This window comes from Oncorhynchus tshawytscha, linkage group LG16, assembly GCF_018296145.1.
Source record: "Oncorhynchus tshawytscha isolate Ot180627B linkage group LG16, Otsh_v2.0, whole genome shotgun sequence".
NCBI classification, from domain to species: domain Eukaryota; kingdom Metazoa; phylum Chordata; class Actinopteri; order Salmoniformes; family Salmonidae; genus Oncorhynchus; species Oncorhynchus tshawytscha.
The window spans coordinates 69,837,704-70,126,061 of NC_056444.1; the positions used below are offsets into that span (position 1 = coordinate 69,837,704).

At 43.2% G+C, this 288,358-nt stretch overlaps 3 protein-coding genes and 1 long non-coding RNA gene across 13 annotated transcripts; 2 read left to right on the forward strand and 2 right to left on the reverse strand.

The window, feature by feature from the left end:
* The first annotated feature begins 11,391 nt into the window (after positions 1–11,391).
* Positions 11,392–106,439, forward strand: LOC112215221 (integrin alpha-5). Its single transcript, XM_042299929.1, has 32 exons — positions 11,392–11,814; positions 43,302–43,432; positions 49,178–49,278; positions 49,498–49,504; positions 49,705–49,827; positions 50,356–50,417; positions 50,544–50,589; positions 50,718–50,843; positions 51,125–51,169; positions 51,423–51,466; positions 51,593–51,649; positions 52,307–52,359; positions 52,759–52,964; positions 53,105–53,296; positions 53,404–53,449; positions 54,516–54,585; positions 54,722–54,765; positions 59,235–59,290; positions 59,714–59,871; positions 65,783–65,920; positions 68,882–68,949; positions 82,437–82,587; positions 82,933–83,025; positions 84,485–84,564; positions 84,750–84,830; positions 84,981–85,086; positions 87,521–87,679; positions 90,448–90,555; positions 93,033–93,146; positions 97,684–97,785; positions 99,904–100,026; positions 103,132–106,439. The coding sequence occupies exons 1-32, from the start codon at positions 11,618–11,620 to the stop codon at positions 103,213–103,215; spliced, it is 3,171 nt and encodes a 1,056-aa protein (XP_042155863.1). The 5' UTR covers positions 11,392–11,617; the 3' UTR covers positions 103,216–106,439.
* Positions 106,440–106,468: 29 nt separating this feature from the next.
* On the reverse strand, positions 106,469–155,331 carry LOC112216258 (rap guanine nucleotide exchange factor 3). Of its 6 annotated transcripts, none has more exons than XM_024376108.1 (28): positions 155,157–155,331; positions 149,943–150,028; positions 144,145–144,189; positions 131,742–131,848; positions 131,534–131,655; positions 131,057–131,297; positions 130,808–130,892; positions 130,104–130,164; positions 128,564–128,640; positions 128,263–128,409; positions 128,040–128,143; positions 127,499–127,587; positions 126,331–126,409; positions 121,393–121,543; positions 120,908–120,990; positions 120,462–120,492; positions 118,726–118,792; positions 118,332–118,469; positions 117,515–117,612; positions 113,440–113,565; positions 112,205–112,386; positions 109,676–109,766; positions 109,502–109,552; positions 107,834–107,921; positions 107,653–107,717; positions 107,456–107,510; positions 107,286–107,357; positions 106,469–107,161 (listed from the first exon to the last, which is right to left on the reverse strand). In XM_024376108.1, exons 1-28 carry the CDS (start codon positions 155,173–155,175, stop codon positions 107,043–107,045), a joined length of 2,679 nt encoding a protein of 892 aa, XP_024231876.1. In that variant the 5' UTR covers positions 155,176–155,331; the 3' UTR covers positions 106,469–107,042. The 6 variants fall into 6 exon arrangements, 5 of the variants coding, with proteins under 5 accessions (XP_024231876.1, XP_024231878.1, XP_024231879.1 ...); XM_024376110.2 differs by lacking the exon at positions 155,157–155,331 and adding an exon at positions 151,396–151,547; XR_006079101.1 differs by having other exon boundaries at positions 107,091–107,161; positions 107,456–107,532.
* Positions 155,332–164,776: 9,445 nt separating this feature from the next.
* On the forward strand, positions 164,777–181,158 carry LOC112216260 (solute carrier family 26 member 9-like). 5 transcript variants are annotated; one of them, XM_042299560.1, is made up of 21 exons: positions 164,777–164,886; positions 165,796–165,963; positions 170,888–171,014; positions 171,262–171,401; positions 172,463–172,573; positions 172,738–172,904; positions 173,339–173,503; positions 173,608–173,760; positions 174,073–174,155; positions 174,271–174,418; positions 175,453–175,530; positions 175,833–175,928; positions 176,057–176,163; positions 176,266–176,335; positions 176,434–176,526; positions 176,618–176,749; positions 177,683–177,934; positions 178,838–178,892; positions 179,415–179,551; positions 180,461–180,544; positions 180,702–181,158. In XM_042299560.1, the coding sequence occupies exons 2-21, from the start codon at positions 165,831–165,833 to the stop codon at positions 180,711–180,713; spliced, it is 2,343 nt and encodes a 780-aa protein (XP_042155494.1). In that variant the 5' UTR covers positions 164,777–164,886; positions 165,796–165,830; the 3' UTR covers positions 180,714–181,158. The 5 variants fall into 5 exon arrangements, 4 of the variants coding, with proteins under 4 accessions (XP_042155494.1, XP_042155496.1, XP_042155492.1 ...); XM_042299562.1 differs by having other exon boundaries at positions 164,787–165,269; positions 170,925–171,014; positions 175,833–175,926; positions 176,498–176,526; XM_042299558.1 differs by having other exon boundaries at positions 164,788–165,269; positions 170,925–171,014.
* Positions 181,159–227,277: 46,119 nt separating this feature from the next.
* On the reverse strand, positions 227,278–228,925 carry LOC112216614. Its single transcript, XR_002948358.2, has 2 exons — positions 228,754–228,925; positions 227,278–227,654 (listed from the first exon to the last, which is right to left on the reverse strand). It is a non-coding gene; the product is annotated as an uncharacterized LOC112216614 (long non-coding RNA).
* Between the last annotated feature and the right edge of the window lie 59,433 nt (positions 228,926–288,358).

Here is a 288,358-nt window from a genome sequence, read left to right on the forward strand (position 1 = left end):
TGTAGCGGGTGTTGAGGAGGATATGTAGCGGGTGTTGAGGAGGATATGTAGAGGGTGTTGAGGAGGATATGTTGCGGGTGTTGAGGAGGATATGTAGCGGGTGTTGAAGAGGATATGTAGCGGGTGTTGAGGAGGATATGTAGCGGGTGTTGAAGAGGATATGTAGCGGGTGTTGAGGAGGATATGTAGCGGGCATTGAGGAGGATATGTAGCGGGTGTTGAAGAGGATATGTAGCGGGTGTTGAGGAGGATATGTAGCGGGTGTTGAGGAGGATATGTAGCGGGAGTTGAAGAGGATATGTAGCAGGTGTTGAGGAGGATATGTAGCGGGTGTTGAGGAGGATATGTAGCAGGTGTTGAGGAGGATATGTAGCGGGTGTTGAAGAAGATATGTAGCGGGTGTTGAGGAGGATATGTAGCGGGTGTTGAGGAGGATATGTAGAGGGTGTTGAGGAGGATATGTTGCGGGTGTTGAGGAGGATATGTAGCGGGTGTTGAAGAGGATATGTAGCGGGTGTTGAGGAGGATATGTAGCGGGTGTTGAAGAGGATATGTAGCGGGTGTTGAGGAGGATATGTAGCGGGTGTTGAGGAGGATATGTAGCGGGTGTTGAGGAGGATATGTAGCGGGTGTTGAAGAGGATATGTAGCGGGTGTTGAGGAGGATATGTAGCGGGCGTTGAGGAGGATATGTAGCGGGTGTTGAAGAGGATATGTAGCACATCAAATCATTAGTCACATGCGCCGAATACAACAGGTGTAGACCTTACAGTGAAATGCTTACTTAAGAGCCCTTAACCAACATTGCAGTTTCAAAAATATACGGATAAGAATAAGAGATAAAAGTAACAAGTAATTAAAGAGCAGCAGTAAAATAACAATATCGAGACTATATACAGGGGGGTACCGATACAGAGTCAATGTGCGGGGTACAGGTTAGTTGAGGTAGTATGTACATGTAGGTAGAGTTATTAAAGCGACTATGCATAGAGAGTAGCAGTGGTGTAAAGAGGGGGTGGGGGGGGGCATTGCAAATAGTCTGGGAAGCCATTTGACTAGATGTTCATGGCTTGGGGGTAGAAGCTGTTTAAAAGCCTCTTGGACATAGACTTGGCGCTCCGGTACCGCTTTCCGTGCGGTAGCAGAGAGTCCTGGTTGGCAGGAAGCTTGGCCCCAGTGATGTACTGGGCCGTTCGCACTACCCTCTGTAGTGCCTTGCGGTCGGAGGCAGAGCAGTTACCACACGAGGCAGTGATGCAACCAGTTAAGATGCTCTCGATGGTGCAGCTGTAGAAACTTTTGAGGATCTGAGGACCCATGCGAAATCTTTTCAGTCTCCTGAGGGGGAATAGGTTTTGTCCTGGCCTCTTCACGACTGTCTTGGTGTGCTTGGACCATGAGAGTTTGTTGGTGATGTGGACACCAATGAACTTGAAGCTCTCAACCTGCTCCACTGCAGCTCGTAGATGAGAATAGGGGTGTGCTCTGTCCACTTTTCCTGTAGTCCACAATCATCTCCTTTGTCTCGATCACATTGAGAGAGAAGTTGTTGTCCTGGCACCACATGGCCAGGTCTCTGACCTCCTCCCTATAGGGCTGTCTCGTCGTTGTTGGTGATCAGGCCTACCACTGTTGTGTCATCTGCAAATTTAATAATGGTGTTGGAATCGTGCCTGGCCGTGCAGTCATGAGTGAACAGGCAGTACAGGAGGGGACTGAGCACGCACCCCTGAGGGGACCCTGTGTTGAGGATCAGCATGGCGGATGTGTTGTTACCAACCCTTACCACCTTCGGGAGGCCCGTCAGGAAGTCCAGGATCCAGTTGCAGAGGGAGGTGTTTAGTCACAGGGTCCTTAGCTTATTGATGAGCTTTGAGGGCACTATCGTGTTAGGGCTTTCTCCTGTAGAGCACCATTCTTATGGAATGGTCGGCCTATGCATGTGAGAGACGCAGACTCGGTCTCAACCTTTAAGTCTTCATTGAAGACTCATCTCTTCGGTAAGTCCTATGATTGAGTGTAGTCTGGCCCAGGAGTGTGAAGGTGAACGGAAAGGCACTGGAGCAATGAACCTCCCTTGCTGTCTCTGCTTGGCCGGTTCCCCTCTCTCCACTGGGAAGCCTATTACAGGGGCTGAGTCACTGGTGCTCTTCCATGCTGTCCCTAGGAGGGGTGCATCACCGACGTGATCTTCCTGTCCGGGTTGGCGCCCCCCCTTGGGTTTGTGCCATGGGGGAGATCTTTGTGGGCTGTACTCAGCCTTGTCTCAGAATAGTAAGTTGGTTGTTGAAGATATCCCTCTAGTGGTGTGGGGGGCTGTGCTTTGGCAATGTGGGTGGGGTTATATCCTGCCTCTTTGTCCCAGACCTGCTGTTTTCAACTCTCTAGAGACAGCAGGAGCGGTAGAGATACTCTGAATGATCGGCTATGAAAAGCCAACCGACATTTACTCCTGAGGTGCTGACCTGTTGCACCCTCTACAACCACTGTGATTATTATTATTTGACCCTTCTGGACGTCTATGAACATGTTCTGTTATAATCTCTACCTGGCACAGCCAGAAAAGGACTGGCCACCCCTCGTAGCCTGGTTCCAGCCTTTCTAGGGAGTTTTTCATGGCCACTGTGCTTCTACACCTGCATAATTTTTTGTACCAGGTAAGTTGACTGAGAATACATCCTCATTTACAGCAACAACCTGGGGAATAGTTACAGGGGAGAGGGATGAATGAGCCAATTGTAAGCTGGGGATGATTAGTTGATCATGGTGGTATGAGGGACAGCTTGGGAATTTATCCAGGACACCAGGGTTAACACCCCTACTCTTATGATAAGTGCCATGGAATCTTTAGTGACCACAGAGAGTCAGGACACCTGTTTAACATCCCATCCGAAAGACAGCACCCTACAAAGGGCAGTGTCCCCAATCCCTGCCCTGGGGCATTTTTTTTAGACCCTAAGGAAAGAGTGCCTCCTACTGGCCCTCCAACACCACTTCCAGCAGCATCTGGTCTACCTTCTCGGGACTGACCAGGACCAATCCTGCTTAGCTTCAGAAGCAAGCCAGCAGTGGGATGCAGGGTGGTATGCTGCTGGCTTGTTTACATTGCCTGCTGTTTGGGGTTTTAGGCTGGGTTTCTGTACAGCACTTTGTGACATCAGCTCAAATCAAATCAAATTTTATTTGTCACATACACATGGTTAGCAGATGTTAATGCGAGTGTAGCGAAATGCTTGTGCTTCTAGTTCCGACAATGCAGTAATAAAAAGCAAGTAATCTAACTAACAATTCCAAAAAAAAACTACTGTCTTATACACAGTGTAAGGGGATAAAGAATATGTACATAAGGATATATGAATGAGTGATGGTACAGAGCAGCATAGGCAAGATACAGTAGATGATATCGAGTACAGTATATACATATGAGATAAGTATGTAAACCAAGTGGCATAGTTAAAGTGGCTAGTGATACATGTATTACATAAGGATGCAGTCGATGATATAGAGTACAGTATCAACGTATGCATATGAGATGAACAATGTAGGGTAAGTAACATTATATAAGGTAGCATTGTTTAAAGTGGCTAGTGATATATTTACATCATTTCCCATCAATTCCCATGATTAAAGTGGCTGGAGTAGAGTCAGTGTCATTGACAGTGTGTTGGCAGTAGCCACTCAATGTTAGTGGTGGCTGTTTAACAGTCTGATGGCCTTGAGATAGAAGCTGTTTTTCAGTCTCTCGGTCCCAGCTTTGATGCACCTGTACTGACCTCGCCTTCTGGATGACAGCGGGGTGAACAGGCAGTGGCTCGGGTGGTTGATGTCCTTGATGTAAGAAGGGCTTTATAAATATTTGATTAATTGAACGCTGAGCTGTAGTCAATGAATAGCATTCTCACATAGGTGTTCCTTTTGTCCAGGTGGGAAAGGGCAGTGTGGAGTGGGTCTAATTGCGCTAAATATAACTCTGACCCCCTCTTTGACTAAAGAGGAGCACGCTCTCCGCAGCTGATGTGAGTAAGCCAATGTGATTAAGACTGATGTGAGCAGCCGATGTAAGACCTTTAAACAGGTCAACAAATTGGAGTGGGTCTAGGGTTTCTGGGATGATGGTGTTGTGAGCCATGACCAGCCTTTCAAAGCACTTCACGGCTACAGACGTGAGTGCTGCGGGTCGGTAGTCATTTAGGCAGGTTACCTTAGTGTTCTTGGGCACGGGGACTATGGTGGTCTGCTTAAAACATGTTGGTATTACAGACTCCGACTGGGAGAGGTTGAAGATGTCAGTGAAGACCCTTGCCAGTTGGTCAGCTCATGCTCTGAGTACACGTTCTGGTAACCCGTCTGTCCCTGCTGCCTTGTGAATGTTGACCTGTTTAAAGGTCTTACATCGGCTGCTCACATCGGTCTTAATCACATTGGCTTACTCACATCGGCTGCGGAGAGCTTGCTCCTCTTTAGTCAAAGAGTGAGTCAGAGTTATATTTATCACAATTAGACCCATCTCGACCGGCAGATAAACGCTTTATCTCTATATTTTGGACACATACTCTGGAAATGAACATGATAGTTTGGGTAGAAACACAACTACTGGTACACTGTATTTTCCTAACCTGACTCCTTGCTCGTCTTTCAGTCTCACAGGTTTACACACAGTCTCTGTCAACATGTTCACTGTACCACTAAAACCCCATCAAATTACATCATTCCTATAATGCAACCTTTGTGCGTTTACAGGCAAACATGCGTAACGTGAGGTAACAGAGGCTAAACTCTGTGTGAAGCAGCATTATGCTGATGAGAGCTTGTACATGGGCTGCAAATGGTAGCAGCACAGCGGGAACCGCTGGTGCAACGGGACACTTATGTGCATCATAGAGTGTCCAATGATCTCAGAGGCCTGGTGTCCTTAGTCATTACATGTGGCGCTGCTTTACTGCCTCTGTAACTGAGGCTGATTAGCGGATGTACATAAAAACACAAGTGCCCATTTTCAGACATTTTGTGGCTGTTTTAACTAGGTAAGCAAACAGTGCATGGACACTTTTGGATGGTCTTACCCCCACCACACATGTTGTCTCAGTTGGCATGGGCCCACAGTAAAAAACACACGCAGAGAAGAAGGTCAAAATAAAATAAGTCCAGGGCCTGTTGGAAGAAGAGGGGTAATGAGAATGACTGGAACTGTTTTGCAATGAGAACTACCCAGATGATCCCTTGTCTAAATCAATACTATGATTCACTGTTGCTAGGAGTCAGCGTGTACAACAATGGACAATTCCTTCCGACAACCCTGTCTGTCCAGCCAAGATCCACTCCTTCGTTACGAATCTGTCGACCAGTTGACAGTGTTAGACTGGCCTGGAGTAATCAGCAACACCTCCCCACCCTTCCTCTCCTCTAAATGGAAAGGTTGAAAAGAAAGAGAGGAGGAATTCAAGTGTGTGTGTGTTCCTAGGTAGAACTCTTTTGGATTCCATGTAGAACCCGTACCACAGAGGGTTCTACATGGAACCTAAAACTTTTCAACCTGGAACCAAAAAGGGTTTTACTAGGAACTAAAAAGGGTTTCTTTAAAGGCTTCTCCTATTGGGAGAGCCGAAGAACCCTTCTGGAAACCTTTTTTATATGAGTGTAGCAGAAACAGGAAGTGCAGGCAGGCCTTCACATTGGAAGAATTTAGATGTGTATTACTGTGTGTGTGTGTGTGTGTGTGTGTGTGTGTGTGTGTGTGTGTGTGTGTGTGTGTGTGTGTGTGTGTGTGTGTGTGTGTGTGTGTGTGTGTGTGTGTGTGTGTGTGTGTGTGTGTGTGTGTGTGTGTGTGTGTGTGTGTGTAATGTATTGTGAAACAGGTTAAAGGCTTAAGGTTTAGATTAAGGCCAGTGCTTTAGCATTTGGAGACTACAGTCTAACTCAGGAGTCGCTAAGTGCGAGCTCTCTTTTCCATTTGCAAATCAAGCCTTTATAAATACTGAATAACAATCAAATCTGTCACTATTGCCTCCAATTTCCTTCTTTGACAAGACAATTAAACTTCATTTAAACACACACAAAACAAGATGTCAAATAAAGATCTTTACCAACAAGCAAAGCAACAAACAGGTTACAGCTCCTGCTAGCTCTTGCTTGCGGTGGCTTTACTTACTGTATGCATGTATACATCCCATGTAGTCTGTTGTGTCCTTTGTTTGCTCTCTGTTGCTGCGTGGTAAAGTGGCATTTGCATTGGGACTTAAAAGGGTCGCCTTATAACTACCATTGGAGTGGCACTCAACCCCAACCCCCACTGTGTCAGTGTTTGTCAAACGACTGTTTGTCTTGCAAAGAGAAATTAGGGTATGGAGGAAGGGGTGCCGGCCAGGGCAGGGTCTCAGTGAATAGTGGGGGATTGAATATCAGATGCACATGCAATTAGTTGCTGCATCAGCAGCATTCATCTCTGAATGTAGGAGTTTTCTGGCATTTGGAGGGAAATAAAGTGTAAAATATTCAATACTGGTTTTAGTCTTGGCGTGTATTATTCTGGGTATGAAACAGAGAGTTGAATATTAACCCTAACCCTAACTGATATTTGGAGACCAAATAATTCATAGTATTGAGCTTGTTTCTCGCTCTGGCCAATTCCACTGTGCAGCATATCCAGTCTGTATAACAGTCTAAAAGAATCACGTTACCAGTTCAGAGACAGTTGTAAGGCAGAGCAGAGTCTAACCTCAAAATTGTGTCAGGATCAAAAAGTTGACTGGCCTTGTGGTGTTGCTATTAAAACTTTGCCCTACTGTATGGAAAGACACGTGTCCAATTGCTTGTAATTGAAAGTGTGTGTGTGCGGTGTGCATGCCTGTGTGTGTGTCTGTGTGTGAGGTCTATATTTATAAGAGTGGCCAAGCTGTTTGGAGTACTGTGAAGTGTTTTGTTGTGTTCCTAATCTGTTGCCACAACAACATGGTGACGATGTCACAGCTGAGGCATGGGGATAGCCGCACCCCTTTTTTGTGAGAAATCTCTTATGACGAGAGAATTCGAGGGTAAATAAATTGAGAAAAATATGGAAAACAAAACACTGTTCAGTTGCATACTTTCAAGTTGGCATGGAAAATAACAGAACAGGGCATTTTCAGTTCCATCTGGATTGGCTGACTCCCTCAGAGAGTCAGAATATAGATAAAGTATAGTGAATGGTCAATTCTCTCTCCCCTTTAAAAGATGTAGCATATTGAACATGACCCTTTAGTTGAAATGACAGCACTCCTGGAAAGTGACATGTGAGACAAAAAACCATGACCTAAATCCAACTGCATTACCTAATCTTGTTTTAGTTGTTTTAAGCTTCATATTAGCTGTACAGTACCAAAGTTACATTCCCTCCCTGTTTGGAGAGATTTTGAAGTAGTACATGTATTTAAAAGATAAGAATCCCTGTACTAAAATGGCTGAGTTCTAAGCTGAACTGCAAAATGTAATAAAGTTGCGCTTATACCTGTGTAGTAACACTGTAATTACTAGAGTAATTATATAGGACTTGCTATACAATTACACGGTGTTAGAGTTGAGTGTTGTTTTTTTGTTATTACTTAATTAATAACATAATGAACAGTCTATATTCCAACATGTTAATACAATGTTTTTAATAGTGTAATTACAGAATTACTCCACAGGTTTTTGAGCAACTGCCACCAGATGGCACTATTATGTATTTTACGTCATTTGTCATCTGCATCCGACTATAATGTGCCCAGCCGGCTATACACTCGTGTCCCTTGGCGACTGGGTCGTACATAAAACATCCTTCATTCAAGCTGCAAAGGCATCTATTTCCCCCACAACTCAATTTAATGGCCCGCCGGCTAAAAAAAACTGAGAAAATATGCAAACTATCTTAATAAAACACAATTTCCCACCACCACGAGTGGCTAATGCTACTTCCTGATGTTGTGCGCCACGTTCATCCAGACTGCTGCAACCTGATTGGCTGAACGTGGTATGCAACATCCGGAAAATTGTGTTTAATTAAGACAGTAAGCATTTTTTCCCAGGTCAGTGAGATATGCAACCAACGTGGTCCAAGAGCATTTCGTATTATTCTGTACGTAAATCCAAGACATGGATATGTTAAATTTCATATGGTATGCATTAACTTGTGGAGGTCCATCATCGATTTCGTATGTATGTTACAAATTACAAAGAATTTGCAAAATGTATGATATGTTACAAATTCCAATTTGTTGTAGCAAATGTTAACGTTAGCTAGCTCTAGAGGTTAGGGGCTAAGGTTAGGGTTAAGGTTTGGCGTTAGGTTAAAGGGTTAAGGTTAGGGGAAGGGTTAACTAAAAGGGTTAAGGTTAGGGTTATGGGAAGGGTTATCTAACATGCCAAGTAGTTGAAAAGTAGCTAAAAAGTAGCAGGTAGTTTGAAAAGTTGCTAATTAGCGAAAATGCTAAAGTTGTCCATGATGAGATTTAAACACACAACCTTTGGGTTGCTAGTCATTTGAGTTATACGCCCACCCATCCACCCCAACCAACCAATTTCCTTTCGATTTTGCTTTAAGTACCCTATCTTATTTAACCATGCCAAACATGTAAACATATCATACTAATTTGAGTGTCCCGGATTTTCTTTTACTATGGTACATCTAGTCTATGAGACCAGCTGATGCAACCGGTCAACAATTCAGAGTGCTAGGTGGAACAATCAGCCATAATAATAACTGACTAGGAGCACACAGCTCTCTTATCTGTCCCTTACGTATTCCTTTACCTCTCTCGTCTGTCTGACCTCAAACTTTTGACCCTGCTTTGTCAGGGAGATAAGACTGGGTCTGTGCATGCCTGTCTGTTTACCACAATAATCACAAAACAAGTCATCTTGATGATGTGGCAAGTAACACTTTGTTTCTTGAAAGTCCAATATCTGCTGACATGCAAAACATTTTGGGACTGTATCAACCGTGGACTTATTTGTATTTATTTTTATCCTTTAAGGCAGGATAAAAATGGGCAAAAACTGGTTGAAGATGAAGATGGGCAAAAACTGGTTGAATCAACATTGTTTCCTATCACGTTTCAGGAGAAGACCCAGATGCAGACAGTGTTGAAGTAACAAATATTTATTACTAGAACAGGGGGCAGACAAAACGACAGGTCAAGGGCAGGCAGAGGTCAGTAATCCAGATCAGAGACCAAAAGGTACAGAACGGCAGGCAGAGGTCAATAATCCAGGCTGGTGTGACAAGGTACAGAATGCCAGGCAGGTTTAGGGGCAGGCAGAATGGTCAAAAACGGAAAAACTAGAAAACAGGAACTAGAAAAAGACAGGAGCAAGGGGAAAAACGCTGGTAGGCTTGACGAACAAAATGAACTGGCAACAGACAAACAGAGAACACAGGTATAAATACACAGGGGATAACAGGGAAGATAGGCAACACCTGGAGGGGGGCGGGTGGAGACAAGCACAAAGACAGGGGAAACAGATCGTGGTGTGACAGTTTCCAAGTAATCGCAACAAAATAATTCAATGTTATGACGTTGAATCAACATAGAATAGTGATTGGATTTGCAAAAAGTCTTAAAGTCACCCAATTTTTAATCTAAATCCAATGACAGTGTGAAATGTTTGGTTTATTTCACATTTGGTTGAGTTGTCAATGTTAGTTGACCACTCAACCAAATGTTGGGGGGGTCAGAAGTGTATGGAAAATCGCTGTACCATTGGAAATTATACAATCTTGCGATCGGAAATAGAATTGGTAATCGTTAGATGGTGATATGATCTGGGTAGAAACTATAAACCCTTGTCATAAACAGACGGTTTCACTTTAATCCATCTGCAAGCTCATCATGTGGGTCTAAAAAGGGAGCGAGAGAGAGTGATGAATGGGAGCACTAGCTCCAGGATTAGGGCTGAGAACCGGCATGTTGCCCCCAACAGCTGTGAATCGCCCCGCAGATGATCCCCATTATTATCCCAGCAGCTCTACGACTCTACGACCCCCCCTCGGCATGAAGAGACTATACTATAGAACTAAAAGTAAGGGTGCTTTGTGGTTCTATATTGAACTACGACATATACCCGCCCCCCCTCGGCATGAAGAGACTATACTATAGAACTAAAAGTAAGGGTGCTTTGTGGTTCTATATTGAACTACGACCCCCCCGGCATGAAGAGACTATACCATAGAACTAAAAGTAAGGGTGCTTTGTGGTTCTATATTGAACCTTTTTGATGTTCAATATGAAGCCAGCCATTGAACCCATTTTGATTCTAAAGAGTTAGAATATTAAAACCATTTCTTCTGGAAGTGTAGTTCTAAATATGAGTGAGCCTTGAGTGGACAGTCGTTAGTGCCACCCAGCTAAATGTGGCCCCTCAGTCCCAATCCCCTTTAGCTGTGTAAATCAGCTAAACCAACAGACACAATTCCAGCCAGGCGAGTGGCTTTATTGAACATCTCATTTCAGTGAGATGGTTGCTTCTGACTTGCAACGTAACCACTTTCCAACTGTGCGGGTCTCTATTGGTGTGACTCAGAAACAGAAATAGGAAATGTTCTCAGTTAGTTCCTACACCCTGGGAGAAATAACCTCATGCTGTGAGAGATGAAGGACAGAATGCATCATCTACCTGAATCAGATCTTATGTTGCATTATTCAACTGATAGAGAACACATACGCAGCCCAGACTTGTGTGATACTCATGCATACTGTAGCATATGGCTGCATATGGGCAAGATGGAGACAGTTGTTAAAATTAACAACATACATTGTATTTTCCAGAATGTCTGATTAATTATAAACGTTTGACCACTATATCACCTCAAACCTCTAAATCTACTGATGATCATCAAAGTCCTGTGTAACCATCCTCAAGAAAATAATGTTGGTAAATAACCACCCTCCACACTCCATTCCAACCAGGAGGAATACTTAGTAACAACTCGAGGTAGAAAAGGTAATTGAGAGTTGAGGTAATAGGCTGATAAATACCGATGATGTTACTCTGTATCAATTGACCACCAAGTTAATAATATACTGTATCTGGTTATCTGTGTTAAATCTCTGTTGGTCAGCATCACCCAGGGAGAAAAGGTTACAGAGAGACAACCATGTGATCTTTATATGGCAGATAGACCAAAATCCCCTCAACATTCTAAAGGGTTAAACGCAAATGGGGACTGCGCGCCAAGGATAGAATAAAATGATCAGAATACCCAGATCGGGAAGATTTCTCCAGACAGTTCGGGAAGATTTCAGTGTCATACAGATGACTCCGTTCTGAGTGTAGCCCACTCTAGATTGACGATACACGTTGGTCTTCTGTCTGTCTTTTTCTGAATTAAGAGCTCCACCTCTTCAAAAGTTTGTCACGAGTCGAGGAACTCCCTCCTTTCAATATCCCTTCAATTAGGACAGAGGAGCGAGCGTAGCGAGGGAGAGCAAGTCGAGGGAAGAAGCTGACAGAGCATTTAGGAGAGATACAGCGAGTTTGAGTTTCAAGGCATGCAGTTTAGAGAAATAGAACAACCACTCCACAAGCTCTACTGATCTAAAAACATAAGAGCAACGCAGGTGTTGATTAAAACAAATACAATTTTAGTGGATTAATTGAGAAATAGAATGGGTTCCAAAAGATACCATTCGAAGACACCGGGAAAACTGAACTACTCATTATTCTGCATTGGGGTTTGTCTAATAATTCTGCTACCGTTGTGTGATACATTCAACTTGGACGTGGAGAACCCTTCTGTCTACAGCGGACCTAATGGGAGCTACTTTGGATATTCCGTGGAATTTTACTTGACTAATTCTTCAAGGTGAGTATTTTTTCTATCCTGGAAGTCATTTAGAAAGTTACTGTGAACACGGTGGGAAATATGAGGTAATTGTCAGTCATTTTCACTGTATGGTAAATGGTAAACATCCCAGGAGGTTAGAGGGTTTATTCCCGAGTTGCCGTGAGTATCAACTGAATCTTTTTGTATAGCCTACATTTAATAAATCAGTTATTACATTAGGTAAATGCACATATGGAATTAGATTTTCTCTTTTGGTTTTGGTTACAAATCCATCCGTGCACGTGCACGATTCACTGGAAAAAGGTTACCCTCATATGATGACGACCAGTGACCGCCCTATGGTAGGATTGGGAATAAAAACGTAATCTTTCCTATTGGAAAACGTGTGGGAATGTGACCTCTGAGTCACAAACAAGCTGTGGCTTTTATCTCAGCATCCTGGCATGCAGTGGCTCCATCACATCAGTCCTGTCATGTCATTTCCATGTAAAAGGGACGTGAAGTTCATAGAAGCGTGTCAAAGTGGGTGTAAAATGAAAACTAAGAGTCTATATTTGAGAAATTAAGGCATATATACATTTTTCAAACATTTTCCATCCTAAAAATGTGGAATTAACAAAGGCTTTGATTTCTGGTCAGACAGATGGAAAAGGGGTCTTAGAAAACATCTACCAGAAAAAGTCTTAAAACGTGTTAGAAATACATTAAAACACGATGTTGAAGTAAAGACCCCTGCCAACTAATACCAACACTTATATAATTTCAGAGAAAATGTTCTGTCTTCTAAGTTTAAGAAACATTGCCTTGTGCCTTGAAATGTCCATATCCTTAGGATATTTTCTAAATTCTCTCCCTCATGTGGAAGGAGTATAATGAAAGTTCACAGAAGTAACAAGTAAAGGTAGACCTATCGCTTAGTTAGTTTTGACTGATCTTTCAAAAATATATCTATCAATGATTAATTATTAGTAATTAACTTGAAATTGAAACACGAATTTCAGAAAAATTGGTAATAGAATTTCTGCAATTGAGTTGGCTAAAATGGGAAAGCATAGTAGTCACAAACCACAGTTGGGTTCACAAGCACAGTACTGCACAGTAGAGTAGAGTAAAGAAAAGTAGATTATAGTTCAGTACAGTAGAGTTCAGTGGAGCTCAGTACAGTAAAGAAACATTGAGTTTAGTACAGTAGAGCACACTACAGTCGAGTACACTATAATGCACTCTAGTGTACTGAACTACGCTTTACTGTACTCTAATGTCCAAACTTGTGAAGCATAGATGTCTATGGTTGGTTCAGACCAACCAAATGTGGTCTTGTTTGGCGGCAGAACTCATTAAAATAATAGCCAGTGTGTAGAATAATACCCAAATATGCAAAGGAGAATTTTGCATATGTATACCTTTGTATGCCCATTTAGGATACATCACTATCAGGAGAATGATGTTGATATCCATAATTATTATGCATTTCTGTGTAGTACAGATCAGGGACCCATGTTGAAATTCCGTTCCCGCAATTCCGTTACCGGGTGTCAATGTGTCATGTCATAGTTAACACCCCATTCTTTCTGCAGACATCGTTGAATCTTAATTCGGAGCAGATATTTTGAGTTTTTAGAAAACTCTGTGTAAATTGTTGAAAGTAGTCCTTCTGCATAGAGTTGACTGCTTTGTTAAACTTTGAAATAAAAAATATGAGTCTCAGCGTAATTCTGTTACTGTGAATTGTCAGTCCATAGTTCTGCTGAGATCATTCATCAAAGACATCCTCCGGAACTTTGGCGACTGCTAAGTATTTTTAAACCTCCCGCGTTGGGCTGGATGTGTCAATGTGTACTTCATACATGCATCATCTATGAGCAGAATTACTGTCTTACCTCCATTTGCCCCGAAATCCCTAGTTTGAAAGCAACTGTTTTTCTGGAAGCTGTGCTTGCGCCATTTTCCCTACATTTCCCCCCATGTGGGCCAACCCCTAACAATTTGAGTTCTAACCAATGAGCTTCAGCCCCTCGTTTTTTGAGTGACAGCTAGCAAGATGCACACACAGCAGAGCGAGATAGCGAGCAATGACGTGGTACACATATCTGCACATATGTGATGTAGTACGCAGTTTTCGGGGACCATATTTGACTCGTGAGTGCTACTCTCAGAACTACTGGCTAGAAAGTATACAAATGTACCGGAGAAACTCTTTAAGAAGGGTTTAAAACTGAGTCCATGTCACACTTATTACAGGTACTTACAGACTACTAGAGCAGCACAGCCAAAATGTGGTCAGGGTAGAACCCGGACTATTTGCATTGTGTGCTTTTACGCTGCTGCTACTCTCTGTTTATCTTATATGCATAGTCACTTTAACTATACATTCATGTACATACTACCTCAAATGGCCCGACCAACCATGTAGACCTTTTTTTTCTCGCACTATTGGTTAGAGCCTGTAAGTAAGCATTTCACTGTAAGGTGAAACACACCTGTTGTATTTGGCACACGTGACAAATAAAAGTGATTTGATTTGATAGATAGTCTGGACTGATAGATAGTCTGGACTGATAGATAGTCTGAAGACAGACATAGTTGATGATGGAAGGCACCCAGACGGTCACTGCTGTCCATGGGCTGTTTGCTGTGTGTGTCGACCACCACTCATCAGTAGGCCGTGTCAGCGACTCAGCCTGGACCTAGCTATCTGCCCTGTAATTGTAATAATTCATCATTAACCAAAGTGAAGCTTCGCTGGGGTGTCGGCGTTAGACGCAGTCAGATGTCCTGGCTGACCGTGTTTGTGTCTGTCTGCCCAGAACAGTCTCACCTGCCAGAGCGTTCTAGGGGTTTAGGAGAGGGGCTTTGTGCCGAGTGGGTCGCCAGTGACTCCAGTTTCCCACTGTTTCTCCTCCCCACTTCCCTAGTTCTCTTGACTACAGTTCAGACACAGGCAGGTCTAGCAAAGCTGTATGATTTAGGATGTGATGCTAGCAGACACTGAGTCAGAGGAGAGTCCGTTAAAGCCCATCTACCTCCTCTACCTCCCTCCTCCTCACCCCTTCCTCCCCCTCTTCTGGTCTGATGTCAATCTGCAGGGTCTTTAACCCCCCCACCCCTCTGTCTGCCCAGGCCCCGTCCGTCTCATATATGTAGTGTGAAGTCACAGCAACAGCATGAACAGCAGTCATCTCTCCCGCCGATGACTTCATCTTAACTTTTAACAACTGAGACATCGTGGTAAGGGGAGGAGAGAAGAGACAATGGGTTTAAGATTCGAGAACATATGTACTGTGTTCTAGAAGATGGATACTGCATTTAGCATCTACCACACACTTGATTTTGTACTTGTGTATATAGCCAAGTTATCGTTATTCATTGTGTATTTATTCCTTGCTATCTTTACATTTTTCAATTATTTAAAGGACCAGTCAAAAGTTTGGACACACCTACTCATTCCAGGGTTTTCTTAAGTTTTAAAAACTATTTTCTACATTTTCTACCAAAAAAGTGTTAAACAAATCAAAATATATTTGAGATTTTAGATTCTTCAAAGTAGCCACCCTTTGCCTTGATAACGGTGTCGTGGCTTTACTTTCATGAATCTGATGACTGTTATTTATGGAGTCAACTAACTATGTTTAATTGTTACCCAATTAAATTAATATTGTAACAATTAACTCATTAAGAATTTGGGACACCATGAGAGCTGTTGCCTATCTATCACATCCATAAAACAGTCAACGTATTAATCATAACCTCGTATTATATCATCATTCTGAACAGTCGTAACCTCCTGCATCTGCAAAAACTCCAGCCGTACTTATGATTCAGTACTACACAAATTTGTTTTATTATTTATTTACTAGCTAACTACTAACTAAATGATAAGACAGGATAATATACACACTTAATACATTAGGAAAAGGTCCCTAGCGGACTGACGTAACATATGGCGGCTTGTTACACAGGGAGAGAGAGAGAAAAAGACACTTATCGTTGATACATTTTAGAAACTATTCTCACAGTAATCATATCCTTTGCACATGAACCGCCACCCATTTGGAGTAAGAAATCATGAGTGTATTTATGTTTAAATGTCTTCGTTCACCGTGGCTCTCTGTCGGGAACCCTCACTCCTTAGGAAGGGTGTTGGGCCTTTCAGCGGCACGCTTGTGAGGCTCTGATTGTCCAAAAGGGTTCTCCCCTCCCCCGTCTTCTACTGTTGTTCTCTCTGGAAGATACTCCTTGGAAGATAGGCTAGCCAGCTGTTTTGACAGTTCCCATTGGTGATGAAAGGTGTAGAATACGGTGATTTGAGAAGAGTAGTAGAATAGGATGGTTTGAAGAGTAGTAGAATGGTCTCTCCTAAAATTAAATTCCCATCTTAACAAAAATACTTTCATTGCTCATATTTCATGCACAATGTAAAGGATTGAGACTTCATACATGTAGTGCATATACTTTTCAAGTTACAGTATTTCCTTTATAACACTTTTTATGACATCACAAATACCATCCTATATGACATTATTATTTTTTAGATCACCTCTGACCATTTCCCACGTTCTTATGTTAAAAATATTGTTCCAGTATTCGCTTTAGAATATGTTAGTTTTGTCAGGAAAAGTCTCTGAAGACAAAGGAACATTCCTAATTTATGACAGGGTGTGAGCTGTCAACCCCCCAACAGCTCCCTCCTCCCCCCTCTGTGGATGAGAGAGAGGGTCTGGTTACTGTCATCCATTGCCAAGCTGACTGACCTGACCCATTCGGATCCACACAGGACAGTCATGACAACAGTTTTGCACACTCTTGGCATTCTATCAACCAGCTTCAACTGGAATGCTTTTCCAATAGTCTTGAAGGAGTTCCCACATATGCTGAGCACTTGTTGGCTGCTTTTCCTTCACTCTGCGGTCCAACTCATCCCAAACCATCTCAATTGGATTGAGGTCGGGTGATTGTGGAGGACACGTCATCTGATAAAGCACTCATCACTCTCCTTCTTGGTCAAATAGCCCTTACACAGCCTGAAGGTGTGTTGGGTCATTGTCCTGTTGAAATACAAATGATAGTCCCACTAAGTGAAAACCAGATGGGATGGGGTATTGCTGTAGAATGCTGTGGTAGCCATGCTGTTTAAGTGTGCTTTGAATTCTAAATGAATCACAGACAGTCACTAGCAAAGCACCATCACACCTCCTCCTCCATGCTTCACGGTGGAAACCACACATGCAGAGATCATCCGTTCACCTACACTGCATCTCACAAAGACATGACGGTTGGAACCAAAAATCTCAAATTTGGACGCATCAGACCAAAGGACAGATTTCCATCAGTCTAATGTCCAATGCTCATGTTTCTTGGCCCAAGCAAGTCTCTTCTTCTTATTGGTGTCCTTTAGTAGTGGTTTCTTTGCAGCAATTCAACCATGAAGGCCTGATTCACACAGTCTCCTCTGAACAGTTGATGTTCAGATGTGTCTGTTACCTGAACTCTTGTGAGGTGTAGTTAATTGACCATTGCTGAGGCTGGTAACTCTAATGAACTTATTCTCTGCAACATTGTTAACTCTGGGTCATAGTGCTGGATGGTTTTCCAGATTGACTGACCTTCATGTCGTTTCTCTGCTTATTGGAGCTGTTCTTGCCAAAATATGGACTTGGTCTTTTACCAAATAGGGCCATCGTCTGTAACTTTTCACAAGGCACATCTGTTAATTGAAATCCGTTCCAGGTGACTACCTCATGAATTTGGTTGAGAGAATACTAAGCGTGTGCAAAGCTGTCATCAAGGCAACGGCTGGCTACTTTGAAGAATCTCAAATATAAAATATATTTTGATTTGTTTAACACTTTTTTTGGGTTACTAAATGATTCCATATGTGTTATTTCAGGGTTCCCGAGTGGCACAGCGGTCTAAGGCAATACATCTCAGTGCCAGAGGGGTCACTACAGACACCCTGGTTTGAATCCAGGCTGTATCACAACTAGCTGTGATTGGGAGTCCCAATTGGCTCAGTGTCGTCCAGGTTTGGCTGCTGTAGGCCATCATTGTAAATAATAATTTTTCTTAACTGAATTGCCTGGTTAAATAAAAACTAAATTCATAGTTTTGATGTCTTCACTATTATTCTATAATTTAGAAAATAGTACAATTAAAGAAAAACCATTGAGTGAGTAGGTGTGTTCAAACTTTTGACTGGTATTGTATATATTTTTCTCTGCATTGTTGGGGAGGGCCCGTAAGTAAGCATTTAACTGTTAGTGTACACTTGTTGTTTATGAAGCATGTGACAAATACAATTTGATTTGAATGTGTATGCTAATGCTACTACCAAATGTGTAGCCAAACCAAACACAGAATGAGAGCAGAGTCAAATTTAGCAACCAGTGGTCCAAATCAGTCTAATTCTTCCACATTTCACACTCGTTGTTTGTGACAGCTTCACACGTCAATAACATAAACCAACAGGAAATGAACACATCAGAAACAGAAAAGTTTCCAGTTGTCACTCGTTTTCTTCTCAGTTATCAGACTATCGGCCACATTGTGGCGAAACGGGGGAGTAGGGGAGTAGCTGGAATACAGGGGTGAGGTCAGTCTGGCCGGGATGGGGAGGGTGTTCTCTCTATCTGTGTGTGTGTGTTTTATTTCCGAGCCTTAACAGCAGCATAGGCCCACAGAGACACACAAAAATGAGAAAAAGCAAGCTAGAACCTTCTCACACATTCATCTCCCTCACCCTACTACACACTGACAGACTTTCACCCTCACTGATAGCATGGCTCCATGAGGGTGTATGTGTGTCCGCTTCCTGTCAGGCCTGGTCTAGTAGAGTGGCCTGGTCTAGTAGAGCCTGGTCTAGTACAGTGATGTTAGCTAGTAGACAGAGAGGACACTAGCCATGCGCTGACACCACCGTGGTAGACTGCCTGAAGGTCTATGAACTGTGTGTGTGTGTGTGGACTAGGGAGAAGTAGCATGTGTGTGTGTGTGTGTTAGTAGTCTAGAGAGGCAGCACAGTGTGGGGCCTTGTAAGGATAGGTCTGCTCCTCAACCTGATATGATATGAATCTCAGCGAGGCCTCAGTGCCGGCCAGATCCACCATGTTGAGAAGAAGACTGCCTAATACCTCTCCATCCATCCAGCAGCAGCATCACATTCCTCCTTCCCTGTCTCTGGTGCCAGACAGGGATCAGGGGATGGACTGCTAAGATGGCTGAGGTCAGAGGTCATACTATAGATGACATGCTGTCTGCGAGGGTCTTGTCTGTCTTGACTGATCGATGTCTGCTTCATAGATTTATCAAAGGGTCTTGTCTGTCTTGACTGATCGATGTCTGCTTCATAGATTTATCAAAGAAGTTTCCATGCTCCTGTCCCAATAACAGCAGGCTTTCCTATCTGTCTGTCAGAGGAAGAGAATAGAGGATATATCACGAGACCTTTTGAACTAGGATGAAGTTATATACTCAAGGAGTCTGTCAGATACTCAGTGCATCACAAATCCGGTGGGCTGACCTGAATTACTGAGGATAGTCTCTGTCTGTCTTTCCGTGTGGTGTAGTTCTGTACAGATTACATTACAAGACAGTCATAAGGAGATGTTTGGTCATGGATGCCTCTGCTGCTGCTGATAATGTTTCCGAGCCTATCCCTGCCACATGTGGTCTAGATGGGGTGGTGTTCTGGATTAGATCATGGATGGTTTGGCTGTGACGTACCCAGATTGAGGTCACCGTGTTCATGTTGGTCACTTTCCTGGAGTTTACCCCCTTAAATAGGGTTTCTGCAAATACAATATTGACACTGGACCCACTGGGGGCTCTGTTAGCTACTAAACCATACATTTTTCCTCTGTGTCTATACTGTCTCCCTCTCCATATATGATCAAACAGGTTTCTGGTATTGTTTTCATTGTTGGTATTCTTTTATTTTGTGAGATTCTTATAAATCATAGTTTGTGTGTGGGGTAGTTGTTTAAATTGGGCATGTGTATTTGGGCTGCCAAGCTATCCTTCACCCAGGTTCTCTGCTCTGCGATTAGCTGCTTTTCATGGCCCTGTGTGTTGGACAATGGGGCTCTTTGTGGGATGTCAGAAAAGGTTTGCTGTTTTCCGTCTGAGAAGCGTTCCATGTGACTCCATTTTCTTTCTTTCTTCACTTTTTAAAAGGCCTTTGAGTCTTTTTCTATTCATGCTTCAGGCCTGTGAGGTTGGTCTGGTCTCTCTGTAACATTAGTGTGTTGTTTGAAAGGTTAATGGGGACATGCTTAGCCTGGTGACCGAGGTCATGAAACAACCCTGTCTCAAACATTGAAGGCCTGTCTAGATTTTACTGCCATGTTCGGTAATAGGAGGCTTATATAAAGAAGTGTGTGTAGGTCAGTCAGTGGAAAAAGGTACGTGTGTTTGGTCATGATAAGCCTAATTGGCCCTGCGGACCCCTGTGTTAGGTCTGCTGTGCCTGTGTGGTGGGAAATGCCCTCAGGACGTCACATACTCAGCAGCTGACTCGTCGATTGAGTCGCCCTGACGACACACACTTAGGTAGATTTCATCTTTACTGCCAGATGTCCTAGCTTGTTTAACCCTATTAGGGTCAAAAAGGGACTCTATTCATTGTGCAGATTTGGTAACGGCACTCTTTTTTTAGGGAAAATGGACCTAGCCAGACCAAACATTGGACTCAAAATAGACTAGCTCTTTCCAGTTTTCAATAAAATGGAATTGACCACAGATCTGCTACTCTGGCAGTCAGTTTGCACAAGAAGGTGCTTGGGAGATAACAGAGACAGTTTGTTTCCAGACAGCTGTGGTGAATGGGAGGTGATCAGAGGGATGGCTGTGTGACTCTCCTCCCATCGGCTTCACTGTTTTTCTGTATAGAGGTGGGAAGGACCCCCCTCGGTGGTCACTGTGGAAAGGTGTGAACGGCCTGTAGTTAAAACATCCCTCATGTTTATGAGGTCCATGGGGGTGTGTAAATTAGGGGTTTGGGGATTTTTCAGAGCTGGGGGTGGATTGCAATTTGGCATCAGAAAAATATAGCGTCTGTAACGGCTCTCGTCGGTGGAAGGAAGAGTGGACCAAAGCGCAGCATGGAAAGTGTTCATGATATTTATTTTCAAGAAACACTCAAACAAAAATAACAAATCCCAAAAAGCGAACAGTTCCCTCAGGCACAGACACTAAACAGAAAATAACACCCCACAAAACCCAAACGGAAAATCACAATTTATATATGATCCCCAATCAGAGACAACTATAGACAGCTGCCTCTGATTTGGAACCACACTCGGAAAAACAACAAAGAAATAGAAAACATAGATTTTCCCACCCGAGTCACACCCTGACCTAACCACACATAGAGAATAAATAAGGGTCTCTAAGGTCAGGGCGTGACAGTACACCCCCAAAGGTGCGGACTCCGGCCGCAAACCTGAACCTATAGGGGAGGGTCCGGGTGGGCATCTACTCTCGGTGGGGGCTCCAGTGTGGGACGCAGACCCCGCTCCGCTTTAGGCTCCCCCCACTTCGGTGGCGCCTCCGGTGCAGGGATCGTCGCCAGGACTTCTGGACCGTAGATCGGCGCTGCAAGCTCTTAACTGTGGACCGTCGCTGCAGGCTCCAGACTGGGGACCATCGCTGGAGGCTCCGGACTGGGGACCGTCGCTGGAGGCTTCGTACGTGGAGCTAGAACAGGTCTCACCGGACTGAGGAAACGTACTGGAAGCCTGATACGTGGAGCTGCCGCAACGTGTCCTGGCTGGATACCCACTTTAGCTCGGTGAGTGTGGAGAGCTGGCACAGGACGCACTGGGGTATTAAGGCGCACTGGAGGCATAGTGCTTAGAGCCAGCGCAGGATATACTAAGCCGTGGAAGCGCACTGGAGGTCTGGAGCGTAGAGCTGGCACAACGCATCCTGGCTGAATAACCCCTGTAGCATGGCACGTGCGGGGAGCAGGCACAGGCTGCACTGAGTTGTGCTGGCGAACTAGGGATACCGTGTGTAGAGCTGGCACAGGATATCCTGGACCGAAGAGACGCACCGGAGACCAGGAGCGCTGAGCCGGCACAATCCGTCTTGGCTGAATGCCCACTCTAGCACGGCAACTGCGGGGAGCTTGCACAGAGCGTACCGGGCTGTGGATGCGCACTGAAGGCACGGTGCGCAGAACCGGAAAACGTGGCACTTGAACCGTGACCAACTCATTGTATTTACAGGGAGTTGGTTCTCGTTCACCCCTTAGTTCAGCTCGCCAACCCGTGTGCCCTCCTAAACATTTGGGGGGCTGCCTCCCGTGCTTCCGTCATTGAGCTAACCCTTCGTATAGTCGCCGTTCCGCTCTCGCTGCCTCCCGTGCTTCCGTCGTTGAGCTAACCCTTCGTATAGTCGCCGTTCCGCTCTCGCTGCCTCTCGTGCTTCCGTCGTTGAGCTAACCCTTCGTATAGTCACCGTTCTGCTCTCGCTGCCTCCATCTGCTCCCTTGGAAGGCGATACTCCCCGACCATGTCCAGGGTCCTTCCCCCTCCAGGGTTTCCTCCCATGTCCAGTCCTCCTGGCCACGCTGCTTGGTCCTTCTTTGGTGGGGTGTTCTGTAACAGCTCTCGTCGGTGGAAGGAAGAGTGGACCAAAGCACAGCGTGGAAAGTGTTCATGATATTTATTTTCAAGAAACACTCAAACAAAAATAATAAATAAAAAAAACCAAAGCGAACAGTTCCGTCAGGCACAGGCACTAAACAGAAAATAACACCCCACAAAACCCAAACGGAAAATCACAACTTATATGATCCCCAATCAGAGACAACTATAGACAGCTGCCTCTGATTTGGAACCACACTCGGCAAAACAACAATGAAATAGAAAACATAGATTTTCCCACCCGAGTCACACCCTGACCTAACCAAACATAGAGAATAAATAAGGATCTCTAAGGTCAGGGCGTGACAGCGTCTCTAACCTCAGCTCCATGTTTATGAAGAATGGGTATGGGGTTTTAAATGACCAACTTGCCACTTATGAAACCCTTTTTTCAGTGAAATGACACAGTTGGTGGGTTTGCTGAATGAAACCCTTGTTACAGTGAAATGACACGGTTGGTGGGTTTGCTGAATGAAACCCTTGTTACAGTGAAATGACACGGTTGGTGGGTTTGCTGAATGAAACCCTTGTTACAGTGAAATGACACGTTGGTGGGTTTGCTGAATGAAACCCTTGTTACAGTGAAATGACACGGTTGGTGGGTTTGCTGAATGAAACCCTTGTTACAGTGAAATGACACGGTTGGTGGGTTTGCTGAATGAAACCCATGTTACAGTGAAATGACACGGTTGGTGGGTTTGCTGAATGAAACACTCGTTGCAGTGAAATGACACGGTTGGTGGGTTTGCTGAATGAAACACTCGTTGCAGTGAAATGACACGGTTGGTGGGTTTGCTGAATGAAACACTCGTTGCAGTGAAATGACACGGTTGGTGGGTTTGCTGAATGAAACCCTTGTTACAGTGAAATGACACGGTTTGTGGGTTTGCTGAATGAAACCCATGTTACAGTGAAATGACACAGTTGGTGGGTTTGCTGAATGAAACACTCGTTGCAGTGAAATGACACAGTTGGTGGGTTTGCTGAATGAAACACTTGTTGCAGTAAAATGACACGGTTGGTGGGTTTGCTGAATGAAACCCTTGTTACAGTGAAATTACACGGTTTGTGGGTTTGCTGAATGAAACCCATGTTGCAGTGAAATGACACGGTTGGTGGGTTTGCTGAATGAAACCCATGTTGCAGTGAAATGACACAGTTGGTGGGTTTGCTGAATGAAACCCATGTTGCAGTGAAATGACACAGTTGGTGGGTTTGCTGAATGAAACCCAAGTTGCAGTGAAATGACACAGTTGGTGGGTTTGCTGAATGAAACCCATGTTGCAGTGAAATGACACAGTTGGTGGGTTTGCTGAATGAAACCTAAGTTGCAGTGAAATGACACAGTTGGTGGGTTTGCTGAATGAAACCCATGTTGCAGTGAAATGACACAGTTGGTGGGTTTGCTGAATGAAACCCAAGTTGCAGTGAAATGACACGGTTGGTGGGTTTGCTGAATGAAACCCAAGTTGCAGTGAAATGACACAGTTGGTGGGTTTGCTGAATGAAACCCAAGTTGCAGTGAAATGACACGGTTGGTGGGTTTGCTGAATGAAACCCTTGTTACAGTGAAATGACACGGTTGGTGGGTTTGCTGAATGAGCTAAAGTACTTCTGTGCTTCTCATTTCACTACATCACCATAGAAAGAGCTATAGCAAGATAAATTAAAACATTCAACTAGTATTCCCCCACATATTTGAATTGGGATTATTTGATTTAATTTTGAGCCCATAATCACAAATCAAGTAAAGTAAAACAAACCACAGATTTATTTATGTTTCACAGAGGAACTGAGGGTATCTGAAATGATGTTCATCATTCACTACTCTAGATTATAACCATGAAATACTTTAAAATGAATGGGAAACCCCATCACATAATATATCTCCCAAATCAAAACGTGCAATGTTAGAGTAGCGGTACTGTAGCCCATAGAAATATAATTACTAGAAGTGACGTCCCCATTCAAGTCGATGAGGCCATAATGGAATGCAATTCTATTTCAATGCTGTAACCTGCACAGTAACCAGTGCTGCTTTATCCCTGTCCTGTTTAGCATTTGTGGCACAAATCCAATGCAAGTCAATGGTTCCTATTTGAGCATTTTCACGCTTCATATCCAAATCATGTATACTTTAGGATGGTTTGGACATGACGTGTGAAAATACTAATATAGGTACCATTGACTTGCATTGGATTTGTGACACAAATGATAAAAAGTTAGCATTTGAAACAGTGGCCAGGTAAACAAAACCAAAGCATGGGTTGCTGTCATGCCTGCTCTATAGACTATTTTTTAAAGCAGTCTCCTAATAACAGGAACAGCACCATCTAGTGGTCAGAACTAGCCAGGGAGCCTAGTGGTTAGAGTGTTGGGCTAGTAACCGAAAGGTTGCTGGATCGAATCGCTCAGCTGACAAGGTAAAAATCTGTAATTCTGCCCCTGAACAAAGCAGTTAAACCATTTTCCCCCGGTAAACTGTCATTGTAAATAGGAATTTGTTATTAACTGACTTGCCTAGTTAAATAAAGGTTAAATACATCCAATACAAAAATATAATATTATCAGGATGTATTCAATTACTAATTTCTCTTAATTGGGGGTGGGGGACGAAACATCTCCAAATTCACTGAGAATACATTACATGGGATAAATGAACAATAATCCGAGGCGCAGCTCCTTACTACTTGTCAAACATAGAGAACTGATACTAAACTCAGCAAAAAAAGAAATGTCCTCTCACTGTCAACTGTGTTTATTTTCAGCAAGCCTAACATCTGTAAATGTTTGTATGAACATAAGATTCAACAACTGAGACAATCTGAACAAGTTCCACAGACGTGTGACTAACATAAGTGGAATAATGTGTCCCTGAACAAAGGGGGATCCAAATCAAAAGTATCAGTCAGTATCTGGTGTGGCCACCGGCTACATGAAGTACTGCAGTGCATCTGCTCCTCGTGGACTGCACCAGATTTGCCAGTTCTTGATGTGAGATGTTACCCCACTCTTCCACCAAGGCACCTGCAAGTTCCCGGACATTTCTAGGGGGGAAGGGCCCTAGCCCGCAGCTCAATAGGATTGAAATCTGGGCTCTTCGCTGGCCATGGCAGAACATTGACATTCCTGTCTTGCAGGAAATCACGCACAGAATGAACAGTATGGCTGGTGGCATTGTCATGCTGGAGGGTCATGTCAGGATGAGCCTGCAGGAAGGGTACCACATGAGGGAGCAGGATGCCTTCCCTGTCACGCACAGCGTTGAGATGGCCTGCAATGACAACAAGCTCAATCCGATGATGCTGTGACACACCGCCCCAGACCATGACGGACCCTCCACCTACAAATCGATCCCGCTCCAGAGTACAGGCCTCGGTGTACCGCTCATTCCTTCGAAGATAAACGCGAATCCGACCATCACCCCTGGCGAGACAAAACCTTGACTCGTCAGTGAAGAGCACTTTTTGCCAGTCAACGTTGTCTGGTGACTTACAACAGACCTACAAGCCCTCAGTCCAGCTTCTCTCAGCCTGTTGCGGACAGTCTGAACACTGATGGAGGGATTGTGCGTTCCTGGTGTAACTCGGGCAGTTGTTGTTGCCATCCTGTACCTGTCCCGCATTTGTGATGTTCGGATGTACCGATCTTGTGCAGGTGTTGTTACACATGGTCTACCACTGCGAGGACGATCAGCTGTTCGTCCTGTCTCCCTGTAGTGCTGTCTTAGGCGTCTCACAGTACGGACATTGCAATTTATTGCCCTGGTCACATCTGCAGTCCTCATGCCTCCTTGCAGCATGCCTAAGGTACATTCACACAGATATGCAGGGAACCTGGGCATCTTTCTTTTGGTGTTTTTCAGAGTCAGTAGAAAGGCCTCTTTAGTGTCCTATGTTTTCATAACTGTGACCTTAATTGTCTAATGTCTGTAAGCTGTTAGTGTCTTTACAACCTTCCACAGGTGTATGTTCATTCATTGTTTATGGTTCATTGAACATGCATGGGAAACAGTGTTTAAACCTTTTAGAATGAACATCTGTGAAGTTATTTGGATATATACTTATTATCTTTGAAAGACAGGGTCCTGAGTTTATATACTTGTTGTTGGGGTGGGATTGAAGTGGATGTGGGGGTCCGTGGATAGCTTTTGACCACATCTTTGGATTCCTCATATTTTACTCATTGTTAGAAAAAAGTTTGGTTCAAATTAGAGGTCGACCGATTAATCGGAATGGCCGATTAATTAGTGCCGATTTCAAGTTTTTATAACAATCGGAAATCGTCATTTTTGGGTGCCGATTTGCCGATTTTTTATTTAAAAAAAATGTTGGATTAAAAAATCCAACCTTTGTTTAACTAGGCAAGTCAGTTAAGAACACATTCTTATTTTCAATGACGGCCTAGGAACGGTGGGTTTAACTGCCTTGTTCATGGGCAGAACGACAGATTTTCACCTTGTCAGCTCAGGGGATCCAATCTTGCAACCTTACAGTTAACTAGTCCAACGCAATAACGACCTGCCTCTCTCTCGTTGCACTCCACAAGGAGACTGCCTGTTTCACGAATGCAGTAAGCCAAGGTAAGTTGCTAGCTAGCATTAAACTTATCTTATAAAAAACAATTAATCATAATCACTAGTTAACTACACATGGTTGTAGTGGTGGTAGGCAGAAGCAGGCTCGTAAACATTAATTCAAACTTCACTTTCGTGCATTTGACAGCAGCTCTTCGTTGTGCGTCAAGCATTGCGCTGTTTATGACTTCAAGCTTATCAACTCCCGAGATGAGGCTCGTGTAACCGAAGTGAAATGGCTAGCTAGTTAGCGTGCGCTTATTGTCATTGTGTTGCTGGTTCGAGCCCAGGGAGGAGCGAGGAGAGGGAAGGAAGCTATACTGTTACACTGGCAATACTAAAGTGCCTATAAGAACATCCAATAGTCAAAGGTTAATGAAATACAAATGGTATAGAGGGAAATAGTCCTATAATTCCTATAATAACTACCTAAAACTTCTTACCTGGGAATATGGAAGACTCATGTTAAAAGGAACCACCAGCTTTCATATGTTCTCATGTTCTGAGCAAGGAACTGACACGTTAGCTTTCTTACATAGCACATATTGCACTTTTACTTTCTTCTCCAACACTTTGTTTTTGCATTATTTAAACCAAATTGAACATGTTTCATTATTTACTTGAGGCTAAATTGATTTTATTGATGTATTATATTAAGTTAAAATAAGTGTTCCTTCAGTATTGTTGTAATTGTCATTATTACAAATATTTTTTTTTGTTAAATCGACCAATTAATCGGTATCGTCTTTTTTGGTCCCCCAATAATCGGTATCGGTATCGGCGTTGAAAAATCAGAATCGGTCGACCTCTAGTTCAAATCAGATGTTAGGTACTATAATTATTGAATATTGTATGAATTCTATAAATTAAAAGAGACAATTTGGGTGCAATCAATACTGAATAAACAGTTTTTACCGATTGCTTACACACTGAAAGTGAATGCTTAGACAAAAGCATCAAATCCTTAACTTTTGTAACCATGCCCTAAACAAAGGCACCAAAAGTATAAACACTTTTCCTGCTTTGCACATTGTTTGCAATTCTGCAACACACTTTGCACTTTGTTTGCACTTTGTTTGCAGTTCTGCAACACACTTGCAACACACTACAGACTGTTTCTTACATTAGACACTTCGTTCAAGAATGAGATATCTTGTAATCATATGGAAAATTATTCAAAAAGAAAAACATACCTGAAATTGGCAACACCCACACACACACATGAAAACATTCTACAGTAATTGAACCCCAATTAGTCTGAGCCTTACCACTACAAATAGACCTCAGATAAGCTCCCCAGTTTTGTGAGAACTTTGCAAACATGGAGGCAGTGAGAGCGAGAGGAAGAGGAAAGAGGTAGAGGAAGAGAGAGAGGAGTAGGATGAGGACGAGGACAAGAACGAAGAAAGGCACCAGGCAATAGACTGAGACATATTTCCGACGACATTAGGGCCACTTTGGTGGACCATGTCATAAGTCATGGCCTGACGATGAGGGAGGCTGGGCAGAGTCCAGCCCAACCTGACTCGCTACAAGGTAGCATCCATAATACGGACATTTAGACTGGAGAACAGGTACGTCTTCAACTTTCTACACTAGACTGTACCTATGTAATTGTTACACATCATGCTGTATTACAATACAATGTAGTCCTACAATATTAGGTTATGCTCCTCAGTGAACAAAAACATAGGCATAGTGCTGTGAAGTACATGTAATACAGTTTTGATGTTACTGTGAACAGTATGTAAAAAATAAGAACCTAACCAATGATGACATTCTTGCATTTTCTACAGAACTTCCAGACGACCTCCTGAGGGTTGAAGGCAATGTCTGTTCACCATGAACAGGAACTGGCCGTTGTCAATCTAGTGTTTGCAAACAACACCATCAACTACGAGAGCAAATCATCGCAGATCACACAACATTCCATAATATCAACCGTGTCAGTATGTCGACACTGCCACATCTTGCGTCAACACCAACTTACGGTGAAGTAGCTGTACAGGGTTCCATTTGAGAGGAACAGCATTAGTCAAAGACCTCCTTGTCTGTGGGGCACCTGCCTTGCCTGTAGCTTGTAGTTTTTGACTGAATGTGTCTGACCCAACCTACCCCCATCCTTGTGTGAAAATGTAGACGTTGTAGTTCTGTATTTTTATTAAACACCATATTCACGGTACAGTGTATGCATTTTCTGTTAGAGAGTCCTGGACTTATCACCTTGTGTGACGCCATTAGTCTGCAAGGAGTTCTCCATCACCATGCCACCCTCGGTCCCTAGAATACTGCACACATAATCATATTTCTGGATGCATTACATACTGTGTTTCTACACCTGCATTGCTTGCTGTTTGGGGTTTTAGGCTGGGTTTCTGTACAGCACTTTGAGATATCAGCTGATGTACGAAGGGCTATATAAATACATTTGATTTGATTTGATTTGATAATGCAGTTGTACAGGACGGACCAGAACAGCCCAGGTTTGTTGTCATCTGGGATAATGTTAGTTTACACCGGGCTGCTCTGGTCAAGAACTGGCTCACCAACCACAATAACTTCAGTTGTATACTTGCCCCCTTACTCCCCATTTCTCGAACCGATTGAGGAATTATTGTCGGCTTGGCATTGGAAAGTGTATGACCACCAACCACATGACTGCCTGCCTCTTCTGCAAGCAATGGAAGAGGCATGTGGAGACATTGAGGTGGGGTCAGTCCAGGGATGGATACAACACTCAAGGTGACATTTTCCCTGTTGCTTAGCCAGGGATGACATTGTTTGTGATGTGGATGAGTGATGTGGCCAGACCCTAACAGAAGGCGGGATCCATAAACCATCCAGCCCATCCCTTTTAAATGTTTTTTTATTTGAAATTTCACCTTTATTTAACCAGGTAGGCCAGTTGAGAACAAGTTCTCATTTACAACTGCGGCCTGGCCAAGACAAAGCAAAACAGTGTGACAAAAACAACACAGAGTTACACATAAACAAACGTACAGTCAATAACACAATAGAAAATAATAGAAAAATCTATGTACAGTGTGTGCATATGTACAGTGTGTGCAATCCCTTACAATACTATTATTTGTTTACCATCGCACTGCAATTTTACTAATTATTTTTGTTTACGTGAGTTTACAGTAACATATTGTATTGATTACTGTACTGTAATTCTACTTTTCTTTGTTTTTGTTGTAAAAGCCTGCAATGGTAAAATAATCAGCTGTTTATATATATTTTTCTGAAGCCTTTCTATTTGTGTGTTCATTGGAATATGAGTAGATGTACTGTACTTGAACAATCTTTCACAGAAGTCTTTGTGAGAAAATGTACTACAAAGTACTAAAGACATCAGTGTGTTGCTGCTTTGAAAGAGTAATTAAAATGGTGCATGTGTGTATCATTTTGTTGCAAAATTACAATTTTGAAAAATGATTTTTAGGTTTTGATTGCAGAGTTTCATTTTGCCATAGAAGTGAGATGTTTATCTCTAAGCGTTGTCTTATTTGGCTTGTGTGTAGAGTTTTGACACAATGAGTCAAATTCCGCAACAATTTTGTATATAATTAAATTATATATCAACAAAAGCAGAAATGCCAATCTTATTTCTTTCTAGCAACAGAAATGATTCCAGAACAATCAGAAATGGTGGGTGTCAACCCTCTTGTGCTGTTTGAGGTGGAACGACCCTGATACGAAACAGCAGTGTAGTGTATGTGTGGCTCTCTGCACCTGGGCCAGTTCTGTTGATTTGCAGGCCTCCTGCTCCACTGCACAGGACCAATGTCCTTTGGGAGGACATTTTTTTGCAGTGACATTAAGATCCGGTTCTGGAGATGGGATAATGTTTATCAGATCAACATTGGTGGGTGTGTAGTTTTTGTTCGAACTCCTGCTTTTGAAGTACAGTACTCAAGATGGGAGTTTGACAAAGAATGTTTTAACCTGGATGCTGGGTAGTTTTGGTAAATTGTTAGGAAACCCTAATGAGATTGGAACTGTTCCATAATTCTCAAAATAATACTTTCCAGTGCAGGTTCCTACCTCATTTAGTCATTGGATACAGCCTACTGTAGCAGCTTACTGGTAGTATGAGTGAGCGTTCTGCACAGTGCTCTCTCTCATTCAGCTCTAACTGTCCCAGCAGGCCCTGGTACTCTCATCATCCCTCTGCCTGTCCCATAAGAGTAAGGAGATCCTGGACAGCAGAACTACACAAATGCTGTGTTTGTGTGAGTGCGTGTGTCTGTGCACGTGTGCCTGTGTGTAGTGCTGAGTGGATGACCAGACAAAATAGCAGTTGGGAGTCAGACAGTCTGTTTCCCGGTTTGGCATTGGCTCTGATCGAACCATAGGCCGTGTGTCTGACATGAAGGACGTGTGTCTGACTGAAGGCCGTGTGTCTGACTGAATGCCGTGTGTCTGACAGAAGGCGTGTGTCTGACTGAAGGCCGTGTGTCTGACTGAAGGCCGTGTGTCTGACTGAAGGCCGTGTGTCTGACTGAAGGCCGTGTGTCTGACTGAAGGCTGTGTGTCTGACTGAAGGCCGTGTGTCTGACTGAAGGTCGTGTGTCATGGCTCCATGTGGTCCAAAATAAGTTGTTACATTACAGTACTATTCAACTGGCATTCCCCTCCACAGTGTAATAGTGAGTCTGAAGTCGTTCCAGTGATTCAGTCCAGTAATAATGTGACGATGCCATACTTGGTGACGGTCCCATTTGACAGTTTGTTGGCTTTGCTGACTGAAGACCGTCCTCTTCTACAGCCATGCATTTTCTTTAGTGTATTGGGTGTCAGTTCGTCGAAGCAGTGTGGCAGTCAGTTTCTCAAAGTGGAAGAGAGACCGTTGCTGCTGTAGCTGTTTACTCATTGGGTTTTGGGCTCAGGATAGATCTCAATATCTGCTAGGGAGAGGTAGGAAGGGAGGTCAAGAGTGCCACGGGCTCAGTCTGGGTCACTACACTTGAGCGAATTCAGTTTCTCCTTATGTGAGGATTTGATTTAGAAGTGTAAACTCTGTGAAGAGTTAGTTGAGTCCCATCCCTAGCTGAGGTTTGGACCAACGTTTTTGAAGGCTCCTTTACTTATTCTTTTGAACTTCTTGTGGAGCGGAGGTCCTCAACAGTGCATTTTCAGCAAACTCTTCCCTTGGCAGTTTTCTGGACTTGTTCATTTAAAGGCTCCAGTCCTGCTGCCCTTTCTCTGGTCTTTCCCTCATATGTAGACCTACCAGTTCCCTGGGAATCTGTCTGTGCCATACCATTCCCATTGCAGCCAGGGTTTACGACTGCAGATGGTGACTGCAGCCGCCTGCAGTCACCATCTGGTAGTCCAACAAAATGTGATTGTGATTTCTTGCTATTTAGTCAAAGCTGCATCTGTTTTTTTCCTGGCTGGCTTAAAACAATTATAATAGTGTTCAAGTGCCATAAGCTTTGCAGCTGGGAGGAAGACCATTAACTGTGGAATGGATCAAAAGCTGTGTTTGGGTGGGAAGGGGACGAGAGGAATTTGGCTTCTGACTGCCTCTCTCGAACATCATCATAAACTCTATTGGGTTAAGCCTGGGAAAATCAGAGGTAGACCAACAGTTTCCACCATTATACAATGCCCCTTCATAAAAAAAACATATAAATAGTGGCTGCAACCAGCAGCTTATGTATTGCTGATTTCAGAAGCCTCAAATTAGACAACCCTCACCAGCAAACAGTCATTATACTGAGGAGTCTGTGATTATACTGAGGAGTCTGTGATTGTACTCAGGAGTCTGTGATTGTACTCAGGAGTCTGTGATTATACTGAGGAGTCTGTGATTATACTGAGGAGTCTGTGATTGTACTCAGGAGTCTGTGATTGTACTCAGGAGTCTGTGTTTGTACTGAGGAGTCTGTGTTTGTACTGAGGAGTCTGTGTTTGTTCTGAGGAGTCTGTGTTTGTACTGAGGAGTCTGTGTTTGTACTGAGGAGTTTCTGTGTTGTGTGCTCGACACTAGCAGCCTAAATCAATTAGTTTAATTAACGCTGAAACCATCAAACTGGGGTTGGTTGGGATCGTTAGTGGGCTGCTGATTGGGGAGTTGGGTCTCGCTTCGGGAGATGCAGGAAAGCCACTAATGTTTTTCTTCCACCCACACTGCCATTCCCAGCAGCAGATTGCTCAAAGTCTCCGTACTAAACTTAATGCTGTTATATTTCAACATGAAAATATGATGCCAAAATGAACACAATACATTTTTTGGGAAACTATGTCGTAATTACGTCGTAATGAAAATAACCCTTCCTATGATTGCACCAGTGCAGGATTGTGGGTTTCTTGGCTTTGGTTTAGCTGACCCTAAACCAAACCTCTACCAGCATGTTTCTGAAGTATTGTGGCTGTCACCTCGACGCAGGCTATGACTACATCAGAGTTGTGGTGAATCTGCTGGCTGGTCTAGAACCACAGTGACCTCATTGCATCAGCCAATGGCTGCATGCCATGTCATCGACTGTGTCATTGACTGACAAATTGCTAAAACATATGATGTGGTTAGCTGATACGTAAAATACCTATCCAGGCGTTGTAAGATCTTACATGCATCCGCAACGCCTGGGCAGAGGATCCCGCCTTGTGACTTCACTGGTGAAAGTGGCCTATGTTGACCTTCTATAATTAGGACCTCCCTCTTCTGACTGACTCTCTCTGTGTCAGAGATTGTTGATTCAAACTTTGATGTAGATATTGCAGTGTTGATTTTCCCTTGAGTTCCTCATACACTCAATAACATTCTCTGTAGATTTGAAGAGCCTGGTGTTTACATTAAGCAACTGAAATGACTCCCTGTCCTCTATAGGATACCTCTCCTCTGCTCTGTCCTTATCCTCAGAGGGCCAGACGGTGTCCTCTATAGTATACCTCTCCTCTGCTCTGTCCTTATCCTCAGAGGGCCAGACGGTGTCCTCTATATACCTCTCCTCTGCTCTGTCCTTATCCTCAGAGGGCCAGACGGTGTCCTCTATAGTATACCTCCCCTCTGCTCTGTCCTTATCCTCAGAGGCCCAGACGGTGTCCTCTATAGTAAAGTCCATGGAGAATAAGAGCAGCTCCTCCCAACTGCTCTCTGCACTGAGGCTAGGAAACACTGTCACCACCGATAAGTCTACGATAATCGTGAATTTCAATAAGCATTTTTCTACGGCTGGCCATGCTTTCCACCTGGCTACCCCTACCCCGGGCAATAGCTCTGCACCCCCCACAGCAACTTGCCCAAGCCTCCCCAATTTCTTCTTCACCCAAATCCAGATAGCTGGGCTAGACAATCTGGACCCTCTCTTTCTAAAATTATCTGCCGCAATTGTTGCAACCCCTATTACTAGCCTGTTCAACCTCTCGTTTGAGATCCCTGCTGTGGTCATCCCCCTCTTCAAAGGCTGCACCTCAGCCACGCTCAAGGTCCTAAACGATATCATAACCGCCATCGATAAAAGACAATACTGTTCAGCCGTCTTCATCGACCTGGCCAAGGCTTTCAACTCTGTTGAAAGACTCAACAGCCTTGGTTTCTCAAATGACTGCCTTGCCTGGTTCACCACCTACTTCTCAGATAGAGTTCAGTGTGTCAAATCGGTGCCGCAGGGTTCAATTCTCGGGCCGACTCTTTTCTCTGTATACATCAATGATGTCGCTCTTGCTGCTGGTGATTCTCTGATCCACCTCTACGCAGACGACACCATTCTGTATACTTCTAGCCCTTTGGACACTGTGTTAACAAACCTCCAGACGAGATTCAATGCCATACAACACTCCTTCCGTGGCCTCCAACTGCTCTTAAATGCCAGTAAAACTAAATTCATGCTCTTCAATCGCTGCCCGCACCTGCCCGCCCGTTCAACATCACTACTCTGGATGGTTCTGACTACTCTGGATGGTTCTGAATATGTGGACAACTATAAATACCTAGGTGTCTGGTTAGACTGTAAACTCTCCTTCCAGACTCACATTAAGCATCTTCCATCCAAAGTTAAATCTGGAATCAGCTTCCTATTTCGCTACAAAGCATCCTTCACTCATGTTGCCAAACATATCCTCGTAAAACTAACTCCCCTACCGATCCTTGACTTCGGCGATGTCATTTACGAAATAGCCTCCAACACTCTACTCAACAAATTGGATGCAGCCTATCACAGTGCCATCCGTTTTGTCACCAAAGCCCCATATACGACCCACCACTGCGACTAGTATGCTCTCGTTGGCGGGCCCTCGCTTCATATTCGTTGACAAACCCACTGGCTCCAGGTCATCTATAAGTCTTTGCTAGGTGAAGCCCAGCCTTATCTCAGCTCACTGATCACCATAGCAGCACCCGCCCATAGCACGCGCTCCAGTAGGTATATTTCACTGGTCATCCCCAAAGCCAACTCCTCCTTTGGCCACCTTTACTTTACTCTGCTGCCAGTGACTGGAACGAATTGCAAAAATCACTGAAGCTGGAGTCTTATATCTCCCTCACTAACTTGAACCTCTTTGGGCTAGGATGTTTGTTGACGTCTGGATGAGAAGCATGCCCAAAGTAAACTGCCTGTTACTCAGGCCCAGAAACTAGGATATGCATATAATTGGTAGATGTTGATAGAAAACACTCTAAAGTTTCTGAAACTTTAAAAATAATTACTGTGAGTATAACAGAACTGATATGGCAGGCGAAAACCCGAGGACAAACCATCCAGAAAAGAAAAAAAATTCAGCCCACCACTTATTCCAATTGCTGTCATTTTTTATATGAAGGGAAAACCTCCCAGATTGCAGTTCCTAGGGCTTCCACTAGATGTCAACAGTCTTTAGAAAGAGTGTCAGGAAAATGAGCTAGAATTTGTAGTTTTTCTAAGTGGCTCCCATTTTGGCTGTAGTGTTTTCATGCATGTGGATGAGAGCGCATACTTGGTTGTTTATCTCTTGTAAAGACAATAACGATTCTCCATCTTAAATTTGATAGTTTATTTACGTATTAGGGTACCTGAGGTTTGATTATAAACGTTATTTGACTTGTTTGGAGAAGTTTGGTAGCGTTTGAGATTCATTTTGTATGCATTTCAAAGGAGGGAATCCAGGGTGAAGCGCGCCAGCTAAACTGAGTTTTTGGGATATAAAGAAGGACTTTATTGAACAAAAGAACCATTTGTGATGTAGTTGGGACCTTTTGGAGTGCCAACAGAAGAAGATCTTCAAAGGTAAGGCATTTATTTTATCGCTATTTCTGACTTTCGTGGCGCACCTGCCTGGTTGGAAAATGTTTTTAATGCTTTTGTGTACTGGGCGCTGTTCTCAGATAATCACATGATGTGCTTTTGCCGTAAAGCCTTTTTGAAATCAGAGACAGCGGCTAGATTAACAAGAAGTTAAGCTTTTTTCTGATGTATGACACTTGTATTTTCATGAATGTTAAATATGACCATTTCTGTCATTTGAATTTCACGCTCTGCAATTTCACCGGAAGTTGTCGAAATGGGACACTAGCTTCCCACTGATCCGCAATAAGTTTTAAGCATCAGCTGTCAACGCAGCTTACCGATCATTGCACCTGTACACAGGTCATCTGTAAATAGCCCACCCAACTACCTCATCCCCATATTTTTTCTCTCCTTTGCACCCCAGTGTCTATACTTGCACATTCATGTTCTGCACATCTATCACTCTAGTGTTTAATTGCTAAATTGTAATTATTTTGCCACTATGGCCTATTTATTGCCTTTCCTCCCTAATCTTACTACATTTGCACACACTGCATATAGATTTTCTATTCTGTTATTGACTGTACATTTGTTTATCCTATGTGTAACTCTGTGTTGTTTGTGTCACACTGCTTTGCTTTATCTTGGCCAGGCCGCAGTTGTAAATGAGAACTTGTTCTCAACTGGCCTACCTGGTTAAATAAAGGTGAAATATAAAAAATATTATACCTCTCCTCTGCTCTGTCCTTATCCTCAGAGGGCCAGACAGTGTCCTCAGTCTCTGTATGCAAAGCCCTTTCTAAATCACAATTCTAACTCTAGCTAGACTGATCCCATGCCAGATAAAGGCCCATTAAATACTAATTATTCCTTATTTAGAATACTTTCAGATCACTATCAATGTGTTATTGTGTGTGTGTGTGTGAGAGAGAGAGGTGAAAAAACACACCCCTGTTTCCAGTTTGCTGATTAAAGCACCTCCCCCTTGTTGACTTTTTTCCCTTTGAAATGATGCCATCACAGAATACTTTTAGCATGTATTCAGATCAGATTCTCAAAAGATGTAGTAAGCCTACTTTCTTTGGCATTTTAGTGCTTGGGATTTTGTGCTTACTGGCTTTTGTTCAATTTACCCCTGGACAAGGATTTGTAAAAAAAAAACATTTTTGGACTGTACTGATTTTAATTTGTATATCTTCAAATTATACAATATTTAAAACAATTTGTTCAAAGGGTATTGCTCAAAAGCACATTTTGGAACACAGGAGCACAGCCAAACTTGTGTTCTGTATATCTCTCTAGCACTTGAAGAGAGGGGAAGCACTGAGATATGAGACATGAATGGACAAAGCAGAGCTCCACCTCAGCAGTGGGCTATTAAAGGGATAATCCACCCCTAGAAATACAAATCATGAAACTCCTGTCAATTTGGTGACAGTCTATGTTCTGTCAGTGGGTAAAAAAATAATCCCTGTGATTTAACTTCTAAGTGGTCTGACTGTGAAAATCAGGAAATCGTGTAGGAACAGCGTCATAGCTACATAATTCTCGTCACTGGAGATGGGGGGTATAACACACGATCACATTTCATGATGATTTTAAAACAATGACCTGCTCTTCAGATCACCACATCAGCCAATATATGGTATGGGCATACTAGAACACATCCATCCACCTATATCGTCATGACAATGTATATATTTCGCTTAGATGTGCTCAATCTAAACAGTGTACCAAATTATTCAACTCTTTCTCCTTCAAGTACCATCTTGCAATGCGCCCTGTGTATCTGTGGGAGACAGAGATATTACAGAAAGGAGGAGATCGGTATCCCATTGGGCAATGAATAAAGAAATGTCCCACCCAACTGACTGACCCATCGCATTCACGTTGTAATGCTGCGTCACGTGGTTACTAAACTAATCGTCACGCAATCCCGTCTCAGTGTCAGGGTAGGAGTCGAGAAACCTGCCTATTTTCCTCAAGCTGGTCAGCCAGCACAGAAAGCGAGAGCATTGCATTGTGGGTTTGTAGTAGGCTTGAGCTGCAACAGATTTCCCAAAACAATGTTCACATGTTTCTACCAACCTTGTTATAATGACAAAATGAAACATTTGTTCATAAAATTTGTTTTCACATATTAGTGTTATTTATAGGAATTAGTGGTTTGGGCTGGATTATTCCTTCAATGAACAAGTGATGAACCATAGAATATGCTATGGAGTGAACACTCTAGTGTCAAACTTCATATCTGCGTAAGTGTGAAGAGAGAGAGAGAGCCTGTCAGCGGCCTCATCGTGGGAATCCATGATGACAAAGGTTCTCTGTGAAGGTACTTCCGGCGCCGACAGAGATGGCCGCCTCGCTTCGCGTTCCTAGGAAACTATGCAGTTTTTTGTTTTTTTACGTGTTATTTCACAGTAGTTTTGGAATTGTTAGTTAGATTACTTGTTGGTTATTACTGCATTGTCGGAACTAGAAGCACAAGCATTTCGCTACACTCGCATTAACATCTGCTAACCATGTGTATGTGACAAATACAATTTGATTTGATTTGATCTACATTATTCTACAGCCAGAGCTCCATTGTCTACTCTTCTGGGAGCTACCCTCCTCAGTCTAAACCCAGGGCCAGAGCACTTGGACTCTCTCACTCTCTCTCCCCCAAATCCGGACGGCCATGTTTTCTTTTCCCTCTTCCAAAACAAACCAAGGATTTCTGCCAAAGCTTTGACTTGGGTTTGGCCGGCACTTTATCTCTTCTATACCCTCACCTTTATGACCTGGCCCCCTGTTTGGCCTCAGTTTTGAACACCATAAGGCCTGGCTGACGCCAACTTCTTCTCTGTACTCCAATAGTCTCTTCTACCAAACCTTATTTCTATGTAAAAAGACCCATCTATAAGTCCTAACCAAGATGGGAACGTGTCGTGGCTCTACAAAAGCAGTGCAGTCTGACTAGGATGAAAGTATGGTTTCACCAAGGCTGGTTTCTGAAATGACGGTGGATCGTCTTGAGTCTGGACTGGAAATTGTTGAGTAGTTGTCCCCTGATAGATATTTAAATTTAGCGATAACGTAAACTACCACGCATCATTGGGTGACTGACCTGGAGCAGGAAAGGGTGTGCTCTTCCTGTGTTTAGGAAGACCCCTCTAGGCTCTACTCTACACTCACTGCCCTCATCTCTTCTGTATTCTGCCCACTTCACTGTCCAGCACCATGCCAGTGATGATGATGGGATAATTGGAGCCTCGATGAGGTAATGACTACACTGTGCTGGTTCAGCCAGACTGTCTACTGGAAAAAATGTCTGTCAGTTGATCCATGGCAATATGTCCTGGTTCAGTGGATTGTCTAAAGGTTCTCATTACCTGGCAGTTTTGGGTTTCCTCTGTCATTGAATATTCTGTCCCAGTGATTTTTAACCTGGTTAGCTGTTCCTCACACTCACCTGTAAGACCACTCGTTGCTGGTAGATCTGCTGAAGGGGTTTCCGTGTTACAGCAGCTATATGTCTGTAACAGTCCTGGTTTTGCATTTAGTTCACTTCAGGGTTACAGCAGCGATATATCTGTACCAGTCCTGGCTTTGCTATTAGTTTACTGCAGGGTTAAGTGGTTTAGCTAGATGTCTGTCTAAAGGGCCAGCTGTGGAAACAACAGTGTGACCCCACTTAGGCCTTCTGCTTTCTTGTTATCCCATCGAATTTGCCCCACAGAGATCGCATGTGTGTGTGTGTGACCGAGAGAAGGAGAGAATGTCTTGTGCACACATTACAGCAACAATTGCACATGGTTACAATGTTATGTAACATAGTACTGTACTAGAACCTGTTAGAATGTTGGAAGTAGGGGTATAGCTTTGTGAGCAGTGAGATGTATATACAGAGCATTCGGAAAGTATTCAGACCCCTTGACTTTTTCCACATTTTGTTACGTTTGCAACCTTATTCTAAATGGATTAAATTGTCCCCCCCCATCAATCTACACACAATACCCAAAAGTACATGTCCAAAATAGTTTTTAGAAATGTTTGCAAATGTATAAAAAAATAAAAACGGAAATTTCAAGTATTCAGACCCTTTACTTAGTACTTTGTTGAAGCACTATTGGCAGCAATTACGGCCTTGAGTCTTCTTGCGTGTGACGCTACAAGCTTGGCACCCCTGTATTTGGGAAATTTCTCCCATTCTTCTCTGCAGATCCTCTCAAGCTCTGTCCGGTTGGATTGGGAGTGTCGCTGCACAGCTATTTTCAGGTCTCTTGAGAGATGTTTGATCGGGTTCAAGTCCGGGCTCTGGCTGGGCCACACACGGACTTTTACATTATTGTCCTGAAGCCACTCCTGCATTTTCTTGGCTGTGTACTTGGGGTTGTTGTCCTCTTGGTAGGTAAACCTTAGCCCCAGTCTGAGGTCCTGAGTACTCTGGAGCAGTTTTTCATCAAGCATCTCCTCTGTACTTTTCTCCATTCATCTTTCCCTCGATGCTGACTAGTCTTCCATGCCCTGCCGCTGAAAAACATTGCCACATCATGATGCTGCCATCACCATGCTTCACAGTAGGAATGGTGCCAGGTTCCCTCCAGACGTGACACTTGGCATTCAGGCCAAATAGTTCAATCTTGGTTCCATCAGACCAGACAATCTTGTTTCTCATGGTCTGAGAGTCATTAGGTAACTTTTGGCAAACTCCAAGCGGACTGTCATGTGCCTTTTACTGAGGAGTGACTTCCGTCTGGCCACTCTACCATAAAGGCCTGATTGTTGGGGTGCTGCAGAGATGATTGTACTTCTGGAAGTTTCTCCCATCTCCACAGAGAACCTCTGGAGCTCTGTCAGAGTGACCATCGGGTTCTCAGTCACCTCCCTGACCAAGGCCCTTCTCCCCCGATTGCTCAGTTTGGCCAGGCAGCCAGCTCTACGAAGAGACTTGGTGGTTCCAAACTTCTTCCATTTAAGAATGATTGAGGCCACTGTGTTCTTGCGGACCTTCAATGCTGAAGAATTGTTTTGGTACCCTTCTCCAGATCTGTGCCTCAACACAATCCTGCCTCAGAGCTCTACGGACAATTACTTCGACCTCATGACTTGGTTTTTGCTCTGACGTGCTCTGTCAACTGTGGGACCTTATATAGACAAGTGTTTGCCTTTACAAATCATGTCCAATCAATTGAATTTACCACAGGTGGACTCCAATCAAGAGAAACATCTCATGGATGATCAATGGAAACAGGATGCACCTGAGCTCAATTTTGAGTCTCATAGTAAAGGGTCTGAATACTTACAGTAACAATCAAAAGTTTGCACACACCTAATCATTCAAGGGTTTTTCTTTATTTGTACTATTTTCTAAATTGTAGGATAATAGTGAAGACATCAATACTATGAAATAACACACATGGAATCATGTAGTAACCAAAAAAGTGTTTAACAAATCTAAATATTTTATATTTATATTTATATTTCTCTTGGCATCCTCTCAACCAGCTTCATGAGGTGGACACTTGGAATGCATTTCAATTAACAGGTGTGCTTTGTTAAAAATTAATTGGTGGAATTTATTTCCTTAATGCATTTGAGCCAATCAGTTGTGTTTTGACAAGGTAAGGGTCGATTACAGAAGATAGCCCTATTTGGTAAAATACCAAGTCCATATTATGGCAAGAACAACTCATGTAAGCAAAGAGAAATGACAGTCCATAATTTCTTTAAGACATGAAGGTCAGTCAATCTGGAAAATGTCAAGAACTTTAAAAGTTTCTTCAAGTGCAGTCGCAAAAACCATCAAGCGCTGTCGCAAAAACCATCAAGCGCTATCATGAAACTGGCTCTCATGAGGACCTTCCACAGGAAGACCCAGAGTTACCTCTGCTGCATAGGATAAGTTCATTAGAGTTAACTGCACCTCAGATTGCAGCCCAAATAAATGCTTCACTGAGTTCAATTAACAGACACATCTTAACATCAACTGTTCAGAGGAGACTGCGTGAATCAGGCCTTCATGGTCGAATCGCTGCAAAGAAAGCATTCCTAAAGGACACCAATAAGAAGAGACTTGCTTGGGCCAAGAAACACGAGCAATGGACATTAGAAAGGTGGAAATCTGTCCTTTTGGTCTGATGAGTCCAATTTTTAGATTTTTTTGGTTCCAATGTTTTTTGAGACACAGAGTAGGTGAACAGATGAAGTCCGCATGTGTGGTTCCCACCGTGAAGCATGGAGGAGGAGGGCTATTTGGCCAAGAAGGAGAATGATGGAGTGCTGCATCAGATGACCTGACCTCCACAATTACCTGACCTCAAACCAATTGAGATGGTTTGGGATGAGTTGAACCACAGAGTGAAGGAAAAGCAGCCAACAAGTGCTCAGCATATGTTGGAATTCCTTCAAGACTGTAGGAAAAGCATTCCTCATGAAGTTGTTTGAGAGAATGCCAAGAGTGTGCAAAGCTGTCATCAATGCAAAGGGTGACTACTTTGAAGATTCTAAAATCGAAAATATATTTGGTTTTGTTTAACATTTTTTTTGGTTACTACATGATTCCATATGTGTTATTTCATAGTTTTGATGTCTTCACTATTATTCTTCAATGTAGAAAATAGTAAAAATTCATAAATGCGTTGGTGTGTAAACTTTTGACTGGTACTGTATATAAAAAAGTTATTTCAGTTATTTTGTTATAAATTAGCAAACATGTCTAAAAACCTGTTTTCGCTTTGTCGTTATGGGGTATTATGTGTAGATTGATGAGGAAAAGAAACAATTTAATACATTTTGAAATGAGGCTGTAACGTAACAAAATGTGAAAAAATTTAAGGGGTCTGAAGACACTTTACCAGCTCTGCATCATGCTTAAACTGTTGAATAGAAGGTCTGGAATGTATTTTTATTTGATACCAGACCAAGAGCAGACATTAACAAACTATATAATGACAGAAAATAATACCAAACTCATTCAGTGGATCTAAGTTGCTATACTTCTACTGTTATGTTGCTGGGGGAGGAAGCATGTTAGGTAGAGGTGACATAATGACATTTGAATGACTGCATGTTTTTTCTCTCTTCTTACAGCGTCAGTGTAGTGATTGGCGCTCCCAAGGCCAATACCAGTCAGTTCAACATCACAGAGGGCGGGTCTGTGTACTTCTGCCCATGGAGTCTCGGCCAATCTGAGTGCCACAACATTGAATTTGACAATCAAGGTAAGACCCAATATGACCTCATTGCTCTAGGTCTTGATCACGCCTTCTTGCTCTTGAAGTCTGAACATGTTCTGAATTACATTGACTTATCGACTCACAAGTGGTTTAAGCACTAACGTTTGAGTCAAACATCACAGCAGAATGCCAGCTGTCCTTTTCGCTCCGTCCCGGCTCTCTGCTTCCTATAACATAAACCTCTCATCCACTCCTCTCTTTTTATTGTCTTGACTGGTGACTGGAGCGTGAGACTCTTGAGAACTGGAGATTGTAGAGGATGGTGAGCAACCGTTAAGCTGGTCAAGCCGTGGTCCTGTTCTAAGCACTTCTTAAAACCACTGGTCCATGGCCTCCAAGCTCCTGTGGCCGGCAGGTGATCATGTGTCTCTGTTCTACTTCACTGATCCTTTGTTTGACACATTGGTTCCTGGAAACTCGATGCGCACACACAAACCCACACACTACATATACGCACACACACACGCACACGTGCACATCGACAACACAAACACATGCACGCACACGCACACCGATACAACACAAACACATGCGCACACACATACTTTTACGCTCATCATATGCTGCTGCATATATTATTATCTATCCTGATGCCTCGTCACTTTACCCTGCCTTCCTGTACATATCTACCTCAAATACGTCTGCACATTGATCTGGTACTCCCTGTATATAGCTCTACATTGATCTGGTACTGGTACTCCCTGTATATAGCTCTACATTGATCTGGTACTGGTACTTCCTGTATATAGCTCTACATTGATCTGGTACTGGTACTTCCTGTATATAGCTCTACATTGATCTGGTACTGGTACTTCCTGTATATAGCTCCACATTGATCTGGTACTGGTACTCCCTGTATATAGCCTCACATTGATCTGGTACTGGTACTCCCTGTATATAGCTCTACATTGATCTGGTACTGGTACTCCCTGTATATAGCCTCACATTGATCTGGTACTGGTACTCCCTGTATATAGCCTCACATTGATCTGGGACTGGTACTTCCTGTATATAGCCTCACATTGATCTGGTTATGGTACTTCCTGAATATAGCCTCACATTGATCTGGTACTGGTACTCCCTGTATATAGCCTCACATTGATCTGGTACTGGTACTTCCTGTATATAGCCTCACATTGATCTGGTACTGGTACTTCCTGTATATAGCCTCACATTGATCTGGTTATGGTACTTCCTGAATATAGCCTCACATTGATCTGGTTATGGTACTTCCTGAATATAGCCTCACATTGATCTGGTTATGGTACTTCCTGTATATAGTTCCACATTGATCTGGTACTGGTACTTCCTGTATATAGCTCCACATTGATCTGGTACTGGTACTTCCTGTATATAGCTCCACATTGATCTGGTACTGGTACTTCCTGTATATAGCTCCACATTGATCTGGCACTGGTACTTCCTGTATATAGCCTCACATTGATCTGGTACTGGTACTTCCTGAATATAGCCTCACATTGATCTGGTACTGGTACTTCATGTATATAGCTCCACATTGATCTGGTACTGGTACTTCCTGTATATAGTTCCACATTGATCTGGTACAGGTACTTCCTGTATATAGCCTCACATTGATATGGTACTGGTACTTCCTGTATATAGCTCCATTCTTGGGTATTTTATTCCTCTATTCCTCTAAAAATTATAATATTTTTTAACTATTTGGGAAGGGCACGTAAGCAAGTGTTTCACTGTTAAGTCTACGCCTGTTCTATTCGGCAAATGTGCTAATAGTTTTTATTTGATTTGATTCCTTTAAGCATGTCATTAGTGCCTTTCTTTTTGGGACAAAAACGTGTTTTTGGAGTGTTTTAGACAAGGGTATCTTCCCTTTAGGCTAGATACAGTATGTGTTCTGTCCAGGGCATATAACTCCAGGGCATATAGGGAGAACAAATATACAGTCAAAAGAAACGGCCACTACATACAATGACAATAAATACAATTATATATTTGTTCTCGCCAAAGAGCTTAATTTGAACCTGAATGTAAAGGGTAGACATACAGTAAACCTTCCCGGGTTTATGGCTCACTATTGTGAGCTCTTCAGAGAAGTGGAGCAGTGTTCCAGTGACTGGACAGCTGAAGGCCCCATCAACCTTTACAGGAATGATGAAAGAGTAAGTTAAGGAGTAACAGAGTTGTAGGAGAGAAGAATTTGCTGTGTATTGTGTATATTAGATTGTTCTCTCCCTCTGGCACACACACACACACACACACACACACACACACACACACACACACACACACACACACACACACACACACAAACACACACACACACACACACACACACACACACACACACACACACACACACACACACACACACACACACACACACACACACACACACACACACACACACACACACACACACACACACACACACACACACACACAGTGGAGCCCCATTTTACAGCAGATCTCAAGGAATCAAATTGCTGGTTGCTCCTTTCTTCTGTTTTCATTCCCCTTCTCTTCCAACAGATTCATAAAATGTGTTGCACATCCTTGGATGCTGGCTGAGGGCCATGTTTGTCACAGTGATGTAATGTGCAGCAGGCAGCAGGGCGTTGGGGTGAAGGATAGTCTTTTGGGGATTTGGACAGTGGGCTTTGAAGGCGAACATTTGATTTGTGAGGAAGAGCCAATTCTGCCATCTGGGCCAGCATACAAGAGCCTAGCACCCCTGTCTGTAGGACAAAGGAAATATGTTTTCCTTATTTGCTTATGACATGGCTAGAGCTCTGTAATATATTAGTGTTGACCCTTTATATGAGAGGTGTGTCTGTTTTTGTGACATTATTCAGGGTCTCCCCTGAGTGTGGGTGAGGTCTCCCCTGAGTGTGGGTGAGGTCTCCCCTGAGTGTGGGTGAGGTCTCCCCTGAGTGTGGGTGAAGTCTCCCTGAGTGTGGGTGAGGTCTCCCCTGAGTGTGGGTGAGGTCTCCCTGAGTGTGGGTGAGGTCTCCCCTGAGTGTGGGTGAAGTCTCCCCTGAGTGTGGGTGAAGTCTCCCCTGAGTGTGGGTGAGGTCTCCCTGAGTGTGGGTGAGGTCTCCCTGAGTGTGGTGAGGTCTCCCCTGAGTGTGGGTGAGGTCTCCCCTGAGTGTGGGTGAAGTCTCCCTGAGTGTGGGTGAGGTCTCCCTGAGTGTGGGTGAGGTCTTCCCTGAGTGTGGGTGAAGTCTCCCTGAGTGTGGGTGAAGTCTCCCTGAGTGTGGGTGAGGTCTCCCCTGAGTGTGGGTGAGGTCTCCCCTGAGTGTGGGTGAGGTCTCCCTGAGTGTGGGTGAAGTCTCCCTGAGTGTGGGTGAGGTCTCCCTGAGTGTGGGTGAGGTCTCCCTGAGTGTGGGTGAAGTCTCCCCTGAGTGTGGGTGAGGTCTCCCCTGAGTGTGGGTGAAGGCTCCCCTGAGTGTGGGTGAGGTCTCCCCAGAGTGTGGGTGAGGTCTTCCCTGAGCCTGACCAAGAGGCCTCCCTCTCCACTTCCCCTTCCAATGAGATAAGACGAGACAACCCAGTGATCTGAGGGAGAGAGAGAGGGACAGGGGGAAATCAGAGCCCTGTTTCCATCTATGAACCATCTTCCCCTACCACCAGTAACTCCCCCAGGGCCAGCTAGTGAATTTGGCCACTTGTCTCTGACCGCATCCGCCCTGTACTCTAACCCAGGATACTCCTCTAATGGGTCTCCTCTCGCAAAGTTCAAAGGGGAGAGTCTGTGGACACACGCCAGACCCCACCCTACTCTCTGCTGTCCTGTCTCAGGAGAGAGAAGGGTCGAGGGGCACTAGTCACGTCAGCACAAAGTCTACCCAAGTTCACTGAAAGGATGTTACATGACCACATTGCCACAAGCGTCTACTGGATTTTTCTCTCTCGTATCAAAGGCGTGTTTGTCTGGCTTGTCCTGCCTCTTAACCTACTGATCTTTTCATCATTCCATCCATCACACTGTATGAAAGCCAATATAGCACCTCTGACATGGACAATAAGAGCAGTGACAGACACGGAGCTCAGAGCACAGCAGCTCATTGCCAGTTCTGTATGGAGTTGATAGTCTTGGGCTCTGAACGTAGCGATTATGTCATTGACATAACTGTAGAGATGTCATGTTGAATATCATTTTCTGTTTCACCGTGACCAGGTGGTCAAGAAGAATCCATCTACTATAGTTCTGAAACATGAATAATAGATTGATTTCCCTGCTGATACTCATGGTTGCCGGGGTAGTGTGTCCTATTTGGCTTGCATGTCTCCTCAGTGTCACCCTCTCACTTTATCAAAACAAAGGCCCCTGAGTTATGAAAATAGTAATGCAGATTATTGCTGTGCAGTTAAAGGAACAAGCCTCTTAGATATTTTTAATGTTAGGCATGTTATTTGTGGTATCGCTAAAGCGTGTCTTTCCACACATGATGGAGGTGACCACATGTATTATGGTAGGGAACAGGGGTGCTGTGAGCCCATGAGTAATGCTGAAGGGGAAGCCTGGTGACGTTATATCTACTGTGACGTTATTAAAGGACCCTAATCCCCACTGCTTTCCTTCCAGGCCAGGGGGAGACCAAACTCCCTGAGAGAAGGAGGAAGTGAAGCAGGAGAGGGGAAGAAAAAGGAACAGAGAGAACAAGAGAGAGAGTGATGTACAAAGGGATGGACAGAAAGTGGAGAGGGAACACTTGCGAGAGAGAGATGCATGCCTAAGAGGTTGCTAGGAAGAAGCAGAGCCAGAGCGTTTGTTTTCCTTGGACACAGTCCCCCCCTCTTTCTTTCTTTCCTTCCACCAAGACATGGAGCAGAGCAGGCCCTCACCCAGAGCTGACACACAGCCTGCAGAGGAGGCTGAAACACAGCCTGCTTTCCTCACATCCACAGGTCACAACCTCTGGCTCACACCACCAGGCCCCCTTCCCCGGCAGATAGATATGGCTCTGTTGCAACACTTGTGGTTTAGCGCTGGAGAATATTAGTGGGGAAAAAGAAGTGGGCTGGGGTGCGGTTGCTGGGTACAAGTTCCACTGGATACGTCTTGTAGTCCGAATTCCAAGCGTTTAGAATACTTGTTACAGGATGTTTCACGGTATGTACACTGTATAAACCGATTTGTTTGGATTCTGTTTCTCACCATGGCAACACAGATGTTGCATCAGTCTTGCCAATAAAACGTCCTGTTTGAACCTGTTTGAACCTGACTCCTGCAGCCATGTCTTGTCCTGTCACAGAGGCTGAATCCTAAATGGCACCCTATTCCCTACATAGTGCATGTCTCTGGTCAAGAGTAGTGCACTATATAGGGAGTATGGTGCCATTTGGGTCTCAGACAGTGATGGAGTAGAGGTCTGGGTTACAGGCCAGGTGGCCAAACAGAGTCAGGTTCAGTGTGGTCACCCAGAGCTGGACCAGTCAGAGAACTCAGGTTGACATCTGAACAGTGAGGACCAGAGCCATGAGGAATATAATGAGGAATAATGAGGAATATAAGGCTCTGGTGAGCACCAAATACCTTCTAGTTTTCCTCCGTTTCTCTCTGGAAAGTTCTTCATGAGAAACTTGATGTGTGTTTGTGTTTAATGATGCAGTAAGTAAGTCCTGTAGTAGCAGATGTCTGGATGACGTTGTCTGGAGCCTCCAAGAGTAGAACTACAATGTTTCATTACCCTTTTTTCAGTCATCACTCATACACTCAGTTTAGTTGTTGTTTTGTCTTCTTCCCAGGGGACCGCATAGTCACTGTCAGTGGCACAGACTACCAGGCTGAAGTCAAGTCCCACCAGTGGTTCGGCGCCACCATCCGTTCCCACGGAGACACCATTCTGGTAAGACGACACTCAGAGACTGAGACCAGGTTGAGAAAGTCAGTTTACTTTCAACGTTGGTCTCTATAGCCCAGAGTCCCTCAACTGTTATGATGTCTGGCGTTCATGTCAAGGGGTTGTATATATTCATTGTTCCAAGTTTGTCTTAAACTTCTTAAAGGTCTTTGTCTATCATGTTGTTGTGACTATTACAGTTTTCCCCTCCACTGTGTCTCTCAGAGGAGAAGTGTTTTATGCTCCTGTGACATTGAAGTGGAGACGACTGTCGTTTTTCTTTTGATGATTGTGAGGGACGTGACCTGGATTTGGTTACATTTGTGACTTTTCTCTAGATGTAACATTAACCTCTCTCTGGGTCTCCATCGAGTTACACAGGGTGTTGTTGTACCTGAAAAACAACTAACCCTCCTCTGCCCCCCCATATAGGCCTGTGCCCCCTCTACTCCTGGAGAACCAAAGCAGAAAAGCCACAGTCCGATACCACGGGAACCTGCTACCTCTCTGTCAAGAACTTCACCAAGTTTGTGGAATATGCTCCCTGTCGCACAGGTAATCCTTCTTGGTTTTTCATAAAGATGTCATCCATTTTCTAATGCTCTTCTCTGCCGACCGAATACCCCACTACCCAACTACCCTACACTACAGGTTACTCCTGTGGCCTACCTCTGACACAGCAGCTGTCCACACAGCAGGCTATTAGACAGGGGTTAAGTGCTGCGCCTGAAGGCCACAACAGAAGGGATGTATATGGTCTCAAGTACCCCTACTGAGTAAACAATTCCAGCGACATCACACACTGGCTGTGGGGAAAGAATGTACCTTTATCAGATGCAGTCAACTATGTTATCCCGTATTGACCAAATGTATCCCTACTGCTGGTAATGGCTGGCTGGCTTGGTTCTGTTCAAAATACCCAGTTGAGTCATCACGTCAAGGTTAAAAATATTTCCAAAATATCTACATTCTGAAGTGTTGGTTTAATATGAGGCAATTTATGGATCTTTAAATTAGCTTTTTCAAATCAGAAACATTCATGTATAAAACTGATTATTCAACCTTTGCCTCTGTTTATTTCAGAATTCATTAACCAGGGTGGTCAGGGCTACTGTCAGGGGGGATTCAGTGCTGATTTCACAAAGGTAACACTCCTAAACACTTCCTCTCAGTTCAGTACCAGAGGTTTATCAAATACTATGGATTGCAAACACATGATCTCTCTCATGATTCTGTCTCTCTCTCTGTTGCTCTCGCTCTCTCGCTTTCAGGATGGGAAAGTGGTGCTTGGAGGACCAGGCAGCTTCTTCTGGCAAGGTACAGGGTCTGACAACCCTCCTGGACCACAAGCAAATAAGTTGTAGCAATATTCTGAAGTTATTTGAGTGAAACCTGAGAGAAACTTTCCATTCACTCCCTGTTTCCTGCTTCATGTGTCTCCTCAGGTCAGGTGATCTCAGCAGCCAAAGAGGAGATAATCAAGGCCTACTATCCAGGGTACTTCATGCAGTCTGTGGAGGGACAGACCCAGACCAGACAGGCTCAGATCAAATATGACGACAGCTACCACGGTAAGACTTTCCTCTCTCGTAATTCTATCACTCCCGTGATCCCCTTGCTTTCCAAACATGCTGGTTTCCTGTGTAGGCTACTCGAGTCTGAGAACTATGATTTGGAAACGTCACCACATTCCCTCTAACCCTCTGACCTCTGATAAAAGGCGGATAGATGCAAAGTTGGGCAAAGTACATGTCTTTATCCATAGATTACACTTCAGGAGTAGTGGAGGTGTATAGGTTCTGAATGCTTGATATCATATGACTAATGTCTGCTCTCTCTTGCGGCCTTGCAGGTTACTCTGTTGCAGTTGGGGAATTCAGTGGAGATGACGTGGAAGGTAAAGACATCTGTAATGCAGACTTCCACAGGCCTGGCTGCACATCAGACAGCCATTAAAGGGTTCAGATTGTTTACTATACCTGAAGTGAACTCAAACTGAACTCACCTACACAATTCTGTCCCGCTACTAAGCTGGAAAGACTGCGATCGCTGGAATTCTCAGAGTTCCAGACGGCTGTGACCTTTGTGATATTTCCCCTCCTAAATCTTCCATTTTTTCTCTGTTTTCCCCCTGTCTGTGCACTTCTCAGATGTTGTGGCTGGGGTCCCAAAAGGGGTCATGCTCTATGGTTTGGTAAGAAAACCTCATCACCGCTCTCATTTTGAGTGGAATATCGTAACACAGGCCTAATACACTATACATATGTTGGACCTCAGAGATTTTGACCATGTGTTCTGTGTGTGTGTCTGCTCTCTGCAGGTGTCTGTTTTAAATGGCACTGATCTGAAGTCCATGCTCAACTACACTGGCGAACAGGTAAGCCACAAACCTCATCTCAAACTCAAAACAGTTTTTTTCAGACAGACTGCGGTTCCATAACTAGCTGTTTCTCGTGGCAACTCTTAATTTCCTGAGTCAGTGTGTACTGGAACACTGGTGATATAAGAACAATAATTTCCTTTACAAGTCTCTGCTAACTGGATTTCAAGCCATCTGTGGTTTGCTGTAAAGCATAATTATTGAAGTTAAAGTGCAGAAGCAATTTTCTCCAAATGAGCAGCATGATCCTTTCTACAAATGGAATGGAAATAGCGTGAGCCCCTTTTAATGGTGCTGATTGGTTCAGCTGAATAAATAAAATCATACATGTATTTGCTTACCCTGGGAGTCTGGGAATTAAGCGTTTTCTGTGTCTTTGCTACTTCAGATAAAAATGGATTATACAGACATGACAAAAAAGACTTAACTTAACAGCTTCAAGCTAGACCAAGCAAGCACCATCATTTTCATTGACCATTTTGTCTCTGTTAGTAGTCTCTTCTACAGGATCTCTCTTAATTCAAGTAGATTTACTATAATTTATGTCATAGAAGCCCCTTTGCTTAAAAGCAGCTTTTCTATTTTGAGCCGTTTTGACCCCAGATAGATAGTGATGTTGTAGGAATGTGACATGATGTCTTGATGTTTTCTCAGATGGGCTCCTATTTTGGGTATACTGTGTCCACAGCCGACATCAATAACGACGGGTGAGTTCTCGAGGAGTCGAACATCACATTCTAATGAAACATTGTCGTACAGTATGTTCTTGCCCATGAGCAAGATTTAATTTATCCAATAATGTTATGGGAAAACTCAGTCAACATCAATAATGACGAATGAGTAGGAGTCGGTTCTCAAACAGCTGACATAGTGGCGTTCTCACCCTTTTTAATGATATGGGTGGTGGTGAGACTGGTTTTCTGAGCCAATGACTACTTTTATGGGAAATGTGTCTTTTGTGTGTGTACTAGGGTTGAGAAATTGTAAAAAAGAATCCAGAAATTCCCAGATTTCTCGAAAACCTGGGAATTTTAGGAAAGCTTCCTGAATTTGCCACATTAGTCTGTATATGTCTGTGACCGTGTGTTTCTCTCTCCTCCCCTCAGCATGTCTGACCTGTTGGTGGGAGCTCCCATGTACATGACCCGAGGGTCAGACGGCCGTCTGGAGGAGGTGGGACGTGTGTACCTCTATCTGCAGCGTGGACCACTGGACCTGGAGCCAACTCTCAACCTGACCGGGACCCAGGTGTTTGGGAGGTTTGGCAGCACCATCGCACCTCTGGGAGACCTCAACCTGGATGGATACAATGGTGAGAGGTGTGGTGGTAATACTGGGGCTTTAAGGGACAGAAGCGTTATTTGATTGAAAAGTGAAACCTTCCCTCTTATGGACCGTTTGTGTGTCTGTTCTCTCTGTTCTCTCTGTTCTCTCCTCTTCTCTGATTGGTAGACTTGGCCATCAGCTGTCCTTTCGGTGGAGAGGACCAGCAGGGATTGGTTCTCATCTACAACGGATTCGCCGGTGGGCTCAGGAACACACCCTCTCAGGTCATAGCTGGCCAATGGGCTTCAGGCACAGTGCCGGCCAGCTTTGGATTCTCACTCCGAGGTGCTAAGGATCAGGACATGAATGGCTACCCAGGTGAGTGACAAGACCAGTGAATTTAAAAAAACATCTCTCATAGTTCTGAGTGTGCTTATACTGTGTTTACTTGTAGTCTATGAACTAGAAATGTCTTTTCACAACAGATCTTATTGTTGGTGCTTTCGGAGTTGACAAGGCGATTTTGTACAGGTAATTTAATTTTACTCATAACCTTCTATCTGTCAAACTATTGAGGGATTGTTTTTTTTAAAATAAAGTGTTGAGTTAAGAGGTTTACCCAAAGGTCTGCCTCTATCATATGTAACTTCGGCCCAAAGGTCTGCCTCTATCATATGTAACTTCAGCCCAAAGGTCTGCCTATATCATATGTAACTTCAGCCCAAAGGTCTGCCTCTATCATATGTAACTTCAGCCCAAAGGTCTGCCTATATCATATGTAACTTCAGCCCAAAGGTCTGCCTCTATCATATGTAACTTCAGCCCAAAGGTCTGCCTCTATCATATGTAACTTCAGCCCAAAGGTCTGCCTCTATCATATGTAACTTCAGCCCAAAGGTCTGCCTCTATCATATGTAACTTCAGCCCAAAGGTCTGCCTCTATCATATGTAACTTCAGCCCAAAGGTCTGCCTCTATCATATGTAACTTCAGCCCAAAGGTCTGCCTCTATCATATGTAACTTCAGCCCAAAGGTCTGCCTCTATCATATGTAACTTCAGCCCAAAGGTCTGCCTCTATCATATGTAACTTCAGCCCAAAGGTCTGCCTCTATCATATGTAACTTCAGCCCAAAGGTCTGCCTCTATCATATGTAACTTCAGCCCAAAGGTCTGCCTCTATCATATGTAACTTCGGCCCAAAGGTCTGCCTATATCATATGTAACTTCAGCCCAAAGGTCTGCCTCTATCATATGTAACTTCAGCCCAAAGGTCTGCCTCTATCATATGTAACTTCAGCCCAAAGGTCTGCCTCTATCATATGTAACTTCAGCCCAAAGGTCTGCCTCTATCATATGTAACTTCAGCCCAAAGGTCTGCCTCTATCATATGTAACTTCAGCCCAAAGGTCTGCCTCTATCATATGTAACTTCAGCCCAAAGGTCTGCCTATATCATATGTAACTTCAGCCCAAAGGTCTGCCTCTATCATATGTAACTTCAGCCCAAAGGTCTGCCTCTATCATATGTAACTTCGGCCCAAAGGTCTGCCTCTATCATATGTAACTTCAGCCTCTGCTCCCATCTAATGTACCACAGATCCCGGCCCATCGTCAACACCAGTGCCTCCTTGACCGTCTATCCCACAATGATCAACCCCGAGGAGAAGGTCTGCCAGTCAACATATGTAACTTCAGCCTCTGCTCCCATCTCATACCACAGATCCCTGGTAAGAACTGCATCATACCTGTCTCACCAGTGCCTCCTTGACCGTCTATCCCACAATGATCAACCCCGAGGAGAAGAGTTGTTCAGTCAACAACGGCAACACCACCATACCTGTCTCTTGGTAAGCACTGCATCATACCTGTCTCCTGGTAAGAACTGCATCATACCTGTCTCCTGGTAAGAACTGCATCATACCTGTCTCCTGGTAAGAACTGCATCATACCTGTCTCCTGGTAAGAACTGCATCATACCTGTCTCCTGGTAAGCACTGCATCATATCTGTCAACTGGTAAGTACTGCATCATACCTGTCTCCTGGTAAACACTGCATCATACCTGTATCCTGGTAAGTACTGCATCGTACCTGTCTCCTGGTAAGTACTGCATCATACCTGTCTCCTGGTAAGCACTGCATCATACCTGTCTCCTGGTAAACACTGCATCATACCTGTCTCCTGGTAAGTACTGCATCATACCTGTCTCCTGGTAAGATCTTCATCATACCTGTGTCATGTTGAGTACTGCATCATACCTGTCTCCTGGTAAACATGGCATCATACCTGTCTCCTGGTAAGTACTGCATCATACCTGTCTCCTGGTAAGTTCTGCATCATACCTGTCTCCTGGTAAGTACTGCATCATACCTGTCTCCTGGTAAGTACTGCATCATACCTGTCTCCTGGTAAGTTCTGCATCATACCTGTCTCCTGGTAAGTACTGCATCATACCTGTCTCCTGGTAAGAACTGCATCATACCTGTCTCCTGGTAAGAACTGCATCATACCTGTGTCATGTTGAGTACTTGTCTCATCTCCAGGTCCTGAGTGCTGATCAAGGATCAGGTCTCCCTGTCCATGTTATCTTTTTCAGTATGTTTTAAAAGTGTAAATTGATCCTAGATCAACAACCCCTACTCTAAGACAGTTTGTGAATACAGGTGCAGACTCCATTATCTAAGGGTGTTGTTGTCTAACTGCTGCTTGATTGACATTTGGCACAACAGGAAGGAGTTCCTCAAAACTAGCTCTCATTTGTAATTAGACAGGAAGTCCCTTTGAGGACATACTGCATCACCCCTCAAGACTAATCATGTTATTTATTTGGGAGACAGTCAGGCTTATCTGGTGGTGTTGGTGACCTGTTGTTATAGCAACTTCATAACAGATTCTGTTTCTTCGAGAGGAGCAGTGAATGTGCAGCATGGTACTCATTACCATCCAATGGGAGCCGAAACAGAACAGAACAGCGTTTCTCTGATCTCTGGCTGTGCTGCCCAACATGCTTGACACTGTGTTGGTGTGTCTGCTGCTCCCCCCCCCCTGCATTGCCAGGTGATGGTGGGATGCAGGTGGGGGTGGAGGGAAGGAGGGATAGAGGGGGAGATGGAGGGAGGGAGGGGTCGGGAAGTTTGCCAGCTGCTTTTGAATGAGTTATTGTTTGGTGTTGGAACACAGCTGGGAAGCATCAGGATGTGGAGATGCTCCTGTGCAGGCACACACTCCTACACAGACACAGGCACACACTCCTACACAGACACAGGCACACACTCCTACACAGACACACACTCCTACACAGACACAGACACACACTCCTACACAGACACAGGCACACACTCCTACACAGACACAGACACAGACACACACTCCACAGACACAGACACACACTCCTACACAGACACAGGCACACACTCCTACACAGACACAAGCACACACTCCTACGCAGACACAGGCACACACTCCTACACAGACACAGACACACACTCCTACACAGACACAGACACACACTCCTACACAGACACAGGCACACACTCCTACACAGACACAGGCACACACTCCTACACAGACACAGGCACACACTCCTACACAGACACAGACACACACTACACAGACACAGGCACACACTCCTATACAGACACAGACACACACTCCTACACAGGCGCACACAGACACCTCCTACACAGACACAGACACACATTCCTACACAGGCACAGACACACACTCCTACACAGACACAGGCACACACTCCTACACAGGCACACACTCCTATACAGACACAGACACACACTCCTACACAGGCGCACACTCCTACACAGACACAGACACACATTCCTACACAGGCACACACTCCTACACAGACACAGGCACACACTCCTACACAGACACAGACACACACTCCTACACAGACACAGGCACACACTCCTACACAAACACAGACACACACTCCTACACAGACACAGGCACACACTCCTACACAGACACAGACACACACTCCTACACAAACACAGACACACACAGGCCTACACAGACACAGGCACACACTCCTACACAGACACAGGCACACACTCCTACACAAACACAGACACACATAGGACACAGGCACACACTCCTACACAGACACACAGACACACACTCCTACACAAACACAGACACACACTCCTACACAGACACAGACACAGGCACAGGCACAGGCACAGGCACAGGCACACACTCCTACACAGACACAGGCACACACTCCTTCACAAACACAGACACAGGCACAGGCACAGGCACACACTCCTACACAGACACAGACACACACTCCTACACAAACACAGACACACACTCCTACACAGACACAGGCACATACTCCTACACAGACACAGACACAGGCACACACAAACACAGGCACACACTCCTACACAGACACAGGCACACACTCCTACACAGACACAGGCACACACTCCTACACAAACACAGGCACACACTCCTACACAGACACAGACACACACTCCTACACAAACACAGACACAGGCACAGGCACAGGCACAGGCACACACTCCTACACAGACACAGACACAGGCACACACTCCTACACAGACACAGACACACACTCCTATACAAACACAGACACAGACACAGGCACAGGCACACACTCCTACACAGACACAGACACAGGCAAGGCACAGGCACACACTCCTACACAGACACAGACACAGGCACAGGCACACACTCCTACACAGACACAGACACAGGCACAGGCCTACACAAACACAGACACAGACACAGGCACAGGCACAGGCACACACTCCTACACAAACACAGACACAGACACAGGCACAGGCACACACTCCTACACAGACACAGACAGGCAGGCACAGGCACACACTCCTACACAGACACAGACACACACTCCTACACAAACACAGACACAGACACAGGCACAGGCACACACTCCTACACAAACACAGACACAGACACAGGCACAGGCACACACTCCTACACAGACACAGGCAAAGGCACAGGCACAGGCACACACTCCTACACAAACACAGACACATACACAGACACAGGCACAGGCACAGGCACACACTCCTACACAGACACAGACACAGGCACACACTCCTACACAAACACAGACACAGGCACAGACACAGGCACAGGCACACACTCCTACACAAACACAGACACAGACACACACTCCTACACAAACACAGACACAGGCACAGGCACAGGCACAGGCACACACTCCTACACAAACAGACACAGGCACACACGCCTACACAAACACAGACACAGACACAGACACAGGCACAGGCACAGGCACAGGCACACACTTCTACACAGACACAGACACACACTCCTACACAAACACAGACACAGGCACAGACACAGGCACAGGCACAGGCACACACTCCTACACAGACACAGACACAGGCACACACGCCTACACAAACACAAACACAGACACAGGCACAGACACAGGCACAGGCACACACTTCTACACAGACACAGACACACACTCCTACACAAACACAGACACAGGCACAGACAGACACAGGCACAGGCACAGGCACACACTCCTACACAGACACAGACACAGGCACACACGCCTACACAAACACAGACACAGGCACAGACACAGGCACAGGCACACACTTCTACACAGACACAGACACACACTCCTACACAAACACAGACACAGGAGCACAACAGAGGGGTTTCTCCTAGATAGATACAGAAAGAGGGTGTCTATTTCATTCTCTTTTATTTCTTCCTTCCCTTGTATTCTATCAACACTAACTCTGTTTTGCTCCCTTTTTTCCCCCATCGCCACCTCACTCTTTCTTTCCAGTCAGTGAGGGTTTGGTTGTAAAGGGCTTGGGTTTGCCTTGCGGACTGTTGGAATCTGTGACTGATGTCATGGGAGAGAGAGAGAGCTCTGAGCCCGTACACATACAGACACTGACTGACTGTCCTGTCTGTGGGGATACATGAGATGATGTTCAATTTCACCCTCTTTAACTCAGCCATTCCAGGCTGGAGAGCTGAGGATGGGGGGACACGCCATGTTATTAACTTGGCTGGCTACACCATAGAGATGCCTTTCCTAACATTACCCATATGACTAGCCATTCCTTCATATCATACAGTGTTACCCATTATACCACTTGGCTTGTCTTGTTAGATATCTGAAGGCGGATTTGAGAGGAAGAGCAAGTATGGGAGGAAGAGAGTGAATGAGTGAGATGTCTGTGCGTTTACATGTATGCTGTTTGTGCCATGAATGCTTCCCTTATCGTGTCTCTGTTTTGTCTCTCCTCTGTTCTAAACAGTGTCAACCTGAGTTTCTGCCTCTCTGCCAATGGGAAGTACCTACCAGACAACCTAGGTGAGCCGACTGTCCACATCTGGTCCAGATGACATACAATACCATATTACAAACTCTCAATTGCACACGAATATCAGATGTGCACACAACGTGGTGTATGTTGAATGACTTTGCTGATGCTTTGTATTGTATTGTGACAAAGATGTAGGAGCAGTGTCAGGCTTCCAGAATCCCCATATCTGCTCTGATCCTTTTAATGATTTAAAATCAAAGCACTAGGCTCCTCTTTGTTCATACACAACCCCAGCAATTATTCCACTAATCAGCCCTCTATGCATATAGTTACTGTGCTAGGTGCCATATGGTAAACAAACTACATAGTCTGGATTCTCTATTCGCTTGAGATTATGCAAGTTAGTTTTAATGTGATGGTGTGTAAAACAATAGCACATTCATGGTTGTGTGTATGTGTGTGTGTTCCAGGCTTCCTGGTAGAGGTGCAGTTGGACCATCTGAAACACATGCAGAAGGGAGGGGTGAAGAGGGCTCTGTTTGTAGACTCCCAGCAGGCAATGCTTCAGAGGAGTGTGAGAGTGCGGAGCGGAGAGCGTGTGTGTCACGAGACCAAGATCTACCTGAGGGTAAGTGCTCTACCCAAAATTACAACCAAGTAATTGCACCATTACCACAAAAATGGAAGAGGAAAGTGGAAGGGAAAAGGTAAGAACTGGTCTGTCGGCCCGGCATTAAAGACCATCATTGGTTAAAGAAAATTGTGATCAATAAAAAAGTATACCCGTTTCATTTAAGGACCAAATAATTGACAGCCGTGCCATATAGATTGCAAAATAGTTGGGAAGAGATTTTTGACGTACTGATTCCATGGCACATGGGCTCCCGTGTGGTGCAGCGGTCTAAGGCACTGCATCTCAGTGCTTGAGGTGTCACTACAGACCCCATGATTCGAATCAAGGCTGTATCACAATCGGCCATGATTGGGAGTCCCGTAGGGCCGCGCACAATTGGCCCAGCGTCGTCCGGGTTTGGCCGGTGTAGGCCGCCATTGTAAATAAGAATGTGTTTTTACCGGACTTGCCTGGTTAAATAAAGGTTCAATAAAAAATAAAAATAAACATGTTTTTTGAACTGATATGCAAAATGATGCTAGATTCAAAACTTAGAATTTTTCAATGTAAATTATTATACAGAATTCTTGCAACCAACATAATGTAATTTATATGGGATAGACAACCTTCCCAGCAGATTTTGCTGCGAAGAGGCAGAATCATTAAATCACTTGTTTTGGTACTGTCCATATGTAGCTTGTTTTTGGTCACAGATAACACTACTGGGCGAACTGAAAAGTCATAGTCAATCGATCAATAATATAATAATACTTTTAGCAAAAATGTTTATTTTCAATATCCAATCTGTAGAAACAATGAGAATAGGAAGGTTCAGAACTTTTGTGAAGCAAATAGCTAGCTAGATATATCATGGTCTTTACTTGATAGCTACCTACACAAATATCTAGCTAGAACAAGGTGTTAATAAGATAAATTCATTAAAAAGATTTTAATGCACCCCTGAAAAATATATGTCAAATAGAAATCCAATATGGATGGTGTTAAGAGATAGATGGGAGGGGTTGAATGGAGGTGACGGTTGGGACTAATAACAGCAAGATAACTCATGTAAAACATACTGTGTCCTCAAAACCTATATATGTAGGTTAAGAACATTTTGGAAAGAGCACAGTTTGAAATATATGGCAAATAGAAATCAAACTGGATGGACATCAGAAATATATGGGAGAGGTTGAGGGTAGAGGGAGGACAAGAGTTAAAAACAAACTAAATCAAACTATTGTAAAGTAGACTGTGTCCATAAAATATATGTACTATGTGTGTAGTATGTATGTAGTATGTATAAGCTGGAAATACAGGCCTAAGCGTTGTTGTTCACTAGTTTGCTCCAATTGGGTGAGGGGTGGTAGGGTTGGAGGGTAATAAAGAAAATAAAAAGAAAAGAAAATATGTATTTATATGTATGTATATGTATATATAAAATATGTATTTATATGTATGTATATGTATATATAAAATATGTATTTATATGTATGTATATGTATATATAAAATATGTATTTATATGTATGTATAAAATAAAATATGTATTTATATGTATGTATAAAATATGTATTTATATGTATGTATAAAATATGTATTTATATGTATGTATATGTATATATAAAATATGTATTTATAAAATATGTATTTATATGTATGTATAAAATATGTATTTATATGTATATATAAAATATGTATTTATATGTATGTATATGTATATATAAAATATGTATTTATATGTATGTATATGTATATACATATATATTTGCAAAAAGATATATGTGGGATTGGAAGTGATGCAGACAATTACATTGATGGAAGCTACAATCTATCTGCAATATTAAAGCTGATCTAACCCCTAAAAAACACACAAAAAATACAAAATAATAATAACAATGATTTAAAAAATGTTTTAAATACAGTCTCGGCCCCACGGACACACACACAGACACACACACACTCACTCACTCACTCACTCACTCACTCACTCACTCACTCACTCACTCACTCACTCACTCACTCACTCACTCACTCACTCACTCACTCACTAAACCACTCACTCACTCACTCACTCACTGTCTCACTCACTCCATCTGATAAACCCTCTCTTTCTCTCTCTGTCTCTCTCCATCTGTCTCTGTCTCTTTCTCTATCTGTCTCTCTGTCTCTGTCTCTGTCTTTCTGTCTCTATATATACAGTGCCTTGCGAAAGTATTCGGCCCCCTTGAACTTTGCGACCTTTTGCCACATTTCAGGCTTCAAACATAAAGATATAAAACTGTATTTTTTTGTGAAGAATCAACAACAAGTGGGACACAATCATGAAGTGGAACGACATTTATTGGATATTTCAAACTTTTTTAACAAATCAAAAACTGAAAAATTGGGCGTGCAAAATTATTCAGCCCCCTTAAGTTAATACTTTGTAGCGCCACCTTTTGCTGCGATTACAGCTGTAAGTCGCTTGGGGTATGTCTCTATCAGTTTTGCACATCGAGAGACTGAAATTTTTTCCCATTCCTCCTTGCAAAACAGCTCGAGCTCAGTGAGATTGGATGGAGAGCATTTGTGAACAGCAGTTTTCAGTTCTTTCCACAGATTCTCGATTGGATTCAGGTCTGGACTTTGACTTGGCCATTCTAACACCTGGATAAGTTTATTTTTGAACCATTCCATTGTAGATTTTGCTTTATGTTTTGGATCATTGTCTTGTTGGAAGACAAATCTCTGTCCCAGTCTCAGGTCTTTTGCAGACTCCATCAGGTTTTCTTCCAGAATGGTCCTGTATTTGGCTCCATCCATCTTCCCATCAATTTTAACCATCTTCCCTGTCCCTGCTGAAGAAAAGCAGGCCCAAACCATGATGCTGCCACCACCATGTTTGACAGTGGGGATGGTGTGTTCAGCTGTGTTGCTTTTACGCCAAACATAACATTTTGCATTGTTGCCAAAAAGTTCAATTTTGGTTTCATCTGACCAGAGCACCTTCTTCCACATGTTTGGTGTGTCTCCCAGGTAGCTTGTGGCAAACTTTAAACAACACTTTTTATGGATATCTTTAAGAAATGGCTTTCTTCTTGCCACTCTTCCATAAAGGCCAGATTTGTGCAATATACGACTGATTGTTGTCCTATAGACAGAGTCTCCCACCTCAGCTGTAGATCTCTGCAGTTCATCCAGAGTGATCATGGGCCTCTTGGCTGCATCTCTGATCAGTCTTTTCCTTGTATTAGCTGAAAGTTTAGAGGGACGGCCAGGTCTTGGTAGATTTGCAGTGGTCTGATACTCCTTCCATTTCAATATTATCACTTGCACAGTGCTCCTTGGGATGTTTAAAGCTTGGGAAATCTTTTTGTATCCAAATCCGGCTTTAAACTTCTTCACAACAGTATCTCGGACCTGCCTGGTGTGTTCCTTGTTCTTCATGATGCTCTCTGCGCTTTTAACGGACCTCTGAGACTATCACAGTGCAGGTGCATTTATACGGAGACTTGATTACACACAGGTGGATTGTATTTATCATCATTAGTCATTTAGGTCAACATTGGATCATTCAGAGATCCTCACTGAACTTCTGGAGAGAGTTTGCTGCACTGAAAGTAAAGGGGCTGAATAATTTTGCACGCCCAATTTTTCAGTTTTTGATTTGTTAAAAAAGTTTGAAATATCCAATAAATGTCGTTCCACTTCATGATTGTGTCCCACTTGTTGTTGATTCTTCACAAAAAAATACAGTTTTATATCTTTATGTTTGAAGCCGGAAATGTGGCAAAAGGTCGCAAAGTTCAAGGGGGCCGAATACTTTCGCAAGGCACTGTATATATATGTCTTTCTCTCTGTCTCTGTACGTCTCTCTATCTCTCTCTGTCTCTCTAACTCTCTCTGTCTCTGTCTCTCTATCTCTCTCTGTCTCTATCCCTCTCTCTATCTGTCTCTATCCCTCTCTCTATCTGTCTCTCTCTCTCTCTCTCTCTCTCTCTCTGTCTATCTATCTCTCTCTCTGTCTATCTCTCTCTCTCTCTGTCTATCTCTCTCTCTCTCTGTCTATCTCTCTCTCTCTCTGTCTATCTATCACTCTCTCAATTCAATTCAAGGGCTTTATTGGCATGGGAAACATGTGTTAACATTGCCAAAGCAAGTGAGGTAGATAATATATAAAGTGAAATAAACAATAAAAATTAACAGTAAACATTACACATACAGAAGTTTCAAAACAATAAAGACATTACAAATGTCATATTATATATATATATATATACAGTGTTTTAACAATGTACAAATGGTTAAAGGACACAAGATCAAATAAATAAGCATAAATATGGGTTGTATTTACAATGGTGTGTGTTCTTCACTGGTTGCCCTTTTCCCGTGGCAACAGGTCACAAATCTTGCTGCTGTGATGGCACACTGTGGAATTTCACCCAGTAGATATGGGAGTTTATCAAAATTGGATTTGTTTTTGAATTCTTTGTGGATCTGTGTAATCTGAGGGAAATATGTCTCTCTAATATGGTCATACATTGGGCAGGAGGTTAGGAAGTGCAGCTCAGTTTCCACCTCATTTTGTGGGCAGTGAGCACATAGCCTGTCTTCTCTTGAGAGCCATGTCTGCCTACGGCGGCCTTTCTCAATAGCAAGGCTATGCTCACTGAGTCTGTACATAGTCAAAGCTTTCCTTAATTTTGGGTCTGTCTCTCTATCTGCCTCTGTCTCTCTCTATCTGTCATTCTCTCTGTCTATCTCTCTCTCTCTCTCTCTCTCTGTCTCTCTATCTGTCTCTGTATCTATCTCCATCGCTCTCTATCTGTCTCTGTCTCTCTATCTGTCTCTGTCTCAATCTGTCTCTCTGTCTGTCTCTCTATCTGCCTCTGTCTGTCTCTCTCTCTCTGTCTCTGTATCTGTCTCTGTATCTCTCTCTCTCTCTGTCTCTCTCTCTCTCTGTCTCTATCTGTCTCTCTGTCTGTCTCTCTATCTGTCTCTGTATCTGTCTCCATCGCTCTCTATCTGTCTCTGTCTCTCTCTGTCTCTCTATCTGTCTCTGTCTCTCTCTGTCTCTCTCTCTGTCTCTCTCTCTCTCTCTCTCTCTCTGTCTCTCTGTCTGTCTCTCTATCTGTCTCTGTATCTGTCTCCATCGCTCTCTATCTGTCTCTGTCTCTCTCTGTCTCTCTATCTGTCTCTGTCTCTCTCTGTCTCTCTCTCTGTCTCTCTATCTGCCTCTGTCTCTCTCTATCTGTCATTCTCTCTGTCTATCTCTCTCTCTCGGTATCTGTCTCTATATCTGTCTCTCTCTGTTTCTATCTGTCTCTCTATCTGCCTCTGTCTCTCTCTGTCTCTCTATCGGTCTCTCTCTGTCTCTCTGTCTATCTATCTGTCTATCTCTCTATCTGTCTCTCTCTCTGTCTATCTATCGCTCTCTGTCTCTGTCTGTCTCTCTGTCTGTCTCTCTATCTGCCTCTGTCTCTCTCTATCTGTCATTCTCTCTGTCTATCTCTCTCTCTCTCTCTGTATCTGTCTCTATATCTGTCTCCATCGCTCTCTATCTGTCTCTGTCTCTCTCTGTCTCTCTATCTGTCTCTGTCTCTATCTGTCTCTCTGTCTGTCTCTCTATCTGTCTCTGTCTGTCTCTCTGTCTGTCTCTATCTGTCTCTCTGTCTGTCTATCTATCTCTCTGTCTGTCTCTCTCTGTCTATCTATCTCTCTCTGTCTCTCTCTCTGTCTGTCTCTCTCTCTCTATCTCTCTATCTGTCTCTCTCTGTCTATCTATCGCTCTCTCTCTATCTGTCTCTCTGTCTATGTTTCTATCTGTCTCTCTCTATGTCTCTATCTGTCTCTGTATATGTATCTGTATCTGTCTCTGTCTCTCTCTCTCTGTCTATCTATCGCTCTCTCTCTGTCTCTCTCTCTGTCTCTCTATCTGACTGCAGGATGACAAGGAGTTCAGAGATAAGCTCTCCTCCATCTACATCTCCCTCAACTTCAGTCTGGATCCTCAGGCAGCGTTTGACTCCCACGGCCTCAGACCCATCCTTAACTACAAGACCACCGAGCTCATCGAGCAGAAGGTACTTCAATACACCCCCTGTCTAACTATGACCGCCCCAGCCCTTAGCACCCCCACCGCACTGCTGACCCCCAGCACCACTGACCCCCAGCACAACAACCCCACAGCACCACTGACCCCCAGCCATCACCCCCGCAGCACTCCTGACCTCCAGCACACCCTCCCGCCCTTCTGTCTGACCCCCAGCGCAGCACTCCAACCTTGGAGGACTCCTCTGAGTCAACAGCCCCTGTATCTCTGGTGGTGGAGCACTGCACATGTTTTAATGAACTAGACTTAGTGAAGACGTGGCTGGAAATCCATTCACTCACTCAGAGGTAATGGTAATGTTTTCACCTTGACCAGACCTCCCCCTTCCTTCCCTCTCCCCCACACACACCCTTAGAACGACTCAGGCTGCTCTCCTTGTTGATTTCCAAACCGCTCTGCTGGGAAGGGGTCCAGAGGGTCTGGAAAGCAGTTTTCAACAGAAGACATTTGAGGCATGTGCACACTATGGTGGAGAGAGAGTTAGAGTTTGACTGCCCCTCCAGGAATAGCAGCTTTCAGCCCAGCTAGGCGGTGTAACGGTTGATACAGTAAGTCATGTTCCGACTGAGGGGTGCACAGTCAGACACACAGGGTTAATAGATATAGATAATAGATTCTGGGTAGGGCCAATGCGGTGCTTCGCTCGCAGCACACAGGCCATGTGCCATCTGGTGTAGATTTGTCTGAATTTTTCCAGTTTTCTCCTGGCAGGCAAAGAGAGGGAGAAAGACGTGAGCAGGGCTCAACGTGTGGGCTGCCTGCCTTCAGCTGTGGCATGCTGGACCATATGGCACAAATGTGGACACTGACTCAAGTAACAAATTTGATGACTTGAGTCTCAACCTAATAGAAAATAAAATAACTTAAGACTGATGACTTGAAATGATCTGTCCGGGTTTTGAACGTTTTGTGGCACAGAGTCTCTGTGGATTACTTTCCACGCAGCCAGACACAGTAACCGCAGCCTCCCTCTCTCCCTCTGAGCAGGGCAGGACTGAGCCCTGTCATTGGTGTCTCCTTGTTGTATCAAAGCTGCCGGGGCCTCATCAGATCTGCTGTGTTGTACTTACACTACTTCTAAATACTCAACTCTAACAATTCTGTTGTAGTACTGAAACTGAACTTCAGAGTGGGGCTTGAATAACCCATGTGTGTCTATTATGTATGGGGGGGGGGTTAGTAGTGTAAAGCTGCTGACATATTTCATTAATCATGGATACCCATTGTGAATGTAACACCGTGTAGGAGGTGATTACTGACTACCGTCTGGATTTAATCACATGCACCATGCTTTATTATGGATTTCACTATATGGCATCGTATGTACTGGGCTGGCAGTTGTGGTTCACCCCGGTTCTCACACCCTCTGGTTGCCGAGTGAGAGCTCACTGATGCCTCTGTGCAGTTTCAGAGTTTCTCTGTAATGTGCTCCACATGTTGCCGTGAAGCCGGGGCACTGTCAGTTGATATTTCTTAGCTTCAGCGAGGATAGGAACCTGTAACTTTTTCTCTGACTGTGGGCCATGCAGCACTCACTGAGGGAGGGGGCAGAATGAGCTGGAGGTTACTATGGTTACCCTGCTTTCCCTTAATTCGAAGTCCTGGCTGTATAATGACAGGGAGGCGCTGAGCTCTTTCTAATCTCCCTCAACTTATATTTATTATATCATTTTCAACTAAGGCATCATGATCATCACACTGTGATGGAATCACACAGAGAGACCATTACCTACGCTAAGCCTGCTACACACACACACACACACACACACACACACACACACACACACACACACACACACACACACACACGTTCAGTGGTTATTGCACCCTTTCCTGCTTAGTTCATGTCTTTCTGGTCATTCCACCGTAGCGTCTAGGCCTCAAGATCACCCTGGCCTAAAGGCGTCGGCATGATTCCCAGCTGAAACAGTTCGGAAGAGTTTGTGCACATATTATGTCGTATTACGTTTTGTGACATTTTGGACCCTCAGTGAGTGTTTTTTCGGCTGTCGAGAACACAAACATTTTTCTAGAGGCAAGCTGAAGTTTGGAGCCGAATCAGACACGCACTGCAAACAAGGAGGAGGATAGACTACTGGACGTGTTGTGGTGAATAGTGTACAGTGGTTTTATTGTCAAAGATGCACTAATACCGCTTGGGAATGTCTAGAAGCAGGATTGTCCATGTAGAAGGTACAGAAATGAGTTGAGGTGGTGCAGAGTTCTTCTGACCTGTCTCTGCACCGCTGTGTCACAGACTAAAGCACAGACTGTGTTGGTGGTTTGAGATCCCCACCAGGTACAGCCTGTGACTGGCTGTCCAGGTCATATGACTCTAGCCAGGGGAGAGTGTTCTGGAAGGGCCCAACGTAGTAGCCAGGACCAGAGTTGTGAAACTGGGGGGTGGTAGTCACTGCTGAGCTGGAGGGTTTCCCTCCAAATATTGTGCCTCTGTGTCCCAGGCCAGAGAGAGGGTTTAAAAGACGGGTTTTGATCACACAGTCAGACGTGATCTTGAGCTTCTCCTGTCTTCTTATTGAGCCATTTCCCTCAAAAGGGAAGTGAAGTCAGACATGGGGTTGAATTAGTGTTATTTGTGTCATCACACAGTCATACAGTCTATAACCTTCCCCGGGAGAGAGGACTGTTAACAGGATTATAACAGGTGTCTGGTCTTTAGTGATGACTCTCTACTCGTGGGCGGTTGAGGGTTGGACTGGAATATATTCCTCCATTTTGTAATATATTCCTCCATGTCCCGTCCCGCTACAGTCACTCTATTGTATGTTTACCATCAAAGCAAAGTGTGTCTAATTCTCTGTGTGAATTCTAATTGAAAGAAGTGTAGGTTTAATTTTAAAGGGGCCTGTGTGATCATGTATAAGCTCTGTCACTGTTTCATGTGTTCGTCTCATCTTCTTCCCTCCTTTAGGCCCAGATTCTGCTGGACTGTGGAGAAGACAACATCTGTGTTCCCGACTTAAAACTGGCGGTGCACGGGTGAGTTAGTCCCTTCATTTCCTTCTCTATAAGTCCTAGACCATACACGGCCCAGGACATCCACTGGATCAGGAGAATATAGCTATGTATGGTCAACTGTGAGCCAGGTTGTAGTAAGTGAACTCTTCACCCCACTATGCAGATGAGTCGGCCTTGTTGTTGTTTTGATCTGATGGGTAAGTAAAGCTGTGTCGTGCTCCACCCGTTTGTTTAGTTTAGCCAGTCTGTTAATAGCCCTACAATGCTCCACTAGCAGAGGATACTACTTTGCTTTGAAAACAGGAAGGGGGGCTGGTCTACAGGGACAGGGATTGGCTGTCAAGCTGGTGGGGGGGGAAAAGACAGGTGCGATGGAACAGATTTGTTGGAACGTATGGGGACTGGGAAGGGAGTTGTAGGTGTGCCAACCAGTACCAGCCTCCCTCTCGAATCGTTTGAAGTAGCATTCAGAGCATCGACACACTTTGATCTGTGGGCATTTCCCCCCCCCCTCTCTCTTGCTCTCTTTCTGACCTATCATTTTTGTAACGGTTGTCTTCCTCTTCTGATGAGGAATAGGAAGGATCGGACCATTATGCAGAGTGGTAAGTGTTCGTAATTTTAATCAATAGCACTGAACACAAAAAATACAAAGTAACAAAAGAACATCCGAAACAGTTCCGTCTGGTAAACTACATACAAAGACAGAAAACAACTACCCACCAATCATAGTGGGAAACCAGGCTGCCTAAGTATGGTTCTCAATCAGAGACAACGATTGACAGCTGCCTCTGATTGGGAACCATACCAGGCCAAAAGCAGAAATACAAAACATAGAACAAAAACATAGAATGCCCACCCCAACTCACGCCCTGACCAAACTTAAACAAAGACCTCGGTCCCAGCTTTGATGCACCTGTACTGACCTTGCCTTCTGGATGATAGCAGGGTGAACAGGCAATGGCTCGGGTGGTTGATGTCCTGTGACATCAGGTGATGTAGGTGTCCTGGAGGGCAGGCAGTGTGCCTCCGGTGATGTGTTGGGCAGATGACACCACCCACTGGAGAGCCCTGTGTTGGGCAGATGACACCACCCACTGGAGAGCCCTGTGTTGGGCAGACGACACCACCCACTGGACTGGAGAGCCCTGCCCTGGTTGGGCAGACGACACCACCCACTGGAGAGCCCTGTGTTGGGCAGACGGAGAGCACCACCCACTGGAGAGCCCTGTGTTGGGCAGACGACACCACCCACTGGAGAGCACCACCCACTGTGCGGTTGCTGGCAGACGACACCACCCACTGGAGAGCCACCCCACCCACAGACCCTGTGTTGGGCAGACGACACCACACCCACCCACTGAGAGCCCTGTGTTGGGCAGACGACACCACCCACTGGAGAGCCCTGTGTTGGGCAGACGACACCACCCACTGGAGAGCCCTGTGTTGGGCAGACACACCACCCACTGGAGAGCCACCCCCACTGGAGAGCCCTGTGTTGGGCAGACGACACCACCCACTGGAGAGCCCTGTGTTGGGCAGACGACACTACCCACTGGAGAGCCCTGTGTTGGGCAGATGACACCACCCACTGGAGAGCCCTGTGTTGGGCAGACGACACCACCCACTGGAGAGCCCTGTGTTGGGCAGACGACACCACCCACTGAGAGCCCTGTGTTGGGCAGACGACACCACCCACTGGAGAGCCCTTTGTTGGGCAGACGACACCACCCACTGGAGAGCCCTGTGGTTGGGCAGACGACACCACCCACTGGAGAGCCCTTTGTTGGGCAGACGACACCACCCACTGGAGAGCCCTGTGTTGGGCAGATGACACCACCCACTAGAGAGCCCTGTGTTGGGCAGATGACACCACCCACTAGAGAGCCCTGTGTTGGGCAGACGACACCACCCACTAGAGAGCCCTGTGTTGGGCAGATGACACCACCCACTAGAGAGCCCTGTGTTGGGCAGATGACACCACCCACTGGTGAGCCGTGCGGTTGCGGCAGTGCAGTTGTCGTACCAGGCGGTGATACAGCCCGACAGGATGCTCTCAATTGTGCATCTATAAAAGTTTGTGAGGGTTTTAGGGGCCAAGACAAATTTCTTCAGCCTCCTGAGGTTGAAGAGGTGCTGTTGCGCCTTCTTCACCACACTGTCTGTGTGGGGGGACCATTTCAGATCGTCAGTGATGTGTACGCAGAGGAACTTGAAGTTTTTCACCTTCTCCACTGCGGTCCCGTCAATGTGGATATGGACCTGCTCCCTCTGCTGTTTCCTGAAGTCCATGATCAGCTCCTTCATTTTGTTGACGTTGATGGAGAGGTTATTTTCCTAGCACCAGTCCGCCAGGGCCCTCACCTCCTCCCTGTAGGCTGTCTTATCATTGTTGGTAATCAGACCTACTGCTGTTGTGTCGTCTGCAAACTTGATGATTGAGTTGGAGACATGCATGGCCACGCAGTCATGGGTGAACAGGGAGTACAGGAGGGGGCTGAGCACACACCCTTGTGGGGCCCCTGTGCTGAGGATCAGTGAAGTGGAGGTGTTGTTTCCTACCAGGGGGCAGCCTGTCAGGAAGTTGCATAGGGCGGGGTTCAGACCCAGAGCCCTGAGTTTGATGATGAGCTTGGAGGCCACTATGGTGTTGAAGGCTGAGCTATAGTCAATGAACAGCATTCTTAAGTAGATATTCCCCTTGTCCAGATGGGATAGGGCAGTGTGCAGTCCAATGGTGATTGCATCGTCTGTGGTTCTATTGGGGCGGTAAGTAAATTGAAGTGGGTCTAGAGTGTCATATAAGGTAGAGGTGATATGATCCTTAACTAGCCTCTCATTGCACTTCATGATGACAGAAGTGAGTGCTACAGGGCGATAGTGAGTTCAGTTGAGGAAAATCATAATGCATTAACTGTCTTTGGCAGTTAGATGATAGTGCTGCATTCATTTCAATACTTTGTATAATAGTAGCTTGGGGCAAAGGGTCAATTATGAAATTCCCAGCAATGTATCCGAGACATATCCTTCATTCCTGTAGTTGATATTTCTACTGTTTTCCTGCCAAGGCACATAACCTGTTCCACAAATGCCCCAGGGGAAAGGTTTTTGTTTTTTTCTTTCAATGTTAGCCCTTTGTTTTCTTTAAAGGGAAAATCCACTCAAACTATTTCGGAATTTTTTTCATTAGTCCACTTGATACAGTCCCAAACTGTTTTGTATGTTAGCAGTCAAGTTTTCAAGATATTGGACTTTCAAGAAGTGTCCCTGGCAGTTGGAGTCTGACTAGACTGGCTGGCTGTTTTAGTCTGACTTGGCTGGCTGTAGGAGGCTGGCTGTAGGAGGCTGGCTGGCTGTAGGAGGCTGGCTGGCTGGCTGTAGGAGGCTGGCTGGCTGTAGGAGGCTGGTTGGCTGGCAGTAGGAGGCTGACTAGGCTGGCTGTAGGAGGCTGACTAGGCTGGCTGTAGGAGGCTGACTAGGCTGGCTGAAGGAGGCTGACTAGGCTGGCTGTAGGAGGCTGACTAGGCTGGCTGTAGGAGGCTGACTAGGCTGGCTGTAGGAGGCTGACTAGGCTGGCTGTAGGAGGCTGAGGCTGGCTGTAGGCTGGCTGGCTAGGAGGCTGACTAGGCTGGCTGTAGGAGGCTGACTAGGCTGGCTGTAGGAGGCTGGTTGGCTGGCTGTAGGAGGCTGACTAGGCTGGCTGTAGGAGGCTGGCTGGCTGGCTGTAGGAGGCTGGCTGGCTGTAGGAGGCTGACTAGGCTGGCTGTAGGAGGCTGACTAGGCTGGCTGTAGGAGGCTGGTTGGCTGGCAGTAGGAGGCTGACTAGGCTGGCTGTAGGAGGCTGACTAGGCTGGCTGTAGGAGGCTGACTAGGCTGTCTGGCTGTAGGAGGCTGACTAGGCTGTCTGGCTGTAGGAGGCTGACTAGGCTGTCTGGCTGTAGGGGCTGACTAGGCTGTCTGGCTGTAGGAGGCTGACTAGGCTGTCTGGCTGTAGGAGGCTGACTAGGCTGTCTGGCTGTAGGAGGCTGACTAGGCTGTCTGGCTGTAGGAGGCTGACTAGGCTGTCTGGCTGTAGGAGGCTGACTAGGCTGTCTGGCTGTAGGAGGCTGACTAGGCTGTCTGGCTGTAGGAGGCTGACTAGGCTGTCTGACTGTAGGAGGCTGAGGCTGTCTGACTGTAGGAGGCTGACTAGGCTGTCTGGCTGTAGGAGGCTGACTAGGCTGTCTGCTGTAGGAGGCTGACTAGGCTGTCTGGCTGTAGGAGAGGCTGACTAGGCTGTCTGGCTGTAGGAGGCTGACTAGGCTGTCTGGCTGTAGGAGGCTGACTAGGCTGTCTGGCTGTAGGAGGCTGACTAGGCTGTCTGACTGTAGGGCTGAGGCTGACTGACTAGGCTGTCTGACTGTAGGAGGCTGACTAGGCTGTCTGACTGTAGGAGGCTGACTAGGCTGTCTGGCTGTAGGAGGCTGACTAGGCTGGCTGTAGGAGGCTGACTAGGCTGTCTGGCTGTAGGAGGCTGACTAGGCTGTCTGGCTGTAGGAGGCTGACTAGGCTGTCTGGCTGTAGGAGGCTGACTAGGCTGTCTGGCTGTAGGAGGCTGACTAGGCTGTCTGACTGTAGGAGGCTGACTAGGCTGTCTGACTGTAGGAGGCTGACTAGCTGTCTGGCTGTAGGAGGCTGACTAGGCTGGCTGGCTGGGAGGCTGACTAGGCTGTCTGACTGGCTGTCTGACTGTAGGAGGCTGACTAGGCTGTCTGACTGTGTAGGAGGCTGACTAGGCTGTCTGGCTGTAGGAGGCTGACTAGGCTGCTGACTGTAGGAGGCTGACTCTGTCTGACTGTAGGAGGCTGACTAGGCTGGCTGTCTGACTGTAGGAGGCTGACTAGGCTGTCTGACTGTAGGAGGCTGACTAGGCTGTCTGGCTGTAGGAGGCTGACTAGGCTGTCTGACTGTAGGAGGCTGACTAGGCTGTCTGACTGTAGGAGGCTGACTAGGCTGTCTGACTCTAGGAGGCTGACTAGGCTGTCTGACTCTAGGAAGCTGACTAGGCTGTCTGACTCTAGAAGCTGACTAGGCTGTCTGACTCTAGGACTGACTAGGACTGTAGGAGCTGACTAGGCTGTCTGACTGTAGGAAGCTGACTAGGCTGTCTGACTGTAGGAAGCTGACTAGGCTGTCTGACTCTAGGAAGCTGACTAGGCTGTCTGACTCTAGGAAGCTGACTAGGCTGTCTGACTCTAGGAAGCTGACTAGGCTGTCTGACTCTAGGAAGCTGACTAGGCTGTCTGACTCTAGGAAGCTGACTAGGCTGTCTGACTCTAGGAAGCTGACTAGGCTGTCTGACTCTAGGAAGCTGACTAGGCTGACTCTGGCTGGCTGTCTGACTAGGACTAGGCTGTCTGACTGTAGGAGGCTGACTAGGCTGTCTGACTGTAGGAAGGCTGACTAGGCTGTCTGACTCTAGGAAGCTGACTAGGCTGTCTGACTCTAGGAAGCTGACTAGGCTGTCTGACTAGGAAGCTGACTAGGCTGTCTGACTCTAGGAAGCTGACTAGGCTGTCTGACTCTAGGAAGCTGACTAGGCTGTCTGACTCTAGGAAGCTGACTAGGCTGTCTGACTCTAGGAAGCTGACTAGGCTGTCTGACTGTAAGAGGCTGACTAGGCTGTCTGACTGTAGGAGGCTGACTAGGCTGTCTGACTGTAGGAGGCTGACTAGGCTGTCTGACTGTAGGAGGCTGACTAGGCTGTCTGACTCTAGGAAGCTGACTAGGCTGTCTGACTGTAGGAGGCTGACTAGGCTGTCTGACTGTAGGAGGCTGACTAGGCTGTCTGACTGTAGGAGGCTGACTAGGCTGTCTGTCTGGCTGTAGGAGGCTGACTAGGCTGTCTGACTGTAGGAGGCTGACTAGGCTGTCTGACTGTAGGAGGCTGACTAGGCTGTCTGACTGTAGGAGGCTGACTAGGCTGTCTGACTGTAGGAGGCTGACTAGGCTGTGACTAGGAGGCTGACTAGGCTGTCTGACTGTAGGAGGCTGACTAGGCTGTCTGACTGTAAGAGGCTGACTAGGCTGTCTGGCTGTAGGAGGCTGACTAGGCTGTCTGTCTGGCTGTAGGAGGCTGACTAGGCTGTCTGTCTGACTGTAAGAGGCTGACTAGGCTGTCTGACTGTAGGAGGCTGACTAGGCTGTCTGACTGTAGGAGGCTGACTGTAGGCTGACTAGGCTGTCTGACTGTAGGAGGCTGACTAGGCTGTCTGACTGTAGGAGGCTGACTAGGCTGTCTGACTGTAGGAGGCTGACTAGGCTGTCTGACTGTAGGAGGCTGACTAGGCTGTCTGACTGTAGGAGGCTGACTAGGCTGTCTGACTGTAGGAGGCTGACTAGGCTGTCTGTCTGGCTGTAGGAGGCTGACTAGGCTGTCTGTCTGACTGTAGGAGGCTGACTAGGCTGGCTGTCTGACTGTAGAGGCTGACTAGGCTGTCTGTCTGACTGTAAGAGGCTGACTAGGCTGTCTGGCTGTCTGACTGTAGGAGGCTGACTAGGCTGTCTGACTGTAGGAGGCTGACTAGGCTGTCTGACTGTAGGAGGCTGACTAGGCTGTCTGACTCTGACTGTCTGACTGTAGGAGGCTGACTAGGCTGTCTGACTGTAGGAGGCTGACTAGGCTGTCTGACTGACTAGGAGGCTGACTAGGCTGTCTGACTGTAGGAGGCTGACTAGGCTGTCTGACTGTAGGAGGCTGACTAGGCTGTCTGACTCTAGGAAGCTGACTAGGCTGTCTGACTCTAGGAGGCTGACTAGGCTGTCTGACTCTAGGAAGCTGACTAGGCTGTCTGACTCTAGGAGGCTGACTAGGCTGTCTGACTCTAGGAAGCTGACTAGGCTGTCTGTCTGACTCTAGGAAGCTGACTAGGCTGTCTGACTCTAGGAAGCTGACTAGGCTGTCTGACTCTAGGAAGCTGACTAGGCTGTCTGACTCTAGGAAGCTGACTAGGCTGTCTGACTGGCTGACTAGGCTGACTAGGCTGACTCTAGGAAGCTGACTAGGCTGTCTGACTGTAAGAGGCTGACTAGGCTGTCTGACTGTAGGAGGCTGACTAGGCTGTCTGACTGTAGGAGGCTGACTAGGCTGTCTGACTGTAGGAGGCTGACTAGGCTGTCTGACTGTAGGAGGCTGACTAGGCTGTCTGACTGACTAGGAAGCTGACTAGGCTGTCTGACTGTAGGAGGCTGACTAGGCTGTCTGACTGTAGGAGGCTGACTAGGCTGTCTGACTGTAGGAGGCTGACTAGGCTGTCTGACTGTAGGAGGCTGACTAGGCTGTCTGACTGTAAGAGGCTGACTAGGCTGTCTGACTGTAGGAGGCTGACTAGGCTGTCTGACTGTAGGAGGCTGACTAGGCTGTCTGACTGTAAGAGGCTGACTAGGCTGTCTGACTGTAGGAGGCTGACTAGGCTGTCTGGCTGTAGGAGGCTGACTAGGCTGTCTGTCTGGCTGTAGGAGGCTGACTAGGCTGTCTGTGTAGGAGGCTGACTGTACTGTAGAGGCTGACTAGGCTGTCTGACTGTAGGAGGCTGGCTGACTAGGCTAGGCTGTCTGACTGTAGGAGGCTGACTAGGCTGTCTGACTGTAGGAGGCTGACTAGGCTGTCTGACTGTAGGAGGCTGACTAGGCTGTCTGACTGTAGGAGGCTGACTAGGCTGTCTGACTGTAGGAGGCTGACTAGGCTGTCTGACTGTAGGAGGCTGACTAGGCTGTCTGACTGTAGGAGGCTGACTGACTGTAAGAGGCTGACTAGGCTGTCTGACTGTAGGAGGCTGACTAGGCTGTCTGGCTGTAGGAGGCTGACTAGGCTGTCTGTCTGACTGTAGGAGGCTGACTAGGCTGGCTGTCTGACTGTAAGAGGCTGACTAGGCTGTCTGTCTGAATGTAGGAGGCTGACTAGGCTGTCTGACTGTAGGAGGCTGACTAGGCTGTCTGACTGTAGGAGGCTGACTAGGCTGTCTGACTGTAGGAGGCTGACTAGGCTGTCTGACTGTAGGAGGCTGACTAGGCTGTCTGACTGTAAGAGGCTGACTAGGCTGTCTGGCTGTAGGAGGCTGACTAGGCTGTCTGACTCTAGGAGGCTGACTAGGCTGTCTGACTCTAGGAAGCTGACTGTCTGACTCTAGGAAGCTGGCTGTCTCTGACTCTAGGAAGCTGACTAGGCTGTCTGACTCTAGGAAGCTGACTAGGCTGTCTGACTCTAGGAGGCTGACTAGGCTGTCTGACTCTAGGAAGCTGACTAGGCTGTCTGACTCTAGGACTAGGCTGACTAGGAGCTGACTGACTGAGGAGGCTGACTAGGCTCTGACTGTAGGAGGCTGACTAGGCTGTCTGACTGTAGGAGGCTGACTAGGCTGTCTGACTGTGGAGGCTGACTAGGCTGTCTGACTGTAGGAGGCTGACTAGGCTGTGTCTGACTGTAGGAGGCTGACTAGGCTGTCTGGCTGTAGACTGGCTGTCTGAGGAGGCTGACTGTCTGACTGTAGGAGGCTGACTAGGCTGTCTGACTGACTAGGCTGTCTGACTGGACTGAGGAGGCTGACTAGGCTGTCTGGCTGTAGGAGGCTGACTAGGCTGTCTGTCTGACTGTAGGAGGCTGACTAGGCTGGCTGTCTGACTGTAAGAGGCTGACTAGGCTGTCTGACTGTAGGAGGCTGACTAGGCTGTCTGACTGTAGGAGGCTGACTAGGCTGTCTGACTGTAGGAGGCTGACTAGGCTGACTGTAGGAGGCTGACTAGGCTGTCTGACTGTAGGAGGCTGACTAGGCTGTCTGGCTCTAGGAGGCTGACTAGGCTGTCTGACTGTAGGAGGCTGACTAGGCTGTCTGACTGTAGGAGGCTGACTAGGCTGTCTGACTGACTAGGAAGCTGACTAGGCTGTCTGACTCTAGGAAGCTGACTGGCTGTCTGACTGTAGGAGGCTGACTAGGCTGTCTGACTCTAGGAGGCTGACTAGGCTGTCTGACTCTAGGAAGCTGACTAGGCTGTCTGACTGTAGGAGGCTGACTAGGCTGTCTGACTGTAGGACTAGCTGACTAGGCTGGCTGTCTGACTCTAGGAAGCTGACTAGGCTGTCTGACTCTACTGAGCTGACTAGGCTGTCTGACTATAGGAGGCTGACTAGGCTGTCTGACTGTAAGAGGCTGACTAGGCTGTCTGACTGTAGGAGGCTGACTAGGCTGTCTGGCTGTAGGAGGCTGACTAGGCTGGCTGTCTGACTGTAAGAGGCTGACTAGGCTGTCTGACTGTAGGAGGCTGACTAGGCTGACTAGGCTGTCTGTCTGACTGTAGGAGGCTGACTAGGCTGTCTGACTGTAGGAGGCTGACTAGGCTGTCTGACTGTAGGAGGCTGACTAGGCTGTCTGGCTGTAGGAGGCTGACTAGGCTGGCTGGCTGTAGGAGGCTGACTAGGCTGGCTGGCTGTAGGAGGCTGACTAGGCTGTCTGACTGTAGGAGGCTGACTAGGCTGTCTGACTGTAGGAGGCTGACTAGGCTGGCTGGCTGGCTGTAGGAGGCTGACTAGGCTGGCTGGCTGTAGGCTGAGGCTGACTGAGGCTGGCTGGCTGTAGGAGGCTGACTAGGCTGGCTGACTGTAGGAGGCTGACTAGGCTGTCTGACTGTAGGAGGCTGACTAGGCTGGCTGGCTGTAGGAGGCTGACTAGGCCGTCTGACTGTAGGAGGCTGACTAGGCTGTCTGACTGTAGGAGGCTGACTAGGCTGTCTGACTGTAGGAGGCTGACTAGGCTGGCTGTCTGACTGTAAGAGGCTGACTAGGCTGTCTGACTCTAGGAAGCTGACTAGGCTGTCTGTCTGACTGTAGGAGGCTGACTAGGCTGGCTGTCTGACTGTAGGAGAGGCTGACTAGGCTGTCTGACTGTAGGAGGCTGACTAGGCTGTCTGACTGTAGGAGGCTGACTAGGCTGTCTGACTGTAGGAGGCTGACTAGGCTGTCTGACTGTAGGAGGCTGACTAGGCTGTCTGACTGTAGGAGGCTGACTAGGCTGTCTGTCTGACTGTAGGAGGCTGACTAGGCTGTCTGACTGTAGGAGGCTGACTAGGCTGTCTGACTGTAGGAGGCTGACTAGGCTGTCTGACTGGAGGCTGACTAGGTCTGACTGTAGGAGGCTGACTAGGCTGTCTGACTGTAGGAGGCTGACTAGGCTGGCTGTCTGACTGTAAGAGGCTGACTAGGCTGTCTGACTGTAGGAGGCTGACTAGGCTGTCTGGCTGTAGGAGGCTGACTAGGCTGTCTGTCTGTCTGTAGGAGGCTGACTAGGCTGGCTGTCTGACTGTAAGAGGCTGACTAGGCTGTCTGACTGTAGGAGGCTGACTAGGCTGTCTGACTGTAGGAGGCTGACTAGGCTGACTAGGCTGTCTGACTGTAGGAGGCTGACTAGGCTGTCTGACTCTAGGAAGCTGACTAGGCTGTCTGACTCTAGGAAGCTGACTAGGCTGTCTGACTCTAGGAAGCTGACTAGGCTGTCTGACTCTAGGAAGCTGACTAGGCTGTCTGACTGTAGGAAGCTGACTAGGCTGTCTGACTCTAGGAAGCTGACTAGGCTGTCTGACTCTAGGAAGCTGACTAGGCTGTCTGACTCTACGAAGCTGACTAGGCCGTCTGACTATAGGAGGCTGACTAGGCTGTCTGACTGTAAGAGGCTGACTAGGCTGTCTGACTGTAGGAGGCTGACTAGGTGTCTGGCTGTAGGAGGCTGACTAGGCTGGCTGTCTGACTGTAAGAGGCTGACTAGGCTGTCTGACTCTAGGAAGCTGACTAGGCTGTCTGACTCTAGGAGGCTGACTAGGCTGTCTGACTGTAAGAGGCTGACTAGGCTGTCTGACTGTAGGAGGCTGACTAGGCTGTCTGGCTGTAGGAGGCTGACTAGGCTGGCTGTCTGACTGTAAGAGGCTGACTAGGCTGTCTGACTGTAGGAGGCTGACTAGGCTGTCTGACTGTACGAGGCTGACTAGGCTGTCTGACTGTAGGAGGCTGACTAGGCTGTCTGGCTGTAGGAGGCTGACTAGGCTGTCTGACTGTAGGAGGCTGACTAGGCTGTCTGACTGTAGGAGGCTGACTAGGCTGTCTGGCTGACTAGGCTGTCTGACTGTAGGAGGCTGACTAGGCTGTCTGACTGTGAGGCTGACTAGGCTGCTGACTAGGCTGACTAGGCTGTCTGACTGTAAGAGGCTGACTAGGCTGTCTGACTGTAGGGCTGGCTGACTAGGCTGTCTGACTGTAGGAGGCTGACTAGGCTGTCTGTAGGAGGCTGACTGACTGTAGGAGGCTGACTAGGCTGTCTGGCTGTAGGAGGCTGACTAGGCTGTCTGTCTGACTGTAGGAGGCTGACTAGGCTGGCTGTCTGACTGTAAGAGGCTGACTAGGCTGTCTGACTGTAGGAGGCTGACTAGGCTGTCTGACTGTAGGAGGCTGACTAGGCTGTCTGACTGTAGGAGGCTGACTAGGCTGTCTGACTGTAGGAGGCTGACTAGGCTGTCTGACTGTAGGAGGCTGACTAGGCTGTCTGACTGTAGGAGGCTGACTAGGCTGTCTGTCTGACTGTCTGACTGTAGAGGCTGACTAGGCTGTCTGACTGTAGGAGTCTGACTGGCTGTCTGACTGTAGGAGGCTGACTAGGCTGTCTGACTGTAGGAGGCTGACTAGGCTGTCTGACTGTAAGAGGCTGACTAGGCTGTCTGACTGTAGGAGGCTGACTAGGCTGTCTGACTAGGCTGAGGGAGGCTGACTAGGCTGTCTGACTGTAGGAGGCTGACTAGGCTGTCTGACTGTAGGAGGCTGACTAGGCTGGCTGACTGTAAGAGGCTGACTAGGCTGTCTGACTGTAGGAGGCTGACTAGGCTGTCTGGCTGTAGGAGGCTGACTAGGCTGTCTGTCTGACTGTAGGAGGCTGACTAGGCTGGCTGTCTGACTGTAAGAGGCTGACTAGGCTGTCTGACTGTAGGAGGCTGACTAGGCTGTCTGACTGTAGGAGGCTGACTAGGCTGTCTGACTGTAGGAGGCTGACTAGGCTGTCTGACTGTAGGAGGCTGACTAGGCTGTCTGACTGTAGGAAGCTGACTAGGCTGTCTGACTGGAAGCTGAAGGCTGTCTGACTGTAGGAGGCTGACTAGGCTGTCTGACTCTAGGAAGCTGACTAGGCTGTCTGACTCTAGGAAGCTGACTAGGCTGTCTGACTCTAGGAAGCTGACTAGGCTGTCTGACTCTAGGAAGCTGACTAGGCTGTCTGTCTGACTCTGACTAGGCTGTCTGACTCTAGGAAGCTGACTAGGCTGTCTGACTCTAGGAAGCTGACTAGGCTGTCTGACTCTAGGAAGCTGACTAGGCTGTCTGACTCTACGAAGCTGACTAGGCCGTCTGACTATAGGAGGCTGACTAGGCTGTCTGACTGTAAGAGGCTGACTAGGCTGTCTGACTGTAGGAGGCTGACTAGGCTGTCTGGCTGTAGGAGGCTGACTAGGCTGGCTGTCTGACTGTAAGAGGCTGACTAGGCTGTCTGACTGTAAGAGGCTGACTAGGCTGTCTGACTGTAAGAGGCTGACTAGGCTGTCTGACTGTAGGGGGCTGACTAGGCTGTCTGACTGTAGGAGGCTGACTAGGCTGTCTGGCTGTAGGAGGCTGACTAGGCTGTCTGGCTGTAGGAGGCTGACTAGGCTGGCTGGCTGTAGGATGCTGACTAGGCTGGCTGGCTGTAGGAGGCTGACTAGGCTGGCTGACTGTAGGAGGCTGACTAGGCTGGCTGGCTGTAGGAGGCTGACTAGGCTGTCTGACTGTAGGAGGCTGACTAGGCTGGCTGACTGTAGGAGGCTGACTAGACTTGCTGTAGGAGGCTGACTAGGCTGGCTGGCTGACTGGCCAGCAGAAGATCAGTGTTTGAAATATGGTCCATGTTGCTTCCTCTCTGCCTGGTTTTATGAGTTCAGCTGTAATTAGAAGCGTCTGTGTGGCCCTTGTATGGTATTCCTCTCTCATTGTGTTCAGAGAGGGAGAGAGCTGGAAGGAGAGATCGAGGGGAAGGGGGAGATGTTTTAAAGTCCTAGTCTGTGCTCTATCGCATGTATGACTTTACTGCTACATTGGAAACGTTTTGTGTGAGGGGGATGCAGGGGGAGGGAAGTGGGTCAGGGGGAGGGGGAGGGAATTTCCTGAGATGAATCTATGTGCTTTGGGCTGTGTCCCGTTCTGAATCCCAGCTCTAAATCAGCCTGATATGTAGAGCAGAAAGCCTGAACAGGGAAGAGGAAGAGACAAAGCACAAAGTATCAGGCTGTAGCAACAAAACATGTTAGTGGCCAGACTGCTATTGCCAACTACTATCTGAACTGTACACAAAGCTTTAACAGTTCTCTCTCCCACCTCTCTGTGCTTATTTACCCTCAGAGACCCGACACCTCTTGACCTGACCTCTGACCCTATTAGTAATCCATTTCTGGTTTTGTTGGTCCATCAGGGACAGGAAGGAAGTGTACCTAGGTGACGACAACTTGCTGACCTTGACTTTCAACGCGCGGAACGAGGGTGAAGGTGGGGCCTATGAGGCTGAATTGTATGTGCTGTTACCTCCTGAAGCAGACTACAGCGGTATAGCTCGCAATAACGAGGTGAGAGCAAATACTAAACATTCAGCTCACCCCAGCATTTATATTAGATATGGAGGCTCCCAGTCTATTGGCTTATAAGACTTACAATGATAGATTTATTGGGAGGACTGTTATGGAAGTTATGAAAACTTTAAGTGGAACCAAATGTTCTTGAGTTATGAAACGTTTTATAATGTTGCTGACTGCTGCCATCTTTAACACGTCATCTTGCAAAATAGATTTTAGCTAATTGAGAGCAGCCTATTTACATAAGGATGAAATTATAAAATGAGTCTATAGATTGTAAATATCTTTCTTCTCTATTGTGTTCTAATTTCAAAATATTTTCTCTTCTTTCTCACCCAGAGCCTGACCCAGCTGACCTGTAGCTACGAGGCTGAGAACCAGACCCGCTACCTCAGCTGTGACCTGGGCAATCCCATGAAGTCTGGCACCAGCGTAAGTCAAGGATTTAGGTTCTGCTCGCCCTTTCTGAAAGTGTTGTTTATGAGTAGGGTCCGGAGTATTTTCTGGTTAGGTCACATGGGTGGAAAACAGGAGCAGTTCTGGCTCTTGAAGTGAAAACATTGTTGATGTTTCAGCCATCTTGGTCTCAATCAGAATGAGGTCACATGGACCTAAAAAGAAACTCCCGCTCTGGTCCTACTCAAGACCTTTCTGAAGCGCATTGATTATGAATAGGGCGACCAGGTTTTCCTGATTATGTCACATGGTCCTGGCCCTACTCATAAGCAATATCCTTCATTGGTTCTGATGAGTGGTGATGACCAGTGGAATAGTGCGCTAGCCCTCTGAGATTTGTTTAGGGGGGAAAACAGTCATCGGAGCTCTGCAGAGAATCACTTTTTTTCTCCAGTGTGAAGGAAGGGATTGTGTTGTGCTATCGAGGGGTTGGTAGAGAACTGGACAGGAAACACCTTGTCATGTTACATCAGTATTCAGAGAGGAAGTCCCTGTCCGGTTAGCAGGAAGCTGGTCTACTTCCCTGCTGAGCAGAGGTTCCCTCCTAATGACCTGCTGGTCGTGGGCAGGTTGTTGCTGTGGGTTTGTAGTGTCTGACTCCAGAGGAAGACTGTAAAGTGGACGTTGGTTTAGAGGTTTTTCTGATAAAATGGTTTTATTTCAAGTGTAAACTAAAGTTGAAAAACTTTAGTATGCAACAAATACATAGTGTATATATAGATCCTGCCATTGTAATACTCATTGTGTGCGCTGATTATACCTAGGCTAGTTTGTCCCTGGAGTGGATTAGTGATCATTCATAATTGCATATATACAGACAGATGATATGGATTAATATATTCACTGAGCCAGGGAGAAACCAGCATTTTTATGAGCAGTATTTTCATTACACACACACACACACACACACACACACACACACACACACACACACAGTTAAAAAGTAAAAGCTTGAACCTTGCTGGTCTCCTGATTGCAATTACTGTGCTGTATGTGTGTGTGGTTTGGATGGAAAATAAAAGTGGCATGACATTCCAATAGAGAGAAGGGCAGCAGAACAGAATTCTGTAACCAGGAACTCCCAGACCTGCAGGCCTATAGGTGTATTACAGCTGTATACCACCCAGACAGACAGGCAGACAGACAGATAGACAGAGAGTACTGATTGATTGACCTCTGAACAGAACAGAATTGGGAGGAGAGAAGAGGAGAGGCAAGGCCTGTTGGTGGGAACTCTGCCCCCTCAGGATTTGCTGTAGTCTGCTCACCGTCTCTGTACTGTATGTGTAAAAAATAGTAACCAAACAGTGCACAGGTTCCCTCACAAGGTTGGCTTTGTTCTATTGGTTGCAATATCCCTTAGCCATTAGTACCTCTGTCTCTCTTACATCATGTTGGGACTGTAGTCCTTGACCACGTTGCTTCTCATCTGCAGCTGTGGGCAGGCCTGCGTTTCACTGTGCCACGACTGAAGGACACACGCAAGACGGTTCAGTTTGAGCTGCAGATCCGCAGGTATGACTCACAGTTACCTCTCCTCTCTAAGCATATGTTTGAACTGGGACTATAACTGGACATGTGTTTGTGTCATTGACAAAATAATTGAAGGCTAAACTTTCCAAGGCGCTCTTACCAGACAGTTGCTGATAGGTGTGTGTATTCTGTACTTCACCACCCTCTCTCTCTCCCTCTTTCCACAGTAAAAATGAGAATAATTCCCACAGTGAGGTGGTGCCCTACAAGCTGGAGGTGGTTGTCCAGGCCGATGTTATTTTACAGGGGTGAGTTCAGAGGGAAGTCTGGCGGTTGGAAGAAACTCTGCCAGTGTTAGAAAACCTTTTGGAACTCCATAGAGGTGCTATTCTTTAACCCCCCAAACACACACATATACACAGTCACTCACTCTCTCGCTGCTATCTCTCTTTTTGAAGTGTCTCCCGGCCAGACAAGGTCTTCTTCCCTCCACCCAACTGGAAGGTCTCCAAGACCCCCCAGGAGGAGCAGGACATTGGGCCTGTAATCCAACACGTCTATGAAGTAAGGAGCCAGAGGGTTGAGGTTGGGGTCGGGCAGGTTAGGATTAGGATTATCGTGGGAAGATCCAATGGAACATTCAATGCATAGAAAAAGGGAAGTGCATCATGGACATTCTCTTTTTTCAATGTAAGCAGCCAGAGGCCCTCCAGGAGGCTAGCTGCTAGCCAGCTGGACAGGCAGAGTCGTTGGGATGTAGCACAGGGTTCTATACAGAAGACACTGACCTTTAGCAGGTCTGTAGTAGCAGGTAGTACTTCCCAGACAGTGGCCTTTGTGTAGAAGCACACCAGACAGACACTACTTCCTGGGGAAACAGAGAAGCAAACCAGACTGACACTACTTCCTGGAGAAGCTGAGAAGCACACCAGACGGACACTACTTCCTGGGGAAGCAGAGAAGCACACCAGATGGACACTACTTCAAATTAAATTGTATTAGTCACATTCACCTTACAATGAAATGCTTACTTACGAGCCCCTAACCAACAATGCAGTTTTAAAAAATACAGATAAGAATAAGAAATAAAAGTAACTAAATAAAAGTAATAAAAAAAAGTAACAATAAAAGTAATTAAAGAGCAGCAGTAAAACAACAATAGCGAGACTCTATACAGGGGGTACCTGTACAAGAGTCAATGTGCGGGGGCACCAGTTAGTTGAGGTAGTATGTATATCTAGGTAGGATTATTAAAGTGACTATGCATAGATGACAACAACAGAGAGTAGCAACTGTGTAAAAGAGGGGTGGGGGGGAGACTATGCAAATAGTCTGGGTAGCCAATTGATTAGGTGTTGAGGAGTCTTATGGATTGGGGGTAGAAGATGTTTAGAAGCCTCTTGGACCTAGACTTGGCGTTCAGGTACCGCTTGCCGTGCGGTAGCAGAGAGAATAGTCCGACTAGGGTGGCTGGAGTCTTTGACAATTTTTAGGGCCTTCCTCTGACACCGCCTAGTATAAAGGTACTGGATGGCAGGAAGCTTGGCCCCAGTGATGTATTGGGTCGTTCACACTACCCTCTGTAGTGCCTTGCTGTTGGAGGCCGAGCAGTTGCCATACGAGGTGGTGATGCAACCAGTCAGAGGTGGTGATGCAACCAGCTCTCGATGGTGCAGCTGTAGAACCTTTTGAGGATCTGAGGACCAATGCCAAGTCTTTTCAGTCTCCTGAGGGGGAATAGGTTTTGTCCTGGCCTCTTCACGACTGTCTTGGTGTGCTTGGACCATGTTAGTTTGTTGGTGATGTGGCCACCAAGGAACTTGAAGCTCTCAACCTGCTCCACTACAGCCTGTCGATGAGAATGAGGGTGTGCTGGGTCCTCTTTTTCCTGTAGTCCACAATCATCTCCTTTGTCTTGATCACGTTGAGGGAGAGGTTATTGCCCTGGCACCACATGGCCAGGTCTCTGACTTCCTCCCTATAGGCTGTCTCGTCGTTGACGGTGATCAAGCCTACCACTGTTGTGTCATTGGCAAACTTAATGATGGTGTTGGAGTTGTGCCTGGCCATGCAGTCATGAGTGAACAGGGAGTACCGGAGGGGACTGAGCACGCACCCCTGAGGGGCCCCTGTGTTGAGGAACAGCGTGGTGGATGTGTTGTTACCAACCGTACCACTTGGGGGCGGCCAGTCAGGAAGTCCAGGATCCAGTTGCAGAGGGAGGTGTTTAGTCCCAGGGTCCTTAGCTTATTGATGAGACTAGTGTGCACTATGGTGTTGAACGCTGAGCTGTAGTCAATGAATAGCATTCTCACATAGGTGTTCTTTTGTCAAGGTGGGAAAGGGTAGTGTGGAGTGCAATAGAGATTGCATCATCTGTGGATCTGTTGGGACGGTATGTAAATTGGAGTGGGTCTAGGATTTTGGGGATAATGGTGTTGTGAGCCATGACCAGCCTTTCAAAGCACTTCATGGCTACAGACGTGAGTGCTACGGGTCAGTAGTTGCCTTAGTGTTCTTGGGCACAGGTACTATGGTGGTCTGCTTACAACAGGTTTGTATTTACAGACTCGGACAGGGAGAGGTTGAAAATGTCAGTGAAGACACTTGCCAGTTGGTCAGCTCATGCTTGCAGTGCACATTCTGGTAACCCCTGCGGCCTTGTGAATGTTGTGAAAGAGAAAGAATAAGAAATAAAGACATTCCAGGACGCACAGGGGTTTGTTTTGAGCCTTACATCATTACAAGTCTAACTCAATTTGTAAGGACAACATAGACTTACGTTGTCAGACATCCCACCGGACAACCTTTCTCAGAACAGGAAGAAAAACAGTGCTCAAGTTTAGATGACATCACATCAACATTCCATTTCCTGGAGGTCTGGGTCAGCCTGAACAGATTCATTTTTTGAGAAGAAAGACTAGGTGGGGGATTATATTCTTGTAATATTCTACTTACTTTCTCTCTTCCTCCTCGTTCTCTCCCCTGTCCCTGTCAGTTGGTGAACAAAGGTCCCAGTGGGATCAGCCACACAGTGCTGCAGCTCAGCTGTCCTCTCAGTGTTCAGGGCCAGGGTCTCCTCTACCCCCTGGAGATGTCTACTGAGGGACCACTCAACTGCACCACCAACCACTCCATCAACTACCTGCAGCTCAAGGTGAGCAGTCAATTACTGGCATGTCTTTGGATGTATGACAAGGTAACACTTTTGTAAAGGTGGAGCAGGTCTCAAACAAATTTTCTCTCACGGTCAACATATTCACACACACACACACACACACACACACACACACACACACACACACACACACACACACACTCACACACACACACACACACACACACACACACACACACACACACACACACACACACACACACCCTCACATGAGGCTCATCTGTGAGTCTAGAACACTTCAGAGAGACAGGCACTGTGAAGATATCCCAAAGGTTATAATTCAGTGTGTGATTAACAGTCTCAGCTCTCCACACCCAACTCCCTCCCAGCCTAACCAGCCCCACCCAGGACACCAGCCTTACGGTCACTTTGATCTCTCTGGTCTTCCCTCAGCCCAGTACAGCTTGATGAACCACTTCTGTACCGATACTCACTCATCTTCTCCATTTAATGTTTGGCCAGCAGAAAGGGACCTCAGGGTTCACATGGGCGCATGACTGGTGTAGTCGCTTGTTTGTGTCTAGAACTTCTAAAACAGATGCTGAGATGGGCCCGACATGGTTGTCCATTTAGCGGTGATCTGTACAAAGCCATGTGGATAAGACCCCACATGCACTAGATTAATGATGAGGATAAGACCCCACATGCACTAGATTAATGATGAGGATAAGACCATACATGCACTAGATTAATGATGAGGATAAGACCCCACATGCACTAGATTAATGATGAGGATAAGACCCCACATGCACTAGATTAATGATGAGGATAAGACCCCACATGCACTAGATTAATGATGAGGATGAGACCCAACATGCACTAGATTAATGATGAGGATAAGGATGGGTCACTAACGATCATTCAGGCGAGAAAAAACATCACCCAGATAGGCCAGCCGTGTGTGAAACTCGTCATCATGCAAGAGGTCAGACAAGTGAAAACTTTAAGCTCGTCTCTCAATTTAAAAAAGTGTCAATACTTTGCCCCTTGATAACCAGCGCACTTCTTTCTGTATGTTGTAAAGCGTTACATGGTCACTGCCCATATCATTGCATAGTGCAGAAAATAGGGGCCTTGCTTTAACAAAGTTAACCTTTTTCACTGTAGGTTCCAAAATGTCTTTCAAGCTGTTAGGCATTCACTTGGCAGCAAGAGCCTCTCGTGGATGCTGCAGTGTCCCCAAGTGGCATCGGAAGAAACTGCTGGCACACTCGTGACCACTCCACTATGTCTCCCTGTCATGGCTTTTGCGCCATCAGTACAGATACCAATATGAGCAGAAGCTACGTTTGGCTACATACAGAGCGTTAGTGGAATTCCCATGAGAGAGTAGCGGTTAATGTGATTAGATGTTCATTATTTGACTAGGCTACCTGTATTTGACATTGTGTTGTTATTTCGCTGAACACTAGATGGTTTAATTTTATTTTTGGCAGTGAAACGAGGCTACCCAAAACTCACCCAAATCTTAAGCACTGTTGGAAAATATAAATGTGAAGATAAAAAAAAAATGCAAATCACATTTTTATTTGGCTTACCCCTGATAAGACCCCACATGCACTAGATTAATGATGAGGATGAGACCCTACATGCAGTAGATTAATGATGAGGATGAGACCCCACATGCACTAGATTAATGATGAGGATGAGACCCTACATGCGGTAGATTAATGATGAGGATGAGACCCTACATGCACTAGATTAATGATGAGGATGAGACCCCACATGCAGTAGATTAATGATGAGGATGAGACCCCACATGCAGTAGATTAATGATGAGGATAAGACCCAACATGCACTAGATTAATGATGAGGATAAGGATGGGTCACTAACGTCAGTCCTTATATTGACCTAATGAGTGGTGTACTCTTCTGTCATGGGTGAGGTCAGTGTCCGTAATGTATTGACCTAATGGATGGTGTACTCTTCTGTCATGGGTGAGGTCAGTGTCTGTAATGTATTGACCTAATGGGTGGTGTACTCTTCTGTCATGGGTGAGGTCAGTGTCTGTAATGTATTGACCTAATGGGTGGTGTACTCTTCTGTCATGGGTGAGGTCAGTGTCTGTAATGTATTGACCTAATGGGTGGTGTACTCTTCGGTCATGGGTGAGGTCAGTGTCTGTAATGTATTGACCTAATCGATGGTGTACTCTTCGGTCATGGGTGAGGTCAGTGTCTGTAATATATTGACCTAATGGATGGTGTACTCTTTGGTCATGGGTGAGGTCAGTGTCTGTAATGTATTGACCTAATGGATGGTGTACTCTTCGGTCATGGGTGAGGTCAGTGTCTGTAATGTATTGACCTAATGGATGGTGTACTCTTTGGTCATGGGTGAGGTCAGTGTCTGTAATGTATTGACCTAATGGATGGTGTACTCTTCTGTCATGGGTGAGGTCAGTGTCTGTAATGTATTGACCTAATGGGTGGTGTACTCTTCGGTCATGGGTGAGGTCAGTGTCTGTAATGTATTGACCTAATGGGTGGTGTACTCTTCTGTCATGGGTGAGGTCAGTGTCTGTAATGTATTGACCTAATGGGTGGTGTACTCTTCTCTCATGGGTGAGGTCAGTGTCTGTAATGTATTGACCTAATGGGTGGTGTACTCTTCTGCCATGGGTGAGGTCAGTGTCTGTAATGCATTGACCTAATGGGTGGTGTACTCTTCTCTCATGGGTGAGGTCAGTGTCCGTAATGTGTTGACTTAATGGGTCAGAATCTTCTTTCCCTCTGTGTCTCCTCAGCTCCAGCAGACTTCCACAGAGCAGCCGCCCCTACTTGTGCCTGGTCAGGATCACCACATCGAGAGGAGAGAAGTCCAGAGAGACCAGCTGGCAGAGCACACGAACCTGGTGAGGTCATACACAATGCCAGACTGATGGACTGGTGGACAGAGCGATGGAGAAAGCTAATGCTGAAATTAGTTATTAGGGCAATGACCCTAATTCAACAGGCTTTTAGAGTGATAAGCAGGGCTGGTTTTTAACCTCTGATTGTTAAGGACTGTTTACTGTTGTCAAATAGTTAAAATTAACAGCACAAGTGGATGGTAGAGACCAGGGGCATTTCTTTGGATATAGATCTGAGCTGGAGAGTTGAACCTTCTATGTTCCTCTGATTCACTTGGAGCCATGGCATGTTGTTAATCTGGGACGGTGGCTCTGGCCTGGTTCTGCTCTTAGATAAACCCCCTGGGATTGACTAATGAGGTATGATGTAATTAAGGGGGAGGGGTCAGAGGGCGTGGGGTTGGGTGGTGCTCCCCGCTTTGGGGATTAACATTAAAGTGCTGCAGGGAGACGGGGTGGAGCTTGGGCAGTAAGGGCATGAGAGTAGGGGGATCTGTGGAACTAGGGGAACCACCTGGGCATGATGATCTGGTTACATGCTGACCACACCGCTCGCGTCGCGTGTGCGAGCATTGCAAAATAAATGTACACATACATGTTAGTCAATCATTGCACCCACACTGCTTGCTCGCGCCAACAAGTGTCTGCGTTGCCTAGCGCTAAAATAGAAGTCAGTTCTATTTGTGGCGCTGAACGCGGTGCAAGTCTGACCTGTCCCCAAATTAATATATTTGGTTTTGATAGTTTTGTATTTCAACCTGTGTGTCGTGATCACGTTTGTGGTGGGGGGACAAAATCAATTTGCGCACGTTGGGACTCACGTGTCCGGTTTGGTCATGGTGTTAGTTGACAGACCGTGGTGTTGTTAGTGCAGGCACCCTGCTCTGGCGCACACTGGCCCAACTGATATAGCCTCACTGTTGTTATTTTACTACTGGTCTTTAATTATTTGTTATTTATTTATTTTTTACTCATCTATTTTTTTACTTAAAACTTATTTTTTGTTTAAACGGCATTGTTGGTTAAGGGCTTGTAAGTAAGCATTTTACTGTAAGGTCTACACCTGTTGTATTTAGCGCATGTGTCAAAAAAGATTTGATTTGATTTTGATTTGATCCAACCAGTTGCAGTACCAGCTATCTCTCCCTCTGTTTTCCCTCTCCCTCTGTCTGTCACTACCTGCAGCACTGAAAGAGGTCTTTGTCCCCCCATCTGTTGCTCTTTCCGACCCCTAGTTTATCAAGCCTGCCCGATGACATGTTTCTAGAAAGTCTTCCATTCTTTGTTTCACTCTTAGCGCTTTAGTTGTCATGCTAACTTGGAACGAAGGACAGACGTCTTTGTTGAAAAGGTCTTTGAATAGAAATACAAAGTGTGTTAGTTTTGTTCAGCCCCTTGATTGAATCTGGTTTCAGTAGGTTGTCTGATAAATGAGGGAGACCTTGCTGTATGGCTGGCCTCGTCCTAGAAGACCTGTAAATAGACACACTGTCAGCTGAGCTTGGTCTCTAAACTGCTATTGGTACAATCCAGAAAAATGAATGTGTAATTATTATTTACAGTCATATCCCACAGTGGCTGTTATTGTACACTTCAACACAAACACACACACCTGCATTATATAGCCAGTCGCTGCTATTCTACTCATTGTGGGAACAGCAGCCATCCTCCCAGCCCCCATCTCCTGCCCTTGACCTAGGCCGCCCCACTAGGGAGGATAGGGGGACTAATGGCTGAAGCATCTTTGGCACTGGACCATATCCATATGGACCATTTCCCCAGGCCCACCAGGCTCCCTCAGCCTCCCCCAGACCCCAGGCCCACCAGGTTCCCTCAGCTTCCCCCAGGCCCAGGGGGTGGGTCCTGTCTACCACAAAAGCACTAAAAGTCAGTTTTTGGAGGTTTACAACGAAGGCGCCCAGCTCCCATGATGAGGATTTCATTAAGATTGTGTATTCTAAAAAGTGGGCTGGTTTCAGTGGTTGGGCAATAATGTTGGATGGCGGTGAGCGTCGACTGCGTGCTGCATTTTCTGTTTCATGACATTCCCTCAATCTCTTTCTAATTGGAAGCAGCCCTGGATGGGGATCATAACATTGAGCTCTTTGTTATATTTGTTTGGCCTGCAGTATGGCCTGCAGAGTTAACGTTGCCTTTACTTATTTTACTTTTTGGGGTATTGAAAATCATACACTGCATTTCAAGATACCCCAGTATACCGCCCAAGCCTACTATCCACCTCCTCCCTCTCTACTGACTTCTGCACCAGTTTTTAAATCATGCATTTAGCTAACAATTGTTAAATTATTCCTGATAGAATGACAAATTACCTTTGTTTTGTAGCTGTTTGGTTTTTCTTGGTGAGGACAGCAATAATAGATTGAGCATGGCATATCTCAAATCATGGCAAATCTTATGTCATCTGTTTAGCATTAATACTCTCCCTCTCTTCCCTCCTCTTTCTCCCTCGCCCTATCTAGTCCTGCTCTAACGTGGAGTGCTGGACACTGCAGTGTGATGTGGGTCTTCTGGAGAAGGGGACCAGCGCCATCCTCAAATTGCGCTCCCGCATCTGGGCTGAGACCTTCATCGAGGTACAGTATGTGTGGACTGGAGGTCAAACCAACCACTCTGCATAGTCAAACACACATCACTTGTCTGAGTTGCTGGGCCGAAGAAAACTATACAGATGATCTAGGACCTACACACACAATTGCTCCACAACACACCTTTAAAGTGGAACTGGCAACGTTTTAGCAACAGGGTTGCGTTCAGAAAGTGGAACTGGCAACGTTTTAGCAACAGGGTTGCGTTCAGAAAGTGGAACTGGCAATGTTTTAGCAACAGGGTTGCGTTCAGAAAGTGGAACTGGCAACGTTTTAGCAACAGGGTTGCGTTCAGAAAGTGGAACTGGCAATGTTTTAGCAACAGGGTTGCGTTCAGAAAGTGGAACTGGCAACATTTTAGCAACAGGGTTGCGTTCAGAAAGTGGAACTGGCAACGTTTTAGCAACAGGGTTGCGTTCAGTACGTTTTTACGTTCTGGAATGTTCAATTGAATGGAAACGGTGCTGTTCTGAATGGCCAGTTGAAAAACGGGGAGGTTGTGGGTTGGGAAACTCTGTCAGCGTTGCCACTGCCCTTTAAAAACGTCACTCATTGCTTCAAGCCACACCCAACAATCGTACCTCAGTCTGTTCAAGAACGTACAATAATGTTTTTGGGAAACGTGCCGTTCAGTACAAACCGTTTCGCAACGTAGCAAACGTACAAGGGAATTGAACACACCTCAGGACGGGACTCTACACAGACCGGTGCGCCATAGCCAATCAGAGCTACAGTTGGCCTATATGCAAATAAGCCATTTTCCACACGGGCCTGCCATCATTCACTTTGTACTGGATTATGTATTTACAGGTAGTAGCAACAGCGCTACTTTAGATCAGGAAGCATTTGCCAAAAGCCACCTGAATGGATTTCTGCAAATTACCACGGGAATCCTCTTACATTTAGGAACTCTTATTGATCAAACAACCATGAACAGGTAGTCTCTCTCTCCCTCAGACAGTTGCCTATGATCAACAACTGTTAGCCAGAGCGAGATGCGTTAAAATCTAATGAGGGAACAGTAGATAAACCCTCAAACTTTTTTAGCTTGTAGAATAGTAGCCTGCTCGCCTTTCAGCAGCTTGCCTGCCAAAGTATGCCTGTCCCCACCAATGGCGTATAATAAACCCTGGGTTGCCAATACTATGTATTGGCCATTGAAAGGCTTTGAAGCCACTGGTCGGCCATATTGGCACTCCCTAGTCCTCCATATGGATTTTTTTATTTATTTAACTAGGCAAGTCAGTTAAGAACAAATTCTTATTTACAATGACAGCCTACCAAAGGCAAAAGGCCTCCTGTGTGGAAGGGGGCCTGGGATTAAAAATAAATACAACATAAATATAGGACAAAACACACATCACAACAAGAGAGACAACACTACACTGCATAAAGAGAGACCTAAGACAACATAGAAAGGCATCAACACATGACAACATAGCATAGTAGAAGCACAAAACATGGTACAAACATTATTGGGCACAGACAACAGCACAACGGGCAAGAAGGTAGACAACAATACATCACACAAACAGCCACAACTGTCAGTAAGAGAGTCCATGATTGAGTCTTTGAATGAAAAGATTGAGATAAAACTGTCCAGTTTGAGTGTTTGTTGCAGCTCGTTCCAGTCGCTAGCTGCAGTGCACTGAAAAGAGGAACGGCCCAGGGATGTATGTGCTTTGGGGACCTTTAACAGAATGTGACTGGCAGAACGGGTGTTGTATGTGGAAGATGAGGGCTGCAGTAGATATCTCAGATAGGGGGGACTGAGGCCTAAGAGGGTTTTCTAAATAAGCATCAACCAGTGGGTCTTGCGACAGGTATACAGAGATGATCAGTTTACAGAGGAGTATAGAGTGCAGTGATGTGTCCTATAAGGAGCATTGATGGCAAATCTGATGGCCGAATGGTAAAGAACATCTAGCTGCTCGAGAGCACCCTTACCTGCTGATCTATAAATGATGTCTCTGTAATCTAGCATGGGTAGGATGGTCATCTGAATCAGGGTTAGTTTGGCAGCTGGAGTGAAAGAGGATAGATTACAATAGAGGAAACCAAGTCTAGATTTAACTTTAGCCTGCAGCTTTGATATGTGCTGAGAGAAGGACAGTGTACCACCTAGCTATACTACCAAGTACTTGTATGAGGTGACTACCTCAATCTCTAAACCCTCAGAGGTAGTAATCACACCTGTGAGAAGAGGGCCATTCTTCTTACCAAACCACATGACCTTTGATTTGGAGGTGCTCAGAACAAGGTTAAGGGAGGGATGAATAGAATTCTACAGTATTTCAACAACAAATGACTTTGTTTTTATTTATTTAACTTAGTCAGTTAAGAACAAATTCTCAATGAAATGTTTCAAGGACAAAATGGCATGTATTTAAGTATTGTCTGGTTGTAGCGGGGACAGTAACAGAACTCTAAAAAAAAACTTTAAGTAAAATGCTTTTATATTTATTTTTTTATGCTTAGCTCACAATATAATTTCAAAGTATGCATTAAGGTGTCTAATACAATAAATGTGTCAAACTAATGTAGAGATTAATACATCCATTTCTATAGTTTAAAATATTCCAAGAGTTCCAAGATGGCTGGGCGGTGGCTTCAATACAGCGCCCCCTGTCAATCATCCAGGGTAATCCAACACACGTTTTGACAACTGAATGGGAACTTGCCTGCCTGCCCTCCCATTTGATTGATGAAGCCAAATACATTTGATTGACAACAAAGAGAGATGCCAACTGTGGATAACAGTCGTTCAAGTTCAGCATAGCTAGCTAGCAAAGTGATTAACAGTTCTTGCTAGCTAACCAAATGACACCTGCATCTCTAGTTGTAGCCACCAAAAAAAATGATATGGTAGGAAACAGTTGGCCACTCACTGACTCGTCCAATGACATGATATCCTCCCAGCAGCTAGCTAGCTAACATTAGGCACCATGCTTTTAGCTTGCTAAATAAATAGCTAGTGTACATAAACAGACAAGCTAGCCTATTAGCCACGCTATGACTGACTTGTGGTCATTGCCCCTTTATAGTTTGATTGTGCTGACATTCCCAGCCTAAGTTACATTTGTGTTTTTTGTCAAAAATATTTGAGTCAATGAAACTGATACAGTGCATCCTGAAGGGCTGGAGGCAGCAAACAATGTACCAGGCCAGCTGTGATTTACAACATGATAGCAATATTTGTTGGACTACCAAGAAATGTATTGGTGAATTAGCTAAATTAATCATGCATTGAACTACATCCATCTATTCTGCCAACAATGTTTTATTTATTTCACCTTTATTTAACTAGGCAAGACAGTTAAGAACAAATTCTTATTTTCAATGATGGCCTAGAAACAGTGGGTTAACTGCCTGTTCAGGGGCAGAATGACAAATTTGTACCTTGTCAGCTTGGGGATTTGAACTTGAAACCTTTCAGTTACTAGTCCAACGCTCTAACCACTAGGCTACCCTGCCGCCCCAATGCTTTACTTGACATCATGACATTTTTTGTCAAATAGAAGCTATTATTAAAAGCTCTTTATAAAGTTGGTTTTGTAGCATAAAGTGAGAATTTGATATTTGTGACTGATATGATTGTCTGTTTGTTTCATATCTGCAAAGTAGCTAAAACACTGTCAGTTCCACTTTAATTAGGTCATCAAAGAGTGGATCTTAGTCAGGTTCAGATGCGGAGATGAAAGCAACCGCCAGAACTACTGGTTTTGTCTCCTCTCAAACTCACTACACATGCAGACACATTTCTACCAGATGACAATGGCACTGACTGCATGAAATGGACTGTCTCAGTTTGTCTTCTGTCTGTAGGCCTATCGGTCTATTCACATTGCTGTCTGTGTATTTTCTCATGTCAGGATTTGGCTGAGTATAAGCAGACATATTCCTTTAAGTAGCTATACAAAGAAAACACCAAGACTTAAAACCTCAAATTAGAGACTGTAAAATATGAATGACCAGTCAGACTCACACATGTGATTGAATTGACTAGATGTCTGTATTAATGCTAGCTCAGAGCTAAACTCTGCCAATGTGAACAGACTCAGATATTTGATGAAAATAAATGGAAAACAGTAGCTTACAGAGTGAATAATTAAATTCTAATTTCAATAGTTCTGTGAGCGTATCGTTTGTGTGTTGGTCTATAGTGTATTAGTTATAGCAGAGCTGGAGGGTATCAGTCCACAGAAGCCGTTGTGAGAAAGACCTTACACCAAGGCTTATGTGTAAGTGCATTGGAAATTCATTAGTTGGCGGTCACGCCTTCTCATAGGATTGGAATGTCAGAGGGGTTTTGTGAGAAGAGCCAGCCGGTCTGATGAGGTTCATCAGTCTCTGTAGCACATTACTGCCTCCTACTGGACATGAGTCAAACAGGACCCATCACTAGTTCACACATGGCCAGCACCCGTACAAGTTGCAGTTTGCCTTTCAAATACTCCTACAAAAATTATTTGAAAAATCACAATGGATATCCAATCTGATCCTGTTGTTTTGTTTCCGTTCTCAGAGGGCATACAAGGGGTACGTGTTGGAGTGCCTGGCAAGGTTCAGTGTGGTCAAGATGCCCTATGCCATCTTGCCCAAGGAGGTACCGAGTGGATCTAAAAAGGTATGGGTATGTGCAGTGCACTCATGTCAACAAACCTCTCTATTTTATATTGTATTGTTAGTCTTGCATTACCATACAGTTAGTAGTTCAATTGGGATTTGGGAGGTGGGGCTTCTAGTTTGGGGGCGTGCCCTGGAGGATTTAATATAGTAGCCTATAATCTATACTGACAAAAGCACATTACAGCATACTACAGGTCGTGGAGGGACCTTGTGAGGGGGATATTATTTTTGTGCACAGAATATGATGAGCTGAACAATTGAATAGATAAACTATTTTACTATAGGGTTGTCTAACTTTGCTGTTGCTTACTTGTGTTGGTAAAAAAAAAAAAAATCATTAGATAATTTGAAATTCGCATAACCAAAGTTACAGGGTCTCAGCTCTGCCTGGATCTCATTTGGATCATAGGTGTTGGGTCTCGGACTCGGTTGGATCCGGCCTAACTTAACCCCTGTATATAGTGTGCCCATGTTTCGTTCAGCACTCAGCTGTTGGGAAAATGCAGGAAGCCTGGAATCGAGGCTATTATACAGTGCCTTCGGAAAGTATTCAGACCCCTTGACTTTTTCCATGTTTTGTTACGTTACAGATTTATTCTAAAATTGTATTCAATTGTTTTTTTCCTCAATCTACACACCACCCTATAATGACAAAGCAAAACTTTAATATTTTATTTTATCTTTATTTTTGCTATTTTATTCACAATAAAATACTTATTTACATATAAGTACTCAGACCTTTTACTCAGTACTTTGTTGAAGCACCTTTGGCAGTGATTACAGTCTTGATTCTTCCCGGGTATGACGCTAAAAGCTTGTCACACCTGTATTTTAGGAGTTTCTCCCATTCTTCTCTGCAGATCCTCTCAAGCTCTGTCAGGTTGGATGGGGAGCGTCGATGCACAGTTATTTTCAGGTCTCTCCAGAGATGTTAGATCAGGTTCAAGTCCGGGCTCTGGCTGGGCTATTCAAGGACATTCAGAGACTTATCCCGAAGCCACTGCGTTGTCTTAGCTGTGTGCTTAGGGTCATTGTCCTGTTTGAAGGTGAACTTTCGCCCCAGTCTGAGGTCCTGAGCTCTCTGGAGCAGGTTTTCATCATGGACCTATCTTTTTTTTTCTGTTCATCTTTCCCTCGATCCTTACTAGTCCCCCAGTCCATGTTGCTGAAAAACATCCCCACAACATGATGCTGTAACCACCATGCTTCACTGTAGGAATGGTGCCCGGTTTCATCCAGACGTGACGCTTGGCATTCAGGCCAAAGAGTTCAATCTTGGTTTCATCAGACCAGAGAATCTTGTTTCTCATGGTCTGAGAGTCTTTAGGTGCCTTTTGGCAAACTCCAAGTGGGCTGTCATGTGCCTTTTATTGAAGACTGGCTTTCGTCTGGCCACTCTACCATAAAGGCCTGATTGGTGGAGTGCTGCAGAGATGGTTGTAGTTCTGGAAGGTTCTCCCATCTCCACAGAGGAACTTTAGATCTCTGTCAAAGTGACCATTGAATTCTTGGTCACCTCCCTCACCAAGGCCCTTCTCCCTTGATTGCTCAGTTTGTCTAGGAAGAGTTGGTGGTTCCAAACATCTTCCATTTTTAAGAATGATGGAGGCCACTGTTTTCTTGGGGCTTTCAATACTGAAGAAATCTTTTTGTACCCTTCCCCAGATCTTTGCCTTGACACAATCCTGTCTCGGACCTCTACGGACAATTCCTTCGACCTCATGGCTTAGTTTTTGCTCAACTGTGTGCCTTTCCAAATCATGTACAATCAAATTGATTTGCCACAGGTGGACTCCAATCAAGTTGTAGAAACAGCTCAAGGATGATCAATGGAAACAGAAGTCACCTGAGCTCAATTTCGAGTCTCATAGCAAAGAGTCTGAATACTTATGTAAATAAGGTATTTCTGTTTGACTTCTAATAAATTAGCAAAAATATATAACCTGTTTTTCTTTGTCATTATGGGGTATTGTGTGTAAATTGATGAGGATTTTTTATTTATTGAATCCATTTTAGAATAAGGCTGTAATGTGGAAAAAGTCAATGGGTCTGAATACATTGAATACATGAGTCACTGTAATTGGAGGTCATGACTAAATGTGTTCCCTCTCTTCAGGTGGTGACCCCGTTGGTGTGGAACAAACAAGACAGCCAATACTCTGTGCCCTTGTGGATCATCATTCTGGCCATACTGGCTGGGCTTCTGCTGCTGGCACTGCTCATCTACGTCCTGTACAAAGTGAGTGGTCAGGATAGCGGTGATGTTAATGTCCGGCAGAGTGAGAAATTCCCATATTTTCCTTTAGAACTTTATTTTTAGAATGTGAAATGTCAGAATAATAGTAGAGAGAATAATATATTTCAGATTTTATTTCTTTCATCACATTTCCAGTGGGTCAGAAGTTTACATACATTTGGTAGCATTGCCTTTAAATTGTTTAACTTGGGTCAAATGTTTTGGGTAGCCTTCCACAAGCTTCCCACAATAAGTTGGGTGAATTTTGGCCCATTCCTCCTGACAGAGCTGGTGTAACTGAGTCAGGTTTGTAGGCCTCCTTGCTCGCACACGCTTTTTCAATTCTGCCCACACATTTTCTATAGGATTGAGGCCAGGGCTTTGTGATGGTCACTCCAATACCTTTACTTTGTCATCCTTAAGCCATTTTGCCACAACTTTGGAAGTATGCTATGGGTCATTGTCCATTTGGAAGACCCATTTGCAACCAAGCTTTAACCTTTCCAGGGCAGGCGTTCCACTAGCAGAACCCCTCCACAACATTCTGCTAGCGGAACCCCTCCACAACACTCTGCTGAAAAGGCAGCGCGTGAAATTCAAAAATATTTTTTATAAATATGTAACTTTCACACATTAACAAGTCCAATACAGCAAATGAAAGATAAACATCTTGTTAATCTACCCATCGTGTCCGATTTCAAATATTCTTTACAGCGAAACACAACATATGATTCTGTTAGATCATAGCCAAGTCAAAAAAAAACACAGCCATTTTTCCAGCCAAAGAGAGGAGTCACAAAAAGCTGAAATATAGATTAAAATAATCACTAACCTTTGATGATCTTCATCAGATGACACTCATAGGACATCATGTTACACAATACATGTATGTTTTGTTTGATAATGTGCATATTTATATCCCAAAATCTCAGTTTACATTGGCACGTTACGTGCAGTAATGTTTTGATTCGAAAACAACCGGTGATTTTGCAGAAATACTCATAATAAACATTGATAAAAGATACAACTGTTATTCACAGCATTAAAGATAGACTGCTCCTTAATGCAACCGCTGTGTCAGATTTTTTTTTTTACTTGACGGAAAAAGCATAATCTGAAAAGGTGCTCAGAACCCAAAACAGCCAGAGGAATATCCGCCATTTTGGAGTCAACAGAAGTTAGAAATTACACCATAAATATTCACTTACCTTTGATGATCTTCATCAGAAGGCACTCCCAGGATTCCCAGTTCGACAATAAATGACTGATTTGTTCCATAAAGTCCATAATTTCTGTCCAAATAGCCACTTGTTGTTAGTGTGTTCAGCCCAGTAATCCATCTTCATGAGGCGCAGGCACTTCGTCCAGACAAAAACTTGAAAAGTTCCATTACAGTCCTTTAGAAACATGTCAAACGATGTATGGAATCAATCTTTAGGATGTTTTTAACATAAAACATCAATAATGTTCCAACCGGAGAATTCCATTGTCTGAAGAAAAGCACTGGAACGAGAGGTAACTCTGTCGGGAGCGCGCGTCATGAGACCAAGGCACTCTGCCAGACCACTGACTCAAAGAGGTCTCATGAGCCCCTCCTTTATAGTAGAATCCTCATTCAAGTTTCTAAAGACGGTTGACATCTAGTGGAAGCTGTAGGAAGTGCAACTTTATCCATATCTCATTGTGTATTCGGTAGGCCAAGCTTTGAAAAACTACAAACCTCAGATGTCCCACTTCCTGGTGGATTTTTTTTTCACCTGCCATATGAGTTCTGTTATACGCAAAGACATAATTCAAACAGTTTTAGACACTTCAGAGTGTTTTCTATCTAATAATAATATGCATATATTAGCATCTGGGACAGAGTAGGAGGCAGTTCACTCTGGGAACGCTATTCATCCAAAAGTGAAAATGCTGCCCCCTATCCCAAAATAGTTAACTTCCTGATTGATGTCTTGAGATGTTGCTTCAATATATCCACATAATTGTCCATCCTCATGATGCCATATATTTTGTGAGGTGCACCAATCCCTCCTGCAGCACAGCACCCCCACAACATGATGCTGCCAATCCCGTGCTTCACGGTTGGGATGCTTCACGGTTGCAAGCCTCCCCCTTTTTCCGCCAAACATAACGATGGTCATTATGGCCAAACAGTTCTATTTTTGTTTCATGAGACCAGAGGACATTTCTCCAAAAAGTATGATCTTTGTCCCCATGTGCAGTTGCAAACTGTAGTCTGGCTTTTTTTTATGGAGGTTTTGGAGCATTGGCTTCTTCCTTGCTGAGCGGCCTTTCAGGTTATGTCGATATAGGCCTTGTTTTACTGTGGATATAGATACTTTTGTACCTCTTTCCTCCAGCATCCTCACAAGGTCCTTTGCTGTTGTTCTGGGATTGATTTTCACTTTTCGCACCAAAGTACATTCATCTCTAGGAGACAGAATGAGTCTCCTTCCTGAGCGGTATGATGGCTGCGTGGTCCCATGGTGTTTATACTTGCGTACTATTGTTTGTACAGATGAATGTGGTACCTTCAGGCATTTGGAAATTGCTCCCAAGGATGAATCAGACTTGTGGAGGTCTCCAATGTTTTTTTCTGAGGTCTTGGCTGATTTCTTTTGATTTCCCCGTGAAGTCAAGTAAAGAGGCACTGAGTTTGAAGGTAGGCCTTGAAATACATCCACAGGTACACCTCCAATTGACTCAAATAATGTCAATTAGCCTATCAGAAGCTTCTAAAGCCATGACATCATTTTCTGGAATTTTCTAAGCTGTTTAAAGGCACAGTCAATTTAGTGCATGTACACTTCTCACCCACTGGAATTGTGATACAGTGAATTATAAGTGAAATAATCTGTCTGTTAACAATTGTTGGAAAAATGACATGTGTCATGCACAAAGTAGATGTCCTAACTGACTTGCCCAAACTATAGAAATTAAGAAATTTGTGGAGTGATTGAAAAACGAGTTTTAATTACTTCCACCTAAGTGTATGTAAACTTGCGACTCCAACTGTACGTCTGGCTAGAGACACATATGAAGATTTGAGGTGTTGAAATATGATATATTTAGTTCTAACTTTAATGACGTCTTTCTTCCTCCCAGCTTGGCTTCTTCAAAAGGTCGCTACCCTACGGCACGGCTATGGAGAAGGCCCAACTCAAGCCCCAGGCTGCGTCTGAGGCCTAAACACCACATAGAAAGGATTAAAACAAACTATTTTGTTGTCACAGAACCAAAGAAACCTAGAAACCCACATGATTGCAATGGAGAAATGTGGTTAATTTAAACATCCAGAGAGGATTAGACTGCAGTTGAAGAGGGAGGAGGAGGAAAGACCACTGGAACTCCACTGTACTGCACTAGAGGAAGAAATACCCAAAGAACTCCAAACCAAATGAATGTTTTTAATTTAATATATGTTTATGTTTGTTGTCGTTGGGTTGGGATTGATCACCAAGCTGAACTTCAGTGTCACAGTCAGACAAACTGGCTTTAGACTTACTGATCCTATTTGAGTTGAAGTCCAAGACTAGTGACTACAGAAGAAGAGGAGTAGCCTATGGAAGGCCTTGATTCGATCAAGGAAGATGCTTGGTTTCTCCCTGCACATCTTTTTAAACAGCTTTGTATTCCCTTGTGGATCCTTGTGAAAGATAATTGTTTTACTCTTTTTCAACTGCCTTCATTTTGGTGCTAAAAAAAGTGTGATCTCTGCTTTTAAAAGGTATATGATGGTGTTGAGGGGGACTGAATGCATCTCCCTTCCTTTTTGTAGCCATTAAAGAAATCTGATCTGATACTTTCCCAACCGAAGTTAGAAACATGCTTCCTATTCAGGGCACCAGAGGAGCATGTTCACCAGAGGAGCATGTTCACCAGAGGAGCATGTTCACCAGAAGAGCATGTTCACCAGAGGAGCATGTTCACCAGAGGAGCATGTTCACCAGAGGAGCATGTTCACCAGAAGAGCATGTTCACCAGAGGAGCATGTTCACCAGAGGAGCATGTTCACCAGAGGAGCATGTTCACCAGAGGAGCATGTTCACCAGAAGAGCATGTTCACCAGAGGAGCACGTTCACCAGAGGAGCACAGACAGAGGATGTCTGTCTCGTGTCTCCATAATCTACACCTGAGCTGTTTACCCATGCACATTTCTACCAAGCATGTTTTTACAGCCAATCTTTTGTTTAATGTAAGTTCAGTTTGGCTCCAGTAATGTTCGGCACGTACAAACTCCTGTACTGCCAAAATAGCTTCTTCTGCCTCAGAGTGGTGGACATACAGTGCTTGGTCCAGTTGTTTTGCACTCAAAAGAAATCTACTGATGTCTAACAAGATGCCAAAAACAGACAGGATACTGACGGACTGATCTTCCTTTGGGTTTGACTTGACCATTACTGATCACTTCGTTGATCCTGTATGTTTGTGTTCGTTGTGACAGATCAAAGCATTGCCTCAAAGTTGACTGGGAATTGACTGGATCCATCCACCATGGGCCTGTGAGATAGATCCCACTGAAAGCTTGAAACACTCTGGTGCCAGTACTCTGTCTGGTGACTTGTAAACAAGTTTGTCCAGACTTTGCTTGTGCTACAAGAGGCAGTATGGAAATTGAATTGAAGCAAAGATCATCCAGGTGTATCCACAGCCTTGGTGTGTAATGATGTCTTGAAGTCAGTACATTACTATGTTGCCAACAGAGATCAAGGAAGCTGTAGTACATACAATCTGGGTGGGTTGCTTGCAGGTAAGGGCTCACTCCGGTGAGTGTCAGGAAAATGGCCAAATATCCAGTCCCTACACATTTCACCTTGATCTTGTAGTGTGCTAGGAGCATCTTTGCTCTGGTTTGTTTTAATTTTATTTTGATGTCCTTATGATAACAAAAACTGACTTGAGTACCAGAAGCTCTCACACCACGATGCTGCAGCTTCAACCATGGACTGAATATGTGGGGCTCTTTTATTTGTCATGTAAATACGTTTTGTGTGTGTGTCAGACTGCCTGTGTCTTCATGTGTTGATGTTCCTGTCTGTTTTTTTGTGTGAATCAGAGATCAATCCCAATGCTAAGTCCTCTCCTTTCTCTCTTGCATCACGAGGGAAAGGTAGACTTGTCCAGAAGTAATGCTGATCATCGCATCACTTCAATCTGTACTCAGGATGGGTTGAGACTGCCTGATTAGAGTTTAGGACAGCTAGGACCAGAGTAGCTATTCATTTAGGGCCCAATTCTGACTTGAGATAGGTTTAAAAAAAAAAAAGACTTAAGTCCATGTTAAGTCAACTTATCTCAGGTCTGAATCAGGCCCTTAATGCAATAGAGAGACTGCAATGAAAATGCACATGCATACACAAGTAAAATCAGTTTGCCTCTTGTAAAGGGATAGCAACTGGGCTTTGGGGGGGAAAAATGGTTTGTACGTGCAATATTATTATTCACTCTGGTTGATATTGGTTTTAGTTTTTGCAGTAGTTTTTGAATTTTCTTTCATTTTGTCCAGAGGGGTTGTGTTAAACCAGGTGTATCTAACATCTAATGATGAGTCTGTGTTAAAAACCATACCAAGTCTGCTCCCTATGGTCGGATGGGGGTATTGTCAAAAACAATTGGTCTGTTTTTCCCCCCCCTAGATTTTTCCACTGCACGTATTCACCACTTTTACATTTTGCTCCACTGCTATAACTAGCCAATGTTTAGTATCACTATTTCAGATATCAGTGGTAAAAAATACATCCATCAAACCTCCTGAGTTGAACTCGAGTGGGCATGTGTGATAATGTATGTTCAGTTCAATTGTATCACCTATCCAAACGCTGCCATAATGCTACACATCTGTTTTCACTATTTGTTTTGAATGCCCCCTAGCTCATATTGGTGATTTAATCCACAAGCTTTATCAACACTCACGGTGCAAAGACTGCTAACGCCACTCAGTGGATTCATTTAACATGTATCATATTATTTTTAACAGTATTTGTATGATATTGTTTTGAAAAGTATATGTCTGATCGTAGTGTCCAGACTGAAAATGTCAACCTAGTATTATTTATATTGAAAGAGGATGTTTTAAACAGAATCCTCTGTGGTTACAGTAGAAGACTACACTGGGTTTATCCTTGTTTTCTCAATGCTTTCTAGGCCCCCTTTTAAAAATCTCCTTTTTACAAAGTTGTACATATTTCTGACGAGAATATTTTTTAGATCCAATTGGAAAAAAAACATTTGTGAAATTTACTCTCCCCATATTGGGGAGACTTTCTGGGAAGATGATTTAGTCTTTTAGTGATCATTTGTGTCTTATTATATGGTTTGCATTTCAATTAAAATGACATGCTTTGATTGAATACACAGTTCTGAAAATAATTGATTTTAAAAAATAAACTTGCCCATGGCATGAAATGTTTTACACATTTGTTTATGCGGTTTGGCAACAACTGATTGCTCAACAATTTATTGTTCATTATAGTTGTATTACAAAGTGGAGAAAAATACCAAAACAAACACCATAACTAGGAGCTATAGCATAGAACTATTGCATATGCTTTTAGGGCACTCACTTGTAAAACCATAAGCTTATCTTACAAATAGTATACTATACAAATTATCGTATAAATAACAGATAATGCCAAATGTATATACTTCTTCCTCAGGTTGCAGCGCTGCACTGTCATATCAGTAACAGTGGTCGGTGAGGACAAACAACTTATCTGGTAAGACGTTAGAGGTCAAATCAAATCAAATATTTGATAGGTCACTAAATACTGCCAGTCAGATCCCTCCTCAGGTCCTATTGATGAGTAGTCCAACGAGCTGCTTCTCTTCAATGCTCTCTGTGTGATATTGACCATCCCAGAAACATCCCCACAGTCCTCCATTCCTGACACCAGACATGTACATGAGTCTATAGAAGATCTTGCATGTGGATTAGTATGACCGTGGAGGTGTGTATTCCCCTGCCAACCTCTGATTCACAGGCTGTAATAAAACAGTCTTTATACACTGGTTTGGTTCAGCGCTCCATTGCTCTGGACAGTTGTGTCAGTTTGTGCTGGTTGTCGATCACTTCAAAGTTCTGAACATAGTGGCGGATGTTGCTAGGATTCCTGAGAGGGGGGGATTGCTCGGAATCTGGACACGAGACAGGAAGATATGTGTTTTTTTTTTAAATGGAAGCGCTACATTTACTTAATATCATTTGAAGGTCTCAGAATGGAAAATTAGTGTTGATTTTTGTAGATAAGGCATAGCTTACATGTGGACAGCCGAATGGAAGGCGCCTCCAGAAACATTCTGTCTGCAAGTCCCTTCTGAGGTGATGAGGGCACTGTAGGACAAAGAACCATAGAGAGTGAACACCCTGGCACAACATTGTCCTTCTTATCCCGTCCTTTTCTATAACTTTGTTGTATTTTGTTTTCTTACCGTAAGGCGTGCTTCTGCACCCTCGAACTATCTTCACTGTCTTAGCAATCAAGCGCTGCAACGGTGAAACAAGGTAGCTTATATAGCCAATAGTTTACAGACACAAAGAGAAGACAACTTAGGTACGGGCTGAGGGATGGTAATCTCCAGCACATCTACAGGATGTGAAAGTATAATAGTTAGGCTAGACAACTCACCATTTTCTCAAAATTGACCAGTTTGTCCATGTAGTTCTTGTTTCCCTCATGGATGAATGTCATGTCTAGAGGTAGGTACAGTTGGTGAACGGAATGACGTACTGGTTCAGTACAGGGTTATGTTGAATTAACTCAGGTATTGAATGTTACGTCTGTCACGAGGATAAGAAAGCATTATTACCTTTGAGTAGCAGGGGCATGAAGGGGATGTAGGGAGGACTGAGCTTTGCCACAGCCAGTCTGTACGCTCTGTGATTACGTGATGGATCCTGACACATTAACAGAAATAAAAACAATTTGCCATTAGTTGTAGATTAATATAATTTTATTGGTCAATTGCACACAAGGTCCATCCAAAATTAGCTTTAAACCCAACCCCTTCGTAAGACACACATGCATATTTTGATGGGAGAGGTGCGGGGGGGCTGCCACACTGGTTGCTTGCCTCGCTAACCGTTAGGCTACCTGCCGCCCCTACTTATATGCAAGTTGACATTTATTGGGATAAATCTTGTCCTGGAGGCAGACCTGAGCGATATCCACAAGATGGGCCAGCTGAAAAGTCAAAATTGGCTATACACATAGTATACAAAATATTAAGAACACCATGACCGACTGATCAGGTGAAAGCTATGATCCCTTATCGATGTCACTTGTTAAATCCACTTCAATTAGTGTAGATGAACGGGAGGAGACAGGTTAAAGAAGGATTTTTTTGCCTTGAGACAGTTGAGACATGGATTGTATATGGCAAGACAAAATATTTAAGTGTCTTTGAACGGGGTATGGTAGTAGGTTTGTGTCAGGAACTGCAACGCTGCTGGGTTTTTCACACTCAACAGTTTCCTGTGTATATCAAGAATGGTCGGCAATCCAAAGGGCATCCAGACAACTTTGGGAAGCATTGGAGTTACCGTGGGCCAGCATCAATGTTCCCTCTAAGCTGCGCACCACTCCCCCGGGACTGCTGCGCAGAAGAAATATCAGCCGGTGCAGAGAAGCACGAGATTTAACTTTACTCAACTTTCCCCGTTACTTAACACTATCAACGTTTCCCATCACTGGGAATTGTGATCAAATCAACGCAATATTAGCCACTTTCAATGTAACATACCAAAAACAAAATGAACTATGCAAGAATTAGTATGCAAAACTAACTATGCAAGCGATTTTGTTGTAGGCAGAACACATCGGACTCAGGCCCGTACTCTACACAGACTGGTGCGTCATAACCAATCAGAGCTGCCTGTAGGCCTATATGCAAATAGACCATTGCCGTATATGGATCTGTGTCATTCACTTTGAACTGGACTGTTTTTACAGCATTAGCAGTCGTAAATAGATGCACTTGTTTTGAGATCAAAGCGAGAGATACATGTAGTGACGTTGTATATTTTGTTCATATCCTTTGCTTGTTAGTGAGTTAGCCCAGTTATAGATCATTTGTAGTCAGCAATGGGGGAGTGATTGCTTCCTACAAGAGCACAAAATGTGCTCTTTGCTTTTTTTAAGGTTAGGGTTAGGCATAAGGTTAGCAGTGTGGTTAGGCTTAGGTTTAAAATCAGATTTTTGGACTTTGTGGCTGTGCCAGATAGTGACAACTCTGCAGAGCTGCCTCCAGTACATGAGTCATCCCAATAAATGCCAAACTGCTAATTATATAGGAAATATATCTATTGAAAACATGTTTAAATATTACAATAGGAGGGAAACATGATTCATACACACAATGGAAATGAAGTGGAGGGATTGTCAAGTGGCCTGTGATGTCACCGGTCATTATCAATGACATACAATGGAACACTGCTATAAAGCTAGCTTGCAAGTGCGCACACATTAACTCACTCACCATTAACCTCTCGTATGCACAATAGACCCTTTTCGTCTTACTCGGCACTCTCTGTCAACAACAACAACAACTGTTACAACGTCTCCTCTGATATCCATTTCACATCTGTTATAATCAAACCAATTGTTATAAGCGATAATCAAAATGTAGGTCATTGTCCCTAGCAGACCTCACCTCCCAGGTCTTGTAAAGTCTCTGTACAGCACTATTACTCAGACCAAACATCACCGCAAAGAACGAGTTTAGGTTCTTCTGCTCCTTCAATCTGAAACAGGAAACACAGTCAGTAACAGCTGTGGGCAGACTAAACATGTGCATTATCTAAGTGATTATTTTATCACTTACTGGCAAAATATCTGATCTGATTGGTCAAAAGACCAATTAATAGCAAAAGGTCAGAATAAGGCTGCCTGTGTAAACGAAGGCTTGGTGCATCAGTGACCACAGACAGAGTGACATCCTTTACCAATATTTTATAAATCAGTTTAGCTGGATATGAAAACATGATTTCTGCTGGTATGTTACATTTTTTGAATATAGTCTGTTATTGTACAAAATTATACTGAGTATACCAAACATTAGGTACACTTCCTAGTACTAAGTTGCGTACCCCCTACAGGGATGCTGGCCCATGTTAACCACAATGCTTCCCACAGTCGTGTCAAGTTGGCTGGGTGTCCTTTCGGTGGTGGACCACTCTTGATACACACAGGAAACTGTTAAGTGTGAGAACCCAGCAGTGTTGCAGTTATTGTCACAAACAAATGCACCTTGCACCTACTAACACACCCTTTTCAAAGGCACTTAAATCTTTTGTCTTTCAAATCAAAGTTTATTTGTCACGTGTGCCAAATACAACAGGTGTAGACCTTACAGTGAAATGCTTACTTACAGGCTCTAACCAATGGTGCGAAAAAAAAAGGTATGTGTCTGTGTGTGTAGGTAAGTAAAGAAATAAAACAAAAGTTGAAGACATTTTAAAAAAGAGTAGCAAGGCTATGCACAGACACCTGTTAGTTAGGCTTATTGAGGTAGTATGTACATGTAGGTATCGTTAAAGTGACTGTGCACAGAGAACAGAGAGTAGCAGAAGCGTAAAAAAAAGGGGTTGGCGGGTGGTGGGACACAATGCAGATAACCCGGTTAACCAATGTGCGGGAGCACTGGTTGATCGGGCCAATTTAGGTAGTATGTACATGAATGTATAGTTAAAGTGACTATGTATATAAGATAAACAGAGAGTTGCAGCAGCGTAAAATAGGGGTTGGGGGGCACACATTGCAAATAGTCGAGGTAACCATTTGATTACCTGTTCAGGGGTCTTATGTCTTGGGGATAAAAACTGTTGAGAAGCCTTTTTGTCCTAGACTTGGTACTCCGGTACCGCTTGCCATGCGGTAGTAGAGAGAACAGTCTATGACTGGGGTGGCTGGGGTCTTTGACAATTTTTAGGGCCTTCCTCTGACATCGCCTGGTGTAGAGGTCTTGGATGGCAGGCAGCTTTGCCCCAGTGATGTACTGGGCCGTACGCACTGCCCTCTGTAGTGGCTTGCGGTCAGAGGCTGAGCAATTGCCGTAGCAGGCAGTGATGCAACAGGTCAGGATTCTCTCGATGTTGCAGCTGTAGAACCTTTTGAGGATCTCAGGACCTATGCCAAATCTTTTTAGTTTCCTGAGGAGGAAAAGGCAGCAAAGCCACTTCTCTCCAGGAAAAACATCAGGAACAGACTGATATTCTGCAAAAGGTACAGGAATTGGACTGCTGAGGACTGGGGTAAAGTCATTTTCTCTGATGAATCCCCTTTCCGATTGTTTGGGGCATCCGGAAAAAAGTTTGTCCAGAGAAGACAAGGTGAGCGCTACCATCAGTCCTGTGTCATGCCAACAGTAAAGCATCCTGAGACCATTCATGTGTGGGGTTGCTTCTCAGCCAAGGGAGTGGGCTCACTCACAATTATGCCTAAGAACACAGGCATGAATAAATAATGGTACCAACACATCCTCCGAGAGCAACTTCTCCCAACCATCCAGAAACAGTTTGGTGATGAACAATGCCTTTTCCAGCATGATGGAGCACCTTGCCATAAGGCAAAAGTCATAACTAAGTGGCTCGGGGAACAAAACATCTATATTTTAGGTCCATGGCCAGGAAACTCCCCAGACCTTAATCCCATTGAGAACTTGTGGTCAATCCTCAAGAGGCGGATGGACAAACAAAACCCCACAAATTCTAACAAACTCCAAGCATTGATTATGCAAGAATGGGCTGCCATCACCCTTCTTGAAAAAGAAGGGTCAATACTGCAAATATTGACTCTTTGCATCAACTTCATGTAGTTGTCAATAAAAGTCTTTGACACTTATGAAATTCATGTAATTATACTTCAGTATTCCATAGTAACATCTGACAAAAATATCTAAAGACACTGAGGCAGCAGACTGTGAAAATTGATATTTGTGTCATTCTAAAAACCTTTGGCCACGACTGTACGCTAATGGATGTGGATTTAACTAGTGACATCAATAAGGGATCAAAGCTTTCACCTGGATTCAGCCCATCAGTCTATCATAGAAAGAGCAGGTGTTCTTAATGTTTTGTATACTCAGTGTAGTATACTGTTCTATGTAGATAGTTAACCCTAAGATAACCTAATAATGAATCTACAATTTACAAGGTAAGCTGTGTTTTAATTTGCCACTCACACGACGGCTATCTTGATGAACTTCTTGAGCAGCATGGCTCTCTTGACCAGGTCAGTACACAGACACACCTCTGTCACCACCCAGTACTGCACCTCATTGAAGCGATGCACGAAACGCTCCAGGTTAGCTGTGGTGGCACCCGGGAATTTATGTCGCCCAAATATATAGTAGACTAATTCCACCTGATAAGAGAGAGACATTTATTTACCATCCACATGTATTGTAGCGGACAAATCGAAAGCTACTTCTATGGACCTGAATACTGTATATGAAGCAAACATCCAATGGACTAAGGGCTTGATTCAATACGTAGCGCTGAATCGCTGCGCTACAGCGCGATAGAAATGTAAACTCAAGACTGCATTCACTTTAAACGCTGTATAGGTTGGCCCAATCAGAAATTACCTTCACATTTAAATAGTGCTATAGCGCTGAACTTCAGAAATACAGATTGAATCGGGCCCTAAACCTTCAATTTTGCATAACATTTAACCCAGACTTGAACTTGATTTCCTTGGCAAACAGCCCACTGGGCACAGACGACAATTAAGCATCTATTCCATGTTGGGTCAACGTAATTGTATTGAAATGATGTGCAAACAACATCGATTCAACCAGTGTGTGCCCAGTGGGAAGCGTATTGACCTCAATGGGAAAACCTGGTTAAATCAACGTTACATAAAGAGGCGTGTGTGTCAGATGAAACATGTGGCTGATACATCAGTTGAGGAGATGTTCTGATGGCTGATATGATGCTGCAGTAGCAGTTATCAGATTGAAGATGTCAGAGAAAGGATAACTTATAGACATGCCTGAGTGACAGACAGACAGCAAATCCTTTAGCCCCGTTTATACCTGGTGGTAACATGCGTCCTGTAAAATGTCCACATTCTGATTGTCACTTTTTCAGACGATTAAAAGACACATTGGGAACTGACTGTGAATCGATCTTACAAGTGTAAATGGACAAGATCAATACAAGATCAGGACGAAGGATAGATGTTAGCACGAAGACAGCTCACATCTGGGTAACCTTCCCTCGTTGCACTAGCTACCTACCAGAGTGCATACACACATGAGATAGATGTCATGCCCTTAAAGACCTTACATGCCCTTATCCAGGGATACTCAGTTTCTCCACTTTTAACTTTTGTTCTGCTGGTCCCAAATTCATAACTCCCACTTCACAATATTGGCACAGCTCTGGCATGGCCTCACCTTGTTTCCTTCCTTACCTCGTGCATGGCGGTGAACAGTTCCCAGTCGTAGTTGGTGAGCTGGCTGGCGATGTCCTTGGGACACATCTGCTCCCAAGTGTCCATGGTGCTCTGATCAGGGCCCTGCTGCTCCTTCAGGGGTGTCTGTGAAGGTGCCAGAGAACAACCATCCAAAATAATCAGTAATTCTACATTTGTTGTTTGCCCAGTTAGCATGGACTCTGACATGCTGACCAGACCGGACACGTCGCGTGGGCCAGCGTCGCAAAATAAATGTAGAAATCCATGTTACTCAATTATTGCACCCACACTGCTCGCGCGCGCCAACGAGCGTCTGTGTTGCCAAGGACTAAAATAGAAGTCATTCCTATTTCTGACGCAGATCGCACTGAAAGTCCTGCCTCTCCCATCTCCTCATTGGTTTATAGAAGCTGGATACCCACGTGACATCTCCTCATTGGTTATTCCTACGTGGGTGATTGAAAGACGAACTTTGTTCCCGGTTGTTGTGGTAATACTATGAAAGTTTAGATGCGATCACCATATAAGTTCAAAGCTGAAAAAGCCTGGAAGTAGGAGAGATGACTAGAAACGATTCGGTTGGCCGTTTTATGTGTGGATTAATTGTTGGAGTAGAGGTCCTTGTGCATTTCAGGAAAAATAACAACTCAATGTTTATATCCGAGGACAAATTAGCTAGCAACAGCAAGCTAGCTAAATAGAACAAATTAGCTAGCAAGTGCAAGCTAGCTAGCTAAATTGCCATACATGTTTAATGCTTTTCGACCTGTCCCCAAATTAATGTCATTGGTTCAGAGTTTGTTTTGATATTTTAACATACGTGTCATGATCGCGTTTGGTGTAGGGGGACAAAATAAATGTATGCACGATAGCGCACGATGGCGCGCGCATGCGAGCAGCCGGTTTGGGTTCCGTGTAACAGTTGTGGATTTGATGCAGCCGGAGAGCTATGTCCCCCTTGCCGGGGAAAGCACCAAGCTACTGCCCCCTTACCAGAGAAAGCACCGAAAAACAGACAGGGACGTTGGACCATCGAAGAGGCACAAATATGATGAGAACTACATTGATTTGAGGTTCACTTATATTGGGAGTAGTGCCCCCAATATGTGAGGTGCCACGTTGTGTTATATGTACAAAGGTACTCACACAACTCGATGAAACCTTCACTCTTGCACAGACATTTAGAAACAAAACATTTTGAAAAATAAGACAGGAGTTTTTTGAGCGAAAATTAAGACTACTTTCAAGTAGTAAGACATGTATAAAAGCAACAGATACCATTAATAAGAAGGGGCTAGAAGCGTCTTATATGGTGAGCTACCAAGTGGCTAGGACAGGCAAGCCCCATACTATTGTGGAGGACTTAATTCTTCCAGCTGCCGCAGATATGGCTGGGACAATGTTTGGGGAAAAGGCAAAAAAAAACTATACAGACGATACCTTCAAACAACACTGTTTCACAACGCAACAGTGACATGGCAGGAGATGTTTTGAAACAATTACTGCTTCTCATACAAGCCAGTGAAATCTATGCGTTACAGCTGGATGAGTCAACAGATGTGGCGGGCCTGGCACAGCTGGTATATATCCGTTACCTTTATGGGGGGTCAATTAAGGAAGACATCCTCTTCTGTAAACCACTGGAAACCAGGACAACAGGAGAGGATATTTTTTAAAGTAATGGCTTTGTGACATCAAATGGACTGTTAGTATAACACTACCGTTCAAAAGTTTGGGGTCACTTGTTCTTGAAAGAAAAGCACCTTTTTTTGTCCATTAAAATAACATCAAATTGATCAGAAATACAGTGTAGACATTGTTAATGCTGTAAATTTCTATTGTAGCTGGAAACGGCAGATTTTTTATGGAATATCTACATAGGCGTACAGATGCCCATTATCAGCAACCATCACTCCTGTGTTCCAATGGCATGTTGTGTTAGCTAATCCAAGTTTATCATTTTAAAAGGCTAATTGATCATTAGAAAACCCTTTTGCATTTATGTTAGCACAGCTGAAAACTGTTGTTCTGATTAAAGAAGCAATACAACTGGCCTTCTTTAGACTTAGTTGAGTATCTGGAGCATCAGCATTTGTGGGTTCGATTACAGGCTCACAATGGCCAGAAGCAATTACCTTTCTTCTGAAACTCTTCAGTCTATTCTTGTTCTGAGAAATTATGGCTATTCCATGCGAGAAATTGCCAAGAAACTGAAGATCTCGTACAACGCTGTGTACTACTCCCTTCACAGAACAGCACAAACTGGCTCTAACCAAAATGGAAAGACTGGGAGGTCCCAAGGCACAACTGAGCAAGAGGACAAGTACATTAGAGTGTCTAGTTTGTGAAACAGACACCTCATAAGTCCTCAACTGTCAGCTTCATTAAACAGTTCCCGCAAAACATCAGTCTCAACGTCAACAGTGAAGAGGCGACTCTGGGATGCTGACCTTCTGGGCAGAGTTGCAAAGAAAAAGCCATATCTCAGACTGGCCAATAAAAAGAAAATATGGGGAAAGAACACAGACACTGGACAGAGGAACTCTGCCTAGAAGGCCAGCATCCCGGTGTCGCCTCTTCACAGTTGACGTTGAGACTACAGTGTAAAAGGTTAACTTTGATAAAGCAAATCCCCTGAACTCTCGTGTATTTTCTACACTATGCAATGGTATGGGCAGTGACCATGTAACACTTTTACAACATACAGAAGTGCCCTGGTTATCAAGGGGCAAAGTATTGACCCTTTTTTTAATTGAGAGACGAGCTTAAAGTTTTCTTTACTGACCATAATTTTCACTTGTCTGACCGCTTGCATGATGATGAGTTTCTCACACGACTGGCCTATCTGAGTGATGTTTTTTCCTCGCCTGAACAATCTAAATCTAGGATTACAGGGACTCTCTGCAACTATATTCAATGTGCGGGACAAAATTGAGGCTAAGAAGTTGGAGCTCTTCTCTGTCTGCATTAACAAGGACAACACACAGGTCTTTCCATCATTGTATGATTTTTTTGTGTGCAAATGAACAAGCTTACGGACAATGTCAAGTGTGATATAGTCAAGCACCTGAGTGAGTTGGTTGCGCAATTACGCAGGTACTTTCCCGAAGTGGATGACACAAACAACTGGATTTGTTATCCCTTTCATGCCCTGCCTCCAGTCCACTTACCGGTATCTGAACAAGAGAGACTCATCGAAATTGTAACAAGCAAATCTGTGAAAATTGAATTTAATCAGAAGCCACTGCCAGATTTCTGGATTGGGCTGCCTTGGCAAATCGCGCTGTTAAGACACTGATTCCCTTTGCAACTTTGTACCTATGTGAGTGGATTCTCGGCCCTCACTAGCATGAAAACTAAATACAGGCACAGACTATGTGTATAAAATGATTTAAGACTGAGAGTCTCTCCATTAGTTATTCACAATTTTCGATGAACAAATATAGTTATATGTAAGATGGCTAAATAAAGAGTAAAATTATTATTTGTGCCCTGGTCCTATAAGAGTTCTTTGTCACTTCCCATGAGCCGGGTTGTGACAACACACTCTTAAGTTTTAATAAATGTATTGTATAGTGTGTGTGTGGCAGGCTTACAATGATGGCAAAAACAACATTCGAGAGTGCGCTGACCCTGGTGCTAGAGGGGGTACGCAGCTGGAGGTTGAATGTTTGAAGGGGTACCGGACTATAAAAAGTTTGGGAACCACTGATCTAGACTATAGTCAAACCATTTCACCTTGGAGTTACACCGTTGTATAGTATTGGCTACGTTATCTTATATTGATAAGCAGTGGTGATCTACTGATCTCTGACTGGGTGGCAGGTAGCCTAGTGGTTAGAGCATTGGACAAGTGACCGAAAGGTTGCAAGATTGAATCCCCGAGCTGACAAGGTAAAAATATGTAGTTCTGCCCCTGAACAAGGCAGTTAAACCCACTGTCCTAAGGCCGTCATTGAAATTATGGATTTGTTCTTAACTGACTTGCCTAGTTAAATAATGTTTATTTTTTTAATTTTTTTACAGCAGACAGAAATGGATAAGTAGGTGATGAGGGGAGGTTATGACTCACCAGTTGTTCCACCTGGCTGGCAGAGCAGAGGAACAGTCTCTCATTCAGCCCCAGGGAGGTGTAGACTGCTGTGGTATCCAGCTTCAGCTGAGTCCTGTCTATGATACAGCAAACACAAACCATTTAATACAGCTCACAGACATTCCCCAACGTATCAACACTCACAGAGCGCTACACATTATTTCAATAAAACATACCTCCATAAAATATCTGCCGTTTCCAGCTACAATAGTCATTTACAACATTAACAATGTCTACACTGTATTTCTGATCAATTTGATGTTATTTTAATGGACAAAAAATGTGCTTTCTTCCTAAGTGACCCCAAACTTTTGAACGGTAGTGTATATAAAATCGTAACGTTATGAATAATGTTGTATCAAGTGTATTAATTGATAGGGAACTAAAATCTCATTTATGCTCGATCTGAAAATGTGGGCTTCGTATGGAGGTTGTGACACAATAGCGAAGCCTCCGGAGGCCCAATCAAACTCCGTACCGCATCGCTATGCGCCTCTCGAATTTTGTAACAATGTAGAGGGCAACGTATAGCTCCACATTGACATGATTGGGTGACAGTAGGTGAGGGCAGAAGGTTCTGTATAAACACAACATTCGTCACATCAGTTCTGCAATGCTCCGCGAAGAGCAAGAAGTGTGAATGCCTTGACTTCTGCAGAGGTCGTATCACCGTAAATGCTGCACGGCCAATACAGACGATGGATTGACCATGCAATGCCTTTATTGCATATCCTGTACAATTGTATCTTAGAAAAGGTATTCAAATTGCTTCCAGATGACATGAAGAGCCACCCACCTCCCTTGGAATTCATTTTGACCAGGACGTGGTCTCCTCCTGGGTTTACCAGCGATGACATCACTTCCTGAACAGAGGTGTTCACCGGCAGCATCAGCGTGACTGACGTATGGTCTGGCCGAAATATCTCATACAATACTAGGAAACACAGAGACATGGGAGAAGACATTTTGCATTAAAACAAAGCATAGAAACAATCATTAATACCGACCAATCTGTAAGTGCCTTTCATGGTTACAGTGGGTTGTGAATGGTTAACCAATAGCAATAAACAGTAAAACATTTAGCCTTTTGTGTCATTATAGAATAGGCATAGTTCAGGACATTACCATACTATTCAAGACATAGTTATTATAATGCTATGGTTGACATAACTCGTAGTAGTCTCACTGACCTTTGTCCTGTGATCTGATTGGCAGGCACTTCCCTACTGGCTCCTCACAACTGGAGAACCAGTCAAACTGATGGTGACAAATAACACACAGAGTACGTCAGCCACAACTGTGGCTTTTAATTTCTCTATGTTTGTTATGCTTTTATATCTTTTAGCTCAGGGAGGCGTTATGTGCTGTCTACTTTTCCAGAATTTCTGTTATCTCACAATCTGCCTAAGTAAAGGGGGCATGTAATGTGGTAATAACCAGAGGAGAAGAAGTACACTACATGACCAGAAGTATGTGGACACCTGCTCGTCGAACATCTCATTCCAAAATCATGGGAATTAATATGAAGTTGGTCCCCCCTTTGCTCTAATAACAGCCTCCACTCTTCTGGGAAGACTTTCCACTAGATGTTGGAACATTGCTGCTATAACAGCCTCCACTCTTCTGGGAAGGCTTTCCACTAGATGTTGGAACATTGCTGCTATAACAGCCTCCACTCTTCTGGGAAGACTTTCCACTAGATGTTAGAACATTGCAGCGGGGACTTGCTTCCATTCAACCACAACAGCATTAGTGAGGTCGGGCACTGATGTTGGCGATTAGGCCTGGCTCACAGTCGGAGTTACAATTCATCCCAAAAGTGTTTGATCGGGTTGAGGTCAGGGCTCTGTGCAGGCCAGTCAAGTTCTTACACACCAATCTCGACAAACCATTTCTGTATGGACATCGCTTCGTGCACGAGAGCATTGTCATGCTGAAACAGGAAAGGGCCTTCCCCAAACTTTTGCCACAAAAGTTTGCACAGAATCGTCCAGAATGTCATTGTACGCTGCTGTAGCATTAAGATTTCCCTTCACTGGAACTAAGGGGCCTAGCCAAAACCATGAAAAACAGCCCCAGACCATTATTCCTCCTCCACCAAATTTTAAAGTTGGCACAATGCATTGGGGCAGGTAGCGTTCTCCTGGCATCCACCAAACCCAGATTCGTCTGTCGAACGTTTCCACTATTCCAGAGTCCAATGGTGGTGAGCTTTACACCACTCCAGCTGACGCTTGGCATTACGCATGGTGATTTTAGGTTTGTGTGAGGCTGCTTGGCCATGGAAACCAATTTCATGAAGCTCCTTGTGCAGTTCTTGTGCTGACGTTGCTTCCAGAGGCAGTTTGGAACCCGGTAGTGAGTGTTGTAACCGAGGACAGGCGATTTTTACGCGCTACATGCTTCTGCACTCAGCTGGCCCGTTCTTTGAGCTTGTGTGGCCTACCACTTCGCGGCTGAGCCATTGTTGCTCCTAGAAGTTTCCACTTCACAATAACAGCATTTGCAGTTGACCGGGGCAGCTCTAGCAGGGCAAAAATTTGACAAACGTACTTTTTGGAAAGGTGGCATCCTATGACGGTGCCACATTGAAAGTCACTGAGCACTTCAGTAAGGCCATTCTACAGGCAATGTTTGTCTATGGAGATTTTATGGCGGTGTGCTCGATTTTAAACACCTGTCAGCAATGGGTGTGGCTAAAATAGCAAAATCCACTCATTTGAAGGGGAGTCCACATACTTTGTATATATAGTGTATATGTGCGTGCACAAGTGATCTTTATTGAGCATGTACTCTCGTGGACAGACTACTAAAACATAACTTGAGAATCTGACAAAATTACGCAAGATTTTAGTTCTGGGTTAACCAAGATGATTTATTATAAGCATATTATTATTATTAGAATTATTATTATAAAGTAACTTACCCTTGCCAGTGACCCAAAACCATTTTCCAGCCTGGAAAGATATTGAAAAATACAAAAACGCTAAATTATTTGCATTACAATCTACATGCTAGAAATACTCCCATCATCCTGGTTACAATACTTCATAATGTTAACAACGTGGCTGCTTCAGCTTCTGTCGACTGAGCTTCTGTCGTCTGTCTCTTCAGCAGGAGGAGCTAGATGCCTTGTTAATTTGTTTTGGTAGACAGATGAAAAAATACACTGCCATAAATGTTGGGTACGTGAGCCTCTGAAAATGTGAGTACAGTACATAGAAATAGACATAACTTAAGTTTCACATTACTGAAGTCACACCATTAATATCCAATCCAACCCATGATATATAACAGGTATCTTGACCTCATTCATTCACCTGGTCGGTTATTCTATATGACAGACTGACTGGGTGATGTGTTCCTACTCACACTCTGGTTCTCCTCCTGTCTCTGAGCTGCTCTCTCAGCATACTGGACAGACGGGAGTCACCTGACACCTCTTTCCTCAGCGTCTGTCATGCATACAATATGTTCTATATTATCTACTTTTCAGAGCCTTATATTTGGATAAATAACATTAATATAAGACTGCTATTTTTGATCCTGTGTAGATAATCTACAGATGTAGGATCTTAATTTGATCACTCATTTGTTGCTGAGAATTCTTCTGCACAGCAGGAAATGTAAACTTGTAATGTATCCAAGGTTTATAAAGGCTTCTAATTTCCACTTTAAAATGTCAGTCTTGATTTGCCCTAACAAAAAATGTATCAACCCCTGCAACAATTTTTTCATTAATTAATATCCACATAGTAATTCACATTTTCTGTTGCTGTAGCAAACTGTGTCAAATTAAGATCCTATATCTGTACATACACATAATTTCTGTGTGTGTTCATACCAAACTCACTCACCTCCAGGAAGTCAACAGCGATGGGGTCGTCTTTGAGCATCTGGCTGAACAGCGCCACCCACTGGCCAATCAGCTTCACTATCTTTTGCTTGGTGTTGAGGGCGTAGGCTGCCTTCTCCAGCTCTGAGCCCTCAGACGGCTCAGCATGGTAAGTGCACTCAAGGTTAAGGAAGGGAACCTACCCATCTGAACAACAACTTAACACAGCTATTCTAGACCTAGATCACTGTCTGAGCTCCTGTCGACTGAAGAGGTCTCTTCAGTTTGAGGAGCTGGATGCTTTGGTTAAATTATGGTAATTTGTTTAATTTATTTCATTTAATTACATTTAAAATGTTTCATTTGTTTCTGGTAGACCAATTAAAAATACTCCCAAAAATGGTGGGTATGTGATCCACTTAAATCAGAATGTATTGGTCCTGTACATATATTTTATGCAGATGTTATCGTAGGTGCAGCAAAATGCTTATGTTTGTAGCTCCAACAGTGCAGTATACCTAAGAATACAAAACAATACACACAAACCCCCCCCCCCTGAAAGTATTCAGACCCCTTGACTTAGTTCCACATTTTGATACTTTACAGCCTTATTCTAAAATCAGGTTTTACATGTTTTATATCCTCAATCTAAACACAATACCCCATAACGACAACGGGAAAACAGTTTTTTTGAAATGTTTGCAAATGTATTATAAATAAAAACAGAAATACCTTATTTACATAAGTATTCAGACCCTTTGCTATGAGACTGGAAATTGAGCTCAGGTGCATCCTGTTTCCATTGTTAATCCTTGAAATGTTTGATTGTGTCACACCTGCTCCCGCTCTCCCTCCCTGGCACGCGAAGGTGCCAGGCTCCCCAGCATTACTCACTCCCGCCACCTTCAGTATGCACACCTGCCTTTCCCCGTCACGCGCGTCAGCGATTAATGGACTCACCTGGACTCAATCACCTCTGTCATTACCTCCCCTATATCTGTCTGGTTCCACACTTTATTCACTGTGCAGCATTAATTGTCATATATGCTTGTTTACCCGTGTGCTGACACTGTTCCTGGTTTGTTGCCTGTCTGTTTTGTATTAAATATCAACTCCCCGTACCTGCTTCTCATCTCCAGCGTCGGTCCTTACAGAATGCTGCAGCCATCTAACGAAGCATCAGGGAGTGCTGGCGTTCCGGTTGGTGGTGACGTCGGTTCCGGCGGCCGACACCGATGGAACCGGGGGTGCCTAAGCCAGCTTGTCGAGCTGTCATGCTCTAGTTGGCTCAAGAGGTTCTTGCCCCGGTTGGCTCAGAAGGCGCCCATCCCACTTTGGGCCTCATCCAGATTGTCAGGTTTTTACGCCCAGACTGTTCATCAGGCTGCTACGCCTCAGCTGGATCATTGGGCTTCCACGCCGCAGCGGGATCAACAAGCGTTCACGCCACAGCCGGATCGTCAGGCTGCTATGCCTCTGCCGGTTCATCGGGAATTTACGCCCAGCCGGCTTGCCCAGCGCCCGTGCCTCGGCCAGCCCGTCAGGCTTGCCCAGGTGGGACACCGGGTGGCGCCCCTAGAGGGAGGGGTACTGTCACGCCTGCTCCCGCTCTCCCTCCCTGGTGGGCGAAGGTGCCAGGCTCCCCAGCATTACGCTATCCTGCCACCATCTGTACGCACACCTGCCTTCCCCCTTCACGCACATCAGCGATTATTGGACTCACCTGGACTCAATCACCTCTGTCATTACCACACTTACATCTGTCTAGTTCCCCGCTCTATCCCTGCTGCAGCATTATTTGTCATATGTCCCCGTGTGCTGATGCTTTTCCCCTGTGCTGATGCTTTTCCTGGTTTGTTGCCTGTCTGTTCCATATTAAATGTCAACTCCCCATACCCGCTTCTCATATTTAGCGTCGGTCCTTACAGATTGGAGACTGGGGTAAATTCAATTGATTGGACATGATTTGGAAAGGCACACACCTGTCTATATAAGGTCCCACAGTTGACAGTACATGTCAGGGCAAAAAGCAAGCCATGAGGTCGAAGGAATTGTCCGTAGAGCTCAGAGACAGGATTATGTTGAGGCAAAGATCTGGGGAAGGGGACCAAAACATTTCTGCAGCACTGAAAGTCCCCAAGAACACAGTGGCCTCCATCAGTCTTAAATGGAAGAAGTTTGGAACCACCAAGACTCTTCCTAGAGTTGGCCGCCTGGACATACTGAGCAATCGGGGGAGAAGGGCCTTGGTCAGGGAGGTGACCAAGAACACGATGGTCACTCTGACAGAGCTCTAGAGTTCCTCTGTGGAGATGGGAGAACATTCTAGAACTACAACCATCTCTGCAGCACTCCACCAATCAAGCCTTTATGGTAGAGTGGCCAGACAGAAGCCACTCCTCAGTAAAAGGCACATGACAGTCCGCTTGGAGTTTGCCAAAAGGCCTTTCAGACCATGAGAAACAAGATTCTCTAGTCTGATGAATCCAAAATTAAATTATTTGGCCTGAATGCCAAGCGTCACAACGTCTGGAGGAAACCTGGCACCATCCCTACATTGAAGCATGGTGGTGGCAGCATCATGATGTGGGATGTTTTTCAGCAGCAGGAACTGGGTGACTAGTCAGGATCGAGGGAAAGATGAACAGAGCAAAGTACAGAGAAATCCTTAATGAAAACCTGCCCCAAAGTGCTTAGTACCTCAGACTGGGGCGAAGGTTCACCTTCAAACAGCACAATGACCCTAAGCTCACAGCCAAGACAACGCAGGAGTGGCTTCGGGACAAGTCTCTGAATGTCCTTGAGTAGCCCAGCCAGAACCTGGACTTAAACCCGAACTAACATTTCTGGAGAGACCTGAAAATAGCTGTGCAGCAATGCTCCCCATCCAACCTGACAAAGCTTGAGAGGATCTGCAGAGAAGAAGGGGAGAAACTCCCCAAATACAGGTGTGCCAAGCTTGTAGCATCATACCCAAGAAGAATCAAGGCTGTAATCACTGCCAAAGGTTCTAAAAACAAAGTACTGAGTAAAGGCTCTGAATACTTCTGTAAATGTGATATTTCCATTTCTTATTATGAGGTATTGTGTATAGATTGAAGAGAAAAAACAAACAATTGAATCAATTTTAAAACGAGGCTGTAACGTGGAAAAGTCAAGGGGTCTGAATACTATCCCAAATGCACTGTATGGCCAGTGTTCAATGACTATGTACATAGGGCAGCAGTCTCTAAGGTGCAGAATAGAGTACCGAGTGGTAGCCGGCTAATAACAGTGACTAAGTTCAGGGCAGGGCACTGGGCGGAGGCCGGTTAGTGGTGACTATTTAACAGTCCGATAGGAGCTGGAGATAGAAGCTGTTTTTCAGTCTCTCGGTCCCAGCTTTGATGCACCTGTACTGTCTCCGCCTTCATGATGGTAGTGGAGTGGACAGGCAGTGGATCAGGGGGCCAAGACAAATTTCTGTTGCGCCTTCTTCACCTGTGTGGATGGACCATTTCAGGTTGTCAGTGATTTGCATGCTGAGGAACGTGAAGCTTTTCACCCTCTCCACTGCAGCCCAGTTGATGTGGATGGGGGTGTGCTCTCTCTGCTGTCTCCTGAAGTCCACAATCAGAGCCTTCATTTTGTTGACGTTGAAGGAGAGGTTATTTTCCTGGCACCACTCCACCATGGCTGTCTTGTCATTGTTGTTAATCAGGCCTACCACTGTTGTATCGTCAGCAAACTTGATGATTGAGTTGGAGACGTGCGTGGCTACGCAGTCATGGCAGAACAGGGAGTACAGGAGGGGGCTGAGCACGCACCCTTGTGGGGCCCCCGTGTTGAGGAACAGCGTGGCGGAGGTGTTACTACCTGGGGTTGGCCTGTCAGGAAGTCCAGGACCAAGTTGCACAGGTCGGGGTTCAGACCAATGGCTCCAAGCAAAGTGATGAGCTTGAAGGGCACCATGGTGTTGAAGGCTGAGCTGTAGTCAATGAAAAACCATTCTTACATAGGTATTCCTCATGTCCAGATGGGATAGGGCAGTGTGCACTGCGATGGTGATTGCATCATCCATGGATCTGTTGGGGTGGTATGCAAATTGAGAGCTCACAGTCCTCATGAACGGCGTTGGCCCACATTGTGTTTTCCTCGAATAAGGTGTTTAGCTCGTCCAGGAGCGAGTCGTCGGTTTCCACGACATGGCTGGCTTTCCCTTTATAAGGACAAATTGTTGTCTCTTTATCGAGACATAATGTAAATGCTAGATTCTAGTAGATTTCGGAGGTGGAACTGCGTTAGAGCTGTCAAAAGCGTCAAATCCACAAGTGGCTCCTTTATCTTATCACGGACGCTACTATTGGATGCAACAAAACCACCAATTTTTTATAATCTGACAAATCCCATGCAGCCATGTTAGAAGTTCATGCATCTGTGTTACAAGTTCAAGCACTTGAATGCGTGATATTCTATGTTCTACACCTCGATTAGACAGAGAATCTATAAATCCCCCCCATCCAAATGAACATGAAAACATGCCTACACTTTCTGCTACCGTTTGAGCTTCTAACGCGGTAGGTATAATAAGGAAAGGGATGGTTTGTGACACACGAGCTCAGCCCATAGGGGCAGCAGGTAGCCTAGTGGTTAGAGTGTTGGGCCAGTAACCGAAAGGTTGCTAAATCGAATCCATGAGCTGACAAATTAAAAATCGGTCGTTCTGCCCCTGAACAAGGCAGTTAACCCACTGTTCCTAGGCTGGCATTGTAAATAAGAATTTGTTCTTAACCGACTTGCCTAGTTAAATAAAGGTTAAATAAAAACATTTAAAATACACTGCCAAAACATCAGCTATAAGGATGTCTGCCAATGCCGGTTAACACTTGATCTGATTGAATTGAGGCATAGAAAATAAAAATAAACACAACAACTTATGGCATTGTCATCATTATCACACCTACATCATCATAAAGGATATTGCTGTTGTAGGGCCGGGCAGAGCTGGCTGGAGGGCATGAAGACCCTGTGGGTCAGTAGGAAGTCACTCACGCAGGGATCTGTAGGCACACAGACAGAACAACACATAACACACTAACAAGGCCTAATGGCATTATGTGTCCCTCCCGCAGTCCCTGTGGTTCCTACCTGAAAAACACAGGAACAATTTGAGTCATCTGATGTTGGCTTTTAGCGGAGATATAATATATAGCCAGGAATGTGACTGACCTGATGTAACTGACAGTTAGACTTACAGGTTATGTCGTTGTCTTTTGTTTGAATTGTTTACGTGTCCGCTGTGCGGGGGAAATGATAATACAAGCGGAACTACGTAGCTAATACTGTTGTAAGGGGGATCCTTATTGTAGCAACACACTTTTGGAGGGAAGGCAATCCTGCGTTAGCTAAGTTTTCATGTCATCGGGTGTAGTTCATAAAGGTTGAAGAGTGTATGTTAGGATGAAGTGTGAATTCATGCCAGGAATAATAAGTGTGAAGTTTGATTTCCTCCCTTCTGTAATAAGCAGCCAATGAGGTATTTTTTCCTTTATTCATGTGTTTAATCTGAACCCGTAATAACGCCGGTTAAACTGTTATGTATGTAAGCACTTCAGAGTTATACCAAGCTAATAAGTCACTCGTAAGATAAGGTTGTAAGAGTGTGCTTAACTGTATTTTTCATTTACTTTATAGTTCTCACGGAAGGTGATAATTCTGACTAAAACTACAGAATAAAGCCGCCAGTTAAAATCAAGGAACGGTTGTGCTCGTGGTTACTGAAGGGAGCTACACCTGATTCTGCCTGTTTTTTTCTGTCGTTGTTGGCTGTTTCATGTGAATGACCCAAACAAACAGTTCCCATAAAACTATCTTTAAAGTTTGGCTGACGATTCAGAGGTGAAGCTACTGTATGTTTATCCTGGTCACCAGATTGTTCACTATAGTGTGTCTTAAAAGAGGTACTCCTGTTCTTTGAACATAAAACAGTGGGAGTATGTCAGTGGTCTACTGACATAGAGGGGCCCAGCCACTATAGTAGAGAGATGTTTGGACTAAGGCAAGCCATATAGCATCCTACCTATAGCATAATACCTACAGTATCATACCTACAGCATCATACCTACAGTATCATACCTATAGCATCATACCTATAGCATCATTGCCATTAGTATCCAACTTCACTGTCTCAAGCAGGTGTTCTAGGATCTTCTCTGGTGTTCCAGACATCACCGTATACCTGTGTGTTTGTGGGAGAGGTAGACAGAGAGAGAGAGAGCAAGAGAGATAGAAAGGGAAGACAGGAAGAGAGTATAGGTATGTGTGCAGGTGTGTAGAGAGCAACAGGCAGACACTTTACTAAAGAGGCAGTCAGTCAGCATCACCAGCATCACATTCATTAAACCCAACGTTTGTTAAAACACTTGAGGTGAGATAAAGTGCAATCCATTCAACTGAACAGGGTTGAAATCCATTTATGTGTTGAATCAACAATAGGTGAGCAGGTAATTGTCACAGTTAACAACATTGTCCACAAAAATGGTACTGAAAAGTACAGCAAAGAAATGTGTTTACATGACATTGGATTAATAACGCCTTGGATGAGTGTGTTCATTAAGGTTGAATGATGAATCTAAAAGTGCTTGTTTAACTGTTGTTATACAGTATGTATGAGAGGTGTGCGTGCCTTACTTGCTGATGTTTCCTGTCCCTCCCTGATTGGTCGACTCAGCCTTCTCCAGCACCAGCACAGCTTTCCCATGTTCCTCCAGACGCACAGTGTTAGCCTCCACATCCTGAAACACAGTCATACAAACTGTATGTACTTACACACATACTGTATAAATGCGCGCAGGACAGTACTCATCAGTATGAATACCATATGTACACAACATCGGGTTGTGACCAAACCCACCTTGAGGATGCGTATGAAGTCCTGTTTGTCGACTCGTAGGAAGTGGCAGTTGTCCTCTCTCAGGATGATGGTGGCTGCTCTGGGAGCATCGTTCACCAGGGCCAGCTGCCCAAAGTCTTCTCCCTCATGTAACGTCGTCACCAGGCCCTGCATCACACACATGCACGTACACACACAAGGTATAACTATGTAACTGTAAGTACAGTGTGAATACAATTCAAATTTAGTCTCCAAAAATGTATCAAAAGTGTGTATACTAAAGAATTGTAAACAAATAAGAGACTTGGGGTAATGGCCTTACCTTTCCATGTGTGATGACATTGACTGAGCCCTTCCAGATGATGTACCAGGAAGTACCTTTGTCTCCCTGACTGAACACTGAGAAACACAGAGACACATAAACAGGGTTAATCACACCAGTCTCTCTCTCTCACACACCTGCATCTAAGTCAAACACCTTCACAGGTAATGATGTGCCAAAGGGCACTAAGTCAAACACCTTCACAGGTAATGATGTGCCTAAGGGCACTAAGTCAAACACCTTCACAGGTAATGATGTGCCAAAGGGCACTAAGTCAAACACCTTCACAGGTAATGATGTGCCAAAGGGCACTAAGTCCAACACCTTCACAGGTAATGATGTGCCAAAGGGCACTAAGTCCAACACCTTCACAGGTAATGATGTGCCAAAGGGCACTAAGTCAAACACCTTCACAGGTAATGATGTGCCAAAGGGCACTAAGTCAAACACCTTCACAGGTAATGATGTGCCAAAGGGCACTAAGTCCAACACCTTCACAGGTAATGATGTGCCAAAGGGCACTAAGTCAAACACCTTCACAGGTAATGATGTGCCAAAGGGCACTAAGTCCAGTGGTGGAAAAGGTACTCAATTGTCATACTTGAGTAAAAGTAATGAAACCTTAATAGGAAATTACTCAAGTGAAAGTCACCCAGTAAAATACTACTTCAGTAAAAGTCTAAAAGTATTTGGTTTTAAATATACTTAAGAATCAAAAGTAAATGGACTCACTAAAATGTCCTTAAGTATCAAAAGTAAAAGTAAAAGTATTAATCATTTCAACGTCCTTATATTAAGCAAACCAGACGGCACAATTTTCTTGTTTTTTATTTTATTTACGGACAGCCAAGGTCACACTCCAACACTCAGACATCATTTACAAACATGTGTATTTAGTGAGTCTGCCAGATCAGAGGCAGTAGAGATGACCAGGGATGTTCTCTTGATAAGTGTGTGAATTGGACCATTTTCTTGTCAAAATGTAACGACTACTTTTGGGTATCAGGGAAAATGTATGGAGTAAAAATGACATTACTTTCTTTAGGAATGTAGTGAAGAAAAAGTAAAAGCTGCCAAAAATATAAACAGTAAAGTACAGTACAAATACCTCAAAAAACGACTTAAGTAGTACTCTAAAGTATTTTTACTTATGTACTTTACACCACTGACTAAGTCCAATAAAAACAAATGGCTGGGAGGCAAAATACTGGTCGTCTGTATCTTCTTGTCCATGTTCACAAAGGTACACATGGCATTTAGGTTGGCGTTTCAGTCAGCTCTGCCGATACTCAGCTTTCTCTGACAATATAATGGACTGATTGTCCAAGATAAAGATGTTGAAATATTCCAGTGGGTTTCAGTAGGTTTTACATCAGTGGCAGGAATAATGAGTTCTGCCTAAAGGACAGGTTAGTTGTATACTGCAGTGAGGGGGAGGATGGAAACAGAGACAGAGCATCTATAGCACTGTGGTAGTTATGTGGGCCCACCACAGTTCAAACAAACATCACAGACGACTATTACAGACTATCACACTCACATACTGTGCCTGCTTTGGCATGGGACTCAAACACCAACACTGCTGCCAACTCCTTACGCACCTACAGGAGGGAAAAGGAAAGGGAACAGGACAGGTTTGAACAGGGAGAGGTCAGAGGGAGGGGCAGTGTAAAGCTCTATGGGACATACAGTAGGGTCACTTCCTCCTCTCGGACCCAGATTAAACGGATTCCTGGATTTAAAACCACGTTCAATCACTTTTGATACTCTATTGAGGATTGCTTTTGCATCCCAGGAGTAGACTTAATCTGGATCCGGGAAACCGCCATCATGTGCAGGCTTTCTAGTCCACAGGAGTCACAATCCACTTTCTAAGAACTGGATCCATATTTAATTCACAAAGTGTCTAAGAGTAGGAGTGGTGACCTAGAATCAGATCCCCCCCGCCCAAATAATCTTATTCATTATGATCTATGAGGCAAAACTGATGCTGTATCAGTACTCCTACCTTGAGACTTTGAATACGGCCCATGGTGTAGCAGTTTCTTATTACTACAGAACGTTCTGAACATCTTCTGACTAGACACAGGCTGTATGCATCCTAAATAGAAGCATATTCCCTATGGAGTTTACTACTTTTGGCCAGAGCCCTATGTGCCTTGTTCAAAAGTAGTGCACTACACAGGGAAGTGTGACATTTAGGACTCAGCCAGCCCAGGGACAGAACAGGATGCTGTCACTCACGGAGGTGGAGAGATGAGCAGCAGCCTTGACATGAAGCAGCTCCTCATAGATCACTTCCAGGTCCTCAGCACTTCGCTGACTAGGGCTACAGATTGGAAGGGATATGGGCAGGTTACAACACTGTCACGGGCTATGATTTAGTATAGGATGGGTTATGATAGGATAGGATAGAATACAAGTTCATTGTCCCCTCGACTTCAAGGGTAAAACAAACTTGATTCAGACACACTATAATAAAATGTAACTCACCATTTACGTAAAATCATGGTCAGAAGAGCATCTGGACCCATCTGGAGTAATAACGACAAACCCTCCTGCAGCTCTTCGTCTGATTGGTCCTTCTCATGGGATGTGTGTTTCAGGTAGAGATTCTCATTGGCCGTGTGATTCAGTGCATTCTTCTCATTAGTCAAGTGGCTCAGTCCAAACTCCGAATCCAGGAAGCGGTAAAATTGAGTGTCTTTGTCATGGAAGTTTAACTCTTGCTTCACTACATTGTGATGATAGGAGACATTGAGTTTTGTTACACTCACAGAGAGGAGTTGATTCTCACTGATCATATTTGATAATAGATTACGATAATACTCTCACCCACTCTAATGACAGTGAGGACTTGTTAAAAACAAGGACTATAACTATCACAAAACTTACAATGGCCAAAACTGCTATGGCTTGATTAAGAATTTTGAACTTTGATGAAAGAAAGAATTGCAGTTATTCATTTACCATGAACAATGATTCCTTCATCCACCAGGACTTGCCACATTCCAACTGCCTGGCTCCTTGATTGGAGGTATTTGTTTAGCTTCATCAGCCAATCAACAAGATCTTTCCCCGAACAACATTGTCTGTAAGGAGAGAGTGAGACCTCTACAAGGGAACTATGCAAAGCAATAGTTATTGCAGTCATTGATATAGGAGGCCCAATACATACCTGTAGCTCTTCAGGTGATGCTTTCTGTCTCTGATCAGGTCAGGGTTACGCTCTATCAAGGCACTGTACACCACCCTCGCTGCTTTCAGAATACGATCAGATAGAAACTTCAAGGGGTGAGAGTGAGAGGAAGAAAGAAATAGGGAGAGAGAGAGAGAGAAAGCTTAGAAAATTCTTGATACAAGTGGAATGTAGGCTTTGTACAAATCAAAAGATAATTGGACGACGGGTCTCTTTCTATGCTTATCATAGACACACAACCAACAATCCTTTATATGATGTGTTTAGATAGGAGATTCTAGGAATAAAGAAGAAATGGGAAATATCACAAAGGGTCTTGTTTATCAATAGAATAAGTGACAACAGTGACCTACTGCAGTCAGGAGTTAGAGTGAAACGTGAAAAGCAAGTGTCAGAAAACATATCTTCTGAGAGGAGCATTATAGAAAATAGACCATGTGTGATGTCACATACGTCACTAGTGTGAGTGGAGAGTTTTTCTTTGCGGGGGGCCCTAATTGTGTGTGTGGGAGGCAAGCACACGACTAAATTCCCTCCGCATAAGAGTGAAGAGGTGGATGTCACTTGGCTATAGTGACAACTTTTCCTCTCTGACAGCTTTCACTTTCCTTCCACTTTCTCACTATCCCCCCCGGGTGTAGCAATCAGTGATGCAGACCAGAGCTTACTTAACTCACAACACATTGTGACTGCTGCTATGCTGTCTCTGTCATACGTTTTCCTGTTTATGCGCAACGTCTGTGACAACAACCAATATTACAAACTACTACATAACAATTGACAAAACCAATATTACAAACTACTACATAACAATTGACAAAACCAATATTACAAACTACTACATAACAATTGACAAAACCAATATTACAAACTACTACATAACAATTGACAAAACCAATATTACAAACTACTACATAACAATTGACAAAACCAATATTACAAACTACTACATAACAATTGACAAAACCAATATTACAAACTACTACATAACAATTGACAAAACCAATATTACAAACTACTACATAACAATTGACAAAACCAATATTACAAACTACTACATAACAATTGACAAAACCAATATTACAAACTACTACATAACAATTGACAAAACCAATATTACAAACTACTACATAACAATTGACAAAACCAATATTACAAACTACTACATAACAATTGACAAAACCAATATTACAAACTACTACATAACAATTGACAAAACCAATATTACAAACTACTACATAACAATTGACAAAACCAATATTACAAACTACTACATAACAATTGACAAAACCAATATTACAAACTACTACATAACAATTGACAAAAGCAATATTAAACTACTACATAACAATTGACAAAAGCAATATTAAACTACTACATAACAATTGACAAAACCAATATTACAAACTACTACATAACAATATTTACTGGATTTATTAATGAACTAGAACACTCTTTCACCTTCTTCTTCCTTTCTTATTTTCACTCCCTCCCACTCTGTATTGTCTTGCTCCTAAACTAGTCTTGTGATTCCACTAGTGACTCACACAGTTGCTTGTTTGTTCTTGGGCTTCTTTCAGGGCACTGTTTGTCCAAGGTGGTGGTCTTGAGATTCAGATTGAACTCAACAAACACCATTTCCTATGGCTTTTCTCTCCACTTCAAATCAAATCAAATCCAATTTTATTTGTCACAAACACATGGTTAGCAGATGTTAATGCGAGTGTAGTGAATGCTTGTGCTTCTAGTTCCGACAATGCAGTAATAACCAACAAGTAATCTAACTAACAATTCCAAAACTACTGTCTTATACACACAAGTGTAAGGGGATAAAGAATATGTACATAAAGATATATGAATGAGTGATGGTACAGAGCGGCATAGGCAAGATGCAGTAGATGGTATCGAGTACAATATATACATATGAGATGAGTATGTAAACAAAGTGACATAGTTAAAGTGGCTAGTGATACATGTATTACATAAAGATGCAGTAGATGATATAGAGTACAGTATATACGTATACATATGAGATGAATAATGTAGGGTATGTAAACATTATATTAGGTAGCATTGTTTAAAGTGGCTAGTGATATATTTTACATAATTTCCCATCAGTTCCCATTATTAAAGTGGCTGGAGTTGAGTCAGTGTGTTGGCAGCAGCCACTCAATGTTAGTGGTGGCTGTTTAACAGTCTGATGGCCGTGAGATAGAAGCTGTTTTTCAGTCTCTCGGTCCCAGCTTTGATGCACCTGTACTGACCTCGCCTTCTGGATGATAGCGGGGTGAACAGGCAGTGGCTCGGGTGGTTGTTGTCCTTGATGATCTTTATGGCCTTCCTGTAACATCGGGTGGTGTAGGTGTCCTGGAGGGCAGGTAGTTTGCCCCCGGTGATGCGTTGTGCAGACCTCACTACCCTCTGGAGAGCCTTACGGTTGTGGGCGGAGCAGTTGCCGTACCAGGCGGTGATACAGCCCGCCAGGATGCTCTCGATTGTGCATCTGTAGAAGTTTGTGAGTGCTTTTGGTGACAAGCCGAATTTCTTCAGCCTTCTGAGGTTGAAGAGGCGCTGCTGTGCCTTCTTCACAATGCTGTCTGTGTGGGTGGACCAATTCAGTTTGTCTGTGATGTGTATGCCGAGGAACTTAAAACTTGCTACCCTCTCCACTACTGTTCCATCGATGTGGATAGGGGGGTGTTCCCTCTGCTGTTTCCTGAAGTCCACAATCATCTTAGTTTTGTTGACGTTGAGTGTGAGGTTATTTTCCTGACACCACACTCCGAGGGCCCTCACCTCCTCCCTGTAGGCCGTCTCATCGTTGTTGGTAATCAAGCCTACCACTGTTGTGTCGTCCGCAAACTTGATGATTGAGTTGGAGGCGTGCGTGGCCACGCAGTCGTGGTTGAACAGGGAGTACAGGAGAGGGCTCAGAACGCACCCTTGTGGGGCCCCAGTGTTGAGGATCAGCGGGGTGGAGATGTTGTTGCCTACCCTCACCACCTGGGGGCGGCCCGTCAGGAAGTCCAGTACCCAGTTGCACAGGGCGGGGTCGAGACCCAGGGTCTCGAGCTTGATGACGAGCTTGGAGGGTACTATGGTGTTAAATGCCGAGCTGTAGTCGATGAACAGCATTCTCACATAGGTATTCCTCTTGTCCAGATGGGTTAGGGCAGTGTGCAGTGTGGTTGAGATTGCATCGTCTGTGGACCTATTTGGGCGGTAAGCAAATTGGAGTGGGTCTAGGGTGTCAGGTAGGGTGGAGGTGATATGGTCCTTGACTAGTCTCTCAAAGCACTTCATGATGACGGAAGTGAGTGCTACGGGGCGGTAGTCGTTTAGCTCAGTTACCTTAGCTTTCTTGGGAACAGGAACAATGGTGGCCCTCTTGAAGCATGTGGGAACAGCAGACTGGGATAGGGATTGATTGAATATGTCCGTAAACACACCAGCCAGCTGGTCTGCGCATGCTCTGAGGGCGCGGCTGGGGATGCCATCTGGGCCTGCAGCCTTGCGAGGGTTAACACGTTTAAATGTTTTACTCACCTCGGCTGCAGTGAAGGAGAGGCCGCATGTTTTGGTTGCAGGCCGTGTCAGTGGCACTGTATTGTCCTCAAAGCTGGCAAAAAAGTTATTTAGTCTGCCTGGGAGCAAGACATCCTGGTCCGTGACGGGGCTGGTTTTCATTTTGTAATCCGTGATTGACTGTAGACCCTGCCACATACCTCTTGTGTCTGAGCCGTTGAATTGAGATTCTACTTTGTCTCTATACTGACGCTTAGCTTGTTTGATTGCCTTGCGGAGGGAATAGCTACACTGTTTGTATTTGGTCATATTTCCGTTTTCAGTTTCACGCGAATGCTGCCATCAATCCACGGTTTCTGGTTTGGGAATGTTTTAATCGTTGCTATGGGAACGACATCTTCAACGCACATTCTAATGAACTCGCACACCGAATCAGCGTATTCGTCAATGTTGTTGTCTGACGCAATACGAAACATATCCCAGTCCACGTGATGGAAGCAGTCTTGGAGTGTGGAATCAGATTGGTCGGACCAGCGTTGAACAGACCTCAGCATGGGAGCTTCTTGTTTTAGTTTCTGTCTGTAGGCAGGGATCAACAAAATGGAGTCGTGGTCAGCTTTTCCGAAAGGAGGGCGGGGCAGGGCCTTATATGCGTCGCGGAAGTTAGAATAGCAGTGATCCAAGGTTTTACCAGCCTACAGTCTTGGCTTGGTGTTGTGGTGTTCCAGTCTCCCTGTGAGGACATTTTGCCTCTCTCTCCTCTCGCTAGCCTGCCCTGGCCAATGGCTCTGGCTCCACGCCAGGAGGAAATGATTGGCTCTTGACCCGTGACTGATCTGCCGACTCAGGCCTCTGCGATGACAACATAACCTGACAGAACCTGGGATTCTCATACAGCCAGACTCAAGTATTAAAGACCTCAGCAACATTTCAAATAAAGTGTTTTCAGAACCATGGACAAAGGAATGGAAGTTCATAGAGACACACCTGCTGTGTGAGAAGTTAACTGAGGGATCCTCAACCCTCCCTTCTCTTCCCCTTCATCCACCAGTTTTCTCATTGTCTGTTTTATTCAAAGACTGTAGGCATCATTCTGAACCTCTCATCCTCTCCTCTGGCATCTGCTGTTCCCCCCCGTTCCCAGGCCTGCAGACTGGCTCTACTGGTTGTGCTTGCTGGAGGTCACTACTATTCCCATGTGCCCTGACTGTCCCTGTGGGACCACTAGCTACCACCATGTTCTTAGGCAGGTTACCTCTGAAGGTTACCTCTGACCTCTGATACTGAGATAATAATCTCCAAATGCATAAATTCCCTATCTGTCATGTTCTGACCTTTATTTCCTTTGTTTTGTCATTATTTAGTATGGTCAGGTTGTGAGTTGGGGTGGGCAGTCTATGTTTGTTTTTCTATGATTTTGGGATTTCTATGTTTTCGGCTCTCAATCAGAGGCAGGTGTCGTTAGTTGTCTCTGATTGAGAATCATACTTAGGTAGCCTGGGTTTCACTGTTTGTTTCCGTGTCTGTGTTTGTCGCCACACGGTACTGTTTCGGTTTGTTCACGTTTATTGTTTTTGTATTCATAGTGTTCAGTTTATGTTTTTAAATAAACAACCATGGACACTTACCATACTGCGCATTGGTCCTCCGATCCTTCTCGCTTCTCCTCCTCAGACGAAGAGGAGGAGGAAAACCCTTACACTATCATTATTGCAGCCAGGCTGGCACTTCTACTGTGGCTGTGTTCCGTTTGCTATCTTAAACACCTTATTAATAAAACAGACCAAAACACAACCTTTCCTACAGTACATCCTGGGTACAGAATGTCCCTTCCTAACCTTGATCATAGACAATAAAAAAAGAAAGACAGTGTGTTAGTGATCCTGTATGTCTAGTTCTTCACTTGTTCTGACTGAATGTGTCAGGTTACAGAGTAAACACTTTTCACACAGGTGTGCCAGTGCCAGCGAATGACATACTGTATTTACTGTAGACGTGGCCCACTCTCTCACTGCTCTCTTTGACGTTTCAGCTCCGGAAGAGATTGACTATGTGCTTTAGATAAACATGAATAAAGACATGTCTTATGGAGACCAAGTAAAGTCTGCCTTAGATGGCTATGTCTGTGTTTGAATGGTGTAGCATTGGGCTTTACCCTGAACATCTGGGCCTGTTCTAACGGTTTATGGGTTGGATGTCTCTGGCTGGTTGTCTCTGACAATAGCTAATGTGGTCTGCGGTAATGCCCCCCCCCCAAAAAACAATCACTGTTTGGTAACTTCATTCTTCAGGCTCAGTGAGAGTTACTGTTTTAATCAGTGAGAGTTACTGTTTAAAATACATTTTATAAGGCAATTCCTACAATTCTACACAGTTTCACATGATGTATTATGCATCTGTAAGCTGTTAGTGTCTGAACGACCGTTCCACAGGTGAATGTTCATGAATTGTTTATGATTCATTGAACAAGCATGGGAAACGGTGTTTAAACGCTTTACAATGAAGATCTGTGAAGTTATTTGGATTTTTGTGAATTATCTTTGAAAGACAGGGTCCTGAAAGAGAGCTGTTTCTTTTTTGCTGAGTTTATTTACCATATCAAATGGAGACAGAAACGTAAACTTTTACTTTATCACAAGTAGACATAATTGCAAATGATTAAATCCTTCCAATAGAAATAAAAACAAATATTTAGTTACGAATTGAACTTTAATTAAATGAGTTGACTCTTCACATGGGATGATTTCGCTGAACAACAAAAGGGAATATTGAATGATCAGCAATGATCCATCGCTTCTCCCAAAAACGTTTTCAACATACATCTGTAAAATGATAGTCTAGACACTAAAGCTTTGGTTGTCTTCTCCCTGGACCTCCTCAATGTCCACCTCTTGAGCATCAGACTCTGAAGCCTCATCTTCACTGTCACTTTCCAACCTTGTTGAGCATGGCTCAAGGTTCACTGTTATAATAAGCTAACTTTTTTGATGAATGTAAGCAAAATTACCAAAATTACAGGGCTTAACGTCACATGGAAAAATTCTGGAAATTTACCGGAAAGTTTCCAAACCCTTTGCAATCCTAGTTCTTATGCTGACATTGCTTCCAGGGGCAGTTTGGAACTGTGTTGCAACCGAGGACAGATGTTTTTTATGCGCTACACGCTTCAGTAGTTAGCAGTCCTGTTCTGTGAGCTTGTGTGGCCTACCAATTTGTGGCTGAGACGTTGTTTCTCCTAGAAGTTTCCACTTCGCAATAACAGCACTTACAGTTGACCGGGGCAGCTCTAGCAGGGCAGAAACTTGACAAACTGACTTGTTGGAAAGGTAGCATCCTATGACGGTACCACATTGAAAGACACTGAGCTCCTCAGTAGGACCATTCTACTGCTAATGTTTGTCTATGTAGATTGCATGGCTGTGTGCTCGATTTTATACACATGTCAGCAATGGGTGGGGCTGAAATAGCCGAAACCACTCAATTGAAGGGGTGTCCATATTGTCCACATATTGTAGCTACCTCAATTAACTCGTACCCCTGCACATCGACTCAGTACTGGTACTCCTTGTATATAGCCCTGTTATTGTTATTCACTGTGTATTTATTCCTCGATTCACTATCTATATTTAAAAAAATATAAATCTTTAGGCTGTGGCTACAGATAAGGAGTTTTCACCCACGCCTCACCCACCCCTCCGGAAAACGCTCTCTTCTTTCTTAAAGCTAACGCTTCGATCACACCACCAGAATTACATTCATTTCCAATGAAACGCTGCGTTTGCTTGCAGCATTGCATTGCAGAGGCAGTTGCAGTACGTTCGGTGTGGTGCATATGTTGGATTTATCAAACTGTATGTGTAGACGGCTTGACAGAAATGGTAGCAGGGGAATGTTGAACTTTTGTTGCACACATGTCCAGATGATGCTGCATACCATTTTGCACCAGCACCACCACTACAACCGTCGGTGTGATCGAGAAGTAATAAGGATCCGGATCACGCTGTGCGCATGTGTTATTTTACGCACACATTCACTCTCCCTTTAAGTTTTGGTCTTTACGCACCCTCTTCTGAACAGCTGAAATACACACCCTGCGGATATTTGAAAGAACATTTCAAAACATATATATTATAAAAGGCTACAACCTTCTCTCTTTGTTGTAACTTATATTCCAGTTGCACAAGTAGGACGTCGTCTCTATACTTTGGAGAAAAAACTATCAGCGGTTTGTGGGAGGATGTAGGCTGATCTTTATAGTTGCTGCCATATTGTAGTACCTGAAAAATGAACACTACTTTACTGTCTGCCTGCTCAGTCTAGACAATGTTTGTAACGGTGATGCAAATCGCTAATTACACTGCGTGTCTGCTTTCCACCTCTGAGCTGCCGAACGTTCCAGGCAGCGAGCGTGTATCCAGACCGGTAAACATAGTCTGACAATGAGTGAGTTCGGTTTGCATTACCCGGTGCCATAGTTATGCCGTATATGCATCGTTATTATGGCGAGAGTAAATAGGGGCATGTAACTCAGCAGTTTATAAGAACATGAAATCGCTAGACTGCCTGTTTGTGTCGTGCTTATGTTTGTAATACTGACAACAGCGTTTATACGAAAATGTCGATAATGTATTTCGTGGCATGTACTGTAGCCTACTCTCCTTCTGAAAAAAATAACAGTAAATCGCGCTTATGCTTACTGGGGCATGTAATGCAATAGTTCGAACAGTGTTGTGTACAACATGCAGTTCGTAGGAAATCGTGCTTATGCTTTGTAGCCTACTGAGGGAATGAAATAGTTCGAACAGTGTTGTATACAACACGAAGTTTGTAGTCCACACCAGAGATGAGACAAAGACGACCAACGTGAGGTGGGGACAGCGGAGAACTCAGCACAGTAGCTATGTAGGTAGCGGAGTGGGCCCTCACAATTAAAAAAATAATAATTCCAGGGGGCCCACAAACAAATAAATGAGTCACTGAGTGTGGTGTGTGGGTTTACTGAACTACTTCCTCTTGTCTGTGTTAAAGTTTCCTCTGTGGGTGAGTCTACAGTCTCCCTCTGTGCTGTGACCTTGGTGGGCTGTGTTGCCATGAGGTTCTCTCTGGAACATGACTGTATCTGGAGGGAGATGTGTAGCATCACCAAGGTGGGCAGAGAGAGGAGCTGTAGACAAGACCAAGTCAGACTTTCTGAGGGGTTATAGTTTCCCACCAGCATACTTCCTGCCCCACTTCAGAAATACCTCCCTACAGCACTGGATTTTTATATATATATATATTTTTTACTTCAAACAGGATGTGATAATTTAGGTCAAAAGCTCTTATGACCAGTACTTGCAAAAGCCATGACGGCACTGATAAGAAGTTTTTTAACTGTGTGTCCTGTATGTGAATATACCTAGCACCAAACCCCAAACCACCAGACATCAATCCCCATCTCGATCATTATTAGATATTAGGTGCAGTGCTCTCCTGACTTGGAATGTGTTTCTATAGACTCCACTGCTCAAGCAGTGATGAAAGATATTAGGAACAAAAAAGTTGATATAGAATTGAGATGACTAAAATTGTTGTAGAATATCATGCAGGGCTGTGCACAGACCTTTCAGGAGGCAGGTGCTCAAAATAAAAAAAGGGGCACATTTTTTACATCGGGAAAAGAGGGTATGCTACCAGTTGATCACTGATTTTTATTGATGTAAATCTGCTAGCTCGATAAAAAAGTATCTTCAATGATCTTAAACACACTAAATGTATTGGGTAAAGTGTTATGAAATTTAATGTCATTTAATATTTTAAATTGTATATAACCGCCTTAATGCTGCCGGACCCCAGGAAAATAAGATGCTGCCTTGTCAAATACAAATAATAACTTCATAATATATTCTAATTTTCATAATGTTCTAGCTCATGATATATGGCTAGCTTGCTGGCTAGTGGCTTGTGTGGATATTTTAGTATATGGTGGTTAGAGTCAATATTACCTGTGTTCAGTGTCAATCGGGAGCTACCTGAACTAAAGTGAGTGAGAGAGGAGCGTAACCCGGGGAGCTCTGAGGAACCAGAATGCATGAGAAGAAAATAAAAACCTCGTGGCATAGAGCAGTAGAGTAGAGGTGCTTACAGAAGTTGCACACATGGGGACCAGGTAAGATAGTTTTTTTGCCTTTATTAAATGCATTTCATGCAATTCTATGTCATTTTTACATGCCTGGAGACTTTGACAGAATCTATTTTAAGACCCCACAAATGATCAAAATGACAGGCTACTTAGACACTGACAAATTGAGAATCTGACATCAATAAAAACTTCCTTGTCTTGAATCCATCAATAGCCTAGGTCTAGGTGTGTGGAGACACACATATTGTACAATATGAGGAGGAAGTTATAGTCCTAAAAAAGCTTTCCAGTTTCACTGACTCACCCAATGATGTGCAGCTAACTCACAGGCGAGTGCCAAAAGCCTACCTCTCCTGTGTTTTACTTTGTAAAACAATGTTCGCTCAATATGCCTACCATAAAACTTCAATTAATAGACAGGGTGTTTATTTGCTTAAATCGCTGAACAGAACATGTGCTTATTAGAGACAGGCTTCTATTTGAGCCAGCAATCTATTTCCTTAATGCGCACAGCTTTTGCTTATTCAGATATGTTATTGTTTAATAAATTATATTTAGAAAAATATATAATTCTCCTTTGAATGTGCATTTCTGGGGGTCTGTACTCCCGAAGTTGTTGACTGTTTTTGTGCTTGCCAGTTAACTAGTGGTTCTCAGCTGTTAGCAGCCAATGGGTAGCAGTTTCTTACTTGGATAAAAACAGATAATTGCCATAATTTTTTCAAGTCATTACTGAATTACTAATGTAGCAAATCAAACATTTAACCTCCTAAAACATGTATGGTAACCTCATAAACAATGCATATAGACCAGTGGAGGCTGCTGAAGGGGAGGACGGCTCATAATAATGTCTGGAACGGCGCTAATGGAATGGCATGAAAACCTGGAAACCATGTGTTGTATGTATTTGATACCATTCCACCTATTCCACTCCAGCCATTACCATGAGCCCGTCCTCCCCAATTGAGGTGCCACCAACCTCCTGTGATATAGACCTGGTGTTTATTTGAAGCGGGTGTTTATTTGCTGAAATGTATGTCATTGCCTGGCTATTAAAAGTGACAGGCGGCTATTTGAGACCACATTTAAGTTTTACAGTATTTGAAAGTTGATAAAATATTTTGGTAGCCTACAGCAGACAGATTAGAGTCTTCTTTTTTCAGCAGGAGCCATTTGCTTTTCAACCTGTGTTTTCCTGCAATTGTATTTGAAAAATTGCAAAAGGCCTGTTTTGTCTGCATGCTGTTCACTGACAGATTTGATGCGCGTTCCCGACTGTAGGCTATGCCTTGTTATTTGGCTACACAACATCTACAGCTAGGCTGTGGCTAAATTATAGGACTACCCATGGCGTAGAAAGCTTTGCTGAATGATTTAATTTCTTCCTGAACAGACAGCAGTAATTTCAGAACGTTGGCAAATTTATTAACACGTTATAGCAGCACCTCCAGCCCCCTTTCCGTGGCTATGATTCTGTCAGGAAATAAATTATGAAGTGCTGCATACAACCAAACTACATATCATTGATGATATAAATGATGAAGTGTTATCAAGTGTTAAACGAACCAGTGACCGCATTTCAAGCCCTGCATATTTGGATAACTGGAGTGCGCAACCTCCGTACAGGGCAGACCAGAAACTGTATACACAAAATGTAATATATATACAGTATATATACCACCACCCAAAAGGGAACTTGGCGAGTGAGAGGGCAAAGGGACAAGCGCTCGGGCACAGGTAGACCCCTATCTAGTAGTGCCTGATGTCATGTTTGTTTTTGGATCATCATTTTGAGGCTTACTGTATGTTGGAGATCTTACTGTATGTTGGAGATCTTACTGTATGTTGGAGATCTTACCGTATGTTGGAGATCTTACCATATGTTGGAGATCTTACTGTATGTTGGAGATCTTATGACATGACACAGTAACGTGGGACATCATTTGATGCAATATGACACAACATAGGCCACATAGTAAATGTTTAACCCTAAAGACCTAAAGATTCAAGAGGTTAACTACACTACATTCAATATTTAGTGTACTTTCATTCACCATTTCCACTATGCTTCTAATCTATGGTGTTTCTATGGTGTAACAGATTATTTAAGGGTGAGGTCAAAATGGCTGAAATGAATAACGTTCCTACTCAGTGACCTTGTTGTTTCTCTTCTCAGGAAGATTGTGATTCATCAGAAGATTCATCAGAAGCCAGAGCAGATTTATGAAGGCTAGCTGTAGGGGTGTGATGCACATACACTCCAAAAACGGTTCCAAAAGGGTCCTTCGGCTGTCCCCATAGGATAACCCTTTTTGGTTCCAGGTAGAATAATGTTTTTCCCCAGGTAGAACTCTTTTCGGTTTCCATGTAGAACCCTCTTTGGAAAGGGTTTTACATGGAATCCAAAAGGGTTCTCCCTGGAACCAAAAAACTGTTCTTCAAATTGGTTCTCCTATGGGACAGCCGAAGAACCATTTTATGTTCTAAATAGCACTTTTTTTGAGAGTGTATTGTGGGAGGCAGGTAGCCTAGTGGTTAAGAGTGTTGGGTCAGTAACTGAAATGTTGCTGGTTTGAATCCAAGAGCCGATTAGGTAAAAAAATCTGTTGATGTGCCCTTGAGCAAGGCACTTAACCCTAATTGTTTCTATAAGTCAATCTGGATAAGAACATCTGCTAAAATGTAAATTCTCTCTCTCTGTAGCTCTCACTGTCTCTGGACTGGCATACTATGTACCTGTTTCATGGTGTCCTGTGTGTCAAGAGCCTCTGGCAGGGGGGTCTATGGGAAAGAAAGAAAGACACATGTACTATTAAATCATTTCACTCTCCATCATAGGTTCATATCCTGTTCAGAAGGCCTATAATATCAAGGCATTGCTGAAAAATAAGGCCTATAATATATTATGGCTTCCTCTCAGGCATTCCAACAGAACTAGCTCAACTGATTGTTCTCAGAAAACACTGGGTGGGACCAGAAAGGTTGGATGAATCTGGAATATTCTTATGTTTAATGAGATACATATTTTTGTGTACATTGTTTGTTTTCAGGGAGGGTTTTCTGTATGTCAATTGGTTAAGCCAATATATGGATCTGGTGTAAACCAAATGACATATGGGTAAATCCTCCTTTCAAATCAAATGAACGTTTATTGGTCACGTACACAGTTTAGCGGGTGTTACAGCAGGTGCAGTGAAATGCTTATGTTACTAGCTACTAACAACCCAAATAGCACTGAAGCAATAATCAAATGCAATCTATGCATATGTACACCAGGATCATTTACACAAGATCAGCTAAGATCACCTGATGTCATCAACACCATCCTGTAGACTAATTCCCACTTCCTCTTTTAAGGGTTTATAACTCTTATTTTATGATCCACTTACAGCCTCTCTACATGTGTTCCCAAGCCAGCTGCTAAATTACATGATATAGATGGGATCTGCTAGCTAAGGTGTCAGAGGAGTCATTTGTTCAGGCCACTCTCTCCTGTATCTTTCCAGGTCTGGTTAACTGATGAGTGCTTAGTGCCTTGCCTTGAGGGCTACTCAGAAGAAAAGACAGATGACGTAACATACAGGTCCTATATTTTCACTGTGTCACAGTGTGAGATCGTCAGCTTAATCGATGAGAACAATAGAAATATGGAACGTGGCGAGATATTACCATCTCTTCTCTTTTTGTGTGGGAGCTTGTGCTGTGCTTGGGTATCAAATGCAGCAAGATGAAAATAGTTTGAACATATCATTTTCCCCTCAGCTCCCTTATTGCAGTCAGAACACTATATGGACTGGGAAAGATAGAGACGGATAAGAAGGTGATAGTGGGTAAACAGCTGTCTGCTTCAACAGACACATTTCTGTAATCTATAAAGAATATAGACGATAAAGTATTCTTCTTCCATTCCCTATACTTAGATATTGTTCTATTTTCTTTTCTTATTATTTTACTGGATAGTTTGTCTCTTAAGTCAGGTGTACAATGCTCATTCTCCACGCTCCTTGCATGGAGAACTCTCCACCCTTTATTTCTGTTGACAGAGTGTGCTGGTTGTCTTCCAGCCAACTCTGTCACATGCTCCCAACCAGAGGGACTTACCATGCTCCATTGTTAACTCCTACAAAATAGACTTACTGGAAGTCTCTCTCATGTGTGCTGTCTTGTATGCTCTGTCAATCTCAGGGCAGCAAAACCATGCCTGTAGAGGTGTCACTTCTTGGTTAATCTAGCATCACACAGACACACCTGTAGACTTTAGTGACTTTGATTATTTTCCTTCACTCACATCTTAGACAAAACTCAAGTCCTGGGAAGGTAGCAGTGGAAAATACCAGATGCCATGTCCTGTCCCTCTTATCAAGAAGTGCCCTTTTTGCTATGTACCTCTACGAATGTGAGGCATTTTGTCCTGCTCTATCTTCAGAAGTCACCACCACCACCCCCCAGCTGTAGTATGCAATAAGCAGGGCCATTTTCTTCAACCTTTATTTAACTAGGCAAGTCAGTTAAGAACTAATTCTTATTTACAATGACAGCCTACCAGGGAACAGTGGGTTAACTGCCTGTTCAGGGGCAGAATGACATATTTTTTCCTTGTCAGCTCAGGGATTCAATCCAGCAACCTTTCGGTTACTGGCCCAATGCTTTAACACTAGGCTACCTATTGCCATTGGGGTAAGGACAGGTTCTTATTAACATCTAATTATAAACAACAACTCTCTCTGTCTTCAAATGCTACCAGTGGTGGTATCTTACCACACGTATCACACGTCTCAATTAACTACAGTGAGCTGGCTCCCAGTTTGAAGCCAGTTTAATTGGGTCCAATATTAGTGCATGCAGCCCATGAATTCCAGACACATCATCAGAGACACACAAGGATAATGTGGAGCCACATATGCTTTAGTAATACTGTATTGATGTTTGTCTGAACATCTACGGTAAGGTTGGACTCGAAATACTGTAAATGCACCAGCAAATCAGCTCCAAATGATTTTAATTATGGAAATCTGTTCCAAAGCCATCCCACACATAATATGTGATCATTTACAAATGTAAGCAAGGTTTGAAATGATTATGTTTTAGTCAAATATCTGTTTGGGCTTCTTTCAGGTAATTTGCAGTTTACAAATGATTTGTAATTATGTTCCAGCCCCCTGACCACCTCAAGAAAAAACTGAATCTAGTTGATGATCCCTGATCCAAGGCAGGTTTTTCCAAACTTGGTATTGTATGTTTAGCTTTTAGTAGACCTTCTCACTAGCAACTTTGCTACAGCAATTGCAATGAATAATCTCAGGCTTTTGATAGCATTGCTCTATTTATCTATTATAGGGTTGTAGTTGTAGTTGAACCTCCAGCCAGGCACTAGTGCACCGTGGCTTTACGAACATTAAGCACATGGACTACATTAAGATATGATCATTGCCATAGGGTGTCCTATGTAATTAATCAACTATAGGCTTCTTAAAGACAAACAACATCCAAATAAACAAATAAATAAACACAAAAACTCCCTTTACAAGATGATATCTATAGCCGTTCCTAAACCATTATTCACTCATTCTTACTTGTGAAGTAATAATAAGTAATATCTCCATTGAAGTCCCAATAGCAGCTGGAAATATGTTGTGTCTAGTAGGCTCCATATTGCCAAACATACAGTGTATGTATATGTGACTTTTTTAAAAAGCACCTTGTTCATTTTATGTCATATTTTTCATGGATGAAGCCTTATCGAGGTACATTAAGGTCATCACTGATGCAGCTAACCATACAGTCTTTAAACTAGTAACTCTAGATTAGTATAATCTTCCTGACCTATTCAATAACAAAGTCAAAGTCAAATTTAGCTCCTCCTTGAGGACCACTATTCTGAATCTTCCTGTGGCTGAGGGAAAATATACATTGTTGTATCCCCTGTAAACTGAGTTGGGGGATTGAGGTGGACAATAAACAATGCACTATTAATAACCAGAGTTGGGGGATTGAGGTGGACAATAAACAATGCACTATTAATAACCAGAGTTGAATAAAACTTTGGCTGGGTCTTTGCTACCTTCCTCTTCATACTCAAGACAATAGAGAAGTCCACTGCTCAGTCTAACCATTCTCCACATGCTCACATACAACGCAAGATGCTGCTTTGGTTTTGGGGACACATACAGACTGTGTCACAGTGGATGTGGTGAGCCTTCTTCCCCCCTCTTCTTCCACCAACACAGTGTCTGACTCTTACTCCAGAGCCCCTCACTCTACACTCCTGCAGTGCACACCACCCTCCCACACATCTCACACAGACACCAATAGCACAATCACACACAGCCAGATACAATCATATAAGCTTTTATGCTGAAGAAGTGCTGCAGTGTTTTGAAGTGTGATCCACATTCCACATTGTTTACAGTAACAGGGATGATCAGTGAAGTGTACATTGAGAGAAAGGTAGAGAGACAGTGCATATCAAGTGCAGCCACTTGCAGCCACGTCAGACTTTCTGTAGAGATTTACTTCCCACCACCTTCTTTTCATCAAGTAGGCTACTGTGGCGCAGCATTACTACCTATACCGTGAGCCTCACTCTCAAAACATATCCCCATAATACGCTATATTATTTATTGAAGGCCTATAGTTTACTGTAAAAACATTGTTGCCATGGGTTGCAATATTATGAACATATTTTCAGTCATAGTCATACTTTCAGAAGACAGAAAATGTTTTTTTTATGGAGAATTATATTATGACTCATGAGCACTCACCATCCTCATCATCAATCATCAACCATCACAATCATCATTCATCATCATTATCATCACCATCATGCATTAGCTTCATCATCATCAGACCATCTCAAAGCTAAATAATTCCACGTGGTAAAGACAAAAATGATGATGATGAGTAGTGATGATGATTATCATTATTAGGCTACAATATTATTAGCCTACTAGCCTAACGTTACTGTCTTTTAACTACTGTTGGAATGTAATTCTACATATAGAATATCATTTCTAGGCAGTAATAACATACCCAACTGATGCCTCGAATGCTCGATGTTTCCACAGAATAACGATCCGGGAAAACTCGATAATTGTAACTCCGGAACAGATGCATATTTTTTTCCAATCAAACGGAACAACTTTCCCGGTTAGTGGATCTGCGGTAATAACGCATGACGAAGACGGCACCTCCAAGCATGTCTACCCGTTACAGACTCAGGACCATTACAACAACATTGCATACTGACTCATTGCATGACCAATTGAATCCACACATGTTGCCCTTGTGTCACCAAAGCCACAAGTCTACATGATCTGTATCCGACCGTACTGCTGGTTAGGCTACTGTGCCAACATGAAAACTCAGCCAGGTCCCTTCCACCTCGTACGACGTTGCTGCCTCTGCTCTGTGGAGAGACTACAACCCACTTTCAATCAGCCTCAACTCTCTCAGCACAGGCGCATGATTGTCACTTTCCGTGAGCACACTTGCTCTCAAATGATTCCCCGTTGCTCAATAAGGCATTATCATTAAAGTAATAAAAAATCGTCTGCCTCTTCAGAATGATATGATTCTCTATTCACTGCAGCAAATTTACTTTTTTTTCCCACAACATTGCAGTTGCAATGACATTTTGGGAGTCTTTCCAATAGCTGATCTAAACTTTTTGTATAGCCTGCTTCTGTATGGGTCTCCAATATATTGTTTTGCTATTAGGTCAGGCCTATCTGATTCCAAAACACACCACAATGTCGAGCCTGAGCCCAGGCCTGCAGCTTCAGCACTCTGTTTGACCTGCCAGATGAGATGGATTTAAGGAGAAGTAGGGGGTCTATATCAAATAAAAGTGTTCATAATTTTCCAGAACAGCTTCGGTGCAACTTGGCATGTGAAACCATTCTACCACAAGAAATTCCATCATTAGTTTTGTTGTTGATGGTGGTGGAAAACGCTGTCTCAGGTGCCACTCCAGAATCTCCCATAAGTGTTCAATTGGGTTGAGATCTGGTGACTGGGATGGTCATGGCGTATGGTTTATATAATTTTCATGCTCATCAAACCATTCAGAAACCACACATGACCTGTGGATGGGGGCATTGTCATCCTATGGGGGCATAGCCATGGTAGCCAACATAATGGCCTGCATTTTTATACATGACCCTTAGCATGATGGGATTTTTAATTGCTTAATTAACTCAGGAACCAAATCTGTATTATTTTGTCAGATACCTTCCACTGGGCACACACTGGTTGAATCAACGTTGATTCCACGTAATTTCAACGAAACTACCTTGAACCAACGTGGAATAGACGTTGAATTGACATATGTGCCCAGTGGGCTTTAGCCTCCCCCTGATATATAGGTGATTTTTGACATGGGCAGAATTAAGTCAGATAACACCATTCTGCTTTTAAAGATGCTCATTGGGACTTTAAGATATTAGTTTTGCTGTGGGGAATTTGGTGTTTGTGTTATGAAGAGGGAGAACTCTGGGTTGTCTTGGTGACCTGATGTATAAACATTATAAACTTACTTCCCCCTCCTCTGGTGTTATCCGTCTGGATGGAAACAGGATAGATTTGAAGAAGGTATCCATGGAGAACATGGCTGAAGCCGTCACTAGGTAAAATAAGACAGAGGGAGAGGAAAGACAATTGGATTTAGTTTCCTCTAGCAATGTTCTGGGGGGGGGGGGCAGTCTATCTTGGCAACATCCTTCAGAGTTCACCTGGAGGGCAGAGTTAGGAGAAGTAAACCAGTAGAATGTCCGGCTGGACAGACCTTGTCCAAAATGGCACCCTATTTTCTAGTTTATAGTGCACTACTTTTGACACTAGTAGTGCACTATATAGGGAATAGGATGCCATTTGGGACACATCCTAGGTCTCTCCCAGCCATTGTTCCAGCAGGGAGCAGCCCTTCCTGTGGCTGACCCTACTGAGGGTGTCACAGCCCACTCTCTGTTTATTTATCTCGATCCAGACACCAATTGTTTTTCTTCAAAGTATTTTGCAGTTTTGGATTTCACCCTTCCTCACTCTATCACTGCCTCTAGAGACAGTAGGTGAGCAAGTTAAGGGTGTTCACAAAACTGGTTGCCTAGTGGTTGGGCGGTAACCGAAACAGGTTGCCTAGAGGTTGGGCGGTAACCAAAACAGGTTGCCTAGTGGTTGGGCGGTAACCGAAACAGGTTGCCTAGAGGTTGGGCGGTAACCGAAACAGGTTGCCTAGAGGTTGGGCGGTAACCGAAACAGGTTGCCTAGTGGTTGGGCGGTAACCGAAACAGGTTGCCTAGTGGTTGGGCGGTAACCGAAACAGGTTGCCTAGAGGTTGGGCGGTAACCAAAACAGGTTGCCTAGTGGTTGGTCGGTAACCGAAACAGGTTGCCTAGAGGTTGGGCGGTAACCGAAACAGGTTGCCTAGTGGTTGGGCGGTAACCGAAACAGGTTGCCTAGAGGCTGGGCGGTAACCGAAACAGGTTGCCTAGTGGTTGGGCGGTAACCGAAACAGGTTGCCTCGTGGTTGGGCGGTAACCAAAACAGGTTGCCTAGTGGTTGGGCGGTAACCGAAACAGGTTGCCTAGTGGTTGGGCGGTAACCAAAACAGGTTGCCTAGTGGTTGGGCGGTAACCGAAACAGGTTGCCTAGAGGTTGGGCGGTAACCGAAACAGGTTGCAGTAACCAAAATGCAGTAACCGAAATGTCGTCGATTCAAATCCCCGTGCCGACTAGGTAAAAAAATCTGTTGATGTGCCTTTGAGCAATGCACTTAACCTTAATTGCGCCTGTGAGTCGCTCTGGATAAGAGCGTCTGCTAAATGACTAAAATGTCAAATGTACAACAAACATCTAACCCCAAAATAGCACCCATTAAACACTTACAGCCTATGTGAAATGTCTCATCCCTTCATAGCAAGCCAAAAAACCTCTCCCTGTACTTCTGAGGAAAACAATCCACCTGAAAAGCAGGCAACAACAATCTCTTACCAAATATGACTTCCTGAGGGCTGCAAAGGAAGTTTTGCCTATCTGCGATCCTGCTTAGACAAGACCAAAAATTCCCAAACAAACAAATAAACAAAAATGTACAGTCTGCGGTGAAGACGCACAGACAACACGGTAAGGGAGACTGAGTGAGCTTCAGAGGCTCTAGTGTTTGTCTCTGTCTCGCTCTCTCTTTCTCTCCCTCTATCTCCTGAATGCCTTCCAGGGACTCCACGATGCTAGTTCAAGAATCCTCCCAGTGAAGAAGGAATCCAGTTTTCATTCTTATGACCTCCTCAGGGAATGTCAACATGTCCGTTTGTTCGATAAGGAATAACACATGCTGTAGCTAGCTGCTAGGCTCCATCAGATAGCATCTCACAGAGCAACCTCCATTGTCTAACTGCACGGCAGAGTGTCATGAGGGCTGCAAATGTTTATGTTTTATTTCAATTCTGTAGTTTAATGGTTTGGTTGAATGGGTTAGTCTCACTGAAAACGCTTATATTAATACATATCTGTTGAGGAAAACTATATCCGGTTTACATAATGACCAACAAATATTTTCTAATCATACTTTTGTTAGGACTGGGAGAATTAAAATAATTAAATCCTTTCACACCTATGATTGCTTTATCAGGAAACAAATTGGAACACAAGCCAGTAAACACTGTGTTTGAGCTCAGGAACAGCTGGACCTAGGGCGGTGGTAACTACAATAGATTCAGCTGTGGGACAATTTATTGTCAGAGCAGATAGACTGGGGGCCAGAACATAATTCTAATAACTGTTACACTGCAAATTGAACACAACTAAGTCTAAAAAGAGATTGTATTTTAAAACAAGAATAATTTTATACCTTGAATTACATTGAGACATGATCACATATGTTTCTTGGGAACAGATGTCCTAAATTAAACTCATTTTTAGGTGAATTCCTTGTGATTTTACAGTCTTATTTGTTTTGACCAAAAGCTTTGGGGGGCCAAAAAAGATTACTTGGAGCCTCTTGCATTTTGTGAATTGAATGCCGCCACCTAGTGAATGCATCCTCACACTACAGTCTCAGTCACTGTTCTCAAGTAATCTACATTTGAGTGGACCTATGGACTAACAGTGAGTCATTTTGACATATCAATTCCATTGAGTTTGAAGAGATATGATCCCCCTCCCACTCATTTTTGATTTCATCTGTGCATTAATTTACATATTATATTCCTGTCAGTAATCTGGGAATACTGAACTTGTTTGCTTGTTTAAGTGACATAGATTTACAGTTTGGATAAACAAGAAGAGGAGAGTCAATGTTTTTTTCCCATGAGAAGCTTGTCATCAACTCATCAGTGTAAGTGTTTGTGTCTGTCTCTATGACTGTATGTGTGTTTTACTCATACAGGAGGTCCTCTGGGAAAGGGAGTGGGATTTCCTGCATCACATCTACGCCCATTTGGAATGTGCTCTTAGCCAGCTGTCTTTGCTGTGGCTCTTTGTTACAACTGCCTGTAAACACACACACACACACACACACACACACACACACACACACACACACACACACACACACACACACACACACACACACACACACACACACACACACACACACACACACACACACACACACACTGTACAAGACGGGGACAGCACCTCATGGGACTCCCTTTTCCATGTTCCTGGAAAAATACCTAAATTACTGTACAATATGCACTATCCTCTTGCTGTACTTGGGCTTTTTGATTCTTAGGTAATACATTTTCACAACTCAGAACAGATAATCAAAAAGGCAGCTTAAAAAGTCTAAGCACATTTTCAATTGATTAAGTACATAACATACATACAATCACTTTTTTACCAAACTTAATCAGTGTTTCATCTAGAAATACATGTTCCACATTGCAGTACATGGTAATATAAAGTAATTGCGTTTCACAATGCAATGCTCATATTACTTTTGATGTGATTCTCTTCTCTTTTGATAAAATACATTTACTATGATATATGACATTTACGTAGCAGACACTTTTGTCCAAAGTAACAACAGTCCACACATTTTGGTATGTGGCCCCAGTGGTAATTGAACAATGGTGTAAAGTACTTCAGTAAAAATACTTGAAAGTACTAGTTCAGCAGTTTTTTTTTTTGGGGGGGTGGGGGGGGTATTTGTACTTTACTTTTCTACTTCTATTTTTGGCAACTTTTACTTTTGTCCACTACATTCCTAAAGAAAATAATGTACTTTTTACACCATACATTTTCCCTGACACCCAAAAGTAATAGTTACATTTTCACCACCCTCCTTCAGGCCATGAATGAGGCATGCAATGGTTTCATTCCAGACCTACTCTATGTCAGGCTTGGATTTTCCATGCCAAAAGGTTTTTCCCTAGGTGCATGAACAATGAGGATATTTACTGCAATTTTGATAAAAACCTATTACCAAATGCTCAAGACAAGCTTGTTGCAAACTTGTGCCTGCTAAGCATTATGTTTCTTTCATTTGATTACATTGTGAAAAATGTCTTCAATGATCACACCTTGATCATACAAGGGATGGAAATGATGGAAATGTGATGTTCAGTCATTTTGAATGGGTACTGTAACTAAGTGTATTGCCTAATGTGAACACTACTTTCAAAGGGCGATTTTGAAACATGTACTGTATCTAAAATGTTTTTGCTATTGTATTAACAGGTTGTTAAAATAACTAAATTGAGATGATATCAATCAGTATGTTGTGTTTTGGTGATTAAACCAATATAGTCATTATATTTCACACTAAACTTATATTTTGGATCAATGGTTGTGTGGTGAAAGATGTATACAAACTAAATGAATGCACAATGGAAGGTTTTGAATGTGAGACAGGCGGCGTTACCAATATGGAGTTTTGTACTAAGATACAAAAAAGCACATTTTACTTCTGTCCTGAAAGTCTGTACAGTACAGTACATACACTCTTAGAAAAAAGGGGTTCCAAAATTGTTCTGCGGCTGTCCTCATGGGAGAACCCTTTTTGGTTCCTGGTAGAACCCCTTTTGGTTCCAGTTGGAACTTTTTGGGGTTCTACATGAAAGGGTTCTACATGGAACCCAAAAGGGTTCTACCTGGAACCAAAAGGGTCTACCTGGAACCAAAAGGGTCTACCTGAAACCAAAATGGGTTGTTCAAATGGTTCTCCTATGGGGACAGCCGAAGAAACCTTTTGGTTCTAGATAGCACCTTTTTTTTCTAAGAGTGTACCCGGGAACTTTTCCCATCCTCCCACTCGCCTTTTCCTTCCTATCGTCTCCCTTGGGCCTGGCCAGTTAGAAAGTAAAGAGAGGATGTCAGAGTATTTATTCACCTGACCCTGTGTTCATAGAGGAAGGGAGGACTGCTTATGCTGACAGACAAGCAGACAAGTAGACTCCCTCTCTTTATACCTCACTGAAATGCTTATTCCTGTTGTCCAACAGCACATTCAAAAACACAACTGATAATGTTAGAAAGTCCTGTGCCTGAAAGGCAACATGTGGGGAGCTGAGGCAATCTGCTCCTGATAATCCAAACCAACTTTGTTTGGTATCACATACATTTACAAATTCCTTCTTACCTGTATTTTGAATGCACCCCCTCAAAAAAGTAACAAACTAACTTTATACTAAATTATTGCCAAAATGAGTAAAACATGACTTGTTTTTCTTGAAGCTCATCAATTATATTTCTGTAATTTTGCACAGTCTGTCTGTCTATACATGTGTGGTAACAAGCTAAAGTCTTCATACCTGATACCTCCTCTGCCATGTTTCAGTCTCCGCGTTCTGTTTTGAGAGCACAAAGCTGTCTTCCTCTTTCACGCTCCTCTCCTTTTGATATGCCAGTACCTCACAGATACGGTTTATGAGCTTTGTGAGCTTTGTGTGTGTGTGTGTGTGTGTGTATGTGTGTGTCAGCTTCCTATGGCTGTCTGATTGGATATGACTAGTGTGCCCATAGGAGCTTGGGATGGCAGCATGGTGGAGGTGGATAGGGGGAGGTAGTCACGGTGGGAGTTGTCCTAAAATGGCCACTACTCTACTACACCGTCACAGATGTTACAGTAGTACTCACCTGTACATGATGTGATGCTGACCATGACGGTGAGTGAGGGAGGGGAGTGAGGGCGAGAAACATCTGTGTATCATTGTCTCTGTGGAGTTTGGATAAATGCATCAAAATATTTTACACATATTGAATACTAACTCATTGTTAAAGCAAAGCAAGGATCTGGTTTACCTTTGTGAAAGACAGTCGAGTTTGAGTTTGAGTTTATTTTTATTTTTACAGGGACAGTGCACATTAATCAACGTTTCAGTAAAAGTGCCGGTTTTAGTCAGCCGGCTAATTTTCAACTGCAGTCCCTGGGCAGGTTATTAAAAACAATTACAATATAGACAATAGCAACATAGAACAAGCAAGACATAGCATACAGACAGAGCAACATAGGACAAGCAAGACGTAGCATACAGACAGAGCAACATAGAACAAAAAGCAGCAAGACAAAATTCATAAAAGCAACAAAGTGTTTCCACACCTCACAAGCTACAGACAACAGACAACATGGAGAGCGGCAACACACAGCTAGGGACCATGTTCACAAATCTGATTGACCTTTAGCCATGTCTTCAAGCATTTTGTGAAAGTGTGATATGTGGTGCAGTTATGTGTGTCTGATGGCAGTGTATTCCAGACATGAGTCCACACTATGATAACCACACCGGAAAGTAAGCTGTCTCTGTCTATATCCTATTATTCATAAATGAATAATAATTTGTTGTGCTGTAGAATTAAGATACCTTTAGATATAGTACCTTTGTGCCAGCAGCCCACCACCCTCTATCACACTAGTGGCTTTCCTCTGAAACTAAGCAGGATTGGTCCTGTATTGGTCCTGTCCAGATGCTGCTGGAAGTGGTGTTAGAGGGCCAGTAGGAGGCACTCTTTTCTCTGGTCAAAAAAAGATCCCAATGTCCCAGGGCAGTGATGGGGGACATTGCCATGTGTAGGGAGATGTCTTTAGGATGGGACGTTAGACGAGTGTCCTGACTCTCTGTGGTCACCAAAGATCCAAAGGCACTATCATAAGAGTAGGTGTGTTAACCCTGGTGTCCTGGTTAAATTCCCAATCTGGCCACCATACCATCATGTTGTTGCTATAAAATGTGTTCTCAGTCAACATACCTGGTAAAATAAGGGTTGCATATTTTTTGGGGGGGAGATACAGTGCGTTCAGAAAGTATACAGACCTCTTGACTTTTTACACATTTTGTTACCTTACAGCCGTATTCTAAAATTATTATTATTTTTAATGTTCCTCAATCTACACACACAATACCCCATAATGACAAAATGAAAACAGGTTTTTAGAAATTGTTGCAAATGTATAAAAAAATGGATTGATTAATTTATTTCGTACAGTTAAAAAACGATTTAAAAGTAGAAAAAATAACCCAGAGGACGAGCGTTAAAAACACTTCTTTCATGTTGCCGGGATATCCATGATCCGTTTGTCATGACCGTCGTATGAATAAGTGGACCAAGGCGCAGTGTGAGTAGAGTTCCACATTTTTAATGATAGTGAAACTTCCAAAACAACAAAGATATAACGATCGGGAAATACGTCGCACTTAAACAAAACAATATCTCCCATAGCAGGTGGGAAAAAGGACACACTAAGTATGATCCCCAATTAGAGGTAACGATTATCAGCTGCGTCCAATTGGGAACCATACACACACACACCAACATAGAAATATAATACCTAGAAACCCCCCTAATCACGCCCTGACCTAAACCCTGAGGGCTCTCTATGGTCAGGGCGTGACACCATTCTATTGTTGCATCTACTGTATAGTGCATTCAGAATGTATTCAGACCCCATTAATATTTCCACATTTCGTTATGTTACAGCCTTATTCTAAAATGTATATTTTTTTCCACCTCATTATTCTAAACACAATACCCCATAATGACAAAGAAATGTTTGCAAATGTGTTAAAAATTAAAAACAGAAATATCTTGTTTACATAGGTATTCAACCCCTTTGCTATGAGACTCGAAATTGAGCTCAGGTGAATTCTGTTTCCATAGATCACCCTTAAGATGTTTCTACAACTTGATTGGAGTCCACCTGTGGTAAATTCAATTGGTTGGACATGACTTGGAATGGCACACACCTGTCTATATAAAGGTACCACAGCTGACAGGCCATGAGGTCGAAGGAATTGTCCACAAAGCACCGAGACAGGATTGGGTTGAGGCACAGATCTGGGGAAGGGTACCAAAACATTTCTGCAGCATTGAAGGTCCCACGAACACAGTGGTCTCCATCATTCTTAAATGGAAGAAGTTTGGAACCACAAAGACTCTTCCTAGAGCTGGCCTCCCGGCCAAGCTGAGCAATCGGGCGAGAAGGGCCTTGGTCAAGGAGGTGAACAAGAACCTGATGGTCACTCTAACAAAGCTCCAGAGCTCTTCTGTGGAGATGGGAGAACCTTCCAGAAGGACAACCATCTCTGCAGCACTCTACCAATCAGGCCTTTATGGTAGAGTGGCCAGATGGAAGCCACTCTTCAGTAAAAGGCACATGACAGCCCCCTTTGAGTTTTCCAGAAGGCACCTAAAGGACTCTCAGACCATGAGAAACAAGATTCTCTGGTCTGATGAAACCAAGATTGAACTCTTTGGCCGGAATGCCAAGTGTCACGTCTGGAGAAAACCTGGCACCATCCCTACGGTGTAGCATGGTGGTACCAGCTTCATTTGGATTTTGAGACTTGTCAGGATTGAGGCAAAAATGAATGGAGCAAAGTACAGAGAGAATTTTGATGAAAACCTGCTCCAGAGTGCTCAGGACACAGCCAAGACAACGCAGGAGTGGCAACTCTCGGAATGTCATTGAGTGGCCTAGCAAGAGCCCAGACTTGAAACTGATCTAACATCTCTGGAAACCTGAAAATAGCTGTGCAGAGCTTGAGACAGAGCTTGAAAGGATATGCAGAGAAGAATGTGAGAAATTCCCAAAATACAGGTGTGCCAAGCTTGTAGCATCACACCCAAGAACACTCGAGGCTGAATTTGCTCCCAAAGCTGCTTCTAAGGCCTAGGGTCCTTTTTCTCAATTTCCGCCTGACTGACGTGCCCAAAGTAAACTGCCTGTTACTCAGGCCCTGAGGCCAGGATATGCATATAATTGGTACCATTGGAAATAAAACACTTTTAAGTTTGTAGAAATATTAAAATAATGTAGGAGAGTATAACACACTACATATGGTAGGAGAAAATCCCGCCAAAAAACAACCAGAATTTTATTTTTGAGAGAGACCATGCTCTTCCAATGGCAAGTATAAGCACATTCTCAATTCTAGCTCCCAGGATGCAATTCTTATGGCTTCCACTGGGTGTCAGCAGGCTATGCGTAAGGTTTCAGGCTTGTAACTTCCAAAACTAATAAGAAATATGAGTTTTAGTAGAAGGACACAGTCTTGGAAATTTGTGTTTGGGCGTGCGATGAAGATGATGCGATGATGAGGGCGATGAAGATGCACCTGCTAAAATTGGTTTCCTATTGAACATACTTCTTTCTGTAAGAAATATTATAGTTTGATTACATTTTAGGGTATCGGATGAGTCAATAGAAGCATATTTTGACTTGTTGAAACAAAGTTTAGCGGTAGATTTTCAGATTCCTTTCTCTGCATGTTGAAGAGTGGATTACTCAAATCGATGGCGCCAACTAAACTTACTTTTTGGGCTATAAAGAAGGATTTTATCTAACAAAACGACACTACATGTTCTGGCTGGGACCCTTTGGATGACAAATCAGAGGTTGATTTTAAAAATGTAAGTGCATATCTAATCGCTATTTGTGAATTTAGGAAACCTGTGCCGGTCGAAAAATATTTGGATGTGGGGCATCGTCCTCAAACAATCGCATGGCATGCTTTCGCTGTAATGGCTACTGTAAGTCGGACAGTGCAGTAAGGTTAATAGGAATTTAAGCCTTCAATATTATAGTTTGATTACATTACATTACAGATACTTGTTTGTACCTAAATGTTTAATATCCATAGTTTTTATGATTATTTATTTGAATTGCATGCCCACCAGTTTCACCGGAAGTTGTCCAAGGTAGTGGGACACCTAGCCCAAAAAGGTTGCTTTAACAAAGTACTGAGTAAAGGTTCTGAATACTTATATAAATGTGATATTTCAGTTTTTTATTTTTAATACATTTGCAAAAATGTCTAAACCTGTTTTTGATTCATCATTATCAGGTATTATGTGTAGATTGATGAGGAATTTTGTAACGTAACAAAATTTGAAAAAGGTCCAGTGGTCTGAATACCTGAATACCTAAGGCACTGTATATAAATATATATATACACAATATATAAAAAAGTACAGTTGAAGTCGGAAGTTTACATACCTTAGCCAAATACATTTAATCCCAGTAAAAATTCCCTGTTTTAGGTCAGTTAGGATCACCACTTTATTATAAGAATGTGAAATGTCAGAATAATAGCAGAGAGAATGATTTATTTCAACTTTTATTTCTTTCATCACATTCCCAGTGGGTCAGAAGTTTACATACACTCAATTAGTATTTGGTAGCATTGCCTTTAAATTGTTTATCTTGGGTCAAACTTTTTAAGTAGCCTTCCACAAGCGTCACATAATAAGTTGGGTGAATTTTGGCCCATTCCTGACAGAGCAGGAGTAACTGAGTCAGGTTTGTAAGGCATCCTTGCTCGCACACGCTTTTTCAGTTCTGCCCACAAATTTTCTAAGGGATTGAGGTCAGGACTTTGTGATGGTCACTCCAATACCTTGACTTTGTTGTCCTTAAGCCATTCTGCCACAACTTTGGAAGTATGCTTGGAGTAATTGTCCATTTGGAAGACCCATTTGCGACCAAGCTTTAACTTCCTGACTGATGTCTTGAGATGTTGCTTCAATATATCCACATAATTGTCCTCCCGCATGACGCCATCTATTTGTGAAGTGCACCAGTCCCTCCTGCAGCAAAGCACCCCCACAACATGATGCTGCCCCCGTGCTTCACAGTTGGGATGGTGTTCTTCATCTTGCAAGCATACCCCTTGTCCTCTAAACATAACGATGGTCATTATGGCCAAACAGTTCTATTTTTGTTTCATCAGACCAGAGGACATTTCTCCAAAATGTACAATATTTGTCCCCATGTACAGTTGCAAACCGTAGTATGGCTTTTTTATGGCGGTTTTGGAGCCTTGCTGAGCAGCCTTTCAGGTTATGTCGATATAGGACTTGTTTCACTGTGGATATATATATACTTTTGTACCCGTTTCCTCCAGCATTTTCACAAGGTCCTTTGCTGTTGTTCTGGGATTGATTTTCACTTTTCACACCAAAGTACATTCATCTATAGGAGACAGAACGCATCTCCTTCCTGAGCAGTATGACGGCTGCGTTGTCCCATGGTGTTTATACTTGCGTACTATTGTTTGTACAGATGAACGTGGTACCTTCAGGCATTTGGAAATTGCTCCCAAGGATGAACCAGATTTGTTGAGGTCTCCAATTTGTTTTCTTAGGTCTTGGCTGATTTCTTCTGACTTTCCCATGATGTCAAGCAAAGAAGCACCGAGTTTGAAGGTAGGCCTTGAAATACATCCACAGGTACACCCCCAAATGACTCAAATTATGTCAATTATCCTATCAGAAGCTTCTAAAGCCATGACATCATTTTCTGGAATTTTCCAAGCTGATTAAAAGCACAGTCAACTTAGTGTATGTAAACTTCTGACCCACTGGAATTGTGATACAGTGAATTACAAGTGAAATAATCTGTCTGTAAACAATTGTTGGAAAAATGACTTGTGTCATGCACAAAGGAGATGTCCTAACCAACTTGGTTGAAAAACGAGTTTTAATGACTCCAACCTAAGTGTATGTAAAAACCCAACTTCAACTGAATGTAGACACCCCTTCACGTTAGTTGAATCACTAATTTCAGCCACACCTGTTGCTGACAGGTGTATAAAATCGAGCACACGGACATCCAATCTCCATAGACAAACTTGGGCAGTAGAAAGGCCTTACTGAAGAGCTCAGTGACTTTCAAAGTGGCACCGTCATAGGATGCTACCTTTCCAACATGTCAATTAGTCAAATTTCTGCCCTGCTATAGCTGCTGTTATTGTGAAGTGGAAATGTCTATGAGCAACAACGGCTCAGACGCTAAGTGGTAGGCCACACAAGCTCACAGAAAGGAACCACCGAGTGTTGAGGCGTGTAACGCTTCAAAACCGTCTGTCTTCGGTTGCAGCACTCACTACAGCATTCCAAACTGCCCCAGGAAGCAATGTCAGCACAATAAATGTTTGTCAGAAGCTTCTTGAAATGGGTTTCCATAGCCGAGCAGCTGCACACAAGCCTAAGATCACCATATGCAATGCCAAGCGTCACCTGCAGTGTTGTAAAGCTTGACGCCATTGGACTCTGGAACAGTGGAAATGCATTCTCTGGAGTGATGAATTACACTTCACCATCTGGCAGTCCGATGGACAAATCTGGGTTTGGTGGATGCCAGGAGAACGCTACCTGCCCCAATGCATAGGGCAAACTTGTCACGCCCTGACCTTAGAGAGCTTTTTATGTCTCTATTTTCGTTTGGTCAGGGTGTGATTAGGGTGGGCATTCTATGTTCTTTTTTCTATGTTTTTGTATTTCTTTATTTTGGCCTGGTATGGTTCTCAATCAGGGACAGCTGTCTATCGTTGTCTCTGATTGGGAACCATACTTAGGTAGCTTTTTCCCACATGGTTTTTGTGGGTAGTTGTTTTCTGTTTAGTGTTTTGCACCTGACAGGACTCTTTCGGTTTCGTTTATTCACTTTGTCAATTTTGTTTCAGTGTTCTGTTGAATAAAAAGTCATGAACACTTACCACGCTGCGCTTTGGTCCGATTCCTCCTCTTCAGAAGACGACATCTGTTACAAAACTGTAAAGTTTGGTGGAGGAGGAATAATGGACTGGGGCTGTTTTTCATGGATCGGGCTCGGCCCCTTAATTCCAATGAAGGGAAATCTTTATGCTACAGCAGATAGTGACATTCTAGATGATTCTGTGCTTACACCTTTGTGACCATTGTTCGGGGAAGGCCCTTTCCTATTTCAGAATGACAATGCCTCTGTGCACAAAGCGAGGTCCATACAGAAATGGTTTGTCGAGATTGGTGTGGAAGAACTTGACTGGCCTGCACCGAGCACTGACCTCAACCCCATCAAACACCTTTGGGATTAATTGGAATGCCGACTGCGAGCCAGGCCTAATCACTCCCAAGATCAGTGCCCAACCTCACTAATGCTCTTGTGGCTGAATGGAAGCAAGTCCTCAGAGCAATGTTCCAACATCAAGTTAGTGGAAAGCCTTCCCAGAAGAGCAGAGACTGTTATAGCAGTAAATGAGGGACCAGCTCTATGTTAATGCCCATGATTTTGTACTAAGATGTTTGACGAGCAGGTGTCCACATACTGGTACTGTCTACATACACCTACTCATTCAAGGGTTTTTCTTTATTTTTACTATTTTCTACATTGTAAAATAATAGCAAAGACATCAAAACTATGAAAGAACGTTGTAACCAAAAAAGTATTAAACAAATCAAATTATATGTTATATTTGAGATTCTTCAAAGTAGCCACCCTCTGCCTTGATGAAAGCTTTGCACATTATTGGCATTCTCTCAACCAGCTTCCTGGAATGGATTTCAATTAACAGGTGTGCCTTCTTAAAAGTTAATTTGTAGAATTGATTTCCTTCTTAATGCATTTGAGCCAATCAGTTGTGTTGTGACAAGGTAAGGGTGGTACACAGAAGACAGCCCTATTTGGTAAAAGTCAAGTCAATATTTTGGCAAGAACAGCTCAAATAAGCAAAGCGAAACAACAGTCCATCATTACTTTAAGACATGAAGGTCAGTAAATCCAGAAAATTTCAAGTGCAGTCGTAAAAACCATCAAGATCTATGATGAAACTGGCTCTCGTGAGGATCGCTACAGGAAAGAAAGACCCAGCGTTATCTCTGCTGCAGAGGATAAGTTCATTAGAGTTACCAGCCTCAGAAATGCAACCCAAAAAATGGCTTCACAGAGTTCTAGTAACAGACACATCTCAACATCAACTGCTCAGAAGGGAGACTGCGTGAATCAGGCCTTCATGGTCGAATTGCTGCCAAGAAACCACTAAGTACACCAATAAGAAGAAGAGACTTGCTTGGGCCAAGAAACCCAGGCAATGGACATTAGACCGGTGGAATTCTGTTCTTTGGTCTGATGAGTCCAAATTTGAGCTTTTTGGTTCCAACCGGATGATCTCGGCATGTGTCGTTCCCACCGTGAAGCATGGAGGAGGTGGGATGGTGTGGGGGTGCTTTGCTGGTGACACTGTCTATGATTTATTTAGAATTCAAGGCACACTTAACCAGCATGGCTACCACAGCATTCTGCAATGATACGCCATCCCATCTGGTTTGCCATTAGTGGGACTAATTTATTTAGAATTCAAGACACACTTAACCAGCATGGCTACCACAGCATTCTGCAGCGATACGCCATCCCATCTGGTTTGCCATTAGTGGGACTATCACTTGTTTTTCAACAGGACAATGACCCAACACACCCCCAGGCTGTGTAAGGGCTATTTGATCAAGGAGAGTGGAGTGCTGCATCAGATGACCTTGCCTCCACAATCCTGTGACCTCAACCCAATTGAGATGGTTTGGAATGAGTTGGACCGCAGAGTGAAGGAAAAGCCGCCAACAAGTGCTCAACATATGTGGGAAGTCCTTCAAGATGGTTGGAAAAGCATTCCAGGTGAAGCTGGATGAGAGAATACCAAGAGTGTGAAAAGCTGTCAACCAGGTCGGAAGGTTGCTTAGTGGTTAGAGTGTTGGGCCAGTAACCGAACGGTTGCTGGGTTGAATCCCCAACTAAAAAATGGTCTGCTCATGACTGTAACTACATACATTATTAACAGTTTATCTCTGAGCCGCAGGCGACACTGTTTATGTCAGTCATGTGGGGTTTTCCTCAGTACGAAGATCTTCCAATTGCTTGCTAGATAGTTCACTTCTTATATTTATCCATTTATTTACTTCACTTGTAGATATTTCAGTGACACAAACTTTGTCTAGTTACATCACATGATGGATGTTTCCCAATATCCAGGCATATAAGAATAATTTAATTCCTTCGCTTGTAGATACTTCAGTGACACAAATTTGATATTGTTAGCATTACATATGGATGTTTCCCAATATCCAGGCATACAAGACAGCTTGCTTGAGAAAGCGCAGAGCACACTTAACCAGCAAATGAATTTGACTCGCCTCTTGGCTGAAGACGGAAAACTGTAGCGTTGGTTCTTGAACATAAAACACAATCTTGATCATTCTTGGGCGGGTGGAATAAACAGTCGTTATTTTGTTGACACTGTAAGCTGCTTTTTAATAATTTTGTAAAAATTGGTTGTTGGTGTTTGATACAATTGTAGGGATTATTGTTTTCGTTCGATAATCAATTTGTTTATATCGATCAGCGGTGGTTCATCCGGGGTTGTTGAAATCATCGGTCGATCTGTAAACTAAAAACTGTCAGGCTAACACGTTACATGGCATGTGTATGCCTTTTTATTGGCCGTCTACAGAAGTTTGTTTTCAACCTATAGCTATTGTCATATCCGTGTTAATGGGGAAGAGTAGAACATACGTACGTATAGGATATGCTACCTTTGGTATGCTGGTTGGATTTTCAGCTTTTTTGGTCTGGAACATAACATACAAACAGCCATGGACAGCGGCAATGGGCGGATTGTCAGGTACATTAGCGGCATAACACCAGCACAACAACATAAGAAGACGGACTTGTAGGCCTCTGCCTAGTTCAAATCTAATTTCACCACAATGTTGAATAGTATTGTCAATGTCCTCCACTACTATGTCAGTGCATATAAATCACTCAGCCTGTACTGATGATTGGCATGAGCCTGTTTGATATTTCTCATGGTTTCTGTAAAATGTGTTATACTTTACTGTAGCAAAATAATTTGCTCAAAGATCTCCCCCGATGAACAAATACTTACGTACAACTTTTGAACTAGTGTGTGGAAGAAGTATGAATTGAATAGGCTGAATAGGCCAACTGTTTACATCATATTTTACATCACAACCTTTATTAGAGCAAGGACCCCTCGCATCTGCTTTACCAATGGCTTTTTCTGTGATGAAGCACTTTAACTTGGCACACTGACTATGTCCTAGTTCAGTCATGATGAGGTCTCACAGTATGCCTGCCTTTCTGGAGAGTACGATGATGAGGTATTCCACGTTTCTTTCCCCCAACAGGAGTGCTGGCGCTCTGGGCCCTTGTCACCCACGTCATGTACTTGCAGGACTTCTGGCACACATGGCTGAAGGGACTCAAGTTCTTCATCTTCGTTGGGGGTCTCTTCTCCATACTGGCTGTGGTGGCCTTCACTACCTTCCTCACCCTCGCCATCACACAGAAGCAATGTGAGTCTTCCTCTATTTGGCTCATACTCTCTTATAGCCCTAATTGGATCATGTCACACAATTTAAATGTGAAAGCTTTATTATATATGTATTATTTTCCTTCATGTAAAGTGTTACCCAGTGAATTAACCTTTTGGAATATTTCCTCACTGAAGTTTGATAATTTGTTCTGATGCAGAGCAGTTCATATATGTTGTTTATAATAGTAATCCAATCATTTACTACCTGCATCCTGATAATGTCTGACCCTGGCTGTGACCCTGCTCCCTGAGGGTGTATCAGGGGGAGTTGCAAAAAACACATTTCCAATTCTCACATGGCTCTAATACACACTTGTACACATGTGAAACAGAACAAATATGAGCACCCACCAAATGATGATTATTATTCTTGTTATGTTCTGTTAATTACTGATGTCCCCTTTAAGGATGGAGCACCTTTGGTCATGCGCAGTGTTGTTCTATGTTATTCTGGTACTAACTAGTTTGAGTAAATGTGAAGCTCCAGTTCAATTGCTTGTATTCAGAGTCTTTCTTATTACATAAATAAGTACGAAGTGTTAAGACACTACAATTATTATAATTTAATACCTGCATCCTGAATATACAATACCAGTCAAAAGTTTGGGCACCTACTCATTCAAGGGTTTTTCTTTATCTTTTACCATTTTCTACATTGTAGAAAAATAGTGAAGACATCAACGCTTTGAAATAACACAAATGTAATCATGTTGTATCCAAAAAAGTGTTAAACAAATCAAAACCTGTTAGATTTTAGATTCTTCAAAGTAGCCACCCTTTGCCTTGATGACAGCTTCACCCAGAATGCTTTTTACATTATGTTATTGATTCAATTGCACTCTGCTGCCATCTGTTTTTAAAGATCACTTTTAATATAGGCTGAGGATGGATGTGATGCAAACTAATACACTGGTGTATGGAACTCCTGATGAACTGACGGGGCTACCTTTTCGCTACGTTTCTATCTCCATATGTTGTCTTATATTCACGTTGCTTTGTTTTATCATATTAAACATCTAATGTATTTACCTGTATGCTACGGAGTTACTTTGACTATGTATAACACATTCATTACACATCTATAATCACTTCATTAACGTGTTATAACAGGTCCCAACTGCATTTTTAAAGGTTATTGAAATATGGTCACAGCAGATCTGTAGCTCATTCATGTCATTCTATGCAAGAGCTCATATTTACCTTTAATAGAGGCATCATTACAAATACAGTGTACTGTCATCATTACACTGTGCTCAAAAGTGAGCTTCTCCCGTACCAGTGTTAGTGAATATGCCAATGGACCAAACTATGTTTTGAAAATTATGTTGATTCATAGCCCAACAGACCTATAATGTTGGTGTTAGATCAGTGGCAAACTGCATATTAAATTACCATGAAGTGCTTATTGTGAATGGGAAAATAGAAATGACTTCATATTGACTGCATATAAGTCATATATAGACCCTTTGTTTGTGTTATAAACCGGTGTGACCAACTTAATTGTGATTTGGAGAAGGGCTGTTAATGAGTTACGATCCGTGAAGTTTATCCTGAGGATTCAACCCTGTGGGGATCTTGGTGCACCACTTGACCTCCGTGAGAATAAGGTCACTGGCAGATGGGGGAAATGGGGCTGGTAAAAGCTGTATAACAGCATCATTTTCTTAATTTGGTTTGGCCTTTTGGCGTATTCACTAACACTGGTATGGCAGTGAGAATAGAAAGGTTCAGAACCTTTGTGAAACATCACAGCACAGTTGGCAAATACAAGTCAAAACTTGGTGTTGAGAGAAAGATGGGACGGGTTGAGTGGAGCTGAATGATGGGACAAAAAACAAACAAAAGATCACCATTGTAAACTGTACTGTGTTTGTAAAATGTATATAGTATGTATAAGCTGGAAATACAAGCCTAACAGTTGTCCATTTGTTTACTCCAATTAGGGGAGGGAGGGTAGGGTTAGGGGAAAATAATAATAAAGGAAAATATATGAAAAATATATATACAGTATCAGTCAAAAGTTTGGACACATCTACTCATTCAAGGGTTTTTCTTTATATTTACTATTTTCTACATTGTAGAATAATAGCGAAGACATCAAAACTATGAAATAACACATATGGAATCATGTAGTAACCAAAAAAGTGTTAAACAAACCAAAATATATTTTAGATTTTAGATTCTTTGAAGTAGCCACTCTTTGCCTTGATGACAGCTTTGCACACTCTTGGCATTCTCTCAACCAGCTTCACCTGGAATGCTTTTCCAACAGTCGTGAAGGAGTTCCCACATATGCTTAGCACTTGTTGACTGCTTTTCCTTCACCATCTCAATTGGGTTGAGGTCGGGTGATTGTGGAGGCAAGGTCATCTATCAAATAGCCCTTACACAGCCTGGAGGTGTGTTTTGGATCATTGTCCTGTTGAAAAACAAATGATAGTCCCACTGAGCGCAAACCAGATAGGATGGGGTATCACTGCAGAATGCTGTGGTAGTCATGCTGGTTAAGTATGCCTTGACACCTCCACCTCCATCACACCTCCACCATGCTTCACGGTGGGAACCACACATGCAGAGATCCTCCGTTCACCTACTCTGCATCTCACAAAAACATGGAGTTGGAACCAAAAATCTCAAAATGGGACTCATCAGACCCAAGGAAAGATTTCCACCGGTCTAATGTCCATTGATCATGTTTCTTGGCACAAGCAAGTCTCTTCTTCTTATTGGTGTCCTTTAGTAGTGGTTTCTTTGCAGCAATTCAACCATGAAGGCCTGATTCACACAGTCTCTTTTGAACAGTTGATGTTTAGATGTCTGTTACTTGAACTCTGTGAAGCATTTATTTGGGCTGCAATTTCTGAGGCTGGTAACTCCAATGAACTTATCCTCTGCATCAGAGGTAACTTTTGCGACTGCACTTGAAATTTTCCGGATTGACTGACCTTCATATCTTAAAGTAAAGATGGACTGTCATTTTTCATTGCTCATTTGAGCTGTTCATGCCATAATTTGGACTTGGTCTTTACCAAATAGGGCTATCTTCTGTATACCACCCTTACCTTGACAAAACACAACTGATTGGCTCGCATTAAGAAGAAAACAAATTCCACGAATGAACTTTTAAAATGGAACTCTTGTTAATTGAAATGCATTCCAGGTGACTACCTAATGAAGCTGGTTGAGAGAATGCCAAGAGTGTGCAAAGCTGTCATCAAGGCGGAGGGTGGCTGCTTTGAAGAATCTCAAACATAACATATATTTTCATTTGTGTTATGGTTTCTACATGATTCCATATGTGTTATTTCCTAGTTTTGATGTATTCACTATTATTATAGAATGTAGAAAATAGTAAACACAAAGAAAAACCTTTGAATGAGTAGGTGTGTCCAAACTTTTGATTAGTACTGTATATATTTTATATTTCATTTACAAGTTGGGACTTGTTATAACATGTTCATGAAGTGATTATAGATGTGTAATGAATACTCAATGTATATATAGTCAAAGAAATTGTCACCGAAATGTATTCAGATTTGTGAATGGTGTGTGTTTTTTTTTGAGTGAAAGGGAGTTAGACTTTTGGTGAGAGGGAGGGGAATATTTGAAATAAGGAATTTGTTTGTTTTGTTTGGTATGAGTTTTTTTATTCTTAAAATGTATTTCAGATATACATTTTATTTTAATAAATGTTGATGTGATTATGCTGTGTCTTATTATTCAGACAGATCGTGAATTGCAGTTTGTATTGCCCTATTCAAATCATACTTCCACAAATGAACTTTTCCTTACCAAATGTAATGCCCATGACTTTCCCTCTAAAGCTAAGCTACATGTAAGCCATGGTTTGCCATGTATGGCTCCTCCCATGGAGAAGGTGTCAACAAAGCTCCAGTATAAAACCAATAAACTGGTTTACCGTCACATCATAGTTCATTCCAGCTGTAAGGTACAGTACATTATATTAGCTTTGTTTATAAATTGTTGGTCACTTTACTCTGTTTAAATAAATGAGGTTGTTTCAGAGTTTGGAAAAATGGTTAGCATGATGTAAAGCATCTCATCTCCAAGAGTAAGACAGTTGCTGTTGGTCTTTTGTCTTATAAACTCTCTGAAAAAAAAATATTCTGACTCTGGTACACATGATTGTTTCTCCCTGTGGCCTCTGAGACTCATGAAATGTGAGCATTCACATCTCAAAATATTTTATGTTCTTTATCTCTATTTATTTACTTGCGTTATGTAAAAAAAATGTTTTATTTAATTTTGAAATGTCAATGATGCCACTCATTCTCCCAGTGAACAGGTACAGTATTATTTCAGTTTTAATATAGTCATTGTAAGTTGTGAAGGGCTAATGTTTGACACCATATGCCTGTAGTTTGTGTGATTGGTTAGATTAGGAACCCAGCAGAACAGCAGAGGTTTACACTCAGGAAATAACTGCTTAATTCAACCATACATGCAAATGACTACTATTTTCAGTGTTAGTAATTTGATTCATCTTCAGGTTACCCACTACCTCCAATGTATTCTAATTACTTGGACTTTTACAATATTTATAGACCTTAGTTTATGGATGCCAACAAGTAAGCCACCTGAAACAAGTTATTGCTGAGTGAGTGTCCTTTGAGTAGCCAGAGTACCAGTTTCTTTCACCTCTCTTACCAACTCCTTGTGGAATTGTCATTCTAAAGCTACTGTATGTTGTTTGGCTTGACAATAACAGTAATTGAGTTGGCAAGAGCAGAAACAGATCTGGGACCAGGCTAGCCTTTGAGTAATGTTGTCATGCAATGTTATCGCTGTAATATAATCTCTTATTCAAAGGCCTCAATGCAGATTTAATGACACCATATCATAGCATCATTTGACCTGTCTAACTGTCCTCTGATTGGCTGAAGCCATGCAACAAGACTGGCCACCCTATGTGATCAACAGGCCGGCCTACTCGCTCCCAGACTTCGATAGGAAGTTTGACATGAAGAAACGGACCTTCCCCATAGGACAGAAAGTGAAGAAGTGCTTCAGGTACAGTATTTACATTCTGCTAACAATCAAAAGCCAGCAAATGTTTATCTCTTTCATGAGTCAATACAGTTTATCCAACAAAACCTTAGTACTTTTATTGACATTTACATTTTAAACCATTATGTTCCTGTCGAGAGATCAGTGATGTGATTCTTGGGCTAGTACTATACCAAAGGAAGAGGAGCCATGTTATGAGGCCATAGGGAGACTGTTGTAACCAGACTTGCATGTTTATGCATATCTTTAGGTGCTCTGGGTCTCGACTCAAGTCCCTGCTGTTCAGACACCTGCCTATCCTAAGCTGGCTGCCCAAGTACAAGGTGAAGGAGAACCTCCTCTGTGATGTTATCAGTGGGGTCAGCGCAGGTACCATTCAGGTTCCCCAAGGTCTGTCATTCTACTCCCTCTGGTGTTCTTCCATTCAAGTTCTGTGCCTTTAACATTAAAGAGGGATTGAATTTACCAATTCCACATTCATTTTTCCGGTACTCATTGGGCTCATTTGAGTGGATCACTTTTGTCAAGTTGTGACAATCGTTGGATGTTTGAGTAGGAAAAAACCCAAACCCGTTTCTAAAAAACAACTCTCGTTCTTTCAACATTTGCGACAATGTCTTGTATATATTGCTGTCAAACAAGTCTGAAGCGCTGCGTGTCAATGGTTAGTTTGTCATTCTGTAAATGAATGGGCGGGTTGTAGGTTGATTCTGGTGAGCAATAGGATAGCGTGAGCTGCAGCACGCTGGGCAGCTGTGCTCCTGATAATTTGATTACTGCCTCGCAGTGGCAGCCGTGATTAGACTGTGCCAGGCAGTAGTCCCATGTGGGCAGGCTTAAAATTAAAACCCAACCATCAGGTAAACTGTGGCAACCTCAGTTGTATGATGGTTCAAGACAACTCAGAACTAGGAAATCTTTGACCTCCGACTTCAGTGCGTTCCAGACAATTGGGAACTCTGAAAAAAACTAGCTCCGACTGGGAGAAATCATTTTGAAAGGTCATCCAAGTCGGAAACTCTGCCATCATTCTAGAGCTCCGACTTCTCCAATCTGTAGATTACTGACGTCAAGATTTTTCCAATTCTTTTCTTTTTTTGAGGTCCCAGTTTTCTTGAATGCACCAACAAATCTCAGTTTTGGACAATAATGACTATATGATCAAAATTATCCTATTTACACTACAGTCAATGTTGACACTAGACTAAATGTTTTTGACTAATATTGATGCCACATAGGCCATTTTCAACCAGAGAAGTTGGTTTTTGAGTTCAGCCTCTCTTTAAGATAAATCTCTAAACATAAATATTTTCTAATACAGTTTCAAAGTGAATCATTGCATTTTTAACAACATTAATATTAATAGGTCTCAACATTAATATTCCAGTTAATTATCAGAAATAATATTTTCCTTGATTATGATTGTTCAATTGATTTTCTATTCTTTACAGGCATGGCCTTTGCCCTGCTGGCTAATCTACCTCCTGTCAATGGCCTCCACTCCTCCTTCTTTCCTCTCATCCCCTACTTCTTCATGGGCACTGCTCACCAAATGGTCCCAGGTAAGTTTACCATAATCAAAAGCATATGTTATAGGATGTAATTGTCCCAGACACGCTGAAGCTTGAATAGTCACGAAGTGAAGTGTCCCTTGGTGGGTTGTTTTTCATGCATAGGACATCGGATTCATCTTCTTAAAGTGTAATGGAATGTTCTCTGAGTCCAGGTACCTTTGCTGTGATTAGTATCATGGTGGGCATGGAGTGCCTGAAGCTGGCCCCTGAGTCTGACTTCAATGCTACCATTAACGCCACAGTGATGAATGAGGACAGGATGAACGAGGTTCGACTGGGCATCTCTGGGACGCTGGCCTGCCTTACTGCTATCATACAGGTACTGCAGCCACAGAGAAGCCTAGTTTACCATTGTACAGTATATGTAACAGAACGCAGGTTGACATTTATTGTCAAGAATCCTGCCCTGGAAGCATAACTGACCGATTTCGGCTAGATGGGCCAGCTGAAAAGTTGGGTTAGGCATTAGGGTTAGCAATGTGGTTAAGGTTAGAGCTAGGTTTAGATCAGATTTTATGGCTTTGTAGCTGTGCCAGCTAGTGACCACTCTGCAGAGCTGCCTCTGGTACATGAGTCATCCCAATAAATGTCAACCTGCGGTTTGAACCCCGGTGATTCTGTGTGCCACAACTGTGTCAGCGTTCTATGCTATAAAGTCTAGGCATTGTCTCGGGAGGTAATGCAAGTATTAAGCTCTCATACTGTACCTTAAATGTGAATGAATTAACTGTTGCACAAAATCTGTCTGAGCAGATGTGCCTGGGCTTGATGCAGTTTGGCTTTGTGGCCATCTACCTGTCCGAGTCCTTCGTCAGAGGGTTCATGACAGCAGCTGGACTGCAGATCCTGATCTCTGTACTAAAGTACATCTTTGGCATCAAAGTGCCTTTCTACAGTGGACCACTAGCCACTATCAATGTAAGCCTCATTTGATGAAAAGTTACCTTTGCTCTTCATATCTGCATGCAGAACTACAGTGCTACTTACACTAACCATGCACATAATGTCCCTTTTTGTCACAGACTCTTAAAGATATAGTTTATGGCCTGCCTAACACCAACATAGCCTCGCTGGTCTTTGCTCTGATCAGCAGTGTGGTTATTATAACAGTGAAGGAGCTGGGTGCACGCTACCACCAGAAGCTACCCTTCCCCATCCCCATGGAGATCATCATTGTGAGTAATGGAGGACTCTAATTTGTTCCTCTTATTCTATGCTATATTATGCTATGCCTTGTTATGCCAGCCTGGGCTATACTATGATATGCTGTTATGCCCTCCTATACTATATTATGCTATGACATCCTATGCAATATTATGCTATGCCATGTAATGCCAGCCTATGCTATGTTATGATTTGCTATGTTATGCTATGCTATGTTAGGTTATGCTATGCCATGTTATAACATCATGCTATGCTATGTGAGGTTATGCTATGGAGTTATAAGAACTATATAAATGGTTAAACCAGAACCTCCCTTTGCGCAGGTGGTGGTGGCCACAGCCATATCGGGCCCCCTGGGCCTGCCTGATAAGTATCACATCGACATAGTGGGGAAGATTCCCCTAGGGTAAAGGACAGAATATCACCAGAAAAGTGTACTGTTATTGTGTGCTATTATGACTGTTTAACAGTCTATCCTCACATTGACAAGGAGGTTCTGTAATCTCAACCTCTCCTTCTAGATTTCCTGCTCCGATCCTCCCAACAGTGAGTCAGTGGGAAGGTATGCTGAGCTCAGCCTTCTCCCTGGCTATCGTGGGCTATGTGGTCAACCTGGCTATAGGCAAGACAATGGCAGCAAAGCATGGCTACAATGTGGATCCCAATCAGGTACGAATAGGGGACACGCATGAGGGGAAGGTGTTATTGACTGTTCGTTGTGTTATTGTGTTATTGACTGTATGTTTGTTTATCCCATGTGTAACTCTGTGTTGTTGTTTTTGTCGCACTGCTTTGCTTTATCTTGGCCAGGTCGCACTTGTAAATGAGAACTTGTTCTCAACTGGCCTACCTGGTTAAATAAAGGTGAAATCAATTTAAAAAATAAAAAGGAAGAAAATGTAAAGTTTATTTTTCACCACATTATTGTCAAATGTGACTTGCCTAGTTAAATAAAGGTTACATTTAAAAAAAGGGAAAAAAAGTATTTTAATTTTTAATGTTATTTTTTCTGTTGTGGCATGATAAAAACCTATAAGCCTTTTGTTAAGTAAAATAAATAAAATGAAAAGGAGTAACATTTATATTTTTGTTTGTAATTTTTTCTGCCTAAACTTTCTGACTATAACTGACCATAATCTCCATTACTCATCATAGTGAGATAAACACTGATGTGTGTTCTTTGTTGGCTTTGGGCTGTAACTTCGTGGGGTCTTTTTTCAAGATCCATGTGATCTGCTGTGCTCTGTCTGTCACCCTGGCAGTAGACAATGCTGGGGGAACATCACAGGTCAGACATAGGGAGCATTGAGACACAAGGAGCATTGAGACACAGGGAGCATTGAGACACAGGGAGCATTGAGACACAGGGAGCATTGAGACACAGGGAGCATTGAAGCAGGACAATGTAGAAAATTTGCATGGCACAAGACAACACAGAATTCATTGAACACACCTCTTACTTTTATGTTTAACAATTCACTTAATACTAATTAACTTGTTAATTCCCTTTGTGGTTGATTGACTGACATTTTTTTTTGGTAGAATCCCCCTTTTGCAGAAGCATCAGCTACTCTTCCTGGGGGCCACAAAAAACACAAAACAACAATAACATCAGAGCTCTGTTCAGGACACAACAGTTAGTATGTAGTAGTATTGGCATCTTGTCTCAATAAAGACTCCATCCTATTCTTTCTGCTTCACAGGTTTCCAGTCTGTGTGTGATGCTGGTGGTCATGGTCACCATGCTGGCCTTGGGGCATTTCCTCAAACCACTACCAAAGGTGAGGACCTTTGTTTTGATGCATTCAAAAGAGATAGAAACAGTGACGTACAGCAGGTGTTCTCAACCATTTATTTTCCGGGGGCCCACTGAAGCACTTTCAAATCGAGGAACCCCTGAAAGCTCTCGTAGACCCCTCAGGGGTTCTAGACCTCCTGGTTTAGAATCACTGATGTCCAGTAACACTGAGGGTTGAAAATCAAAATAAGAATTTGTTTCGTCTTACATCATACATGTTTATGATGTAGAAATAACATAAAAGTAAAAAATGTATTGAGTGTTGATCACCATTTATTCCTGTAGTCTGTGCTGGGAGCCCTGATAGCGATCAACCTGAAGAACACTCTGCTGCAACTCTCTGACCCATATTACCTCTGGAAGAAGAGCAAACTGGACTGTGTGAGTCAAATCCATTACTCATTGTCTGACCAAGACATGCCTAGAAAACTCAGATTAAGTGTAAACTCTGATGTCGATACTCAAACACTGTCAAATCTACTGCTCTAATGATCCCGTATCTTGTCCAGTGTGTGTGGGTTGTCTCATTTTTAGCCACCTTCTTCCTGAGTTTGCCTTATGGAGTTGCCATTGGAGTCAGCTTCTCCATCCTCGTGGTTATTTTTCAGACCCAGTTGTAAGTAAAACAACATTGATTGTGTCACAAAAGTCACAAACTGGTATATTTGATATGCTCATGTTTTTAATTGTTAAGAAATATATTAGATGTAATCCACAGTCGAAATGGTTTAGAGATGGCTCAGATCATGGACACAGATATATACAAAGATCCCAAGGTCTACAGCAAGGTAGTGAAACTGTGTTCACCATTAACTTTGGATTTATGTTCATGTCTTCTTTCACAGCAAGGTTGTATGTCTGTAAATATATGGTTCTATTTCTATAGGTGAAATGTATAGAAGGGGTGAAAATAATGAACTACTGCTCCCCTCTCTATTTTGCCAATACAGAGATATTCCAACGAAAGGTCATCAAAAAGGTACCTTGATGACTATAGGACGGCCATATCTCTCTCTCTGCCATCAATTATGTTTAGAACCATTTACCATTTGCTGTGTGTTTGTGCGTAGACTGGATTGGACCCAGGTAAACTTCTCCTGGCTAGGAAGAAGCTTCTGAAGAAACAGCAGAAGGAGTTAGACAGGCAAAACAAGGAAAACAAGAAGAGGAAGCCCAGCTCTCTGGTAACCATGAGATCTCAGGTAAGAGGTCCCAGGTCAGGGCTTTAATGTATTTATTTTGGGTAGATACATATAACTATACTGAACAAAAATATGAACTAAACATGTCTCAGATGTCTCAAGTGTTGAGGGATTGTGCAATTGGCATGCTGACTGCAGGAATGTCCACCAGAGCTGTTGCCAGAGAATTCAATGTTCATTTCTCTACCATAAGCCACCTCCAACATCATTTTAGAGAATTTGGAGTATGTCCAACCGGCCTCACAACCGCAGACCATGTGTAACCACATCAGCCCAAGATCTTCATATCAGCCTTCTTTACCTGCGGTATCGTCTGAGACCAGCCACCCGGACAGCTGAAGCTATTAAAGCCTTTTTGTGGGGAAAACACATTCTGATTGGCTGGACCTTACCCCCCAGTGGGTGTGCCCTGCCCAGTCATGTGAAATCCATATATTAGGACCTAATGAATTTGTTGCAATTGACTGATTTCCTTATGAACTGTAACTCAGTAAAATTGTTGCATGTTGTGTTTATATTTTTGTCCAGTATAGATATAACCTTCGTAAAGACTTCTCACTGGGAGCACACTGGTTGAATCAACGTTTTTTCCCATTTAATTTCAATGAAATGACGTTGAACCGATGTGGAATAGCCCAGTGTTTTCTGTGCGTTTAACATAATATATTAGTGAACAGCTGTATCCCGCGGATGCTTTTGCAATTGCATGCCACCACTGGGGTAGCTGCGGTGAGAGAGCGCTGCAGGAAAGTTCGCTGTGGCAGGAGCGAATGCGCAAAAATCTCTTGTTTTATGGCACTGCTTCGCAGGTCAGGTCAAAGGCATCTGATCTGACCACAGATAGGCCGTATGACCAAGCCTTTTGGGTTTTGAAGGTGTTTTTGCCCTTGGATTAAGTTGTCTGTTTTGTGGCTTTCCTTCTCCCACGTCTAGACCTTATCACAGCTAGAGCTTCAGAACGACTGTGACATTGGTAACGGCAATCCTTACCCGCCACCATCACCCACCAGCTGTGTCAACTTCCACTGTAGTGATAATGAGCTGGGTGAGCAGTCTCGTGATCCAGACCAGCCCAGTGCCTCCCCTGTCATCCTGAACTCTCAGCCCATCCCCTTCCACACCCTCATCCTGGACCTGTCAGGGGTCTGCTTCATAGACCTCATGGGAATCAAAGTACTCACCAAGGTCAGACTGCTAGCTATTTGGTTGTTGTTCTTTTTTCCTTTATTTCCTTTATTTGGTTCCCCGTGACACCTTGGTCATTTGTATGTTAGCTACAGTATATGAATAGTGAGATGATGGGTGATAATACAACAGTGTCATCATATAGACCAGACATGCCCCGTTTTGATGGCCCTCGGATCAATTTTTGTTAGTTAGTTAGAATAGTAGAATGTTTCAACATTTGGTTGTGCATTAGCAGTTTTTGTCTTATGTCAGTCACTGAAAGTCAGTCAATTAGCCCATGTCTGTTAACATTTCTTAGATTGCTCATTTAGTTTAGCAGCCAGCTATCCAAACTTGTTATCATGGTCGAATTTCTGGCCGGGGGGCCATCACTGATTTTGTCAGTCAGTCTCACATTAAAAACTACAAACCTTTCTCTCTGCCCCATGACAAAATGTGTAGAATTGCAGGAAATTAGTTATAAAATTGCAAAATCTTCTCCCCAATGCAAAATGTGTAGAATTGCATGAAATTAACTAGAAATTGTAAAACATTTCTCTCCACTGTCAAGCAGGGGGGGGGCACTTAAAATGTTTTGCTCGCAATGTCTCTGTGTGTGTGTGTGTGTGAGTGTGTGTGTGTGTGTGAGTGTGTGTGTGTGTGTGTGTGTGTGTGTGTGTGTGTGTGTGTGTGTGTGGGGGGGGCCCTCATGATGAGTTCAGATTTTTTGTGGCCCCCAACCCCATCAAAGTTGCCCATCCCTGATATAGTATATAGACAATAAACACTGTATCCACTTTTTTTTTTTTTTAACAAGTCTGATAGTGCAGGATGCATTTGTACTTTTAGAGTGATATGCACTGGCAGCTGTCATAGAGTTTGTTGAGGCTTGATGTGCGCTGTTATGTACTTGTCATACAGATGTACTCGAGCTATGAGATGTTGGGGATCAAGCTATACTTGGCCAATGTTCAAGGTAAGATCTAGTGTTCATGACGCAGTTACCTATCAAACGGCCAGGTGTCTTTTAATAGTAGTCATGGGAACAGGATCTCATTTGCAGGAGCAAAAGCAGAGTCACTGTCTACAAACTAAGGACACATAGAAGATGGAAGAGAATACAGTTAACGGTTAAAATCCCATCTCAGCATTACCATAATAGGATCTAGAATTGTACATTTCCTTCTTGTTTTTTCCTATTGAGATAAAGAGGTGATCAATCAAAGGGAATAGTGCAGGTTGGCATTCAATTTACCATTCATTGATAAAGGGTTCCCTGTTTCTCTGTTGAATCATATATGCAATGTCTTGAGCTTCCCGATGCAATGGAATGTTTAAGGTCCTTTGAGGTCCATCACATTGGGTGAAAAATTCAGTCCATTAACTAAAGAGTCTGTTTATACAAAATAAAATAGTATCATAGTGGACATACAAGGTCCCTGAGCTCCCTTGTTTTGCTCCTTGTATTACTTTGTTAGTTCCTGGTGTGTGTTTGCAGCACAGGTGTACGAGGAGCTGGAGGGGGGAGAGATGTTTGAGGAGGGCAGTGTCCCCCGATGTCACCTCTTCCTAACTGTCCATGACGCCATCCTCTGTGCCCTGCAGAGGTCGAGGAACACAGGAGGCTGTGAAAAGGCAGGTTGCACCTACTCCCACACCTTAATCACTATGACCTTGAATCACTTCTCAAATCCTCATTGAGCAATGAGAAAGTAAATGATACAGCGACTACATCTGAACAACATCTTGTCTGCAATTTGGTCAAAGATAAGGACATAACAATTCATAGATATCTAATCTATGGGACAGATCCAGTTAAAATAGTTTACAGACGTTTACATACAATTTTAAATAATATCTGATTACTGTTTTCCAATCCTCCATGAACGCATCTGAGGCAGTAAGGGTAAACAAAACAAACATATAACAAAATGGCAATGATATTGTTTTTTGTTATTTTAGCTGCCTCTGAGGTAATAATGAAACTTCATTCACATAGATAGACATCTCAGAGAGTGAGAGAGTGAGAGAGTCAGCAGTGGACCCCTGCAGTGGGTCGTTTGGCGTCACCCTTCAAAGTCACTGCGTACCAGGGTGAATCCCCACAGGCTCCTCCTCTGCAGAGCAGACAGGACATAAGCCCCTGGTTCTGCTTACATCAAGACTTTACCCCCACCATCTCTCCTCTAAGCATGAGAGAACCTACAAAAGCCCTGTCCCAATCCTCCATGAACATATCTGGGGCAGTGAGGGTTAACAGAACAAAATGCCAGAGAGCTTGTTACCACTGCTATACCATTTACTTCAGAACTTCACGTTGATACCTGATGTCGACACAGGTCATAAAAAATACAATTTAGTCTGTTTCTCCCCTCTTTTCTCTCCCATTACACACCCAGAGCCAGAATGCCCGGGGTTATATCACTGGTTCAGATCATGTTGCAGGCCGGCAGTTGAGTTCAAAACCAATACATTGCTAGAGGAAATGTGTTAACGACAATTTACGTGTGTGTGGAGTTATGAATGACTGAAGTGTCTCTATAGGGTTCCATGGGGTTGCAGACAGAGCAAGACAAGAAGGAGCTGGTCCTCAATTTTCAGGAGGATGAGGAGAGGGACCTTGAGCAGGTACACTGACTAAATTAACCATTTATCATTGTTGTGTATAATCTATCTTGATGAAGCAACTTCTTGTAAAATAGATGGATCACATCTGATAATATTTTCCTATCAACCCAACACAGTAATTCACAATAGTATTTGTTTCATCCTTTTCTCTCCACAGGAAATGTTTTGAACATGGGATTTGTACTGCTGAATGTATGAAGAATGAAGATAAAGGAGTAATAGATATGGGTAGATGTTGAAGTTAACTTTAGGTTGATCATAACATTGAACATTTTTCTTTGATTTCTTTAATTCTTTGATTTCTTCAATTCTGTCACGACTTCCGCCGAAGTCAGTCCCTCTCCTTGTTTTCGGCAGTCGACCATCTAGCCATCATTGATACATTTTTCATTTTCCATTGGTTTTGTCTTGTCTTCCTTCACACCTGGTTCCAATCCCATCAATTACATGTTGTGTATTTAACCCTCTGTTTCCCCTCATGTCCTTGTCGGAGATTGCTTGTTGTATGTAGGTGTTTATTGTTAATTCTGTTGTGCGACGGGTTTTGCACCCTCTATTTGTTATTTTGTATACTTTGGTTTTCTGAGGTTTTGATGTTTATTAAACAGCTCCGTTTTTACCAAGTTCATTCTCCTGCGCCTGACTTCCCTGCCAACAGCACGCACCACATTACAAATTCTTTGATTATAAATGATTGTGTATTGTAAATATTGTTCTGGATGATCTCGAAATAATGATTATAAGCGTGATAGACTGTAAAATATCTGTAGTGACTAATTAACTGGTCTCTTTGAGGACATGACCATCATTATCACATCTTTCCTATTATTATTTGTGTAAAATACCAGAGGTGGGACTAAGTCACTATTATTCGAGTCACAAGCAAGTCTCAAGTCACAAGGTCCAAGTCTCAAGTCGACTTGCCCCGAGTCAAGCCCAAGTTGTGCATTCTAAGAGCAAGTCAAGTCGATTAGAGTCACAAGTTTTCAAGTCAACTCTCAAGTCAAGTAAAAAATAAAAAATGTGTCATATCATACAAAATATACAAGTAGATTGACCAAGAATACACGGACAATAGCTCAAAACAAATACTGTATCAGAATTTACCTGTCCTATCTGAATGGACACAGGTAGAGGGCAAGATGTACAGCCTCCCCTTGAGAAACTAAATAGAAATCGAAGCTCAAACATGGACTAATTAGCACTTGGCCCCTCCCAGGACCATGCAAACCCAATTGGCAATTATAACCAATAAACTGGTTCTACAATGTAAAAGGCCATTTGCACATAAATTGTTACATTGGTACATTCGTCTTAATCAGACGTAATGATTATTTATGATATTTCATCACCATTAATACTTGTAACAATAATTTTCTCTTATTCAACGTAAGGAATCCAAAGTGGGGCCCTCAAGCCTTGTAGCCTATTTCTATGCACACTGAGGCGCGCTCTCCTATTACTCACAACAAGAATGACAGAGACAGGCACAGACACATGGAACTACGGCATAACCCGGGAAATATGAACAGAGGAACCATACATTGAATTAAATAAACAGAACTTCTACCTCATGAGTCTTGTGAACGTCCATGTTCACAATAAACATCGGACCTACTCAGAGGGTAAGAAAACAACAGGCGTAGACTAACAGTGAACAACAGGCGTAGACTAACAGTGAACAACAGGCGTAGACTAACAGTGAACAACAGGCGTAGACTAACAGTGAAATGCTTACTTGTGGGCCCTTCCCGACAATGCAGAGAGAAAGAAAATACAGAAATAATAGAACAATAGTAACATGTAATAATAAAAGTAAATTCAGAAATGTTACAGTTACAAATACAAGTCAAACTGGATGGACATCAGAAATAAAGGAAGGACTATAAACAAACAAAATATAAATATTGTAAAATAGATTGTGTCTAAGATAAATTATAAAATAAATGTGTATAAGATGTATAAACTGAAGGTAGAAGCCTAAGTGTTATTGTTTATTAGTTTACTCCAATTGGGGAAAGGGTGGTAGGTTTTGCGGGGAATAATAAAGGTATATTCTAAAAAAGTATGTATGTCTATATACAGTGCCTTGCGAAAGTATTCGGCCCCCTTGAACTTTGCAACCTTTTCCAACATTTCAGGCTTCAAACATAAAGATATAAAACTGTATTTTTTTGTGAAGAATCAACAACAAGTGGGACACAATCATGAAGTGGAACGACATTTATTGGATATTTCAAACTTTTTTAACAAATCAAAAACTGAAAAATTGGACGTGCAAAATTATTCAGCCCCTTTACTTTCAGTGCAGCAAACTCTCTCCAGAAGTTCAGTGAGGATCTCTGAATGATCCAATGTTGACCTAAATGACTAATGAGGATAACTACAATCCACCTGTGTGTAATCAAGTCTCCGTATAAATGCACCTGCACTGTGATGGTCTCAGAGGTCCGTTAAAAGCGCAGAGAGCATCATGAAGAACAAGGAACACACCAGGCAGGTCCGAGATACTGTTGTGAAGAAGTTTAAAGCCGGATTTGGATACAAAAAGATTTCCCAAGCTTTAAACATCCCAAGGAGCACTGTGCAAGCGATAATATTGAAATGGAAGGAGTATCAGACCACTGCTAATCTACCAAGACCTGGCCGTCCCTCTAAACTTTCAGCTCATACAAGGAGAAGACTGATCAGAGATGCAGCCAAGAGGCCCATGATCACTCTGGATGAACTGCAGAGATCTACAGCTGAGGTGGGAGACTCTGTCCATAGGACAACAATCAGTCGTATATTGCACAAATCTGGCCTTTATGGAAGAGTGGCAAGAAGAAAGCCATTTCTTAAAAATATCCATAAAAAGTGTTGTTTAAAGTTTGCCACAAGCCACCTGGGAGACACACCAAACATGTGGAAGAAGGTGCTCTGGTCAGATGAAACCAAAATTGAACTTTTTGGCAACAATGCAAAACGTTATGTTTGGCGTAAAAGCAACACAGCTCATCACCCTGAACACACCATCCCCAATGTCAAATATGGTGGTGGCAGCATACACAAATCTGAAAGACGTCTCTAATTTAAAACATGTGTATACAGGTGATTAAACCACCATTTATTGGTATTGTGGCAGCCATATTGGATTTTGGACACCATAATGGATTTATAGACAGGGCATAATGGATTTAGAGACGTCTGTCAGATTTGTGTACTGTACTTATAAGTAACTTATAACTTATAAGTACAGTACACTTATAAGTACAGTACTTATAAGTACAGTACACAAATCTGAAAGACGTCTCTAATTTAAAACATGTGTATACAGGTGATTAAACCACCATTTATTGGTATTGTGGCAGCAATATTGGATGTACTCAATACCATTTTTCATTTAATTCAATTAAGTTGGGTATCCAGTAGGCCTTCCATAATGACACTCAAACACCATTGTCTGGATATATAAAAGGCAGCAGACTGCTTGGCATGGCAACAACAAAGTATTCCAAGTCACTAGCCTCTTTGAGGATCAATGAAAGGAAAGAGAACCCTGTACACCCTCTCCCTAGCTCTACAACTTCAAATCAAATCAAATCAAATCAAATTTTATTTGTCACATACACATGGTTAGCAGATGTTAATGCGAGTGTAGCGAAATGCTTGTGCTTCTAGTTCCGACAATGCAGTAATAACGAACAAGTAATCTAACTAACAATTCCAAAAAACTACTGTCTTATACACAGTGTAAGGGGATAAAGAATATGTACATAAGGATATATGAATGAGTGATGGTACAGAGCAGCATAGGCAAGATACAGTAGATGATATCGAGTACAGTATATACATATGAGATGAGTATGTAAACCAAGTGGCATAGTTAAAGTGGCTAGTGATACATGTATTACATAAGGATGCAGTCGATGATATAGAGTACAGTATATACGTATGCATATGAGATGAATAATGTAGGGTAAGTAACATTATATAAGGTAGCATTGTTTAAAGTGGCTAGTGATATATTTACATAATTTCCCATCAATTCCCATTATTAAGTGGCTGGAGTTGAGTCAGTGTCATTGACAGTGTGTTGGCAGCAGCCACTCAATGTTAGTGGTGGCTGTTTAACAGTCTGATGGCCTTGAGATAGAAGCTGTTTTTCAGTCTCTCAGTCCCAGCTTTGATGCACCTGTACTGACCTCGCCTTCTGGATGACAGCGGGGTGAACAGGCAGTGGCTCGGGTGGTTGATGTCCTTGATGATCTTTATGGCCTTCCTGTAGCATCGGGTGGTGTAGGTGTCCTGGAGGGCAGGTAGTTTGCCCCCAGTGATGCGTTGTGCAGACCTCACTACCCTCTGGAGAGCCTTACGGTTGAGGGCGGTGCAGTTGCGATACCAGGCGGTGATACAGCCCGCCAGGATGCTCTCGATTGTGCATCTGTAGAAGTTTGTGAGTGCTTTTGGTGACAAGCCGAATTTCTTCAGCCTCCTGAGGTTGAAGAGGCGCTGCTGCGCCTTCTTCACGATGCTGTCTGTGTGAGTGGACCAATTCAGTTTGTCTGTGATGTGTATGCCGAGGAACTTAAAACTTGCTACCCTCTCCACTACTGTTCCATCGATGTGGATGGGGGGGTGTTCCCTCTGCTGTTTCCTGAAGTCCACAATCATCTCCTTAGTTTTGTTGACGTTGAGTGTGAGGTTATTTTCCTGACACCACACTCCGAGGGCCCTCACCTCCTCCCTGTAGGCCATCTCGTCGTTGTTGGTAGTCAAGCCTACCACTGTTGTGTCGTCCGCAAACTTGATGATTGAGTGGGAGGCGTGCGTGGCCACGCAGTCGTGGGTGAACAGGGAGTACAGGAGAGGGCTCAGAACGCACCCTTGTGGGGCCCCAGTGTTGAGGATCAGCGGGGAGGAGATGTTGTTGCCTACCCTCACCACCTGGGGCGGCCCGTCAGGAAGTCCAGTACCCAGTTGCACAGGGCGGGGTCGAGACCCAGGGTCTCGAGCTTGATGACGAGCTTGGAGGGTACTATGGTGTTGAATGCCGAGCTGTAGTCGATGAACAGCATTCTCACATAGGTATTCCTCTTGTCCAGATGGGTTAGGGCAGTGTGCAGTGTGGTTGAGATTGCATCGTCTGTGGACCTATTTGGGCGGTAAGCAAATTGGAGTGGGTCTAGGGTGTCAGGTAGGGTGGAGGTGATATGGTCCTTGACTAGTCTCTCAAAGCACTTCATGATGACGGATGTGAGTGCTACGGGCGGTAGTCGTTTAGCTCAGTTACCTTAGCTTTCTTGGGAACAGGAACAATGGTGGCCCTCTTGAAGCATGTGGGAACAGCAGACTGGTAATAGGGATTGATTGAATATGTCCGTAAACACACCGGCCAGCTGGTCTGCGCATGCTCTGAGGGCGCGGCTGGGGATGCCGTCTGGGCCTGCTGCCTTGCGAGGGTTAACACGTTTAAATGTCTTACTCACCTCGGCTGCAGTGAAGGAGAGACCGCATGTTTTCGTTGCAGGCCGTGTCAGTGGCACTGTATTGTCCTCAAAGCGGGCAAAAAGTTATTTAGTCTGCCTGGGAGCAAGACATCCTGGTCCGTGACTGGGCTGGATTTCCTCCTGTAGTCCGTGATTGACTGTAGACCCTGCCACATGCCTCTTGTGTCTGAGCCGTTGAATTGAGATTCTACTTTGTCTCTGTACTGGCGCTTAGCTTGTTTGATAGCCTTGCGGAGGGAATAGCTGCACTGTTTGTATTCAGTCATGTTACCAGACACCTTGCCCTGATTAAAAGCAGTGGTTCGCGCTTTCAGTTTCACACGAATGCTGCCATCAATCCACGGTTTCTGGTTAGGGAATGTTTTAATCGTTGCTATGGGAACGACATCTTCAACGCACGTTCTAATGAACTCGCACACCGAATCAGCGTATTCGTCAATGTTGTTGTCTGACGCAATACGAAACATCTCCCAGTCCACGTGATGGAAGCAGTCTTGGAGTGTGGAGTCAGCTTGGTCGGACCAGTGTTGGACAGACCTCAGCGTGGGAGCTTGCGGTATACCAAATGTGGTATAACTTGTGCCTCCAGGACTGGGCTCTTAAGTCACCTCATTATTTAGATGTAAGCTTTGATTCATTGCTAGTCCAATACGGCTGCCTGAAATCTAACATGACCTTTCGCTTGCTCACTGCATTCGTGATGTGCATTGGGGTGTTCCGTTGCACTCTTAGGCTGTTTGGGTTGAACTGCCACCATCCTGGCTGTCCTGGAGTTGCCGTAGGTGGTGTATGGGGTGGATGCAACCACACATGATGATAAGCACATAAGGCAGGTTTTCACTACAATGAACCAATTCAACCTGACACTCATTGACAAGAAATGCCATGAACTTGGGCCTTAACATGTAATAGAAATTGTGCATATCAATGTCAATCTCCCAGTCTTCCCTGGAGTTGCTGTACATGTTGACTTGGTGACATTATGGTTTATGAGGAGGATGCAACCACCTATGATGACAAGCTTATACAGCAGGTGTTCACCACATTGAACCAACACACCTCTCCAACACACCTCACCTGAATCTCAGAACTGTCCTTGATAAGCCCACTCCACACTCAGTCCCTCCTCTGGCAGTATATTTACATTTACAGTACTCAGTGTCAAATGAAGGCCAAGAAGATTTATCAAGGACGTCACAGCAGGTCCTTTATAGATCTTCACCATCTAACACACAGAGACGATACAGGTGCATCAAAGCCAGGACCGAGAGACTGAGAAACATCTATCTCCAGGCCATCAGACTGTTGAACAGACATCACTAGCCGGTCTACCTGCCCAGTACTCTCCCCTGCACCTTGAGACAAATGCCCCATGTATACAGAGTCATTGAACACTGGTCACCTGATATTCTGTTTATATACTGTGTATGTTCAGGTAACTGACAATATATAGGAAACAGCAACATAAAGTGTCTTAATAAGGCATTGGGCCACCACAAGTCAGAACAGCTTCAATGCACCTTGGCATAGATTCTGGACCTCTATTGGAGGGATGCAACACCATTCTTCCTTGAGAAATGGTATCATTAGGTGTGTTGTTTATGGTGATGGACAATGCTGTCTCAGGCGCCGCTCCAGAATCCCCAAATAAGTGTTCAATTGGGTTGAGATCTGATCTGAGACGGCCATGACATGCAGTGTGTTTTACATGGTCATCAAACCATTCAGTGCCCTGTGGATGGGGTCATTGCCATTCTATGGGGGCATAACCATGGTACTGTAGCCAAAATAATGTCCTGTCCAGCATTTTTATACATTACCCTAATGGGATGGGATGGTAATTACTTAATTCACTCACAACCACACCTGTGTGGAAGCACCTGCTTTCAATATAATTTGTATCCCTTATTTACTCAAGTAGTTCCATTATTTTGTCCGTTACCTGCATGTACTGTATTCTGGACATAGCTCATCATAATATACCTACTATTGTACATACCAGCTTCCTTCCAAATTATATACTGTCAATACACACCACATATTTATATTCTGGATTCTGACACATGCTTTGGGTTGCACAATTCCGGGAAAATGCCCTGGTTTTCCCAAAATCCCAGTTGGAGGATCCCGGAATCAGGAGAGAATAAGCAGGAAATCTGAAATCCTACAACCAGGATATATGGAAAACCAGGGGATTTACTGAAAACCATACACATGTTCAGTCTAATATATTAACTCTGGATTGTTAATTTGGACTCGTTCTGTCATTTTTAAAATTTCTTGTTTAGATGTTATATTATTTGTGTATTTGTATTGTATTTTTATTGCAGTGTTGGAGCTAGTAACATAAGCATTTCAATGCACTGTAACGTCTGCTTCCAACTCACATCCTCAAACACTTAGATTCCCTGAATGCAGCTCACTTCCCAGCCCACTTTCCAGCTCACACTCTCAAACACCTCGATCCCCTGAACACAGCTCACTCTCCAGATCCCAATCACCTGAATTCTAATCACCTGTTCACACACCTGTATGTCATTATCACACACGATTTAGTTCAGTTCTTTGCACCCCATCACTGTGAGGTATTGTTTGTTTTGGGACGCATGGCTTTCAGAGCGCTGGGGTTCCCGTGAGTTACGCCTCCTGTTTATGATAGTTTTTGCCTAATCCCTGCCTGTATTTTTAGCTTAACGGATTTCCTGTTATCAACCTATTGCCTGATCTCCCAGACTACTTTACTAGCCTTTTCCCTGCCTGTACTGCTGCCCTTTTGGACCCCCTGTGTATGACCTTCTGCCTGCCCCTGGAACCAGCTACCTGCTTCCTCCTGTGTATGACCTTCTGCCTGCCCCTGGAACCAGCTACCTGCTTCCTCCTGTGTATGACCTTCTGCCTGCCCCTGGACCCATCTACCTGTCTCCTCCTGTGTATGACCTTCTGCCTGCCCCTGGACCCAGCTACCTGCTTCCTCCTGTGTATGACCTTCTGCCTGCCCCTGGACCCATCTACCTGCTTCCTCCTGTGTATGGCCTTCTGCCTGCCCCTGGACCCAGCTACCTGCTTCCTCCTGTGTATGACCTTCTGCCTGCCCCTGGACCCAGCTACCTGCTTCCTCCTGTGTATGACCTTCTGCCTGCCCCTGGACCCAGCTACCTGCTTCCTCCTGTGTATGGCCTTCTGCCTGCCCCTGGACCCAGCTACCTGCTTCCTCCTGTGTATGACCTTCTGCCTGCCCCTGGACCCAGCTACCTGCTTCCTCCTGTGTATGACATTCTGCCTGCCCCTGGACCCAGCTACCTGCTTCCTCCTGTGTATGACCTTCTGCATGCCCCTGGACCCAGCTACCTGCTTCCTCCTGTGTATGACCTTCTGCCTGCCCCTGGACCCAGCCACCTGCCTCCTCCTGTGGTCCTTTGCAATAAATACCTGCTGCGCCCTGCACTTGAAACCAGCTCTCTGTCTCCCCTTGGGTTCATTACATGCACCTACTATAACACCTGCAAATCTGTGTACACAGCCATGAACGTCGATTTGATTTTGATTTGTTTTAATAAAGACCGAGGCACCATGGAACTGGACTGGCAGCAGGCCATTCAACAACTAAAATGCCATCTGGAAAGTGCTGTTGTGCAATGCCCTCATATGTACCTATTTTGCTACCACCCCATGGCTGGCTGGCCCATGTGACACCTGAACTGGACTTGCATTTAAAGAATGAACTCTCATGCTGATGTGACTCGTGCATTGGTCTGGGAAACTGTTCAGTAAGCCCAACATCCCTTTAAAACAAGGATGGTGAAACTTAAACAAATATGCTCTATGTGATCGTGTATGGTGGCTGGGGATTGACTGGGAGATAGTGTTCTTTGTGCACCATGTTTATCAGATCCACCACCTCTACAACCCCCTTTTTGTCACGCCCTGGTCGAAGTATTTTGTGTTTATCTTTATTTATTTGGTCAGGCCAGGGTGTGGCATGGGTTTTTGTATGTGGTGTGTGTATATGGGGGATTGTAGCTAGTGGGGTGTTCTAGATAAGTCTATGGCTGTCTGAAGTGGTTCTCAATCAGAGGCAGGTGTTTATCGTTGTCTCTGATTGGGAACCATATTTAGGCAGCCATATTCTTTGAGTTTGGTGTGGGTGATTGTCCTTAGTGTCTTTGTTCCTGTCGCTGTGTTAGTTGACAAGTATAGGCTGTTTCGGTTTTCGTTACGTTTATTGTTTTGTAGTGTTTTGTGTGTATTCGTGTTACGTTTGTTTGATTAAACATGGATCGCAATCTACACGCTGCATTTTGGTCCGACTCTCCTTCACACCTAGAAAACCGTTACACTTTTCCTGCCATCAAAGTCCAGGGATCATCTTCAAATGTATATGTGTGTGGAGCTGTGCTATGTCCCTCAAAACGGACACTTCATAGTCGTAGTCTATGATCTACACGCTAAGTAAACTCTAGGTAAACGGAGGTCACCCTCACAGATTCTGTCATCTCCTAAAGGGTCTGCCCCAGACCATAATCACAGACAATTACCCACTGTAAATATCAGCCGAATAATCATCCTACCCGACGTCCAAAATAATATAATGAAATATGTAGGTTGTGACCTAAACTCCAATCACAGGTCAATCAGGTGTTGGAAAGATCTAAGGGCAGGTCTGTTTGTGACAGCCTTTCACAGATTATCCTTCACAACCAGACAACCAACAATTCCACTACTGGAGTATCCCCAGCTTCATTCAGGCTGAGATAACATTCCATTTAGTCAATGGGTCTAGTTGGCATGCAAGCTGCATCTGCCCAGTGCCTGCACCCAACTGTTGTAGAAATGGAAACTGATCACCACACAGCCCTGAATACCCTACCAGTCATACAGGAAGGATACAGCCCTTGTCGCTGCAGCTTGCCTAGAATGACCAGTTAGCTGTGCAACCTGGTCAGGTACCAGAACTACAACCACTACTGGCTACTTTGTCTCCTCACACTGTTACGACACATTCATGTCCTGGTCACCTCAAAGAATTTGAATCAACCTTGCACACTTAAACCTTGTTCACACTGCAGTCCTTAAATGCCAAAATCGGTTTGGTTTTTCAAATCCGTTTTGGACTAATGACTGTCCAAACAGCAAGTTACAAGTGACCAGATCAGATTTGTGTGTGTTCGGACAATAGTAATTTGCTGACAAAGCTACGTTAGTTGTCATAGTGACAACGAGTGTGTGTGCAGTGGTGTAGGCTGATTGGTGGTGGTGCTTGTGCTTCCTATCACTCACAAGTTATGTATACTGAACAAAAATATAAATGCAGTGTTGATCCCATGTTTCATTGAGCTGAAATAAAAGATCCCCGAAATGTTCCAGATGCACAAAAATCTGATTTCTCTCAAATTTTGTGCGCAAATTTGTTCACATCCCTCTTAGTGAGCATTTCTCCTTTACCAATATAATCCATCCACCTGACAGGTGTGGCATATCAAGAAGCTGATTAAACAGCATTATCATTACACCGGTACACCTTGTGTTGGGGACAATAAAAGGCAACTCTAAAATGTGCTATTTTGTCACACAACACAATGCCACAGATGTCTAAAGTTTTGAGGGAGCTTGCAATTGGCATGCTGACTGGAGGAATGTCCACCAAACTGCAGACAACATGTAACCATGTCAGCCCAGGACCTCATCATCCAGCTTCCTCACCGGCGGGATCGTCTGAGACCAGCCACCAGACAGCTGTTGAAACCTTTGTGGGGAAAAACTACTTCTGATTTGCTGGGCCTGGCTCCCAAGTGGGTGGGTCTATGCCCTTCCAGTCCCACCCATGGCTGTGCCACTGCCCAGTCATGTGAAATCCATACATTAGGGCCTTATGAATTTATTGCAATTGACTAATTTCATCATGTGAACTGTAACTCAGTAAAATCTCGAAATTGTTGCATGTTGCGTTTATATTTTTGTTCAGTATAGCAAGTTAAGGTGACATCAATGCCTGCAATCGAAGTTTCCCGGTTACTTTGAACATTCAAAATCATAGGGTGAGAACACTTTTAAAGCCCAAAGGAAATATTATCCAACTTTCAAAACAAGTCCTTTTTCACTATCTACAGCAGTCAACTAGCTAGCTAGGTAGCTGTTTAGCTTTCTAGAACATTCACTCATTTGTTTGTAAACAATTGCCAAGCTAGTTATCTACCACATGTTCTTGTCAAACTGTCGACAGAGTAGCCAGCAAGCAACAAGATATACCGTATAACAGACTAACCATTTGAGTGCAAATAAATCAAATTTGACTGTTCAGACACAAGTCACATGGCCAGGAATCAGATTTTGTCTTTGACTTCAAACCACCTAGGAAGGTGGTTTGAAATGTGGCTTGAAATATCTGATTCCATGTGCTTTTTGGCTGTTCAGACTGCAGGGAAAAGAACAGACTTGAACCGGATATGCAAATCAATGGGATTTGAGTCACTTCAAACTGCCAATGCGATCACAGCTTTGGTTTCAGTGGGGAAAAGAGGGGAGATGTTAGAGCTGCACACATACACTACTAGAGTGGCTGACTGTTGTATTACAGGTTGCTTTCCTGTAACTTGGTGACGCTACTATGTGCTTGTGTCTTGCAAAACATGAACACACATTGAATTTATGGTGTGTGTCACTATCTATAAATGTAACCACTTTTGCAGTGAAATCTTTTCATAAATGGGAGACATTAGAGATGTGAAAAACATGGTGTTTTTTTTTATTACCTCGGGTAGGGGTATCTCAACATTATGGAGGCCTTGCAACTAGCCTAATATGATATAACACAACACTGGAAGAGATTCAAATGTGTGATATTAATTATTATTTAAACGTAAACGTGTTGATAAAGCATACCATATATAATAAAATGACTCTTATCTTATTTCATTCAGGCTGAGATAACATTCCATTTAGTCAATGGGTCTAGTTGGCATACAAGCTGCATCTTCTGAGTGCCTACACCCAACTGTTGTAGAAATGGAAACTGATCACCACACAGCCCTGAATACCCTACCAGTCATACAGGAAGGATGCATGGCCTCGTCACCGCAGCTTGCCCAGAATGACCAGTTAGCTGTGCAACCTGGTCAGGTACCAGAACTACAACCACTACTGGCTACTTTGTCTCCTCACCCTGTTACGACACGCTCATGTCCTGGTCACCTCAAAGAATACGAATCAACCTTGCACACTTAGTTTCAGTGGAGAAAATAGGGGGGGGAGATGTTAGAGCTGCACATATACACTACTAGAGTGGCTGACTGTTGTATTACAGGTTGCTTTCCTGTAACTTGGTGACGCTACAATGTGCTTGTGTCTTGAAAAACATGAACACACATTGAAAAGCTAGTTGGCTTCAGCTATTCAAACACAACAGAGGTATGTCAATGCCACTCATAGTCCTAGTTATAACAAGAGCCACATGAAACCCTTTAGAAGACAGAATAACACAATACTAAATAAACCATGGAAATGTATTTGCAGGAAAACATGTTTGAGTGTAATTATGTTGGCAATATGATTCGGAATAAAATATATTCATACCAAAACAGCCTTTATGGTCATGAGTGTTGTACACAATGCTGAAGAAATGCCTCTCATCTACATAAACATATTTTCTGTAATTTTGATGTCTGAGCCCACTTGTTCAACTCAGAGCAGAGTACAATAGCTACAACATCATAAAACATGTATAACTGTATGTATTGTTTATCATTTATCATTGTTTATTCTGCACTTTTTTAGTTTAGGGTGTGTGTCACTACCTATAAATATGAATCACTTTTGCAGTAAAATATTTTTCACAACCATCCATTTCATAAATGGGAGACATTAAGAGATGTGAAAAAACATTGCTGTGTTTTGTTTTTCCTCGGGTTGGGGTATGCCAAAAACGTTGAGGCCTTGCCACTAACCTAATATGATGTAATACAACACTGGAAGAGATTCAAATGTGTGAAATTAATTATTATTGAATTGATAATATTCTATTACTAAACGTGTTGACAAAGCATACCATATAATATAAATTACCCTCATCTTATTTGACATAATAAATTCTACGAGTTCAGGTTTAGGTCAACTTTATTATCACATCAGGGGGAAATTAATTTGGTCATGTGCTTAAAAGATGGTACAGAAAACATGAACACACAGAAACTACACAATATAAGTAATTGAAAGTGCTATATCCTACACATTTACAATGATAGTACAATATGCTGTGTACTCGAGGGACCAACAGACTTTCCATTGTACAGCCTGATGGCTGTTGAAATAAGAGTCCCCATATCTATCTGTTTTGAACTTCTTTTGAAGAAGTATCTTTCCCCTTGTCCGGCTGCTGCCGTGACTGAGTTTTGAGTGGAGGGGATGGGTACTGTCCTGTAAAATTCTTTCAAGTTTTAAGAGGATGAATTTTGTGTACAGGTTGGTGGCTGATTCTAGATCTATACCAATTATCCTTCACGCGGTCTTGATCAAGCGCGGAAGCTTGACCTGGTCTTGCGCTCGCATGTTTCCAAACACGCATATCAGAAACCAAAGGACAGCACACTCTGCAGGACAGATTTATAGAACATTTGTAGGAGATGGCGACGATATTAAAATGGTTCAGTTTGTGTAAAAAAAACATACTGATCTTCGTTGGGGACAGTGCAGTTTTGTTCGTTTTAAAATATATTTCCATATATTTATTTTCTTAACGTTTATTTCAAGAAAGTTATCTGCGCACCACTCGACACATTTAGCTGTTTCTCTGTCAAGACCTTGAAGGGAGGCTTGGTCTGGGTGGGGGAAACCCACAAAATCGGTGTCATCTATGTATTTAACGAATTCGTGGTTTGAGTGAGGCTTGACAATCGTTAGTGTAAAGTGTGTATAGTATAAGTGAAAGTATACAACATTGCGGAGCTCCCGTATTCACCGATCTAGTAGAGATGTTAAATTTCACTAGTTGAGTACGGTTCACAAGGAAACTATTACTCCGCTTGATCAGTGGTGTTGAACCGAGGTGAAGACCGTTTCAGTTTGGATATTCGACAGATATTCGCGCCTTCAATCTTCAATAGCTTTCAAACCACTTGCGCCACTGACTCCATATAAGTGTCATGATGTTGGAAAAATTGCGCACTACATTGCACAGGTCGTATTTTCACGGTTTGGACAATAATTAACTTTCCAAAGCTAATAAACCTGTGGCAATGTGAGCAGCATTTTGTATTCCTAGTTGAATTCGTTAGGGTACAAAGTGTTTTTACAGAAACATTTCAGTAGCTCCTTGGTCATGCGACCTACTTACCTCAAACAAGGTTTAGAATGTACAATCAGTGGGCCTACACATTGCACACCCTTTAGTTTGTCCATTTTTGTCTCACACATTTTTGTACATTCATTTTTCAAACTTTCTAATTTCAATAGCTCCTTGGTCATGTGACCTACTGGACTCAAACAAGGTTCTGAATGTCCACTGACTACCCTTCTATATATGTCCATTTTCATCTCACAAGATTTTACATGAATTTACAATGTTTTTCAATGTTTCTAATTTCAATTACTCCTTGGTCATGTGACCTACTGGACTCAAACAAGGTTCTGAATGTCCACTCAGTGGGCCTCCATATTGTGCAACCTTTAGTTTGTCCATTTTCATTTCACACGTTATTACATACATTTTTCAAACTTTCTAATTCCAATAGCTCCTTGGACTGGTGGAGACAGGTGTCACGAGGCGTCCAGTGCGGTAATGCGACCGATTTGTGAAGGGCAGGGCGCCCTGGAATGGGTTCACCCCAAGAGAGGGACGCAAGATCTGGAAAGCGGCACGGTTCCGGCAGCATCTGGTGAGCTCTTGCTGGCCCTTGAAAATCCGGGGGAGAGGGTATAAATCTTGCGCCGGGCTGTACCCATATCGACAGCAGGTCTCCAAGGTGAACAGCCTCTGGCATGTTAGAACAATCCTTATGTATAAGGGAAGTCGGCAAGTCAGATCTGTAACTTCGGAATAAGATTTAGCCTAAGGGCTAGGTCGGTTGGGCTGGGGTGTGAAGCGGGGCTCGAGCTGCGGCTGGGGGAGCAGTTGCTCGGTCGCCCTCCTCTCGCCACCGTTGGAAGTTTGTTGTGCGGCCCATCCCACGGTCTCTCGTGCGTAGTCTTGCAAGGGGCTGCGTGCGGGGTTCGTCGTGGTGTCCAAAGGTGGGCCAAAGGCGGCGGCGACTCTGGACGAGTACCTGGCCCTTCTCGCGGATCTTCCCAGCTACGGCGCTCACTGGCCCTATTCGTGCTGGGTCCCCGGCGGGTCGCATCAGCTGACTTAGAACTAGTGCGGACCAGGAGAATGTTTAATTAAAACAAAGCATCGCGAAGGCTCGAGGTGGGTGTTGACGTGATGTGATTTCTGACCAGTGCTCTGAATGTCAAAGTGAATACATTTGATGAAGTGCAGGTAAACGGTAGGAGTAACAATGACTCTCTGAACCTTGGGTGAGGTCAGTAGGTCACATGACCAAGGAGCTATCGAAATTAGAAAGTTTACAAAATTCATCTCAAAACGTGTGTGATGAAGATGGACAAACTAAGGTGAGCAATGTGTAGGCCCACTGAGTGCACATTCTGAACCTTGTTTGAGGTTACCAGGTCACATGACCAAGGAGCTATTGAAATTCTAAAGTTTACAAAATCCATCTAAAAACTTGGAAGATGAAAATGAACAAACTGAAAGGTGAGCAATGTGTAGGCCCACTGAGTGTACATTCTGAACCTTGTTTGAGGTTACCAGGTCACATGACCAAGGAGCTATTGAAATTCTAAAGTTTACAAAATCCATCTAAAAACTTGGAAGATGAAAATGAACAAACTGAAAGGTGAGCAATGTGTAGGCCCACTAAGTGTACATTCTGAACCTTGTTTGAGGTTACCAGGTCACATGACCAAGGAGCTATTGAAATTCTAAAGTTTACAAAATCCATCTAAAAACTTGGAAGATGAAAATGAACAAACTGAAAGGTGAGCAATGTGTAGGCCCACTGAGTGTACATTCTGAACCTTGTTTGAGGTTACCAGGTCACATGACCAAGGAGCTATTGAAATTCTAAAGTTTGAAAAATGTATGTAAAAACATGTGAGATGAAAATGGACAAACCAAAGGGTATGCAACAAATCAAATCAAATCAAATCAAATCAACATAGAAGGGTAGTCAGTGGACATTCTGAACTTTGTTTGAGTCCAGTAGGTCACATGACCAAGGAGCTATTGAAATTAGAAACATTAAAAAACATTGAAATTGAATGTAAAATTGTGTGAGATTAAAATGGACAAACAAAAGGTTGTGCTCCATATAAGGCTACTCAGTGGATATTCTGACAGCAGTTTCAGGGTTGTAGGTCACGTAAACAATGAGCTATTGAAATTTGAAAGTTTGAAAAATGTATGTAAAATTGTGTGAGATGAAAATGGACAAACAAAAGGGTGTGCAATATATAAGGCTTGTCAGTGGATATTCTGACTGCAGTTTGAGGGTTGTAGGTCACATGACCAGAGAGCTATTGAACTTCAAAACAATAAAAAACAGAACAATTAATGTAAAATCACCTGAGATGGCAATGGAAGAACTAAAGGGTGTGCAATATATAAGGCTAGTGACTGAATGTTCTGAAAGTAGTTTGGCCACATGACCAAGGAGCTATTGAAATTTGAAACAATGAAAAACATTGAAAATCTATGTAAAATCGTGTGAGATGCAAATGGATAAACAAAAGGGTGTGCTACATACAGTTGAAGTCGGAAGTTTACATACACCTTAGCCAAATACATTTAGACTTAGTTTTTCAAAACTCCTTACATTTAATCCTTGTAAAATTTCCTGTTTTAGGTCAGGTAGGATCACCACTTTATTTTAAGAATGTGAAATGTCAGAATAATAGTAGAGAGAATTATTTATTTTGGCTATTATTTCTTTCATCACATTCCCAGTGGGTCAGAAGTTTACATACACTCAATAAGTATTTGGTAGCATTGCCTTTAAATTGTTTAACTTGGTTCAAATGTTTCAGTAGCCTTCCACAAGCTTCCCACAATATGTTGGGTGAATTGTGGCCCATTCCTCCTGACAGAGCTGGTGTAACTGAGTCAGGTTTATAGGCCTCCTTGCTTGCACACGCTTTTTCAGTTCTGCCCACACATTTTTTATGGGATTGAGGTCAGGGCTTTGTGATGGCCACTCCAATGCCTTGACTTTGTTGTCCTTAAGCCATTCTGCCACAACTTTGGAAGTATAATTGGGGTGATTGTACATTTAGAAGACCCATCTGCGACCAAGCTTTAACTTCCTGACTGATGTCTTGAGATGTTGCTTCAATATATCCACATCATTTTCCTCCCTCATGATGCCATCTATTTTGTGAAGTGCACCATCCCTCCTGCAGCAAAGCACCCCCACAACATGATGCCGCCACCCCTGTGCTTCATGGTTGGGATGGTGTTCTTCGGCTTGCAAGCCTCCCCCTTTTCCTCCAAACATAACGATGGTCATTATGACCAAATAGTTTTATTTTTGTTTCATTAGACCAGAGGACATTTCTCCATGTGCAGTTGCAAACCGTAGTCTGGATCAGTGGCTTCCTCCTTGCTGAGCGGCCTTTCAGGTTATGTTGATAAAGGACTTGTTTTACTGTGGATATAGATACTTTTGTACCTGCTTCCTCCAGCATCTTCACAAGGTTCTTTGCTGTTGTTCTGGGATTGATTTGCACTTTTCACACCAAAGTACCTTCATCTATAGGGGACAGAACACGTTTCCTTCCTGAGTGGTATGACGGCTGCGTGGTCCTATGGTGTTTATACTTGCGTACTATTGTTTGTACAGATGAACGTGGTTCCTTCAGGGGCTTGGAATTTGCTCCCAAGGATAAACCAGACTTGTGGAGGTCTTGGCTGATTTCTTTTGATTTTCCCATGATGTCAAGCAAAGAGACACTGAATTTGAAGGTAGGCCTTGAAATACATCCACAGGTACACCTCCAATTGACTCAAATGATGTCAATTAGCCTATCAGAATCTTCTAAAGACATGACATCATTTTCTGGAATTTTGAAAGTTTCATGAGTTTTTAAACTTTTATGAGTAATGGTTAAAGAGCTATTGAAATTTGAATAATTTAATTTGTCACTATGTTGATGGTCCCTAACTGCTGTTTGTGAACGTAAGTAAAACTACAGGCGAATATTCGGCGAATATCCTACCTGAATCTGTCTTTACCTCGGTTAGAGTTGACACCCAAATTCACTAGTTTATCCATCAGTAGGTGGGGTTGGATGGTGTTAAACCCGCAACTGAAGTCAATGAATACAATTTTCACTAGGCCATTTGCCTATTATAAGTGTTCATAGATATTGTAGAGTATGACCAGTAACCCATCATCAACACCGCTGAAGACACAGTAGGCAAATCGATTGTGATCTAATTGAGATGAGAGACTAGAGATAATTTATTTTTGAGTTATTTTTTTCACAACAGGGCGTAAATCGTTATTTTCTCTGGGCCTGTTGTTTTTGGGTATTGGAACAATCAGCAACTTTTTCCATAAATCTGGAAATATCCCACTGTCCAGTGACAGCTGGAAAAGCTTTTGGAATGGTAATGCGAGCTGGTCTGCACAGGCCTGAAGTGCCTTGCTGCTGCCGGACCATATGATTTCTGTGGGTTAACACTTGAAAGAATTGCTTGATGTCATTCACAGAGATCTGTATATAGTATCAATAGTATGCTGTCTATACTGTCCAGAACCACTCAAACCTACAATAGAAACTGTTCAAATCATTTGCAAAAACATGGTCATTTTCAATGGTCATACAAAGTCTCTTTGGTTTGAAGCCTGTAATGGTCTGTAGCCCTTGCAAGGCTTCCCTAATGTCCTTGTCCTTAATTTTGAAAGGTTTCCTAATTTTTCTTTGTATGCTCCCTTTCACTCCTTGATTTTACTTTTGAGTCCTGTCTGAATATTTTTCCCCCCTCTTTACTGCCACCTGATTTAAAATAAAACAATTCTGGTTGAGGAGCTCTTTGAATTCCGGAGTTACCCCCAGGTTTATTACTGTGGAAGATGTTGGTAACACTGACAGTGTTACATTTAACACTGTTCCAGTGTCTATACAGGTCCACTCTTTTAAGTGCTGAATCAACAAAGTGCTTAGGGTAAAGCCTTATTTTCGTTCTTCCAAGAGTGCCTTGCCTTTCAAGTGAATTGTAGAGTTACCACCCATGACTATTTGTTAGTGATAGAGAAATGGTTGTTGGATTCATCAATTTTCAGTCCCGTGGCCTTCACAAAGTGAGATCCCATGTGAATATGATATCATTAAAATGTAATTCTTTATTTAATAAGGCCTAATTTTGAGGGCCTAGTTCACCATAATACAGTGGCCTGAAACTCAGGGTTTTCTAGCTTGCAAATCAGATTATGATGGTTCGCAAAGTGATGTGTAATTGATATTGGAATCTAGCTGAATGCAAAATGACCTGTATCTCAACTGGATCAACCATTTCAGTAATGGATAGTTAGAAGTAACATTTTGGATTAGTTTAGAAAAATGTATGTTATTTATATTTGAGTAACATAAGATTGATTAATTATTTAATGTACATGCAAAAACATAGATATTGAAACAAACAATTCTAAAAATCAACCTACAGTGGAGTATGCTGGAAAATATGATAATGATGGGCTTGTGTTTGGGTTAACACTGGTTATTAACACCAACACGGAGGTTCTTTTTCACCAATGGGTGTTATTTTAACACTTACAGTGTTAATTTAACACCTGACTCAACACTAGAAATGTTACACTACAAAATCAACACTAGGTAACACTGGCCAATCTGCTGTGTATTAGGTGTAAAATATAGATCAGTGTGACAAAACAGGACGTGGTCTTTCTGGGCTCTGTCTTTATGCACGTTCACATCATGTCAGAGTGATCGGAGGAACGGCTTGTCTACTTCGGAGTAACGACTTGGAGCATTCATGTACTCGGAGCTCAGAAGGGCTGCAAGAACCATTCTCACCATTGACAGCCGAAATCACGGCCATGTTTATTGCTATTTTCAACGTCGGAGTTCAGTATGCGGGAAAGACTGGGGTCCAGAGATCATAGTTTCTTACAGGGAATCTCAATTGCATACTTCTCGTTTCCTCTCTCCTCTCTCCGTGCCTCCCTCTCAAAAGCAATTGTAGGAGAAGGTCAGTGGGGCTGGAATATTCTGGAAACAATGTTTACTCTCTCTTACTCTCTCCCACTGAAATATTCTGCATGCATGCATGCTTAGGATTGGACAAAACATATCAAAATGAACTTTGTGTCCAATTAAATGTCCATTAGTATTATATGGAATTCTTCTCTCATCACATTGTTGTGGACTAAAATGAAAAGTAATTTGTAGTAGTTATTGTTTTTACCAGGACATCTCGTCTCGTTATCGTCATAATTCTAGTCAGGAAAAATTGGTTGTTGATGAGTATTTTCTGTCATAGTTATTGTTGACACTGCAGGGGGCAGTATACTACAGTATAAGACAAACACAAATCAGACAGTATGGGCCCGGGGACTCACAAAGGACATTTAGCCTACAAATGTTGTTTAGAGAAGTTGCTGACTAAACCCATCTGCTGCATGGTAAGACAGTGGTCTTCCTGTAATTAACTCAGAGACAGTCTGAGTGTGCATCTATGAAAGCAGCTGTGGAGAGGAGAGATCCGGCTGGTCTCTGTGGAGTGTATAGAAGCAAGGGCAGGCTGTAGAGTGAGGGGAGGAACTTGGCATCAGCACTTTCATATGACATTATTTTCTTCTCTGGTCTGTTTAATAGTACAGCATTATATCCCTATTGGGTTGATATATAGTCTAGTCTCCACGTAGCGTGGAGGCTTGTTCTGGAGTATCCATTAACATACTGTAACCTGACAATGTCATGGCACAATTAAATCTAAGTTAAGGAGAACATAAATACATATAAAGGTTTTGTGTATACTCCTGCAGACTGGGAGAAGATACTTTATCTTATATTTTTATTTTACTTGTATTGTGGTATTTAACAAGAGCCATTTTATCAGTTTGACTGTAGTTTTAAAACATCCTTCCTTGCTCAGTTCTAAAGCCAAGAACACAGTCTTATGTGAAATGCGTAAGAGATATACGATTACGTTACATTTTGTATTCATATACTAGTATAGATGTATCCCACTCATATTTACAGTTTTTTCCAACTGCTTACACATGTTTTCAAAACTGTCTCCTTTTTTTCAAAACTCTACACAACAATTCCCAAAACTGCACACACAAAATGCAAAATGCCTCACATCTCCTTCAAAATGTAACACTGCATTCAAAATGCCATAAACACATGTCAGAATGAAGCATTTGCATCAAATGGCAAACACTGCTTTCATAATAGTACATTTTTGGATATACCATGTAAACACTGTTGTTCTAAATCTAAAGCTCTTTGGTCTTTCATAGGCTTATATCTACATTTCAATACAATGTTCTACAGTAAAAGTAATCTGCTGAGAGGTGTAATGCAATGTAGAAACAGAAAATATTTATTAGGCCAAACATTAATGTTTTATACAGTAGCATACAACAAAACCATAAACATATGTAAACCAAAAGTATATTCTTTAGAATACAGTAAAGAACACAATTGTATGTGGGGGATCCCGGGGGGCAGTCACCAGTGCTAAGCTACCCTTCATCTCTTCTCCGGCCTGGGTCTGGCCACAATACTTCATCCACATCACAAGATACGTTTTCTCTTGCCAAACATCGAGGGAAGTATCTCCTAGCGTGGCGTATCCAACCTTGGACAGAGGCACCCTCTATGTCCCCACATGCGTCCTCCATTGCCTGGAAAAGCGGCATGCGGGCTTAGGGTTGGCGATCATACACTTTCCAGCGCTGAGAAGAATTCCTCTATGGGGTTTAGAAAAGGTGAATATGGGGATAGGTACAAAACTACAAATTGTGGATGGGTGGCAAACCGGTTTTGGACCAGAACAGCCCGGTGAAAACTAACATTGTCCCATAAAACCACAAATCTAGCAGGCTCCTGATCTGGATCAGGGACAAGCATTGTGTAAATTGCATCCAGAAAAGTGAGCATATGGCCGGTGTTGTATGGACCCAGTGTGGCATTGTGATGGAGGACCCCGTTTTGAGTGATGGCAGCACACATAGTTATATTACCCCCACGCTGTCCAGGGACATTGGTAATTGCCCTCTGTCCTATTACATTTCTTCCGCGGCACCTGGTTTTAGTGAGGTTGAAGCCAACCTCATCCACATAAATAAATTCATGGTGAATTACATAGGCATCCAGCTCCAATACTCTCTGTAACAGACAAAAGGATATACAGATGAGTAAATATGGTATGTCTGAAGTACTGGAAGTAGTGTTGCATACCTACCTCTACAAAGTCATGTCGCATATTCTTGACTCTGTCAGAGTTTCTCTCAAATGGCACCTTGTAAAGTTGTTTCATCGTCACTCGGTGCCGTTGGAGGATGCGTTGTATGGTCGACAGTCTTACAGCATTGATGTTGTTAAATATGGTGTCATTATTCAAGATATGCTCTCTTATCTCTCGAATCCTAATTGCATTGTTGGCCAAAACCATATTTATAATTGCAGTCTCTTGTACATCTGTAAACAAGTGTCCTCGTCCTCCATGATGTCTTTGCCTTTCCACTCTGTAAAGAATTCAAACACAGTATGTGTTCAGCATAGGAACTGTAAACAATGTACAAAAAAAATGTAGTACAGCATGATAACCAACCTCATTCATTCAATGCAGTGCAGTAAATGGATGGCTTAGAGTTACAAATGTGTATGCAATACTATGCAGTCATACGTATTTTACAGTACATTACTGTAATGCTAAAATAGTCATTATATAGTTGCATACCTGTTCTCATTTCTGAAGGTTCGAATTATGGAAGCCACTGTAAATCGACTCAAGTTGGGCTCGACTCTCAGTCCAGCCTCTCTCATGGTCAAACCGTGGTTGATCACATGATCAACAAGTGTTGCCCTAATCTCATCAGAGATGGCTCTCCTTCCTTCTCTTCTTTGCCCTCGTCCTCTTCTTCATCTCCCTCCTACTCCTCTTGCTCTCTGTCCATTGTTGGAATCCATTGTTCAAAACAGGTAATCTGACCTATGACCTATTTATAGGCCTATACTACAATAAAGCAGTGATTGGTTAGTGATCAGTTAAGCTATTAGTGTTTGCACATGTTTGCACATGTGAGGAGTGTGTGTGGTGAATAAGTGTAGCATTTTGATTGGTTGTGTTTGGAAAAGGAAAGCAAGTCCCTTCCTGTTAGATTTTTGTGTTTTAGGTAGAGAATTGTGTGTAGTGTCTTGAAAAAAGTGTTTTAGGCAATTGACAACTGAGTCAAAGGCTGAGAAATAGCTTATGGTTTTTGTCATGCATAGGTGTAATAGGTGGCAGGGAAGTCAGGCGCAGGAGAGTCAAATGGAGTGTAAAATGGAGTCTTTTAATAAAGTCCACGGAGTATGCTCCATAACACTCTATGTACATAAACACAAAACATGGGTACGAGGACCCGACGCGCACCTATACAAACAATCACACTACACTGACAATAACAATCTCTGACAAAGACATGAGGGGAAACAGAGGGTTAAATACACAACAGGTAATGAATGGGATTGACAACAGGTGTGTGGGAAGACAAGACAAAACCAATGGAAAATGAAAAAAGGATCAATGATGGCTAGAAGACCGGTGACGTCGAACGCCGAGCACTGCCCGAACAAGGAGAGGCAACGACTTCGGCAGAAGTCATGACAGTTTTGGATATTTGGTGTGTAGTTTTGCACTTTAAGTGAGAGGTTTCAAAAATCGTGTGACATGAAAAGATTTTGTGTGTAAGCAGTTGGAAAAAACTGTAGTATATGTCCAAGGGGACAACAGTGCCACCAACCCTCTTACAGTTTTTCTCAATTGCTAAAACACAATTTCTGAAACCTTGCTCCATTTCCTGAAAACATTCAACACAAAACCTCATCTTCAAGCACTATTTACATAACTTCTGACTCCTCTTGCAAAATGAAACATTCGCCTCAAAACAGTTTCACCTGTGTTCAAAATCAAACACTGCTCTCAAATCATAAACAAAGTGATCAAAATGATATACACTCTCAAGCAGTCAGTAAACAATACACCGAAAAATAGAAAACACACGGTTCAAAACATTCTCAGGGAGAAGTACATTTTTAATTTAAAAAAAAAAATCATATTTTTCCGTCATTGTCTCTTGATGAACGAAAACATGTTCTATCATAGTGGCTCAAAATTGATCAGAAATTACTACTCAGCTTTGCTCTTTGCAATTTTGTTTTTTGTTCTTCCTCCTCCTTGTACCCCTATTTTTTACAGTACTGTACCCTGCATCTCACAAACTTGTCCTTTGTCTCTGTGATACTGTAATGCTTGTTCTTTGTTGATATGAACCTGCAACCAGTCAAAATCTATTGAGCAGTTAGTACCATTCAAAAGTTTGGACACAGCTACTCGTAGCTACTCAAGGGGTTTTCTTTCTTTTTACAACTTTCTACATTTTAGAATAATAGTGAAGACATCAAAACTATGAAATTACGGAATCATGTAGTAACCAAAAAGTGTTAAACAAATCAAAACGTATTTTATATTTGACATTTTTCTGAGTAGCAACCCTCTGCCTTGATGTAGTAACCAAAAAGTGTTAAACAAATCAAAACGTATTTTATATTTGACATTTTTCTGAGTAGCAACCCTCTGCCTTGATGACAGCTTTTCACACTCTTGGCATTCTCTCAACCAGCTTCATTAGGTAGTCAATGCATTTCGATTAACAGATCTGCCTTGTTAAAAGTATTTTGTGGAATTTCTTTCCTTCTTAATGCGTTTGAGTAGTTGTGTTGTGACAAGGTAGGGGAGGTATACAGAAGATAACCCTATTTGGTAAAAGACCAAGTCCATCATTACATCATGACAGACCATCATTACTGTAAGACATGAAGGTCAGTCAATCCGGAAAATGTTTCTTCAAGTGCAGTCGCAAAAACCATCAAGCGCTATGACTGGTTCTCATGAGGACCGCCACAGGAAAGGAAGACCCAGAGTTACTTCTGCTGCAGAGGTTATGTTCATTAGAGTTACCAGCCTCGGAAATTGAAGCCCAAATAAATGCTTCACCGAGTTCAAGTCACAGACACATCTCAACATCAATTATTCAGAGGAGACTGTGTGATTCAGGCCTTCATGATCGAATTGCTGCACAGAAACCACTACTAAAGGACCTCTTGCTTGGGACAAGAAACATGAGCAATGGACATTAGACCGGTGGAAATCTGTCCTTTGGTCTGAGTCCAAATTAGATTTTTTTTGTTGTTCCAACTGCCGTATCTTTGTGAGACGCAGAGTAGGTGAACGGATGATCTCAGCATGTGTGGTCCCCACCGTGAAGCATGGAGGAGGAAGTGTGATGGTGAGGGGGTGCTTTGCTGGTGACACTGTCTGTGATTTATTTACAATTGAAGACACACTTATCCAGCATGACTACCACTGCATTCTGCAGCGATACGCCATCCCATCTGGTTTGCGCTTAGTGGGACAATAATTAGATTTTCAATAGGACAATGACCCATCACACCTCCAGGCTGTGTAAGGGCTAATTGACCAAGAAGGAGAGTGATGGAGTTCTGCATCAGATGACCTGCCCTCCAGTATCACCCGACCGTAACCTAATTGAGTTGGACCGCAGAGTGAAGGAAAAGCAACCGACAAGTGCCCAGTATATGTGGGAACTCCTTCAAGACGGTTGGAAAAGCATTCTAGGTGAAGCTGGTTGAGAGAATGCCAAGAGTGTGCAAAGCTGTCATCAAGGCAAAGTTTGGCTACTTTGAAGAATCTCAAATGTAAAATATATCTTGATTTGTGTCCAGACTTTTGAATGGTACTGTATTAATACGCATTAATACACATTTGTACATGTGTGAAATAGGACAAATATAAACACCCACCAAATTATTATTCATAATTATTATAACTGAATCCCTGCATCATGTTGATTGCAGGTGCATCTAATACTTCTATCCCATTGGCAGTCAGTGGATGGAAGTCAGCGAATGTTGGTATGCTGTTGGTATGCTTGAGATGCATGAATAGATTTATATAGAATAGAATAGAAGCTATTAAGAAATCATCCTAAAATATACTGGCTCACCAGGTCCTGTGGCCTCCCTCCTCTCCGGAGCAAATTGGCACCATAAGTAATTACAGAGCTCCTAGGGCCATCAGCTTTAATCAGGAGTCGTGGGAGAGCCACTACGAGCCACTCCACTTTTTAATGGCTTTCTCTCTATCACGCTGTTTTTTTCTTCTAGTAATAGAAGCCAGGCCTGGACCCAGCAGGTGTCACTGGTAAGCTACAGTACAACCCTCTTAAGAAGAAATGTCTTCTTAATTTAACAATAGATTTATGAAGAAAGTTAAGCAAAGTTGCTATTCCTCAAACAGGTTATTGGAAATGTTCTTACGTTATTTCTTATGTTTTTCCTTAAGTAAAAAGTAAGAAGAAATTTGATTCTTGAAAAGAAAGTTATTGGATTTCTTCTTGGAAATGTTCTTAATTCCAAGATAGCGAAACCCTTTTAAATGGCAGTGAGAGAATAAACTAATGAAAGCAATCTGATTGTGAGTCATGGTGGGAGTGTGCTATACAGGGTTCTAGAGTTTAATGCCATTCCATTCACTTGTTCCATTAAAAGTGATGTACCGTGGTACTGTAGCTCCTCTCTGCACTTTACAATGAATTTCCATTTTATCACGTAACTTACTCATTACCTACTCGTATAGGTAACCAGAATAGAATCAGCACATAAAATAATGATTGAATTTCAATGTAAGGACACTGGGCATTTCATATTTTTAAGTCAGATGACCATAGTAGTGTAATTTTACCCAATAATTAATGTCTCTTTTCTCATGTAATCACTGCTTAATCAACTACTCGTAGGCAACCTGAAGTAATATAGTTAGTGTTTAGTGTAATACCACTCATACAGCTGTCCTGCCATGACTGATTCCTCCAGATGTTGTGCTCCCTGTGTGTAGCCTATATTCATGACCCCATGAGGATTGTATACCCCTGGGCCACAGTCAACCACTGGATTAGATCAGCCACTGCATAACATCAGCCACTCGATTAGATCAGCCACTCAATTAAACCAGCTACTCAATTAGATCAACCACTGGATTAGATCAGCCACTGCATTATTTAAGACACTCGATTAGTTCAGCCACTCGATTAGATCAGCTACTCGATTAGATCAGACTCTCGATTAGATCAGACTCTCGATTAGATCAGACTCTCGATTAGATCAGCCACTCGATTAGATCAGCCACTCGATTAGATCAGACTCTCGATTAGATCAGACTCTCGATTAGATCAGCCACTCGATTAGATCAGACTCTCGATTAGATCAGACTCTCGATTAGATCAGACTCTCGATTAGATCAGCCACTCGATTAGATCAGACTCTCGATTAGATCAGACTCTCGATTAGATCAGACTCTCGATTAAATCAGCCACTCGATTAGATCAGCCAGTGCATTAGATCAGACTCTCGATTAGATCAGACACTCGATTAGATCAGCCACTGCATTAGATCAACCACTGGACTAGATCAGTCACTCGATTAGATCAACAACTGGATTAGATCAGCCACTAGATTAGATCAGTCACTCGATTAGATCAACAACTGGATTAGATCAGCCACTAGATTAGATCAACCACTAGATTAGATCAGCCACTGGATTAGATCAGCCACTGGATTAGATCAACCACTGGATTAGATCAGTCACTGCATTAGATCAGACATTCGTTTAGTTCAGCCACTTGATTAGATTAACCGCTGGACTAGATCAACCCCTCGATTAGATCAGTCACTGGATTAGATCAACCACTGGATTAGATCAGCCACTCAATTAGATCAGCCACTTGATTACATCAAACACGAGATTAGAGCAGCCACTCGATTAGATCAGCTACTGGATTAGATCAGCCACTCGATTAGATCAGCCACTGCATTAGATCAGCCACTCAATTAGACCAGCACCTCGATTAGATCAGCCCCTCGGTTAGATCAGCCACTCGATTAAATCAGCCACTCGATTAGATAATTATAGATCATCGATTGTTGTTGGTACGTGAGAGTAGACTGTTTCTGTAGACTGTTACTCAGACTTCTTTTGGAGCTGCCTTCTTTAGCAAAATGTTATGTTTGACCTTTGAATTAGAAATAAGATTGAAACATGCAGCACTTGAATAACAAGCCAAGGAGGGGGGTGGATCACATTTGGATCACATTCGATGCCACTGCTGCCAAAATTGGATATAGGCAATCTGGGTATCAGCCTGCCATTAAATACAACCAGAGTTATCCCAATTTCTACATCACCTAAGGATGACAGAGCATCTTAAACAACTAGAAGTTTAAGTAACAGTCACTTGACATTGATCAACAGTCTACAGTTCGTCTTATGGATATGCGTGGGTCTGGGATAGAGGGCTTGTGAGTCTGAGGGAGATCTATGGAGCTTTGTTAACAGGAAAGTTTACAGCTAAGGGGATCATTAATCTTGATTGTGCCATTTCAGGAAAATGCTGTGGCAGGCCGCGCCTTTTGGACAGGGTTTATTTACAGTCTTGGCTGGGGGCACATCTGACCACTGATATCTAATATTCATTAATGTTGCCCATTGTCTTCCTCCACTACTCCTTTGGTAATTAAATGGTTATAAGAATGGAGTGATTCCCGGGTGATTAATTAAGGTATAAAATTACAGATGCTGCATCTGGTAAGAGGCCGGTTAATTATTTAACGTCCAATTATACGATCACGACATTGGCCCATGGCTTGATGTAAAATACTGTACAATCTGTCTTCTATATGGCCAGCAAAACAAGTGAAGAAGATGGGCCTAGTAACTAGCCTGTTGTTCTCTGAGAGTATTTCAATGTTAGAGCCTGTCAAATCAAACTGGTTTACTCTAATGGTAAAGTCTACACTTGTATTGGGCGCATGTGACAAATTTGATTTGATTTTGTTTTGATAACTCTGATTCACGACTTATATTGTTGCTGATTCATTATGTGTTAGAATGTAATGCATTGGTCACGTCTGATCTTTTGACTTATTCACTTATTGGGGTAAATTGATTCAGTAGTCTGATAATGAACTGGTGTAGAATAGTTGGCCCATTTCCACAAATTACAGTATAGTATCACATTTTAGCTTGGAACAGTGAGTTGGAATCTCTGTAATGAGATTTTTATTATGGACACTTGCAGGTTATCTTGGGATTGGACACATTGTGCTATGAATACTTTTTCTGGACAAGGATTTAATGAATCCCTATCAAGAAACCAAGGAACAACTAAATCAATAAGACTAAATATGACTCTGGATAAAGAATAGGATTATCAATTAGTTAAGGTGTACTTTACACTTAAGCAATAAGGCCCAAGGGGGTTTGTGATATACGGCCAATATACCTTGGCTAAGGGCTGTTCTTAGGCATAATGCATCGCGGAATGCTAGGATACAGCCCTTAGCCATGGTATATTGGCTCTATATCACAACCCCAGAGGTGCCTTATTGCTACTATAAACTGGTTAACAACGTAGCCTAAAGGTTTTTGAAGCCTCAAACTGTCAATTTCATTGCCCTGTCAAGGCACTGTCACCTGTTGCAGTGACTAAACATCACCACAGGAGAGCACTGTGGCTTCATCTGTAAACTCAACCAGCTGGTCTGATCAGGAATAGAAACTTTGCTGAAGTGTCTCATTCCCCCAAAGGAAAGCAGAAAGAGAGAAAAAGAATGGAGCACAAAAGTGGAGGTTGAGGTGATTAAAGACATGCTGTTTTAAAGAAGATGCATGTAAATGTGATATTTTCTTCCTGTGATCCATATGTATTGAGCCAGTGGTGAGTTGGTGGGTGGGAGTCAGGACTCACCGAGAGGTGGCTGAGTGGGGGGATTGGGCCAGCAAGGGCTGCAGGATCACTGGAAATGCAAATGGAGGGAGGGGAAGGAAGTTAAAGCTTTTAATGACACTAAGCACACACCAGAGACCCGGCTACACCCGGTGCTCTCCACACTCAGCATATCAAGGACACACCAGCCTCTTCTGTCTTAGCCCCAGCCTGAGCCCCAGCCTGAGAATCTCCTCGGCACGCCTCACATCCCGTCGATCTTTAGTTTTATCCCCGACAAGCATTTCTGACTCCTTCTGCTGAGCAGAGCCGATGACAGGAGACAGATGTGCTCTCTTAGGAGAATAGAGAATCCTTTTTGATGAGCCCTCTGCTCTGCAGGCTGGTAATAACCACAAGAAAACATCATAAAAGAAAGTTGATCTACATAAGAACGGATGGATGTGCCTGAAAAGTGTCGTCTTTCTCATTTTCTGTGCTTCAGAGATAAATGTCAATTTGATGTCAGATTTTACTGTCTCTTTCCAACTGTGAGTTCTGTTATTGCTTCTTCGAATGAGAGAACTTGGAAATGAAGGTTAGGCGTACTTCATCATGGTACAAGGCCTGAACTTGTAGAGAGGGAATGCATTCAAATGTCCAAACAATCACACAAACAATCAGACCATACTCCAATCTAAATATTTGAGGTTGCAGAAATTTTATAGTAAAATGAATTGAACAATCTTCACATCTCCATCTCTCAGGCAATGTTCCCTCTAAGCTCCGCATGTGCGTGGGCGCACAGCTCCTCCCGGACAGCCATGCAGAAGAAATATCAGCCCGTGCTTCGAGATTGAACTTCACTCAATTTACTAGTTTCCTTTACTGTGGGAATTTTGATCACATCAATGCAATACTAGCCACTTTCAATGCGACAAACAAAACAAACTACGCAAGAGATTTTGTTGTAGGCAGAACGCATAGCAGTAGGATTCCATTGCATTGAAACACAGGACTCAGTCATACTCTACACAGACCCAGACTGGTGCGGCATAACCAATCAGAGCTACAGTAGGCCTATATGCAAATAGACCATTGCCATATATGGATCTGTGCCATTCACTTTAACTGGACTGTGTTAACAGCATGAGCGGTCGTGAGTAGATGTGCTTGTATTGAGATCAAAGCGAGAGCTGCATGTAGCCACTTGTGCACGTTTGTTCATGTACTTTGCTAGTTAGTGAGTTATTATCCCAGTTATAGATCATTTGTAGTCAGCAATGGGGGAAGATTGTTTCCTAGACATTGATGAAAAGCGAGTCGGTAAAGAGATTTTTTTGTCCTAAAGGGGCAGTGTTGTATTTTGAGACAGGCTCGAAAAAGCTAAGTAGCCAATAAATAGAGGTTAGTTTAATTTGTCTGACGCTCTGTAATAATGCTATGGGAAAAATAATGCATTTGAACGTTTTTTTTTGCATCAAACAACACAACAACATTTTAAGTCACCTCCGTGTCTAAAGGACACGTGGATAAACCGTTTAATGTCAAGCCCTGCATTTTTCTTCCTAAAAGTCTCATGGAATGTAGGCCTACATTGAACACCACACATTGGCTGCTACTGTTGGCTGAATAACAGCTCTTTCCATGTTAAAATGTTATGGGATGCATTTTCTCCATTCTTTTTTACTTATTGTAGACCACTTTTGTAGGTCTACATTATACCCTGGTGTGACAACACACTGTGTCTGTACTGTCTGCGTGTCTACTGTGAGAGACGGGCCCCAGGTGGGATGTTGTCTTGTCTGTGGTTCATTCTGACATAGAGAACACCAGCTCTCCTCTCCCCTGGTTACTGCAACACAGGTGAGCCCACAGCGGTGGCTGAGCCTGTCATTGTCACTAGTATCACCAGGGTTTTACCATTCTTCAGGGTGAAATAATATTTTGTCAGGGAGGGCCAAAAGTTTACTTTTGTCAAAGGGTTTGCCTTTTTGGGGTCTAGGGTTCCATCAGTTCTTCATGATATCTTAGTAAAGTTATTGTATCAGAAAATATGATTCCTTTTTAAGCAAATCAGCTTGATTTATTATTTCACTTCTGTTTCCAACATAGGAAAAAAGTGTTAAAATAACTATGTGGTAAAACCATCTGGAGTCTCCTCATGTAGACACCACAGTTAAACTAGTTGTGATAACTGTTGTCAGAATTCAACATTCTCCCTTTGACTTCTGCAATGTGTTCTACATCCATGCCCTCTTGGGCACACACAGATCCAACTCTAGCTAACTATAATTTGTTTAGATGTTGATTTATGAACTAATTGCCTCTAATTGCTGCTTAGTAGTACTATTAATCTGAGCCGCCTGCTTCCTGAAGCACATTAGGACACATTTGTATAATTAAGTAATTAGTTAATTTACTGTATATACGAACTATAAAAAGTATGGATGCACTAAGCACTAAGCCCACTTCAGTGCTGCGAGGGTAGCCTACTGTTGGGATATTCTGAATGTGTTTGTCTCAGCAGTGTTCTATATGTCAAAGGTTTTTTTGCAAGCAAAATGTTACATTGCATGTAATGAATTAGAATGGTTGCTTTAAGACAATGGCGTGCTGCCATGCAGTTTGAGTTTGCGCCATCACTAATAGATATTTCTGTGAAATGTAATCCTTGTCATGTTCAGCTTTGCAACATCTAGGTCCCAGCTACTGTAGGCCTACAGTTTACTCACCTACACGGTACGTTGTTCTTTCTGTGGGCCTTGTAGCTAGTTTCTTATTTTCCATTCGAACTCTGTCTCTCTGTCTCTCAGAGAGGCTGCCATGTCGTTGTCACTGCCAAGCTGTGTCTCATTGTCTGCTAGCGTTGTCATTGTTATTAGTGTTTGGGATAGGACTGTCTGTGGAGGTATGGATAGGCAGACATTCTCTAAGGAGAAGGCGGCAGGCTTTATAATTAGTTGTTCCTCAACGCAAGACGGGCACACCGCCGTCACCGCCACTGGGAGGTAAAGGTGGGCATGGTGCCGCCCGTCACCGGGAGGGAGATGGGAAGTGGCATGTTTGTCACAGGAACACTGGAACACCTTTGGCGTGAGGGCTGGGATCCAACGGTTCCAACACATCTGTCATAGTCACACCACTCATCTCATCTAACCATTGGAAAGACGGTAATGCTTATTACATCACCAAACACAGAATGGATTATTAGTAGTTTATCGGAAAGTGCTTTATTATTATCGTCTTGTATCATAATTAGGAGCGGTGTAGTACAAAAGTAAATGTCCAGCTGCATTGGTTGGAGGACGAGGGGCGGGCTACTGGAGATAGCAGTGCTTGGATTAATATTAGTATTATAGGACATTACTTATTGGCTACTGCTGATAGCAGTGATTGGATTAATATTAGTATGATAGGACATTACTTATTGTTAATGGTGTAATAAAATAATGCTGATTATTGCAGCTAATTATTAGAATCAGGTGCGCTAGATTAGGGTTAGAGTGAAAACCTACAGGACAGGAGCTCTCCAACCCTGATCTAGAGTGAGTGTATATTTCACATGTGACCCACCACCTGGATATGTTTGATGGCGCCGAAGAGGATGGCTGACGTTTTACATGCTCTTAACCAACTGCGCTATTTTGTTCGTTTTTTTGTGATGACTCACCACGAACTGGAAGAAGCTTTTTCCTTTGATGAGTTTGACGAGAAGGATATAATGCTCCCCCGGGAACAGGCCTAAATCCCTTTAATGGGGACTTTAATGCAGGCAAACTTAAATCAAATTTACCAAATTCTTACCAGGATGTCACATGTGCAATCAGAGGAAAAACATTTCAAACCACCTTTACTCCACACACAGAGACACATACAAAGCTCTCCCCCACCCTCCATTTGGCAAATCTGACCATAATTCTATCCTCCTGATTCCTGCTTACAAGCAAAAACTAAAGCAGGAAGTACCTGTGATTGCTCAATTCGGTAGTGGTCAGATGATGCGGATGCTATGCTACAGGACTATTTTGCTAGCACAAACTGGAATATGTTCCAGGATTCATCCAATAGCATTGAGGAGTATAACACCTCAGTCATCGGCTTCATCAATAAGTGCATGATGAAGGTAGTCGCCACAGTGACCATATGTACATATCCCAACCAGAAGCCATGGATTATTGGCAACATCCGTATCAAGCTAAAGGCTAGAGCTGCCGATTTCAAGGAGCAGGACACTAATACGGACGCTTATAAGAAATCCAGCTATGTCCTCAGAAGAACCATGCAAAGCGTCAATACAGGATTAAGATTTAATCCTACTACACCGGTTCTGATGGTCGTCGGATGTGGCAGGGCTTGAAAACAATTACGGACTACAAAGGGAAACTCAGACGCAATACCATCATTAAGTTTGCTGATGACACAGCGGTGGTAGGCCTGATCATTGACAACGATGGGACAGCCTTTTAGGAGGAGGTCAGAGAACTGTCAGTGTGGTGCCAGGACAACAACCTCTCCCTCAATTAGAGCAAGACCAAGGAGCTGATCATGGACTACAGGAAAAGGCGGGCCGAGCAGGCGGGGCTGTAGTGGAGCGGGTCGAGAGTTTCAAGTTCCTTGGTGTCCACATCACCATCGAACTATCATGGTCCAAACACACCAAGACAGTCGTGAAGAGGGAAGGACAAAACCCTTTTCCCCTCAGGAGACTGAAAAGATTTGGCATGGGTCCCCAGATCCTCAAAAAGTTCTACAGCTGCACCATCGAGAGCATCCTGACTGGTTGCATCACCACCTGGTATAGCAACTGCTCAGCATCTGAGGGTAGTGAGTACCACCCAGTACATCACTGGGGCCAAGCTTCCTGCAATCCTATATAATAGGCGGTGTCAGAGGAAAGCCCATAAAATTGTCAGACACTCCAGCCACCCAAGTCATAGACTATTTTCTCTGCTACCACACAGCAAGCGGTACTGGAGCGCCAAGTCCAGGACCAAAAGGCTCCTTAAAACCTCTTAAGGCTAGGGGGCACTATTTTCACGTCCAGATGAAAAGTGTGCCCAAAGTAAACTGCCTGCTACTCAGGCTCAGAAGCTAGCATATGCATATAATTGGTAGACTTGGATAGAAAACACTCTAGTTTCTAAAACTGTTAAACTTATGTCTGTGAGTATAACATAACTTATTTGGCAGGCGAAACCCTGAGGACAAATTCTTTTGGGGGGGTCACTCTCTTTTCAATTAGTTTTCTATGGGGAACTAGATTTCCAAGGCACTTGCTTGCAGTTCCTATCGCTTCCACTAGATGTCAACAGTCTTTTGAAATTGGTTGATGTTTTTCCTTTGAGAAATTAAGAAGTAGCCATTTCCTTTCTGGGAGTCGAGCCAAGTGTACTGTTGTGGTTGGGGCACTCGACCTGAAAGCTCGCTCCACTTTGTTTTCGTCCGGTATTGAACACAGTTTATTCCGTCTTAAATTGTATCGATTATTTACGTTTAAAAATACCTAAAGTTGGATTAGGAAAGTTGTTTGAAATGTTTGGATCTAGTTTACAGGTAAACTTATTAGATACTTTGTAGTCAAGTTGCGCGAGTTGGAACCGGTGTATTTTCTGAATCAAACACGCCAAATAAATGGACATTTTGGGGATATAACGACGGAATTTATCGAACAAAAGGACCCTTTGTGATGTTTAATGGACATATTTTTTTAAATTTTACCTTTATTTAACTAGGCAAGTCAGTTAATGTCACGCCCTGGTCGAAGTATTTTGTGTTTATCTTCATGTATTGGGTCAGGCCAGGGTGTGGCATGGGTTTTTGTATGTGGTGTGTATATATTGGGATTGTAGCTAGTGGGGTGATCTAGCAAAGTCTATGGCTGTCTGGAGTGGTTCTCAATCAGAGGCAGGTGTTTATCGTTGTCTCTGATTGGGAACCATATTTAGGCAGCCATATTCTTTGAGTTTGTCTTGGGTGATTGTCCTTAGTGTCCTTGTTCCTGTCTCTGTGTTAGTTTACACAAGTATAGGCTGTTTCGGTTTTCGTTACGTTCATTACGTTCTTTGTTTTGTAGTGTTTATAATTGATTCGTGTTTTACGTTTGTTTATTAAACATGGATCGAAATCTACACGCTGCATTTTGGTCCGACTCTCCTTCACCACAAGAGAACCGTTACAGAATCACCCACCGCAACGGGACCAAGCGGCGTGTCAACAGTCAGGAGCCACAGGAGAAGCAACAAAGGCAGCAACAGCGGCACAATGAGGATTGGACATGGGACGATATATTGGATGGCAAGGGTTGCTATACATGGGAGGAGATCCTGGCGGGAAGGGATCGCCTTCCATGGGAACAGGTGGAGGCAGCGAGGAGAGCAGAGGCAGCCGGGGAGAGGAGCCGGCGATATGAGGGAACACGGTTGGCAAAGAAGCCCGAGAGTCAGCCCCCAAAATTTATTGGGGGGGGCTCACAGGGAGTAGGGCTACGACAGGTAGGAGACCTGCGCAAACTCCCTGTGCTTACCGGGGGGCTAGAGAGACCGGGCAGGCACCGTGTTATGCAGTGGTGCGCACGGTGTCCCCAGTGCGGGTGCATAGCCCGGTGTGGTATATTCCAGCTCCGCGTATCAGCCGGGCTAGATTGAGCGTCGAGCCAAATGCCATGAAGCCGGCTCTACGCATCTGGTCCCCAGTGCGTCTCCTTGGGCCGGCTTACATGGCACCAGCCTTGCCCTCGGTGTCTCCGGTTCGCCTGCATAGCCCAGTGCGGGCTATTCCACCTCGCAGCACTGGCAGGGCGACCGAGAGCATTCAACCAGGTAAGGTTGGGCAGGCTCGGTGCTCAAGAGCTCCAGTGCGCCTGCACGGGTCCGGTCTATCCAGTACCACCTCCACACCCCAGCCCTCCGGTAGCAGCTCCCCGCACCAGGCTTCCTGTGCGTGTTCTCGGTTTAGTACCACCAGTGCCAGCACCACGCATCAGGCCTACAGTGCGCCTCGCCTCTCCTGCGCTGCCAGAGCCTTCCTCCTCTCCTGCGCTGCCGGAGTCTCCCGCCTGTTCAGCGCAGCTAGAGCCTTCTTCCTCTACAGCGCTGCTGGAGTCTCCTGTCTGTTCAGCGCAGCCAGAGCTGCCAGCCTGCATGGAGCAGCCAGAGCTGCCAGCCTGCATGGAGCAGTCAGAGCTGTCAGTCTGCATGAAGCAGCCAGAGTTGTCAGTCTGCATGGAGCAGCCAGATATGTCAGTCTGCATGGAGCAGCCAGAGATGTCAGTCTGCATGGATCAGCCAGAGATGTCAGTCTGCATGGATCAGCCAGAGATGTCAGTCTGCATGAAGCAGCCAGAGATGTCAGTCTGCATGAAGCAGCCAGAGGTGTCAGTCTGCATGAAGCAGCCAGAGCTGTCAGTCTGCAAGGAGCTGCCAGTCTGCAAGGAGCTGCCAGTCTGCACGGAGCCGCCAGAGCTGTCAGCCTACATGGAGCAGCCAGAGCCGCCAGTCAGCGTGGAGCAGCCAGAGCCGCCAGTCAGCATGGAACAGCCAGATCTTTCAGTCTGCCAGGATCCGCCAGTCAACCAGACTCTTCCAGATCTGCCAGTCAACCAGACTCTTCCAGATCCGCCAGTCAACCAGACTCTTCCAGATCTGCCAGTCGGCCAGGATCCGCCAGTCAGCCAGGATCCGCCAGATCCGCCAGTCAGCCAGGATCTGCCAGTCAGCCAGGATCTGCTGAAACCACCAGCCAGCCAGGATCTGGTAGATCTATCTACCTGCCTGAGCTTCCTCTCACTCCTGAGCTTCCTCTCACTCCCGAGCTTCCTCTCACTCCCGAGCTTTCTCTCACTCCCGAGCTTCCCCTCAGTCCCGAGCTGCCTCAGTCCCGAGCTGCCCTTCAGTCCCGATCTGCTCCTCAGTCTAGTGGGGTTCTGGGTGAGGACTACTAGGCCATGGTCGGCGGCGAGGGTGGACTATCCAGGGACGCGAGGAGAGGGGACTAAGACATTGACTGAGTGGGGTCCACGTCCCGCGCCGGAGCCGCCACCATGGACAGACGCCCACCCGGACCCTCCCTATTGTTTTGAGGTGTGTTCGGGAGTCCGCACCTTAGGGGGGGGGTTCTATCACGCCCTGGTCGAAGTATTTTTTATATTTTTAACTGCCTTTTCAGGGGCAGAACGACAGATTTGTACCTTGTCAGCTCGGGGGTTTGAACTTGCAACCTTCCGGTTACTAGTCCAACGCTCTAACCACTAGGCTACCCTGCCGCCCCATATTGGAGTGCCAACAGAAGAAGATCTTCAAAGGTAAGGCCTGAATTATATTGTTATTTCTGACTTTTGTGTCGGGCCTGGAAGGTTGAATTTTGATTTTCATGTGTATGTTTGATGGGGTGCTGTCCTCAGATAATAGCATGGTTTGCTTTCGCCGTAAAGCCTTTTTGATATCTGACACTATGGCTGGATTAACAAGAAGTTCATCTTTAAACTTTAGGTAGCTAAAGCTAACCAACTAGTTTAGCTAGTTAGCTAACATTAGGCTACAACTAGCAATGCAAATGGTTTTCTGAGATACAAATAATATTACTACACAGATTATACATATAACGTTAGCTAGCAAGCCAGCCAGCTAATCTTAGCCAGCTAGCTAACAGTACGATTTAACTTGCAATGAAAACGACTTTAGATTAGAAATGTACAATACTTGAAAATATAGCTAGACATATATCAAATAAAATATAGCTAGACACTTATACATGTACACATGAACCCTTCTCCCTTTTTACCCTTTGTTTTGAAGATGTAATCCGGAGACAGGTGTTTTATACGACAGCGTTCTGTATTCTCTTTTCGACTCTACATATTTGGCAATCATGTCTCTGCTTCCACCGAGCATTCCACTGATTTCAAAACCCGGTTACCTTCTTCCAGGACAACAACACTGTTGATCACCACTTCTTCCTCATCACTGTCATCAGAAGACTCTACAATGTCTGGTGCAATGAAAATGTTTTTGCCTAAATCAGGGATTTCCTCATCGTCTGATTCATTTTCAGTCAGAGAAAGTCAGCATGACACGATCGTCCTCCAGAAACTGTTTCCCACTGATCTTTGTCGATAACACCTATTAACTTCAGGGCAAGTAATGTTGAAAGCAGTTGCGACACTTTAAAAAAAACCTCTTCAGTTCTTTATGTGTACCCCAGTGGATATTTGTCTTGACTTGGCAAGGGCACCAAGGCCCCTGGCTTGAATCCCTTAACCTTTCCAAGTTATTTTATCGGTGGACATTTTTGCTGATGTCGTATCTCCAGCCATAGCCGTGTTTTTCTGGATTTATGTGGCTTTATGTGATGATGATGACGGTCCCCTGGTTTTGTTAGAGAGGTGTGAAGGAGGAGGAAGAGGAGGATGGGTACCCCCATGAAGAAGGCCCCTGCGAAGCCTAGCAGGACCTTTTACACCAGGAGCCCTCTCCACCACCAGCTCCAGCTCCAGATCACTCCACGTCATGTGCCTCACTGGCATATTTCTGACTGTCATATTTCTTAATGCCAACCAATTAACAACAGCAGAACAACCAATCCCTTTACTGCCAGCCAATCAACAACAGCACAAGAACAGATCTCTTACTGCCTGCCAATCAACAAAAGCACAACAACAGATCCCTTTACTGACAGTGATAAACAACAAAAGCACAGGAGAATCAATCCAAATCAGAGGAGAATCAAACACCTGTTTTTGTTTTGTTTTAACTTGGCCTTCGTGCCTGTGAGAATCTCCAGAATCTTTTTTGACAGGTGTAATACCCTTGGTAGAACCAAGTATTTAGTTTATTTGTTATAACTAATTGGTAATGTAAAAGTGAATAGGTTGGTTTACTTTTAAGTTTAAGTTTTGACCAATAAGGTTGCTTGTTAAGCTGTGGCCAATGGGAGTTGACCTGGTTAACGGGAGGCCTGGGGGGAAAAGAGAGGGAGAGCGACGTCGAGAAAAGGATGGACATTACATTATGACCGTTGGTGAAGATTAATTATAAAGGAAGACGATAAAAATAGAACAAAACCCGTACCTACTGAGTTTTGAAGGGAAAACCGATTTTATTTTCTAAGAGAGTTGTTATAATTTTGTTAAGAAAGACTTAGTAAAGACTGAAGCTACCGTCTCATCGTGGAGGTATTTGACAGCCTTGAGGTCAGCCTAGCATCATGTGACACCGAGAGATAATTGCTTGGGAAAGATTAATGAGTTCATGTTCCCATGGGATATCGGTTACTGCTAAGGAGTACTGTCTGCATTGATAGCAGTACTTGCTGTGGATCTTGTGAGGAAACCTGCACAGAACTGCCATACTTGGCTGAGGGAATATCTACGAGTAGTGAGTAACCACAGCGGTGGGGTGATTCAGGACTTTGTGTGTAGTCGTTTTTTTGAGCTCCAACGCGCCAATGGGTTAAGCAAGCTTTTAAATAATTGAGACAGGGGTTATGCATGACTAATTGGGGTTTATTATTTTTGTTATTTTGATGTGGTGCTTTGAAAATGTATTAATACACATCTTGAACCTTATGTATGCTGCCTTGATAGAGTCATTTATTATTTCAATTTAATTTAATGCATGGGAAAGCATATCCTTATACAATAACAAAAATCTATAATCATTCCAACTGATCAAACATCTCTGGAGAGACCTGAAAATAGCTGTGCATAGACGCTCCCCATCCAATGACATCCCATGACAGAGCTGGAGAGGATTTGCAGAGAAGAATTCAGGTGTGCCAAGTTAAGAATTCAGGTGTGCCAAAGTCCCCATATTTGGTCAAGGCTATAATCGCTGACGAAGGTACTTCAACAAAGTACTGAGTAAAGGGTCAGAATACTTATGTACAGTGGGGCAAAAAAGTATTTAGTCAGCCACCAATTGTGCAAGTTCTCCCACTTAAAAAGATGAGAGAGGCCTGTAAACTCTCTGATGGTACTCCACCACATCCTTCTTCAGGTGTTTGTCCTGGTTGGTGTTCTTCCCCACGTCTGAAAGAACATCAGAGCATTGGTGCTTTGAATGATTAAACATTCGTGTCTGTAATATATGACGGAACTGATAACTGGAGTGCCTGTACAGATACACTACTGCCCTAAATGTTTACATTAAGAATCACAGAAAACATCCTATCAAAAAATCATTTTGCTGAAAATAATATACTTTTCGTATCTTAGATTTTTCTGGCAATTCTCACATAGAAACTTCATTGGGGGAGGGGGGAGGATGTTTGATATGCTATTTTTGAGAAAATCATGATTAAAGTGGCCATTGCAGGCCCTTTTTAGACCTATACACTCTTAGAAAAACAGGTTCCAAAAGGGTTCTACTTCTGTCCCCTTAGGATAACCATTTTGTTTGTTCCAGGTAAATCCTTATTTTTGTTTCAGTTAGAACCCTCAGTGGAATGGTTTTTACATATAACCCCAAAAGGGTTAGCCCCAAAGGGCACACTTTCATCATGATTTTCCCAAATATTGTTTGTGATAAAATGTACAAAGCATGGTAAACATCCTTCATCTCAATTAAGTTTGGATCTGTGATACCAAAAATATTTTTTAAATCGCTTAAAATCACACCAACATGTGTTGGGTGCCCTCCATAAGTTAATGGACTTGAACTAAGCATGCTTAGGTAGTGTAAATAAAATGAGTTCCGCAATACAGCAACTGATCTCTTTTTGACTGTAAATATAAACAAACATACCAAGTTGCTGTGTAAAAGTGGATTTATTCCTCTCTATCTCTCCATATCTACCCTCTCTGTCTCTGTCTCTGTCTCCCTCTGATGATGAAAGGAGCAGATGGTTCATAGTGAATGTGGTGTCACTCCACCGAGTCCTCTGTCAGATAATTTACACCACCTCGGATCCATCGGTATTCAACTGTAGAGTCTCTTCCAAACTGGACCCCACCACATGCCAGAGACAGGCATTGTGCAAAATATACAATTTTTTAAAATTCTAATTAAACCGGATCTTGTTGTTATGAAGTAATTATGTAGACATTGTCATTGAAGCCTTGTTATGTGAAACCATGTCCAAATCAAATGTTCAACTTAATGTATTATGTTGTTCTACTCTGGCAACTGAATCCCATATCTTTGATGACTGCTTTCAATGAGACATCATCAGTGCTGTGTCTGTGTCATCTGAACGGCATGGCTGTCTGTCAATCTGTCAGTCCGTCTGTGTCTGACCTATGGCGATCTCCGTCCGCCCGACGTATTGCAGGCCGCGAGACAGCCTGTCGTAGTACATCTGTTCTCCGTGCTTCAGCAGCCAGTCTGCCAGAGTTGTCCGGCACTGAGCCTCACTGTCCCTCTCTGGTAAACACACAGCAAATGTCTGTCAGCAGGCCCAGCCACACTGCTGCAGCTAACTAGGAACAGGCAAACAGAGCAGGACACAGGGGGAACAGACCGCTCACTCTCCTCTGAGTCCTCACAGACTGGGATAAACAACAACGTCATTGAGTGCCTCATTTTGTGATATACCCACATTAGTGTTGTGATAGAGCAGAGCATGCTGTGTATTCAGCTACATTTACATTTGAGTCATTTAGCAGATGTTCTTATCCAGAGTGACTTACTTAATGCATCTTAAGATAGCTAGGTGAGACAACCACATATCACAGTCACCCTTTGATTGCTGCGTTGCTCTAAGACTCCTTTCAATACATAGAAATGTGTCAAAGTACGGTAAATGTATGGTGTAGACACAGTTGAGTTTGCAAAGTGTATCATCTGAGCTAATGGTTGTGATGTACTGTCAGCGTTGCAGTACCTGTGTCTGTCTTGTCTCTCTTCTGGAGGTCCAGCTGGTTGTTCTCCAGTGAGAGACGGTCCAGCTGCTGAAAGATGTTCTGGGTGGGACAGGGCAGGGAGGTGGTTCTCACACTCCCTGGAGGTCAGCAGCTCCACCAGACGACCCAGCTGGTGAACACCCATGTCCTCTGCCACTGTGGAGGTGCGTTGGAGTGCATAGGGGGGGGGGGCATGATGCATTAATACTATGCTATGATATAACCATTGTGACAATGCCTACAGGTATGTCATTACGGGAACAGATTTGACTAAATCTAGTGCTAATTATCATCATGTCAGGTTCGGGGTATTACTTGCTACCAATTAGAAACTATTCTACGTGTGACGAGAACTCATTTCCCTCGCTTTTACAATGACAATTAAATAGAGTCATTATAACTGAAGATGAGTTTTCCAAGAGATTTTCTCGTTAGCACGGTACCAGACGTTTGGAACATTTTAGGTTCTAGCCTGTCTTCCCTTAGGCTCGGGCTGCGGCTCAGGAGGAGCAGGAAGAGAAGTGAGAGAGCTCCCCTGACTGGCATGATTATTCTAGCAGTACTAGTGTCCAGTCCACTTACAGTGCAGGAGGTGCTCCCTGGCTACAGTAGAAGCTATTTTCAAACCATTGCAGTGATCCAGAAATCATAGTCACAAGACACTGGAACAGTGAGTTACCTTCTCTGTTTTATGTAGGACCTGTTCAACACAGTATGAGAGAACGAGTCTGTCAATGGTGATTGGCATTTTGTTCACAACACAGAACATTAAGCTATTCATGTTTTGTTGTTGCTTGGTGTCCACTTTCGCATTAGACAGGAAAACAGGCAGTTGATTACTTTATCAATCACATCCCTGCTTCAGCAAAGCCAGCACTCTCCTGTTATGTGTGTTTATGTGTGTTTGACAGCCTAGCATTGCTGTCTCTGTGTAAAATAACATTGTACATGAAAGCCTGCCGTCGTTTAGTTGCTCAGACTCTGTTTGAGGCCTAGAGAAAATGCTTCCATGCTAATGAGAGCAGGAGGGTGCATTTATTGTTATAATGAGAGGAGCCACAGGGGTAACCCTGGGCTGAATATCTGTTTCTTTGCTTTTTGGATTCATTTTTTTGTTTTTTTTATTTCGAAACTCTCCGAAGGGGAATTGATTAAACGGCAACCAAAACAAAGAAATGCCACTACTGTAGCAAAGGGCACAGGTTAAAACCCCCAGATGGAATGCTTTGCTTTATCCCAAATACTATTGAACATAAAAGCTTTAGCCTAACCAGGTCTAGTGGAAAACCTACAGCTACTGAGTTTGAGCTCAGAGAACACATTACTCTGTGAAAGACCAAAGATTACATATGAGACTTGTTCCACTACAGTTCACTATATAAGGACACATTTTGATTGGGTTTGAAATATAATAATCAAAAGACAAATGACAACAGGGAGGGATGCTGCAACCCATAGCACACCAGTGGGTCAGCGGACATTAAATGGTTGTGTTCTACTTTCACTCTATGGCTGCATTCCAAATGGCACCCTATTCCATATAGGGGAGAGTGGGATAAGTTGAGCAAACAGGGTAAGTTTAGCCACCTTGCTTCTAGGAAACCATCCACAAAATTAATAATTTGACCAAATATTTAGGAAGAGGTCATAATTTCATGGAGTCTGTGAAGGAAGTAACCACATGGAAAAAGTGATAAGCAAGTTGCGTCCAAAAAACAGATTTTCACTAAGTCAAATGTATTTATTGTGTTAGAGGTTTCATGGTGCTTGTATCTATCATTTTAACATTGTACATTTCATCAGTTGGGTCTCTATAACCTTCAATATGAGGTCTTAAACCTAGCATGAAAGTACATATTTGTAGCTATGTGGGCTAATGTAGTCCAAATGTTTTCCTTGGGGTAAGTTGAGCCAAGGGCCATGGGGTAAGTTGAGCTAATGGTTGAGGGGAAAGGGGGATACCTAGCTAGTTGTACAACTGAATGCCTTCAACTGAAATGTCTCTTTCGCATATAACCCAACCCCTCTGAATCAGAGAGGTGCGGCGGGCTTCCTTAATTGACATCCATGTCTTCGACACCCAGGGAACAGTGGGTTAACTGCCTTGCTCAAGGGCAGAATGACAGATTTTTACCTTGTCAGCTCAGAGATTCGATCCAGCAACCTTTCCGTTAATGGCCCAATGCTGGTTAGAGCTCAACTTGCTAATGCAATTGTACAGTGGGGCAAAAAAGTATTGTCAGCCACCAATTGTGCACGTTCTCCCACTTAAAAAGATGAGAGAGGCCTGTAATGTTTATCATATGTACACTTCAACTATGACAGACAAAAGAAAAAGAGACAAATCTGTGTGCAATTGAAGACGAGTACAGAGGTAGGCAATAACTAGGCCATAGAGGCAAAATAATTACAATTTAGCATTAATACTGTAGTGACAGATGTGCAGATGATGATGTGCAAGTAAATACTGGGGTGCAAAAGAGCAAGAGGGTAAGTAATAATATGGGGATGAGGTGGTTGGGTGTGTTATTTACAGATTGGCTATGTACAGGTACAGTGATCGGTAAGCTACTCTGCTAGCTGATGTTTAAAGATAGAGAGGGAGATATAAGACTCCAGCTTCAGTGATTTTTGCAATTCTGGAACTGGAAGGAAACTGGGAACTGGGAAATAAAGATTGACATGGTTTTAACAAGGTAGTGGTAATATTATATTCAGTACAGACATTTTTAGGCAGCTTAACTCTGAACCTGTACCAGGGAAAGTTGTGCTAGGAGACCACTTTTTTGGACAAGCTATGTTTTCAAAACTGTAATGTTTGTTAGAAAGAATAATATATTTCCCTTGGCAGAGTAAAACATTTCTCAACTTACCCCACTCTCCCTTATAGTGGACTACTTTTGACCAGGGCCCATAGGGCTACTGTCAAAAGTAGTGCACTATGCAGAAATCAGGGTGCCAGTTGGCATTCAACAGAGATGCATCTCAAGTAGCGATACATTTGTAATCATTGTTTTGCGGGAAGGTTAGTCTGGGTAGCACATTCTGAATAGATCATAGAAATAGGCAGTTACTCTGAGGCCTCTCAGCTCAACTTCATTGGCTGAACTTTAGCATTGTGTGTTTGTGTGTGGGCTGGTCTCAGATGGTCCATATCAGCTGATGAAAAAACATGTTGTGGCATTGAGATCTGGTGTGTTACACCAAAGTGCGTGGGTGCTGTAAATGGCTGAATGTAAATTTGTGGAAATGTTTTCGAGTAGCTCTTGCAAAAAGGACAGGATCAGAGACAAAATACATTTAGGCCATTCAGCAAACCAAGAGATGGAATAAGAATTTGAATCAGATTGCAAAACATTTACATTTATGATGAAGATTAAATTAGCAATCAATCAACCAAATGCATTTATATAGCCCCTTTTACATCAGCAGTTGTTGTAAAGTGCAATGACATTCCTCCCAGACCACGATCAATAATACACAATCCATGTTTTCCATTGATATTGTTAGGTGTAAATTATTAGACTTATTACTTATTACTTTTCTTGCTGCAGCACTTTGGAAATGGACTCATACGCTCAGTAAGGTTGTGAGGTTCGAGTTCCATGTCTCTTACACTTCACTTCACTGAAATCTGTTTAGATAAAGACACAGACTCCGGTGGAATGAAGGATAGAATCCACAGAATGTTCTTGCAGATACAGTAGGGCTCCAGCAGTCTGAAATAAAATAAACAAAAGTTGTGTCAAATGAACAATTGAGGTAACTTTGTTTAGGCTAGTTAACACATTTCATTATCCCTCCCTCTCTCCTATTATGAAGAACAAAACTGCAGCAACACACCCTTTCCCACTGCTTCTGGATTATGCACAAACGCTGAGATTAGAGGGTTGGAAAGCTTGGCCTGGCACCAGGGAGCTGCTGCATGTAGAGCCCTGAGTGATTTGTGACTCCAATCAGTAGGTGTAGGGGGGTTGGGGTGAAGGGGGTGAGGTTGTGGGGGTGGCAGGGACAGGGAATGGAGCAGAGCAGTGCAGGGAGTGTAATTTGGCCTCTCCCTATCAGCATGAGTCTGATCTAGAGCGAGGCCAGACCTGCCCTGTAACTGCTCTAGGGCTCCAGGGCCCCAGGCATGCTAGGAGCAGAACCTGGCCTCTTTCTGGCACACAATCACAGGCCTGCCTGAATGCTTGCTCTGGCTGGATCTGTCATCTCTCACAAAGCCCTGCCACCTCCAAGGCGCTCCCCACCACCGTTGCCCCTGAGCCCCCTCCTGAGGAAACCAAACACCCTCAACACCATCACCGTCCCTCTACTGCTTCGCACACCAGCTTAGGAGCTTCGATACTGATCCCCCTCCCTCCCTCCCACACACACATACACACACAAACACACACACACCCATGCGCACACACACATACACACATGCACACACACATGCACACACACACACACACCCATGCACACACACACACACCTACATGACAAACAACTCCTCCTCTGGTTCTAATGTACCATTTGTGTTAATTACATGGATATTGTTAGATTAGTATCACATTTTTATTAGGTTCTTAATATGTTTTCAGTCACCTCCTTTCTGATTTCTAATGAGCTGTTATTCCATAAAAAAATGTCATTTCTCCACAGCATTGAATTGCATGAAATCCATGATTCTGCTATGATTATGAAGATATCTGCAAACAAATGATTTTCCAATTCTACACTACTTCCAGATAAAAACAAGATTGAAATAGCATGGAGGAGTTTAAGACTTTTCACACTTTCAACATTGCTAATTAATATAGATATTTCACTCACCTCACTCAGCTTGCTGGTGTTTTAGTCCACACCTTCTGTAGATGAACGCAGAAGCGAAAACCAAATGATGAAATTAGTTAGAACAGCCAAAAATCTTCTCACACAAACAGATGCAAACAGAAACTGAATACAAATGAGTGACGTTACCAATGGAACAAAATATAAACTTTCTTCAGACTGACTTTACTTCTCTACCTGACTCAGGTAACGCTATTTTAGAGGCCCAGCATCGACCAATGGGATATCAGCCCCCAAATAAGGCCTACCCCCCCACCCTCCTCTCCGTTATAGAGGAGCCACACCCTTCTATGTGGTATTGTTTTACAGTCTATTCTCATTATGCTTCACCTCTGGATTCCTGGAATCTTTCATTCAAAAATGGAAAATTGAGACATTGTATTGAACATTGAATGAATAGTGCTTAGGGCCATATATTTGATCGGTTCTGTTTGTGCATCGTAGTAATGTAGAGCTCTGTTCATCGTAGTAATGTAGAGCTCTGTTCATCGTAGTAATGTAGAGCTCTGCTCATCGTAGTAATGTAAAGTTATGCTCATTGTAGTAATGTAGAGCTCTGTTCATCGTAGTAATGTAGAGCTCTGTTCATCGTAGTAATGTAGAGCTCTGCTCATCGTAGTAATGTAGAGCTCTGCTCATCGTAGTAATGTAGAGCTCTGCTCATCATAGTAATGTATAGCATTGTTCATTGTAGTAATGTAGAGCACTGTTCATCATGGTAATGTCAACGCAGTAATGTAGAGCTCTGCTCATCATATTAATGTAGAGCTTTGTTTATCATAGTAATGTAGAGCTCTGCTCATCAAGGTAATGTAGAGCTTTGTTCATCGTAGTAATGTAGTGCTGTGCTCGTCGTAGTAATGTAGAGCACTGTTCATCATGGTAATGTCATCGGAGTATTGTAGAGATCTGCTCTTTGTAGTAATGTAGTGCTCTGCTCATTGTAGTTATGTAGAGCTCTGCTTATCATAGTAATGTAGAGCTTTACTCATTGTACAGTTGTAATGTAGAGCTCTACTCATTGTACAGTCGTAATGAGCTCTGCTCATCGTTGTAATGTAGAGCTCTGATTATCGTACAGTTGTAATGTAGAGCTCTACTCATTGTACAGTTATAATGTAGAGCTCTACTCATCGTACAGTCGTAATGCAGAGCTAAGCTCATTGTAGTAATGTAGAGCTCTGCTCATTGTAGTAATGTAGAGCTCTGCTCATTGTAGTAATGTAGAGCTCTGCTCATCATAGTAATGTAGAGCTCTGCTCATAGTAATGTGCTGCTGAAACTCTGCTCATTCTGCTCCTTCCCATCAGAGTATATCACTCTCCTCATTAAACGGGTTCTTTTGTGTTGTAATCCACGGCTTCTCTGTACCCGTATGAATTCTCATAGCAAAATTGGAGAGATAATTGCATAGGGTTTGTTAAAAGGAATAATTTGTGTCGTCGTAATTAACGACAACCATGACTGTTCAAACGCTTAACGGCATTTATCCCCTAGAATTACTATAATCCACATATAAATGGGATATTAACATACTAATTCAACAATAGAGTTCTTTTTCATGCAGGCTTTGGTTTATTGTAATGTCCAGTTTAATAACTTTTCAATTTCAGCAGCAACTAACTTCATAGAAATATAGAACATTCTGGCAACTTCTTGGTAACATTACCAGCGAACTCTACAACTCTAACTCCTCCTCTCAAATTTAGTGAAATGGGGCGACACCTGACAACATCCCTCACTCTTAAAGGGCTGTGGCTCCCTGAAAGGAATTCCACCCCCAGACAATGGTGGGAACAGGGGGAGCACAGGGGGATGGAAGAGGGAGCGATGGAGAAGGAGTGGGACAGTTCTAACACATTCCTGAGTTCTATATGCACCAAGCCTCAGCTGACAATATATTTCTCTTGAGAGAGCACATTCATTTGAGACCAATTTTCTTTTTATGTGATTTTATTGACAAGGACACCAATATCTTTGAGTTATGGGCTGTGTTGTTCTCCTCAGACAGGCACACTCTGGGGTAGTGTGGGCCTGATAGGCCTGGACAGGGACAGCCTTATGGGTCCTGGTCAAAAGTAGTGCACTACATAGGTAATAGGGGCCATTTGGGATGCATACTGGCACTTTTCAGGGTAATCTCGAGGAGCGAGAAGTGACAGGAGAAAAAGGAGCCTGTAAAAGCTCTCCGATTTAGAGATAACTCTGTCTCGCTTTTTACCACAAGATCAAATAGTTCACAACAGTACAGAACTACATGGTGTCGAGAAGCAAGGCATTGGTCAGTGGACAGACACTGAGGTTGGGCCTTTGCTTTCCCCCTCTCTTGATGACCTCCGTGATGATTCTGTAACTTTGGGGAGTCGTCCCAGATCAAATGAGATAAAATAGCTCCGGTGTTACCATAGGGGATAGGGGGTGGAGGTATGCAAAGGGAAAGTCAGCAGAACAGTGTTGCCTATAGAACGAAAAGCTTTGTAGAGCATTTTGAAAATAAGGGTTACATTACATATAGGAGATACTTTCTCATGATGTGCATATCATGGGTAAGCTAGAAAAATATGAGTAAATCCTGCTTTCATATCAACCCCATGGCTGATAGTACAGCTTGTGACAGCACACATTAAGTTGTGCTGTATTATTATTATTTTTTAAATGTTTTATTTCACCTTTATTTAACCAGGTAGGCTAGTTGATAACAAGTTCTCATTAGAAGGTAGAGTAGAAGTTAAAGTAAAGTGGAAGGTTAGTGTTTAGATTGAGATGGCGTGGCAATTTCACAGTCCTCCTATGGCTGTTTAAACGATCCTATTGGGTTGAACCCACTCATGTTTGTGAGTTGTTGGATGGCATTACTCCATGCTTAGGTCAACATCCTACCACATACTGACGCTGTATAAGGGTCAGAAGTTAACCCCAAGGTGTCATCAGCTCTTTGTCCTTTTATCAACCTTTGTTTTGGAGTACCACAGAATAGATCAAATAGAATATTGGTCAACTCCTACATCCATCAATGTTTCCAGAGAAAATCTGTTGGTTACTTGTCCAGAGGAAGCTTGACAGAGTTTAGGGATGACGGCAATCCTGGTCAGTAGCAAGGGAACACAGCCATTGATAGCAGTGCCTGGTGAGGAGTGATGAGGAGGACACGTTGTTACTGTATAGTAATGATTCAGACCTAGTTGACATGTTGGCCAATAGAACATGATGTGTCTTAGCAACAGTGTTCAGTGTTTGGGTGGCTTATTTCTCTTCAAATAACAAGCAGGATTCATTGAAAGCCTGGAAGGAAGGTGTTTGTTATTCATTTGATTCAGGGAGAGCACTGACCCACAGAGAGTGAGCGAGAGAGATGACGAGAGAGACAGAGAGATGTGTGTGTGTTTGGGAGAAAGAAAGAAAGAAAGAGAGAGAACGAAAGAGAAAGAGATGTGAGGACTGAGGAGATGGTGGATTTCAGCACTGCCATGCCATGAAGGCAACTCCCTCCAAAGTAAAGGCTGTGTCTGAACATGCTACAGTCAGGAAAGAATGTGAGCAGAGCCCTTCAGGCAGTGAGTACTGGGAATGGCTTATGTAAAGCCTCTCTATCACTCTGAAGCCACACACTGATATGTAAAAGTGCACTGTGTCAAAAGTAGTGTCTAGATCTTTTAGATACTGTGTACTAAGAAAATCATACAAATGGAATAGTTATGTAATGAGTGATGTACTGCAGTTCTTTTAGATGAGGCTATCCTGTTAAAGGGGCCATAGCAAAAATATTTTCTTAATGAAAGGGCAATACATGGTATCTCTATCTGAATCTTCTAGGTCTTCCATTACAATAGGCTTGAATAGTGAAGACCTAATCCAAAACCACACCTCCAACATCATTAAACAAGTCCACTCAGGAATAGTTAGTCAGATCACAGAGTGTCTAAGCATTAGTGGCTAGTTTGTATCAACTACCTTCACTAAAACCACTGCAAAGGTTTTGCCTGCAAACTGCGTAGTTCTGGCTTGTCTGCCACATGGTTTGTTGGGAGAGTTGTCTGTCTTCACTTATGGAAGTTGCCAAAATAATCCGTCATTGAAACCAGACCCTAATCACTGTTGCCTGGGTAGGGTTTTCAAGACGACTGGGCTTATGGGGGCTCGGCCCTGTCCATAGTCTTTAACCTGGACCCCTGCTGCTGCATTTGCCCCCTCTCTCCCCCCTCTCCTTTCTCTTTCATCTCTATCCCCTCTTTCCTCTGTCCTCCTCTCTCTCCCCTCTTTCTCCCCTGTTTGTCTTCTCTCTCCCCTCATTCTCCCCTTTCTCCTCATCTCTCTATCCCAGCCACTGATGGAAATCTGATGCCTCGTTTAGTGAGTCTGTTCTGACTCGCCCGAGCAAGAATGCACCAGCCATCAAATGCACTTTTATGTCCCAGTAAATTGGCAATGAAGTCTGCCGTCATTTTGCAGCATAAATATTTCACTATCCATTTGGATGCAGATTTCAAGACGTGGCGGCTGAAATACAAATAAGCTATCTCTCACTAGGAAAATGACGTGCACCCTCAGTGAATAGGTTTGTGTGTGTGTGTGTGTGTGTGTGTGTGTGTGTGTGTGTGTGTGTTTGTGTGTGAGGTAATCTTGTTATCAGTCCTCTTTAGATGCTGTTGGCAAATTAGGACATTAATCCAAAAAGAGTATATACCATCATTATAAACCAGTTGCAAATTTACTCTAGAACATTCACAATCTCTATATGCACATTATGAGGTCTTACATTCAGAACTATCCTTTCCTATCTCTTTCCTTTTCTCACACTGATTTGGAAATTGACTACGACTGCAAGTGGTACCGATGTACCAAGTCTGGAACCAACAGGACCATGAACAGCTTCTACCTCCAAGCTATTAGACTGCTAAATAGTTAGTTCAATAATTAACCAATAGTTACATGGAATATCTCCATTTATCCTTTTTGCACTAACTCTTTCACATTTATATTTGACATTTTAGTCATTTAACAGATGCTCTTATCCAGAACAACTTACAGTAGTGAGTACATTTTTATCTTTTTTTCTGTACTTTTGACTCATCCCATATGCTGCTGTTACTGTTTATTATCTATCCCATCACTTTATTCACACCTACAGTTGAAGTCGGAAGTTTACATACACCTTAGCCAAATATATTTAAACTGAGTTTTTCACAATTCCTGACATTTAATTCTAGCAAAAATTGTCTTAGGTCAGTTAGGATCACCACTTTATTTTAAGAATGTGAAATGTCAGAATAATAGTAGAGAGAATGATTTATTTCAGCTTTTATTTATTTCATCACATTCCCAGTGGATCAGAAGTTTACATACACTAATTAGTATTTTTGAACTTGGGTCAAATGTTTCAGGTAGCCTTCCACAAGCTTCCCACAATATGTTGGGTGAATTTTGGCCCATTCCTTCTGACGGAGCTGGTGTAACTGAGTCAGGTTTGTAGACCTCCTTGCTCGTACACGCTTTTTCAGTTCTGGCCACAAATTTTCTATAGGTTTGAGCTCAGGGCTTTGTGATGGACTTTGTTGTCCATAAGTCATTTTGCCACAACCTTGGAAGTATGCTTGGGGTCATTGTCCATTTGGAAGACTGATTTGTGACCAAGCTTTAACTTCCTGACTGATGATTTGAGATGTTGCTTCAATATATCCAAATAATTATCCTGCCTCATGATGCCATCTTATTTGTGAAGTGCACCAGTCCCTCATGCAGCAAGCACCCCAACAACATGATGCTGCCACCCCTGTGCTTCACGGTTGGGATGGTGTTCTTCGGCTTCCAAGCCTCCAGCTTTTCCTCCAAACATAACGATGGTCATTATGGCCAAACAGTTGTATTTTTGTTTCATCAGACCAGAGGACATTTCTCCAAAAAGTACAATCTTTGTCCCCATGTGCAGTTGCAAACCATAGTTCGGCTTTTTTTATGGCCGTTTTGGAGCATTCTTCTTTGCTGAGCAGCCTTTCAGGTTATGTCGATATAGGACTCGTTTTACTGTGGATATAGAATACTTTTGCAATTGTTTCCTCCAGCATCTTCACAAGGTCCTTTGCTGTTGTTCTGGGATTGATTTGCACTTTTCGCACCAAAGTACGTTCATCTCTAGGAGACAGAATGAGTCTCCTTCCTGAGCGGTATGATGGCTGTGTGGTCCCATGGTGTTTATACTTGTGCTACTATTGTTTGTACAGATGAATGTGGTACCTTCAGGAGTTTGGAGATTTCTCCAGACTTGTGGAGGTCTACAATTTTTTTCTCTGAGGTCTTGGCTGATTTCTTTTGATTTTCACATGATGTCAAGCAAAGAGGCACTGAGTTTGATGGTAGGCCTTGAAATACATCCACAGGTACACCTCCAATTGACTCAAATGATGTCAATTAGCCTATCAGAAGCTTCAAAAGCCATGACATTTTCTGGAGTTGTCCAAGCTGTTTAAAGGCACAGTCAACTTAGTCAATGTAAACTTCTCACCCACTGGAATTGTGAAACAGTGAATTAAAAGTGAAATAATCTGTCTGTAAACAATTGTTGGAAAAATTACTTGTGTCATGCACAAAGTAGATGTCCTAACCGACGTGCCAAAACTATAGTTTGTTAACAAGACATTTGTGGAGTGGTTGAAAAACTAGTTTAATTGACTCCAACCTAAGTGTATGTAAACTTCAACTGTATATGCACATACAGTGCATTCGAAAAGTATTCCAACCCCTTGACTTTTTCCACATTTTGCTACATTACAGCCTTATTCTAAAATGGAATTAATCTACACACCATACCCCATAATGACAATGCAAAAACTGGTTTTTAGACATTTTTGCAAATGTATAAAAAATAAAATACAGAATTATTTTATTTACATAAGTATTCAGAACCTTACTCAGTACTTTGTTGAAGCATCTTTGGCAGCGATTACAGCATCGGGTCTTCTTGGGAATGACGCTACAACCTTGGCACATCTGTTTTTGGGGAGTTTCTCCCATTCCTCTCTGCAGATCCTCTCAAGCTCTGTCAGGTTGGATGGGGAGTGTCACTGCACAGGTATTTTCAGGTCTCTCCAGAGATGTTTGATCGGGTTCAAGTCCGGGCTTTTAGAGACTTGTCCCAAAGCCACACCTGCGTTGTCTTGGCTGTGTACTTAGGGTCGTTGTCCTGTTGGAAGGGCAGTTTGAGGTCCTAAGCACTCCGGAGAAGGTTTTCATCACGGATCTCTCTGTACTTTGCTCCCAGTCCCTGCCGCTGAAAAACATCCCCACAGCATGATGCTGCCACCACCATGATTCACTGTAGGGATGGTGCCAGGTTTCCTCCAGACGTGATGCTTGCCATTCAGGCCAAAGAGTTCAATCTTGGAATCATCAGATCAGAGAATCTTGTTTCTCATGGTCTGAGTCCTTTAGATGCCTTTTGACAAACTACAAGCGGGCTGTCATGTGCCTTTTACTGAGGAGTGGCTTCTGTCTGGCCTATCTATCATAAAGGCCTGATTGGTTGAGTGCTGCAGAGATGTTTTTTCCCTCTGGAAGGTTCTCCCATCTCCACAGAGGAACTCTGGAGCTCTCCCTGACCCTTCTCCCCCGATTGGTCAATTTGGCTGGATGGCCAGCTCTAGGAAGGGTCTTGGTAGCTCCAAACTTCTTCATTTAAGAATGATGGAGGCCACTGTGTTCCTGTTTTGCTACCCTTCCCCAGATCTGTGCCTTGACATAATCTTGTCTCAGAGCTCTACGGACAATTCCTTTGACCTTATGGCTTGGTTGTTGCTCTGACATGCACTGTCAACTGTGGGACCTTATATAGACAGGTGTGTGCCTTTCCAAATCATGTCCAATCAATTTAATTTACCACAGGTGAACTCCAATCAAGTTGTAGAAACATCTCAAAGATGATCAATGGAAACAGGATGCACCTCAGCTCAATTTCGAGTGTCATAGCAAAGGGCCTGAATACTTATGTAAATAAGTAACATTTGTAACATTTTGTAAAATTAAAATAAAACTGTTTTTGCTTTGTCATTATGGGGTAACATGTGTCGATTGATGAGGTGAAAATTCTGTAATCTATTTTAGAATAAGGCTGTAACATAACAAAATGTGAAAAAAGGCAACCGTTCTGAATACTTTCCGAATGCACTGTATCTACCTCAATCACCTCGTACCCCTGCACATCGACTCAGGACCGTTACCCCGTGTATATAGCCAAGTTATCTTTACTCATTGTTTATTTAATCCTCATGTTCATATTTTTCTATTGTTTCTTTTTTTTTCTTCTCTGCATTATTGGGAAGGACCCAGAAGTAAGCATTTCTTTGTTAGTATAGAATTTTTTTTACGAAGCACGTGACAAATACAATTTGAGTTCATTTGAGTATGTAACGCTTATCTGTGGTGGAAGAAGGTGAGGACCAATGCGCAGCGTGGTAAGTGTTCATATTCTTTGATAGAACTCAGAACAAAACCAACAAGAGAACGAAATGAAATCCGAAACAGTTCTGTCTGGTACAGATACGAAACAGAAAATAATCACCAACAACTCAAGGGTGAAAACAGGCTACCTAAGTATGTTCTCAATCAGGGACAACGATTGACAGCTGCCTCTGATTGAGAACCATACCAGGCCAAACACAGAAATCCCAAATCATAGAAAAAAGAACATAGACTGCCCACCCCAACTCACGCCCTGACCATACTAAAACAAAGACAAAACAAAGGAACTAAGGTCACGTGACAGAGTAGGTACCAAGATAGATATTGATGCCCTGATCTCTTGAGAAACTTTCAAACTAACACATGAATGGAATCCTAAAACTTTCATTCCAACATGATTCTCATAGAGTATCTGTCTGAGTCTCATATTGGACTTTCTGGCAGGGGGGCTGTTAGAAACCTGTGTTTATCTGTCTCCTCTCTCTGACATGGTGTAATGGAACACTCAGAAATAACAGAGGATGAAATGCATCACAGCAGATCCCTCAGGCACTCTGGGCCTAATCACAATATTAGTGAAGCTACTATAGAGATCTTATTAAATTACTAATTCTATGGGAAGCTACCAGGATATCAGCATTTTTGTGAAGCTACCAAATACATCCAATTAAATGACTAATTATATGGAAGCTACCAGGATATCAGAATATTAGTGAAGCTACCATTAAGATTCTATTAAATGACTAATTATATGGAAGCTACCAGGATATCAGAATATTAGTGAACCTACCAAGAGATTCTATAAAATTATGAATTATATGGAAGCTACCAGGACTTGTCAGTGCAATCCTCGTTGAAGACACAGACAGAGATACCTGACCAAGTTTATTTTGATTTTTTTTGCAATTTGGCTTCCTAATATTTAATATACAGTTGAAGAGAAAACACATGACAACATATGAGCTAATTGATCTCTGTTGAATAATACTTGAACTCTACTCATTCTTTGTTTTATAAAAGTTAGCTTCCAGTCCACTGTAATTTGTTGTGTACACAGTAGGTGGGTCTATATGACAGAAGGCTACTGTGTGAATATGTGCTGTTCATAGATGAGTAGTTATTCTATATTTGTGAAAGAGCTTATAGCTCTACGTGTGTCTGCACAGTATCTGAGCACTTTGCTAAGCACTCCACTCCTCCCCCTCTCATCCCAGTGAGCACTGGCCTCTGAGTGAGTCTGGGCTTGCACTGTGTTGAAACCTGCTGTTTCACAGAGCCATCGTCACTGTTCTGTTTCTATAGAGACTGACAGAGTAGGCCATTCCAATTGGGTATGAGGTCTGCTTTGAGATGTTCTTTGTGCTCCTGAAAAGGACAGTGACACTGTGAACTCAGCACAGGTCAAAACCTCCCTCTATTGACACAGGTCAATATCTCTCCTCTTATGACACAGGTGAAAGCCTATCCACCTCAGCATCTTTCCTACTCTCCACCTCTCCCCAAGTTCCAGAAAGCAATCCTTTGACTTGATTCAGAACAGTGAGAAACCAGTTAAAGAACAGAGCAGCTTTGAGATGGAATGCCACACTTTTGAAGTCTGTTTACTGGAATATATCGGAGTGTTTTTTTATTAACTATTTACAACATGCTTTACCCATTCAAATAACTCGGTCTATTGTTAAAAGTCTTAGAAAGTACTCCGTAAGACCACCTGATAGAGCAGGGGATTGGACACCACGCCCCAGCAGCACAAAGCATGTCTAGATTAAAAAGAAATCACTGTGCCTTGACTGAAAGGTTAACTGAGAGCCAATTTAGATTCCTGTGCCTCTGCAGTAGAAAGGCAATTTAGATTCCTGTGCCTCTGCAGTAGAAAGGCAATTTAGATTCCTCTACCTCTGCAGTCAGGAGGTCATTTAGATTCCTCTACCTCTGCAGTCAGGAGGTCATTTAGATTCCTCTACCTCTGCAGTCAGGAGGTCATTTAGATTCCTCTACCTCTGCAGTTAGAAGGTCATTTAGATTCCTGTACCTCTGCAGTCAGAAGGTCATTTAGATTCCTATACCTCTGCAGTCAGGAGGTCATTTCCTCTAGCAGTCAGGAGGTCATTTAGATTCCTCTACCTGCTGCAGTCAGCAGTCAGGTCATTTAGATTCCTCGATTCAGTCTCATTTACCTCTGCAGTCAGAAGGCAATTTAGATTCCTGTAACTTTGCAGTCAGGAGGTCATTTAGATTCCTGTACCTCTGCAGTCAGAAGGTCATTTAGATTCCTGTACCTCTGCAGTCAGAAGGTAATTTAGATTCCTGTACCTCTGCAGTCAGAAGGTCATTTAGATTCCTGTACCTCTGCAGTCAGAAGGTGATTTAGATTCCTGTACCTCTGCAGTCAGAAGGTCATTTAGATTCCTGTACCTCTGCAGTCAATTTAGCAGTCAGAAGGCAATTTAGATTCCTGTAACTTTGCAGTCAGGAGGTCCTGTACCTCTACAGTCAGAAGGTCATTTAGATTCCTGTACAGTTTAATTTAGATTCCTGTACCTCTGCAGTCAGAAGGTCATTTAGATTACTGTACCTCTGCAGTCAGAAGGCAATTTAGATTCCTCGACCTCTGCAGTAGAAAGACAATTTAGATTCCTGTACCTCTGCAGTCAAGAGGTCATTTAGATTCCTGTGCCTCTGCAGTAGAAAGGCAATTTAGATTCCTGTGCCTCTGCAGTAGAAAGGCAATTTAGATTCCTCTACCTCTGCAGTCAGGAGGTCATTTAGATTCCTCTACCTCTGCAGTCAGGAGGTCATTTAGATTCCTCTACCTCTGCAGTCAGGAGGTCATTTAGATTCCTCTACCTCTGCAGTTAGGAGGTCATTTAGATTCCTCTACCTCTGCAGTCAGGAGGTCATTTAGATTCCTCTACCTCTGCAGTCAGGAGGTCATTTAGATTCCTCTACCTCTGCAGTCAGGAGGTCATTTAGATTCCTCTACCTCTGCAGTCAGGAGGTCATTTAGATTCCTCGACCTCTGCAGTCAGAAGGTCATTTAGATTCCTCTACCTCTGCAGTCAGAAGGCAATTTAGATTCCTGTAACTTTGCAGTCAGGAGGTCATTTAGATTCCTGTACCTCTGCAGTCAGAAGGTCATTTAGATTCCTGTACCTCTGCAGTCAGGAGGTAATTTAGATTCCTGTACCTCTGCAGTCAGAATGCAATTTAGATTCCTGTACCTCTGCAGTCAGAAGGTGATTTAGATTCCTGTACCTCTGCAGTCAGAAGGTGATTTAGATTCCTGTACCTCTGCAGTCAGAAGGTGATTTAGATTCCTGTACCTCTGCAGTCAGAAGGTCATTTAGATTCCTGTACCTCTGCAGTCAGAAGGTCATTTAGATTCCTGTACCTCTGCAGTCAGAAGGCAATTTAGATTCCTGTAACTTTGCAGTCAGGAGGTCATTTAGATTCCTGTACCTCTGCAGTCAGAAGGTAATTTAGATTCCTGTACCTCTGCAGTCAGAAGGCAATTTAGATTCCTGTACCTCTGCAGTCAGAAGGCAATTTAGATTCCTGTACCTCTGCAGTAGAAAGGCAATTTAGATTCCTGTACCTCTGCAGTCAGAAGGCAATTTAGATTCCTGTACCTCTGCAGTCAGGAGGTCATTTAGATTCCTGTACCTCTACAGTCAGAAGGTCATTTAGATTCCTGTACCTCTACAGTCAGAAGGTCATTTAGATTCCTGTACCTCTGCAGTCAGAAGGGAATTTAGATTCCTGTACCTCTGCAGTCAGAAGGAAATTTAGATTCCTCGACCTCTGCAGTCAGAAGGTAATTTAGATTCCTCTACCTCTGCAGTCAGAAGGTCATTTAGATTCCTCTACCTCTGCAGTCAGATGGCAATTTAGATTCCTGTACCTCTGCAGTAGAAAGGCAATTTAGATTCCTGTACCTCTGCAGTCAAGAGGTCATTTAGATTCCCGTCCCTCTGCAGTAGAAAGGCAATTCAGGTTCCTGTACCTCTGCAGTCAGAAGGCAATTTAGGTTCCTGTACCTCTGCAGTCAGGAGGTCATTTAGATTCCTGTACCTCTACAGTCAGAAGGTCATTTAGATTCCTGTACCTCTGCAGTCAGAAGGTAATTTAGATTCCTGTACCTCTGCAGTCAGAAGGTCATTTAGATTACTGTACCTCTGCAGTCAGATGGCAATTTAGATTCCTGTACCTCTGCAGTAGAAAGGCAATTTAGATTCCTGTACCTCTGCAGTCAAGAGGTCATTTAGATTCCCGTCCCTCTGCAGTAGAAAGGCAATTCAGGTTCCTGTACCTCTGCAGTCAGAAGGCAATTTAGGTTCCTGTACCTCTGCAGTCAGGAGGTCATTTAGATTCCTGTACCTCTACAGTCAGAAGGTCATTTAGATTCCTGTACCTCTGCAGTCAGAAGGAAATTTAGATTACTGTACCTCTGCAGTCAGAAGGCAATTTAGATTCCTCGACCTCTGCAGTCAGAAGGTCATTTAGATTCCTCTACCTCTGCAGTCAGGAGGTCATTTAGATTCCTCTACCTCTGCAGTCAGAAGGCAATTTAGATTCCTGTACCTCTGCAGTAGAAAGACAATTTAGATTCCTGTACCTCTGCAGTCAGGAGGTCATTTAGATTCCTGTCCCTCTGCAGTAGAAAGGCAATTCAGGTTCCTGTACCTCTGCAGTCAGAAGGCAATTTAGATTCCTGTACCTCTGCAGTCAGGAGGTCATTTAGATTCCTGTACCTCTGCAGTCAGAAGGCAATTTAGATTCCTGTACCTCTGCAGTCAGAAGGCAATTTAGATTCCTGTACCTCTGCAGTCAGGAGGTCATTTAGATTCCTGTACCTCTGCGGTCAGGAGGTAATCCAGAGATAAAACAAGCTATAGAAAGTTGAGAAAGGGGTGTCTGTGAGCGCTGCCTGTGTCACTTTTCACTGGTTATCACAACTATGTGCGCAAATGAACTGTCATGGTGAGTAAAGAACTATAGAAGGAGTTCTGCCACCCATGCTGTCATTAAAACATAGAGAAGGTACCCTGCATCGTACATAGAACAACACTGTTCATACTTTAAACAAAAATGATGTATGTAAAAGGAAGGCTACTTTAGTATGTTAGTCCAACAATGGAAGGTTGACAGTTGGTCTGGTCTGTACTTATCATATTTGATGATTAAAAAAACATGAGATAAGTAAGTATGTAAGTATGTAACCTTACAGGAGGCAGGGTAAGGTGTCATTGCCAGAACAAAAAGCCTGGTCTGGCATTTGACTATATTTGGGAGAGAAAATGGCAAAATGCAGTTTATTATCTTCATCAGCAAACTCCTGTTTTTGCAAAGCATTCTATTCTAATATTTCTCAAATGATCAGATACCACACTTATTATTTGATGTATTTTTAGGGTTATATGTTTGTTTCTGATGTTTCGGTACATGTTACTTTTCAATACGGCTCGCGGTGTGAGAAAATAAGTGTTACCATAATTCGGGTGGGAATCTCAAACCCACTCATTTCATTTTTGGACACATGCATAATAATACATGTCATTGTCTTACTATTCTCTTTGTTCCAAACGCAACATGGATCATGGCACATAGGCTATACTTATGTAAGCTTCACAGATTCTGTCAAATTAATCACACACCCCCTCGACACCAACATTGATGGCTGCATCAGTAAAAAATAGAACTCAATTGCCTCTTTTGGAGGTGTAAACTTTGTGTAGATGGATGGCGGCATCAACTGAAAATGAAACTGGCCTCGTTATTAAAAGAGCTCATAGAGAAGAAACGTTTGAAAATGTGTATGTGAGGGGCACTAGCAATATGAGAAAGCTATCATTTCTCCTCCTGTGCATTGATTAATATCAGATTGAATTGCTGGAGGAGAGAGAAAGCGAGAGAAAGCGAGAGAGAGAAAGAGAGAGAAAGAACTCCCTCGGATTACTGACTACCTCTGTCAACCCTGTCCAGCCCTCTCCTCCTCTCCTGTCACTCATTCAGCTGTGTGGAGACTGATGGATCTGGCCAGAGTCAAAGCTACAGTCTGCCATTTCAACTGACTGACCTTCCACTCTGTTTGCCATGACCATTGAACAACAGTGAAATATCGCAGACTGTGCTGTTAATGTGTGGTCTGGGAACATTGGGGCCATCCATTTGGGACCTTTATTCCCACCTCAGGACACAGATGGTGAAGAATGCTGGCACACCTATATTTCCCATAGAGATTTTCCTGAGAGGGAGTAATACACCACTGACAATATATTGTCACAATTCCCACATTGTGCCCAGAGAGAGGTTTTGATGTTGATAGTTTCCTTTTCTACTTTCATGAGGAAAATAGTATGTTGTTGAGGGCAGCCGAGTGACCTTAAATGAGAGACTTACTCCAGCAGTATAGACTTCAGCTATAGACAGAGCTATGAGATTATCTGAGCTAGCAGAAGCACATTAGTGACAGGACTACATTTTCAGTGGCAGGAGTGTCTAAGAGGAGATGATCCCAGATCAACCAACAAAGGGCACTGCTACTATACTTTATGGACTGTTATGGTATGGCTGATATAATATATCCCCCTTGGCATAGGGTTTAGACAGGAGAGCAATGTTCAAATAGGGAGGCATACACTGTGTTTCTACTCAAAGGTCTTCTTTAGTCTTTACAAAAATACAAATAGTCAAAATTGACTGTCAAAATTGCTTATGGGTTTTTGTATGTATTCCCCTTTAATAAAAAGTGGAAGTATTTCAAAGAAAGTAATGTCTCCCGAGATACAGCAGGAACTCATTGGCATTAAATTACAGTATGGAATCTGGTATTGGCTATTTTCTGGCTTCAGTGTGTTTGAATGAATAATGAGCTGTCCACTTTTTGAGAAACAGATACAGTATTTCTCTGGTGGCGAAGGTTGGATAAAGCAGGCTGGGAAACTACATGATGTTTCTACCCCTGATGCTGATTTCTCTTTATAGGCCAAGCTCTTTATCTACCAAGAGGGTAACAAAGAAGGTATAACCTCACCACTGCTTATATATCACAGTGAAATACGGAGCACGGAGATCGGAATACAGTATTTCCTACTTTACATTTGAACAAGAAAAATAGTGAGGCTCTCCCTGGGTTATTTTGAATGCATTCCTGTCTAATCTACAATATATTTTCATTCTCTTTCCATTTTTTTGCTGGAGTGATGGTGGGGAGCCCTGGAATAAATTACTATTTCAGGATCAAGCCAAAGATATACAGATTTATGACATTTTACATTTTTAGTATGGATTTGGCTCGTAACAATTGCATCATTTTATGGCTCATTGCATGATTCATACTGTGGAACAATATATAGTAGCCTGTTCAGTGGTATTGAAGTATTGATACATTCATATTTTTCCAGGAGCAAAGCTGTGGTGACATATTAATGGCTTAATTGCCTTGAGTCATGGACTCATCAACATTGTATGGGTACTGTGTGTCATACAGGGTGATATCTAGTTGACAGGCCTATTGATCATTTTGACACTTATTCATTGATGTATACTGTAGATGGAATAGTGCATAATGTCTCTTCCACTGTGTATTATTGAATATCATACTATGCTACACTGTACTGTACTGTACTTCTATACTATACTATACTATACTATACTATACTATACTATACTATACTATACTATACTATACAGACGGCTGGTGGTGCCTTAATAGGGGAGGACAGGCTCTTAGTAATGGCTGGAACAAAATGAATGGAATGGTGTTGAACACATCAAACACATGGTTTCCATGTCTTTGATCAAATCAAATCAAATGTATTTATATAGCCATTCGTACATCAGCTGATATCTCAAAGTGCTGTACAGAAACCCAGCCTAAAACCCCAAACAGCAAGCAATGCAGGTGTAGAAGCATGGTGGCTAGGAAAAACTCCCTAGAAAGGCCAAAACCTAGGAAGAAACCTAGAGAGGAACCAGGCTATGTGGGGTGGCCAGTCCTCTTCTGGCTGTGCCGGGTGGAGATTATAACAGAACATGGCCAAGATGTTCAAATGTTCATAAATGACCAGCATGGTCAAATAATAATAATCACAGGCAGAACAGTTGAAACTGGAGCAGCAGCGCGGCCAGGTGGACTGGGGACAGCAAGGAGTCATCATGTCAGGTAGTCCTGAGGCATGGTTCTAGGGCTCAGGTCCTCCGAGAGAGAGAGAAAGAAAGAGAGAAAGAGAGAATTAGAGAAAGCATACTTAAATTCACACAGGACACTGGATAGGACAGGAGAAGTACTCCAGATATAACAAACGGACCCTCGCCCCCCAACACATAAACTACTGCAGCATAAATACTGGAGGCTGAGACAGGAGGGGTCAGGAAACACTGCGGCCCCATCCGATGACACCCCCGGACAGGTCCAAATAGGAAGGATATAACCCCACCCACTTTGCCAAAGCACAGCCCCCACACCACTAGAGGGATATCTTCAACCACCAACTTACCATCCTGAGACAAGGCCGAGTATAGCCCACAAAGATCTCCGCCACGGCACAACCCAAGGGGGGGCGCCAACCCAGACAGGAAGATCACATCAGTGACTCAACCCACTCAAGTGACGCACCCCTCCTAGAGACGGTATGAAAGAGCCCTAGTAAGCCAGTGACTCAGCCCCTGTAATAGGGTTAGAGGCAGAGAATCCCAGTGGAAAGAGGGAAACCGGCCAGGCAGAGACAGCAAGGGCGGTTCGTTGCTCCAGAGCCTTTCCGTTCACCTTCACACTCCTGGGCCAGACTACACTCAATCATATGACCCACTGAAGAGATGAGTCTTCAGTAAAGACTTAAAGGTTGACACCGAGTTCGCGTCTCTCACATGGGTAGGCAGACTATTCCATAAAAATGGAGCTCTATAGGAGAAAGCCCTGCCTCCAGCTGTTTGCTTAGAAATTCTAGGGACAATTAGGAGACCTGCGTCTTGTGACCGTAGTGTACGTGTAGGTATGTACGGCAGGACCAAATCAGAGAGATAGGTAGGAGCAAGCCCATGTAATGCTTTGTAGGTTAGCAGTAAAACCTTGAAATCAGCCCTTGCCTTGACAGGAAGCTAGTGTAGGGAGGCTAGCACTGGAGTAATATGATCAAATTTTCAGGATTCTAGCAGCCGTATTTAGCACTAACTGAGGTTTATTTAGTGCTTTATCCGGGTAGCCGGAAAGTAGAGCATTGCAGTAGTCTAACCTAGAAGTGACAAAAGCATGGATTAATTCCATTCACTCCATTCCAGCCATTATTATGAGCCGTCCTCCCCTAAGCAGCCTCCTGTGCTATACATGTACTATACGAAGTCTCATCTTTAAAAAATAGTCGAAGACTTGAGCAATTCCCCTGGGCACAAAGGTTGAATCAAGAATGTTTCCACATTTCAATGAAATGACTTTGAACCAATGTGGAATAGATGTTGAATTGACGTCTGTGCCCTAGTGGGATGTTTCTCTTTTCTATACCTCTCACATCTGCCCATCTCGACTCATGTTATAATTTTCCGGCACCAGTGCTGCAGAGAGAGGGTTGTGGCATGGAATGCAAACAGGACAGGGCATGTTGCTGCAGCTGTACTATGGGCAGATGTAGGATCTTCATTTGAGCCAGTTTGCTACAGCAGGAAAAGAACTCTGCAGCAACAGAAAATGTGAATTATTATGTGGATTATAAATAATGTAAATTGTTGTATGGGTTGTTCTTTTTTTCGTAAGGGAAAATCAAGTCTGAAATTTCAAAGTGGAAATTACAAACTTCAGAAGCCTTTTAAAACCTCAAATACACTACAAGTTTGCAGGAAAGTTTGACCTATATAGTTTGTGTGTATACATTGATATGTAGACTACGTGTGCCTTTAAAAAAATTGAATGTAGTTCTGTCCTTGAGCTGTTCTTGTCTAATGGAGTTCTTTATTATGTCACTCTGTATTATGTTTCATGTTCTGTGTGAACCCCAGGAAGAGTAGATGCTGATTTTGCAACAGCTAATGGGTATCCTAATAAAATACCAAAAAATACCAAAATAACATTAGATCATTCAGACTACAGTAGCAGCCAATGTGTGGTGATCAATGTAGGCCTACATTCCATGAGACGTTTGAAAAAAAAACATGTAGGGCTTGACATTAACCTGTTCATCCACCTGTCCTTCAGACAAGGAGGTGACTGAAAATGTTGTTGTGTTGTTTGCTGCAAGAAACCACTTTACAAAATAAAATGCATTATTATTCCCATACCATTATTACAGAGAATCAGACAAATTATGCTACCCTCTGCCTTTTGGCTACTTAGCTTATTCAAGCCTGTCTCAAAACGCAAGACAAGACTTGCTTTTCAAAGTCTAGAAATATACTTGTTTTGTGTTCTTGTAGGAAGCAATCACTCTCCTATTGCTGACTACAAGCTGGGCTAATAACTCGTGGCTACATGCAGCAATTTGCTTTGATCTGAAAAACAAGCGCATCTGCTCATGACCACTCATGCTGTAAACACAGTCCAGTTCAATGTGAATGACACTGATCCATATATGGTAATGGTCTATTTGCATACAGGCCTACTGCAGCTCTGATTGGTTATGCTGCACCGGTCTGTGTAGAGTTTGGGCTGAGTCATGCATGTTAGTGCAATAGAATCCTACTCCGATGCGTTCTGCCTACAACAAAATCTCTTGCATTGTTAGTTTTGCATACTAAGTCTTGCATGGTTAGTTTTGTTTTGGTATGGTATGTTGCATTAAAAGTGGCTAATATTGCGTTGATTCGATTACAATTCCCAGTGAAGGGAAGCGTTGATAGTGTTAACTAATGGGGAAAACTCTAGAAGGTTGAGTGAAGTTCAATCTTGTGCTTCAGCTCGGCAGTCCCGGGTAGTTGCGAGCCCATGTGTGCAGCTTAGATGGAACATTGATAGCTACTGTATTAGTTTTAAGAATCGTATATGAACAGTATATCAGATAGATTTCCAACCATTTTTAAAGTAAAGTAGCTTACATATCAGAAACAATGTAATGACAGGCTTGATGGAAACTGAAAATTTGTTGGTAAACTTTCCAAATGTCGACAAAACAAAATGCACTAGACAAGGTGGGATCTTATTGTGTCTGTAAAATCTATTATGCGAGAAATGTTGGTGGTAATGCTTTTATGCGCAAATATTGATATAATAACCATCATATTGAAGTACGGAGTCACGTGATAACACGTTGCGTGGTCCTCCCACTACGACTCGTCGGGAACACATGCAGTTCATTAGGACAAACATGACACATGTTATAATGAAGTTCACAGAGTGGTGAAAGTGCAAGGTGATGAGCTTGATGCTACTTTCCAATAAATATGGAGGGTCTTATCGATCATCGATGCTTGGCTGCCATTTGACAAATAAAGATAATCATGCTCTTTTGTCCATAATAATCTCATAATGTAGGCTGCACTGTATCTGTGAGCTGTTGGCTAGATTTAACGTGCCAATACAAGAGTGGGGACATAGTTTGTGTGAGAAAACCATCAGTAGAGATGGAAACCAATTTAACTAGTATTTTTTTATTAGGTACATGGGAATTTAACCTCAAATTGTATTTTTATGTGTACTACATCATCACACACAACCTTTTATCCCAAACAAGTCATTTTGATGGAGACACATCTCTGGTGGGAAAATGCGCATATTGCTTCATATGCATGACAATCTGTTGCCAATTGGATGGAAACCTATCTACAGACATTTCTCACCTTAATCCATTGTTGGCAAAAACTTTCGAGCCTGAAATTTATATGAATGAGTAAACAATAAGTCCTTGTGGGTCTTCTGGTTTCTTTAGCTACTCATCATGAGTCTGATTGCAATCATGTTTAAGAGGGTTCATCATCTATAAATGCTATAATAATCAGGACACAATAGCTGCATCAGCCATTAGATTGGATGTATCATTGATAAATGCCATCATTACCCCTAACACAAATCATGGTGAACCACGTCGTCTACTGGCAGAGAGACCACAATGGCAGGATAATTAGTTTTTGCATTGATGACAAAACCCTTTTCCCCCCTTTACAATCTCTATTTTGTTCATCTTTCCTTCCTTGGCAGAGTCCTTTAGTACAGTGGGATTGTCTCAGTCCCGCTGATTTCATCTCCTGTGTGTGTGTGTGTGCATGAGAGAGAGAGGGAGAGGGATAGTAAGGAATCACAGATGAGCCAGATATTTCACCAGATGTATAAATGTTAAGCATCCGGTTGGCAACTCACTACGAAATATGGTGGTGAGAAGAAGCCCAGTCGCCGGCAGTGGGATTAGATTGAGTGAGATTCATTTTGACCGACATTATGTGCATTTTCTCATTGATTAAACATTTGATGTCAATACAGTTTTCTGTTTCCGAAAGTAGAATCTGTTATGAAAAGTGGACAAAGTTTTTCAGATTTTACCCTTTGCCAAAGTTTTAAAAAATGGTGTTGTTTAGAAGGAGTGCAAGGGCGAATTGAGTTATTGCACACAAGGACTTCAGAGAGAATGCATTGCCTAACAGAAATATACAAATTCAGTGTAACGGTCTTCTTGATTTGAAGGAGAGGCGGACCAAAATGCGGCGTGATGATGATTCATGTTTGTTTAATAAAGGAAAACTATACATGAATAAACTACAAAAACAATGAAATGTGAAAACTCAAAACAGCCCTATCTGGTGCAAAACACAGAGACAGGAACAATCACCCACAAACACACAGTGAAACCCAGGCTACCTAAATATGGTTCCCAATCAGAGACAATGACTAACACCTGCCTCTGATTGAGAACCATATCAGGCCAGACATAGAAATAGACAAACAAGACAACCAACATAGAATGCCCACTCAGATCACACCCTGACCAACCAAAACATAGAAACATACAAAGCAAACTATGGTCAGGGTGTGACATTCAGACTAGAATGCGCCAATAGGATCTCACTAGCTCGTGCTTGGCTCTGCCCACCTCCTTGCTTGTTCTGGCCACTATGATTCATTTAATCCCATTGGAAACGACAGGCTGTGGTCTCTCTTGGGTTAGTTATAAAAATCTTTGAGGGAACCAATTAGCGCAGCAGTGATTCGTTCTTGTTGCTGATTAGGGTTGTTACTACAAATCTTACTACAGCTGTCCTCTTATTTTCCTGAGTGTGATGCTGACGTAACAGGGCAATATGAGATCCATGGTCTTTGTTATGACCTGGTTTGAGTCTCCGATCAGACCTGGTTAGGTCATGACTGGGCCAGACCTGCCTCTGACACCTGACACCCCAATAGGGGTTTGTTTGATCCAGGAAGGTAGTACAGTTAAGGTGCTCCAAGCGTTAATAAAGGCTTCAAGCTTTTCACGTCTTTCACTCCCAACCTCTCAATGTGGGAGAACTATCAGAATGTATCAGAGGGAAAAGAAGCGTGGCGCTAATAGCACAGAATTTGAGTCTGTGATAATGGGGTACAATCTGAAAGCTAATTTTGTTAGGTAGTTTAACTTGCACGGGGGTGTTATCGCCGCGGCTAAAGATAATGTTTAGAGAAGATTCACCGAAAGAGCCAAACGTGACCTAAAAGTCCTTTAATATCAAGAAAGAGAACCTAGTGATGAGGCCAAATTAAACTTGGATCTTTTATCCTTTTAGGAAATTAACTTAGTTAGGCACAATAGATACACAATTGTACTTCCAGTGTATTGGGAAAGTATTCAGTCCCCTTGTCATGTTCCACGTTTTGTTACGTTACAGCCTTATTCTAAAATGTGTTTAATAATTAAAAAATCTACACACAACTCCATAATTACAAAGCGAAAAAAGGTTTATAGACATTTTTGCAAATGTATTAAAAATAAAAACAGAAATACCTAATTTACATAAGTATTCAGACCCTTTGCTATGAGACTGGAAAATGAGCACAGGTGCATCCTGTTTTCATTGACCATCCTTGAGATGTTTGTAAAACTTGATTGGAGTCCAGTCTCACGGCTGTAATCGCTGCCAAAGGTGCTTCGACAAAGTACTGAGTAAAGGGTCTGAATATTTATGCATATATTCTTTTTAATACATTTGCAAAAAATTCTAAACTGTTTTTGCTTTTTCATTATGGGGTATTGTGTGTAGATTGATTGGGATTTTTTTTAAATACATTTTACAATTAGGCTGTAACGTAACAAAATGTAGAAAAATAAAGGTGTCTGAATATTCCGAATGCACTGTACTCTGACAGAGTAGATAAACTCAAAGAAGAATAAGATCTCTTTGTAAGATGGTATGTTCAGAAATGGAGTCGAGGCAGTTGCTTTATCTATTGATGAGGATGTGAAACTCTCTGTAGTGCCGCCAACTATACTCCTCCTCTTGGTGCTAGAGAAACTGAGAAGGCAATCACTGGTCCACAAAAGATCACTGTGTCATCAGACAAATGACCCGGGGAAAGCGCAGTCCCCGATAAATTTGTTCAGGCAAATTATAACCACTTCATGGTTATGCCAGTGAGTAGCTTGAACAACAACATGAAGATTTTTTTTAGCTACAAAGAGAAGAAACACATTCATTTGCATAGCACATCCACAGTTGCAATGGATGATTATGACCAATTTAATGCTTTAACATAGGCAAGACTTTATCAAGAAGATTGTGTAATTGGGACGGGCAACAATCTCAGCACAGCTAATTGTGTTCGTTGGTAATTAGTAGTAGAGATACTGTTCTACTTTGTAAACCACCACTAGCCTATCTCTGAGATTCATACAATGTATTAAAACACTCCAAATCAGGGAATCTAATTAACAAGTTCACAATCCCTCATTTGAGGCTTGTCCGTGGTGTTTGACAAAATCTGTTTCCAATTTGCCCAGTTTGAGTGTGGAGCACAGAGCAATTAGGAAATGTGGCTACAGGAGGAGAAAGAAAAGTGGTGTGTTGTGGCTTTTACATAGCTGATGTGATGTGAAATTTACCATTGTTCCTTGCATTTGTTTTCAGAGAAGTCCATTGTCAAGTAACAGAATTACTCTCCTCTCTCTCCTGTTCCAACAGTCTTCAGTGAGTCTATAATCTGATTACCAGAGGAGACACAGTTCATGGACCCATGAATAGGCCTGAAGAAATAGCAAACTCTGTCCCCCTCTTTAATAAGTTCCACTTTGCCTCTGTCTGTGACATGTCATTTAAATTTGTTCTTACCTCATGCTGGGTCACCCCTACAAAGTTTGCTTGGTAATTACCCAGTGTGAGCGTGGGACATGATGTGTGAACTCAGTTTGGAGCACCACTGATATTTCACACCATATCCAGGGCCACTGAGGACCCTCTTATTATATCATCAAACAGCAGAGATAAAACACCTCCATCTCTCTCCGTTTCTGTTGCAAGGGGTAATCTTGAGTTCATATTAGTCTTTAGCTGAGATGGTAATGACAATAAGCCGATCAGCCACACAGTACGACAGAGACAGCATGTACAAAGGAAAAACAAATCAAATGTTATTTGTCACTTGCGCCGAATACAACAGGTGTACAGTAGACCTTACCGTGAAATGCTTACTTACAAGCCCTTAACCAACAGCCCTTAACCAACAGTGCAGTTCAAGAAGAGTTAAGAAAATATTTACTAAATTAGTTAATCGAGGTAATTTAGAAAGTGATTATGCATAGAAAATAAACAGCGAGTAGCAGCAGTGTAAAAACAAGGGGGGAGTTTTTTTTCTCGGGTTGCACGTGATGTGCTGGTAGAAGTTAGGTAAAACGGATAAAAGTTTGCCTGCAGTAAAGTCCGGGACCTGCGGTGGTAAATAGACGGCTACAAATAATATAGATGAGAATTCTCTTGGTAGATAGTGTGGTCTACAGCTTATCATGATGTATTTTACCTTAGGCAAGCAATACCTCGAGACTTCTTTAATATTAGACATCGTGCACCAGCAGTTATTTACAAATAGACACACACCCCCACCCCTTGTCTTACCAGATGTAGCTGCTCTGTCCTGTCGATGCACAGAGAAGCCAGCCAGCTCTATATTATCCGTATCGTTGTTTAGCCTTGTCTCAGTGAACCATAAGATATTGCAGTTTTTAATGTTCCATTGGTAGGATAATCTTAATCATATTGTCCAGTTTGTTTTCCAGTGTTTGCACGTTGGCCAATATACGGAGGGTAGTGGTGGTTTACCTACTCGTCATCGAATTCTTACAAGGCACCCCGCCCTCCTCCCCCCTTTTCTCCGTCTTTTCTTCACGTGGATGACTGGGATTTGGGCCTTGTCACGACAAAGCAGTAAATCCTTCGCGTCAGACTCATTAAAGAAAAAATCTTTGTCTAGTTACAAAATGAGTTTCAAACAATGTGAAAAAACAAAGAAAATAGTACAGTTGGCTAGGAGCCTGTAACACGGCAGCCATCCCCTCCGGCACCGTCATGCTGTACACTGTAAACATACTGAAATGCTGAACAGTTTCATCTTTGCCTTGGATGGATTCATTGTAATGTAAATGTATTGTCAAATACCACGCATCTGAAATGCCCTTTGTCTGATGCCTCAATCATAATGTTAAGGACATGACATATTCTTCCTGCTCAAGACACAGTCTGATTACCAGGATGTCTCTTTCGGCAAGAGAGGGACGCATGATCCTACAACCATTTTCATTTCAGATTTTGTTTTCTTTTTTTGAATTAGATGGTGATTTCTCATGACTTTTGCAGATTTCTATTTGACAAATGCTTTGTGCTCCCTCCTTCCCCCTTCTGAGAGTGAACCAAGTCCTATTTCTAGCTATTTTCCTCTGGCCAGGGAGACACATAAAAACAAATGATTCCAATATTACTTCTGAAACTGAGTTGACATTATTGTGGTTTTATGCATCAAGGGAAATCATTGTGTCCTGGGCTGCAGCAAATGATTATTGAGAACTAACAGGGGGTGATGTTTCATGTAAAAGAAAAAACAGACAAAATCACTCATAGCACCTGGTGGATATATTAAAGGGGAAATCAGCAGTTGCTACATAAATGTTTGGAAATTAATGATATCTACCCATTGATTCTTGAAGAATGTAACTTATAAATGTCTCATGAGCTGTTGTACCCCATCAGGATCCAAAATATACGCTTGTTTTACTCCAATGTTTGTAAACAAAGGAAATGTAAACAAACACTTTATAGCCCTAAAACACGGTTAAATAAATAAAAATGTTGACATCATGGTCAATTCTTGCATCCATAGCTCTGTCAATGAATTTGAGTGATTACATTTCTCCAGCCCCATCCCTCCAGCTTTTTACTGAACCAGGGGTGGGGAGGCCGCGTGGTTATTGTTTCTACGGCTGATTGACGCTTGATTGACGCTGATTGAGGGAGGAGAATTGGAAGGTGGGAGTCATTTCTGTGTTGTAGATCTCTATTACCACCTGACTGGCTTTGGGTCGTATCATTACAGAAACACATACCTCTCTCTCTCTAGTTCTGTCTTCTCTCTCACACTCTGTTGTTTAAAGCACTCTACGGTCTCTAAAGCACCCTCACGCTGATTTGTTGTTGTTCATCTCTCTCTCTTTTATCACACAGTGCTAGTTGACTTCTGAGAAGTAGAATGCATGGTGATTGCAGCCTCTTGAGGCCATTAATGGCATTGCTGCCCTCTGCATGTTATTTGCCTGTTTTTTTCTCCCCTCAGGCATCTTTTGTTCACCCAATTGATCATGTCATTATTAGTAGTGACATAAACATAATGTCAGAGGAAGTGACATATAACTACAATGGTTGAATGTCACTATTTTGACATTCTGTATCATAATGAGAAAATGTTGGAATGGTAGATGTTTCAGAAAACATTTAGAAAGTTGAATACTTTCAGAGCCATCTACTATGGCATTCTCTAACTGGTGTTCTGTCTGTTGGTCTCGGGTAGTTCAGCCTCCTCCATAGCCTCAGTCTCTGGGCAGTCACACATCTTTCCTTCATTGACCTTCTGCAGGGGCACACTCCTCCTGGTTCCTGTGTTGTGGAGGCCTGGCGATAGCCTACTTATCAGCAGGCTGTTCAGAGACTCAATTTACCCTGCCTGTATTCCGAGGCTGTAGTGTACACCCTTCAGTAAAGGGTAGCTGCTGCCTGCCTGCTAGAGAGGCTCCAGCTACACTACAGGTATATTTGGAGTCTGGTTGGAGGCAGCAGTATGAGGAAGTTGCGGAGGGGATTATGTGAGTGTAAGGGAAGGATCTCACCTGGTTTCTTTGATAAATGTTATGCACATCATACTGTACATGAATCATGCATACTAACATGGTGGATGGACAAGGAATATTCACTCTTAGAGTTGTAAAAGAGTTATTAGAATGTGGAAACACCCACTAGACAACAAACCGACTTGAACAGCAAAATTATTCTGCTGATGATCGATTCATAATGCATCAAAACATGTTTGTCTTTGGAGATGGATCTTTTAGAACTGGCCTGAGAACATGAATAACGTGCATCAGTACCATCTGTAGAACTCCTTCTTCTCCTCTCCCGAAGGCTCATACACCAGTTCTGAGCCGTTACAGAGGTGTGAAACAGACACAGAGCTTTGAAACATGGCCACATTACAGTGCAGTGTCAGGCCTGTCTAGTTGCAGTGTTCAACAGCCCAGAACACACACATAGCACATCATCTCACACTACCTTGACCTTTAAGCATTATCAACTCAACCTGCCTGCCTGCCTCAGCCCTGTTTAGATCCTCTTCACAGTCCACACCTGTGTGTCTAGGCAGTCAGCCCTGTGTAGATCCTCTTCACCATCCACACCTCTGTGTGTCTAGGCAGTCAGCCCTGTGTAGATCCTCACCATCCACACCTCTGTGTGTCTAGGCAGTCAGCCCTGTGTAGATCCTCTCACCGTCCACACCTCTGTGTGTCTAGGCAGTCAGCCCTGTGTAGATCCTCTCACCGTCCACACCTCTGTGTGTCTAGGCAGTCAGCCCTGTGTAGATCCTCTCACCGTGCACACCTCTGTGTGTCTAGGCAGTCAGCCCTTTGGCCACAAAGAGTTCCGCCTCTCCTGTCACCCATCCCAACTCCAGCACTCTTTAACTATACAAGACGAGTTACCCCTGTCCTGTCTCTAGCACTGTCCTCACATTTAACCTCACCCACCACCATTGCTCCCTGACCCTCACCCACCCGGTCAGCTCACCCCACTACATCATCTCAGTGTGCTAGAGGTCTCAGTCTCTCTCAGCAGCAGAGTGGCAGTGAAGCGAGTGATTCAATTGGAAGGTCGGGCAGAATTGATTCCTTTCTCCTCCGGCGGCTGATGCTTCCATTGCCTCCTCTTTATCAGACAGGAAGAGGAGTGCAGATTTGTGTTGGGGGTGTATCCTTATTTAGGTGAAGTTTGGCCCTGTGTCCAGGGGGCCTTGTGTTCTCCCATGCCCTGACAGGCTCCAGCGCCATCTGCCCGCTGATCTTCACAGTGGAATAAGAGGTGTGCCGACTCATTCATCCATCCTTCCATGCCTCTATCCCTCTCAGCTGGAGTAGGCGATGGAGCAGAAAGGCTATATTCAAACACAGAGAGGATGAGGATGAGGCTATACCCCTACAGATATAACCTTAATTGAGCTCAATTGCACTGATGAGCTGTCATCCTGAAGAATGAGCTCTGCTAATGACTCATTACTGTATTAAATCTACTGTACCATTCAGCTCATCAGGGTCCTCTCTGGCTTCACTACACTGGACAAGACATCTGTGCCCTTGTAATAGGCCTACAAAGTCAACTTTTCATGCATGACATGGAATAGCATACAATACAGTGCAGTGGCGGTCGGTGCAGTTTAAGATGAGGGAGGACAATTTAGAATGTATACACATGGCCTTATTTCTATTACAGCATATTGGATAACTGTCACTCATATTCCATTCCCCGAGCTCAACGTACTTCAATAGGTTTAGGCTACTACATAATACTCAAATTTTCCCTGTACCTATCATGAGGTTGCTACGAATAGCCTATGAATGAAAGTTCACAACGTAGGTGCACAGGTCGAGAGAATTTTGAGTAATCAAGGTAACTGACAGTGACACATTCAATACCGTATTGTATACGCTTGCCTGCATCTAGCTGATCTAGGGCATAATCATTAGTCCAACAGTTGCAAAGGGGAATTTCTATTGGACAAATTCAGTCATGTTAAACCCCGGTTCTTTCTGTTTGCTTCCATTTAAGAAACTTTTAATCGTGTAATCGTTAGATTGGTGAATCTCTGTTTTGTAGGTGTTGATGTTCCTGGTCAAGACATAGATACAAGAATGATATCTGCATTTATGTCTCATATCTAATTCACACTTGTCTCTCTCTCTCTGTGCAGTCAACATAGCACATCAAATCCAAGTGTATGGAGCTAAAAATCAAATAAGAGCTCTTGGTGCCCGGTGGAAGCAGAGTAAGAGAGCTAAGGAGATGGACAAAATGATTTGATTGATGTTTGATTGCAAATATTATGCAGAGGGAGTCGAAAAGAGAACAGCCGTCTCTGGATTATATCTTCAAACTAAGGGGAACCATGGCATCCATGAGAGAGAGGGAGAAGCACAATGTATATGGGTAAGAGAGTCTAGCCAGCTACATTTTCAGAAAATGCAGATATTTTGTAGTTTTCATTGCAAGTTAAAGCATGCTGTTAGCTAGCCGGCTGGCTTGCTAGCTAACATTACATGTGTGATCTGTGTAGTAATATTATTCTTACATCAGAAAGCAATTTTCATTCCTAGTTATAGTCTGATGTTATCTAGTAAAGCCTTAGCCCCACCCATCTCTTTAAGGATTCACATGAGGCCATGTGCGAAACCTCCAAAGACTTCAAGACTACAGGCTGGTTTATACTTTATACTACTGTCTGTAGACAGCTGTCACAGTGACATCATGAACATTCTATTGTCGTCCGACATCAAACTTGTAGTTGTCTGACATCCGACATCCGTTGTCTGACATCAAACTTGTAGTTGTCATTATGTCATTATGAAAAAGTATAAACACAAAAACAACAGGCTGCATGACATCAGCAACCTGGTGGTCCAAAATAGCATAACTGGTGTATCTTAATAACACCAACAAACCCATCTGTTTCAAAATGAATTTAGGATATGTCAATCAAGCAAACCAGGCAACTCAAAGCAACTTTCTAAATAATGGTTTGGTTCATTTCTAGCTTGTTAGCTGGATAGCTAGCTAACGTTAATGTTACGTTAGCTGGCTAGTCATTTCAAATAATGACCATATCATCGCTGACAACGTCTTTACAGTAGAACATTTGTATTAATTACTACAGGAAAATAAACTCACAACAAGATCATTATTTACAAGTTAATGGCGAGCTAATTACAGAAAATAGCTTACGGTTGTGAGTGTGACAAAATAAAATCAGGGCATTCCACCGGAGAACTTTAGAACTTGGAATTTTAGAACTACAGTTGTCTTGGTGGCCTAACATTATATCCTGATTTGACTTCGGTGCAGGTCATGTTCTTCGCATTACCATCTCTGGTAAACACACACTATACAGTTGAAGTCGGAAGTTTACATACACTTATGTTGGAGTCATTAAAACTAGTTTTTCAACCACTCCGCAAATTTCTTGTTAATAAGTTTTGGCAAGTCAGTTAGGACATCTACTTTGTGCATGACACTAGTCATTTTTCCAACAATTGTTTACAGACAGATTATTTCACTTATAATTCACTGTATCACAATTCCAGTGGGTCAGAAGTTTACATACACTAAGTTGAATATGCCTTTTTAAACAGCTTGGAAAAATCCAGAAAATGATTTCATGGCTTTAGAAGTTTCTGACAGGCTAATTGACATCATTTGAGTCAATTGGAAGTGTACCTGTGGATGTATTTCAAGGCCTACCTTCAAACTCAGTGCATCTTTGCTTGACATCATGGGAAAATCAAAAGAAATCAACCAAGACCTCAGAAAACAATTGTAGATCTCCACAAGTCCAGTTCATCCTTGGGAGCAATTTCCAAACGCCTGAAGGTACCACATTCATCTGTACAAACAATAGTACAAAAGTATAAACACCATTGGACCACGCAGCCGTCATACCACTCAGGAAGGAGATGCCTTCTGTCTGCTAGAGATGAAGGTACTTTGGTGCGAAAAGTGCAAATAAATCCCAGAACAACAGCAAAGGACCTTGTGAAGATGCTGGAGGAAACAGGTACAAAAGTATCTATATCCACAGTAAAACGAGTCCTATATTGACATCATCTGAAAGGCCGCTCAGCAAGGAAGAAGCCACTGCTCTAAAACCGCCATGAAAAAGCCAGACTACGGTTTGCAACTGCACATGAGGACAAAGATTGTACTTTTTGGAGAAATGTCCTCTGGTCTGATGAAACAAAAATAGAAATGTTTGGCCATAATGACCGTCGTTATGTTTGGAGGAAAAAGCAGGAGGCTTGCAAGCCGAAGAACACCATCCCAACCGTGAAGCACGGGGGTGGCAGCATCATGTTGTGGGGGTGCTTGCTGCAAGAGGGACTGGTGCACTTCACAAAATAGATGGCATCATGAGGCAGGACAATTATGTGGATATATTGAAGCAACATCTCAAGACATCAGTCAGGAAGTTAAAGCTTGCAAATGAGTCTTCCAAATGGACAATGCCCCCAAGCAAACTACCAAACTTGTGTCAAAATGGCTGAAGGACAACAAAGTCAATGTATTGGAGTGGCCATCACAAAGCCCTGACCTCAATCCTATAGAAAATTTGTGGGCAGAACTGAAAAGGTGTGTGAGCAAGGAGGCCTACAAACCTGACTCAGTTACACCAGCTCTGTCAGGAGGAATGGGCCAAAATTCACCCAACTTATTGTGGGAAACTTTTTGTAGACTACCCAAAACGTTTGACCCAAGTTAAACAATTTAAAGGCAATGCTACCAAATACAAATGTAGTGTATGTAAACTTCTGACCCACTGGGAATGTGATGAAAGAAATAAAATATGAAATAAATCATTCTCTCTACTATTATTCTGACATTTCACATTCTTAAAATAAAGTGGTGATCCTAACTGACCTAAAACAGGGAATTTTTACTAATGATTAAATGTCAGGAATTGTGAAAAACTGAGTTTAAATGCTTTTGACTAAGGTGTATGTAAATGTCCGACTTCAACTGTATATAATAAAATCTATGTTTTTTTGTCACATGCACAGGACACAAAAGGTTTATATGGTACAGTGAAATGGTTACCTGCATAGTGGAGTCTTTTGTTTAGACATGTAACAATCTTAACAATGAACCATAATCCCAACTCATGAAGGTATGAATCTACACTTGACTCAATCAAACCAACACGGTTCAATGTTAGTTAAGAGGGTGTGAACGATGCTGAATGAGTGTAGACAAAGAAGAGCTCTCCAGTAGGTGTACCAAAATATTCAAGGACCATTTTCTCAAAAGTGGGGTTACAAGTTTGTTAACTTTCAAAGCAGAATTTATTTCCCATTGTTCCTCAACGGTAGTGTATGATATAACATTTTCTAGCACTGAGTCTCTACTTTTATCCAATGTTAAAAACACAACGTGCTACATAGGACCGAAACCAGGTGGTCAGTCACATAGTATAGTTTGAACTAAAAAACAACTTTTTAATGTTACATCATTTTTATTTTTCAAGAAATTCACTGAAGAGGATGGTCCTGAACCTTCCTCCTCCGAGGAACCTCCACTGATACAGTGACATTGTTCCTTTACCTGGAAACTGACCTAAAATGAGGTCCTTTGCCAGATGCTTTGTTACCACATGCTGAAAGGTCGTTATTTTCTTTGAAAGTACTTCCTCTGTACATTGGTTTTAAACAGCTGTTTACTTTCACCACAAATGTGGTTCAGATGTGTTGTGATGTACTGTAAAGACTGTTGAGGCGTCACATATTTTATGTCATATAAATGTAATGACATACAGTACATCACAGCTGGGTGAGCATCTCTCTGACAACAACTCTGCCAACCCTTTCTGTTTTCTTAACGCTTCATCAAGACCTGACAGCTGGTGATAATTAAAACAACAAGCTCCTCTCTTCTGATGGAGCTGATCGACATTGCAACATGAAGATGATAACAAATGAATTGTAAACAAGCATGAAGGAACAAATGATTGAGAAGGTTTTTCTCTTCTACTTCTTGCATATCATTAGGCCTTTTGTTCATGACTTGATTAGAAGAGTACCTGTAATCCTTTACATTATATTACATTGTTCTTATCCCTGTGTAGTTATTCCTGGTAGTAAAGTGTAATAACTATTGTACAAAACTTACATTAATCGTTGATTTGTTACAGCATATAAAAAGAGAGGACATTTCACCCTAGTAAAGAATTACATACTCCGCTGCAGCAAATAGCTAACAGCCAGGTCCCCAGTAAAGTCTAACAGCCAAACAACGTCTTGCCCACAGCTAACAGCTAACAGCTAACAGCCAGGTCCACAGTAAAGAATAACAGCCAAACAACGTCTTGCCCACAGCTAACAGCTAACAGCTAACAGCCAGGTCCACAGTAAAGAATAACAGCCAAACAACGTCTTGCCCACAGCTAACAGCTAACAGCCAGGTCCCCAGTAAAGTCTAACATCCAGACAACGTCTTGTCCACAGCTAACAGCTAACAGCCAGGTCCCCAGTAAAGTCTAACATCCAGACAACGTCTTGCCCACAGCTAACAGCTAACAGCCAGGTCCCCAGTAAAGTCTAACATCCAGACAACGTCTTGTCCACAGCTAACAGCTAACAGCCAGGTCCCCAGTAAAATCTAACAGCCAGACAACATCTGGTCCCCAGCTAACAGCTAACAGCCAGGTCCCCAGTAAAATCTAACAGCCAGACAACATCTGATCCCCAGCTAACAGCTAACAGCCAGGTACCCAGTCAAATCTAACAGCCAGACAACATCTGTTCCCCAGCTAACAGCTAACAGCCAGGTACCCAGTAAAATCTAACAGCCAGACAACATCTGTTCCCCAGCTAACAGCTAACAGCCAGGTCTCCAATAAAGTCTAACAGCCAGACAACATCTGGTCCCCAGCTAACAGCTAACAGCCAGGTCCCCAGTAAAGTCTAACAGCCAGACAACATCTGGTCCCCAGCTAACAGCTAACAGCCAGGTCTCCAATAAAGTCTAACAGCCAGACAACATCTGGTCCCCAGCTAACAGCTAACAGCCAGGTCCCCAGTAAAGTCTAACAGCCAGACAACATCTGGTCCCCAGCTAACAGCTAACAGCTAACAGCCAGGTCCCCAGTAAAGTCTAACAGCCAGACAATGTTTGGTCCACAGCTAACAGCTAACAGCCAGGTCCCCAGTAAAGTCTAACATCCAGACAACATCTGGTCCCCAGCTAACAGCTAACAGCCAGGTCCCCAGTAAAGTCCCCACTCAGCCCGGTAGAAGATTAATGAGAGGCGATAGAAGATAGTTTATGAGGGATTTTATTACACACACACACACACACACACACACACACACACACACACACTTTGCTGAGGGTCTGAACAATTTTCAATCGATAGCCACAGAGATTTCTCATCCCTAAGGCTGGAGGAGTACGACTCGCATACTTTGTGTGTGTTGTCCTATTGGGACTCTTATTTTCTTTGTTTATCATTTTTTTTCCCTTTCATGTTTTTTCCAACAGATTGCGGTGCAGTAGCTGGAAGTCAGCTGGCTGCTGTCTCCCTTCTGGGTGGTGGAAAGCATCTCAGAGACAGAAAGAGAGTGGTGAAGGGGTTTAAAACGTGCTACCGAACCAGGGGTGGGGAGGCCGCGTGCTTATTGTTTCTATTGCTGATTGGCGCTTTAAGGGAGGAGAAGTGGAAGGTGGGAGTATTTCTGTGTTGTAGATCTCTATTACCACCTGACTGGCTTTGGGTCGTATCATTACAGAAACACATACCTCTCTCTCTCTCTGTTTCTCTCTCTGTTTCTCTCTCTCTCTCTCTCTCTCTCTCTCTCTCTCTCTCTCTCTCTCTCTCTCTCTCTCTCTCTCTCTGGAGAAGCAGAGTCTGCACTCTCTCTCACCTGGTGTCAATATGTCTGGGAAACGAGTCGAGAAGAGGGATAGGGATAAAAAAGAAAAAAATAATGCAATCATGACGCAGGCAGATGCTGCTCAGAATGGTAATGGTATTGTAATGTCATTGGGGGAACGTCTTTATAAATGTCTGGTCTCAGGGGGATGGAGGAGAGGATGCAGGGTGCGTCGATGGGCCTTTTTTCTCTGTGTGGTCTGCATGAATAAATGCATGTGTTCCCGGTGAGGGTCTGTTTGCTCATTATCCATGCGGCTGGCTTTTCTGCCCATCCCAGGAGATGAAGGTTTGTAAACATGAATAATAATTAGGGACAGGTCTTTGGGCAGGTAATCTGCATGTGGGTTCTGCAGGCATGTTTACTGTACCCCACTCAATATATATATCCATTTGGAGGGGGGCACTGCATTATCAATTTGTTAGAGTGCACACACACGCGCATACATGCAGGCACACACTCACGCAAACACACACATGCAAACACGCACATGCAAACACGCACATGCACACACACACACAGGTGACATTTGATCTCCTATCAGGGCAAACAGAATAGATTTAATTTCTATTTGGCTTTAAAGGAGATTAGGTCCAAAATGTGGTAAAATACAGAGCAAAGCAAAGACAAATAGATGTCATCTCTAGTGAGGCCAGCCCATGCTATTGACTGGACTTATTTCATATTCTCTGTTTGTAGAGACACACACCAGCAAGCTGCCTGCTGCCAGACCCTGGTTGGGCCTATGGAAAGGGTGCAAAAAAAAATCCTCTTATTATAAAGATACACAGTACAGTATGTTTGGGGAATTTCAGCACACTAAAGGATGTACACAACAACAGAGGTATTTAAGGATGCTAGGGCTGTGTGTTTTTGTCTCTGTGTTTGTAAAAAGTCAGTGTCTGAGCTTTGTGTAAAGATCCACACTGGCACGTCCAGGAGACTGCTGGGCATCAAGAGAACGGATAAATGAGAACTCGGGGGTTTACAGATCTGATGCAGGGCCTCCTGTACCCCCGGGGGCTGACTTATTGACACATGGATAGGCCGCTGATGATTAATTAACAACACTGTGTGTTATCGCTCGGGCTGGACCGCTGGAGAGATGGGAGATCTGGAGGTGACATTGGTGTTAGGAGGGAAGGAATCCAATATTAGCAATTCTGCAGGAGTCTGAGGCTGCGTAAAGAATGGCACCCTATTCCCTTTATAGTTCACTACTTTTGACCAGGGCCCATAGGATGCTATTTGGGATGCACTCTGAGCCATACCGTCCCGTATTTCCCTTCCCCTAGTGCTAACAAGCCTCAGTCGGCGAGTAAACAAATCTTTGACAAGTCCCCCCTCCTCAATCCGCCCCCCTTTTATGGATAGTTTTAAGACTTTAATCTGGATCCAGTGACAAGCTCATCATCAGTCAATAGGGTAAAGAGAATCTCATGCTAGGGATGGGATTGTCCAAAGGCTGGTATGAGCGGACATGCCCTGCATCTTAACACACAGCTCACCTCAAAGGAAGGGTACTGAAGGTTTTTAGGATGAATCTGTAAAGAAGAAAATATTTTGCTTTTGATTTTCTAAATTAATATCAACAGTCATGTACAACTGCTCATTATCTATTCAATGGTACATTAAGATACGCACTACTATCACAGTCAGACCGACAAGTAAAGATTGACCTGTTGTCTCTTTAAAACCTTCTGTCCCATTATCAACACCTGGATACATGTTAAGGTTACCAACGTTCTTGGACATTCACAAGTAATAGTCTCAGTCATTAGAGACATCTGTCACCTGCACGTTCTGTCTTGCTTGTGTATCATTCCTCAGTCATATCTGTAGTGATCCCGGGCTGTGGAGCATCTCTTCTCTGGAGCTGTGGATCCCCTGGTTATCAGTGTGCCCTACAGCTCCTGATCTGTCTTTGTTAGGCCAACTGCGACTGCTCTCGCTCCTGGCTCGCACAAGACTGATCACCCCTGTCTCCAACATTCAGCCTACCTGCTAATATTACAACTGAAATGCACTCTGTAATTGCCACAGGTGCCACTTTTATTCAGCCCCTCGCCCAGTCTCTCAACTTATACAGAGGTCTCAACGTGGCTCTTTTATTCAGCCCCTCGCCCAGTCTCTCAACTTATACAGAGGTCTCAACGTGGCTCTTTAATTCAGCCCCTCGCCCAGTCTCTCAACTTATACAGAGGTCTTAACGTGGCTCTTTTATTCAGCCCCTCGCCCAGTCTCTCAACTTATACAGAGGTCTCAACGTGGCTCTTTAATTCAGCCCCTCGCCCAGTCTCTCAACTTATACAGAGGTCTCAACGTGGCTCTTTAATTCAGCCCCTCGCCCAGTCTCTCAACTTATACAGAGGTCTCAACGTGGCTCTTTATTCAGCCCCTCGCCCAGTCTCTCAACTTATACAGAGGTCTCAACGTGGCTCTTTTATTCAGCCCCTCGCCCAGTCTCTCAACTTATACAGAGGTCTCAACGTGGCTCTTTTATTCAGCCCCCCTCGCCCAGTCTCCCAACTCATACAGAGGTCTCAACGTGGCTCTTTAATTCAGCCCCTCGCCCAGTCTCTCAACTTATACAGAGGTCTCAACGTGGCTCTTTTATTCAGCCCCTCGCCCAGTCTCTCAACTTATACAGAGGTCTCAACGTGGCTCTTTTATTCAGCCCCTCACCCAGTCTCCCAACTCATACAGAGGTCTCAACGCGGCTCTTTTATTCAGCCCCTCGACCAGTCTCTCAACTCATACAGAGGTCTCAACGTGGCTCTTTTATTCAGCCCCTCGCCCAGTCTCCCAACTCATACAGAGGTCTCAACGCGGCTCTTTTATTCAGCCCCTCGACCAGTCTCTCAACTCATACAGAGGTCTCAACGTGGCTCTTTTATTCAGCCCCTCGACCAGTCTCTCAACTCACACAGAGGTCTCAACGTGGCTCTTTTATTCAGTTCCTCGCCCAGTCTCTCAACTCATACAGAGGTCTCAACATGGCTCTTTAATTCAGCCCCTCGCACAGTCTCTCAACTCAAACAGAAGTCTCAACGTGGCTCTTTATTCAGCTATTCAGTCCCCTCCCAGAGGTCTCAACGTGGCTCGCCCAGTCTCTCAACTCAAACAGAGGTCTCAACGTGGCTCTTTATTCAGCCCCTCGACCAGTCTCTCAACTTATACAGAGGTCTCAACGTGGCTCTTTTATTCAGCCCCTCGCCCAGTCTCCCAACTCATACAGAGGTCTCAACGTGGCTCTTTTATTGAGCCCCTCGACCAGTCTCAACTTATACAGAGGCCTCAACGTGGCTCTTATTCAGCCCCTCGACCAGTCTCTCAACTCATACAGAGGTCTCAACGTGGCTCTTTATTCAGCCCCTCGACCAGTCTCAACTTATACAGAGGTCTCAACGTGGCTCTTTATTCAGCCCCTCGACCAGTCTCAACTTATACAGAGGTCTCAACATGGCTCTTTAATTCAGCCCCTCGCACAGTCTCTCAACTCAAACAGAAGTCTCAACGTGGCTCTTTATTCAGCTATTCAGCCCCTCGCCCAGTCTCTCAACTCAAACAGAGGTCTCAACGTGGCTCTTTATTCAGCCCCTCGACCAGTCTCTCAACTTATACAGAGGTCTCAACGTGGCTCTTTTATTCAGCCCCTCGCCCAGTCTCCCAACTCATACAGAGGTCTCAACGTGGCTCTTTTATTGAGCCCCTCGACCAGTCTCAACTTATACAGAGGCCTCAACGTGGCTCTTATTCAGCCCCTCGACCAGTCTCTCAACTCATACAGAGGTCTCAACGTGGCTCTTTATTCAGCCCCTCGACCAGTCTCAACTTATACAGAGGTCTCAACGTGGCTCTTTTATTCAGCCCCTCGACCAGTCTCAACTTATACAGAGGTCTCAACGTGGCTCTTTATTCAGCCCCTTGACCAGTCTCAACTTATACAGAGGTCTCAACGTGGCTCTTTTATTCAGCCCCTCGACCAGTCTCAACTTATACAGAGGTCTCAACGTGGCTCTTTATTCAGCCCCTTGACCAGTCTCAACTTATACAGAGGTCTCAACGTGGCTCTTTATTCAGCCCCTCGACCAGTCTCAACTTCAGCTCGACCAGTTATTCAGCCCCTCTGACCAGTCTCAACTTATACAGAGGTCTCAACGTGGCTATACAGAGGTCTCAACGTGGCTCTTTTATTCAGCCCCTCGACCAGTCTCAACTTATACAGAGGTCTCAACGTGGCTCTTTTATTCAGCCCCTCGACCAGTCTCAACTTATACAGAGGTCTCAACGTGGCTCTTTTATTCAGCCCCTCGACCAGTCTCAACTTATACAGAGGTCTCAACGTGGCTCTTTATTCAGCCCCTTGACCAGTCTCAACTTATACAGAGGTCTCAACGTGGCTCTTTATTCAGCCCCTCGACCAGTCTCAACTTATACAGAGGTCTCAACGTGGCTCTTTTATTCAGCCCCTCGACCAGTCTCAACTTATACAGAGGTCTCAACGTGGCTCTTTTATTCAGCCCCTCGACCAGTCTCAACTCATACAGAGGTCTCAACGTGGCTCTCATAGAAATGACAAGGGGGAAGAAAAAGCAAGTTGCAATTATTTAACTAGGCAAGTCAGTTAGAGCAATACTGTAATAGGTAACATAATGTGGATATACAGTATTTCCTAATATGGCAGGCACTGTTCTAAAAACTGCATTGGGTATACATTATAACCATTCTCTGGAGCCTGTAATGCTGTTGACAGGTTGTAGTCTCATTGGCATAATTGCATAATGGTATGCAGATGAGTCATGTCATGTAACCTATTGTACCATTGCCCTCTGAATCCCTCTAATCATAGTACTGTAGTTGTTAACCTGATCAGGATGTCAGAAGTCATCATCGTTTATCGTCTCTTGAGTAGCTTATGAATATTTCAATCACATTTTATAGGTGAAAAGATCATGCAGTGAATCACCTCCCAGCAGACCAAACTGGTTGAAATTACATCGTTACTGTTTTAAATGATGTCATAGTAACGTCACTTCAACCAGTTTAGCCCAGTTTCTTATATCTAACCCTGGAAGTTACATATTATCTTACGTTATTCAACCGATCAAAAGTGATTGACCAAACTCTCGCCAGAGGCACCCTATCTATCATCTCCCAAAGGAAGGCTGTAGGCTAATCACTAAGCCAATATGGTGAGAACAGCTCGAAACAGATGTTATACAGATGTCAATGTCAAAGTAAAGATTCATTCAAGCCAATGCAGAGATCACGTGCCCTGCCCTGTGGAGCTGTGTAGAGAGCCCTTTCTTCCTACAGAAATAGGCTAGAGGCTTGAAGATACAGGTACAGGTTGACCTTGTCTGCTTTAATCCCTCATTGGGAGGTAACCCCTCTGGATAACATGGATCACTGTGTCTCTCCTCCATTCTTCCATCCCTCTACCCTTCCATCCTTTATCCCATCCTAGAACACTGCAGACTGTCTCCTCTGTCCCAATGATCCAGCATCTCCCTGGGAAGCAAGTGGTTCAGGGCTCAGCCAACTCCACTGAAAGGAAACCCTCCAGGTAATTAGACTATAATCTCTGGGAACCACTCTATTCTTCAGTCTGATTACATGATCAAACGCTAAATTGGCTAACCCCACTATATACATGCCTGTAGTGGCTGATGGCACTTTAAATGGGGAGGAGAGGCTCATAGTAATGGGTGGAATGGAATTAATGGAATGATATCAAACGTCAAACAACTGGTTTTCATGTGTTTGATACCATTCCATTCCATTCACTCCATTCCATCCATTATTATGAGCCCCCCTTTCTGATACATGCACAGCGTAGAAGTGGCAGTAATCCTGTAGGTTCCCCTTCTCCAAATCCAATTATAACAGCGTATATTGTAGTGGTGAATTGTGGATTGTCACCCGTCCTCAGTTGAATGGGATGGAGGCAGACTCACAACATGTGGCAGCATGGCTGAGCTAATGCAATGTGACATTGTCATGAATGGCTTTTCACACCTCTTTCATGATATAATTTGATCCTGTTCAAGAGTAAAAAAATATATATTTTTTGTGTGACATTTATTGTAATTTGAAAAGAAAGTAACAAAAAAAGAACAATTTCAGCTTCTATAAAATGTATAGGGAAAAAAATCTGAAAATCATTAACATTTACGAGAGACTATGCAAAACGATACAATGTAAACAAGGTAACTAACGAGCCCATTTCAATTATCAGCATCACCTTATGGGGGAGAAAAGTTGTAGGTTAGTGAGAAAGAGTCCCTTTTGCAGTCCTGAGCCGGTCCTCCATGTGAATGGATGAAGGTACACTAATTTGATTTCACGGCATGCCGTTGAAGATGCATTAGTCTTTCCCAGACCATCGCATGCCCCTGAGCAGCTGGAGAAAGAGGGAGAGTGAGACGGAGAGAGAGGGAAGCAGGGTGGGAGTGAGAGAGCTACGTGCCTCCCATGCTAACGATGTTCTCCTGCCAACCGAAGAGCAGAGCATCCCTGCATGCAGGCAATGTAAACAGTGCACACCGTCTCTAAATTACACTCACACCCTCAGTCGGACACTCTCTCTTTCTCTCTCTCTCTCTCTGTCGTTCTTTCTTTCTCTCTGTATCTCTCTCTCGTTTCATTCTCCTCTCTTCCACATCTCTCTCTCTCTATGCAGCCCCTCCACAGCACTCCAGTAATGAAAACAAAGAAAGAGATGGTCAGTTTGATTCTCCTGGCAATCTCTATTATTTATATGAAGTTGACTGTCGTAGGCCCCACCATTTGTTTCAGGATTTACTAATAGCTATGACGCTGTAGAATCTAGATGTTCATTGTGTTTTTGCTGGTATAGTTACCTTGATTTTTCTACTTAAACATGGAAAGACATCTTCAGATTACTAAAATGTTACATTAAATATGTGTAAATATGTTGTTGCTATATTTCTAAAACTGTTATCACTCGGTATATGATAATGTGGTTACTGCATTGACAGTAACAGAGAGCTATTAGTATGCTTAGCAAGGCCATCTATCCTCCATATATTGCCTGCACCCTATAGGCTGATCAGACAACTGTGTGCAATAATAACTGCTGTCAAATAATCAAAGCAAATCCATGGCCTGGTGGCTATATACTTCTCATATCTCACTTTGGAGCAAAGTGAGGGATAAAAAAATATCCTTAGATGAGAAATGCCTCTTGGTTTAATTTTTGGTCAGTTGAAATCAAAGAACAAGGAGAAGAAGAGAGAAATGAGATAAATGTGTCGAGCAACCAACCACAGTCAACTGTCTCACTAGAAACCCCTCACCACAACCCACACTGACCCCCACCCCCTGTCCCATTGGCCACCCAACTGCCATTTGGCTTAGAGCATCAGAGCTGTCTTCCAACGGCTTCTTTCTTGTCTTGTTCCGGATCTATTTAAACAACTCGGCCGGCGGTGGACTCATCAAACGCCCCGTGCCATGCAGGATCCAGACGCCCTCCCCTCCCGGGTTTCAAAGGAAATGATAAAGGCATGACAATATGAAAATGCTCTTCACAGGGGTCTGCGAGGAGGACAGCTCCATCATGCCCATGTCTATTTCTCCATGTGAAAAAAAATACACATTTCTCTGATGTTTCTGAACACAGAGTGGTGGTGAGTCTGCTGCTACTGACGCTTGCAGAGAGGGGTGAACAGATTGGCCTGGTATTAAATTAGGGGGTGCGACTGGAGTTTTTTTTTATCACTCTCTTATTTGATAAACACCCCTGGGATATGTAATCATAGCCACGGCACTGTCCAGGACTTAGCATATTCATGGTTGCAGAGATATTTGTTCAAATAAGCTTTGGTGGTTGTCCTTGATTGATTTCTGCTCGTCTTTCGATTATGGTTCAACCTACTGTATAGAGTGAGATTTAAGTGAGAATAACAAAACCATGATCAGGTAGGTCAGAAAGACCTGGTGGCTTGAATATTTCACCAAGGGCTTACATGATCATCGAAAAAACCATCCATCTCTATGGGTGGGTTACGGTTATAAGGGGCTAAGTTCGGGAGCTACATGCATGAAGGATGACTCTGCACGCCTGAATTTGATTAGCTGCTCTTGCTGGGTAAATAAATGAATTAATCCTGCCTATTGTCCTTGAGATGTATTTACCTAGAAACCTTGTGGGAGAGAGGAAGTTAATTAAGATCATGGTAAGGGTTCGTTTCTGTGTCGCTGTTTATAAACGTTGTGGTTTCTCAACCCTTAAGCCTACATGGGCCATCTTATCTAGTGAAAGTGGCATTTTGTGAGGAAATGTTATGTCGCTCATTTGATTGCAACTGAGATTGCTAATATTTTGCTCTCAATATCAAATCATAATCTATTGTCAGCTTAGTGTAGGCAGAGAATTACAATTATTTCCGCTGACAATAGATGTGAATGATTTTGAAGTCTGAACTTGAGTCCAAAGCCTATGCAGAAAGAAAGGGTTAAAGGATCATGTAAATAGCTTTGTAGACCATAAGCGTTCAACCTCAGACTGCTCCTGGGATTGGAGAATATCCAGCTGTATTTGCTAATATTAATACTCTCAGTGTATTTCTTCTGGCTGTGACGGAGACTGGTGTAATTCTGGTCTGTAGTAAGTAAGCCTTGTCCCTCAGGCTTGGTTAGGGAATCCTGGGTCAAAATAAGTATTTATGAAGAATGAATGGCATCATGAAATGTTGACAACAACCCCAACTCAAAGCTAAAGTTTAGGTAGAGGTGTTTCTAACTGTGTGGAGATATTCAGATGTACATACCGTACGGAGATATATTACTGTTTAGTTATATATGATGCATGTGATATATCATACAGTATATGATTTTTTTTTTTTTCTATGTTGTTCAATCAAGTCATGAAACTGCGGTCTTTCAATTTGTTTACAATAGAAAGATGGGGGAAACTTAGACTTGAGTGCTGACAAATTGCATAGAGAGAATGGACTTCTCCTTGAGCATGCCAGGTAATCTGATTTAAAGCCAAGCCACGGGTCAATAAAGTACTCTCTCTAGGGGATTAGTGTGTGCTGTGTAGCTAGTAGAGAAAGGTCCCACCGCAGTAGAGCTGCTACAGTATATAGACTAGAGGTGATTGAAGTGAACCCCTTAGCTAGTGACAGCCCCTGCCTAGATGTTAATGTAAGCCAGCGTAATTGCACATGCCATTAAGGAAGTGCATGCGCTATCAGAGAGTGCACACATATTTCTCAGCGTAACCTGATTAATATATATATTTTGCACTCCCCCCGTCCCCGTCCCTCTCGGCTCTGTGAGAAGGAGGGCTGCACTGCTAAACTGGATTGGAAATGACAGGGAGATGAATCTTCCTGACTCCAGGCATGTGTTTCCTGTTTTACATTCTAATTAGAAGACCCCCACAGCCCGTTGGCCCCGGCAACACGCCCTGTGGAAAAAGTGTCATAATGGAGGTGGAAGATCACACACTACAAGAGGTGTTGGGGGCGTCGTCAAGTGATGTGTGTAGCGTGTGTGGCGTGCGTGGAATGTGTGTGATTCGTGTCTTTGCGAAAAAGGTCATACGGCCGAAAGCGAGGTTTGATCTATTCATCAAAGTCACAGCCGGAATTGCCGCCATCTCGTTCCTCATTCCTTTTCCCCGACCCTTCGCCAGGTGAGTTGGGGTCAGGTGTGTTGACCCTTCGCCAGGTGAGTTGGGGTCAGGTGTGTTGTGACCTGCAGTTAGCAGCAGTGAAAGGCATATAGTCTGGTACTCCTCCAACACATAGACTGAGAACTGTAGAGATCCTATCACCTAAAAGCGCCAGCTAAAATAAGCCAGTTGAGTTGGATTGGATCACCTGCGTGTAAAAATGTCCTCTCTTTGCACCTAACAGTGCCATTTGGCTTAGCAAGCAAAATGTTGATGAGTGAATTCATCGCTCAATATGTTGCAGACTATCAGCAGTTAACAGTATGTGGTAGATGATCTTGATTCCCTTCTGCTCCTCCTGGGGGAAGAATCAATTCTCCAATCTGTGAAGTGCAACTGTGTGCGAAACACCATCGTTTATACAATGTTGTTTAGGGTAGAGGCCAGATCTATGAAATGTAGCTTTAGGCCGCATACGATAATAATACAAATATATAATGTTAGATAGGAAAATGAATAGCTCTCAGGTGCAGTAAACTGAAATGTAGATAAATACTTTTCCTGTGCAGAGTAATGCCTTAAAACCAAGATGTTGCTCATTGTCTGTATTTCTCCACATTTCCCTGGTAAAACAATCTCTGGATTTTCACGAGTCGTTATTTGTGTTTCTTTTCTTTTTAATAAACCTTGGTCAACAATAGTGGGTCTTCCCTGCCGCTGTCGCACCAAAACAGCCCTTGATTCTCTAATCCCAGATTCCATGATGTTTCTTTATTGTTATTCTCCTCCGACGTCATTCCTTCCCTCTGTTCCTTCTGCTGGTAGAAATATAAACTGCCTTTATTAAGCAGCGAATCTAATCATCAGCCTGAAAGAAAGAGCAGTTATTCTTTCTCCTGCTGCTGAATAAAAATGAATCTCACATTCTCCTCTCCTAATTATGCAGAATGGAATCAAGTTTCCAATATTAGCCTGCTGCTACACACACAGGGTAGACATCCTAGTGGGATAATAATGTACTGCCCTGATGGTGCAATATGCCATAGATGAAGAAATATGGTGTATAAAGTTTTGTTTCTCTGCATGCGTAGTTATTTCAGTTCAGTGTTTCCCTTTCACATCATGGGGTTGATAGTTTCTGGAATCATCCCTTCGTTGTAGAGAGAACAGTCAGACAGTGTGCTTTTAGAGAAACTATAGTCTGACATAGTGGAGATGGGAATATTCCTGACACTTCTCCAACAGGCGGTCCAAATGTACAGGCCATCTGAAAGGCGCTGCACGGTCAATCCGACAGTGATAAGGCCTTTACAGAAGTCATGGCATTCATACTTCTTACGCTTCGCAGAGCAAGGCAGAGCTGTTGAGCTGTTGTGAAGGAAGTTGTCAATGAAGTGAGTTTGTGTTCATACAGGACCTCCTGCCCCCACCTACCATCAAACAATCAGCCCTCCGCATTGTTACAAAATGTGCGATGCGGTACGGAGCTTGACTTTGCTTCTGCGTGGCTCTGCAATTGCGTCAAACCTCCATACGAATCCTACGACCACATTTTCGAATCAAGCATTAATTGGCTATAAGGTGAAAAAAAGCAAAGTCTGGCTTCAGCAAATTGTCTGGTTCTCTGTGGCAAGATTAAACATTTGAGATTACAGCTAATTTAACTATTCATTAGGCATAAACTTTATTGCTACATTAACCAGCTTTTACTACCTCCTCTCTTTACATACACTTTGAAGACCATTGCTTTGTGAAATAAAAATCGAATTGCCATGGCCAGTTTGCTGGTCTTCCACACTAAACCCTCTATATTAACATTTTATTGCCCCCCCTACTCTGTTGTGGCCAATCTCACACTATAACATTAATGTATGGCTTTGTTTACTACTTTTGCCCACACTACTGCAACAGTTATTCATCTTCGGCAACTTATTACAGTTATTTGAAATGAGATAACAATGTCAGGTCTATTTTCTGGGCTCTAACTATACCTACTGGGAATGTGTTTGTTGAGAACAATATGAGTGAGAGACAATGTCATCACTCCTTCCCTGTATTACTGTCATGTTATAGAGCTGAGATATAATTACTGCATATGAATAATGCTACGCAATATCTCCATCTAAATGATCCAGAGAGGCTAAATTGGCCCCTCAAGGTAATTGACCCCCTCTGAAATTGAAACTACTTGATAAATTTGATTAAGTTTTAGGTCTAGATTGTTTTCACACACATTTTTAATTTCTCCATATATCATGTTCTTTGACAACAATTCAATGGAGGCTACAGTTCAGAAATGGAATTGACCACCTCTTTCAAGCCATCTAGCATGCGGCTTGCCCAGCAGAGAGAAATCTGTTAGAGTTATGGTCCAGTTATGGTTATGGTCCAGTTACCTCAGGATCACAAATGTTAAGTGAGAAAAGTCTAAACATTAAACCGAAATAGATGTATTTCACTATAACCTAATTTGGTTTTGGAGATGACGGATGAAGGAGAGGAGAGAAAGCCATTACAGACTATTTTGATGGATTCTAAGAACCTTGAACAAGATTGATGAAAATTGTAATTTTATTTGTAAGGTTTTGAACCTCAGATGTAACCTGAATGATTGTAATGACTGTAATCAGGTAGGATGCTATCATTTACCAGAACTCTGACCTCCTCTGGTCAAGGGCCATTCTAGCATTAGATAAATGTTGTTGTTTTTTGCTATGAAGAGGGCCACACTGTATCTAGAGGGACAACTCACTGTGGATGTGTTTAACCTATAATTGAGTGGCCACAAAATGGAAATCAGTGTTCTCAATCTTTCTCCATCTATTTCTACTATATTGTCCTACTGTCCCATAGAAATTGTTAAACAAACCTCACTGTACAGTAATTCCAGCATTATTCTTTACATGACCTTTTCCATAATACTAGCAAAATATTTATTTAGTACTTGGATTCCCCAGAAGTGTTGACACCCCCGGTATCTGCTTTTCATTGGCTGGGTCTCTCCTCGATGAACTGAAGCCATCTCCAAATATAGACCACTGATATGCAAACATTACAATGAGGGGACTTATCTGTTCCTGGTCCTTGTTTAAGCCTCTTAGCTGCCCCATATTAACATGTTTTCATGTTACTTTAAGATCATAATCCAATTGTATGTCCTTGAAACTGGTTAAACCAAGAAAAAATCTTTTCAGCAACGGCACAGAACTTCGTAGCATAGTGTACCAGTAATCCAATTAGTAATAACACTCAGAGCCAGGCTTCATGATCTGAGCCATCATAACTCTGGTCACACTCTGCTCTCTAGCTATGAACCGCTCTTACAGCAGTATCATGAACTACCCAATGGGCAAAAACAGGTAGAATAATGTTGATTCCATGTAATTTCCACATAAAATTTGATTAAGTTGAATCAACGTGGAAAATGTATTGGATTTGCAAAAAGTCATCAATGTAAGGAAATTTAGGATTATTTTTCACCCAACTTTAAACCTTTCATGTTAAATTCACATTAGTTGACAACTCAACCAAATGTAAAACAAAAATTAGATGTGCCCAGTGTGTAAACACCATCCTGAAATCCATATTTTGCAGGGACACATTATACATTGCAAAAAAGACTGTCTTCCCTTCTCCGTTAAGGGAGTGAATGTTATTTATAATAAGGGTTATATGGACAAAATCGGACCTCTCTGAAATTAAAATGGATGGCCACCTAAACCCTCCCTGAACACTAGCAAAAAGCAAGAGACCCTCCCCTATACCCCAAATAATAATTAAAACAAAGTGGATATCAGAGAACATGACAACCATTTACCCTCACTTCATGGACAGACCAGAGCCTTAGACATGCCGTTTTAGAGACTGTTCTTCATCCTGTAAGCATTACATGACAATGCAGGAATTTTGATAGGGCACAGGGCTACAGACCAGAAGGTTGTGGGTTCACAGACCATCGTGGTCAAGAGTAGGGGTGGGAAGATATCCCTTATAGTAAAAGCATTGCATGAATCTATCATCGTATTTGCAGAAAAAATTGCCTTTTATAAACATTTCATGGAATTCTACTTCATTTTTATACATTTGCGTAATCTTTTTTAATACCACACAAATGACAAAAATGATATTACATCAAAAAACATCTATGTACAGAAAGTCAATAGTTTAATCAATTGATAGTGACAGAATTAGATTACTTCCCAAGCAGTCTATTTTTTGTCTCCTCGGCTATAGAAGGTTGTAACTCAGCCTCTGGATGTCAAAGAAACTAACAATGATGTCCCCATATGCATCAGTCACCTCTTTCCCTGGTATTTTACAACTTGTTTGTAGCATAAAGCTTCACAGACCAAAGCTCTGTTATAGATCACTTTATATAATCAGATCTGTTTTATTTTCTTCCAAATCTTAAGCTAACAAGAAGTAGGCCTGTTATTTTTGCCATGGTCTTTAATAAAAGGTAGGCCTATGGCATACCCTCTCATTGTTATTGTTTCTATTGTGTTACTAGCAGGTAGCCTAGTGGTTAGAGTGTTGGGCCAGTAAGGTAAAAGGTTGCTGGATCAAATCACTGAGCTGACAAGGTAAAAATCTATTGTTCTGCCCCTGAACAAGGCAACCCACTGTTCCCTGGTAGGCTGTCAGTGTAAATAAGAAATTGTTCTTAACTGACTTGCCTAGTTAAATAAAGTTTAAATTAAAAAAAATACTATTTCCTTTTTATTTAGCAAATAATTGTCGTACTTTAACTCAGCATTGTTGGGAATGAGCTCGTAATTAAGCATTTCACTGTAAAGTCTACACCTGTTGTATTCGACACATATACATTTGATTTGATTTGAGTCTTGGTTTTAACCTACCTGCCCTTTACTGACATGGAGGAATTGGCCAACTAATCTATGGATATAGCAGCCTGTAGACTCATTTAATTTGTCAACCAGGTAGGCCTACCTCTTATTTCTCAAATAGGAATACATAGACTCCAACAAAAAGCCCTCTTGTTGTTAGTAAAGTCTAATTAGAATGAAGACGGTTTAAATGGTTCAATTATGCTTACACAAATGTGCCTACTTTCAGCACCATGAGAGGTCAACTTCCGACTGATTGTGCCCGCCACTGCTGCCTCAAGTTTCAGCACCAGAAAGTAAGTAACTTGAATATTGTGAGCTCAATAACTTTGATAAATACATCATGGCCAAGAAACACATAGTTTTTAATAACATCAACCATAGTATTAGCAAGCTATCAAAGTTGACCTCCGGTCCTCCTCCTCATCTTTACCCTTTCCTTCTCAAACAGAACAGAACATAGTCTATGGGCTAGTCCACACGCAGGGCCTAATAAATAATAATTTTTGGAAGAAGCCTTTGACTCTCCTCCTGAACTGCCATAGTAGGACAACACAGCACAGCCATTGGTTAGGATGCAAACTTAAACGCTTTTGATCAGCAAGAACAGATCAGGCCAGGGCTCTGGAATATCCATTGCAGTGTGTAATGCAGATTAGTTTTATGTACATCATACCAGCAGCTATCTTAGAAACATAACTTTGCTCTGTGCTTGTCCGTGCATGCACTTCGTAGCTTATAGCCTATGGATCACTTGACTGAGACCAACCTAAATAGCCTATAAGTGCACTTGATATTGTGCACCCAGCATAGAATCAGAGATGAGGAGCGATGGGCACACATTGATATATAACCTAATAAGCAACTAACTCTAAAACACTGAGAAATACTGACATTTCATCAATTACAAATTCCCTGACCCTCTCCTGTGATAGATTTTTAAAAAAAATACTAAACCCTCCCCTTGACTGAAATGGAAAAAGCATGACCCTCCCCCATGTTCCTCCTGCTACCCATTCTGTACATTTCTATCCATTCCTAAAACCATGATGTCTCGATGGATCTTTATCCTCCTGTGTGCTTTTTTGTTTGTTTCCTACCTTGTTCTCATTAGTCAGCCGCCACAAAAGGAATTCACAATTCAGCCAGCATTCATTTTAATTTTCTTGGAAATTTCAATTATGCTCCTAATGGGAAGCAGCCCTGCGCACAACCTGGAGGGGATCAGGGACCTTCTCTCTGCAATCATCCCAAATCACCCATCCCTCCATTGCTCTCTCCCTCCATCCCATCCCTCCCTCCATTCCCCTACTCCGTTCGTTAGTTCGTTAAGAGATCCATACTTTCTAATTAGTACTGATGAGGAAAGGGACTTCATTCCCGGCCAACTATGAATTATTATCTGGTGTAATTGGTCCTCCAGTCCCCCAGGAGGTGCCCTGCTCCAGCCAGCCCAGCTGGAAGAGCCTTCAATGGCACAGTAGGTCTAGGGAGTGTACCAGTAATCTCTCCTTCCTCCTGACGTGTGCACTCGTTCACGAGTCCTGACACATGTAAAAGCATTGGAATGGTGTTGGCATGGGCTAAAGGGAGTTTCCACATGCCAGTCTTCAGGGGCGTCATTCACCCATTATTTTAGAGGGGGAAGGAAGAGCCATAATAATTATGCCTAATAATATGTCAATATATATATCTTTTTCTGCATAGTTTATCTAAACATACCTCTTTACCTGTTTAATTGTCATTTTAATTCATGATGCACATTGATTCTTTAATACGTTTTATGCCTTAGGAGTTTAGTACAACTGCCACACTTGTTTATAGTATCAAGAATTAAATACATTTTAGTATTTTCTAAAGCACCCTTGCCAGCAGGCATGCCAGCTAAGATAGTTAGACAAGCTACTCTAACTAGATTGACAGCCTGAAATGGCTTGGGAGCTACTTATGAGGTTGGGAGATTGGGAACCTATCTAGTTGGAAAGCCAACTTCATAAAATTGCTAGGCTAGTATTACAGAGAAACAACAAAAAATGTTGCTTTATTTATTCATCAAGAAGGAATCAATAGGCCACATATCTTGATCAAATTCATTCCTGATGGGTATACTGCGATTGATGCTAGATTTACTAAAGCTAACCAGCTCAGGCCTCATCCGTACTACAACGTTGGATAATGCTACTCCACCTGCCACCTGCAAACTCTTCATTAAGACAATGCTGAAACATCAATCCATTGGCGAGTCGGAGCCACATTTTCATTTGTGCCGAAATCTTAATGAAAAAAAGACATCTTGCAAATTCATCAGGCTATGGTAAGAAATAGGCTTTTAGTCTATTTTATTACTTTTGTTAATTCCATCTTTGGTGTACTTTGGTATGTGCTTTGGTATGCACTTTGGTGTGTGCTTTGGTTTGTGCTTTGGTGTGTGCTTTGGTATGCGCTTTGGTGTGTGTTTTGGTATGTGTTTTGGTGTGTGTTTTGGTGTGTGCATTGGTATGCCCTTTGGTATGTGTTTTGGTGTGTGTTTTGGTGTGTGCTTTGGTATGCCCTTTGGTATGTGTTTTGGTGTGTGCTTTGGTGTGTGCTTTGGTGTGTGCTTTGGTGTGTGCTTTGGTATGCGCTTTGGTGTGTGTTTTGGTATGTGCTTTGGTATGTGCTTTGGTATGTGTTTTGGTGTGTTTTGGTATGTGCTTTGGTATGTGTTTTGGTGTGTGTCTTGGTACAGTATGTGCTTTGGTGTCTGCGTTGGTGTTTGTTTTGTATGTGCTTTGGTCTGTACTTTGGTGTGTGCTTTGGTGTGCCTATGAATGCACAAGCACCCCCACTCCTCCCCCACTCCTATCGATAAAATAATGTTATTTAGTCACAAGTTTTACTGTGCGTGAAGTTTCAAATGCATTCATTTGATTCATAAAATATTTAATAAGTTGTCTTCCTCAAGTGAAAGGGAGGATGACGCAATCTTTGCAAGAGGAAGGGAATCTGATTTCATTTGTCCTCAACTTCAAGATAAATGGAGTTAGCCCTGAGTTAGCTTGCCCGGGAGCAGGATAGTTCTTCAGGATTCAACATCATATACATTTGCCTGGTGTCACGCCCTCTGTTCTCTATGGTGTTTAGGTCAGGACTGGGGGGGGGTTTATCTAGTTTATAGATTTCTAGGTTGGTGGTTTGTTTGGTTCCCAATTGGAGGCAGCTGGTAATCTTTGCCTCTGATTGGGGATCATATTTAGGTAGGCTTTTTCCCCACCTGTATTTGTGGGATATTGTTTTGTGTTTGTGTACCACTTAGTCACATTTATTTGATTTATTGTTTTTTCACTTTGCAATAAATATGTGGAACTCAACATCCGCTGCGCCTTGGTCCCGTTCTTACGACAACCGTGACACCTGCCAAAAAGGTGAACCACTTTCGTGGTACCGGTTATCTCGAGTTGAACTCAGAGTTGACTAAAGTTACCTCGCTAACTCCACAAACCATGTATGTAATATAGGGCATAGCTCATCGCCTGCAGATTCATTAAAATCAAACACTGTGTCACTCGACACTCTCTCTCCTTATTCACTGACTATACAGTCTGCACGCACTATAGTATCTAGCGTCCTCCCTAACATACAGTATCTCTGCTCCGTGGTGCACCTTGGAAGGAACCACTTACTAGGGAGAATACCGCTGACAGATCTTTTTATAAATCATTTGAATAAAACGTGGGCTTAAAAATGAAGTTTATTAATTTAATTTAACATCTGAAAAATGTAAAAACAGGACAAAGCGGGGGGGGCACATGCCCATGTGCCCCAATGGGCCTTACAAGTAATTTGCACACTTCTGGAGGAAGGAGGGATAATTGTGACATACTGTAGGCGTACAGTCTGTGTGCAGTGCTGATGGTTCCCAACTTTCTCTGCTGTAGTGAGGCAATTCATCTTTTCCATATCAGCATGTGCTAACAGATTCCTATTAATCATATTTTAGGAAGTGTTTGGATGTAATGGGGGTCTGTCTTAAGGAAATTAATTTGGTCTAAAAATGTATTCTGTGTCGCTACAGGGTATATTGTTGCTTGGGAATGTATCACAATGTTGTCGAGGCTAGCTATCTCACTCATGGTGATGCATTTTAATGACTTTACCAGAATTTTTACATTTAAAAGAAAATGTATGCTTAGATTTGCTTCATCCACCCATGATCTGAAAAATACTTACCTTGTAATAGTTGTCCATGTCAAAAGTAGAAGATTTCTTCTCTGGTTAAAAGACAATAGTGTGGACAACATTTGCAAACCATAAAGCATCAGGAGATAGGCCTAATCTAAATGGAGATTCATCTCCGGTTCCAGACCTCAATATCAGTGGTGAATTAGCATGTGCTAATGACCTTGATGCTGATTAGTGCCAAACCTGTTTAAAACCCGAGAGAGAGAGAGCATGGCCCAACACATCAAACTCCTGCCTGTGTCAGCCTCACTTTGATAATTAGCCAACAAAGATCACACTCTGAAACATTAATTTTTTCCTCTTCCAGTCCAGCATTCTTGGTCTCTCTCATTCACATGTTGATTAGCATGTCTGACTGTGCGACGTGATGCAGTCTAGTCTCTCTGAAAATGATTTCCTAATGCTGATTGCTAATTGAAAAATTAGAAAGTCAATTAGAGTGCTGGAGATCTAATTGAATGAAAATCTCACTCCAAACTCAATTGACTCCCTCCAATTTATAATCTCCTGAAGGCTCAAATTCAGTCTGTGTGTTCATGTGTAAGTGCGTGTGTAAGTGCGTGTGTGAGTGTGTGTGTGAATGTGTGTGTGTGAATGTGTGTGTGTGTAAGTGCATGTGTGAGTGCGTGTGTGTGTGAGTGTGTGAGTGTGTGTGTGTGTGTAAGTGTGTAAGTGTGTGTAAGTACGTGTGTGTGAGTGCATGTGTGTAAGTGCGTGTGTGCACTGCTGTGCTTTGTCCCCTAAAATGCAATTGGCATTCAAAGCACAAGATGATCGATTTGGATTCAATCACTGTCAATTCCCTGGCTCTATGTGAAAGATGAAAAAATAATGTAAACTTACTACTTGAATGCTTTCAGGAAAGCCTACTCTAAACAAAGAAAGACCTCTTCTCTTTTCCACTTTTCTGTGGAAAGGAAACCACAGTAGAGCCACTGATGTAAGGCCTGAAGCCTACTACTGTAAGGAGCTGAGCTGCTTCTTTCTAATCACGGACGAGCGGCGCCTCGAAAGTCTTAGTTAAGCACCTCACCACCATTCTGTAAGGAATTGACAGCGAAATGAAGATGTCACTGATGACAAACTGGTCTGTGTGCACAGGCTTGCTCCTCATCAGTTATATTGTCAGAGTGTGAGGCGTGCTCCATCTGTCTGAGAGTTATGACTCCCTGGTAGCACTGTAGCCGTCTCACATCATTGTTTACCTGTTGGTGTACCTCGTGGACTGGTAGGGGGCGGAGGTTGGTTAATTATAAATAACAACAGCCCCGTAGAAGCAGCAGATAATGCTAGATCTAATCCTAGATGCATGATGCAGCGAAGATACTTTGTGGCATCACACTGAAATTTGCCCTGGCTAACTATAATCTCTAGTTTATCCCCATCCATTGTGTTTTTATTTTAATTATGGGTACCGCTGACTTGCAATTTGTTTCCCGACCCGAATTTTTCCTCTGCCTGTTGTTCAGTGCTGTGAGTAGATCCATGAAAATGATTGATTGAGCATTTGGAAGAATGGATATGTGAAGAACAGACTGAGAAGTAGAATATATGACTTGACAAACCGTATTGTAATGTTTACAAAAGTATATATTGTGAAAAACAGAGATTAATACTTTTTATAATGGATCACAGGTCTCCTCTCTCTGCTTTTCAATCTGTAATGTGTTTTTAAAAAATCTCTGCAAATAGATTGAATATCCATTGGTTCAGTGTTCTGTGGGCTCCGCTAAGCTTGTTATCCTCCTGTGGTTATCTAAAGCACCTTCGCTCATTGACAGTGAAGGGATAAACCCAATGGTTGCTCAACTACTTCTCTCCATGGTTGACAGAAAGATTGAAACAGGACAGGGTGGAATTTCTCAGCAGCTTTCTATGAAATTCCAGCCATGATAAATTAGACTACTGTTTCAAAACAAGACCACTGTTCAAGCCTTGTTTGTTTAGTTTTAATACATGGTATGTCTGTGTGCGACGCGTGCATGCGTCCGTCCGTCCGTCCGTCCGGTTGTTCATGCATGCCTGTTAGTATGTTAAATCATTTGGCACACGTTTGATGTTTTGACCTGAATTCAATCAGATCAAGCATTAATGAGCAATTACAGACACCTGCATAGCTGGTTATTTGGCGGTGTAAATGCGTTGGAGATGTCCAACAGGTGAGCGGCTGCTCGTGTGGTCATTGTCATGAAGCCACCCACACTCGTTCCACTTGTGTTAAAAGTTCAGATCCAGAAAGTGTAGAAGAGTACTTAAGTAAAATGCTTGAAAGCATTAAGTCGTTTTTTGGGGTATCTGCACTTTACTTTACTATTTATATTTTTGACTACTTTTACTTCACTATGTTCCCAAATAAAACAATATAATTTTTACTCCATACATTTTCCCTGACACCCAAAAGTACTCTTTACATTTTGAATGCTTAGCAGGACAGGAAAATGGTCCGTTTGTGCACTTATCCCTCTAGTGGTATGGGGGCTATGAATTGGCATAGTGGGTGGGGTTATATCCTGCCTGTTTGGCCCTGTCCAGGGGTATCGTCAGACCGTGCCACAGTGTCTCCTGACCCCTCCTGTCTCAGCCTCCAGTATTTATGCTGCAATAGTTTGTGTCGGGGGGCTAGGGTCAGTCTGTTATATCTGGAGTATTTCTCCTGTCTTATCCGGTGTCCTGTGGGAATTTAAGTATGCTCTCTCTAATTCTTTCTTTCTCTTTCTCTTTCTCTTTCTTTCGAAGGACCTGAGCCCTAGGACCATGCCTCAGGACTACCTGGCCTGCTGACTCCTTGCTGTCCCCAGTCCACCTGATTGTGTGCAGCTCCAGTTTCAACTGTTCTGCCTGCCGCTATGGAATCCTGACCCGTTCACCGTACGTGCTACCTGTCCCGGACCTGCTGTTTTCAACTCTCTAGAGCTAGCAGGAGCGGTAGAGATACTCTGAATGATCGGCTATGAAAAGCCAACTGACATTTACTCCTGAGGTGCTGACCTGTTGCACCCTCGACAACCACTGTGATTATTATAATTTGACCCTGCTGGTCATCTATGAACATTTGAACATCTTGGCCATGTTCTGTTATAATCTCCACCCAGCACAGCCAGAAGAGGACTGGCCACCCCTCAGCCTGGTTCCTCTCTAGGTTTCTTCCTATGTTCTGGCCTTTCTAGGGAGTTTTTCCTAGCCACTGTGCTTCTACACCTGCATTGCTTGCTGTTTGGGGTTTTAGGCTGGGTTTCTGTACAGCACTTTGTGACATCAACTGATGTAAGAAGGGCTTTATAAATACATTTGATTGGTTATCAAGAGAACATCCCTAGTCATCCCTACTGCCTCTGATCTGGCAGACTCTCTAAACACACATGCTTTGTTTGTAAATTATTTTGGATTGTGCCCCTGGCTATCCATAAATCTATAAAACAAGAAAATGGTGCCATCAGGATTGCTTAATATGGAATTTGAAATTATTTATACTTTTATTTTTACTTTTGATACTTACTGTAAGTATATTTTAGCAATTACATTTACTTTTGATACTTACGTATATTTAAAACAAAATACTTTAACATTTTTTATTTTATTTTACTGGGTGACTATCACTTTTATTTGAGTAATTTTATATTAAAGTATCTTTACTTTTACTCAAGTATGACAATTGGGTACTTTTTCCACCACTGGCATTTGGTCTCTTTTCACCAATGACATACTGTCTACTAATAGTGTTTCCCAACTCCAGTCCTCCAGTACACCCAATAGCACACGTTGTTGTTGTAGCCCTGGACAAACACAGGTTACAACAACAATGTGTTTTGTTGGGGGTACTGGAGGACTAGAGTACTATAGTATACTTTCAGGTGCTGCTTAAGTTTTTTATTTGACCTTTTTTTAACTAGGCAAGTCAGTTAACAACAAATTCTTATTTTCAATGATGGCCTGGGAACAGTGGGTTAACTGCCTTGTTCAGCGGCAGAACGACAGATTTTTACCTTGTCAGCTCGGGGATTTGAGTAAGGAAGAAAAGCTAAAATTGTGTTATTGTCCAGTCCAGATTGAAAAAGAACACCACCAACTGGTGGTGGACTCCAATAGATGTGCTGGTTTAAATATATAGGTACAACTGTCCCAAAGTCCAGGTAAGAGGACTGATAATAACCAACCCCAAGCTAGGCCACCGATTCACTGACCAGGTCAGCTGACTCTGTTCCCTGGCAACCGCGTCCCTAACACACAGGTGTGTGGTGGCCTTCTGCAGCAGGACAATAGACTCAGGCAGAGGTCGGGGGTTGGTAGCCTACCTCAGCTGTAAGAAGTCACAACGTTTATCTCTACATCCCAGGGCCACAGAAATGGTTTGAGAGAAGGTTCTGAGAAGTACTCATGGCCAACTGTAAGGGTTCTCTACACAGATATTGTAATGTAATGGTGTCTGTGCGTGTTACTGGTAGCGAGTTGTTCTGCCCAGAACCAACTCTCCTTTACAGGAAATGTGTTTGGACTTCCCAGAACATTCTGTGTTTGGTCCCCAACTTCTCTAATCTACTGGATTGATTAGTGGTCGTTACAGCAGACATATGAGCTCCTTTCTGTAATGGCCCTTTAAGAAACCATTAGGGAGTCAACAGTCATAAATAATGAACAATACTGTAATGAGCCTCGGCCTGCGAGGGAGACAGTCAGGAACTCCATAGCACTTATTAATGATGACTGGTCACAGACACTTAATTTAAAACATTAACTGTGATTCATTTGTTAATATTTATTAGAGTGAGGGTAGTGGGGTGTATGAGGAACGACTGAGGGGGAACAGGAATATAATTAGGTTTCAGGGCCGAAAGTGACTTCCTATACAACTTTCTACCAGCAGCAACTCTTCACTGTCCATAAAGTAATTCACACTAATAGTAATATTAGAGTTAGCCCTCGAGCTGTATCATTAACGTTATTGTATAAATAAGGAGTCGGTTACAGTACAGACACTGACTGCCTATGTTCACAAGATGAGCTATACTGTGCGTTGTGAGGCCCAAAGAAGAAGACAAAAACACAAGATGAGCTATACTGTGCGTTGTGAGGCCCAAAGAAGAAGAGGAGAGAGAGGAGATCTTGTCATGGAGAATAACGAAGGGATGGGGAAGAGGTGGATACACAGTATGGGTCAAAGTTTCCTCTTGGCTGGTGTTCTCATCTTTCTCCTCTGTGTCCTGCGAGTGGGTAGACCAGCTTGTCTCTGATCTTGGGCGGGTGATAGCCTAGTGGTTAGAGCGTTGGACTAGTAACCAAAAGGTTGCAAGATCGAATCCTCGAGCTGACAAGGTAGAAATCTGTCATTCTGCCCCTGAACAAGAATTTGCTAGTTTCCAAGTTAAGTAAATAAAATATCGACGTCACTGGTGGGTACCCTAGTATCATTCTCTCTCTCCTGTGAGGTACTGCAGCATGGCCCAGCTCTCCATGGGAAGGGGCCATTGTCCCCTCTGACAGAGAAGGCCCCTGCAGCCGCTAGTGACAGAGCTGGGAGAGTAGGGGCCTGGAGTGCGGAGAGAGTAGGGGCCTGGAGAGAGCCAGGGGGGGAAAGTCACTCCCATCTGGTTCAGCCGGATCAGCCTGGTCAAAGCAGGGGGGGCCATATGTCCCCCCACATCAGTGCCAACCCATTTACCTCTTTCTCTCTCCAGACACACACCAGGCAAGATTTACTCCCTGTCTGATAATATGGAACAAGGTAAGGGAAGCCTTGGAAAAGGTTTCCGGGGATTTCTAATTTCCACATTTCCCCTCACAGTAGGTTACTTCGAACTCAGACGTTATTCTATTTTTCTATGTTCGCGTGAGCTGTTTAAAGTGGGGCATATTTCACGCTACTCTAAGTACTGGTGAATATCAGCGTTCCTCGCAGTCATTCACATGAATTATCCTCATGTGATGGTCAGGCCCTTAGTGTGTTGCCAGGGTCAACACAGACATCCTAAATATCACAGGCTCTCCTTCAGTTATTTACCCAACCAGACATGGTGAACGCTGCGGTTGTTGTTTTAAGTCCAGTCCATCAGCGTATTCCGATTATCTTCCTGGTTTCCCTTTGCACAAATGAGCTCTCTGAACACATCCTCACAAATTTCCACCAAAGCAGGAGGACACATTTTAGATTTGCCACCCACTTTTCAAGATAATGGGTAAAATGTGTGGCCATTCAGTTACATACACATGTTGTAGTAGAACTATAACATATTGTGACAAAATAAACAAATCAGATGCCACTTCTGATGAATAAAGTGGTCCCTGGAAAAGAAAATAACATTTAAGTGGCAAAAACA

Bases quoted from the DNA above. Each gene is read 5' to 3' on its own strand.
- LOC112216258 (XM_024376108.1), bottom strand. The intron at 128,641-130,103 runs GTGAGTGTGATA...TGTGTTTCTCAG, and splicing joins TGCCAAAGCAGGCACAGTAT to TGTTCAGTCAGGGAGACAAA. The intron at 109,553-109,675 runs GTGAGGTCTGCT...TGTTGTTGACAG, and splicing joins GACTTTACAAGACCTGGGAG to AGAGTGCCGAGTAAGACGAA.
- LOC112215221 (XM_042299929.1), top strand. From the start codon at position 11,618: ATGGGTTCCAAAAGATACCATTCGAAGACACCGGGAAAACTGAACTAC. The intron at 51,650-52,306 runs GTAAGCCACAAA...ATGTTTTCTCAG, and splicing joins TCAACTACACTGGCGAACAG to ATGGGCTCCTATTTTGGGTA. The intron at 87,680-90,447 runs GTGAGCAGTCAA...GTGTCTCCTCAG, and splicing joins TCAACTACCTGCAGCTCAAG to CTCCAGCAGACTTCCACAGA.
- LOC112216260 (XM_042299558.1), top strand. From the start codon at position 165,241: ATGGACAGCGGCAATGGGCGGATTGTCAG. The intron at 173,761-174,072 runs GTGAGTAATGGA...CCCTTTGCGCAG, and splicing joins TCCCCATGGAGATCATCATT to GTGGTGGTGGCCACAGCCAT. The intron at 178,893-179,414 runs GTAAGATCTAGT...GTGTGTTTGCAG, and splicing joins ATACTTGGCCAATGTTCAAG to CACAGGTGTACGAGGAGCTG.